Source organism: Poecilia reticulata, chromosome 7 (genome assembly GCF_904066995.2).
Source record: "Poecilia reticulata chromosome 7, P_reticulata-male-v2, whole genome shotgun sequence".
NCBI classification, from domain to species: domain Eukaryota; kingdom Metazoa; phylum Chordata; class Actinopteri; order Cyprinodontiformes; family Poeciliidae; genus Poecilia; species Poecilia reticulata.
The window spans coordinates 28,661,340-28,920,681 of record NC_088836.1 but is presented as its reverse complement, the minus strand read 5'-3'; the positions used below and the strand labels follow the sequence as shown (position 1 = coordinate 28,920,681).

General features: G+C 38.3%; 6 protein-coding genes across 9 annotated transcripts; 2 read left to right on the top strand and 4 right to left on the bottom strand.

Annotated features, from left to right (window-relative positions):
• Positions 1-15,282: 15,282 nt before the first annotated feature.
• Positions 15,283-99,293, top strand: syt6a (synaptotagmin VIa). The gene is made up of 7 exons (XM_008414535.3): positions 15,283-15,821; positions 79,571-79,961; positions 83,327-83,888; positions 91,561-91,681; positions 92,601-92,772; positions 93,996-94,146; positions 95,227-99,293. The coding sequence occupies exons 1-7, from the start codon at positions 15,665-15,667 to the stop codon at positions 95,296-95,298; spliced, it is 1,626 nt and encodes a 541-aa protein (XP_008412757.1). The 5' UTR covers positions 15,283-15,664; the 3' UTR covers positions 95,299-99,293.
• Positions 99,294-100,096: 803 nt separating this feature from the next.
• Positions 100,097-109,326, bottom strand: olfml3a (olfactomedin-like 3a). Its single transcript, XM_008414534.3, has 3 exons — positions 108,969-109,326; positions 104,432-104,741; positions 100,097-101,858 (listed from the first exon to the last, which is right to left on the bottom strand). The coding sequence occupies exons 1-3, from the start codon at positions 109,077-109,079 to the stop codon at positions 101,074-101,076; spliced, it is 1,206 nt and encodes a 401-aa protein (XP_008412756.2). The 5' UTR covers positions 109,080-109,326; the 3' UTR covers positions 100,097-101,073.
• A 26,556-nt stretch (positions 109,327-135,882) lies between these two features.
• c1qtnf12 (C1q and TNF related 12) lies at positions 135,883-164,884 on the bottom strand. The gene is made up of 8 exons (XM_008414533.2): positions 163,801-164,884; positions 145,831-145,935; positions 145,602-145,713; positions 144,681-144,865; positions 142,867-142,975; positions 140,893-140,986; positions 138,927-139,005; positions 135,883-138,846 (listed from the first exon to the last, which is right to left on the bottom strand). The coding sequence occupies exons 1-8, from the start codon at positions 163,978-163,980 to the stop codon at positions 138,748-138,750; spliced, it is 963 nt and encodes a 320-aa protein (XP_008412755.1). The 5' UTR covers positions 163,981-164,884; the 3' UTR covers positions 135,883-138,747.
• Positions 164,885-166,371: 1,487 nt separating this feature from the next.
• sdf4 (stromal cell derived factor 4) lies at positions 166,372-174,257 on the top strand. Its single transcript, XM_008414532.3, has 7 exons — positions 166,372-166,589; positions 168,524-168,839; positions 170,883-171,019; positions 171,094-171,207; positions 171,297-171,455; positions 172,176-172,351; positions 172,987-174,257. Exons 2-7 carry the CDS (start codon positions 168,532-168,534, stop codon positions 173,161-173,163), a joined length of 1,071 nt encoding a protein of 356 aa, XP_008412754.1. The 5' UTR covers positions 166,372-166,589; positions 168,524-168,531; the 3' UTR covers positions 173,164-174,257.
• A 636-nt stretch (positions 174,258-174,893) lies between these two features.
• hipk1a (homeodomain interacting protein kinase 1a) lies at positions 174,894-189,277 on the bottom strand. Of its 2 annotated transcripts, none has more exons than XM_008414531.3 (16): positions 188,927-189,277; positions 186,006-186,745; positions 184,945-185,318; positions 184,729-184,852; positions 183,311-183,430; positions 183,145-183,231; positions 182,875-183,056; positions 182,633-182,783; positions 181,816-182,020; positions 181,186-181,304; positions 180,957-181,105; positions 180,414-180,566; positions 179,194-179,349; positions 178,065-178,261; positions 177,474-177,604; positions 174,894-176,189 (listed from the first exon to the last, which is right to left on the bottom strand). In XM_008414531.3, exons 1-16 carry the CDS (start codon positions 188,964-188,966, stop codon positions 175,812-175,814), a joined length of 3,306 nt encoding a protein of 1,101 aa, XP_008412753.2. In that variant the 5' UTR covers positions 188,967-189,277; the 3' UTR covers positions 174,894-175,811. The 2 variants fall into 2 exon arrangements, with proteins under 2 accessions (XP_008412753.2, XP_008412752.2); XM_008414530.3 differs by having other exon boundaries at positions 180,957-181,108; positions 188,927-189,276.
• Positions 189,278-192,762: 3,485 nt separating this feature from the next.
• acap3a (ArfGAP with coiled-coil, ankyrin repeat and PH domains 3a) lies at positions 192,763-255,139 on the bottom strand. Of its 3 annotated transcripts, none has more exons than XM_081609256.1 (25): positions 254,907-255,139; positions 227,793-227,850; positions 223,708-223,827; positions 223,109-223,162; positions 213,784-213,842; positions 213,224-213,407; positions 212,534-212,578; positions 212,361-212,456; positions 211,571-211,645; positions 208,663-208,674; positions 204,607-204,719; positions 204,459-204,510; positions 204,041-204,141; positions 202,972-203,083; positions 202,531-202,739; positions 201,252-201,321; positions 201,085-201,179; positions 200,781-200,998; positions 199,872-199,958; positions 199,663-199,755; positions 199,377-199,591; positions 199,118-199,227; positions 197,751-197,861; positions 197,598-197,659; positions 192,763-193,538 (listed from the first exon to the last, which is right to left on the bottom strand). In XM_081609256.1, the coding sequence occupies exons 1-25, from the start codon at positions 254,951-254,953 to the stop codon at positions 193,432-193,434; spliced, it is 2,505 nt and encodes an 834-aa protein (XP_081465382.1). In that variant the 5' UTR covers positions 254,954-255,139; the 3' UTR covers positions 192,763-193,431. The 3 variants fall into 3 exon arrangements, with proteins under 3 accessions (XP_081465382.1, XP_081465380.1, XP_081465383.1); XM_081609254.1 differs by having other exon boundaries at positions 199,872-199,961; positions 254,907-255,138; XM_081609257.1 differs by having other exon boundaries at positions 193,429-193,538; positions 197,508-197,659; positions 199,872-199,961; positions 254,907-255,138.
• Between the last annotated feature and the right edge of the window lie 4,203 nt (positions 255,140-259,342).

Below are 259,342 nucleotides of genomic sequence, written 5' to 3'. Positions count from 1 at the left end.
CAATAAAAAAAATTTTAGAAAATATTGGAATGTTGACACTCCTCCAGCCACCATTTCTCCCCCTGCAGCTCCTTTACATTTGTGGTTCCAAGCCCAGGATGAGTCTCTGGTCACCAGTGTTGTTTTCTTTGGAGGCTCTGCTGGGGTGGAAACCTGTGGGAGGACGACGTCAAAAATCTAAATAATTGTTTTCAAAATAGTTTCTTATTTCTGTGGGTGGAACTGACCAATCTGCATCAAACAGAGGAGGGAAGCTTGTTGTCAAATCTCCTTATTGTCATGAATTATATCCTCCATATTTAACAAGAGACTAATGCAGAACACGCTCAACTGAACATGAAAGGTACTTCCTGCCTGTGGCCATGTTTATGTAATGTCTCTGTTGTATATTTTCAAATTTCAATTTGACTTGTTTTATTTTAATATTTTATCTCAGGTTTTCAGCCTGCCTTGTCTTTTGCTACATTATCAAATAAATTCTAATGTCAGAATAACCAGAATGCACAAAATAGAAGTAAAAAGGTAGTGGTGCAACTGTTTTACAGGATTTTCTGCAGCAGCATTGATGCTTCTTTTTGACTGATTTTGTCTGTGCACAAGTTTGGACGTGGCTGAGTGTGTTGGGGGAAACGCTTCATGTCTCAGTCTAGTTGGCCTTGGACAAGCTTTGATGTTCTTCTCTGCAGCAATGATCCACAAAGGCATGTCCACCTGTCGCATCACATTGTGTCCACCTGGAGGCATTCTCAGCAAGATGCTGAACAAATCTGGTGTTTGCGGTACACTCCTGTATGTGTGTATGCTCTGGGTTTAAACGTTGTGGTTTAGATGTCATGCGTTGTCCTGTTTCTGTCCTTGAGCATTCAGTCAGAGCATCACCCAAGGCTTTGCACTTTAAAGGAATCTGTTGCTACAAATTTGGCAAAAAATGACTAAAACTGCTAAATAATTAAATTGCAGAGAGGTGAAAGTAAAAGCATCTCCTCTTCAATTAATTTCAGTGTTGTATAAAATGACATTACTGTGTAACTGTTGCCACTAATCCCTCCATGTTTCTAACCGACTTTTCCCGCTCAGTGATGTTCCCTGTTTTAAATTCTGAGCAGGATATATTAAATAAATTTAATTTGACTTTGGCAAACTCTTACAGCATTATTCTTCCGGTCAGATGCTGGTCTGAAAGTTTTTAGCAACACCAGGTCAGGTCAGTGCCTGGTCAGCATAGTTCTCTCTCCTCTCATGCAAGTTTCTTCATTTTGTCCTCTGCCTGTGTCCCTTGGGAAAAAATATCCTTTGAATGATTGCCATGAAAGTATTATGCTTTAAAACAGTTTTCACATACTTAAATTCACTTGTCAGCATAAATAACTTCACGATTTTTTTAAAATCCCCTCTCAATGTCAGTGTTAACAAGTAAAGCCTCTCTTAGGAAAGCGAGATAAAAAAAACAAGGAGAAAGTAGTTTTTTTTTTAAACAAATTGTTAGATTTACAGTACATCAAAATATGAGTGGAAAACAAAACCTGAGATTAGCAGATAAAGCTATCACTAGAGAATGAAAAGAAAATAAAAATTTAAATGATATTGTAATAGTTGTCAAGTTGACCATTTTAAAATGAAGCCGACAAGATAAAAATATGCAACAATACAGCTGATGTTAAGCAAAAAGAAAGAAAAAAATGTTAAAGGAACAGGAGTATTTATAGCGAAAAGGAAAAAAAAAATGTTTCTGCTTCTTTAGCATTCATTGTGTTTGTAGTTGATAAACATTGATACAAATTGCTCCACATTTGCATGTGTTAAATGCAAATCCTGAGCAGAAATAAAGCAAATAGTGTGAGCAAAACATACGGCAGACCTTGACGGAAGACAAACCGAACTCCCTAAACCTTTTTTTCTTTTTTGTAATGCCAGCAGCACAACGTGTCGCTTATTTATTTTTCTTTTGTTGCACAAAAGTAATTTCCATACCTTATTGGCACCATATGAATAAAACATGCAGATTGGGTTTTGGACAGTGAAGAGATATTTGCTCTGTTTGCTGTGTATATAAATATACTGCACATAAGTACAGGTGACTTCTACCCTAGCTTCATGAATGATGTTTTATTTAAATGTGGGCAGCACAGTTTTTGTTTAGCTATTTTTGGAGTATATCTGTCATTGCATCTACTTTCAGAACTGGGATCACACCCAGATTCTGATTTTGCATCCACTGAGAGCCTTGTGCATCTGCCCCTTCCTTTTTTTTAGCTGCAATCTTTGTGCTGAATTAGTGTTGGATAGTTTCTGAAATGTTATCATAAAAGCCTAATAGGCTGCGAAACCTGCCCCCCCCCCTCCACCTCCTGGCCACACAACCTTTAAATACCACATCTGGAGTCCATAGCAATACACACGCTAAATATGAAACAGCATCATTTTTTAATGGCAGCTGTGAGTCGGTACCACAGGTGCATTCTGTGCAGAGTCTCATTTGAATCTAAGCCATAAAAGCTTCATCTTTTTAAGATAATTGACAGCGCTCTCCTTTAATAACTTCTCATGATTTATATTGTTTGCTTTCTGACCTTATCTCTGTGCAACACATCAGCAGCAGCTTCTAGTTTACTAACATCATTTCCCAAAAGCACGGCGCTGTGCTGCCGGTGATCATTCCCAATAGAACGCACATTTTGCTGCAGTGGCTGAGAGAATGACCCACTGCAGGGAAAAAAGGAATGAGTTCAAGGAGCAACTTTAGCTTGTGGGATGGTAATAAATTTCAGTTGCCCTTGTGGTTCATCAGTAAAAAGTTGTTGACAAAAATCTCATCTACATAGCATCTCCCCAGATCAAACGTCCTTGCTTCATTTCTACTCTTGATCATAATCACAGTCTCTTTGTTGCCACTGTTTGAGTGGGAGTTTAATTGTAATATATGTTTTTGGGAAACATGCCCTGTTCCCTTAATTTTGTCCAATGACGGGTCATCTGTTTGGCTTTGATCTCATAATAACACAGGCTAGAATAATAAAGGATGCTGGCAACAATTGTCTGGTTGCTTTTGGCCCCAATGCAGAGTTAGCTTACAAGTTTATCAACAAGTTTAAAAAAAATACATGTAGAATAGGATATGGAATGCTGATTTGTCAAAAAAAACAAAACATGTCATTTAAGCATAGAATTTGGACAAAGTTTTTAGGTGTCTACAAAATATTTTAACATACTAACATGATTTGTGTTGTTAGTAAAAGTGCAAAAAAGTATCATTTAAGAGCAAATTGAAACAAAATCTCTTGAGGTAGAGTTGAGAAACTTCAAAATAAAATTTAATTAAAAGTGTGAATCTGAAACTAAAGTATCAAGCTTACCACAATCCAATACTGATTTGGTATCGATATTATCGATATTTTGGATTGATCCACTCATGTTTACTGTAAATATCTGTACCCGGGGGTGGAAAAAAACTGTTATCCGATAATTTGCTGGCAGTGACTCCATCAAAAATATAATTTCAACTTGTTTGTAATATTTCATCAGCAACAAAATAGCTAATATTTCTCCACAGAGATAACTGGTTCGTCGATTAGGAGAATTGCTGAGCCTCTCTGCACCCCCTAATCGCAGAGGCCAACAATCAACAAAGTTTATCTACAGAGAAACAAATCTTGGGCTCCTGCTCACCAGCCAAACACCCTGTCATTCTGCCCGGATGATTTCATGCTCGGTGAGCTGAACGGAGGGAGAATCCATCAGGTAAGAAGGGTCAGAAAGAACTACGAGGCTTTGGCACCTTCTTAGCACAGATAAACTGATTTGTCCTGGCCATGTTGTAGCGCAGTACGAGTGTGTGATTAGTGCTCTGAGTGCTGCTGGATATCTGAATTATGTTGTACTCTAAGCTTGAAAGGATCCACAACCAATTAGATTACACCACCGTCCTCTCAACTGGAAAAAAAAACATAAAAAATCTAAATCATTGTTCAATTTTCATGGAGAATTTATCCAATAAAAGCTTCTCTCAAGCTGTCACAATGTTTGTTTAGTAACATTATAAACTCATAAACAACAATCAGTTTAATCTGAGCACAGTGACATCGGAACACACACACTTCTGACACACTCGTAATCATTTCTTTTTGTTTTCATTTTCCTTACATAACGTCTTGTTTTTAATTTCTCGAGTATTCCTGAAACCGCTGGGCCTGGTTGCCGTGGCGACTGGATCACATTTCCTCCTGTGGAATGAAAACAAGCTCATTTAATTTGTCATCTCCGTTCCCCGTCTTCCTGCACCTGGTCAATACAAAGATGCGACTGTCTTAAATTACTAACAGACGTACCGCAGCAGAAACTCCAGGAACTATGGGCTGAGATTTTGGGGTTCACAGAGAAATTGACCAACTTTTCTTGTAATCTTTTTTTTGTTGTTTTGTTTTTTTTTACTGAAATGTATTTATATTCATATATAATTATTTTCACCTTTTTAAAAAATCTATTTAGGATTTTCTAATATATGAGTATAAAAATTTACAATGTCAGATATTTCATTGAAAATTTTTTTTCACAAGTAATTGTTCATTTACGTTTCAAATGACCCTAAAATCTGCAGGCTAATGTCATAAAAACATGGATTTTTTCCCCCTCTATTCATATAAACCTTTTATTGATGATATCTACTACAATCGAGCTGCTTCTGTTTGTGTTGCTGATAAACTTTTGATTCGATTGTAGGTCAGAGTGAAGACATGCAGCAAATGATGAATGATGGATTTCTGGCCGTATTGATAGTCTTGATGAAGTTTCTATAGTTTAAGTTTTTGCAGATCCAAGCATCGCCTTGAGATTTCTTTTATTTTTGTTGGTAATCATTGTTCCTTCTTGTTCTTCTCTGGTAATACCAGAGAATAATAAATGACACTGAAAACAGTGTCCTAGATACTTTCTTACTGTACTGCAACATTTACTTTATTATATTAGCTCATGTAAAATGCATCTTATTTAAATGAATTAAACTTACAACTCATCGCTAATGTAACATATTTTCCGCACTATAAGGCGCACCTAAACATCTTCAATTTCCTCAAAAGCCGACAGTGCGCCTTATAATCCGGTGCGCCTTATATATGGACCAATATTGAGCCACAACAGGTCTAGCAACTACGGTAAGCAGCCGCCGACTTCATTTTTTCCCGTAGAAGAAGAAGTGCGCGGTGCATGCTGGGATAGCTGTCAAAACGCTGGTTTGTTAATAAAGTTTGATAATATATTTAAAGCCAGGGGGCGGAGAGGCGGGGAAAGAGAGACAGAGACTGCAGCGGCAGCATGTCGGTTGGTCTGTGTTACCCAGAAAGCAGTTGGGCACAATATCGCAACACCGTGAGTTAAACAACGACTGGGGCAGCCTACTATATAAAGCACTCTCGGAACATTTCTTTACAAATGTGGATGTGTACTTATATGAAATAAGTCATATATAATATATAATATATATACACATTAATTGAAGGTGTGTCTTATAGTGCGGAAAATACAGTATATGGATTTATGCAGAAAGCTTGCAAGTCGTCATAGCTGTTTGCGAACTTTCTGATCCATGTGCTTATGTCGTGACCCAGAGGGTTTTCTTTTAATGTGGAGGAGTGGAGTCACTGCGAGGAAGAGGCTTAGCAGGAGGAATAACAAGAATGAATATTGCTGAGAGTGAGATTTGTGGAAAGTCTTACTGGTTGGAGATGATTAGTTTGGAGTCAAGGAGGAGAAAGTATGACAGAAATATAGTCTCATTAGAACCAGACATTTTTTTAGACACTAAATATTTAGGTTGTGCAATTATCAAATAATTTTACTTCAAATCTGCCTGCAAAAAACTTCATCTGAGAAAAAAAAAACCTTTGGAAATTTTACCTGCTCAAAAATAAATAAGTCATCTGTAAATGTGGTGACCTTCTGGTGACCCAACCAGACAGAGTCAAGCCAATCAAAGTGTAGAACAGTTACAGCTGTATTTGTTCTAGAAAGACAAACAAACACATAAAAAAACACTGTTGAAAGAAAATCTGAAGAAGTTTCTTTAAACGAGGACACAATCCATGAGGGAGACGAAGAAAACATATGGAAGATGCTCTGGTCAGATGAGATCGGACAAACTCTGCCAGACCACACAAACTTCAGATCCTTACCTCTCAGAAAAATTGCAACCTCACAGCTAAACCTCCATTAATTATTCCATCAATTCGTTCACTCCTTTGGGTACCTTAATTACCATTAATATGTCCTTCATTACAGCTGGAATAATTCAAACCGTCCTGCTGAATCTGTCTGGCAGCCTCCTTAACAGCTTCAGCTCACAGCCTGGTAGTAAAAGGTTGGCCGGACACCAGCCTGCAGGGTTGATTCACGGTGAAGATCCTTTCATTGCTCTTTTATCCCCTCGGCTCCCTGAGTTCTTCCCAGACGAGCAGCTTCTACACCTCCAGCTATGAAGCTTATAATGAAATCCTATAGGCTGATTCATTTTAAATGCCTCCCAGCTCTCTGCATGGAGAAAGTCACTGTACAGCACTACTTCGATCATTGGGCTTATGAATAATTTATCTTATTTAGTAACTTGTGTGAAGATTTCTTCATATTTGCAATATTTTTTATAGAACTGATCAATTTTTTTTATGGCATCTAAATATATAACATTTTGTTAAATTATTTACTGAGCTTTCAAAGTAAATGAAAAATAGTTTGTTTTAACGTGAGGAAAGTTGATGATTTATTGCACATTGTGCCAATTTAAACTCTCAGAGGCGCAGTATTATGTATTTTCCCCGATACATATTGTCTTTTTATAGCACAATCAACTGTGTTACCTACAGTTGTTATAAAAATACCATATATATCAAACATCAAAATTTGACTTCGCAACTGGACACCTGGAAAATGAGCCTCTGTCTCTTTAAGAAGTTCCTACTCTTTCCGATGCTCGCGCCTCCAGCACGTCATCAGTGTTTCTTCGCTAAGCTGTTCACAGCCGTTCTCTGGAGTGTTGTTGGATTGAGAAGTAGTTCTTTGGATAAGCTCCGCAAGAGCTTATCCACCATATGTTTGCTAATTGCTGCTGCTAGTCTGGAGGAGCACAGGGAGCAGAATAAGGAGATTCAGAGATTTCTCAAACATGCATGAATGAATCAAAGCAATACTCCAGCTTTGCTTTTGATAAGGGAATAAAATGATATAAAACAAAAAAAAAAAAGTTGATTTCACACACTCTTCCTTTAAACGATCAGCTGGGAGGATTCAAACGGAAACCCAACATAAAACATTAACATGCTTCTTAAAAAGAAGCCCCTTCTACGACGCCTTTCTCTTGGAACAGAGAGAATAGATCAAAGACATCATTGATCCTCTCCGCCTTCATTCACGCTCAGATCTGAAGAGAAGCACTCGGCACACACCTGAGGAGCTGCTGTATTTACTGTACTAAAACTGAGCATTTTTATTGAACCTTTGATTCCTTTTTCATGTTGACAGACTTCAAAATTGTGCACAGTTTTACCCATCAGGCCATACAAACAGTTAAGCCTTGTTTATATAGAAGGCTGCCTGAAGAGACCTGAAAAGACACACACTGATCTAATTAAAACAGCAACAGATTTTATTAAAAATATAACCCGCTAAAGCTTTAAAGTCTCTCAAAGGAGAGCGCGTCTCTAATTCAAGCTGTCATTTCACTAATGAGTTGCCAAACAGTGTAAAGCAGCCTCTCCCAGTAGATCAGTGGTGAATTGAGCACCTTGGTATGTGATCTGTATGTGAAGTCAGCAGAGGATGTCAGATTTCTTTCCTCATGAGCGAGGACACAAACAAGTAGACACTTTCCAAACACCACAGCTGGCCTGAGAACCTTTTCATGTAGCTCAATAAGGTGAATGTGGAAGCTGTCAGTGGAGATGAATCGAAGGGCTCGGCGGCAGACTGCCCCCACATGTTGCTGGTGTTGCTGTGAGTGGCAGCAAGCTGTACTTAATATGGAAACAGTGTGGCAGGCTGTATAATGGTTTCTCTGCTTTCAAAAGGGGAAACAAGCTGCAGGAGCCGGAGAGACAACATAGATCTTTTTCTGTCTCAGACGCTTAGATGGTCAACTATTGTACCGAAGCAGCAACAAAAATAATGACTTCTAGACATTTATGGTGTAACAATACATTCAGTATACATGGCGAGACGAAACTACATTGGGATGCTTTTTGTCATCCTTAAAAAGTTACGATTTTAAGGAAGTACTCTGGTGAAACTACACAGCCCATGTTTTTTTTTTGGGGTAATGGATTTTTTGGTCAAAATAATTTGTCATAAACACAGAATATGTCTCTGGTGTAGATTCTCTGCCATCCAATGTCTTTATCTACATGTCCATACAGGATCACATGGGACCTTTGGATATATATGCATATATCCAAAGGTCATTAAATGAGATTCAAGGTAATGTAGTTTGTTAGTTTTACCTTAAAATGAAAGACTGAAGCAGCTTTAGATTATTTGTTTGGAAGATGAATATACTAGTACCAGAATAAGATGATAAGAAAATGAAAAATGTCAACTTTTATTTATCAATATTTTAAAGATATTTTTCTGGGAGCTTTAACTATATTATGCCAATCTTCAGACTCACGAGAAGGCTTTGATATTCATAGCAGTACGTAGAGATCCCTCTGGAATCTGGTGCTAGTTTAACAGGAGATTAATTAAATGCATCACTTCAAGAACATGTGCACGTGTGAATGTATACGCCTTGGATGAAAAATTATAATGCTGATCCAACCTGCATTACAGTTGTTGTATTCTCTGGGCCTGAAACGATTAATTGAAGTCAAGTGAATTAATCGTCAAGTAAATGAATAATCGTCTAATCATTACCTACACTATAGAGACTCAAAATAAGTCCATTTGTCAAAAAATTTATTCAGAGTAGTAATTAAGCCAAAACTGTACAAAAATATTTAGATAAAAAAAACCTTTGCCTGTAAATCTGTTCTATCCAGAACTCACCAAATTGCATAGTTTTAGCTTCACTTAGTTAAATTTTTTTAATGCAATTCATAAATTAATTGTCAGAATAATCGATTACCAAAAGAATCATTAGTTGCAACCCTTCTATTCTCCTTAAGCCAAATTGGAAAAAGTAAAAAATGTCATTTAATTAAGCCAATACGGGGGCAGCCTTAAAATGGAAGAAGAGTATTCTATTGCATTTATCCCATTCATGTGATTATTTATTCAGTCATATATTATTTGGAGGTACAAGCTTGATCCAAGTCCTCTTAGATAATTGAAAGCTGATTCCAATTAACTACAAACTAAGGTAGAATTATGTAGTTCCTCTGCAGCACTGCTGATTAGCAGTTCTTAAGCTAAAACTTGAACACAGCCTAGAACAAACTACTGCAGAAATTTTGCAACCGTGCCCTGCAGGACAGGTCCGACTCATGATGATTAGCATAACTTTGAGTGAGCCAGCAGTTTGTCATGCATCCGACACGATGAATCAAGTTCAGCATCTGCGGCCACTGGGCTGCCATCCCTAAAGATGAGAAGGATTTGCATATCAAACCGAAGCCCTATATGCTCCTGCCCCTTCATTGCACCTGCTATAAAAGTGCCTGTGAGGTCATTCTGGCATTCCTCATTTAATTGTAGCTTATAGGCTGAATTCTTAATGAGATCAGCCAGTTTTAAATCTGTTGGATTATTAGTCCTACCATTTAAAACCAGCTCCCTCAGCAGTCATTTTGATCACCGCATTTGTTCACCATTATCTTCTTTGTTTTCATCTCAGCACTTTTCTATGTGCTAAATTATTTAGAAATGGAAAACACTTTTATAAGAGAGACATCACTGGGCCTAGTGAATAATTAACATGGATGATAAAATGTTCTTTGCAGGTAGATCTGAGCTGTTTAAACAATGTTTTATTCTTTTAAACTCAGCCAAGGTGGTCGTCTTACACACTTTACACCTCAGCAGAATAACTGTGTGGTGCCAACCGTGATATTCAGCAACATTCTTCCGTTACTGATTTCTATCTGTATAATATATAGTTCACTTATACCTGTGTATTGAAGTATAACTCAAACCGTAATGTGTAGATAAGATTCTAACTGAAGTCGATAAGAAGAAGAAAATTGGAAGGTTTTCTTGGTGATGGTACATTATCCATTTACAAGGCAGGTTATTCCACAGCTATGCCAGAGTAATTGAAGACACGCTACCAAAGAACATCTGGACTGGAAGTCCAGATGTTTAAAAAAAGTAATCAAAGTAATGCAAGTGATGATTATTTGGAGGGTTTAGTAATTAAGCTTGATTGTTTTGTTTTTTTTTCCAGGGTGGAATGATCACACAGCAACAGACTTGATGTTTTTAAAAAAACAGGAACTGGGTGGAAATGTTTGAATTTATTGTGGATTTTCTCCCCAACACACACACACATCCTTGCACTTCTATGTAAACTGAGGACTTTGTACATTTTATTAACTGAATTAATGCCTAAACCAGGAATTTTCCCTAAGCCTAACCAGTACTAGTCTATTTCTTATCCTAAACTTAACCAGAACATAAGTCACAGCTTACCTCTAAAATCTAACTAGTAGAGCAGAGTGAGCCTTTAAAAAAGTGAGAACACTTTTTACAAATGACCTCCCTTTGTTGGTTAATAATATGTTAATAATGTATTAACCAACAAAGGTTATTTGCAGTATTTTCAAGTAACACTCACACACCTTTAGATGACCTTGATATCTTTACAATTATAGTAACGCAGAAAAACTAGCAGCACAAATGAATAATTTAGGCAATGTGTGGAAGTTGGTAGACCTTTGATAACCTCTGTAAATTCATTGTATTATCTTTAGGATAAGAGCACAAACAACATTAGTAATTAAAAGTCTTATGGAAATAAGACTTGTATGTAGTGTTTTTTTTACCCAGTTTGCCCCCATTTTCCTTTTTAAAATCACTTCCAATTATTTATTCGCTAATTTCTGCATCATTTGTTGTCATCTATAGACTTGAAAACACACTTTGTGAACCCTTGTGTATCGACCAGACAGCACAGCAGTAATGATGATTAGAATTTGCATTAGTGGCATCAGAAGAAGTTCTGCAAAGGGCTCTTATGAAAAGCCACAGCCAGAAACAATCCATTAGTCGCTTGTTAGGATACGCCAAGAAGAGTAGATCCAATCTAACAGTGACAGGAAGCACAGCAGACCCCACATCCAACCTCTAGGAAGACAGGAAGGGGACTGTAATAAGCTCTCCATTATCTAATCGATTTATCAGGAGTAGCCCACTCACATGGTCACCAAAGTATTTACAACCCAGTTAATCAAATTATGGACGTAGTCAAACTGTGGCTGGCTAAGCTCAGTGTAGTTTTTGTAATTACATAGACATGATACTTTTCCTTAGGCAGTATTCATCACAGTTTACAACATGGTCCTTATGGTTATTCTTAGTTAAAAGGTATGTTCAGATGTCCTTTAAAGGAATACTACGGAAGAGGATTAGGGCCACTGGGAAAAAACTAAAATTCTGACTTTAATCTCAGAATTCTGAGATTTAAAAGTCAAAATTGTTTAATTTTTTTTTTACCAGTGATCCTAATCCGCTTCTGTAAAATACAGACCTTCCTTAGTTAACTGTTTCAAATTCAGTTAAATTTTTTCCATCTTTATCAGCTCCCCTTCAAAATATTTTTATGTAAAAATAAAAACCATATATATCAACAGTTATAGATGTTTTTATCCTCAATTACCTCCAATGCTAAAGTCCTGAGACACACCAGAGCATCTTCACTGCAAAATTACAATCAGTCGGGTAATTTTGTGCCCAATGAACACATAAACAATTCCAGCACCTTTCTGATGCATCAAAAAATATAAAAGGTAGCTAGTTGTTTACAATAACATTTCACTGCCTGGATATACACACGTGGACAAATTTGTTGGCACCCCTGTGTTAACGAACGACAAACCCACAATGATCACTGAAGCTGAAAAAAGTGATAAAAATTGACTGAAATTTGACACATTGCGGTTGCAATGTGGTTCAACAGAATCCAATGAAAAACAAACTAAAGGAAGAGGTAGCTACCATATAAGACAACAGCTTTCCCTGTTTAGACTAGTTGTGCCTCAGATCATGTGTGACACACAATGTTGTTCCCTGCATTTGCTGACATTATATCAGCAACTTCAAAGTATTCTTTTGCACACCTGATAGTGTTGATTGGGACCATGTTGACACTTTTGGGCTGACAGTCATGAATCAGTCTGGATAAATTCCTCTTCTGCATCACACATCTAGCTCACACACTTAATAGCGCCAGGTTCTAAAGACAAAACAACATTTTGAGCTAAATAAATCGTCTCCTGAAATGCTTTGCAAGTGAAGTCTTTTCAACAGGTGTCAAAAATGTTTCGGTTGGAAAACCTAAGCAGATTGCTTACTGGTGTCTATTAAATGGGACTCATAAAGCCCCTTTTTCACAAGCTTCCCTGTCTGTTTGTGTAAAAGCTTTCCTTGCTCAGTTGAGACGCCTGTGGCAGCTTTTGCGAAATAAAACGAACAATATACACCACATCAGATCCCTTTGTAGACTTCTTTTTTAATTGCAGTTTTTTTTTTGGCAAACTTCTTAAATGGTGTTACTCTTCTCATAAGTGAGCTGTGAGCTCCTTGTTTATCCCTCATCCAGCTTCTCTGTGCCTCTGTTTGTTAGTACAAACTAAATATGCAGTGAAACCTTTAGAAATATTTATATAGCAGGATTTATATAGCTGGATATAGCAGCAAGCATATGGACAGCTGCTTCCAATAATAATGAGGCGATTTCCAGTGCCACCTGACACCTAATAATCATTAAAAGCGCCACCTACTGGTGTTTATTTAGCACCCAAACCAGCAGGTGTTTAATAAGTAACAACTGGCATTAATTAAACACCTGCTGACAGTCCAATGTTTGGTGGTGACATAACTCTGCCCTCTTATTTTGATAGCCAGTAGTTTTGAAGACTTCTCATCCAATGAGGAAGCCACCGAGTCCGATGTTTCAAATCTTCACTTTGAGATATTCAATAAAGAAAACAGTATGTTCAGTTTTATTGAAAAAAGGTGACATAACCTAAGAGCTTTGTATTGATGTCCAGAACAGTCACAATTTAACACATAAATAAGTCACTAAGTTAGAATCAAATTTGTTGGCCAATATTGTGTGCACAAATAAAGAATTAGATTTTGGTTTTAAGCCGTCACAGTACAGACACAGATTAGAAATACAACGTTCTTGCCTGTCGCAATCAGACTATACATTGCTCAACTCTGAATATTTTCACACTTATTATTGTATTTATTTTATATTTGGTTAATTTTAAATTACTTATAATTTAATGTTTTTTTTGTCATTTTTATTTTACTTATGATTACATTTGTATTTGCTGATATTTAACATTTTGAATGGAGCAGCTTGTAAACAAATAAGCAATTTCCCTTTGGGGACCAATAAAGTGTATTTTCATTCTGATTTAGAGTAAATGAAATAAGAATAAAGGAACAATCTGCACATATATTTGCAGCCATTTTTTAATATTGTATTATAGGAGAGAAAAAGGAAGAATTGTTATGACAGTGCAATATGCTTATTTTGTTCCACAGCAGAGTAGCTGTCTGCTTAGACTGAAAGGTGCTCATTGTGTTCATCAAAGAGACATCCTGGGGGAAGAAACTGTCTTTGTGATGGCTCGTTTTTGCAATAAGTAGATGTATAAAAAAATATTCATACATGTGATAAATTAAACAAAACTACAGACATACACTACATTAAATAAGAAAACACATGTCAGATTTTTCCTGTGGGACATGGACTGATTTAGAGTAAACTTTACTGAAGTGTACACCTTCTTGTTGCCAGGTATATGTGGCACATAGGCCATGTTAGCATAACGGTTTATAAAAATGTATTGTTTCTTGTTTTGTATGTTCTTTACTAGTTGTGTTTTGCTTGGCAATTATGTCAGTAATTCGCCAGTAGGGGTCAGTATCGCTCCACCAATAACAAAGACATCGAGGGAGAAAAGGAATTCTTAGGGAAATATCGCGATATCAGACAGCGAGATGACCGTTTCTAAAATGGTTGTGCATGAGCGTTGTGTAGAGATGACACCACTAAACTGAGCTGCTTTTTGTTGCAGGTAAGCTGTGTGTGCAGATGGAAATACTCAGTAAAATGGAGGAAATATTAACCATACATTGATTTTCTTTTCTATTGTAATACATGTAAACAGAGAGATGACCGTTTCTAAGATGGATATATGAGCGCTGTGTAGCTACTGTACCACTAAACTGAGCTATTTTGATGTTTAATGAGGTGGTCTCCGTTTCTCCTCTACCAGGACAGCTAGCACAGCCGCCATTGCTGCACAGAGCGCGGCAGCCACGTTGTGCGTTATTGTGAATGCTTGTGCCGATCTCAAGCCCATCAGCTCAGTGTAACACAAGAAATAGCTTGATGTGAATGAGTCAGTGCGTCACCGAGTATGTGGTCATAAAACTTTATTACCTTTGTATGGACGTGCCCAGGAGACAATCTGTACTCAACAGGTTGTTGCTAAGTAACCAACGAGTGAGTGAATTAGTTGATGCCACCAACGTTGCTTAAATGGGCTGTGAGGTTGAGCCGCTAAAGTAAGGGTTTCCTCTGCCTACATCCCCCAGAAGGCTGTGCGGTTCTGGATCGGAGTTCAGTGGAATAATCAGCATTCCGTCAGACGTATTTTCTATTGATTTTGACCACTTGTCTTCATGATGGATGCCGTTATTGTTTCAATGCACATCACTAGCACCCATTAACCGTTTGGATTTATGAATACACATCCATTTTCCTCTCTCTTTTTAATCGTACCTTTTTCATACCAGCAGCAAAAGTGCACATAAACGCTACTAAGGAACACACAGCCCTCTCTTATACCTTCTTCTGTTGTCATCATCTTTGTCACACAACCAGTTCAAACACCATCAGTACATGCTGTAAACAGAGATCACATCTGAAGCTCTGTCGGTGGGGACAGGGAGACCCAGCAGTCACAGGTGGTTCATCTCTGGGGAAATTTATCACATGAGACGCTCTGAACTCCAGAGACCCGTCATGTCAGGCGACCCGTGAAAAACAAGTGGACATTATGGTGGGTGTTTTTTATTTTTTATTTATTTATTTTTTTTTAGTTTTTGCACAGGCTGGTAAGGGTGAAAGGTTTGACATTTGCAAATGTATCAAGTCTTATCTGTGATTTCTATGGTTCAAGTGAGTTGCTTCATTAAGATATGATGCAACAATTCTATCCTTACATCACCTGGGGACAAATGTGATTCATGTCTGCAAACAGTGTAAGCACTGCTGGTGAACAGCACAAACAACCCACTCATGCACAAGCACACTTGAGTGTATCTGTGTGTAAACGCTGATGAGAGAGAGCGTAGATGAAGGAGAAGAATCAGCCGTGGATGGAGACAAGTTGCATTTATCTTGATGCAGGGCTGCAGCGTGTGAGCTTTTGTGTTTGGATGTCTGTGTGGGGGGTGTGTGTGCGCTAGTCCCCTTGGATGAGCACACGCGTCTGAGGATGCAGCTGGGAGCATGAGTTCTGACCAGGAGGAGTATGACATGGTCTGTCAGAAAGCTGTGACCCTAATTGTTGACCTCTGCCTGCACAACAGCACCCTGTTGGATCAGGAGACCTGTCAGGATTTCCTCTTCGTCTTGACCAGCCAGGGCTTTGATCACAAAGACGCAGGTAAGTAACCGACCTCATGTACTGTGTGTTGTGTGAGAGGCAGCAGCCTTCCTTGTGTGCTTTCTAAAAACTAACTGCAAAGGATTTCTAGTTTGGCTGGTCTTTTCATTGTAGGGTCACAGACGGTTGTTCGGTCAGTTTCAGCTGAATGCTCAAAGCAATAACTACACCCTTAATAAGTTTTGTGACCCACCTATTGGAGCAGAAGGGAATATAGGTGCGTGCGCAAATTCATATTGACTCCCCAATTTATTCCAGAGAGAAAGCATGTGTGTGATTAGTAGATCATCTTGAGCCGAGTCGATTCCAGCTGATGTTGTCCAGACCACTAAAGAAAAAAAAAAAGAGATACATGAATTCCTGTTTTGTGCCTCAGTAGATAACAAATGGACACAAGTGTAGCAGTTAGTGCAACACAGAAGACTTCTGTGTTTAAATCTCAACATCCTGAATGGGTTTTCTAACTTATTCATGAGCTGATATACACATGTATTTAAGGCATGTAATCACATGTTTTGAACTCTTCAGGTAAATTATGCATCAGCTTCTTCACTGTTAAGCTCTGACTCCCTGTCTAATCCAGACAAGATTGATTTTACTGTGTTGGGGTTTCTTCCAACAGAAACACTTAATTTAATTTCCTTCTCACATGCAGATAAAATACAATAAGATATGATCAAAAGATGCTGAAAGCATTATTGTATTTCCGACTTGGAGACGCATGCCTCCATGAGCTTTTATCAGGTCGAGATTTGGAGATTGCATGAGTTAGATGTTAAACACTTCCTTGCAGCGTGAAAAGTGATTCATTTCCATCTGATCTCATGAAAATAACTACTGCAGAACAGCTGTTTTAGAAGCTTGTCAGAGAATACAATTGTGCCCCAGTCTGTGATTGTTTTCATAGATCCAATCTGTAGTGGTTTGCTAATCTTTCCCTTTTTACATTTCTCCTCAAACCAAAACGTATTGTCCCCTGTAGTGCTGATCTGACGTGCCGTGTTTATCTAAAAGAAAAGTTTTCAGCCTTATCCTCAGGTGCATGCCACAGTGGAAATATTATTTCTGGCTGTTTCTTCAAGAATGCTTTCCTGCTCACAGAGTGCATGTCACACCAATCCTGACCAAATACACTGTCACCTCACATCATCCTCAGCAGAGGCATTGAACGTACATCACAGAGCCAGTGGCGTCCACCACTGAGCTGTGGGGACACTAAATGCCATTGCATGTTATGTGGCCACTGATGTAAATTCCTTCTGCCACATGGAAGCTAAAGACAAGCTGCTTCTCATAATGTTGGAGGATGTCTAGGCTGGGGGTTGTAGAAGATGTCGTCTTGCATGTATTTTCTGTGCAACAATGCAGGAATCCCGCAGAGAGAACGCGGGCGATAGTATGGAGAAACCACCACTGAAATGAATTATTTAATTGAAGATTAAAGAGATTGTGACCTCCAGCTGTTGAGGCTAAAGCTTTATTGTAATTACAAACTTAACACATTAGTCACAGACAGACCCTCAGGCACATCCACTATAGGACTGCCTGGGCACTTGCAAAACATTTGCAATACAAGGTTTATGCATCTATTTAAGCCCTGGCAAGCTGATAGTTGCATCTAAAGCATGTGGCCAATAAAGGCTTAATGCATTAATTTCTAAGAATAACTGTTCATATGCAAAGAAAAACATCACATTCCTAAACATAACTAATTGTGGCGTGTAGTTAGCATTTCATATCTACTGTCTTCTGAAAGGTTGTGGTACTTGTGACATAAGAGAAAGAAAAAAAGAACACTAATAGAGCAAAAGAGGAGAGAACCATTGTTGAAAATGATTGAATTCATAATATTCTGTTTTAACAGAATGTAGAGCTTTACATGCAGAGGTTAAAAACCATAAATTAAGTAAATTTACTCAAAAACAACACATTCCCATTAGGAACTCATACAAAAACTATAGTTAGAACCTAAGCTAAGTTTTTAATTCACTAGCAAACAAATTGACCGTCAGAAGGAAACGTTTTAATATTCTGACTCATCAAATACAATTTCAAAGCATATGGATAGACCAGGGGTGTCCAATGTGTGGTCTGGGGGCCTTTTGTGACCAATGAATGAATTTTTTGTGGAATTTGTTTTCTGCCAGAAATAGATTAAAACATTTTTGAGACCAACAAAATGTAAACTACATTATTTTATGTTTATTATAAAATCATGTTTATGTTTATTTTTATGTTTATTAAAGAAAACATACTTTGACTTTTTTTTCCAGGCAATTTTGGCCCAAACTCAAAAAGTTTGGACAACACTGACGTAGACAAACAGTTTTATCTTTCAGTCATCAGTCAGTCATCTCTTACAATCAAGTTCTGGATAATAAACAATCATTTAGAAGTCCCATCCCAAATGTAAATTCTCTTTTAAGATATTTTATCAGTTGTTGAGGTTGCAATACATCATCTGTACTGCAACAGATGATGTACTGTTGCAGTACAGATGCAACAGTACATTGCATCTGTACTGCAACAGTTTTTTTCTCAAGAAAGTAGCACTATTTTTCCACCATGAACTCTATTTGCCTAATATTTAATTAGCCAAATATCAGAAGGAAATGGCGTGAGCATCTAGAGGTGCTTGTGAGCAAAATGTTGCACCCCTGCATCTTTGGTGTTATTTGCTTTGTGGATTAAATGCAGAGATGAAGCAAGGAGCCACTGATGAGCAAAATTGTGACATAAGAAGTAGTGGAATGTGAGGATATTGGGGCCTCAGCGAAGGCCTGTGCAGGCTCATGCTGGTGTGGGCGAAATAAGTTTTGTCTTCACCTGTGTAATACGTTTTTGCTTGTGTGGTGCATTGGGAGGGATCTGCCAGTTCTACACTTGCGTTCTTATATAGTATAAAATGTCATGGCTGGAAGTAAGTTTGTACTTGTTCTTGGCATCTTGAGTAAAAGAACAAATTTCTCGATTCTTGCATTTTTGATGGGGCCTTAAGAAGTAAAAAAAAACCTAATATTTGACCATAATAATATCACCAATAATAGGATCCATATAAGATGGCTGTAGGGCTTCAAGACAAATCTCTTTTCTTTGTTTTGTTGACTTTTTTCAATGTACTTCTTTACTATGCATATTTTTGGTCACATGAAGTCTATAGAAGAACTTCAATAAAGTAAGCCATTGGATATAGTTGGTGTTTGAAAAACTTTGTGTTCACTTTCAACATAAAATGTCAAGCAGATCAGATCCATAAGTGTTTTGGGACACTTTTGTGAGTTTTGTTTGTGTTGAGCTCTTCTTCTCCCGCCTATGACCACCTTGACAGCATCCCCCACTTAACTCTTTCCTTTTTTGGAATATCAAATCTCACAATAAAAGGATTAACACCAGCACTTGATTTCTAATTATGATTAGTCTGATATCTGTGATGGATCTTTCTGACTTAAATCTGCTGCTGCAATAAATCAAACAGTCTTACATCATAAAAGACACGGGTTACAGTCGAGATCTTATAATCTTGAGCTTGCACTGTGCAGCATGTTCAAATCCTGTAGGATTTCTTTAATCGTCACCATATGCTGGGCTTCAGCTCGTAAAATATGCAATAAAACACAATATTGCACTATCAGCGTTATTGTGGTAATAAAACCTCCAAACGCTCATCAACATACTAAGAAATACACTTCCAAAATGATATTTTGTGAATACAGTCACATGTCATTTCTGTGGTGGACTCAGCTTTTTCCCGAGCTGCGTTTATTCTTACAGATACAACAAGGTATCAGAAACATTTCTCAGAGATTTTTGTCGACAGTGACACATCCATGATATGAATCTCTTGTTCCTTACATCTCAAAGGTTCTCTCTGAAATCTGGTGTCTGTGGAGGCCAGTGGAGTAGAGTGAACTCATTGTGCTAAAAGAAAACTCTTTGATATGATTTTAGCTTTGTGACATGGTTTATTATCCCACTGGAAATAACTCTGGCTATACTGTGGACATGGTCAGGTGTTAACAGCACATCCCCTGCTGGTTTAGTGTAGTTGTGTGTGTGTGTTTTGTGTGGCAAAATCAAGAATTAAATAACCATGTACATGGTGAGGACTTTTAGATGCAGCATGTACATGTGCTCTGAGCTTTTGAGCTGATCTGTGTTCTTCTTCAGCACCTGGGACTCATCAGGATGGAGCCGTCCCCGTAGTTTAAAGAACAAACCTCCTTCTGTGAAAAAGCCACACATTCCTCCACGCTCCATTAAATCACCAGTCAAACACAGGCCACACAACAATAAAAACAGTTACACAGCTCATTCAACTCAGTCAATCCTTTGTTAGGAAACACTCACAAATAATAGCTGTGTGTTATATTCCATATCTCTAATACAGACATGTTTTTCACCTGAACTCACACAGGATGTTTATGTGTAGAACTAAAACAGCAATTCAGCATTAAATAGTGCAACTTCAAAAAATGATGACACCAAGTCAAACTCTTTTTATCCAATCGGCCCAAGTTCCACTCATCTTATAAATGCTAGTCAGATGAAGCTCCTTTAATGACACGGGATTTTCCCTAACGCTGCAAATGCTGCATTCAGGTACAGCTGGGAACTAGTTTGTCAAAATTAAAAGACAACAACAGCAAAGTTTTTTTAAACATGTTTAATTTTCAAATAATTGCACACTGTCTTATGATTTCTATAGATTAACATTGAATGTTTTCAAAAGGTTTTATTGTGTCTCTAGCCAGGCCCTGGCTGCTCATGCTACTTTATTCATTGAAAATAAACACAACTCAACGTTCCACTTTTTGTGATCTTTAGAACATTATAAAATCTAATAACCTTCAGAAATTGATAAAAAGACTGTTTACTGCTGACCGAAGTAAAAAAATAAATCATATCTAATGATGTGTGCCACAAACGTATCAAACTGTGTTTTTGTTGTACCCAGTAGCTATTTGAGCCCCGTTAGCCTGTCATCTAGAGGCAGTCTGCCTGTTCTCCTCTGAACTCAATGCATTTTGTCTTTATAACTGACACACACACAATATTTTTCCCCTTTCGACACATTCTCTGATAGTTTTGAATATGCATCCCAAAAATGAGCAGTTTCTGATGCAATCACCAAGCAAGTTAAAAGTTACTTAAATCCCCTTTGTTTCAAATTTTGATGCTGTTTGAACTTCAGCAAGTCATCTTCACCATGATGCTGATGACTAGATATGTTGGGTTTCTGCCATGTTATTGACTAATTTGACATTTTCATTACTTATATATATATATATATATATATATATATATATATATATATATATATATGGGCGGTCATGGTGTGATTTCTAAATAAGAGCTAGCCTAAATCTTATGAAAGATATATATATATATAATGTAGAAAATAATCAACATAGTATGGTGGTGACTATAAATAAGTTTTAAGTCAATATAAAAAACAACAAGCACCCTGGTCTATTTTTGCCAAGTTTTATAAGAAAAAACAACTATTTATGTATACAAGGAAGAAACTGATGTATAATTTAAGCAAGCTGAAACTCAAACGTACCTCAGTTATGTTTCATGCATCAAAGCCTTCGTGGCTCCCTACAGTCTGTTGAGAACACAGTTTTGTCTTTGTTTGCATCAGCCTGTTGGTTTCGTCTTACAGCATCAAAAAGGTTACCTAATTCAGACACCAAAGATAGTAAAAATATTTTAGATGAAACTTTCATGTTGACTATTTCATTGCAACATTTTTAAATAGACACATATCTTTGAAATGGGCTTTTCTACCCAAGAGGCCAGGTCAAGCTTAACATCCTGGTCTTTAATCAATACATCAGAATTTATGCATTAATATGTTTCAAAATCTTTAGTAGAAAATCAACTGGCAGCTTCTTTATTGTAATGTTTCACACAAGATATAACAGAAATATTCTAGTCATCTTGTAGGATGTTATTATTAGATTATTAAAATGAAGATGAAAAACCAACATGAGAGGTTTGCTATTCAGTAAAATTAAACCAAACGTGCAGATCAGTGTGTAAAAAAAATATGCAGAACAAAATAACTCCTGATTATAGGTGAACCCTGTTTAGCCGCATTAACTCGAAGTAATGACCTTGTCACTCCTACAAATGGTTTCAGTCATTTTGGCCCACTCCACTCCCACAGTTTAATCATTTGTTTATGCACAGCTCTGTCAAAGCTTCACCACAACATTTTAATAATGTTGAAGTCAGGACTTTGGGCCTTTGCAACACCCTTATTGGCAGGATCTATTTCCTGATGTCAGTCTTGCTGCATTACCTAATTTTGTAAAGGAAAAAAAATAGAAAAAAAGGTGAAACATTCAGTTTTTAAAACATAAATGTGAATTTATAGAAAAAAATAAGAAGCTCAATGTCACATCCAGCTTCCAAGAGGCAGGACCAGATATTGAGATTAATGTGGGATTTTCCTCTCCACTGTCACCAGATGATTGTCAATGAGGAATGAAATCTACAAGTGACTTGATGCAATCTACTGGATTTTCAAGAAAACTTCTTAAACCATTTTCAACAATGAACTGAACTTCATGTATTGTATGTGCATATATTTTTATTCCATGCCATTTCTTTCTAAACAATAAAAAGTATAACTTTGTAAATCACCTCATGCCAGATTTGGTTGAACTCCATAAAAACAGTTTTATTTCACATGCTGGTTATTCTTTCCAATTGCAGAAAAACATAGCAAAATAAATATTTTTAATTTACCTCTATTTGCCTTATAACCTCGCAAAAGAAAAAAAAAAATCATGACAAGAAGATGATTATATTAATCTGTGGTATCTTGTTCCCAGCAGCACAGTAGAGTCATTTCACCTTGCCATATTTTCCCTGCAATCCCCCCTGCTGTCGGATGAGTAATCCACTCAGTAGTTTTAAACCGATTACAATCAAATGAAAACAAATAATTAGAAAGCCTTGGGACTTCAATTCCTTCATGTTGATGTGGCAAGGAGATAACAAGCCCCCGACTTCAATAACCAACGTGTTGCATCCAGACCTGGTTGATTGTATTCTAATCAAAGCACAATGCTGGACCCACCTGCTGTTAACGGCAAAACTTGATGTTTTCAGGGAGGAGATGAAAGCTTGGATCAGTGTCTCACACTCTGCTGAGAAAACGTTTCCCACAGATCAGGCGCTTGTCTCAGTTATTGATATTCACTCCGTAGCCCCGATAAAGGTTACAAAGCATATTCCTTAAGCCCAGCATAGCTCCTAAATGGCCGACTGCACGTTTCACCCCCTCCTCCTCCTCCAACTTCTCCACCTCATTGCAGATTCCTCTCTCATTATCAACCGCTGCTTCAGGTGTGTGGGCTTAAAATGACGAGGCTCATATTTGATCACGGCATTTCTCTCAAGCTCGTCTCATTTCCAGGTTTATTGAGCAAGACCTCGGCCAGCGGAGGACATTAGCATCGGCGGATCATTCATTTGCTTCCCACTGATCTGCTCCTCTCCGTTTGTGATATTTGCAGGAGTAGATGGCGCATTGCAGGTTTGAATCCAAAACAGAAAAACAAGAACATCAAATTAACTGCGCTGTGGAGATTAGCCTGAACCACGGTGGCTTTCAATAATTCATACCCACTTTCTACTGTCTTGGCATTTTATTGATACAACATTTCACTGTAGACCACAAAGGAACGCAGCAGACAGCCCGTTCCTGTTGCAAGAGATAACGCATAGAAAAATGTCCGTCTCAGCTGCCATGAAAAGACCAAACGCCAGTCCTCGAAGGCTTGTGCTATTGTTGCTGCTACCATTAGAATATAAAATCACATTCCAGCACATTTTTGCTGGTACATTTGGTTTTATTTTCACACAGCTTTTAATTATTTCTGTACACAGAGCCACGGAAAACATAAGCGAGCCCATAACAGATTCTTCTGTTTTTGCTTGTTTTGTTAGCTGAAATGTTTCACATCATCAAATAAATGTTAGTAATTGAAAAAGTGCAATTTTTAATTCAGGATTTTATTTATTAAAGGAAAAAAACCTTTTCTAACCAACTTGTGAAATAGTATTGTCCCCTAAACTCAATGAATGATTGTGGCTACTTTTGCTACTGCAATCAAGTGTTTTCAGTAACTGATGATGTTTCTTGCATCACCATTTCAGTGCACTCTTCTTTGCAGAATTGTTTGAGTTCATACAGAATGGAATGTGTTTGTTTTTTGAGACATTCAGATGTGAAGATCTTGATAATGTGATCGTTGTTCTATGGCAAAGGATGTTCTGATTCTTGTGTGATCTCCTGCATGATGCACTCTTGGAGTAATTTTGGTAGGTTGACCAATGCTGGGAAGGTTCAGCAAGCTTCCATGTTTTCTTCATTTGCAGAAAATGGCTCTTACTGTCTTAATTGGAAGACCAATCCTTAGAAATAGCTTTTGTTTTGGAATGTCTTTAGATTGGGACATGTTGGAATGCTTTTTAAGATCTTTTAGTCTATGTCATTCAGTCAGATATGCATCTGTTTCTCAGATCTTTTTCAACTATTGTAAAAAATGAAGTGTGACAAAAGCAGAAGACATTAGTAAGGGGGCAAATACTTAGCAAAGGCAGTGTGCCTTAAAGTTAGGATGGATAACAAGATTTAATGCAGAGGTATTTTTTGACCTGGGGTCAAAAGCACAGCACCAACTTCGGAGAAGCACTTCAACAGAAGGAGGAAATAAAGACTTTCCATGTCAGAGTAATTTTTCACTGAAACAAATGCTCCAAAGACGAAACTTCAGCAGTGGCTCGAATACAAATCACCATCTCTGTAAGAACATCTGTGAACAGCATTATAAACGGAAACACATTTATCTCTTTTTTTCGGAAAGTCTTCTGGTGCTTCTTCCTCATTTTAATTCTGAAGACTTCAAGGCAATAAGGACATCCCTGAAGGTGATAATTTCATGTAATGTCAGCTGCTCCCTGGTTGAACATATGTGGAAGTGCATTTAAATCGTGTCCATGAATAAAAATGATAAAAATAGTTCCAGAAAGCTCAGGCAATAGCACTCAGTGTTTTACCCGTGTGTAGCCTTTCACTAGTCAGTGCCCTTCTTGAGGTTGTCTCCTGCAAAATATTTCAGTGTTATTAATAATGAAAGTGTTGGAAAGATCAGTATTTTAGACATGCTTGTCTCGTCTCCACCTGAGGTCATATTTCCTATCATACTGCTGCACAGTCTTCTTTTGCTTAGTTCAAGCAGGGTTTAGAAACCTATCTCTATCAGTATTGTTTTGACATGACATAATGTGGACTCAAATCTGATTGAAATGCTGTGACATGACCTTTAACAGACCTTTCATAATCAAAAACTCCCCACTGTGGTAAAATTAAAACTTCAATTTTACATTGTAGGGCAACAGAAATATTACTGGAGACCTTGCTAAAAACACTCTGAGTGTAGGACTGCACTTATTTATTGAGCTTTCTTGAGATGCAGTTAGCATTGTCCCAAATAATTAACTTCAATCCCTAAGATGATTGGATTGAAATTACTTTTTTTTGTAAAGTGCCTTGAGATGACATGTGCTGTAAATTGGTGCTATCTAATTAAGTGGAATTTAATTGAAACTGAATCCAAACCTGCTGATAGGAAGCATGCTAAAGAAGAACTTCTTTCTGAAGACAGACAGTTCAACAGGATTCTGTAACCTGAGTGAATCTTCTAGGAACCAAAGTGCTGCCCAGTTTAGAGAATCGGGGTCAAGCTCTGCAGGAAGAGCAACATGGTGGTAAAAGAGTTTCCATCACTGGCTGCGTTTCCACTACAAATGTGCACAAATCTTTGTCAAGGTCCCGCTGATGTCAAAACGACACTGGATATATTTATATTGCAGACATTGTTGCTAGCGCTCATCGATCAGTTATCAGAGGAGACATCTGCATCTTATTCAGGCATCGGAGAGACAAGCCTGATAGTTGGGAGCGGCTACTTATGCAGCGTTTTGGGGAAATTGTAGTCGGCGATTTTACAACACAACTGTGGATTCAACACGTTCGAATGACACGCACCTTTTTATGCACTATGCGATGCTGTGAGAGTTTTGATGGAGAAAGATGCACATTGCCCGAAAACCCCCCCCCAGAAACTTACCGTCATCTTCTGTCGTTTGCACCAGTAATAACATCCGATTACGTGTGAGGCACCACAATACATTAAAGACCTGTTTTGCGATATACGACTACATAAAGACCTCATTCTTGTGCAAAAACTATAAAAAATGTTTTTTAGCGCGTTTCCATTAAGCAGATTTTTCATAAATCCAATTTGCACATTTTTATAGTTAATAGAAACACAGCTATTGCTGCTTATCCAGAAGAATAATGCAAAATATAGCAACAATTCTGACAGTTCCTGTGAGATGGAAACTGCTTTTCAAGCCAGTTGAGGTCAAACTGGGCTCTAGAACTGTTTCAGCTTTTTGTTGGAGATTGCAACATTTCTAAACAGCAGCTATGGTGTTGGCTGGAGTGCTGCTGATGAATCTGTTCAGTACCAATGTTCTCAGTAGGTTTAAAAAGAGTAGAGGGACGAATAATGTGGACTCTGTTGCAGAACGTGACAAAACTCTTGATGGGGAAAGACTCCAAACTTTACTCAATGCTGTTGAAAACCATCATTCTGGGGTGAAGATATCCAACATAAAAGTAGCAATCAGCGGAAGAATTAGTGAGATGAGGCATCGAGCAAGCAAAAGAAAGTTCATGACCAAACTGATGAGAACAAAAACTCATTAGGACTTGTTCAAGTTGTTGCAGAAGATGAGTAAAGGGAAAAAAGGTTTAAAGTACTGCAGAAAAATCGAACTTTTTTCACGTATACATGATGCACTTCATATGTCATAGTTGGTAATGTGCTACTGCTCTTGATTGTTTTTCGTCTATTTCTAAAATGAATAAACAAATCTTACGTTGGAGTGTGGAGAGTTTAGAAGAGATGAGAGCAACAACCTGCATCAACTCTAAAGTGTGCTGTACACTTTGTAGTGAGATTCATATATTTCTTTCACCCAAGGCTTCAAAGTATAACAGCATTACGAGGTGGAACCAACCAAAGGTATTTGCTGAAAGTATGAAGGGGTCCTAAAAGTGCCTGGCCTTAAATAGAAACCTGCTGTGTGTTACCTAGACTGTCACAGCAGGCAAAAGCCTCTGCTGAGTTATTGAGAAGTAGCATTGGTTTATTGATTTAGCAGTTCAGCCCCAAGTGAGCATAACAGAGGGAGCCAAAGAGGCCGGAGAGAGAGACAACAAAGCATGAGATTTTTGTTTCTTACTCCTGTTTCCCTGCGAGAGCTCTGCAATATGCGACAATAAGATGGAAACAGTCCTCTTTAAGATTGTTGAGGCTTTCTGCAGGGGGTTGCTTTCTCAAACCACAGAATTTTCCATCAAAATTACACTTGGGTAGTTTGAAATTTCTAGCCAGCAGCTATCGATTTATTCACAACAGCCTATTAGATTCATAGGCTAATGTGATGAAGAGCCCAAACCTCTCATTATCAAACATCAGGGAGGCACATTTGGTGAGCACGCTGCTTCAATCTGCCTCTAAAGAGCCAAATGTAAACAAAGAAGAAACGTAGATGAAATGATCTGAAATGAAATTGTATTTTTCAGTAGTATTGATTAAGGAATACAGCACCCTCATCATTTATTGGCACGTCTTTTAAAGATGTGCAAAACAGCAAACATTAATCCAGCTTTTTCTGCAGTAGCCAAGAATAATTTTGAGTACCTTTATTCAGTGAACAATATTTAACATAAATATTTATACATTTCATAATGACAAGCTTATTTACAGCCCTTTCAGTTCCTAAAAATCAAATGTAACTACTGCATTAGTAATGTGTGCTTTCTAAGGTGATCAGATAATTTAATTAATAAGCCATAACTTCTTGTTTATGCTTAAAAATAGAAATGGATGCAAGAAAAAGGCATCGTCACACACTTTGGGAGCAATATGAGAAAAAAAAAAGAAGGGAATTTGAACCTTTCTGGAGCCTCTTTCTCGGATCAGAAGAAATTAGATTGAGCCTCTCAGCCACATCCACTCCAGTTTGTTCTGGCTTGAAACGAAGGCTGAGTGTGAAAAAGCACCTTAATTTCTGCTGATAAGCATGGCGGAGGGTTCATGATGCTATGGGTCTGATTCTCCTCCAAAGGCTGTTAAAGGCTGTTGATAAAATGGAGAACATCATGAACTATTTGAAACAGCAGGGGGTTTCAAATTAAATTCCCCAGGAGGCATAAACTGACTCCTTTTTGATGTGGAGAAGCAGCAGTTCTACTTTGAGTTCAGCTTGAATTGGTATTAATATCGACCTGGGCGTGAATCCTTCTGGGGTTTTTTCTCTTACTTTTAACTGGAATGAGCTCAAGTACTAACTCCTAAACCAGGACCAGTGCAGCAGTTCTCGTTTATGTGATCAAAATCAATGTAACAAAACTATTTTATATTATCAAAATGGACGCACTCTATACTATCAGGGTGAATCTCAGTGCAAGAGCACAGGGGGGAAAAAAGGAGACATTTATTATTCTGTCTTTTGTATTTTTTTCTCCCATGACACACTTGCTTTGTACATGTCAAAAACTTCTGCGGCCGTCTCCAACTTCCACAAGCTGAATCGGTTCGTGTAACCGTTTTGTCATAATGGCCGCAGAGCTGTCTGTCATGGTGAAAGCTTCAGGCCGACAGGGTTTTCACGCTCATCGGGTTGATGGTGTAGAATCAGACGTCGGGCCTGCACACTTCATCACACAGATTAATGTGCAGCCTTACAGCCTAATATCACTAAACGCTTGATTGCTGAAAGTATTGTATTGTTCCAGCAAAGATCGAAACAAGAAGTGACAAGGCCAGCATTGAAAGATACAATTTTATAACTTTGTTAAAAGTAAGAGGAGCTAGATGCAGATTTTTTTTCCCCCACCAACAGACTTTATGCTCCATATAGTGGCATTAAACTTTTTACTTTGGAGGCTGGAAGAGTGTTTTACTGAGCGACTGCACATTTATTTATAATTAATGAGAATTAAAACAGTAGGTTGTGAGAGGGATTAGCTTTTTTGGTGTATAATTAAATGAAACAACAGATGCAAGAATGATTTTTCATGATGATGTACCCCACTGTGTACTCTAACCCACCCCTAATTTCTTTATTTCCTGCAAACAGGGAGCCAAACATTGTAATCTTTCACAGCTGACCGATCAATACTTCTCCAGGCGTTCTGAAGCCCTGCTGCTTTTTCACTCCGTTTTCAGTCCAGGCTACAAAACCCTGAAAAAAGCTATCTACTGTAGATGAACATGATCTGAGAGTCATATTTTACAATATAGGATAAAGTATTGCAAAGGCCTGACACAGGAATTTAAAGATGCATCATCCTCCCGTTTATCATCTGATGTACGTCACGTTTTTAGCTACCAACTCAAGAAATCTCCATGTTGACATTAAAACTCTACTTCCTGTCTCTCTTGAAGTTACAAAGAGATCAAATGTACAGAAAGGGGAACAAAGGCTGCTTGTAGCAATGTGCCTTACAATATTTAAAAGAGTTCTTTGTTGTCTGTTATGTGTTGAAAACATTATTCATCTCCTGTGTTTTACAAGCTGTTGTATGAAAGCTTCACAGGCAAGAGTTAAGAGGCTAAGCAAAGAAAAAATGCATTTTTCAGGAACTAGAAGTGGGAAAAAAAAGACATTCCTTTTGGAAAAACTTATGAATGTCTGAATAAATATTGGCCACTTTAAACAACCACCATTAATTTTGGCTCCTTAGAAGTAAAAAAACTCTTAAAACTCCTAACTCTTGGTATATCTACAAAATCTCAGTCAAAAGTCATGGGGTTCTGTTATTGTGGTCAGAGCATATCTGGGAGCTGATCAATAGCTTGCTTGCTCTGGTATGAATCAGATATTAGAAGATTGATTTAATGGTAAGACTACAACCTCATTATTCCTACTGTCCAACTAAGTTATGGTGAAGCTCTTTGTGGCAGAGCGGTTATGCACATAGTGTAACAAAAAACATATCACCAAACAATCCACCATTTTTACATAAATAAAATTAACTTAAGCCATTAAACATTGAGATCAGCCATGGGCTTCCCATAGAAAATGTCTTCCAAATGGAAATAAATGCTCACACCTCCATATATACAATGCTGTGAGAAATGATTTAACCCTTTTAGGGATTTGTTTTTCCCCACTTAAATGTTCTCAACAAATATGAAAATAGTTAAAGGATTCATCCCCCTGTTAGAAGATGAAATAACAGATTTGAATACAGACAGACCAGTTTGTTTAAGAAATATCTTCCCAAAGTTTTTGGGACTCCACTAAACTACAGTGACAGAAACACTTCTAGCCTCACATCAGTGGTTCTGAACGTACCGAACCCCCCAGTTTCATATGCGCATTCACCGAACCCTGAGACCGACTCACCGAACCCCTGGGGTTCGATCGAAACCAGGTTAAGAACCACTGCCTCACATGCTTTAGTTAAATCATCATTGGACATGATTTCAGCTTCAGAAAAGACCGTGTTGGTTTGGATGACTTTTTATCTTTGTCAAGCATTTGAAAAATACATTTTTTATTTACTTCATCTTTGTCTAACCTCATTGCCTTTGTCCAATGTTAGTTTCATAATCTAAGCCTTTGCTGAGGTTTTTGTAGACTGTTAATTTAATAAATTAATTAATATGTCTGTTCGCAGAAGTGTCATTAGTTTGCATTTTATGCTGCTGACATGTAAAAAATGTGGTATTTTCCCTTTCAAAGTAAGACCAAAATTGCTGGTAGAGGTGCAGAAATCTCTATTTACAGATGGATTTGACTGATCCTGTTGAAATATCACATACAGCTATGATTGGTGACGTTGTGGTTTCTTTTATTGCTCTTCATACATCCACTCCTGAATCTAGTCATTCACTACTTTGAGATTGACTCCTGCCTCTTATAAATCACAGTTTGTCACTTGCTTGAAATGAAGAAGTGCAACCATGGATTTCCAAAATACCTGCTTCAGGAGAACTGATTAATGGCTTGTTTTTGGAAGGTGGGAGGAAACCAGAATAATGGAAGAAAATCCTCACAGACACCAAGTTTTCAAGTTGTTTTATTGGTTCCCCTGAGGTGGTTGGTGTAAAGAGTTCTCTCTCTCTTTCTCAAATCTATTACCTCCAAATGGCTATGACAAGATAATGAGGTTGAGGTCTAGCACATTAAAACTTTACCCACTAATTAGATAAAGACACTGCACGCATGGATGTCTAAATCAAGTATATAATATCAGAACTCTAGGGACAAAGCAAGGGTGTAATAAACATGCAACAGAGACCTGTGTTGATTTTTTTTGCACAGTATTGTTTGACAGTGATTGAAGATGTTATTCTTAATTTATTTAAGGTCAAATTGAAGGAGAAGAGCAGCAATTTCTGTATTGGTATATGAAATACTCTGCTACAGAAATGCAGAGTATCATTCTTGAGTTGAGAAACCTTTTGTGTGCAGAATAAACTGCTGCTGTTAGTCACAGTGCACCTAGAACATATGGTGCCTTAGGCCCTCCTTCTGTTCAGACTACATCTTTTCCATTTCTTGGGATCTCTGCTGCTTCCGATTTTCGGAGTTTTCATTTATACTGCCATTAACAACGCCCTGAGGAAACATGACCCACACATTGTACAATCATGGAGTGGGAGGAGGGACACACAAAATTGAATAACAACCTCATCACAAAAGACTCGGAGGCAAATAGAAAAGTGACTGCATGTATCTAATCATAGAAATCTATAAGCACGTTGATAAGTAAGCATTTTTATGCACATGATCAGGATGATAAAGTTTATGACAGCTAAAGATAGGGTTGAATTTTTTGGGGATGATTTTCTGTTTCCTCTGCACAAACACAGCTGTACTCTGAGGTTTGCAGTGACATTTCATCCTGTGATCATATTAGCGCCTGCTGCAAAGCAGCCGCTACCCAGACTTAAATGATGTTACCTAAGCTGACAAGAATTGATGCAATGACCTTACAGATTGTCCACTCCTGAAAAATTACCCATTGGCTTCACTATACGACAGTGAAATATAAAGAAGCGGCTCTTCGTTGTACTTGAAAAACTTTTAACGTTTGTAAGAAAGCAGACTTGGAAGATAAGAACACAAAGTAGCTTAAAACTTATATCTGGTTTTACATAAATCATGTCTTTGGTAAGAAACATAAAAGTAGTTTTCTATATCGGTACATTAACTCTGAAAGTCTTGGCAATAAAAAAACAATGTGGAAAGATTTGAGGAAAACTAAGCTTAACCCATAAAACCCATTACTCCATTGACAAATGTATTATGAGTTAATAGAAAAAAGGACTTGAAAATAGCCTCAACAGCAGGGGTGTCATAAAACATCTAGCTCTGTATTTACTTTTATTTTTGGGTCGTGGTTTGATGCAGGGTACTGTAAGGATTTTAGACATTTCAAACATCTTCATCAAGTTTAAACAATTTTGCCTTGTGCAGATCATATATATGACAAAAAGTTTGCCCCTAAGCTAAAGGTTATCTAGCATAGAGCTAGATAACTGTTAAAAAAAAAATCAAATTTTTCATGTTTATCTGCTTCTATTTGGATTTTTACTGCTTCTAAAAATATATTAAGCAGTTACAAAAAACAAAAACGTCCAGCCGGTTTTTGACAATAAGTTTCTGTTTATTGGTGTCTGGAAAATTACCATATTTTCCGCACTATAAGGCGCACCTTCAATAAATGGCCTATTTTAAAACCTTTTTCATATATAAGGCGCACCGCATTATAAGGCGCATATAATAGACGCTACAGTTGCCACCCGTCCTGCATTGAACCTATACGGGACAGGGGTTCCCGAGTGCTTTATAATGTAGTCTGCCCCAGTCATTGTTTCACTCACGGTTTTGGTGTTGCAAAATTGTGCCCAACTGCTTTCTGGGTAACACAGACCAATCGACACGCTGCCGCCGCAGTCTCTGTCTCTCTTCCCCCGCCTCACCGACTTTAAATGTATAGGGCTGGTCCCTTGGCAACCGTAGTCGAAGCACCCGGATGAATATCTAAAGCCACTTTGTTGACATAAAAAATGACTCCGGTCAGCGAGGAGAGGCTTCCGCGACTGGGCCGGGGCGTGACCGGATGGTGACCCGTCTCCATTCGCGCACAGCATGTTGGTGGAGAACGTGGTGCTAAATGACCTGCAGACGACCTGATTCTAGACGGTCGGTATTCACGTCTATGGGTAGGTGAGTCAAACTTTATTAACAAACCAGCGTTCTGACAACTATCCCAGCATGCACCGCGCGCTTCTTCTTCTACGGGGAAAAGGAAGTCGGAGGCTGCTTACCATAGTTGCTAGACCTGTTGTGGCTCAATATTGGTCCATATATAAGGCGCACCGGATCATAAGGCGCACTGTCGGCTTTAGAGGAAATTCAAGGTTTTTAGGTGCCTTATAGTGCGGAAAATACTGTACCTGTTTCAGAAACCCATGGAAAGTAATATCACAAATAGGCAGGCACTGCCCCTCACCAGGCAACCCGAGCAGAGCCTAGTACGTTACCTAGCAACCCACGGAAAGTCCAGGCAGTCACCTAACAATCCAAGTTGAACTCTACCACATTTGTTCAGCTGGTTTTACTGCTGTATGAGCTGTACAATGGCTGCTGGAAAAGAGAAGTGTTCTGTTGTTGATTTACCATCCAGAAACCACTTGTTGCGTTCTTGTTGGATGTGCAGTAGGTTTTACTTCTGCTTTTCAAAGATATGTGGTTGTATAATTGCACATCTGTTTGCAGCCATTTTCATGCGCGAGTGTAAACTTTGAGTTGGAGGGCGTGGCCAGTAGCGGCTAATTTGGATTTAAAGTAACAAAGGTCTGAAAACAGCTGATTCTTAAACGAGCTCAAAATAGACAGATCTGACCAGACAAGAATCTCATTATCTAAGAATGACTTTGTGCAAAAAAAAAAATGTGATGAACATATTTTGTATAGCCTATAGACCTATCCTAACCTGTTCAAGGAAGCATAATAGATAATCTTTAAATTGATTCTGCTACTTAATTTTAGTTTTAAATCATCATGGTCGCTAGCTGATATTTGAACGTGACAATTTTCACAAACATGTTGTGAGCTGGAAGACGATTATCACACTTGCATCAATTATCATTGCAGGTGAAATATGTTGGGAGTGTGACAGAAACAAGACAGACCAATTTAACGCTTTAAGTGAAGACCCGGAGGTCAACCATGGAAATTTCTTCATGTACATGGCTTTTATTGATGGTAATTTGTCTCCTGCTAGATCGTAGCCTCCCTTTGACCAACTAATCTCCAGCCATGCATGTAATTTGGAACAGAGTTGGGTATTCAGGGAACATGTTGCATGAGTGTGACATGTCAGTGAAGAGGCAGTTTGTGCTTTCAGTTTAGCAACTGATGAACTGTCACTCAGAGTTACTGACCAGGCAGTCTCTAATGCGTTCTCTGTGCGAGGTTCGAAGAAGACATGAACAGGGCATCATTTCAGAATGATGCTCTACAAAGTCAGTCTGTCACATAGGGCAGATGTTTCATCTGCATAACAACCCTGAATATGTCTTCTAAAGTGTTATAGGAAGGTTAGAGGGAATAATGAGGGTTTCGAAGCCCCAAGCACGAACCTACTACAGTGCTGGATCCGTAACATCAAATCACTTCACTGCAGCAGGAATCCTGAGGGTTTTCTACTGAAACTAAGTCAGCAGTTTTGCTACTTTGCTTCTTGATATTAGAAATCCTTGATCTGATTTCATTCTAAAGCAATGTTTCATACATGAAAGCAATTATTCATAATCTGTCAGCTGACTGGATGAAAGTTCTAATGCAGAAAAATTTAATTCTGCCAAACAATTGTGAAATTTTGGCTAACAGTGTTGTGTTTGGTTTGGTTGAAGCAAGGTCAAGGTACAGATAGCCATTAGAGAAATGCATTTTGAAGCTTTTAATTAAAGCAGAACTTGAAAAGAGGCAAAGGAATAGAAGAATCCAGCAAAGAGACAATGAAAAACCAGGAGCTTAAATACTGAGGAGGGGTGGAAGAAAACAAGGAACCAGATAAACTAAATAGAGGAAATCTGGTCGAGCTAAGACAGGAAAGCAGGTAAACTGAGGGAGATTAACACAGAGGGATCTAAACTAAAACTCGAGGAACTACAAACCAGATGGTAAAAATGTTTGAGAATAATCTAAGCATTGTTAAATAGTCACTATATTTGATATAATATTTTAAATCTATTCGAATATACAAGGGACCTATAATGATAATGAACATAAACAATCCAAGTACAAAACCCCCCCAAAGGGATCGTAACAGAACAGTGTATGTTTATCAGAGACTGCATCTGGGTTATGATTTCTCCAAAAAAAAATAAAAATACATTTCTGGACGATTTTGTTGTCTTTTACAGGTTTAAGGCAATTTTGAAAACCTCCTGCAACTGCTGGAATCTTCTGTCCAATTTATTGATATAGGTATTTTCAATATCAATAAGAAAAGTAAAAACACCTCAACTTGATCTTTAGTTTAGTTGTTCAGGAAAAACTTCTATCCCTCTTCAGCAACGCACAACAGTGACAAAAATGGCCATAACTTCAACATTGATCTGTTAAACAGTTATTTCTGCTGTAGCTTGAGTTGGATCAATTGAGACATAATTGCTTGCACATCAGAAAAGTCAGCCAGCTTCTGGTTGACTTGCAAAACATGCAAAATGATTTGGCACTACAACAGTTGTTCGGCTTTTTTGACTTTGCCTTGAAAGCTTGGCAGACTCCATCACAGAGTACGAGTCAATCAAATGACCACCATCTGGAGCACACACAGAGAAAAACTCAAAAAGCCTTAGTTAGTTATTCCAGTCAGGGTCAAAGCCAAGAAAAACTATACTCTGGTCTTACCGTTAAAAAAAGTAGAATTTATTTGCTAAACATTTAAACTAATATGTAATTTTTGTCACACTGAGCAGTACAACACATTTTGATGCACCATTTGTTTGTTTTCATAGTAAAGCAGTTCTACACCATTCCTGGGCCCCCTTCTCTTCCAGGTCCATAAGACATTGGTACTGTACGGTTAGAGTGATGCTACAGCCCAGCCCATTGATCAGGGAACAGAAAATCGTTACTGCTTTCATCAACATGAGACATGGCAGTGTGTCGTTAGTCTTCCAATGGGCGGTGGAAACTTTCCTCAACAGCAACATTAGTTGCTGTTCTCCTGATATCCTCCTCAGTAGATACATTTCCACATAAATCTTCACCTTATGAACTCAAATTCAAGCTGTCACTACTTTTATTTTTGTTGGATGTTAGAACTCTACCAACCAGATGTAGTGTCATCACTCTTTAGCAATTTACTGCTGTGTCCTTGTCCTCTATTCTTTCTTTATATCTACCGCAATTTGGGTTATTGAAATCAAAACAATGCTAAACACAGAGGTAAAGTACATCAACATGCAATTTTTGAAAATAAATGAGAGCTCTGAACCTTTGACCTCAGAGCTCAGCTAATATGAAACCATCCATCCATCCATTTTCTTGCACCCTTGTCCCTTGGTGGGGTCGGGAGGGGTTGCTGGTGCCCATCTCCAGCTAACGTTTTGGGTGAGAGGCGGGGTCACCCTGGACAGGTCGCCAGTCTGTCGCAGGGCAACACAGAGACACAGACAGGACACACACACACACACCTAGTGGCAATTTGTAGAGGCCAATTAACCTGACAGTCATGTTTTTGGACTGTGGGAGGAAACCGGAGTACCCGGAGAAAACCCACGCATGCACAGGGAGAACATGCAAACTCCATGCAGAAAGACCCCAGGCCGGGAATCGAACCCAGAGTCTTCTTGCTGCAAGGCAACAGCTCTACCAACTGCGCCACTGTGCAGCGCCTCTAATATGAAACCATAAATGTTTTTTTTTCCTATGCCATCCATTACCTTTTATTGCTCTAAAGCCACTAGCACGTTTTACAAGCAACATTCAATCCAAAGTGCAGCTCTAAGCATTTATAAAGTGGCTTGACAATGTTTTTTTCTCCAACATTATTATGCAGCCGACAGTGACTGAATTCCCTTTCAAGGTCCGCTGCACAAAAATACCCATCAGAGAGAGAGGGCCCTGCATACCAACGTGCTCTACAGGGTAGTGCATCTGTCTTTCACAGTGTAAAGATAATATATTCAGTCGGGAGGTGTTTCTATAGGCACAGCCCCTGGGCTTGTGTGGCATTCGGCCAGGATTGAGGAGAGAATGTGTCAGTGTTTGAGAACTGCCCTGCATTCAGAGTGGAGTAGGTCAGTCGGAGAGGAAATGGAAACACTCTCTGCGGACTGCCCAAACCACTAGGCACAGAAGTCTCGCAATATCCGGCCTCTGCCAGGCTTGATCCGGTACTGATATGTCTCAGTGTGGCTCTGCGGAGATCTTCAGAATTAGTGGTGGGAAAAACACCAACCGCCCTCCTGGGTTAATTGACCGCTCTCTAAGCGCCGCAAACCCTTAGTTACTGCTGACATTTTGCAGCCTGAGAGGATGCAGCTTGCAGGGTAAGATGTGCTGTTGCAGAGCAAACACAAGCAAAGATTTTTATTTTTCTAATAAATAAATTACATACCTGTGGAGTGAGCAATAGAAATTCAAAGAAACCAGCCTCGCTCCAAAGTTAGAGGAGAAAATGGACAAGTGAACCACAGATGCAATGTACCACACCTCAAGCCCATAATTCTTTTTCTTGCTGGCCTTATGCCTTTCTTTTATGAGTTTTACATTTTTATGTGGTATTTTCTTAACAGTATTTTAGCAACAACCATAAGTAGGTTTACTGTTACCGTTTACTCTAAATGAGTCATGTCCAATTCCAATCAAGAGGAGCCATCTTGACGCATTTACTCTGTATTCCAACCTTTGATTGCTTTCCTTTATCTTGAAAATGCAACGTAATGGTTTCTGGCCGTTTGTAGTTTTATGTAAAATATTTTGAATCACCCCACTGCTGAAATGTGCTTTACAAATAATATTGACACGTTTCTCTCATCCACACCAATGAATCACATGAATGGTTAATTTCCTCACTGCTGCTAAATATGACGATGAGAGATTAGTCAGATTAGTTGTGTTGGAGACATTGACACATCTAGTATGCAGGACATCTGCCCTTGTGGACCTTAACTGAAAATCACTGGTTTTCCTATCAGGCCTTTATGTCGAATAAAATGACATAAAGGCCTGACCTCCGCTGACATTCGGAGGTCAGCGGTTATCAAGGTAACTCGGTGTATATACCCAACTTTTGACACTTCGCTTTTCATGACTGCCCTTCTGAAATGTATTTTGGTATTTTTGGTATTCAATAATAGCTGGTGTTAGTTTCCTGAAAATGAACATTCTCACATTCAGAGTTTTCAAGCCGAAATGATTAAAAATGACTTCCTTTCTAATGAATCTTCCTGTTTTTAACTTCTGAGCTGACCTTCTTCCAATCTTCCCTTTGTTTGTCTTGATGTCTCCGCCACTTTCTGTACTTTTTTCCCCAAACGAATGTCTTTACCTCAGATCTGCTGATAGGAGTAATTCTAACTTATCTACTGGCTCATTTACCCTCTAACCTACATTTGCTAAAACCCACATGAGCCTGATTAACATATCTTGAGTGATGAGAGTGGAATAAACTCAGGGAAGGAAATCTCAACAGACATCTTTTAAGATGGAATCTATTTTCCCAATGGAATCCAAACAAACTTAGAATATTTCTTGCTTTGTTGTCCCTCCATCAGCTGTAAATCTAAACATTTTTTTGCTAATTGCTCAGATTGTTTGATGTTTAGCGACTAAGAAAGGCTGCTTCTAATCTTTTGACACGTCAGTGAAGCTGTGCAGACAATGTGGGTATTTTTCACTAACATGATAAACTGGTGCAGTCATTCCCTCCCATTATATGTTCTCAGTTTGCAGCTCGCCACACTTGCCACTCATCAGCAATCATCACACCTGCCACTCATTCCACAGCCGTCCTCCCCGGTACTTATACTCCCGTTTTCTTTGCCAATATTCACATATGGTACTTTAATGGTTTATACACAATCTTTTTAAAGGTCTTTTTTGATTTTTATCTTGCTACCTACCTCTGGCCTGCAGGTTATGATTAATTCGGTTTACTATATAAATCTCCTCTCCTTGGGCTGCCACCTTCTCGTGGTGGAGGGGTTTGAGTGTCCCAATGATCCTAGGAGCTATGCTGTCTGGGGCTTTATGCCCCTGGTAGGGTCACCCAAGGCAGATAGGTCCTAGGTGAGGAACCAGACAAAGCGCAACCCGAAGACCCCTTATGATGGACACAAACTTTGGATCTGGCGATCCCTCGCCCGGACGCGGGTCACCGGGGCCCCACTCTGGAGCCAAACCTGGAGATGGGGCACGATGGCGAGCACCTGGTGGCCGGGCTTTTACCCACGGAGCCCGGCCGGGCTCAGCCCAAAGAGGAGACGTGGGTCCCCCTTCCAATGGGCTCACCACCTGTTGGAGGGGCCAAAGGGGTCGGGTGCATTGTGCTATGGGTGGCAGCCAAGGGAGGGGACCCTGGCGGTCTGATCCTCGGCTGCAGAAGCTGGCTCTTGGGACGTGGTCAGAATGCCTCCTGGACGCCTCCCTGGTGAGGTGTTCTGGGCACGTCCCACCGGGAGGAGGCCTCGGGGAAGACCCAGGACACGCTGGAGGGATTATGTCTCTCGGCTGGCCTGGGAACAACTTGGGATTCCCCCGGAGGAGCTGGAAGAAGTGGCTGGGGAGAGGGAAGTCTGGGCCTCCCTTCTGAAGCTGCTGCCCCCGCGACCCGACCCCGGATAAGCGGAAGAAAATGGATGGATGGATGGATGGACTATATAAATCTACTAAATGCTATTTGTTTTGAAATATTTGGCTGGTTTATCTTATTGGATATAACCTGTGTGATGTCCATAATCCCAATATTTCTTTAACATTATGCTATTTTGATGTTTTAATTAGTTTTCATTAAAATTAGCTATGGAATAATTGGGAAAATCCTTTTTTATTATTGTTAAAGAAACCAGAAATCAGATGGATGTGAGGAAATGTCCTATTAGCTGTGACATTGAAGTGGAAAAAACTCCACCTGATCAAATCCAGCAAATCTTATTTTTCTGAGACTGCATCTTATGAAACTTAAAAAAAACAGATTTGTCTAGCTCTGAGTTTCAGATGATGCAAAATAAAAAAAACTTTCTTATTTAATCTTAGTTGTTGTGAAGCATTAATTCATCCAACATTGGTAGTAGAGATTCCTGGTCAATATTTTCTTTGTAGAAGGTTCCACCAGTCTGCTGTGTTTGCACAACAGTCTATTGGCATGGAGGCAGTTAATCTTCATCATCCATCAGTCTATTCAGCAGCTCTGTATACCGTCTGGTATCCACGGCTCACTGACTGGGACTGAAGTGATCGAAGCCATTCCTGTAAACAAAGCAGCTTTCAAATGTCATTAAAGGTCTTCAGAAAAAAAATCTGACAATGTTTGGACAACGTGAGGAAATATCCTGTCTTTTTCCTAGAAATCATCCTTCATTTCTGAACAGTCATCTCTATTTGGCCTTGTTGCATTCTGCTTGCTTGAATGATGCCAGAACTTTACATATAGCCACATATCATTGGCGCGAACAAATTTATGTTTTTATTTTGAGGTTATTGTAAGCAATAATACCAGTATATACTTTTTAATTTTGGATGCTCCATTTTGAATTCATTGTGGATTTCCTGTAATCCGCAGAGGGTCAAAATTATCCCTAAAAGTTTCAAGTTCAAGTTTATTTGTATAACACATTTCAGCTACAAGGCAGTTCAAGGTGCTTCACATCATAAAAACACAAAAATACAAGTCATAGAACCACAGTCAACAACTGAAGCATTGCTTTTTTAACGGCTTCCTTTAAATTTTGCCATCATGTTTTCATGTGAATGATGAAAACGCTGCTCTATAAGCTCAACTTCTAACCTGCATCATGCATCGCAGGTTAGACCCAACCAGCACATACTCATAGCAAAATGTTTGAAATTTACAGCTTGCAACTGTGTTGCTGGTTTAAAAGACTCAACTTCACATTCACTCAAAACAGAACAATCTCTGTTCTGTCTGCTCTCCACATAAAACTCTGTTTTTTTTATTAACTATTGCAAGTATGATTTCCTTTCCTTTTTTAAATTGCTCTAAAAATGATCAAGTGTATTTTTGGAATAAACTTCCTAAACAATGACCACATGTGCAACAGAATAAAGTTTTGTTTGTGAAGATGCTTCCTTGCCCTTTCGCTGTGTTTTCCTGCAGCTCTGCGGTAAATCTCTCATTTAACCTTCTCCACATTTTATTTCCCAGCCTAGAGCTCAGTTCCAGGTCAGCCTTGCTGATGCATGGAAGGATTTCATGGGGGGCTCGCTCTATTAAATCTCCTCAGGTGAAACTGAAAGTGGACGTGGTTTCATTTTGTTCTCGAGGCTTCCGTCCCTGGGGGGAAAACAGACGTTCAGCCTTTGGAGTTTTCTCTCCTTTGAACCCGACTCAGATTTTCTCACGGAGCTTCCAGCCGCAAACGGATCCAATGTGTTGTTTGGGCGGAGGAGGAAAAGAGGCTCTTGATTTATAGCTCAGTAGGAAATTAAATGTGCTGAGTGCATTTCTGTTGACCCTCGACCTTGTGAGATCGTAGTCTGAGCTTATTTATGAGTTTAGTTTATTGGTATTTTCACTTGAAGAACGAATCAAATCGATGTGTTCTCATCACAAAAGTCCAATTGACAAGAACATTTAACATACCAACCATTGTTATTATAGTTAACTAAAAAGAGCTAAATAAAAACATTTTCATTACCTGAAATAAATAAAAATGGGAATTAATTACGAAAAGCTACAACTAACTGGAACAATATTGTGTGATTAACTAAAACATAATAACATTCTAGATATAATACCTCTTGTTTTTGTATTTATAAATCTATTTATTTGCCTTTCAAATTTATGTGAAATTAATTTTTTTTCCCCCTCACAATCAGTTTACATTAGCTGTCGGCAAATTACGTTATTCCATAAACATGAAACATGGAAAAACTGACATGAACATTGACCTCAGTTATATGCAAAAAAACAAATGTTGTGAGGACAATATTGGACCTATCCTTCATCCCTTTCTCCTATTTAAAATCAGAGCACATGGTGCAATTTCACTCCAACATTTTCAGCGTAATGAGCAGTAAGGCGAGGATTGAGCCTCATCCCCTCTGGAGAATGTATAGGTTGTGTCTACATGTGAGAGCAATCAGGCTGACAAAGTCAGAAACTGGAGACCAGAACCCTGTCTTTGTCCATGCAGGCAATACCAGTGGAAGAAACTGAATGTTTGTAGAGTGGAATAGCTGAAACAAAAGCTTACTTCTGCATCAATTCACACGTCAAACAGAAAGCCTACCTGACAGAAGACAAAAAAGCCAATTAAAACTTAATCCATAAAGCTGTTTTGTTACTAACTTTCACCCAGTGGTTTATAACGCCTCTCATTCTATATAATTCTCATTTTTGCTGAAAGTAGCAGATGAATAGTGTCAAATGCCTCAAGTAAATCAATAAACGTTCTCACCGCGAGATGTGCCTTATCAACAGTTGTTGTATTTTCTACAAATTCAATTACAGCTGGAGAGGTTGATTGCTTCTTTTTCCTCAACTCGTACGGATGGTCTCCAAGCGATTCTTGTTTCTCCAAATAGTTATGAACTTTTTCACAAATCATTCATTTAGTTTGTTTTAAAAACTAAGGCATCAGGAACACAGATTTATAACTTGACAAACCTTGAATCTCCATAGATCAGCGATGTTTGCAGCTCTTTGGGGGGACTTTGTTTGACCTCTGACCTCAATTCAAGAACAAATTTGGCCATGCAAATTTGTTGGCCATGCAACATGCAAATTGCATGGCCAACATGCAATTTGCAGGAAGGGCATTTCGTGCCCTTCCTGCACGAATAGGCATTTCGTGCAGGAAGACACAGTTTGAAGCTTTTTAGGGTGAGACTTTAGCCAAGTTTTTAAATCTAGTCTAAATAGAAAATGTTGTTTGGTTAAACTCTATTTTTTTTTGTCTTGCCTCACTTTTCACTTATTTTTGCTTTGATTTTAAGTTAACGGATCCATAAACAAGACTTGGACACAAGTCTGCAAAATATGACAGTTTTAAAGAAAGGGCCACTCTGTAATTCATTCCAGAAATACTGAGAGAATAGGCAAGAGACAATTAACAAAATTTAAAAAATGCATGCCTCTCTTTAAAAACAAACCTGTGAAAATCTATAATGATTTATAGATATCTTTTCTACAAAAATCAGAAATTAATGTCTATAGAGATGACTCTGTGTCTGTCACTGTCTGTAAAAGACTGTTTTTAATGGGAGTATGTGAAATGGTTATGTAGCTGTTTGTGGTGACAGAAAAAGGATGACATAAACATAACTGAGTTTTGCTGAAGTAAACACAGGCAGGAAGGGTATTTGTTTCCTCAAAGAAACTTCGAAATATAAAAGTTATGCAAGATTCTCAAAAATAAACTTCTTTCTCCCATTATTTAGGCCTTTAGCAAATGCATAATCCTAAATAATACATCAGGAAATCCAAACTTACATAAAAAAAGAAAGTTTTCTCAGAATTAATGTGATAAAAAAAACTGCACACATTTGATTGTATATCTGAAAGCACCACTTTTACAAATACTTAATTATAAGTTCTACAATGATCCCACACTGATTATATTCATTTTCTGTAGCGGTTTTTGCGTTTGAGATCACCGTAAGTTTTCAAACACATTGGAATAATTTCTAGAGTAACTCTGAACATGCAGATTATTGAGGTTAGAAGAGAACAGCTTGTCGGTCTGACCCAGAAACGGTCTCAAGGGAAATGTTGAAAACATCACCAGAAATGACACAGGACTGATAATCAAAGCAAGGTCAGTCTGCTGATTATGACGTGACGTAATCATCTTTAATTAGAGTATAGAAAGTGAAGTAAAGACTTATAGATTTCACTCTGTTGCATCCTTTTTCCTCCTGACTTAAGGGAGTTTTTTTTAAATAATAGATAAGCTTGACTGGAATGTGCAGAGGTTTAAGTTGCACAGGTACAACCTGATCCAGTAAATATTGATTTCCCCCATATCAAACCGATCATAACAGAATATTTTCCATTTTTTTCTGTTACCTTCAAGATGAAGGCTTCACAAATTTTCAGCAAATAAGCTGGTAGACGATTCAGTTCAATTCTAATGCAAAATTACCAACACATAGCTTTAAAATTGAAAGTGGAGTCATTTTCAAAACTGATTTTACCAGGATTGTAGGAGATTCACATCATATTATGTATATATTCTGTGACAGAGCCATAGACATACTCACTGAGGTGTGGAGAAAAGCCAAAAAGCAGTCATCCAAAAAAGCTATTTAAGGATATAAGATTATTTGGTGCAAAGGCTACTGATGTACTGGTTTACTGATCGCATCAGATTTAATATTTATTGTTAAGAAGATCTTCTCTGTTCATGAATAGACTTCCAGAAAACTGCAGAAATGCAGAATTTCTTTAAATCAAGGCTAAAATCTTGTTTGTTTAGAGTTTCATTCACTTAATAACAACTGCAACACAGATTACGTATAGATTTAAAACAATAACGTTATTGAATGTTACGTGCAGAGAATCACGTTTTAAAGACTACTCTGTTTGGTTAGAGGTGTGATTTGTTTGTTTTTTGCAGATTTCACAGCCACTGACTGAGGTTTGAATATTTTTATTTGCCCCATACTGTATGCTTTCATGCAAGATGCTTGATTTTTTTTTCTAGCCCTGAACATTTACTGCATGACATCAAACCTGAACCATGTTCTTTCTGCAGACTAACTTTAATCAGTTGTTATTAAATTGACTCTGAATTAGAAGCTACCTGCATTCAGCTGAGACAGAAGTTGGAGATTCTGCTGGGTGGCCTTGCAAATTACTCTGGAGCCACGACTGATTAGATCTGTTGTTGTGGATGTTTGTTGCTACTGTTTGTTTTTACCCTGTAGTGACTTTGCTTCCAGTTATGCTTCATGCTGTGCGGCCTTTTGTTGCACAGGCGTGAACAATTGTATCATTGCCATCTTTTTCTCTACTAATCTTACCGTCACAAGAAATGAGGTTTTCTGCTGCTGCATATGTGATGGCGCTTTTGTTTTTCCTCAGATATTTCTCAGGGGCATCTTCTGCACAGACACAAGGACAATAAAATCCTGCAGTTTGCTTTTGTTTTTTAAATTTTTTTTTATGTTAAAACTAGCCCTCTGTGCTTTTTTAGGGGTTTCTTCCCCTTAAACAAGTGGTTGTTGTGTATCTGTGTTAAACTAATGACTTAGCTGTGACAAAGGAGGTGCTATAAAACATAAATATGAATCATGGAAGAACCATAATAGTTTTGTTACCTCAACCTCAGACATTTTTCTGGTAGTCTGTGACAGCCGACCCTACTGTCACACAGACCTGAATGGTAACTGTTTGTTTTGTTCATCCTTAATATTAATTTAGATATTAATTAGTGAATAGTTTAGATTTGTATTTTTGAAAATTTTCATTAACTTGACTTTTTAGTTAACTATTTGAAGTGCACGCATTTAGTTAACTTTATTTGTCAGTTCTTTATATTTTTGTTAAAAGCAACAAATTAATTTATTTGTTTTGAGTTACCAGTTTCCTTTGGAGCTGCTGCTGGAGGGTCACAGAAGAGCTCCAGCTAATTGACATCCATATATGGCTGGCAAACCTCCTCAGCGGGCCATTCCATTTGTTTGCCAGGGGACGGGGAAATTTGGTTTTCTTTCATTTAATTTGACCAGTTCTTTAATGTTTCTTCTATTTGGTAGTTTCAGTCCAATGTTTGTTTAAAGATTTGGTGTTGTATTGATTAGTATTTATTTAAGTTTTTGTATGTTTAATTACCCCTTGTGTGTCAGCTGTGGTCTGATCAGCCACTATTTAAGCTCCCCTCATGTCTTGTTTGTTAGGTCAGTTTTGTGCTTGAGTTCTTTGTGTTACTACCTGAGTTGGAGTTTGTTATGTTGACCTCAGTTTTTGGGCTCAGTTCTTCATTGTTTAATTATTTTTGAACTTTTTTTGTAATAAATTAAGATTATTTTTGGATTCCATTCAGTGTCTCTCTGGCTGGTTTATGCAAGAACCCTCACATAGTCTTTTGGAGCAAACTCAGATTTAAGTGCTTTGAATTATGAATTATACAGGCTGGAAGAATGGAACTCAAACCTAGAACATAATTTATCTGTTTTGATTCATGTTGTGTGGGTCTAGTTCTTCTTAATTTATTTCAAATTTGGCTTGTTTGTATATTTTTTCACAGTGAGTGTTTTACACGTTAAGGTGATACAGAGTTCTTCATATTGACTTACTTAGTGTTTTCACAGCTGGTAGTCCTGTAGACTCGGTTCAGTTGGGAACCAATACTGCAACATTTGTTCCATTTCCAGCTGGTGCTGTTTGCTGTCACACTACACTGTGCCAAACAAACCAAACCCTTTGAGCAAACTGTTCCCTCCTCCTCACATGTGGTGGCACTGCACCAAGAACCACTGAAGGAAACAACACAAAATCTCCAAAGAAGACACAAACATCCTTCTTCATGTAATGCAAACAAGAAAAGGAATGGCATCAAATTGTAGCGGTTGTAGGATTTTCTCTTGTGTGTTTGTTTTGGTTGTATTTATCCACAATACCCTTAGATTATAGCACACTTCCTACTTTTGGAGCAGTCTCCAGTTTACTTGCGTTCACATATGCATTTGAACCCCACCATAGTTCACTTCAACCAAACTAAAGATCTGGTTGGTAGGTGGACCAGAGTTTGATTTTTTTGGTCTGCATCAGATTTCAATTGTGCATTCATACTCATCAAATGAACCAGATTGCTAGACTAACAAGGCGACCATCTGGACAACAACCATAGTCCAGATGGCCAAAGGTCATACCTACACGGATTAATTTTTTGATATGTCTGCTTGGGTGTCAGGGGCAACTCTGATTTAATAAAGCCAATAATGCAATTAGGCTACCATCCTCATCCTCCTTTTTGTAGTCAACCAGTCTCTTCATATGGTTCCTGGAATGCCAAGGCCTAAGGAAGGCAGTGGAAAAAGTAAAAAGACAAAAAAGAAGGTGACTAAAAAAATTCTGACTTTGGTGAACTTTGATTTGTGACTAAAACTATAAAATACTGTTCTATGTTTTATTTTTTTTATTTTATTTTTATTTTCATGAAATCTGTACCTCCAAAATCACTTTTAAGCACTGAGATGAAACAGGGGTCAATGCTTGACAATTTCTTCCAAATAAATCTGTATGTTACTTTTGTAGTCGAAGCATAGGGGTGGCACAGTCAAATCCCAACCAGCTCTTTTGCCATGGAGTTTTTGTACTTCCTCCACAGTCTAAATATGTGTATTACAGGATTATTACTTTACATTAAGAGTGACTGTGTGCAAGGCTGTGCATGAATACCCCTAAAACTCAAGTCTGACTCTGTCCAAAAATAGGATGTCTGAAACGATGCTTCAATGGATTGTCCTTCCGTGTTGTTTTATTGCATCTTTACAGCTGTTGCAAAATTAAGACCATCTGATTAGTTGCTGGATAACTTGATTATAAATAAACTGGAAGTCGTTTATAACAGGGACCAGGTCGGACTAGAACGGCCAGATTCCATCACCAAAAAAACCACAGAGGTCTATTTGAGAAGCTGTTATAAAAACTATTAGGCCTGATTGATGTGTTCGGTGAAGAAGCTGGAAGTGAAAGATGATTTTGAAGTCTAAACAATATATCCTGTTGGGATCTGCTGCATCTCCGGCTACCTTCCCTTTATGCTGATTGCCAAGCAGACAGTCGTATCCTCCCAGGTAGCTCCACTGTGACGCACCTGCATGTCAGCTGAGGTGACACAGACAGAATACCGTATAGAGAACATGTATGGATTTCAAAGTAGAAATTTAAGTAAAATTTTACCAGTTTAAACTCCCAAAATTATAATTGTCTTCCTCTCTGTTTACTGCAGATTTGTCATTTGCAGGTGTATCAATCATAGCCTGGGGATCCCCAGAGTCTGTGGCCGAAACAAAAGACATCAAACCCCTCGACACTCAAACGTTTCCTATTTCTGGTCTTTATTGTGTTGTCAGACTTGCATCCTTTGGGGGGGGGGGGGGTACAAATAGATGAAAATCTTTCAGAATGTATGACAGCATCCATCAAAAGTTGTTCATCTAATAAGCTAAAGCTATCCGAATTCCTCAAATCTTGCTCATTCGTTCTTTTTGCTCCAAATAAATACACATAAAGGTTTCTTTAAGAAATGGTTCACTGAAATATGGAAAAGTGTGTTTTTATTTTTTATTTTTTTGCCTGCTAGTTTCTTTTCAAAATCTCCACCCATTCTCTTTTTCAGGCAAGCTAAGCCTGCAGACAAGCCTGCAAAGTACCTCTATCTTCTGTTTCTTCAGCCATGCATTTTATAAATTCTTGAGTATGTTTTTTTGTATATTTTACATTGTTTTGCTGAAAAATTCATGGACATTTGTATAAAATGTGGTCTTGAATACATATGTTCTCTATTTACTTTTCTGCATTAATGCCGCCATTATAGAAGTGGAAATGAGACTCGCTGAAGGCGCTGATCCGACCCCACACCATCATTATGTTATTCTAAGCCATCCCATCACTTCTAAAATATACCCCCACCTTCCTCCAGTTCTAAGCAATCAGCAGAAACAATGATGGCTTTTTTAAAGCGGTGAGAAGCCTTCTGAGCCGGTGTTTGCTTTATTCGTTCTGTGCTGCAGTAAAAACCTGATCGTGAAACATTGCAGTCTTAATGGGTGGGAATCTGTGTTTTCTGCAGGCGTAATAAATGACTTGGCTTGGCTGAAAAACCAAAAAAACTTTAAATTTATATGTGATTATACAATGCTGTAATAAGTAGCAATATCATAATAAATTTGCAGCAGGATTATGCCCTGGAAATGTAATTGGGATCCTTGGCCTTTATTATTCTGACAGCCCAACTTTTCTTCCCCCCTCAAATACTAAGAATTGCTCAGTTTGTGAATTTTTAGTTATTGAGCTAATATAATATTCAGGTCATTTAGAGCATTGATGCTATGTACCTTTGCTGTTCATTCTGTCCATTATTTAAAAATATTTTGTTTTGTAAAAATTGTGCCCCACTGAAATTGATTTTGTAAAACCTTGTGCAACGTAACCTCCATCGCATAAAATATAATATAATGTTATTTTAATTCATAATTGTTTTTATAAGCAAATTTTCTTTTGGTAACATTTCAGAAAATTATAAATGTTCTAATTAATTTGTATAACTAATTTTCATTTTAGTCTTTAAAAAAATTGGAAAATTTTAATAACTTAATATTTTTATTTGTCTGATTAATTAATTTTTAAATATTTAATCAGGTGATATAATCAGATCCTCAGTACTGGTGTAGTCTGTTTACCAAATAGTATTTCACTCTTACTTGAGTCATTTCTTGGATGACTACTTTCTACTTTTAATTGAGTAAAAATATGTTTAAGTAGTGCTACTCTTATTTGAGTAATGTACACTCCAGTCACAATATGTTGAGTTTTCACCACTTGATTTAACTTTTTGATTTCAGTGTTGATTTTTATCCCATTTCTTTAAAAAAAAACTCACACGCACCACAAGTTTCAAAGCAGAAAACTTAACTGAAGCATTCATCATGCCTTTTTATACTTTAAAACAAAACTGCTGCTGGAGAAAACACATTTTCTTTCTGTCGTTCAATATTTGTTATAGTTTTAAAGAGAGGATTCCTCATTATATTCATTTGCATAATTTTAAGTTTTGAATTTGCAGTTTTTCCCATGCATTTTGTATGAACACAGCAACTGAGAATCACCTTTAAAACTATGAAACTTTACTTTTTAAGGTTTCATCAAGAGGTCATTAATAAATAAATTATTTTCTAATTAGCAAGCCTTGAGGAGTAATCAGAAGAAGCATTTTGCAAACGCAGTTAATGTTATATGGAACAGAATAAGAAGGTTATATTGAGGAAGAAGGTTGAACATAAATGAATAAACAGTGCTCTAAATTATTGCATTAATTCTTCCCCCTGTAATTATCGCACTGTAATTAGATGGGTGCATATAATTTGTTAAGATATGTGTGTATGTGAGGCAATTCTTTGTGTTATAATTGTACTTTGCTGTGCTGGTAACTCCAAGTTATATTTGGCTTTAATTATTCTGCTCTCAGAAGACACTTCTCTGTAATTTTAAATCCAGGACACCGTAAAAAAAAAAAAAAAAAAAAGATCTGTCTGAATTTAATTCAGATGTGTCTGTCAGGATCTGTGATGTCATGTCAGAGTTATAAAAATGTTAATTACATCACCTTCAGTCTATGCTTGTCTCAGTACAAAAGACATGTCTGGGACAGCGTTTTCTTTTTATCTGACAGTCCCCGCTCATACACATTGTGTGTTTTCTCATCTACACACCCACATTTGCTTGGCTAATACCCATCAGCAGTTCACCTTAAGCTGAGGCATCAACACCCCCTCGCTTACACCCATCATTGCCCCAACAAGAGCCTGTCCAGCTGCTGTCAGCTGATTGTCATGCTGTTTGCTACTTATAACCCAATCTGTCATGCATTGTTAATGTTTTAGGGATGTTGATGTGTGTGTGTGTGTGTGTGTGTGTGTGTGTGGCAGCTCCATCAAAGGAAAGTGGATGATGTGATTGGACAAGAGGGCCAATAGATAATGGATGAATCTACAAGCATCTTTGTTTTTTCTACATGTTTTGAATGTTTGGTTGTTAATAAAGAAATAAAATCACTGGGTGTTCAGTAACAGTCACCGTGACCAAATTGGTAGAATTTGATGTGCTTTGACAATGTCAAGCCAGGAGTATTACATGGGTCTATTATACAGGCTTAAATAAATCTCATTACAAATGCCAGGCAGTCATGTCTTTGAAACCACTGATTTCACAGCTTCTTGAAAATGCAACTACGATCAAACAGATAAAGTATGACATATACCAAGCAAAATAATATATTTTCCCTACGTATCTTTGACAATGAACAGCTATTGACTTTGCGACTTCGGCCTGCTTTTGAAATAGTTGCAAATAATGATGTAGTTGTATGATTACCACTTTTTTTTCCAAAGCATCACATACTCTGGTTTTTCCCAGTATCATCACTCTTATGTCCAAGCATTTTTCTCCAAATGAGAAGAAAACAGTTTGTATTGTTTAAAGCAGCAGCTGAAAGTTTTATTTCTTTACATGCAATCAGTCAGTGTTTTATTAGTGAACGCTTAGCTATGCTACAGCAATCTATATATTAAAACGGTATTCTGATCTACATGGTCAGTTACAGTAAATGCTCACATACAATGAGCCACAACTAAGCGCTCCCCTTCATTTGCTCAGACACTGACAGAAACTCCTCATTTCTACAGCTAATTTCTGAGTGAACATAGAATAAATGCTTGTTTCGAAAGAGTGGTTATCAATATAATTTTAAGTGATTTGGCAACAGAAGAATATATTTTATGCTAAGAGAGATCAAATTTAACACAATTTCTGAGAAACTTTATGCTCACAAACAACTCCTGACGTCTCCTCTATGGTCTGGCTGCTGACTTTGCTAAAACTTTCTGTCACTGATGTGGCATTAAATTTGCCCCAACCTGTTCATTTAGTTTTGGGTTCCTACTTCCCTTGAGGGAAATAAAACTGAGTGGCACCTTTTGGAAGGTTGAGAAAAATGTTCATCCTGTTCACCAGTTGAATTTTGCAAAGTTTCCCCAGTTTTTCTGCACGGAATATTTTCAGGGAAAATAGATCTACTCAGTCTTCCCTGTGTTGCTAATTAGGTGCTACACAGGCATTTAACAAATTCCCATTTGAAATCTTTTTTTGTCCAGAAATCAATATGTTTTCTGTTCACAATAAACAGTTTCATCCTGCGGTTCGAGGTTCGATAAATCAAAGAGCATTTCTGCTTAGAAAAATGCATTTCTGTAAAAACAAATATTTTAAAATAGCTTTTTGCTTGAGAAGCATTCGAATGAGGCTATTTAATGTTAATACTTCTTTAAAATATGTTTGATTTTTGACCACCTGTTGATGTGTACTGCCAGTCAACAGGTGGGGGAGGGACACTGCTGTGTACTCAGAGAGCCACCACCACATTTTCTCTGCCATCTCATTAAATTAACACTGAAGCTGAAACCAAGCTACATGTCTACAGCAGTAACATACTTATATATCCCAGTGCAATGAATATTTAAAATAATTTAAATGTAAAGATTTGTCATCATAATAATGTTAAAATGATGGTTTAAAATTAGCAGTCTTATTTGTTAATCTGACCATCCAAGCCATTAGAAAAATGAATTTACCACCTCTCAAGTGTACAGACAATCTCTTCCTGTCCTCATTATAAACATTTTCTCTGTTTATTTGCTCTATTTTCAGCTCGGTGAGCTGAACGCAGATTTGCTAATTGACATCATTCCTGGAGAGAACAAGGTAATGAGCATTTCAGGTTCAGCGGAGCTCAGAAAAATTGGACAGATTCCCACTTCCAGGATCAATACTTTCACAAATAAACTGTTGCTGAATCACAAACTTCACCTCCCTCCAACTACAGAAAAGTGGACAGACATTAAGCTACAAATAGTTGAAAAAATTATCCTGGCTAAATATTAGTAACTTTCTGAAACCAGCTGTGACAGCAGTTCTTGTGGACGGTCGAAAAAGTGTGACTTTTTCTCTAATTGAATTGCTGTGGAGGCATCAACAGGACGAATAACTACTCCAGTCAGAAACATTAAGTACAACTTTTTTAGCTGTCAGTATCTGAGATCTTGTTCAATGATGGGAGTTTATTCAGTTCAAATAACTGAAAATTCAGGACAAAATTTTACTTCCACAATGAACTACTTCACATTTTTCATAAGAAATCCAAGTCTAATAGACCATGTTGGCATATTTAGTATAACTAAATTGGCATTAAGTTAATGTTTTTTTTTTTTTTTGGTGTCTGAAAATCGACCTGTTCCAAAAACCTCTTGATTGTTGAGTCGCACTGCGCTGTTACCTAGCAACCTCAGAGAAGCCCAGCCCATCACCTAGCAACCCAAACAAAGCTCCAGGACGTTTGGCTGGTTTTACTGCTGTATGAACTGTACAATGGATGCTGGAAAAGAGAAGTGTTTTGTTGTTGACTTACCTTCCAGAAACCACTTGCGTCATTCTTCCTGGTTGTGCAGGAGTCTCAACTTTTGTTTAGAAGACACACGATTATATAATCGCACATTTGTTTGCAGCTATTTTCACGTGCGAGTGTAAATGTTGAGTTGAGCCTGGCCAGGTAGAAATGAGCAGAATAAAGTCTCATTTTTTTAAAAGAATGATTTTGTGCAAAAAATGTGATAAATATCTTTTTATAGATCATAGATTATCTGTTCAGCTAAGAAATCTCAGAAACAAACATATCTGTTAATATAATAGTGTCTTTTATTAGATTTTTCAACAGGGACAAATGTTGAAAACATTCCTTCATATGGAAAACACTAGCTAGATGTCATGTATAAAGATTTTGGCCAATGAGCCAAAATGAATTTCCAATCCCTGAGTCAGAGTTTGAGCCAGTGTTTTACATGTCATAAATACCTTATTCAAATTATACCCCGTAGATTTCAACTTTTACAATTTGATTAAGGCTCCAAAATGCCTTTAGCCTGATTATTCTGAGGATTGTACAAGAATATTTGTGTGTTATAAGTAAGGAAACTATTACTTATTACTTCCAAAAATCTAACAATCCCTTTAATGCATTCTGCTGCTGTTCTGGATGCCACTGGGATACATGTGCAACAAGAATGATCCAACAAAAATGACAAACCTTCAGTTGTACTTACAGTAGGTTTAATGCATTGTGTTATACACAAATGTGTATGCAACAGTCAGATCGAACGGCAAACAGACAGTAAACTAAATAAGTATTACAGCGTTTCTCTGGACGAAGTTGCAGAGGATTGCCTTAAACAGAAAAGTGAATCACACTCATTCGAACGCATTCACAGGCAGCCCACTGCCGAGAGCGAGGGTTGAAAATTTATACATTTGGTTTATAAAGTGAGAGAACAAATTTTCCTCGTTTTTTTTATATTTAGACACTTGCAGGCTCGGTTTACTCAGCCACTAGAGCGCCTCATCATTTTGCTTTACGCTGTTGATACTGGGAGGTCTGTGGTGTCCTTATTTCACGCAGGATAAAATATGAATCAAGAACAGCCCAACACTTTGCACTACCAAGCTGGGTTTGAGACTAATCTATAATGCATTGGTTAATGTAACAGTTGGCAAAGAAAGTGTTTACCTTTCATAGCTGTTATTCAGAATGCCTCATCTTAACTTTGCATCTTCTTATACTTCTATTTCAGGTAACTATACACATATATTTTGTCAGAGCTGCTCTGAAAATTGATTTCAAGGAGCTGTAGTCAGAAAATAATTCCCTTTTGACAAGAAAGTGATGATTTTCCAGATAACGGGTAGATAGGGGGTAATATAACCCCTTCCCCCCTTGTTTCCGCCTCTCCCCTTCTCTCTTTGCTGAAGATTGTACTGATTGTGCTGCAATATGTCGCATGACCACAGTCAACGCTGCAGACCGGGGGAGCGGTGTCCCATGCTTATTAAATCAGTGGTGTGTGTCTCTTGAAGCAGTGTGTGGCATGGACGCGTTCATCGCAGCATCTCACTGCAGGCTCTGTTCACACAGAACAAAGCGCTGGCTCGCATTTGTTACTCATCAAAATAAAAATGAGGGGGGGAAAAAAAAAACCCGACTCCCTTTTGATCCTTCGTTACACATTTGCCTAATCTGATTCTGTGTAGGAATAAAACAACTCTCTGAATGTGTTATCTGGACATCTATTCAAGGAGATTCTTTGATATTTATGAGGATACCCTCATCTATATTCATTCACTCTAACTTGTGCATGTTGACTTTTTTATTTGCTGCATTGCCTGCATTTGTAGGAGCCATGAAACCGCATGTTGAGTCTCAGCGGCGATTTAAGCTCAAGTTAAAGTGGTTTGTGGGTGTTTGAGCAGAACAGGACTGAAGTGAAAGGCTATTGAGCTTGTTTGACTGTTCGTTGGGCTGAGTGAGGGATGTGCCCCCTAGACATTTGCACTACAGTATCCTGCTGACTTGCTTTGCTTGCTTGCACTGCCATAGAAACAGGGTTCCAGAGTGCAGTGGAGGCTCATTCTGTGCAGGAGCAAGCAAGGGAGAGGATCGGGAGGAGAGAGTGAGGGAGCGTGGGGGAAAAAGAAATAGAGAGAGAGAGAGAGCCAGAAAGGAACAGAGAAACAGGGAGGGAAAAGTGAGAGTGAAGGATCAAGAGAGGGAAAAGTGAAAGGCGCTGTCACTGGTGAGTACACAGCTGTCACAGGAGATTGAATCACAGGTTCAGATCTGATGCTTTGAGTGCTCCTTTTTTCCTCTTTGTTGGCTTTTGACGATTGATTTCTCCAGCTTTGGTTCAGTGGTGTGAAACAGGTTGCACGTTGTCGTTGTGTTTGCGCTCCGATGCAGAGCAGCAGTGGATTTATTTATTTTTTTTAATACTTGTCTTGTAACCTCTTGTTTGGTTAGTCCAACACTGACTATGTACTTTTGAATAATTCATGCTGAGGTAAAAAAAAACTTCTTTTTTTGGTAGTCATTACACTCCTCTGTATCATTCATGAGGCATAGTTTTAATATTTGATTAGTCTGGATGTCTGCAGCAGCACTTTCTTCCTCTGTCTTACACACCTTTTGTCAATTAAATCAGTGTCAGAGCCACAGGGAATTTATTTAAATATTGGCTCGCCTTCTCCGCCGCTTTTATCAATTATTGAAGAGCTGAACTGATGCCACGTCCCTCTACCTGTACGGTGGAGGTGTGGAAACTCACTCAGCTGCATAGCGTAAAATGTTTACGCAGGTCACTGCTGTTTGCTGGTGTGATTGAGTGTGTGTTTTGTTGCGCTCGCTCCCCTGTGCACACTTTCTTTTTTCCTCCGCTGTTCTCCACATCACTCCTGCTGGGTTTGATCAACTTGCATCATGACACTTTGATGAAGCACCAGAGCTGTTGGGCTAATATGGGAGAGATACCGCAGGATAGCCTGTGCCTCCTGTCAGTCTGAGTAAGAGGAAATTGTGTTATCCTCATCACTGCTAGCCTTGTTGTCACTTAGGATTTAAAGCGCGTCGGATGTGATAATGGGCTAAGATTTATCTCGGAGCAAATATCCGCTACAACTTGTTTCTGGCGGAGTGCTAATCCTGTTTACGTTTATCTTTGCGGCTCCCTGCTTGTGTTCACCTGTTCCTGGAGTGCAGTTTTATGTTTTTTTTTCCCCCTCCTATCCTCCACCCGCAGCCACAGAATTAAACAAATCCAGCCAGTCTTATCAGCTCCCTGCTGCCTCCTGGCATGACTGGACCCAGTGGCCTTCCTGCAGCATGTGTGTGTTGGAGTTTATGGGCGCGTGGGGACATACATGGTCGCAAAGCTCATGTGACCGGGCGCACGGATGCGTGCGATTGTGTGTGTGTGCACACAGTGACATGATTGTGTGTGATCAGGATAGCCGCAGGGGTCGTTTGCTCCCCTTTAGTGGGCAGATTCAGGGATTCTGGCATTTTGTCTTGCTTCTTCTCTCCTGTGACACGTTTATGACTTCTTGTTAAAATGTCACTCACTGAGGCTGGACTGTAAAATACCCTTGCGCTGTGGCTTACTGTGCGAACAATAGAGCGCCTTGGTGTGATAAAGCCTGCTAAAGCACACATCTGGGAGTACAAGGCTGCAGGATGGGTGAGATAACGCTGAGCTCTCTCTGGGGCCGCCTTTTCCTGGCAATGTTTGTTTCAATGCAATATAAAATTGGGTTGAAATTTGACAGCTTTGCAGCCTGGATCAATACGCTGGTCGTTCATGAGAGGAAACAACACCATTCTTGTAAACAAGAAGATTTCCTGTGCAGACAGTAATTTTCCATGTTTAGAGGGAGCAACATAAGCTAATGTTAAATGAGGCACCTGAAAGAAAATCTGAATTTTGCGCTTATGAGTTGACCAAATGGCGGGCCTCAGAGAAAAGCTGCAGTTAAAATGAAAAAGACAGATTCCCATAATGACAACCCTGTTGGTGAATGATCTGGATTTGTAAAGCTCTGAGGCTAAGAAGTCTTCTACTAAATTTTTATTTCACACTTAGGAAAGCTGTTTTCACACATGTACTGCTGCAGAGATTTTTTTTTTCCAAACATCTTTAGGGAATCCATGTAAGAGGCTTCAGAGGGACTGAACATTTCTTTTTCATATTGCTTTCAAGCTATTTGCTTTTCTTAACCCTATGAATTTTAAAGGTTTCTACTGAGCTCATATCTCTTCAGAAAAATAAAGACTCCTTAAAGTTACATTGCACCCATCTTAAAAGTGTTCAAGTTAGAAACTGGGAAAACTGCACACACATGTGATGCTACAGCTAGCTCACAAGACAAGATACCCAATATGGAGTTCACAAGAATGAAGAGATGTTTTTGTGGAAAATAAAAAATGACAATCTCTTTCTTTTATTTTTAGAATTTAAAGATTTACCACTGAAACTGCATAAGCCGTAAGCACTGTACACTGATTCAGGCCAAGTTTGACAAATCCACACATTTAAGTTTTTGTTTCCCTCATTCCAAGATGGTCCTTACGCCAAAACAGGATTAAAAATTCTCCCTTTTGTGTTTTCACAAGTAAAATAAAGGCTTCGACATACAACAAGCAAGTATTAAATACATTCCTAGCTCATGAAAAAAAGTGAAATTGCTCTTTAGTTTAATACCAATAGTGGACTTAAATCATAGGCCAACTTTGGTTTCATCAGCAGCTAATGGTTGGCCACTCACAGTGCTCCATGTCTTTGGTTCTGAAATAATTACGACTTAAATTACTCAAACCGTACAGCTCTGCACAGATGAGGTCAATTTCACCTCCATCTGAACAACTCCAAGCATTTGGTATGCTGAGGTGAGTGATTCTCTATCAGTCCTGATGGGTTGTAGCATAAACATTTCTGGATTACTGTGGAGTTATTTCCAGAGCAGATAAAAATAATGTTTTATCTACGTCACAACGCTCGTGTCATTGAATTAGTCCAGAAAAAAATGCACGTTTGATTAAGACCTAAAAGTCGTAGGTTCAATTCCAGTTTCCTGCTGCATACATTTCAATGTCCAACTTGCTTGTCGGTTTGTAAACATGAGTGCAATTAGATGATTTTGGCTGCAATATAAAGAAAGCCCTTTCAGTGGTTGGCATGATCAGAAAGTGCCATATAAATTCAGTTTTGCTGTTTTAGCTAGAGATTACAGTATTTTGTATGTAGTGTTCTAGATATTGTACAATTTATCTTTTGAACTGGTCTATTTATTTATAAATCAGTGTATTTAATCCACAAACTTTATGAATCAGAAATGCCGAGAGCAAGTAAAGTAACATCAGCACTGTTGGAGCCCATCAAAGTTTTATTTTCCCCCTTTTATTGTCTCGTAGTTAATCAGAGGTCTCCCTAATTAGCTGCACAGTGTTGACTGAAGCAAATAAATAACAAAAATGCGACACACAATTGTGTCCTGTTTGCCATCTTCATCTATCAAGAAAACACTTTTCACTTATGTGAGTTTAGGGAGAGTGAATAATAGACATTATTCCAGAGAAGCCAACATTTTAAATCTTTTTGTTCCTAAAATATTTCCTGAATCAAACAAATTTTAGGCTCATCATCTTAAATAAAAGTCTGCACCACAAGCAGACATTTCATTGTCCCTAGAGTCAGCCAAGTCTTACTTTTAATACTCAGAGCATTGACTTTAATTAGAAACAGCTGACAGTTTTGTACACCAGCCTGTGATGGTATTAAGAAACTAGAGTTTATAAAGTCACTGTGATATTGTTTTGCTTATCCAGGAACACGTTTCACCAGCACCCATAAATGCATTCAAACTCAAATTGTTATCCTCATTAATGCTGCTCAGTGGATCCAACCAGCTTAGATTCACTAAACAGAAAAAAAGGTTATCCAGTCATTGTAAAAATAAACTTAGTCCTGATTCTTTGCATGAGCTTCAACTGTTTGCCGACTCAAGTGAAAACTGTCACACTTTTCTGCTGCAGACATTACATCTTATTCCTGAAGCCATTGAATTTTTTTGACCAGCAGCAGCACAAACGTCTCCTCACCTGATGCTCGAAACCAGCATGACCTTTCGGCCACCACAGTTCATTTAGGTGTCTCGTAAAGTCTTCAAACTACATTAATTATGATTTGCACTGTGCTTTCTTTAATTTCCTTTGCTGCTTTCACAGCCGCAGCTGCGAGGCTAAAAAAAGAAAGCGTAAGGACAGGGTTAATGAATGTCACAAAGCGGGAGAAGCCTGACACCTTACAGCTCTGCACAGTCTCTTTCGTTTCAGAGTATTTTTTACCCACTTTGTTGATGGTTATTTTTTTCCATTGATCAGTTAATTAAATGCATGCGACTAGTCAGAAGATTTTTTTCTATTCTAAAATTGTGCATAATGATCCTTGGAGAAATTTCCAGTTGTCTTTAAAATATTTTTGACTAAACTATCCCTCAATAAAAGTTGATATGTATCCTTGAGAACTATTACATACATTCACTGACCATTGTATTATGAACACCTTTTCAGTTTTGTGTTAGCACAAATAGCATATAAGCTAATAACATGCACGCAACTGAATGAACTTAAGCATCTTGGCATGGGAAAGATGACTGAACTTCCAACTCAAAATGGGGAAAATTGATTTAAGTGACTTTGAACATAGCATGTTTGTTAGTTCTCGCAGCATTTACTGCGCCACTGATGTTCTAGGATGTTTGTGCACAATCGTCGCTCCTGTTTTCAGAGAATCAGTTAGCAGTTAGCAACATGATCTGGACGAAGAAAAGCACCTGTGCCAACTTAGGAATTTGTTGCTATATCTAACAACTTGTCTGATCCCTCTTGTAATTTTTTTTTTGTTGAAAAAGCGACAAATGTAGGAACGTTTTTTCTTTATTGTGTTGTAATTCAAATGCAGTTCCCACTGTTCAACCCAAAGAGGGCAGCACTATCCTGACTTTAGGTGAAGTATTTGAGTTAAAAAGTTCACACAAAATTGCTCACAGTATGCACAGAAACAAACAAATTTATAATTTATCTGCATAAATAAGTTGATTGGAGATTGTTTATTCTTCAAATTGATTTGTTAGTCACCGTATATGGTGACACATTTTTATTCATTTTACTAAGATTCAAGGACAGGATAATTATACCTTCTTAAGATCACACCTGGGGTAAACAACATGAAAACATAGATACATCCATCCTTGTATCAATGCTACATGCTGCTGCTGGTGGCATTTTAGGCCAACTAGTACTAACTGAATATCTTTAAGGACAATCTACCTGATTATTGTTGCTGTCCATCCTTTCATAGCCACAGTGTAACACCAATCTAACGGCTACTTTCAACAGGGTGTCTGAAATTTCACTATAATTGTTTTTTTTAAATGGGTCAAGTAGTCACAATCACCAGATCTCAATCCCATAGCGCACCATTAGGTTGTGATGGAACAGAAGATTTGCTTTATGAATGTAGAGTCGACAAGTCTGCAGCAACTCCCTAATGCTATTATGCAATTATCGACCAAAACTTCTGCTCTCTTCTTCTGGGAGAGAAGGAAGGTCCAACCTGGTACAAACAAGGTGTACATAATAAAGCAGCTGTTTAGTGTACACACACTATCTGGGAAATATCCGGAAAATCCTGACAGCCGTGAGTGGCAGATCCGAGGAAAGCCATTATTTTATTACAGCTCAGGCGCCGCTTTTTACTGGAACTACACACCAAAGCTTTCAGCACAACACATTGTTACTGTTTAATGCTGATCCTTTTTCTGAACCATCAACATAACAATGAAACACCTTGAAAGCACTGTTTGAATTTTTTTTCTGTCCGGTATAAAAATTTAATTTCATATGGGTTTGCTCAAATGGTCGGTCTTAAAAGTCAACTCGGGCAGCTTCTGCTCTGTGAATTAAATTCAAGAAAGCTATGTAAACAATAATATCCTTTCAGTGGTGTCACTAGGGTGTGGCATGTGAGCTAGGGGGCCATTACCACGCCTATTACTGACTCCTTAGCCAGACAGTCTTAAAAGCATACTGCTTTTATGGGTAGGCATTAAGGCACACATATTGATATTTATCTGTAAGCATGACTTGAAGAAAGGAGAGGACAAACTTTAAAGAAGATACACTGCTATGGTTGTTTTTGCTTTTGTGTGCCATTTCCAATACCATCAGTACCCACCTGTCTACCTTTTTGAAAACTTTCAAAAGAACATGTAAATTATAGTGTCAAAATTAAATTGGGGTTTGAAGGTTGTAGTCTTCCAAGGACAGATAAAAAAGTTGAGTTGAAGTTAGCGCTTTAACATTATCATCCACTAAGTGTTGGTGTAGTTCATTAGTGTTTGTGTAACTAATGTGTATTAGTGCTTTAGGGTTAGTGCAACTAACTGTTCAGTTTGTCTTAGCCACCACTCCAAGTCACACATCAAATCTCAGACAGTATGTCTACAACAGAGACTGGAAATTAAGTTTAGTTAGGGGCTAAACAAACAATCCATGCTTTGGATTGAATTGGAACAACTCTATGATAAACCGTGAGGCATGTTAAAGGGGCAGTATTATGTAAACGTGCCTTTTGTGAGCTTTACATAATGTTATATTATTCCTTGATCCTTGATTATTTCATGCTTGTTTGAGAAATCATTTAATCTCCCGTGGCAACCATTCAGCTGGGTGGACCTAGCACCGATTGGCTGCAGTTTCCAAGCAACTCCCCCACTCAGCTCCTTCAGACTAGCCAGCAGCAATTGGCAAACACCTGGTAGAACTGCACATCACCCCAGCTCATTATACAAGTTACTTCTCAGTAAATACTGGTCAGAACGTTGTTAAATGGTTAATAGAGCAGAGATGTGATGACTTCCTGAAAGTGGAGTTTCATAAAGAACAGGAGTTTTAAAGAGACAGGTGCACAATTTCAAGATGATAAAATGTGATGTCAATTTTTTTAAGCCATACTTTATATATATAGCATCTTTATAACAAGTGAAGTGAACATAGTTACTTGATTGTGCTATAAAATAGCGCTATGTGCCTGGAAAACACATAATATTGTCTCTTTAAAGAACTATTAATGTTGTAGACTTTTCTAGAGAGAAAAGTGCAGTGACTACAAAACTCCTTTCATTGTGGAAAAAACCTCCCAATAGGACTGGAAGCAAGCAGGGTGGCGAGCAGAGGGGAAATGATAAGCACTAAAGAAGGATTTACCAGTAAATACTGGGAGGGTTATTCTGGTCTGTAACCAGAGCCAGAAGAGCTCATTAATCACAACCATGTGGAGGAGATAAATGAGTGAATTCAGCTGCTTCGCCGAGCCGTGCTGGAGCTCATCTTGGTCCGATAACACCCTCATCATGATGAAGCCCCCTCACTCTTGCCATTTTTCTTGCCATCAGCTGAGCTATCATGCATCATGAGGCTGTTTGCTTCTGAGCACACAGGGCCCCAAATGTCAGGCCACTCATGATTTAGCAGCTCTAGAGAGATGGATGCATCATGTCCTTGGACTGAGTAGTTGTTTCCGCAATCACTCAGGGTCCCAAGGCCAAAGGTCTCAACAGACCGGAGTTTGTTGACCCCATTAAGAAATCTGATGTGGTGGCACATTTTAGTTAATGCCAGTATAATTTAAATGTCCCACAACTGGACTTTGGAGAGATTTAGGACAGTGAAGTAAATGAGTGATTGTGATACAAAATTGTGATACAGCGGTCAAAAAACTCATTGTCTGACATTTTTAAATACCATCTTCATTTAGAGCATCAGTAGACACTTAAATTGATTAACATTTAAGAAAGTTTGTGCCTTAGCTTATTTAAAAGTTTATAATTTCATTTTAATACCTTAAATTAACTATAATGAAAAAGTAAGTGAAAAACCCAAATAAGATATTGTAAAGAGATTACTTAGCATCCGTTTTGACTCCCTCTAAAAAGGTGGATGTCATTGCATTACTTCAAGTGTATAATCAACCCATTCATTTTATTCTTAATTTCTGTTTCGAGGACTGCATTGCAGGAGGCAGCTTAATTACACAAACCACATTATCTCAATATATCTGCAGACACATGTCCTTAATGTCAATGGCTTTATTTCTAAGAGAAATAGGTTTGGAGATTGAGCCTGAAATTGGAGCAAAGAAGAAAACACTTTATTAAGCCAAAAGCCAAACTGCTGCTAAGCAAGCATTAGCAGCAGTTTAGCACTGGAGCAAGATTAGAGAAAAGTTTTCAGAGTTTTCCAAATCGGAAAACTTGTGTGATTTAGAACCCTATTTTATCTGTTTCCATTGTGAAAGTGGTCCATGCAACTGGGTTGGTATACACTATTCTTAGCTCCCCTTTAGTTGTCCAACTGGTGGAGAAAACACTCTCCTGCATACGATGGACCATAAAATAGATTATTGAGCTAATTTTCTGAGCTGAGGCCACAAGTAAAGCACCAAATGGCACATTGATTCATGCTTAAGTTAATAATTGAGGTTTTATCAAAACTTATTACAAAGAAACTTGTCATTACCAGATTTCAGAACAAGGTCTTACGCTTGTCTCTTTTTAAACGATGCATTTGTATTTTCCAAAGATTGATTTTATTTCTTAATGCCACAACCCCTAAAAGTGAAAAGAAACAAAAGTATTTATTAAATTTCTTCTGCTTTAACTTCCTCTGTTACATAGTTAGGCTCTCAAGGAAATACCAAACCATTAACAGTTCAATTATGTTTTTAGTCACAAACGTTTCCAACACATTAGGAAGTGATATCTCCTTCATGCTACCTGAACATCCCTCAGATTATCTCTACATGCATGACGATCATATGTATTCATCATGACTAACAATGCAATATTTCAAAGCAATGGGGCATTTTTCAGAAGATGAAAAAGCTTTTGTCAAGCAATCAGGCTCAACCTCCATCTCTAATGGAGGTTGTGCATCCATATAAAATCCCTGGTAATGGGAATTTCTCAAACTGAAAATGAACTTAAGTTTTTTTTTACAGTGGTGGATTGCAGCTGGTTATTTTTATTGCTATACCGTTGCAAATTAAAACATTCACGCAGCTGTATACAGAAAGCAAAGGCTAAATCGATAAAGGTCCTCCAGCCTTGTAATGTCATAAATTTGCTAGCCTTTATTATTTGATAGCATCATGCTGCAATCCACCTGCTTCCCTGGTCTCTGGAGTTCCTATACTGCCAAAGCACTAACTGGAGTTGCTTTATGACATTTCCTTCTTCTACATCTCATATAAAAACAAATTATAATACTTCATATTGGATAAAATGCCGTATCTCTCTATATGGTAAAAATTCATTACTCACATAGCGACAGGGTAAGTCCCTGAGACGAGGCTTGGGATAAATGATGAATCGGGCACGAGGCGGATGCATCACAGGTCAGCTGACTGGGGAATGAGGCTTGCGTCCAACCGACAACAGACGCAATGATGAGTCAACTCAAGGTCAGGGACTCATAACGAGAACGACAGGAACGCTGTCCAGTATTTCATGGCTTAAAAAAATTACCCAAACCAAAAAAAGAAAAAAAAAAGCTAGCAGAACAGAGGACTGGCATTTAAAACAGCTTTATTAGATGGCATATAAACTCAGAAAACTATTATTAAAACTAGTTTGACACAGCTCCACCTATATTTTTTCATTTATTTGTTATACACATGCTGTATTATTATATTCACAATACATTTTTGTAGAGGTAAAACAATTACTTCTCCCAAGAGTGAGAAGTAACCGAACAACAAAAAAATCCTTGTTTTTTATATAATCACAGGATATATTGCTACAAATTTTCCTGTTTCTGATGATACGGTTTTAGTTGTAATAACCATGTGTAACAGCAATGGTCAAAAAACAGTTTTATTCGATTACAACATAATGATTTAAAAGCAGAGTCCATCATATTGTGTTGTCATAAAGTCTACAAATTTTGACAAAACTAAGACATAAACTGCAACTGATCATAACATTGGTTTTTAAATGTAGGCAGAGGAAAGGCTTTACCAACTCAACCTCTCACAGCCAACTAAGCTGTTGGTGGCATCAATTAACTCACTCCTTGGTTACCTAGCAACAACTTGTTGAGTAAGTGGCACAGCAGCAGTTTAAGGTTTTACCACTGCGCCTCATAACTGCTTAAAAATAAACAGCAATGGCATAGCGTGAAAACTGTGGCTGAAACAGGAAAGGTCATGCCTCGAGTCTGGCAGAATTTCAGATGTTTGAAACAAAAAGCTAATCAATAATTATCAGTATTGACTAACATGAAAAGCTTGATACATTTTTCAGCCATTTCATTGGTCCCTACTTGCACCAGATTAACTTTTAGTTTCAAGGAAGCCAGGGTGAGTGAAACATACATAGAGGAAGTTTAATTTTGCAATATTTGACATTTATATGTGATTATGTAGCTGTGGTGCACATGTGCAGAATACATTGCATATTAGGGCTGGCAGTGAAGCTTTTCCCCAGGTCTAAACCAGAGTGTGGCAGTCTGCTTTTTCTAGTTAAAGACACTGTGTATGCAACAGTGCTAAATATCTAGTAAGTTAATAGTTGTAGTTGTTATATTTTTTATGCCAATGAAACAAATCTCATTACAATTAAGCCAACCAGGAACTTAAAGTGATTCATAACAGGAATCTTCTGGTCACTTTCTTTTAGTACATTTTACATTTATGCCCCCAAACTGTCAGCTTTAAAAAAAAAAAACATAATTACATCCTCTTGTCCTCTCTCTGAGACGGAAGAGAAGGAAGGATGTGTGAATGACCCCCATGTGTGACGGCGAGCTGTGTGCAGATGGGGTCCCGCGGTCAACAAGCGGGTTAATTGTGTGATAAGACCAGGTGCCAACATTTAGCTGAACTTGACTTTCACATCCTCACGGGATTTCCTCTCATGGCCTCTGATTGGCCAAGAAAGACAATAATCAAGTTTTATCAGGATGAAGGGCGTTTTCAAAGAGAAACGTCATTTCTGCTGTAATCCCTTTAATATTTCAGGTTTGGTGTCTAAATTATAGAGTTTATAAGCAGTTAAGGGACTTAGAAAGAGAGGAGTCTGGAGACTGTGCTTGGATAAACTTCACACTTTCAGAGGAGATAACCGCTCTCAGAGCCTCTGCTGGTGGATTATTGAGTGCAAGTGTTAGTATCACTTAGGAGCCCTCTTAAGTCCAAATAGCAAACTTGAGTTTTGATATGGCGAGGCAGTGGTGCCAGAAGCAATGAAGCGAAGGATACGGATGCTAAGTACAAAAAGAAAGATTAATATTCAACCTACATTAAATTTATGATAATGATAGCAGCGTGGTGAGGACGGTTTTAAGTCTCTGTTGTCAGTATGTTAAACTTATCCACACCATTTCATATTTTTGTGAATAGATCCAAAATGGCAATAGTGTAAGGTTTATTTCTATTCCTTAAAGGTTTTAGATGATCCAATACAAAGACAGTTATGCAGGCGTAGAAAATAGTGAGGCACGGAAATCATGTTGACTGAAGCAGAAACAATTTACCAGACAAACAGTAACGCGTAAAACAACACAACTCTAAAATAGATAAAAGGTAGAAGGAGTGGAGACCTGAGATATTTTTTGCCTCAAAAATATATTTTTTCCACTGCCCTTAATCTTTGCAGCTATAAAAAATAGATTCAAAAACCATGTGGGAATAAAGAGCACTGATTTTGGCCACCACATTTACAGCAAGTTTAGACTATTTTCATACTAAATTTCTAAATAAAATCAAATATATGGTAAGTGTTATCTCTGTTCAGCATAAAAATAAAGTGAAACTTTACGTCACACTAGTCTAAAAGACAGACCGACACTTGTGTGGGGAGAGACTGAAGTAAACAGATCCTGCCTGGATATGGATGAATAAACAATGTATTTAGATCACTTATTCTTGCTAATGCTGCTGTCACACAGATTCTTTTCTTTTTCCATATGTTGAAGTGTCTTCAGACACAGTTTTATGTCATTCCAAAAGAATAATTGAAGCACATTTATGTCCTGTTACATTTATGAAGTAGGTATAATATAAAATGTAGAGTTTTGATAGCTGAATCTTTATCAGTGCTGCTAGAGCATAAGCATTGCATAGCATAGCATGAGAGCCGATGGTCTTATAGGGTTATTGCTGTGACGTTTGTGTAGAAAATACGTCAAATTAATCTCAGTATCACATATATACCAAAAATGTGATGTCTAGTAGTTCTGCTGCAGAACTTTCTAATATGTTTTTTTTTTTTTCCTGAAAAAACGTCCCTGCAATGTAAATTGTTGGCTGCGCAGTTGGTAGAGCTGTTGCCTTGCAGCAAGAAGGTTCTGGGTTCGATTCCTGGCCCCGGTCTTTCTGCATGGAGTTTGCATGTTCTCCCTGTGCATGCGTGGGTTTTCTCCGGGTACTCCGGTTTCCTCCCACAGTCCAAAAACATGACTGTCGGGTTAATTGGCCTCTCCAAATTCTCCCTAGGTATGAGTGTGTGTGTGCATGGTTGTTTGTCCTGTATGTCTGTGTGTTGCCCTGCGACAGACTGGCGACCTGTCCAGGGTGACCCCGCCTCTCGCCCAGAACGTTAGCTGGAGATAGGCACCAGCAACCCTCCCGACCCCACTGAGGGACAAGGGTGTAAAGAAAATGAATGGATCTTCATTTTTTTAAACACTGCAATCCAAGGTAGCTATAGTTTATTTTCCATAGTTACAAAGTTCCCAAACCAGCTTTTCTTGCCCTTATTAAAATTCCAAATTAAGGAAAATTGTTTCAGAAAAGAAATATATCCTTTTCTGAAACAAAAAGGATATATGTCCTTTTTAGCTAACGGTCATAGAAACCAGCTAAGTTGACAGGGTAACACAGATAAGAAAATAGATTAGGTCTCAGCGGTGGTCTTTTTTTTAATAAAGAGTCTAATTCTGAAGTGTGAATAAATCAACCCTGAGGTGTGAAAGTTAGACACAGAGTGAGAAGTTCTCACTTGGGGACCTTAAAGAAGAGAAATACCAAATCCCCACTTAATTTGTCCAATTATTGAATTGCAAACTTTTGGCCTTTTTAATGCAACAGCTGATGTGTTGTTCAGCAATGAATTTCCAAAAAGAAAACTGCCAGGAGTGGTTGTTTAAAAGTTTCAATTCTTACTTTTTGCTTCTTGAGATTTTTTTTTAATTGCATGTCTTGTTTTGCACAAGTGCCTACAATTATGTTTTGATCTCAATGGGTGTTTTTTCCTAAACCAAGCAGTTTTCCATTTGAAACTGAGCAATAAGGGTTATTTGGACATCTACCTATGTTTTACTTACCATTTAATTAGTCAAGAAAATCATATATATGTAAATTATCTGGTTATTTATACAACAACAATAGTGGAAGTTTTTCTTTAAATTAACCAAATACTAAAATGCACCCAGCTTGAAACAGTCAGGAAACATAAATGTTCTAAAAATAACTAACCTTGGAAATGTTTGATGTTTTGCATTCCATGGGCAGAATCTGTCTGTCTGCATGCATCCTTTAGCTCTGGAGCCGAGTTTGAACATCTTCACAGTCACAGCTTTCTGGACAAGACATCTCTGTGGCATATTTTGGCAAAACTCAGACAGAAAACTCACCAGCTGCTCAAAAAGACAAGGCTAAACTATTTGAACAGCCGTCTTACAGGATATCTTGGGACTCCAGGTTGAAGCCAGATAGAGATTGAGCTGGAAAAAAATGTAATAAAACAAGTTCACAGTTTCAATTTGGACTGAAGGTGCATCCTCCAGATATTTTCTGTTGGCAATGTTGCATTTGAAATTGAAACCTTTTTATTTCTAAGATTTTTCACCTAATGGCTTTTCAATAAGTAATAGAAAGAAGGTTATTTCAATAAATGCCTTCAGAAATTGAGATGTAATATATATTATCACCTTGTTAGAAGTGTGGGAGTATGTTTTCCCCTCCACTTACAGATTCCCAGTCTCACCTCAGGCTGATTTGCTGGGCTCTAAAACCCTCTTTGCATGTGGTGGTGGTGAGGGATTTGGGGATCTGAAGGATTATGGGATTTGATGATTGCTCTGGAAAGAAAAAAAAAAAAAGACAGATGCAGAGAAATCCAAAAACAGCTGAGGTAACAACATCAAGATTAGGGTGTATTATTTCAGACCTTTGGGAAAACGGCAAAGCCACAACTTACAGCTCTGACATAAGTATGTTTGTAAAACGTTTCATTTGCAGAGGTGTAAGTTAACATGCATATTATGTGGCAAAAATCTGATACATGCAGGTTTTGTAAGGTAGACTCTTCTAAAGTTATTGTAAGCTTCTCTGAAAATGGCAGCCATTAGAACCATCTCCACTCCACATGAATTTGATTTTCTTAACATGAGAACTGAAACTACAGTCAAACCCTTCGTGCTTTTGCTTCAGACTTTATGGGCCTTGATTTTGTTTTAAAACCAGAATTTTGACTAGCTTTTATGGTTTTCAGTTATCACAGCCATTTGAAACATTTGTTGAAAGGTTTTATGCTCATTCATCTTTACTGCAGCTAAACTGCGTGGGAGCCCGGTCCCACCAGAGAGCACCGTTGTCCACACTCCACAAAGACATAATGCAGGGTGTTTCTTTGTGTGCTGCAGTGAGCAAATGACATGGCCTCCCTTTGAATAATCAGCTGCATTATCTGTCAACTCCATAGTTTTGAAAGCCCAGTCAATACTTTATAATGGCTGCTTTATGGACTGCATAGAGACAATGAACATCTGGACTTGAACATAAAATTTTGGCCCATAGGACTATTGGGAGCTTTAATATTGCGCTTTTCTTTATGTATCTATGTTTATTCTCTGTCATAATTTTAGTTGTGTCAGTCATTGAGGACCGTTTTTGTTAATGTTTATTATTTTTGTGGTAACCAACAACTACTGTAAAACTGCGATGCATCTTGTTTTACTTTTTTGGGATCAGCAAAACTTTTTTTCTTTACAGTGAAAGCTGCGGTCTGTTTTAATAGTGGACTCATTACATAATGTCATTACTGCTGCCTGCCATTTACAGCAAAGTTCACCCTAATTTTCCACCTTAAAGCAATTATTTACACCAATACGACCTTTTTAACTATAGGTGCTGCAAAGGTTAACTGAAAATAAAAAAAAAAAAAAAAACGAGGTCAATACACAGAAATGTTACCAATTGCAATGACTGATTAGTTTATTTACCACATTTCAGATTGTTGGCCAGAACCTAATTTGAGTCCTAATCAAAATGTATAAAAAAACCTCACTCTTTGTGTGTTTCTATTATCTGAGCGTTATCTATAATGGGATGGAATATTCCTGCCACAGACAATTCAATTCATCACAGCAAATAGAGTGAACACTCCCTGGCTATAATGACTATGTTACTATGGAAACCAGGTGAAATCTGAAAGAACATGATTTTTATTTTTAAAAAGCAAAGGATGTCGTTTTCACTCAGACTTCAAAACAAATCTTAATTAAATGTTCGTGTCATCAGAAATGCCAGATAAGATTCAGAAATTCTGCCTCTGGATGAAACCTGAGCAATGTGTCGCCACTGGTTGCCTGCCACCGGGCACCAGCGCGGTTCAGGATATATTTTATAATAATGCATTTATTTATGAAGCTCTTTGACTCAAAGGGCGGCGCAAGGGAAGCAGCTCTGGATCCAGTTGCAGTCGCTGTCATTTTGTCTGCCTCCTGTCTCAGTTAGTTACATGTAAACAAATTATTTTGTTGCCACATACTTAAACATTGCATATTACATTGATTCCCTTGTTATTTAAGTATGATAATGAATTGTGGTAATGCTCCACAGATAGTTTAAATAAAATGTTTTCTCATCTTTTTTTTTTTCAATCCAACGCAAATAAGAGTACCGTATTTTCCGCACTATAAGGCGCACCTAAAAACCTTGAATTTCCTCAAAAGCCATCAATGCGCCTTATAATCCGCACCTTATTTATGGACCAATATTGAGCCACAACAGATATAGTAACTACGGTAAGCAGCCGCCGACTTCATTTTCCCCTGTAGAAGAAGAAGCGCGTGGTGCATGCTGGGATAGCTGTCAGAACGCTGATTTGATAATAAAGTTTGATAATACATTTAAAGCCATGGGGGGGAAGAGAGACAGAGACTGTGACGGCAGCGTGTCGGTTGGTCTGTGTTACCCAGAAAGCAGTTGGGCACAATTTCGCAACACTAACACCGTGAGTGGAACAATGACTGGGGCAGACTACTTTATAAAGTACTCGGGGAACACTTCTTTACAAACGTGGATGTGTAATAATAGAGTATAGAACAAATTAAAACCAACCCAAACAGAATTGTCTATTCTATGCGCCATTTATATGAAAAAAGTTTTAAAATAGGCCATTCATTGAAGGTGCGCCTTATAGTGCGGAAAATACGGTAAACAAAAATAAAATAACTGAAATCCACATATACTCGAGACCCCCTCTAAAAACTCAAATGGTGATTTAAAGGCTATGACAACTGAAAACCTGTTTTAATAATTCAAACACCAGATGTAATTTAATATGCATTAATACACACAGTGGAAACCTTCGTAGCACTACAGCTTCTAAAAATAATCGCTGTTTTCCTTTTCTGCCAATAAGTTGATGTTTTTTTGGTGCTGTGAGGCACTGCCTCGTTACCTAGCAACCACAGCTGAGTCACCTAGCAACCCAAGCGGAACTCTACAGTTGTTAAACCAGTGTTCTGTTTGGACCCAGGGTGAAAGACCTATAGGCCTATATATAACCTGTTCAACCAACAGATCCCCTTAAATTTATCACTTAAAGCTCAGGGGACTTCTGTCTTTTTTTGTCGCAAATGTTTTACTTTATAAGGTCAGTAAACTTTTTTTCTGACAACTTTTTGATTTCATAATGTCAGAATATTCTAAGTTAATATTATAAATTCAAAGTTTTTGACTTTTTGACATTGCAGAATATCCAAATTTTTATTTGGAAATATGTTAAATTAATCTAGAACTTTCGGAGTTTTTTTGCCACAATTTTACAACGGAGTATTAGGGCCAAACTAAGAAAAGATAAAAAAATAAATAAATAAATAAAATAATTAATTATGAGAATAAAGTCACAATAATATGAGAATAGACTCGTATGATAAAATAGCTATAATATTACAGAAATAAAGCCATAGTATTATGAGAATTAAGTTATATTTCAAGAATAAAGTTGTGGTATCATGACTGCATTCTCTTAATTTATTTTTTAAATTTTCTTAGTGTGGCCCAATACTTTGTTGTTGAATTTCCTCCCTCACCAATTATTATTATTTTTTTTATATCTACAATTGCACTAATACGCTGTAGTACTTCCCTATTCCTCCACTTCCATTCCATACAACCTAGAACCAAGCTGGGAAGCTTTATAGTGACACTGATAAATCCTTGGTGACGGTTTGAAGGTTCTTCTTTTTGATTGACTGTAGGATTGAGATAAACCACTCCACCATGGCATGGGTGTAATCATTAATAGAGTGCTAAACCCTGAGGTTGGTGTAGGCTTGCGCTGTCGGGGGAGATTTGGTCCGGAGGTACTAATATGTTCACACGGCTCTGCTTCATTACCCATCTGTCTAGAGAGGAAGAACAATGGCTTTTTCAACCATGCTCCGTTTCTCCAGCACTCTCACCCGCTCTGTGACTCACTGCATCATTAGCTGTCTGCATTTAGTTTGTCTTCTCTCCTCAACACAGGAAGAAGGTGAAAAGGATGAAGAAATTAGCAGCATTTCAACTCTATCACCTCTATGTTTTACATTCATGACAGAAGAAAATCCTTAATGTAATGTATACACAAAGTCAGGAGTCATCTCATTAACCTCATTACACCTTTTCTGATAGGATTTAGCTGCTGTAATTACTGTGAGGAATGTATGATGTAAAAAGTTTTCTACTTTTTCTCCGTTTGTCAGCTTTAGAAGTGGCAGCTGCTTCAATATGCATTTTTCAGCAGGATTGCAACTAAACATTAAGGTCCAATTGGGTTCCAACCCAACATTGCTTAAATCAGGGGTGTCAAACTCCAGTCCTCGAGGGCCGGTGTCCTGCAACTTTTAGAAGTGCCTCTGCTGCACCACACCTGAATAGAATAATTAGGTCATTAGCAAGGCTCTGGAGAACTGAGGAGGTAATTAAGCCATTTGATTCTGGTGTTTTGTACCTGTGGCACATCTAAAAACTGCAGGACAGCGGCCCTTCAGCACTGGAGTTTGACACCCCTGGCTTAAATATTAAGTACTTTCCAGAAAGGCATTGGAAAGTACTTGAGATAAAAGAAAGATACCCATTGCAGGTAAGGTCTGAGAGGAAGGCGATATGTTATGTTATTTATCAAAACTGAAGCATACCCGAGGCAAAATTTCCAAGAAAAAACGAAACATGACGCACAGACAACAACCAGAAGCAACCACAAGGAACTAGAAAGACGGTCTGACAAGGAATGACAGAAAATCGAAACTAGAACCAAATGTGTGGGGAGAAATTTAAGATGAACTAAAAAAGCATGAAGTCAAACCATGTAGAACAAGAAACCAGGTTCAGCTGGGTAACAGGTGGTTCTAACAATTACTGAAAGCAAACCAGGAGCCTAAGTGCTTAATTTCCCAAAATTTCTTGGCATTAAAACCCTTTATTGACAGTTACCAAACAGGAAATTGGTGGAGAGAGGACGAGGGTAAGGACTAGCCTCTGTATATGCTTTACACCATGCAGAACCCCTATTTTCCAATTTTTTTATCATTTGTTTTTTCTACCTTTTTCTGAGTTGAACTCCCTCCATGTCAACATCTATTTACTATTTACTCTATTGATTGAAGTTCATGAAATGTTTGGAGATTTAAACATTCTCTGAATAATTAATTTGGTGGTTTTTTTGGTGGGCCCAGCACACTTTGCTGATCACACTCTTCTTTTTTGTTTTGTTCATCATCAACACTGCATTTCTTTTTATGAAGCCTTACCTGGAGCAACTAAATATGTTGCACCACCTTTCTTCTCTAAATATCAGGGTTTTGGAGAAAGAACAGCTGCAGAGTTTAGGGCCAAAGTTTGCACAGCAACTGGCAGATGTTGAAGAGCTGATGGCAAGCTAAAGAGAGGAGCAGGCGTTTTCTCTTCTGGGTGTGATGGAAAAACTCCAATCTGGCAAAAGATCAGTGGTTCATCATCACAGCACGTGTTAAGCTGTGGTGACTGAGACTTAAAATTTCCCTGTGAGGGTGGGTAATCCAATGAGACACACTTGTGAACAGGATTTTATGTTTTATTCCAATAAATATGTTTGTGACAGAGCAATTTGAATATCTTTCAGAATGACCATAATGATTGTGTGCTAATGAGCTTACCTCTGGTCAGCTGGGAGAAAGATATCCTCTAAATACGCACAGTTAATAAACATCATCATTCATTCATCGGTCATCTGTGAGCACAAAGGAGAAATGCAGAATTTCTATCATTGCCTGTGAGTCTCAAATGACTTCAGAAAATAGATTGTATTGGAGTATGCTGTGCTATTTCCATCAGCAGGTCATGGTGGCCAATCAGCACTCTGCACCTGATAATGATTTGTTCGGAAAACTACAAAAAAAGGCCTTGACTTCATCATGTAGCAAAGAAAACGTATGTATCCATCAAACTGGAGTCTACACCTTCTATAATTCCACATTTTTTGTGTGATAGGCAGCAGAATTGTTTTTTGTGGCAAGCAGATCTACCTCAGGGTTTCTGGCAACATCTTTTCTGCATGTGAGATGGTGCCTTGCAGATGTTTCCTCAAGCTGGGATGTATTTTTCACTCTATGGGAGGACATGCATGTGTCCAGCCAACTTTAGTGGGCAGGTTTGGAAGGTGTGTCGTCCAGCTGGAGCAAATCTGGTTCTGCTGGGGAGTTCTGATTCCCCAACAGGATGGGCCTGGTTTGTCTGAAGCAACCGGAAAATTATTGCTTTCAGTTTTGACAATGGTGCTTGGCAAAGGTATTTGTACCCTTTGAATCGATTCGTGTTTTTTTTCACATTACAACCACAAAATGTATTTTATTCAGCTTGCATAACATAAATCGACACAAAGTAGTGCAAACTGAAGAATGATGCATCATGTTTTTTGTGTTTTATGTTCTTGTGGGTAAAATAAGTCTTGAACACATCACAGTTTTTCTTAGTAAACATATTTCCAAGGGGGCCAATGACATAAAATTTTCACCAGGTGTTGGTAACATTCCATGTACTTCGTACGCAGAAAGAAACCAAAACAAATAAGTAAAGAAACTAACTTATGTGTAATAATGTGAAGTGGCACAGGAGGAAAAGAATTGAACACACTTACTGATATTTATTTAATACTTTGTACAAACGTATGTGTTGGTAATGACAGATTCAAGACAGCGCCTGTATGGAGGAACTGTAGTCACATGTATTGTTCGATACTTATTTTACTTATTGTATGTGCAATCATCTGTCTTTGCTTTTTCTTGGTGTTCATGATGCTGTTGGTTGGACTAGAGTTAATTTTATTAACGTAGGATAGACTGAATACAAAAGCATGCCATACTTCAGGTTTTTGTCCATAGAAATTATGTTGAAACTATTTATTCTTTTCAATTAAATTCACAATTATCAGGTTCTTTATTTTGCCACATAAAATGTGACTAAATCATATTGAGGTTTGTTGTTGTAATACAACAAAATGCGATAAAAAAAATCCATGACATTTTATTATATCTGCCTTTTTTATTTTTCATGAGCAATTTTGTTGCTATCAGCAAAAAGACAATGATATAAACAGTCTTTTCATCTTCTGCAAGCTGCTCATTCAAAGATGAATATGTCAAGGTCAATGTGCCAGGTAAACAATCACAAGCGTATTAAGATCACATGTCAGGGAGTCTGCTCACACAGTCATGTTTTTTTTGTGGCAGTTATTTTCACACTGTGAGGTTCAGCCCGAGTTATTGCGTGAGAGGAGAGGGACCAGTGAAAAGACTGTTATTATCACTGTCAGCTCTCGAGCTGCAGCATCAAAGTTCAGGCTCAGATGCATTCAAATGTGAACACACTCAAATGATTCGTTCTCATACAATGGGACCTGGAATGCCACTCTGTCTGACGCTCGGCTGCATTTCCATGAATCTGGGCAATCACAGCAAACATGCATGAAAATTGCTGCGTTTGTTCTGTAACACAATAATCAAGTCAAGGCTGTTTGTACATCCTGTGCAAGCAGGGGCTTCTAAAGTTAACAACAAATTTACAATGCTTTGATCATGTCAGCTTGAAGAAGTGCAAACGTTTCAAATGTAAGCATGAAGCACAGCAGGTGTGACAAAATGCATTAATGAATCCAGCATGACTGAAGTTCAGAACGCCTTACCATAAATCAGGCTTGGGCTGTTTTTCTGTTTGTGTCTGTCATACACCGTTCAGTGTCAAAGATGTCCCTGCAGTGGAAACCCATTAAAACTAGAAAGAATTACATGCTCAACTTGAATTCCCATCCCGTCAACACATTTTTGTAGTGAAAGACTGAGACGTACGGCAGCGTGTCTGAGAGCACAGTCTGAGATCAGCTTCGGTTTGCTGTGACCAAGGATGAAGACTGCAAGCGACAGTCCAGTCCGGATGAAGCTCTGTGGAGAGCCGTGTGAAATTTCACATGACATGTGGAGGCCAGGGCCGCGGACAGCTGAGAAATCCTCCTCAGGGATAAATCCCTGAGACTCGAAATCCAGTCCGTTGCATGGCTAAGCCAAAAAGTTTCCTTAAAGGACTTTCCAATTAGTTCAAGTTCCTTATAATGAATCCCATAAATTTGGGCACGTTGTGATGGGAAACTTAAAAAGTAGCCCAATGACATATTAAATGAGTTCCCTTTTTAAATTATTCAAAATTATGTTCTTTAGTATTTTTACTCTCATGAGTTTCACTGGATAATCAGAGGGAAATAAATCTCTACTTCCACTACTTTTATGTAATAGTTTCAGGATGAATGTTATAGATTGATGTATTTAAGGCACCTGCTCCTCATCTAGGAAAATGTTCACTTATCCGTTTGAATTCAGTTTAATTTAAATTAATTTTATTTAGGTGAGGCATTAAAAAAAAAGCTAATCTAAATCAAGTTACATTCAGTCTATTCATTTCAGTCAGTATTCATTTTTAACATCCGGTTAAATACAAACAGTACAAATCTATCCAATGCTAAAAAGCAAATGTCAGTCTAAGGAAACGTATAGATTATAATTTATTTTGGAATTTCCTAACAAGGTGGTTCCAGTGCCAAACCAGAGCTGTTGCCCTACAACCAGTTCTTTACGTTTACCACACGTCTTCCAAAATATATTCAGTATATTACTGTAAATTATTGTACAAGATAACAGTGCAAACAGTTTATTCACGCAGAGCACCATATTTGGCTTGCTATCATTTTCTATAATTGTCTTTTGATCACCAACGTAATCTTTAAAGCTAAAATTTTAAATGCATGGAGCAGTTACTCATATCAAGGTGTATTGAGGTTTGATTGTTTCAACAAACCTATTCCGTCATGATCTTCCTGCAGTTCAGCCCCTTAAGGACGAATGATGCGAATTAGCCTCATACCCGTTTTGTTGTGAATATAGCACATGAACACCACAAATGATGGTTGAAACGCATGCCTATCGTTTTGAGGATACCGTTTTATCTAGTGGTCAGAGTTGAAACTACATGCCGTTCAGGGAAGCGAAAGTGGGCAATGGACAGGCTACATGTCATTTGGTTGTTAAGCTCAGTAAATAATCTTAATTGTGAGCTAGATTGTGCAATATTACAATAAACGTGACCGCAATTAAACAAGATCTTTTCTAATTTTGGGTTTTAAGCTTTTTAGTGACATGGGGCAACTAAGGAATGGAAATGGGTGATACTGGTACTAAGTGAAATATAAAATTCAGGTATAGTTGTAAACATTTTTAATTTAAAGAAATTTTGCATTACTTAGTAATAATTAAAGAAACTTTAAAAAAGTATGCTTTGACTCAATTTCAAAGTCCTGTTTAATTCCAGCATGAGTAAGAATTGTTTTTTGTTTGTTTAATTGTGTTAAAACTATGATCTGAATCTGCAGAAATATTTGTGCGTATTGGTTTATTCTTCCAATAATGGCAAAATTATCCTCTATTTTCACTGTTTGTGTAATTCTAGCCAAGACCTATCCTGCACTGTTGTAAACTAAGCTCATGATGTAACCTGGAAGAACACCAGCAGCAGGTTTCTGCTCATGTCAGTGCTCATATTTGAGTTTTGGTGAGAAAAGGTCGAGTCAAAGCCATTCCCACATGCCTTTGTGGAGCCTTTTGCTCTTTCCCTGGTGCATTCTGTGAAGAAGAGGAGTTCAAGCATCCTCTGAGTGGCCACTAAAACTCTCCTCTGCATGTAATTGTAGATTAAACTGAACAATCAAAAGGGAACACTGAAGCAAATTTTTGACAGCAGAGTTTAAATCCCCTGTGAAGAGCAGGAGAAGACGCTCTAAGCCACAGGTGCTGAGTGTAATATTTATTTTAAGGGAAAAAGGCTACACTTGTAAACTGAGTACACTTCCCTGTGGATTTTGTCCTTCGCTCGTTGCGAATCCCTGCAGGGTGCTTGACAGCCTTCTTGGTGAATGTCCAGCTCTGTGTGTGCTGCTCATGTAAAGGATTTTCATAGAGAAGAAAATAAACGGGCTTGACTGTGCATTCATTTTGTTTGTGCCTGATTGCTAAAAATACCAGAGATATCTCTAGTATCCTTGTCGCTTTGGTTGTTTTAATGCAAATGCTGAATTTGTTTGTTTTTATTAATAATTTGCCACATTTGGAATAACACATTCACAGCCAATAACATGGTGGAAACTAAGAGCCAGCTATGCTTGGATTTAAATTATGTTTACTTTGCGTATCCCTTGGCTGAACTGACTAATGGTGGTTTGTTTTAAATATTTATGAAGCACGTCGCACACTGTACTTACACAATGCTCTCAGTGTTATATAGAAACCACTGATGCAGCAGCAGACTATCAGAAACCATGTTCTAATAGACTCTCTCTTTCTCTGTGTGTGTCCTCTCTCACCCTTGTAATCACCATCTGTTTGTCCATATTGTGTGATCCTCTGCTTCTGGTCCCTGCGGCTCACCACCAGACGCTACTTTTGGCCTTGTGCTCGCTGTGTTTCTTGTTTGCGGCCTCGCTCTGCTGGGCCTTCTCACATTAGTCTCCTGGAAGCTTTGCTGGGTGCCTTGGCGGAGTAAGGCCCAGTTCCCAAGCCCGTCTCTCAGCCCGGCCTGTGGCCCCCAGCACTGCCCGCTCCAGCCACCCCTCCCGCTGCCCAGTCCCCAGCAGCAAGCGATCACCATGGCGACAGAGAAGGTGAAAGACCCCGTGGGTTCGATGGGCTTCCTGGAGGCGGCCGTGAAGATAAGCCATACTTCCCCCGACATCCCCGCCGATGTGCAGCTCTCCATGAGGGAGCACTTCCTGCGCCGCACACAGCGCATGCAGAGGCAAACCACTGAGCCGGCCTCCTCCACACGGTTAGTGTCACACACACGCATGCAAATGCAGACCTCGCTGCATATAAAACTGCCAGGTATGGTTTGTTCATATAAAAATATGTCTGGGGTTGCATGCTGGCTGTGAATGCACGCTGCAAAAACACAAAATCTTATCAAGTATTTTTGGTCTAGTTTGTAGAGCAAATATCTTAGTACACTTTGAACAAGACAAAGCTAACTTTTCAGCAAAGCTTGTTTTAACTCAATAATTACTTAATACTGATGAAAAAATACTACTTCTAAGTAAAATAATCTGCCAGTGGAACTAGAACTAGACTAAAAGTATTGTTCCACTGTTAGTTCACTTTGCTGATAACTAGTGCTTTTCCCCCCATATTAAAGTATCATTAACTTACAACAAGCTCATATTTCTTGATGAAAAGTTACTTGTAAGTTAGTTTTATCTTATTTCAGGTGTACTATGATATTTGCGCAAGAAACCAGACCAAAACTACATAGTACGGTTTTATGTTTTTGCAATGCAGAATTTACAACATGAATTGTAGACGCTCCATTCACTACAAAAACACAAAATCTTACATATTTTTGGTCTAGTGTCTAGTCCTAATTTATTTTTACTCTTGAAACGAGCAAAATTATTTTACAAGTAACTTTTCAGCAAGCTATAGGAGAGAAGAGAGAGTATTTCAATATTGATGAAAAAGTACAAGTTCCTTTGGCAGATTAGTTCATTTATAGAATGGAAAAATTTATTTTCATACTGAAATGATCTGCCAAAGGAACTAGTACTTTTTCATCAATAGATCATAGTAAGGAATTATTTACTTAAAACAAGCTTGTGAAAAATTACTGTACTTGTAAGTTAACTTTGTCTTATGTCAAGTGTAACAAATATATTTTCTCTAGAAACAAGACCAAAGTACTTGGTTGATTTTATGTTTTTGCAGAGTTAGTCCAACATGAAATATAAATAATGCAAATTAGAAGCAACCTCAAGCTGCAGCACATTTTCACAGAACAGTCGCCGTATGACTAATATGAGAAAATTACATTTTCAAAGCAAGTTGGTTCTGCAGAGATTAACTTAATATATATTGTGGTTGTTGAACATAATTCAGCCGCAACTCTCTGTAGGTCATTCTCATAAAGCTGATATGAGTCCTCAAACTAATTAATGAAACGGAGTACACAAACATATGCTGCACCAGAAGCACTTTGCAGCATATTTGGAGCAGACTAAGAAGCCAATATCAGTTTTTTAAGCCTGTTTTATTGCACCTTCCACACTTATTAGCACCCCTGGTGAATATGTGTCAAAATCCTTTAAATAAATTTAACCTTTATTAAAGCCGCATAACCTCTTACTGAAAAATGTAAAAAAATAAAATAAAAGAGAAAAGAAATCTCACCCTTAATTTGAACATTTTCATGAATTGTGTTAAAAATAACAGTTTCTAATAAAATCTTTGTTGCTACAATGATTGGACAAACTGAACAATTTCTATTATAAGTTGGTAACACATTTTCATTTAATTCGCACTTTACTTTTTTTGTTTCATCAGCATCAGTTAATTCATTTAGTAATCCACGACTTTCAATTTACCCGGAGCACAGATAGGGCATGTCACACAGACCCATTTCATTTAACTTCAGAGCTTGGTCACAGCCTGACTCGTTGCTTCAGGAGTTTTGATATTGTGGTGAATAATCAAAATTAAAGCTAATACATAAAATTCCACCAGACACAGTTGCACTATTCTTCCAAAAGGTTTCACATGACAGATATCAATATATTATGAACTGTCTAAGCTGTTTATGATCTGTTTAACACAAACACAATTATTTTTCATTCATTGAAGAAGTTTGTTTCTGATTGAAAATGGGATAGCCATCTCTCAAAAAGGTTTTAAAATACATAAAAAGAATGTCAGGCCATATTCACACCTGCTCTGGTTAATCTGCTTTAATCAAGCTCTAGCTCAGTTGCCTAGAAAGTCCAACTTTGGCCCATCTTGCAGTTAAGGAGCTTAACTTCCCTTTCACGTGGAAGTTAAGAAAAAACACCCATTCATCATTTACACCTCTTTGTCCTTGCAGGGTTGCGAGGGGCTGGTAACTCCAGCGGTCGTTTGGCAATCTACTACAGACAACACAGAGACACACAGCCACGTACACACATGTCTAAGGGACATTTAGTGTAGTTGATTAACCTAACATTCAAGATTTTGAACAGTGAGAATAAGCTGGAGTACCCAAAAAGAACCTCAACGCTCCAAACAGGAAAGACCCTAAACTGGGTCTACCTGGCACTTGCTACCAACTGTGCCACCAAGCAACACAGAAAAAGAATTATAATTTAGAAAAATGGAGGAATAATAGTTATCTGAATACCCAAAAAGGAATATCTGCAATTACAGTGAGCTTAACTTCACGTGGAGGTTAAGCTCATCTCACTGCGGACAGTTCCAGCATCTTCCAGTTTACGACGGGGTTGAGATTTGGTGGTTCCCAGGTCGCTCTTCAACATCCCAACCAATTTCCTTTTAGCTGAGGCTGACACTTTGGGTGAGATGAGTCAAAGCTTTCAACACAGTTGGACGTTCCAACACATCAATGATCTCAAACAGACTTTTAGAAGCAGGCTAACATTAAGCTTCTGAAATGGTCACAACCTCCCAGGAAACCAACCACTTTAAATAAGCGCTTTTATTTTTGATGAGCATGGTCAAATATCAAACCAGAGTTATTTCTATTAACTTAATATCCATAAAAAATATTTGATAAAGACATGCAATGTAATATCAGTGGGCGTGTATGTGTATATTCGAAGCTGTATTGATAATTTTGAGCCTGATTGGATCTGAATTTTATTATTCATTAAACTTATTTGTTGTATACCACACCAAAAAAATAATTCAAATGCATATAAAAAGCCAAACGTAAATGTTACGTTCATGTCAGTGAATGTGCGTCTGACCAGCACTGTGTTTCAAACATTTAAGTTTTAAATAAAGGCAAAACCAACACAAGAAATTGGAATAGAGCGTCTTGCCTAACAACCATAACATCTTGGTAGAAAAAGTACATTAAAATCTTTTCTGTGTGTGATTAAAGTCAAGAAACATGGTTCTGTTGTGTGTAATTGCTAGGTATATTCAGATTTTCTTTTTATCAGAGTTTAGTTTAGTTTTAGTTTATCAAAGCTTAATAAATGTGCCAGCCGGATTGTTAGAGTCTGTTGCTAAGAGTGAAAAACAATCCTCTGCCCTTTGTCAACAAGAGTGGGTCTGTGCCTGTTAATTAAACAAATCCCACAGTTATTCCCTGCATTCTCACTGCAGCTGTTTAACACAAACGCCATCTAATCATTTCTGTCTCTTCAGGCACAACTCGTTCAAAAGACACCTTCCCAGGCAGATGCAGGTGGGAAGCTTAGATCTGGGAAACGACTACGTGGTGGACAGGGAAGAAAAGCCAACCAGCCTGGGTCGCATCCAGCCGGAGCTCTACCAGCAGAAGGCCTCGGAGTCAGAGGAATCGTCCAAGCATGGCGGCGAAAAAAACTGTGGCAGGATTAACTTCTCGCTCAAGTACGACTACGAAAATGAGGCGTTGCTTGTCAATATTCTCAGGGCCGTTGACCTACCTGCCAAGGACTTGTGTGGCACCTCTGACCCTTATGTGAAGGTCTACCTGCTGCCTGATCGCAAGAAGTTCCAGACGCGCGTCCACCGGAAGACACTCAATCCCACGTTCAGCGAAAGTTTCCAGTTTCCTGTGCCTTACGACGAGCTGCCCGTCAGGAAGCTACACATGAGCGTCTTTGACTTTGACAGATTTTCCCGGCATGATATGATCGGGGAAGTGGTGCTGGAGAATTTGTTCGAGATGTCGGACCTGTCGAGGGAGACGAACATATGGAGGGACATCCAGTATGCTACAAGTGTAAGAATCGCCTTTGTTCTTTTTCTTACTTTAGGTCCATCAATCTATTCATCCATTGTCTATAACCACTTATACACAAATAGGCTTTTGCTTGATGGCTAGAAAATGAAAAGTTGACATTTTGCATGTTTTTATTCTTCTATTTGGCTTTCAGCTGCTTCTGAAAACAGCCATAATGCTTTAAAAACACCAACTGCTTTTTGACAATAAGTTAATGTTTTTTGGTGTCTGGAAAATGAGCTGTTTCAAAAACGTCCCGATTGTTAAATCACATTTGAAGGGCATTGCGCTGTCGCCTAGTAATGTCAGCTAAACCCAGCCTGTTACCTAGCAACCGAGGCAGATCTCCACGATGTATGGTCAGCTGGTTTTACTGTTTTATGCGCTGTACAGTTTTGTTGGTGACTTACCATCCAGAAAACAATTGCAGAATTCTTGTTGGTTGTGCAGAAGGCTCCACTTCAACTTTTCAAAGACACACCAATGAGTAATTGTGCATCTGTTTGCAGCCATTTTCACATGTTAGTATAGACGTTGAGTCGCAGGGCGTGGCCAGCAGCAGCTTAGTTGGATTTAAATTGACAGGAGGACCTAAAACAATTCTGGAAAGGAGATAAAATTGTCTAGGACTGATTTTGTGCAAAATTTAATGAAAATATTTTGTATAGCCCATAGACTGATCCTGACTTGTTCCAGGTTTGCTGCTGTAATATGGCAAAATGGGGAACAGTTCAGGGTGCTCTATGTAAACTGAGCAAACATGTATTGTAATTGTTTTATTACTTACATTTGGTGCTACTATAAGACACAGAATAACATTGCAGATATTCCTTTTTGGGTATTCAGATAACTATTATTCTTCAATTTTTCTAAATTATAATTCTTTTTCTGTGTTGCTTGGTGGCACAGTTGGTAGCAAGTGCCAGGTAGACCCAGTTTAGGGTCTTTCCTGTTTGGAGCGTTGAGGTTCTTTTTGGGTACTCCAGCTTATTCTCACTGTTCAAAATCTTGAATGTTAGGTTAATCAACTACACTAAATGTCCCTTAGACATGTGTGTACGTGGCTGTGTGTCTCTGTGTTGTCTGTAGTAGATTGCCAAACGACCGCTGGAGTTACCAGCCCCTCGCAACCCTGCAAGGACAAAGAGGTGTAAATGATGAATGGGTGTTTTTTCTCAACCAGATAAGATAATATTTAAGCTGCCTCTAAGAGCTGAGCTTATTAACTAACAAAGCTATCTGATTAGTAATTTCTACACACAAATGCTCTTCAGCTGCACATCTATATTTCTCAGAGCCTTGAGTTTTACACGAAAGTCAAAAAGGTACATTTATCAAATGTATCTGCATATTTAATTTATTTTCGGACTGTAGTTTCTTTAAATAGGGTTACATTCCTTCCTTTCATTTCCTCAACTCGTTTTCACTGCCAGTCATTGTGATAAAGCTAAGCAGAAAAGTACAGGGTTATTGGGTTATTGCGCCTCTTGAAAGGATTATAAAATGTTAGTATTTTCTCTAATTTCAAGGCTGTTATAGTTTGTATTTCATCCATCCATTGCCGTCTGCAATTTTGTGCTAACCTTTAAATTTACACTCATGATGTACAGTAGTATTTTGATGCTCAGCAAGCACTACGCATCTCCTCAAGGAGATGAGGAAGTGTAGATGTGAGTTTCTGCTGTAGTGCTAAGATGGGTTCCAGTGGGAAAATTACAGCATATTAATGTAAATTTGGTGTTTGAGATATTAAAATAGGCAGTTAGAAGCATTTTAGAGAGATTCTCAAACTGATACCAGAGGTTCACTGTAATTGTTTTTACAAAACCTGGGATGCCAATGTATTTACACACCTGCTATTTAAACCTTGACCAATCCACTTTTTTTTAACTGTGGTAACTTCTGTTTTATTGCACAATATTGGAGCATGCAGCTTTAGGTCTGGGGCCAGCAATGCCCATGAAAAAGGGTTGATTTGGTGTCTTTTCTGGTAATTTTATTCTTCTGAAAGTCCCAGTGAGGAGCTATTTTCAGTTTATCTGGCAGAGATCACCAGACTATATCCTGGTATATATAATTTGTTAGAAACCTTTCACTCTAACCAGGCTTCCAGGGCCTTTGGAAGAGAAATTGAATGCAAATATTCATCCTCTGTTTTTCGTCAGGCACACAGTCAGAAGCATCGAGCAAACTCCACCTTTGCTTTTGTGTTGCTGGAAAGACTTTGTGTTCTATGTGTCCCAAACAGACAGCCGTTTTAATCTTTTTAATGATTTGGTTGGATTTAAGAAAAATTAAAAAAAATCAGTCTGGGATTATGTGACTGCAAATAAAAGCTTTTTGTAGATTTTTACCAGAGGTGCCAATAAGATTGCAGGAGGAGGGGAGGCCTTGTGTTACACTCATAACTTTTAAAGTAAGTTTTGTGGCTTCGTAACAATTTCCAGAGGCCGTTTTCAAGAATGACATGTTTACTTGTTGGCAGCACATTAGGCGCCTCGGAGCCCTTGTCACTTTATCACCTCCACAGGGTGCCATTATCTGACAGCTCCCCTCGCTCCCGCTGTTGAACTTCTTCAGGGGTTGTTCAATAATCTCAACATTATTGCTTTGCGGGCAGAAAAGCAGGCATCCTTTCTTGGCACACTAACTTAATTGAACCACCGATTGATTTTATGACAAAACGCCTTGCTGCCATCAACTCCAGGATAGGTAACATAAAGAATGCACAGATGGTGAGTGTTCAAAACGCAGCTGTACGACGGTGAAAGGCTTAATGAGTGCAAAAGATAGCAATATTGAGGTATCATTTGCTCTCTTGGATTATCTGATTGGAGGGAGATATTTACTGATAGCCTCAACCTTGAAGATAAAGATTACAAGCAATTTGTCCTGTGCGTTTGATCAATACAAAGTATTATCAGAACGATTTCACTGGCTAATCGCATGCATGAATAGAGGTGACTATTGATCAGGTAGCAATGAATACTAAAGGTGACGTATATTAAATGAATAAAGACATTATAAGGATGTAATAAAACAGAAAATCAATTAGATTTCAAACATGTTTAAACCTGAAAAAATGTTTGTTTGTTTTTTCTAATGATTTTTGAAAATATTAGAGGATCTTATAGGCTGTATGGCTTTTTCCAGTTTACTATGGTGCGACTAGTCCTAACGTGTGATTCTGACAGATCGTAAAGGTCACACAGATGTGATCCAGGGCCTGGCTTCATTTTTAATTATTCATGGGACTTTAGTGGAGCTCCAAATGTCAAAGGTACACAGATCAATATTAGTAGGTCACCAATTCCCCTTCAGGTATATTTTCAGGGTTTTTTTAAGCAAAGGACACTATAAGTATGGTCCAAAAGTGCAATAGTTATATATATATCCTTTTAGTGTGTAAACCCCAGTGTTCCTAGAAAAGATTCACGCTGTGCAGACGTTACTGTCATCCTCCTATACAGCCTGCGATTCTACACGGACAACCAAAGTGTCACTTTATGCTTTTATAGCTCTTGATACATCTCTTGATATATTTGCTGTACTCCCACATTACGGGAGAACCTTCCCACCCTTTGAACAGAATCCCACACTGGCATAGCGGAGAAATCCGGATCGCAGCTGTATGTGTGGCGTTAAGACTGCTGCTCTCTGACAGGAGGCTTATGGATTTGCCAATCATCAGAGTTCTTCCCAAGCTCATTCAGTCTGATTAGGGCTCTGTGAAACCTTAATAATGTTGATGGTGCTAAGAGCCCACATGTAGCAGATATCAGGACACTCATTCCACTTAATAGTATTAGCTCAGTAAGGACTCCCGTAGGACTTTCTTTAAGTAAGCTAGAGTTAATATTTAGGAATGTAGGCAGGTTTATAGGAATATGTTGAATAGAAAAAGGCTAAAATTTCAAATGTTAATTGTCTTAAACACATTTCACACTCTGTTACCTACATTAAAGTATAACGCAGTAGCTTTCATATTTTCTGCTGAAGAGCCCTGAAGGTTTAAAGTGAAGCTGTCTGCTATCTGGTTTTGGTGTGGCACCCTCAGGCTTCTCTTTATCTCCTTCATGAGTACCACATGTGCATGACAAATGGAGCAAGTGGAGCAACAACTTTCATTGACTCAAAAAATAATTCCCTGCAAGTGGACATATTTACTAACTCTTGTTAAGTGTAATTTTGCTTTCCGAATGTTAAAAAATCCATCCTCCATCTCGACCTGCTTGTCCATGGAAGGTTATTAGGGTGTGGTCAGTTCTCATCAGTCATTAGCTGTGTGCGAAAAAACTGATATTTCACTAATGTTGAAAAAAACAAAATTTTGCAATTGTGGTGTTTCCATTAAATAACAAACGCAATTAAAATCACATGTGGATAAGTTTATTTACACGAAGAACATTCTGTGCAATGATCCTCCAACTATTTCTTAATGGTTTGCTCCAATCGTAACATTGGGTGGTTGATCATGGTGTTTGGTGTTTTGCAAAATAATAATTTTGATACAAAAAAAACGTCCTCATCCCAGGGGCAAAACTTTTTATCAAAAAAGGGAGAGTTTATTTGAAATTGGCATGTTTCTGTTATGTTAATTTATTTTCAAAATGTCAAATTCTGCAGCTTTGTGGTTAGTGGAAATCCAGCATCAGGGAGAGTTGTTCATTTCTGCTTCTGAGGTCCTACAAACAAACATGAAAGTAATCCAGTCTGTGTCTGGCCCAGTAAACCTTTTAAAGACTTAATCCAGTGGTAAACTGTCTTAAAGGTGTAGTCAATGGGATGGATGCATGGCTGGATGGCTAGTTCAATATTATTCTGCATAATGATAATATATTACCACAATTCTCTAAATTAAACTTGGTTATACTTTTTCCCTATCTTATTGACATGTTTTATAACTTATTCCGGTTCCAAAGTTGTCCACAAATTATATGCAGCCCATAGATTAACATTCACATCCATGCAAAACTAGAACTTACCTGAGAAACGGGTGACAAAAAAGATTCCCTAACCTTTCAGCATGATTCTCCCAGATACTAAAGAAGGATCATTAGTAAGGGAGCAGGTGCTAATCGTGTGCTTTTCTCTTGCCGGTTCACAGTTCATTCTGAATCACTCCTCATTAATGAGCTATCATTCATTAAACTGATGATTCATTGATTATCAGATCATTATCGTCCATGTGATTCTTCTTTTCAAAAATGCATAATTTGCCTAAAAATGGTGAAGATATTGTTTCTGATTTAATGTCTAACACACCGTTAACTGACTGTCAGCCCCTTGTAGATTATATTTTCACAAGAAACAGAAACACAAACGTGCCTCTATAGGAACGTTAACACTGCACATGGAAAATATTCATCTGAGTGAATGAATCAAAATAAATTAGGGAACAAAAATCTTTTTTCCTGTTCAATGCGTCAAACCTGACAACTCCAGGGGAAATCAGATTGATGTTAAAGACTCTTGAATACAAAATCGATAATAATCTTTCTCAATTTTCATGTTTCATGTTTTCTTATTATATCATCTTTGAGAATTTACACAAATGAGTTTGCATTTGCAGTCATCTCTAATAACTACATTATTTTTCATGGAGGCATCTTGCCATGAACAGCAGCACGCGGCACACAAAGCAGGGAGTAAACTGACTGATTGTAGCTATTATGACAGACTTGTTTTGTTTTTCTTCATTGCAACTTATTGTGAGAAAAGGCTTCATACTGCTTGAGGTACTTCAATTTTGATTTGTTGATACCTGTTGGTGTTTTTGATAGGATGTGTCCATGAAGAATCTGATGTTTTTCATATACGTATGTTTCAGTTTCATTTTGAATTTTGTTGCGTACATTACACAGTTCAATCCTGGGAAACCAAACGACATTATCTATTTTCAAGCAGCTGGCATCTTCAAAATGAAGGGCCGTGCATAACTTAGCAGCATTGATGTTCATCAAGCATATTCCATGTAGCCAATAAAACCTGTCTGAGCTGTGTGTGTTGCAGTCTCCATGCTAATTGTTCAAATTCATGCATGAGTTTCAAATGCATAGAAACGCCACGATCCCTGGGAGTTTCAGTTATATTCTTTCACAGCTGTTCTTCGTTTGTTGACTTACTCACCTGGGCAGCATTCAGTAATCAAACTGCCCATTATAAATACGCTTTGGTTCAGGTACTTCATCGTCAGATCATCTGTAGTCTACTGGCTGCTGTTGCAATTTCCAGTCTGGTCCTGATTTCTGAGTCGCTATGAAAATCATTTACTCACCATGCTCCTGCCGCAGCCCTCATCACAGCTAAAACATAACAACAAATATGCTGTGCCCAGTGTTTATTCACTAGTCTGTATGACTAGAAATACCCCTTAGCTACTCATCTAATTGCTTTTATCTAAAACAAAACTAGCAATTATACCATATATTGCAAGAAAATGTAAATTATATATATATATATAATTTTTTTAGATATGTAGACTAAAACAGAAATGTAGAATTTTAAAAAAACATTTAGCAGTAATCCTTAAATAAAAAAATATTTTAGTTTTTCTTTTTGCCCTTTTTATTTTTAGCTAAATAATTCAAACTCAGTCAGACTAAAAAGAGAAAGTCTCTGAAAACTAATTTTAAACTTTTGCCAAATATTTTATGTTGGCATTAGGACTGGACTTTGTCTGGGCCTTTCTAATAAACATTAGAAAAGGCCCATTTTCCCATGAAGTCTGACCAATTTCTCTGTTTCTACTGTTTTCTAGTTTTATTCCACATGCATGTAGCTCCAAAGTTAAATTTTCATGACCAAAGCTCTGTGTTTCACATGTTTGCTGTGAATGGATTGTGGCAATCTGCAAACTACACCTATGTGTGTATGTTTCTCCAAAAGTAGTGTTTTTCTTTCTGTTTTTCCTTCAGATTTATGGAGAGCTTTGTGCTCCTTGGTTTTCATTATGCTGTTTATTCACTAAACTCACAGAACAGCTGCATAAGGACATAAGGGACATTTCACTTCTCCTTTCATTCAAAAAGCATCTGAAAAAACTATAAGGGGCTTGGAAAGCCAAAACTGTCAACATTGATTATATGTAAATATGTAAAGTTGTTTTATGCATTTCTTACTCAATGGTGTTATTTTGTGGTTTTTATCCTTGTATGTATGAAATGCTTTTAAAATCAACTTGCCAATGGGAATAAAGGTGGAAATTAGCTGCCTGACCATAGGCGGCTAATTGTGTGTTTAAATGTAAATGTTCTTTATTATATACTGTTCTGTAAAAAAAAAAAAAAAAAAAAAAAAGATAAGCCAGAACTTGAAATTGAGCTGGATTTTAATTAGATGTGTCAGAAAATGGGGACTATATACAATTACACGCCACACTTTTAAGTGTTTTGACCCAAAAAGTAAGTTAAAGCAGAAAAAAACAACATATATATATATATATATATATATATATATATATATATATATATATATAAAGTATAGGAGTATGCAGAGTTTTTAGGGTAATGTAAATCCTGAAAGTAATTTATTACATAAAGAGTTAAGATTTTGGAAGTCTTCAAAAAAAGAAGTCTTCAAATATGTTGTATGTCAAATCCATGCAACGTGTAGAAAACTTGAGGGCTGAAAGTAAAACAGTTTTTTCCCCTTTCTGTTTGTGTTCTGACAGGAAAGCGTTGACCTTGGGGAGATCATGTTCTCGCTCTGCTACCTGCCCACCGCTGGCAGACTCACACTAACCGTCATCAAGTGCAGGAACCTCAAGGCCATGGACATCACCGGGTACTCTGGTGAGTCGTGTTCTCTTTGTGTGATTCACTTACAGTGACAGCGAGTCAAAAAGAATGGTCCTCCTCTGAATACCCATTTGTAGGCATGTCAGGGAGAATGAAGAAGCCGTGGAAGATGCTCTGCATGGGTGAATTCTGATTATTTCAGCAGTTATTAATACCCCGCACCTGCAAGATTGAGAATTTGTCAGCAAATAGTTGCAGACAATCTGTTGTTTTAATAGAGTGCCATCCTACCTTTCTATTAAACCTTCCCCTTCGATTGGGGTATCACTTGTAAAATGTGACATTTATTATGCTTTAAATGCCAGAGTTCAGGTGATATTCAGGATGAATGTGGTTCTTTTTTTCTCACACATTTAATGACATTTCACAGCTTTTGATGCGACTCAGTTTTAATTCCCCGAGTTGTCAGGGCTTTTGCTGTCTGCCATCATTTCAGTCTGTGCATTGTAAACCCAAATCTATTGTATTGTGCCTTCCAGCATATCCAACTGTTTATGGATCCAGAGCAGCTTACAAATGACTAAGACTTGGCTTGATGGACGGCGTGAAGTGATTTACTACTCAAAATGAAGAGGGAGATCAGCATTCAGGAAGCTTTCTCAGTGATGCTATTTGGAAGTTATCTTTGGCTCTCACATCCATTTTGTTTACGCACCGTGATGAGTCACTTTTATGCACGTTACAGATGCCAGGTCCTCCAGCACTGCCTTCCTGTTTGAGTAGAAACACTCACGCACTAGTTTATGAAATCCGGAAGGGATGCGTCTTTGTTGACGGCAAACATTGAAGCTTTATCTTTTTAAACAATGCTCTCAGATTGGTACTGCTCCACTGGAGAGAAAATGAGTTCAATAAGTACTTGTACAAACGTGACGAGTTTCATTTTCTTCTCTTCTTTTCTTCTTCTTATTAGATCCCTATGTCAAAGTATCGCTCATTTGTGACGGCAGACGTTTGAAAAAGAAGAAGACGAGCATTAAGAAGAACACCCTGAATCCCACCTACAACGAGGCCATCATCTTCGACATCCCTCCAGACAGCATGGACCACGTCAGCCTGCACATCTCTGTGATGGATTATGATTTGTACGTTTGTGTAGAGCTCAAGTCATTAGTCTAATTTCTAATTGAGGATTTAGAATTGAGAGATTCAATAGTTGCCTCTTGCACAAAAAGTTAATATTGGACAAATATAACCTGAATAAATACAAAACACAGTTATAAATTCTGGTTTCATTTTCACAAAAGCTATCCAGTTTGCGACCAGTGTAGCCATATGTAAAAATACACTTTCTGCTCTTTAAAATCAACCTAGTCAAAGTCTGGACTTAAATTCGAGTGAGCTCTCCTGCTCATGTTCGTAGATCCTCTAGTGGCTTTCAATGAAATCAATTCTGTGAGGGAGAATAAACCAAAACTCCTTCACATGGATGCAAAAAACAAATTCCCAGTTATCACAGATGGTTGATGGCAGTTAATTCTGCAACCAGTGATAAATCATTTGCAAAATGATGCAGCTTATCTTTATCTGATATAAAAGGTGTGTGCTAATCTGAAACATTTAGGTTGGAGATAAAAATAAAAACAGAAAATCTTTAAGAGGCAATTTTTTCTCACTGCACTGCTTGTCATGCAGAAAGAAACATCACACAGAGTAAATGCATCATAACAGACTAGACAAATTGGGCTAGGCACGACGTAGATGTAATTATAAGAATCTGCTGGGTAGGTAATTACAATTTGCTGTAGCAAACACCGAAATGATATTCCTTAGATAAAGATAAGCGCAAAGGCTGTGCAATACGGTGCTTTGTGTTTATAGAATGTGACTCTGTCCAAGCAATGTGAAAGGACCGGCTGCAGTGCAGACAGCTGACAGAATGAGAACATGCATGCTAAAGGTCAAATTGTGGGTATTTTTCTTGATCTGTTCCTTTTGTTGTTAAAAGGAGAGGATACCTGCAGAATTAGATTCCTGGCCCTTCATGCTTTAGTTACAACCTGCAATCCTAATGGGACCTAATCAGGCTGTCTTAATAATATAAGGAGTTTCAGATTGAAAGAAAGTCTAAATTTATCCACAGTTTGCTAAATTGTTACAAACATCGGCTGTAATGCCTTCAGATCAAGTCCATGTAAATGTCACAGAGACAACCAGCTGCATCAGTTGAAAGGGGATGGGCAATCAGAATTGTGTCTCCTTTGATTACAAAATGGTCCTCACGCAATTATGAAAAATGGCATGTATGAGATGTTGCATCGAGTAAAATCAGATTTATTCATAGTATTTCGTGCTTGTGCCTCCGCAGGGTGGGTCATAATGAGATCATTGGTGTGATGAGGCTTGGAAGCCATGCTGAGGGACTTGGCAGGGACCACTGGAATGAAATGCTGGCTTATCCACGGAAGCCTATTGCACACTGGCATCCCCTCCTGGAGTCCAAGAAATCTGAGAAGGAGGTGAGTAAGATTTTTAGGGGTCCTCATGGAAGAAGTGGAGCTTCCCACTTGTCAGATCAAGCGCCCATTGATGGACAAATCTCCACCATCTGGTACATCTCAAGCCAAAAGCTGGGCTGAGCATTTGTACATGCCATGTCTTTCGCATCAGTTATTTTCTTAATAAATCAAAAATATAAGTTGCTATGTAGTATAGCTTTTTCTACCCCCTAATTCTGCTGCATCCAACTCCGCTCCACAATTCGCAGGTGAACTGTAGCTGCTCCAGAGCAGCCCAATCTGTACTACTTGTGTCTCTTCTCCATTCTGCTTCGAACGGCAGAAGCTCTTCACGAAGCCTGCGTGCGAAATGAGAGCTTGTGCGATAAAGCAAGTGGTAAAAATGATGAGTGGTGTCATAAAATACTCTAGTTCTTAACTTCCCATTTTAATAAATTTCCCTCCTTTGCTCTACCACTTCATTTGCCTTGACTGGTGCTCCAGCTGGGACTTTAGCAGAAACTTGACTTGATGCGTTTCAGTGTTAAATCCACATGTTTTGTGTATTCGCAATAGCACAACTGTTGCATGCTAAAAGTACTATAAAAATGCCCAAATTCATATAGCTAATGTTTTAAGCAAATATCATGTGTCTTGGTGAATTATTTTGAAAATACGAATGCTGCGCTCATGCATCTTCCTGTTGGGAGCAGTTGGATCTTTGAAGATTTACTCTGCTGTCGGGTCAAAACAGAATCGGTTCTGCAAAGTGCGACGCCGTGTGGACTCAATGTAAATGCTGTCATTGACTATAATGGGTGCATATTTACTGTAGCACAGTGGAGCCTCATGTAGTGTAAATTAAGGATAAAAGTAGCTTTTTTTCAAAAAGTTGCTCAAGCAAATGTAACAGAGTAAAGGTAACTGGTTTCTACCGTACTGTGCTTTAAATAATAAAGACAAAGTTCTTTGTTTTTAGAAAAAAATATAGTTTTATTTTATTTTTTCACAGCACATTTTGTCCTCGAAGCGCCTCTCTGCTCTGTAGCAGAAGTGCGTGTGCCGAATGAATATCTGTCTTGTGTTTTGTGTGTCCCACAGTGGAAGGCGAGAACTGCCAGCTTTGACAGCCAGGGCTCCTGCCCCTCACCGAGGCCCCCTGCTAGTCCCTGAGATGAGCTACCTGCGACCCAGCGGCCCAGAAGGGGTTTCCTCCCTCCTCTTGATCCACTTCCTGTCTGTGTGCTTGAGGAGAAACACAATCCCACTGTCTTTCCCTTCTCCCTCTCTCTCTAACTCTCACTCCCAAGCCCTCCACTTCCTCAAATCTAGTCCCAGAGCACTCACAAGTACTGAACTAGGACTTTCTGTCTGTCAGCTAAGAGAAGCTCAGGCTTTTCTAAACGTGGCTGGAGTGATGGCCTGAAGCTAGCATTGTTTTCTAGGAGACTGGCTGGAAATCCTGTCTGCAGACATTGATTGTTGATTTGTCCAAGCTTAGGTAAATCGAGCTTGTTGGCATCACAAAGGACCTGGAAAAACAGAGGTTTTAACTATGAGCCATGGGGTCTCTTTGATGGAAAAAGCCCTGTCGGATATCACTCCATGAAAGCAGCGGATGTTTCACAAAGGGAAGCTGAGCACATGCGTTGCCAAGGAAGGGAAAAAAAGAGATGATCTTAAAAACGAGCTGTTTTAGAAGGCTATGGCTCACTCATTTATTTTTTCAGTCTTGAATTAACATATAGTATTCCTTTTTTAAATTATTTATATATATAATTATCCTTAAAATGTACTTAGTTTAAAATACTATCTATTTCATTATAGCTTAAGATGTCTTGTTTTATTTATGAGAGGAAGGGTGAGGCTGAAACCTCAAGTATCTGTTCGGTGTAGCTTTCAAAATCTGAAAAGAGAAACGAAACAAGGCAACAGGAATTCAGAGTTGAGCAGCCTGGTTTCCACTGCAGTTCACAAGTTCAGGGAACCTACAAACTTCACAATGTCACGAAGGCACAGGAGTCTGACACTGTTAAAAATAACAACTATTAAAACGCTTTGTGTAAAAACAAGTGAAGCTGTTAATGAAGAGAGGTGCAAAGATCTCCATCAACAGGGACTTTTCAAGCACACTTTTAACACCAGAACCTTTTTATCACCTTGGTGTTCAGTTTCTTCCAAAATAAAACAGAAATGCTTGGTTTTCTTCCAAAATACTCTACAAAAAAAGCACTTTTGTCTCCTTGTTAGGTTTATTTTTGTTACTTATTTTGGTGGATGTAAATATATTTATGTACAGGTGTTCTGCTGTCTGATTTGCTTTTCTAAATTAAAGAATATAAAATTGAGAACATAAGTAGAATTTTAAAAAAAAAAGGATATTTTGAATTTTTGTGGTATTTTTTGTGGTTGGTGATCATGACTAAAAAAAATAAAATAAAAAGAATAAAATATATTCCCCCTTTTTTCTTTTTCAAATGCCACGTTTTTCTGTTTATTTTTCACTAAATAATCAGTTAGGTCCATGTGAGGGAATTTGCGGTAAACTATCACCCCCGCAAAGGTAGAAAGAAAAGGCTGTAGTACGTTTTATGGAACAAAATGCAGTTATACCAAACCAAATGGAGTGGAACTTTTCCACAAAGCAAAAAGAAAGCCTCTCTTTTATGCTAGCTAGCAACATTAGCTAGTGAGATTAGCAACATTAGCTCTTGTCGTTTGGTGTTTTGGTAAGAGCTCTAGATTGTGTTGAAATTGGGATCTTTTTTTAACTATAATGGGCAAGCAAGTATGGTTTTGTTTAACCATTTCACATTGGTGTTTCTGTCTTCCTGGTTTAGCATTAAAACTTCCTGTAAAAGTTTTTATTTCTGCTAATGTTTATGTGCTTAGGGTAGCCTGCAAAATCTGTTATTTGATGTAGGTCTCTCCCCAATTTGAGTCAAGTTTAAGGTTTCACTTTCAAATAGAAGTTGCACACATCCCAGTTGCCTGATTAGAAAATAATCCTAAATGTTTACAACATGAAACAATATGGCTGACCTTTCCAGCACAAACAGTTACTGTTCAGGGTCTTTAAAATGCACATTTTCAAAACAGTGAAAAATATTTCAATAATACTGTTCATATGGTTTTAAGCCTCTCTAAAAAGATGCCAAGCAATTAATTGAGTTTTTCCCAGCGTCCGTACGGCACATTCTCCCGTTCTCACAATTCCTTTCTATTCATTAAATATTTCTGGGCGGTCATGGTGTGATTTCTAAATAAGAGCAAGCCTAAATCTTATGAAAGAGGTATTTTAAAACTACAGCTGGCCATCTGAGTGTAGCATCTGTTAAGAAACCGACTGCAAGTTGGCTCTCTGAGCAGAAAGCCCAACTACCAGTTTTTTATCCGAAGCAGAGAATAGAAAAGAATATTCTGTGAAATTATCTGTTTCATGTGAAAATTACCAAAGTGTTTATTCCATGTTATTTTTCTCCATCAATAGGCCAAAGGTAGCAGAACTAATAATTCTTACTTTTGTGTTTTTAATAAAAGCAACAATACACATTTGTGCTTATTTTTATTAATACATTTGTTTCTAATTAAATTGACAGATTGTTTTGTTCTGTCTTTCCATTTAGAAGACATATGCATTTGCTTTAAATACTTATTATATTACATTTTATGTATTGAAAGTATTGTTTTTAAATTTAAAATAAAAAAATACAGATGTGACTACATTATATCCCCAAAGAACTACTACAACTTTTAGATTTGCCACTTTTAGAGATGCACAGCAAATTATGTCGTTTATTCACATCTGTACAAAAAATTTAAAGTTTTCCAAATTTATTTAGGTAGAAAGAGCAGCATAAAGCGTGGTTGTAGCTTCTTCATGTTAGTGACTCACATCGGGCTGCAACTCACATGACAGAGTCTTCACTTTCATTTCAGATTCTGCAAACAACCATCTGCTGCAGCGTCTGCTAACTGTGCAATCTGATTTATTGTTATTGCTACGGAGTCTTTTGTTAGCAAGCAGACATAAAAGGCAGTGAATTCTAAAAACTTTACAGCTGTAAGATAAAAGCACATTTATCTTGTATTTGTATCGGTTTACGATTGTTTTATGTTGTAATACTGAAATTATTATATTGTAAATGATCATGACATTGTGGGATTTTGTGTTCTGTGTTCTCAGACATCGTTTTTTTTTTTTATCATAAACATGTTTGTTTTTACCAAAACATGTTATTCAGGTCCAATCTCCTGTAGCGTCGCGTTTTAGTTGGTGTTTCAGTTTGAGCCTCCAGATGCAGTGATTGATGTCGAGCTCCTTATTAACACGTCTAGAACACAATATGAGAAGCTGCAATCTGGAGATGATACCTGGCAGGACAGCTGCTTAACAACAATCACAGATTACAGTTTGGTACAGTTTGTACAGATGCATTTTACTTTGTGCCACAGAGTATGTCATGGGAAAATCGGAGGCAGACATGAAGACACAAGCAGATGGATTCAGCAGACCCAGAAAGGCCTGTTTTAAACATTTCCGTAGCGGATAAATTTACCCGCAGCAAGTCGTTTGGCACCTCGGTGTTAAACTGAAAGCCTGAGATGACAGAGCGGGGGAAGCTGTTGGGCGGACAGGTCAGCATCAACATAACGGTGGCGTTTCTCTAATTGGCACTTGTTAGAGCGAGAATGAGTCAGTGCATTGTTCATGCTTGACGTATTCTACCATAGCATCAACACTCTGCTGTAATTCAGTTATTTGAATGTTGAAGTTCTTCTTTAGACTAATGGCATTATTAGATTTCTACTATCTAAACAAGTGAGTGAATTATTGTGTTGTTTCTGCTCCTTTTTTTTAAAAAAAAAAATGCAATGTATTTTACGATGGTCATATTTCTCTGACAGTGGTGTGTTTTCATCGTCGGTGGAACCCGTTAGGTCGATTGCCTCAGTTTATGGACTGTTTTAAGACCTTCTAGCTTTGCCTAATATTGTACTGTTTGTTGATATGATCTTGTAATCCTTTCCAAATGTTAAAATAGCTGAGGTTAAAATTTTTTATTAAACATTTTGTATTTGTAATAATAGAGATGTTGGTAAAGACAAATGGGTTCTAGATAAACTCAGTGATCCAGTGTGTAATAAAGTCAAACTGAAATACAAAACTGTATTTTCTCCACCAGTTTTCATTTCTCAAAAAAAAAAAAGAGCATCAGGAAAATAGCTTGTTGTGCTTTTTCCCATGGAGCGTGAAATGACTTCCTTTTCTTTGATTAAAAGACTTTTACAAAAAGAAAGGGGCCTCTGTGTAGCAGGTTTCTGAGAGAAAAATACAGACAACACCAGCACTGGGTTAAAGAACATGAATTAGGGGTGGACTTTATTGTTGTCTTCCTTATTCTGTGCATACCAAAGAGCTTGTTCCAGTTGCACATTGGAATAATTTAACCACACTGATATTTACATAAACAGAATCTTTCTGAACTTCTTATGAACTCTTCTGATACTGTTATTGCCCCCATACCTCATTTCACAATTGTGTATCTTTTAGCATTTTCTGACCATGCATATAATATTGTATTGTACATATTTTTGATCTCATGCTAAGGATTTCTTTGGCATTTGGAAAAAAAATCGGTGTTTAAAGTTTGAGACTCCACCTGTATTGCATATTATGCACATGTGCAGCTTACAGCTACACTTCTTGTATCAATGAAGATTCTCTTTTCTTTGGAGGCAGAATGATAAACTGACATCAGTCTGACTTAGAAGTTCATAAAAATATTAATTCCTTTTCAAATTCACATTCATTTTTCCTTTTTTTTTTGGCTACTTCTTGTGTTTCAGATCTTCAAAACAAATTTTAAAATATGGAAAAGCATGAGAAAAAAACAGTTCCCTCTTGGAAATGAGACCACATATGAACTCAAACATCATAATGTTTATCATTTATGCAACTTCACACACGTTTTTATTTGGCAGAAGAAGCAGAAAGTGGACGTGAACTTTATTAACTTTTCGCATTTCACAGTGAATATCAGCCCACTATGATAACATATATGTCTGTTTTCTTTTACTGTACATATCCTTTATACATCAAAGTAGACACTTGGATCAACTTCTTCCAAATTTTCTGAATGTTAATACTAAACAGGAGTAGTCACTAAGGGTAACCAAGAAATGTGATATATTTGGGCTGTTTTGGCCATCAGTTTGTGCGCTGAGGCTCACAAGCACTTGGGTTTTGAAGGTGGACAGAGATTCAGAGTGCACTAGTAAGTTCACATTTAGAGGGGTAAAATTACTTAATCGAATTAATTTAATCTGGATCTTTTTTCAATTTAACATGGCTGACTTAAGACAATTCTGTAAAGAAGACCTGATGGAAATTCCTCCACAGTGATGTGAAAGAACCATTGTCAAATATTTAATGACACCAAGGATGTTTGGCCAGCTGGTTTTATGCACAGTACAATGGCTGCTGGAAAAGATAAGTGTTTTGTTTCAGAAACAACTTGCTGCATTGTTGTGGGTTGTGCAGGAGGCTCCATTTCTGCTTTTCAAAGACGTACGGTTGTATAATTGAGCATCTGAGTTGGATGAGCACGGCCAGCAGCAGCTTATTTGGATTTTTTATTTGACAAGCAGCCCTAGCTCATTCTGAAAAGAGCTTGAAATAGGCAGAACTGAACCGACTAAAATCTCATATATCCAAGAGCGATTTTGTGCAAAAAGACGTAATGAACATGTTTCGTTTAGCCCATTCACCTGTCCTAACCTGTTCAAGGAAGCATAATATGTCACCTTTACAGCTTCCATTGCACAGCCACCATATTTAGAAAATAAGAGCATGCATTATTCTTCTCAAAGCAAATCTATGAGAATGGATAGAAATTTACTGCTACTGTCCTTCCGTTTTTCAAACATGATCCTATTTCTCTTCTGTCAAGCTAAGAGTTTCGTCTTTATAGTGAGTCTGTAAATGATTTGGTAGCCATCATCCCAGCCATAAAGCTGATTCTCCTCAGGGTTGTACTTCAGACTGGCGTGAGCTCCGTACCTCCTGGGGAAGTAAAGCAGAGGAGCCTCTTCAGTTAGCATCATGTCATTCACGTCAAACACACACTGAACTCGAGATCGGCTGGCCATGCGGGTGTTGTAAACGACATAGACTGTCCCGCACACTACAAAAGCCGCCTCTGCGTTCCCCCGTGGGCACTGGGTGTCCCAGATTTGTTCTATGTCAAGCGTGGAAGTGTCCATCTTAGCGAGGCTAATGTTTGGTTCACTGTCAGTGGGGGTGAAAAGGAGCCACAAGCCCTCATCGTCGACTGCAAGGTCTGCAACAGTCTCAGGATTAAGAGTGTAAAGACTGGCATGTCTCTCCATAGGGAACATAGCAGTGTCTGTCACTGAACCACTCGTCAGGTCAAATTTAACCACCTGCACATCTGTATCAGTTTCCTGATTTATGTAATACAAATAGCCGCTATAAACAGCACTTCCAGGACCCGTCCACTTAGAGGGAAGGTGGATCATCCTGCTCCCAGCCACTCCCAGAGATGTGGAAAAGTCACGGACGGATTTGAACTCGTAGACTGTGTCTCCTGATGTGCCATTGAAGACGTAAAGCTTGGAGGACTTGGGATCTCTGGTCCACATTCCTTTGGGGCTTCCTATTCTCTTTAGGATCTTCACAGATCTGATGCCAGAGATGATTTCCACACAGTCTGAAGGCGAAAAAAACAAACAAACAAACAAGTAGCCACAAAGAAGAGGATTAGGATTTTGCTTTAACAGGAACATGCAAAAAAAGCGAGCGTGTGTTTACAACCATTCTTCTTCTGCTTCATATTCATCTTGCTTACACCGCTTGTAATGAGATTATGGGATGAAAGGAGCCGCTGGCTGCACAGCTGCGATGCTGCAAAGGTTGGGCACCTCAACCGCTAGGCAGATAGACTTTATCACCCCAACTGGTTTTTACTGATACAGTGTTATCATAAAACAGGTATAGCAGTCTATGTCATGTGGCATTAAGAACCTAAAATTGCTGAAGTTGCTGTGAAGGAAGCGGTAACTGCATAATTGAAAACAGGAGGAGAAGGAAAAAGGCACCAATGCAGATATTTCATAAATCTAGATCTATAACAGAATGGTAACTAATCAGGCATTATTGGAAACTTTGTTTACAACAAAAACACATTATATTGTAAAATGATTAAGAAATTATTCAGTTATATTTATTTTAAAAAGACTATTCAGAGCAGAAATAATTGTGACACCTGTAATAAATGCAGTCATGATACTTCAACAAAAATGGATTTGCATTAAGGATTTTTACACATCTTTACCAGATGTACCAGTAGGCATGGCCAACAGATTATGTTCACATTGTAATAAAGAATGAATTCAGACTCCAGCTGTCTGTCTGGATGAGGAGAAGTGCCGTTTCTCAGTTGGAAATGTGGGTTTCCAGCCTGCAGCCACTGATATCTTGGCTCTAGTTCTCAAAACTGGGTCAAGTTCAAAGTCGGGGCAAAATTAGACACAAACTCATCATGAGATGAAGCTTGAGCACAGCTAATAGACAGATGAAAGATGCTGTCTGCAAAAGAAAATATCATAACACAATTCTTCCTCTCAACCACACAAAAGAAAAGAAAATTCCCAGCAGTCGTCAGCGACCGTCACCCATCCTCGCCCTCTTTTGTCCCGGAGCCACATCAGGATTAAGTTCCCAGATCAGAACTGGCTCTTCTACGGAGAAAAGATTGTTCCGGATCACTTCACAGACATTCACAATGGGTCTCTATGTACGAAGCTCTTTTCTGTGAGCATGAGCATGGAGAGCAGCGCCGCTGACCTCAGGGCAGTTTCCTGTCCTTCTGCAGCCACTGACAGCAAATAAAAGTAATAGAGAGGGATTTCTCATTCCTGGAGCATCTTTGGCTTCAGTCTTTAACAAACATGAAATGAAATGTCAGCGTTATAATTATGAAAGGAGGCTTGGTAATATTTCCTCATAATCCTTTCATTATGTCTTATTGATTTTGCTATTAACTCAGTTGGTGTATTAAAACAATCAATATTTCTTCATTTGCTTTGTGATAAAATCAAAAAGTAATTTAATTATTCATTTAGCACACATTAAATTTAAAAAATATTATAGGTCTTTGAAGAAGTACAGTGCTTTGATATTCATGCTGCTTAAACCTTTCAACATTTTTATTAAATTAAAATCATAAACTTTAATGTGTTTCATTGGAATTTTTCATGACAGAATAAGAAAAATAAACCTATTCATATGTTCAAAGTTATTATATTTATTTCTTTATTATCCACGTTGCATTTTAGTAGAGTTTTAATATCAGTCGCTTTGATTTGCAGTTGTTGCTGTGCCATTTTTTGGCCAGGTCTCTCCTGAAACAGAGATTTTGAGACATTCCTGGTTAAATACGGGTAACACATATGCATACATTAGTCCGTGAAAATCCAAACTTCAATCCAATTCAAAGTCTGTGACCTGAGAATCCCTATGTACTCCCCATCCAATCTTACTGAACATTTTTACAAAGAAAATGGGGGAATATCTTTTATCTCTAGCAACGTGAAGCTGAGTTTGCAGTTGAAACTGCTGCAAAAGATGTTTCTAGGATAAACATGCCCTCCACACTTTTCAGATTAATATTTATCATTTCCCTTCACTTCACAAATATTTTTTATGTTAGTCTATCATAAAGTCCCAATAGAATTGAGTAAAGCCTCTGAATGACAAAATATGGAAAAGTTCAAGAGGTAAAAATGCCTTTCCGTAAATATTCTTAGAAATTCAAAGCTCTTCTCTCAACCTTCTTCATTGTGACTTAAAAAAGCTTTAATTCCTTGCACAACCTGAGTGAAAACCTTTTTGTAGCAGCTGTGTAGCAGCACATCTTTGGATGTGAGGATTATGATGATGAATGCCGTCCTCAAACAGGAGAGTATTTGTGCAGAAATGAATGACTTGCCTATGACCACATTTTGGCTGGGAAACACGACTCCACACAGACTCAGAAGCACTTGTTATGGTGCTGTGTTTGTCTCCCTGTTTTCCAGAGACATAACTTTTCCAAGACAACAAACTTGTAAAATGTTTGATGTGTTGCCTGAGGGTTTGTGTAATGTGGGTAATACAGAGCATAACGCCTATATAACGTATGAGTTTTGACTCTTCCAGGCTTCTTGCCGTGAATACCTTTGAAAGATTGAATATCTCTAGAGGATTTTTGGCTGAAGTATGAGCATACTTCTTCAAACTCACCGGAGACTCTGGACTGCAGCTCCTCCCAATCTTCCTCCTCCTCCACCTCATCTCTCTCCTGCAGACCCCAGGCCTCCTGCTCCAACACTTTTTCAGCGTTGTTCGCACAAGCCCGTGGAGAGTTCTGGGTCTCCACGTAGTCCATTTCCGTCTCCACAAGGTCCACTCGAGCAGAAGCTCCTTTCAGGTCTTTGAACATCATGCTGTGGTCATTTTTTATCCCTGTCATGGCCTCTGATGTTAGCTTTTTAAAATCCAGCATCTCTGTGCGGTATTGATGGGCTTGTTCATGCCACAGCTGCATGCGGTCCTGTAAGTAAGGAGGAGAGCAACGTAAATGTTAGACTGCACAGCAGGGGAAGGTTTCTCTTTGTGTTCAGGTACGCCAATCTGACTCTCTATATTACACACTGCAAAAACATAAAATCAAACCAAGTATTTTTAGTCTAGTTTCTAGTGCAAATATCTTAGTACACTTGAAATAAGACAAAACTCATTCACAAGTAAGTTTTCAGCAAGACGTAGGATCATTTTTTAAGTCAAGAATTCCTTAATACTGATGGAAAAGTTCTGGTTTTTCTAGTTTTATAACTAAATGTTTATAAAAAATGTCTTGTTATAAGTTAAGGGGGCAGTATTGTGTATTTTCTAGGCACGTATCACCATTTTACAGCACTGTCTAGTGAGTGTTGTCTTCAGTTGTTATAAAAATGCTGTATGTAAATAATATTACTTACAAGAAATTTGACTTTGTAAACTAACGACCTGAAATTGGGCTTCTGTCTCTTTAAAAACCTTCTGCTCTTTCTGAAACTCCACCTTCAGGAAGTCATCACGTCACTCTTCTTTTAACCATTTAACAACATTTTTACCAACGTTGCTCTGAGAAGTAGCCTGGATAAAAAAACTCAGCAGGTGTACAGTTCCACTGGGTGTTGCTAATTGCTGCTGGCTAGTCTGAAGGAGCTGAGTGGGAGAGTTGCAGGGGAGGGCTGCTCTGTGAGGCAGAAGCTCGGATTCTGTATTTCAGAGATGGAGTTGTGACTCAAAGGCAGAGCTAAGTCTGTCCAATCATTTTGCACAGCTGAATGGTTGCCATGGAGATAAAAGAATTTCTCAAACATGCATAAAAGAATCAAGGCAACACAAAGTTGATTTTACATGATACTGTCCCTTTAAATAATCTGCCAACAGCACTAAAACTTTTTCATTAATATTAAGGAATTATATTATTGGAATTTTACTTGTAAGTTACTTTTGTCTTATTTCAAGAACTAAGTTATTAGAGCAAAAACACTTTGGTTGGTTTTTCTGTTTATGTAGTGAAGAGTCTGCAATCTGCAACCTTCCATAAAGGCTAAAAATGATACATGTTTTTAAAACACACATAATTAAAAATATGAGTTTTTAAATTGAAAAGTGTGTTTATATTTCCTTTAAATATTAACACACTGCAGAAGGAAGCATCCATCCTCATTTTACAAAAGATTGATGTTTTTCTTTATTCTAAAGGTTGACAATAAAAAATTAAATAGTGGTTCCTTAAAAATTACAACAAATTTTCTGTGGTAGATTAACATTTGCCTTTTTTTTTCAAATATTATTCAACATATGTGGCTGTAATGAAGCTTTATTTACCTTTATTTATTTAACTCTGGATTTTAAAGATTGCAGATCCCAGGTTTAAACCCTTGCTGCAGAAAAAGGACAGTTTCTCATCAACTTTTCTATATAACACATCAAAAAAGACATTTAATCACTCACAGCCACTGCTGGCTGAATTGCATCATATGGCACAGGTTATCTTTGTAGTTTCTCCTACTTAAGGCAGTAAATATTTGGATGGACAACTTGTTCTAATTTTACTATCTGATATATTTTAACATCTGTCAAAGTTTCCTAATCTTCCAGAGAGGAAGTGAATCATTACATTATATGTAACGATCCACCATGTTTTTCAAAGAACATCTGTATCTTAAAGAGACTGAGACAAAATTACCAGCGTGATTTTAGCCCAGAGGTCTCAACCTGCAGCTTTGGTCCTGCCATTGTGGCTCTTACAAAGCCAAAAAGAAAATGTTTTTGATAAAGAATGCAATCGGAGATTGTCATTTTATGAGTTTTTCCATAAGTTCTTCTTCAAAATCTGCTTTTAATACCTGCAACAGGCTTATAAAAGCAACTTGCTACTTATCTGTTTTCATTTTCCATATTTGTTAAATAGGCTCAGCTCATTCTAGAAAATTGTTTATTAATTTAATAATAGAGGATTCATTTTGTTCTAAAATCTAAAAACATTAAGTTTACTTTTAGCTTTCATAATAAAACACTTTATTGCATTTTTTTGCAGCTCTAGGTGAGATTTATTTTATGTCTCTGTGAATGGAAACGGCTGCTGACCCCTGTTCCAGCCTGACACAGTTATGATGTTAACCTTTTGAGTGGTGAGACCTCATGCATCAGAGGTTTAAATGGCTGCAGTGCAGATGCTCAACTTGATCGATGTGTGCTCTGTGTTGTGGATCCAGTGCAGAAATAAAGCAGAAAGAGTGTGCAAAAGTGCAATAAAAAATGGAGCAGATTGCATTCCTTTGTGTAATAAATCCCCTTCAAGTGTCTTAGGGACCTTAGCATTCACCTGAAAGACTTTGACGCCGGTGCCGCCCTTTTCTCACTCCTCGTCTCGCTTCCTAAAATAAATCTCCCAGGGTTGGAAGTTTCTGTTTCAATCTACCAAAACATCATCACTGTCTCAAATGCAATACGGTGATGTGGTTCCTCACACTGACACAATGAGAGTGAAAAGTAAGTAATTCAGAGGAAGACGTAATAACTGCAATCTCTATGTCATTTTTTTTGCTTTTCCTCAGGTTTCATTTTCCACCGTACCTCGCTGTCGGCTGTCGGCACATTTAAAGCTTGCTGATGAACTGCTGGTTTTATTCAAAAGTAGAAGACAGCAGATAGTCGCTGAAAGTATTTTAAAAGAAAAACCGCCGGGAGCTTAACTGTTGTACATAGATAATGTATTTTTGCATCACAGCCATATGTGCTAGTGTTCATTTGAAGAGTAATTTAAAAGATAAGCAGAATATATAAACCTCTATAAATGTATGTGCAGGTTTGCAGACGTGTTTTGAACATTTCAACCATAAATTTTAATGTATTTCATTGTGAATTTATGAAATAGACGTTAAGTGTGGTAATGCATTGACATGGGTTCTACTTTGCTCTGAAACGCTCTTTAGGAACATGCAGCAAAATGTGCAATGAAATGGATTAAAACAAAGTATATTCATGAGTTAGAATAACACAAAGTCTTGGCTGACGTTCACAGAGGCTTTCCATTCAATCTGAGTGACTTTCAGCTGTTTTGTAAAGAAGAATGGGGGGAAAAAAATCAGTCAAAGCTGGCAGAGACGTATCCAGAAAAACGTAAAACAGCTGCACACATGGTGGAGCCGGTGGTTGCGCGATAGTCTTGCAACAAGAAGGTCCAGGGTTTGAATCCTAGCCAAAGGTTTTGCCGCATAGACTTTGTATGGATGGGTCCATCTGGGGACTCCAGATGGATGGATGGACGTGCAACTGACATTGCAGTGTAAAGTGTAAACCTGGATTCCAAATTCACATCATCTTACAGTTTTTTCCTACTTTTTCTTGGTCATTAACTTAAAATTGGAATGAAATATAGTATATTGAACATTATGCTGTGACAAAATTGGGGAAAGTCCAAATAGTGTGAATACCTTTGCATTGTACATGCCTCAGTCAAATCTAATGTATCGATACTGCTTTTTAAATGTGAGGTTTTTGTGAGTTGTTTGGATTCAGACAATGAACCGCTCTCCGCTCAGAACAGGCATACTTGGTATATTCATACTTCAGATTTTGACTGGCCACACAAACCCCACAACACTCGACTGGCGTTCCCAGAGGCTTTCTCAAAGTACAACAGCCGATGGGTTGTAAGAGTGGCTGACATATAATCCTCTTGTGTTTCATATCACACTCGGCACAGGCCAAATCTTCCTTCACACAAACTGAGCCTTCTCTTATTTCTGACATACTGCTGCATGTAACCTCACTTTTAAACCCTTTGCAATCGGATCCTCACCCCGAGGCTGCTCATCGTTGCGCAGCTTCATTTTACCTTGGCAGAGCAGACTCTATTAGACTGCCGACATGTTTGATGCAACACCAGCAAAGGTCGAGTTTGTACTCATTAATATTGTGTCATTGTCTTAGACGTGGAAGATGTTGTGATACTGCCGGACAGAAGCTGCTTGTTGCATGAGAAGGAGAACTCTGCATGCATGAACTGTTATTTCTCCCAAAGCCTCCAGGGAAGTTGATGAGCCTGCCAGAGATTGCATTAATTAGTTTGCATGAGTTAGGACATTAAACTCGAATAAAAGGAGGAGGAGAGGGTTATCAACTGGTGTCTCTAATTTTTAATGACTGCAGAGAAATCTGTGCTGCCACTTAAAGAGAGTCATTTGTCAAAAGTCATTTTAAAAGGGGACTTGTTTCTTACCTCAATGGCCAACAATCTGTTCTCCAGATAATCCATCAGTGCCTGGTAGTAATTCTGGGCTCCAATTAAAGTCCAGGCACAGGAAACGAGGAGGACGAACAGCGGCTTCATTGTGAGCCGATCAGCGGGACATCTGAGTTTCTTTGTCTTCACAGATTGAAGAGGACTCCTCAGGTTTCTCTCTCTGCCTTGTTCCCCTGCTAAACAGTCTATACTGGTCGCACAATGTCTAAACACAATGTGCCATAACAGAAGAACTGTGCAAAAAGGTGAGAATGATAGAGAAAGCAGGAGGCCACTCTGAGGGTTTCCGATTCTTTGACCGCTCTGACTTTGCTGGAATGTTTTCACAAACTCTCAGGGAGGAGCTTTGTGCCTCTTACTCTGCTCTTTCCTTAGGAAAGTGGACTCACTTTGTGCATATGGGCTTGCTTCATGTGGCGCTGGTACTGTTTCAGGTGTACAAGTTGGCTTGAGCACGCAGAAAATAAGTATGACACATACAGCTCATTTTTTCACTTGGCGTATCTTAAATGCCACATATTCTTGAAACATTTCACAAACTCTCAGGGAGGAGTTTTTCTTTTTTTTTTAATTGACATGTCATTTTCAAGTGAAATTTTATTTGTCATATTGTGACAAATACGACTGACAAAAACTTTGCTCCATCAAGTCACTTTATGACAATAGCACAGCATAAACATTATCAGGACTTTGCAATAACCCTCCTACAAAGAACCCCTGTTATTCTGATGCAAACAGTTACCTTTCCTTGTTATTGCATTGTCAAGATTGAATATTAGGTTTCAGGAAGATTGTAGGGAAGAAAATTTAAGGTAAAAATCATCATAATTTAGTCAGGAAACTGGAATATTATTTTTTTTTAAAACGTAAAAACATTAGAATCTATTTCAATTGTTTTTCAAGGCAGATAATTTAAAAACTTTTTAGCACTAAAGAACCTTTAGAGAAACATCTCTGTAAAATAGAAAGAGATGGATGAGGACATGATTGGGTGTTTTTTCTTATAAATACAAATTAAAAAAAAAATTAAAGCAAAAAAAAAGTGTTGAAACTAATGTGTGGCTGCTTACTGGAAACAGGAAAGATGGACTGTCCATTCTTATTCTCAGCATCACACAGTGCTCACCATTTTGATGACTGGTAACTCTAGAAGAGTCAGTGGCCACAGCATCAAGTTCATCCCAGGTGTTGTTTGTGAACATAAAGTTAAATAACTAGAAGAGTAGAAATTACAACTTGAATTTTGCCTGAATTAAAATTGTTTTGAATTACAATTTTTGTCACAAGCGATCATTTACAACTGTACTAATTTAGAAGCATGCTGAAGCTTTTACAGACAGCTTTTAAATCTCTGGATGGGGTGCTGGTCGGTTATGCTCCAAACAAAGTCATCCTTCCCATTGGACACATTGCCTGTGTTCTTGACTCACTTTTATTTTTCTTTAACTCTCTTTTTACATTACTTATTAGATTTCAATATAGGTGTAATAAGCTACACACCTACAATCAGAAAAAGTAACTCAAATTATGATCATGACTCATGCACCCATCACATGAATTAGATATTACTGAATGTATCATATTGTTAAATGCTTCCTGTTTGGATGTTCTTCATGGTTCTCCTTGGAACAACAAAGTTGTATCTCACTAATGTAAGTACTTTATGGGCAGCTCATAATGGCCAGTATGTGAAGCCTGGAGATGGAGAGGCTGCAGGGACGCAAGTTGTGCTTCTAGCTGGCTTGATGAATATTCAGCTCCACTGAGGCTGCAGATGTTAGATGCTGAATTTAGCATCAACTGCATGAAACAGGAAAGCAACCCAGAACCAGAATGTTGCTCTCAATAAAGATCTCAGAGATCATGTGCATCATGTGCAGCACTCTCCTTGCTTTTTTTAAAAAACTCTATAGTAAATATGTGTAAAAAGTCTTAAAATAAATTACATTTTAGTGCAATCACAAACTGGAAAATTTAAGTTGAATAAATGTATGCATTAGGGGAAAAAAGCTGGGCTTTTTTCTGTCGAAATTACTGCTGCTTCATTTAAAAGACGATGCTAATCTAGCTGAAGCATGTTTTTGATTTATACTTTAATTTTAGAGGCTGATTCAAGCTTAATTAAAAAATACTTTAATTAGACTATTTAGGGACTTGAAGTATTTCATAACCTATTTCCATGGGGTATAAATATGAAATGACACACAGGCAGTTGGCAGCTCTTCATTATTGTCAAGATAAGAAATCAGCCTTATCAATAAGGAAATGAATTGATACTTATAAATAAGGAAATGTCTGCATATTGATACAGTGGACTCCTGGTAGTAACGAGGATTGGGAAACACAATCATCTGTGAATAGCTGCAATACTTAAGATTCCCTCTGAATGTTTATAATTGCTGATTTTATTAGTTCAAATGCAAATTATGCCTCAATATACATGAATAGGCAGAGCCTCAGCACTGTAACTAAAACTAACGTTCAACGCCACGAAGCATTACATCAAAGTATTTAATGTTCCCAAGCTGCATCATCTATAATATGTGAGTAATCTCTCCAAAAAATTTGCAATTTGTCAGATTTTCCGCAAATAATTTAGAGTTACGTTCCACAGAAAAATCCACAAATTGGTGAATCCTGAAATAAAGAAGCGCAAATAGGTGGACTTGTTTAATCTTACCCATACCTGCAGCCGGATCAATGAGAAAGTTGAAAATGACTGAAAGTTAAATATTTTACGGATTTATAGATACGTAACATAAAGAGAGACGGGAAGAGAGAGAGATTGAGCGAGATCTTTCTCAATCTCTAATCTCTCTCTGAGTAGCTGTAAAAGATTTAGCTATTCAGCAACAATTACTCAAGTTGGGTTAAGCGTGATGTTTATAGGAGGACAACCTTATTACAGTCCATAGCATTATGAATTCTGGAAAATACATAAATAAATATTTTAGAAATATGGAAACCCTGGAAGTGTATTGGACTTTCCTCTTCTTTCTGTTTGGGGTGTTTTGTTGTCTTTGCCATGACCAAAGTTATCAGAACCTGCAGACTAGAAGAAATGATTGAATTATGAAATGTTCTTGATGGAGGTTTTGTCCTCACAGATGTAAATTTCAGTCAATATGACAATCAATAAACTTCTTTCATACATTTTGCATCTTCAGTAATATCTAGTCAAACACTCCCTGCAAGGCTAAAACTCCCTCTGGAATTTCTTTACTGGAACGACCTGAAAGTCTGAGACTTGATGATCAATCTTTGATAAATCTCTGCTCTGTAATTAAAGAAAATGTGCAATCACTCTCATTAATCATGCAGGCTTGCAGAATTTAAAAGCATACAGATCGTTTACTTCATTAATAATGTTTAAAGTAGTTGTCCTTATCTTTAAGTTTTGCTTTTTAAAACTTTTAGAAACCTAACTGATTTTCTTTAAGTTTTATTGGTGTAGAAAAGCAAAAATAAAAACTGTACTGGAAAGACAAGCATGGAATTATTAATTTTTTTTGGTCATAATTATAGAGTGAAACTTGTAAAGGCAATAAATTACTATGAAAGATATAAGAAGAGACCACAAGTGGGATTTCTTAAATGTGAAGTGAGGTGTGAAAACAAAGTATGCCACTAGAAAACAAGAATAACATGGAAACAATGTCTTCAGCTTGTACTAAAACTATAGTTATGTAAGAGTTGAGAAAAGAACAGCATCTTCAGTGGATCATTTGCTTCATTAAACCAGAATCACATATTTCTGGCCTCACTGGTTTCCCACGGCTGATCTGCCTTATTGCTCCGATTATGCGGCTTCGCTCTGAGTTTCACAGCCAGAATTAGTCAGGAGGGCTTCGTTGCTACTTGGAAGGAGATTGCTTTTCCTCGACTAGAGCGAAATGTATGCATTATCGCTTCTGGAGCATTAGCGCATTACAAACTAAATGACTGCAGACAAGCTACTGGAGCTTCTCGGTGTAAGTATTAAATTCAATAAATAGATTTCAATATATTTCCACAGAACATTGCTACAGTCTACAAAATGCTTTAGTATTTGACGACAAAACGTTAGACACACAAAGCCAATTTATAACCGATAAACGTTTATGGTTATAAATCGTTTCTGAATGGTTTCTTGTGGGTTTTTTTGTTCTCCTCGAGTTCACTAGGGTACACTGACAGTGTAGTTGACCTGGAACCTCTCTACAAAGACTCGCATAGCCTAATTTAAATATGGTGCAAACTTAACTCAAGAAGGCGGCATAATGACAAATAAATCCAGATGTATGACACTGTGCCTGCACGTCTATCCAAGTGTGATTCATTGTAAATCCCAGTCAAAGAGAAATTAAGCTCAGAAGAAGTAATAAGAGACTCATTATTGGATATGTCCAAATTTATTTGATTCATTATTATTTTTTAAAGTGTTGTAATTGACAGTGTGGCCAACGTGAGGCCCAACAAATTTACTTTCAAAAGCAAAGCGTTAAAGATTTCACTACGATGCTCCATTTGAAGTATATACACAACTTTATTAGAAATTGCTTTGGGCTTATTTAAAATGTAATGATCAAAGAAATGGAAAGAAAAGGGTGCAAGAAAGTGAGAAAAGTGAGGGAAAATGTTAAAATGGAAAGAGAAAGATACGTGTAGAAGAGAGAAACAAGGATAGAGGGAATACAGGAAAACATAAGAAGTCTGCTTCTACACCTGCAGATAGAGAAAAAAACTGAACCAAGAAACCACAGCAACAAGCATATGCATATCTAATAATTACTACAATATCAATAATAATTACACTGTAATTACACAAGCAAAAGTAGGAACCAATTCAATTGATCCAATGACCAGTCAAAATGATGCGAAGAGCAGATGATGTGAAAAATCATCAGGCTTGATGTGCAACATTTACATTAATATTAATACAGATAAACAAATCTAATGAAGAAGCCTCTGATTCAACACTTTACCTGCCTGTAGTCTGTTCCCCTCCAGGCTGCTCAAAGAATGAGTGAACTTGAGTTCAGTTAACATGAGAAGCATTATAACATCCTCCAATCATCAGATTAGGGTTAACTAGACTATTCCATCTAAAATGTGCCTATTGTTACCAACCCCAGAAAGGTAAACAGCTGTATACATACAGGCCGCACACCGTTTACTCCATATCCAACACGATTACCCTTACAAATTATTAGTCTCTAAAATCATCTTGTTTAGAACTCCATTTGAAATATCTTATCTTACTCATAAAGCATTTTCTTTCCACTTTGCGTATGCAATAAGATCCACACATTTTATTGCATTTACAGTTTATTTGCTTCTGGTGTGCACAATAAATGTTGTCACACCATTAACAGTATTTAAGTGTTGCCAATGGACCCATAACTGTAGAAACATGCGTTTGCCAGCCATAATGTTGCCATGGAGCTTTGCACATTTCCACAGACATGCCATTACAGATGTATTAGATATTTTTCCTGGAAAAGAACGTCCATGTTTGTTCTTATGTATTCTTTGTACATGAGGCCTTTCCAGGTTTTAAAGTTATTGAAATCTGACTTGCAGTATTCATGACGATGTCACAGATTCTTCCATTTCATCATTTATTAAAGCTACCCTCACCAAAAGGCCCAGATACATACAAAACATCCGAAGGTTAGAATTTAAAAGTGAAATCATATTTGTTTTGAACCAGTTTGTTGTCCAGTTCTTTCAGGTTGTGGCCTTTGTGCAGCTGTGTGAGGGGGTCTCCAAACATTGACCTTTGGCCACTCAAGTTTCTTTGCCCTGTTTCGACACTGCCACAGCACATCAAGCTGTGAGCAATTAAGCTGAGCGCACTACAGGGAGCGCCAAACAGCTCATTGCTTCATCATCAGGGTTTGATTAGGGGGCCAGTGCCAGATACAGCATGATGTCTGTTCCAATCATGTTTTTTTTTTGTTGTCTGTTACCCAGTATCATCCCATCGAGTCCTGAACTGAACCACAACTCCCCGTCTATTTTTACGCTGCCAGACACTAGACCAGACTGCGAGTGTCGTCATGGTAACAAAGTGCAGAACGGCTGCATTTAGAATCGAAATGGGCAACCTGGAGTTTGATCTAATCTAGAACACGCTGCCTGTCTGCAGCAGGCGACCGACGGCATTAATCCGCAAAAGTCTGCAAAACTCATACATGGTTCAATGCACCAGAAGTTGCGGTCATCATTTACTTAATTTCATTTTTAAATAATGTTCATTTATTTATTTTTAAGGCTTCATATCGAGCCTTGGACTCAGTCTTAATGACATCCCTAATTGCATCTTTGTGTCCTGTCATTTAGGATTCATTAGGTTCCAAGTATTGGCAAACTGTGCTCTCATAACCTTTCCAGAGTCGAGGTAAATGAATTACCGAAGGATGCAGCTGTTCCTTTTGTTCAGGGAGCGTCTTGTTGATTGAATTTATTCACGCAAAGGAACAGAGACATCCTGCAGCAGGCTTTTTAAAACCTGCTGTTGCATTTATGACTGTTTTTTAAACTTGACCACAAGATGGCAGCATCTCACTTATTGTGAATAGTCCAACCAGATCCTGAATTCAAATTAAGAGTTGCAGTGTAAACAAAGTGAGCATCATGGGTCATTAATAAGCAGAAAACTGAAAAGAAGAACTTAATTAAGAATAAAAAAATTATCTGTTTTGCTAATTTGTTAAAGAGTTGTAGACAGACATTGTCTAAAGATGAGATTCCTGTTTTTTTTCCTGGAAGAGTCAGAATATTTTTCCCTGGTTTGTTAAACAATTATTTTATATTAAGTAACTCTTCCACACTTGTTGCATTATTTTAATTGCTTAATATAGACAAAAATATAAATATAATGATTGAAATAAAAAATGCACATATCTTCTCAATGTTCCACTTTGTATCCATCCATCCATCCATTTTCTTTACACCCTTGTCCCTTAGTGGGGTCAGGAGGTGCTGGTGCCCATCTCCAGTTAATGTTCCGGGCGAGAGGCGGGGTCACCCTGGACAGGTCGCCAGTCTGTCTCAGGGCAACACAGAGACACACAGGACACACAACCATGCACACACACACTCACACCTAGGGACAATTTGGAGAGGCCAATTAACCTGACAGTCATGTTTTTGGACTGTGGGAGGAAACCGGAGTACCCGGAGAAAACCCACGCATGCACAGGGAGAACATGCAAACTCCATGCAGAAAGACCGGGGCCAGGAATCGAACCCTTGCTGCAAGGCAACAGCTCTACCAACTGCGCCACTGTGCAGCCCTGTTCCACTTTGTATTTGGATGTAAAATAACCAGAGATGCACCAATCAATTGATCAGGGATTGGAATTGGCATATTTTCCATTGATTGGTTCTGAACTGTGGATTCCATATCAAATCTTGAAGAAATTGGATTTTATATTTTGACGCAGTTTTTGAGGTTAACAAATTAAAAACAGTAAAAAGTAGGAAGATGTGCTTTCATTAAAAGTTGGGATTAACTTTCAGTTTCTTAATTCTTTTGATGTATTATAAAAAGGACATATTTATTGCTTGCAACAAAGTTTTTTTGTTTTGCATTTCATGTGTTTTTTAAAATCAAAATGCTAAGTAGTTAAAACTGAGGATTTCAAAACCTCAAAGAAAACAAAAACTCTGTATTCTTAAAGAAAAGCCTGATTGGTGTTTCATTAAAAATCACACTCAAATAGTTTTGTTTCAAATACAAGGTTTCTGTCTTAATAATGCATTTAATTGTCAAATTATTTACCACTATGGTAAGGGAAAAATAATAATATTTTCAAATGTGTACTACACCAAAAGGTCCTGGGTTCAAATCCCAACAGGACCTCCCTGCATGGAGCTAATAGTTTACAGACATTTGCAAAGTATAGACAACAGATGGATGAATGAATCTTTTAAAGTTCAGTAATGTTTAACTTAAATGCTGCAAAAAAAACTCCCTTAAAGAAGCACCTGAGTTATAATGTAAATACCATCAATTCTCCATCTCAAGACATTTTTCTCAGATAAAACTCCCTGTCCAAACATGTAAAGTCATGTCAGAGTACACACAGTCTTAATCTGCAACTACATCTTTAAAAAGTACTAAGAACGAATAACGAGTTTTACAAGAAAAAGAATGAATCATTTCCTGTTTTATTATCAGTATTTGTCATAAAGGAGGAACATGTGCAGCATATTGAAGTGACGAATACGAAAGGCTGCTGTAAAAAGAAACAACAGAAAAATAAGGATTTATTCTAGTTTTTCAAATATGAATTAAAATGTAAGTTAAGCACAGCATTGTACTTCCATCACTGTACTTGACAGTTGGGACAAAGTGATAAATCATTCCAGATGCATTTATCATTGTAGCAAAAAAAAAAAAAAAAAAAAAAAAAGCTCAATCGTTGTTTGACCTTTCAGTTGAAGTTGATGGAGTCAGTTTTGAAGCCTCAGCATTTACGGTCAGTGCTCTTTAAGTTCATTAAAAAACAAAGCTATCTTTCAATAAACGTCAGCTTGTTGGTTCCTAACTAGTTTCTTTTCATGTAGAAACCGTGGCAAGTGGTGACACACATTAGTTTACAGTAGTCTGAAATGACGATCTCGGAGTCATTAATAAGACTTTCAGTGGGTTTATGCAAACTTTGGACCACAATTACACCTGCAATAATTGGATAAAAAAGCTTAGAACATAAAATGTTTATAGAAAATTACTTTTTAATGAGGTTACTGTAAGTGCTCCAGAGCTTTAGCCATTATGTTGATTAAAATGGTGTGGATCTGTGTGTGGTTTTTTTATCTTTGTGTCAATGTGTGGGAGTGACATCCAGCAGAGGATCTTATGTAACCTTGCATCCCTGTCTGGCTCCTGATGCCTGGTGCGAAGTCAAACACAACCATAAAAACCTCCTTCCTCTGCAGCTAAACAAAAAGCTAAACACCCGTAAAGGCAACGTTCTTTATTACCCTTTCGTATTGATTGAGAGGGTCCGAAAAGCGTACCAGCACTGTGCCAGGTCATATAAAAGCCCAGACCAAGAGGGTGAGGCCATGTAAATCCCTTAGTCTCTCGTAAAGAGCTTTAATACACCCGAGGCGCCAAATCACTTGACCTGCGTTAGCCCTGCCGTTTGGGGCCTTTCTGGCTGACTGAGCAGTGTGGAGCCAGTGCTTCTCCTCCCTTTCTCTGCCTGTCACTCCAGGTAATAGTCAAGGTCTTATTAGTGACACCGCTGCACAGCACGGCTTCAAACCTTTAAAAGCTGGATATCGACGGTAAATGGCCGAGTTTTTTTAATCCACCCTGTAATCATCTAAGAAAAACATTGGAAAGATGATTCAGACGCCACTAGAGGAGCAGATTTTCTCCGTTTATTACTGCAGAAGTTAAACAGCTTTTAATGTGTTGATTTACCAAAACTAACGTGAGCAAACATGAGAGACAAGGAATTTAATAGAAAAAAATCTATTTGTCTAAACATTTTTGTTAACTTGCTGGATGGTTTTAAAGCAGTGTGTCTTCTCTGTGACTCTGTAGGTCAAATGAGCTTTTCTGTAGTAAAAACTCTTTTTTTTGTCCTACCCTGCAGTGGACCCCTGTCTGTTCAGTTCAGTATGCAGAGTCACATATCCACTGATTTTTCTGAGGAACATTATCCTTAAATTATTTGCAGATTGTGTTTGTGGAGCATATCTAAGACAGTTGAAAGAAGGTGAGGAAGATGACATAGTAGGTGCTTTGCCACCCGACACACTATTGGCTGGCGTTTGCATACCAACCAATCCAGGAGCCCCGTTCATTTTCCTCTGAACTGATTGGCTGTACCCCAAGAACAGAGAAAAGGAAGACTGAAGATGTTATCTGCTGCAGCAGAGCCAGAATAGTTTTTGCTGTGTGTATTAATGTACAGTAAGGCATATTTGGTGCTACAACTATTAAAAGAGGGAATTATAAGCGTTTCTAGAATAATAGAATTACTGAAGCAAATAATTTTTTTAATTATATTCTGATTTATAGAGATGTTTTATGGCTATAGGAAGAAAATAAAATTTTTAATTATGAGAAAAAAATCACAGTATTATGAGAATAAAGTTATAATATACAAAAATAAATACATCACATATTTATTATTGTAATATTATGACTTTATTCTCTTATTTTCATTTGTTTTCTTAGTATTGTAGAGATGCACCTGTGTGTGGAGAAAACTGATAGGAAAATCAAAAATAGAAAAATGTAGCACAGACATGTTTTGTTGATAATCCCTTCCTAATTAGGAAAACAAATAAGCCTCCAGGTTGCACTGTTTCCATATTGGCCATTTCAAATTATACTGCTGACCCACCAATGATCAGAACCTGTCTCCCAGTTTCCACTCAGCAGACAGATTTCTAACTCTGCTCCTGTGGAAGGTGGGTCAGTGGAAGGTATCTAAGGAACAAAAAAATGTTTAGCTGAACACACCTGGATCTATCATGTCTGTTTCTTTTTCTTTTCTTCTTCAAGAAAGAAAAATTTCCATTTCCCATAAAGGTTCCGTCAGTGGTGCCAGATCTCTGTTTGTGTTATTGGCCCCCGTAATCTTGGAAAGTTAGCGGCTTAGTGCGACTACAAACCAACTTTGGGAACGTCCACAGAGCATCAGTGAGTCATGTAGTTACCAGGAATTGTGAAATGGTTTGAGGTATGAGGTGTATCCAAGCCAGATTTCAGTGAGGTATGCATTATGTACACAAGTCAAGTACTCACAGAACACAGGTGTGTCTGGTTTTTATTTGGTGCACAGAGCTGCTTCCTGACAATGTGAGCCGTTTTTTTTTAAATGCACAATCTAAAATAAGCAGTATTTATGAACATAAACTGACTCTCGACTTAAACATTTGCTGTCTTTGTGGCTGCCAGCGAGCACTTGCTTTGGTTGCTGAGCATACAAGTGCCTGACGGGCTGTGGACAGCTGCCCCTGAGGGGAAAAACACTTGACAAAGCAGCATTTATCCGTAGCTGAAGCTGTGTAGGAGCTTGACCCCTGAAAATAAAGACACAGTATGTTAGAGAGTACCCAAGGAAATGCTGTCACTGGCAGTTGTCCCTGTATAGACGCACACAGCTGTTAGCCATACTGCTCCACAGTCTAGACCAGTGTTTCTCAACCATTTTCAGCCCAGCCATACAATGCCATACAAATATGAGACAGAAACATGGATTATATCTTCATATAGACCCGGCTATTGATTTATAGATTAGTAGTTTTGTTGTCCATCCATGGAAGCGGGCAGCCTTCAAACGGAAATAAAACACTTTTTAATATAAGTTGCTGCTTTGACATGATCACAGAACTGCCAAAACATATGTACAAAAGTCCTCAATAATACATAAAATATTTGAAAATCAGACACCAGACAAGTGAATCACAGCAACGTCATCACCCGGTGTAACGCTGAACTGATGCGGTGAAGCTACAGTAGCAGGAGCGGAGCTGCGCCAAAAAGCTACAAACACTGAATAGAAGAAGAACTGCCATCCATACAGTTGCAGCCATGCATGTTTTAATGTTACAAAATACAGTTTTAGCAAGTTGCTCAAAGTCTAAACTGGTGCATTTCAGGTGTAAAGTTTACCTTCGACCAAGCGCCCCCCAAAGGAATCTCAGCGCCCCCCTTTTGCAAAGATTTCCGCCAGCGCCCCCTGCCGTCCTCTGAACGCCCCCTGGGGGGCGGTACCGCCCACGTTGAGAACCACTACTGCTGTCGGCTGTGTGGCGAAGCATCCACGAACAGAACATGTTCACTATCCCTATGAAGTGAAAAGATTTAGCAAAGTAGCTGAGTTTCCATTACAATTTTTGTCTATATTCTGCTAATGTCGAAAAAACACCATTTCACAGTTGCGGTAATTCCACTAAAAAAGGAATCAAATTAAAATCACACGTGAATAAGGTTGTTTATCGGATAAGTCGTTAAAAGTCATGGCAACGACAGATGTAAACAGTTACATGAGATGTATTCACATTTCAGCCATGACTAGCATGCATCATATGTCAGCCATTAGCAAAGACTTCGGCGTCTTATTCAGGTGTTGGAGTGACAAATTCCTTATGCTTGGCTACGTTTGCAGCGTTTTGGGGAAATTGTAGTCAGCGATTTTACAGAAGAACTGTGGAAGACATTTGAATGGCACACAACTTTAAATTATGCTGTGAGAGCTGCCAACTGGAAAGGAGAGTTTATACTGTTTACTGCAGGAATCTGATCAAAATATTTTCTCAGATATATTGGAATTATGTGGTACAAAGACATAGAGATGCGTCACTGTCACTTTAAATATTCATTCATTATATTCCAATTTGTTTGATTTCATGCTGTTGTCTACTAATGGTCTTAGCTCCTGCTAATGGTTTTAGCTTTAGCTAATAGTAAACATTAGATCACAAGTTGTTTCAGTAGATATTTTGTGTATAGCAGCACATGAAACATAACACAGTTTGCTTCAATCCAGACTTTGAGGGTGTAACGTTACCTTTCACAATCTTGACATCTTATGTTTGATTATAGGTTCAACTTATCTACATGCGTCATCGGTCGACGTACATCACAAGTGAAAAAATGGTGACCTCTGTTGGCGAAAAATATAATAAATACATACAGTTTTTATGTAATTATGAGTTTTTACTAGTGGTTAATTTCAGGATCTGTAACTAATTAATCCATCCATCCATCCTTCCATTTTCTTCCGCTTATCCGGGGTTGGGTCGCGGGGGCAGCAGCTTCAGAAGGGAGGCCCAGACTTCCCTCTCCCCAGCCACTTCTTCCAGCTCCTCCGGGGGAATCCCAAGGCGTTCCCAGGCCAGCCGAGAGACGTAATCCCTCCAGCGTGTCCTGGGTCTTCCCCGAGGCCTCCTCCCGGTGGGACGTGCCCGGAACACCTCACCAGGGAGGCGTCCACAGGAGGCATTCTGACCAGATGCCCGAGCCTCAACTGGCTCCTCTCGACGTGGAGGAGCAGCGGCTCTACTCTGAGTCCCTCCCGGATTAAAAAACTAATTAATAGCAATTAAATTCATTTTAATAAAAAAATGATCAAATAAGCAACATTTGAAATTCAAAAAACCTTTTTGCTGTTAAATTGCATAAATGAACTCAACAACAGACATTTATTGTTTTGAACCTGTTAATTTTTCATTGAACCCAGTTAACGTATCCATTCAGTTGCTGTCAGTATCAGTTACTGTGGATTATATTACTTGTCTTTTTCAAGTACAACAAGCAATTTATATAATAATTAACATTTTATATTACATAAGTCCTACTACATACAAATTGTATTTTTTATTATCAATCAATCAATCAAATTTTATTTGTATAGCACATTTCAGCAGCAAGGCATTTCAAAGTGCTTTACATAATTAAAATAAAAACAGCATGTGACATTGAATAAACAGTGAGAAAGAGAAAGAGATTTTATAAAAGATAAAAACATTAAAACCCGCGCCCCTTTTAGGACTTCAGTTAAACCTCGTTTAACTGGGATTCTAACCCTCAGGGACTTTAGTCAAAAACAACGTTTGACAAGGACTCCAACCTCTAGGTGTTTAGTTGAACGCCGTCAACTGGGACTCTAAACCCTGTAGGACTTTAGTTAAACGTCGTTTAACTGGGACGTTTTCCGGGGGGCTTTACGTCAAAACCCGCACTCTAACCCTAATTTAGCCTTAAGCAACTCTAAACAGGTGGGTTTAAGTTGAGATTTAAAGGCACCCAGTGTTTCAGCTGTTTTACAGTTTTCTGGAAGTTTGTTCCAAATTTGTGGTGCGGCTTCTCCTCGTTTGGTTTTGGTTCTGGGGATGCAGAGCAGACCAGAACCAGAAGATCTGAGGGGTCTAGACAGCTGGTACATCAATAACAGATCTTTAATGTATTGTGGTGCTAAACCGTTTAGTAATTTATAAACAGTATTTTAAAGTCTATTCTTTCAGCTACAGGAAGCCGGTGTAGGGACTTTTTATTAATATTTTTCTGGTGTTTTAAAGTGTAACTTAAAGTGTTACAACATGAGTAACAACATTTTCTTGCAGAGAAAAGAAGGTGTTTTAATTAATAATAATTTGAAAGGCTCATAAAAACAAGTAAAATTTGGAGAGACCTTTGAAAATTGGCTTTTAGTTGCTTTGAATTTGGAGTTTTAATATGCACAATTTCTCCCTTTATAGAAGTGTGCCATTTATAAATCGGATTATGTTGCCTACACACCCATTTCGTCTGAGCTTTCCTACATGACATGTTTCAGCATTGTTCTTGTTGCTGTTTCTGCCTCTGCAGGTGAAAGGGGAAACATAGCAGGAGGTGGGTTTGCATACCATTTTATTACAAAGCACTCATTACGGGAGTGTCTCCCAGAACCTCTACACCAGCAGAACATGTCACCTCATGCTGCCCGACTCATTGTGAAGACCACAGCGCTCAAACCCAACACGTCTTTGGCAAAGTGCTCCCCTGGATCCATGACTCACCTGAGTGAAATGCCTCAAACATTACCGCTGCCAAATTCTGAAGGGAACAAGTTTGCATGGGGTTTAGCTGCCTTTTCCTGTGATGTGGGGAGAGGGATGGTAATACTGCATCGAGGTGATGCACACCTGCATGCCTATTTTTCATCAAGAAATGTTTTGCAACCACCCATAATGAAGACATACACTCAAATTACTGTAAACACCGTGCAGAGAAAAGATAATGAGGGACCAAAACAGTTGATCACAGTGAGTGTAATTGCTCAACTTAATTATATGGGCTTTGTGAAATGCATTTCCACACTGATTAATCCCTATCCAGGCGGTTATCATGCAAAAATCACAGCTTCTAAATTTTCTAAAGCACAGATAAACAAACATATGTCTGTCAAAAATAAATTAAATTTACAGTAACTAAGTTCGGATGAGTGAATGCCCATTCTGCTCCCACAGTCATACATTTTTACTTTATAATTACTATAAAAAAAAGTTCTGATACACCTATGCATAAAGTTGCAATTCTGTGATCATACTGATAAGCCCAAGTGCATGACTGCAAAACAAAGAAAAATTCAGTGTTTTACTAAGCTTACCTTTTATAGAAACATTTGGTTATTTTCTTTCTCAAGGCTTTGAGGAATGTCTCCAGAGCAACTCCTTGAGAAGCCGTGTCACAATCAGAGCATCCCAGCAGATCAGAGCTGGACTCAGGAGAGGTGGGCTTGTCAGCAGCTGTTTCAGGCTGTCACTTGGTGAAGAAATGCTCTGTCATTGCCTAACTAATGATAATTGTTTGGAGCAGCGAGTCCAACCGTCCTGTCTGCAGGCTGGTATCTCAGGGGTCAGCAGACAAGACAACAGCAGTGGTAACTGAGCAAATGCAGCATGATTTATGGAATGGGTGTATTGATGGCGCGTGAAATATCTCTGATGAAGAACATTTCTTTGATGCTCTTTGTCTGGTGGTATGTATGTAGGATAGTTCTGGTCAGAAGTTAACTTGTTATCAATATTAGAATGAATGTAGTATTGGATAATTTACAAACAAGAATTTAGTTTTCTTTGACATTTGGTTAATTTGCAGAAAGAAACACAAACCAAATAGATTCTGGCTGGATATCTGACCGCTCTTCTTGGCTGAATTAGTCAAAGATTTATTTAAACTGGTTGGTGTCCTGGTGTGGGGCTCACTGGCAATGAAACCATCATCATCATGTTGGGAAGTTGGTATATTATTTATGCCTGAACTTTCTAGAACAGGAGTCAACACCATCTTTGTCCATGTCAATTGTAAATGGGCTTCACTGCTTAACAATAACGCTATTTATATCTTTTACACCTGAGCTGCTTCCGAACTTCTGATCAGTTTTCTTTTTCTTTAGGATGACAGTTTGGATCTTGTGTTAGAAAAATGGCAAAGCAGTAACACATTTAAATAACTTGGACAGACTGTTCAAATTGGTATCTTTGATTGTGAGACTGTTTAGAAATGATTCTAAAATACTTTACATGATGCACCTCCTTATGCCTACGCAGTTCTCCAAAGATTACTGCCACACGAATTAACTATTATTAATTATTTCACTTTGAAACTCTTTGAGTGAGATCATCTTGCAAAACTGCTGATTTTTTTTATCCTGTCATTTTAGTTTCTATATTGTTCTATATTGTTTTCACATAAAAAAAAAAAGTGCTGGATAGACTGTCCAGGGAAAAACGTAGAAGTTTAAAGCTGGCTTTGAAAATAAGGACATGCTGTTCAAACTTTCATTTGAAAATGGACGCAGTAAGATCCAGTCTTAGTGTGTGAGTGGCAAGAAGAAAGCTTTAAGTGCCAGAGAGATAATAGAACTCCCATTTGGATTTCCCTGTATTTTATTAAAATCATTTCAAAACATATATTATTTTTGAACAGATGTTGCATGACAACATGCACAAACGTTGAAGTGGTAAGAATACTTTTCCGAAGCAATGTTTAATTTATTGTATAAAGAGTAAAACCCTGAGTGTAAGGCCTTATTTAATGGGTGACACTGACATTTTGAAGCAGTCCAGTGCTATCGACCTGCTCTGTGGAGGTTGCTGTAGTAAGAATATGAATAACACTGGGGAGTTCCTGAAATATAACTTTAGGCTTAGCAATCCTCTCAAATCAAAACCATATTATACAAACCTTCTGACAGCTGGAGAGGTAAAGAAAAGGGAAAGAATGGGAGACAAGTCAAGAGGGAGAAAAACTGTCAGGAGGAGAAAGCAATGGCATCTCAGACAGACTGTCTGGCTGCAGCGGGATCTCCAGCACTCAGCGTCATATGATTCTGGGGTCAGAGGTTATCCCCACTGATGAATATCGAGCCGAGCCTCGTCTTCCTCACAAAAGAGAGGGAGTTGTTTTCACTCCCCGGGTCTGGAAAGTTTATTCCAGGAGATCATCCTGCCAGTACAGACAGTAAACTTGTCTGAAGGAAGAAGACTTCCAAGTGCACACATATTACTTTTTTAAAAGGTTTATCAGCCTGCCAAAACAGTGTTTTTTTTTTCCTCATTCAAATGCTTCTGTGGGTGTAATCACACACAGAAGAATGTAGCCCAAGTGTGTGTTACTTGTGAAACATACATCCATGGGATTCTGACAGGATTTGGAAGATTACAGTTTGCAGACTGTGAGCTGTGTGAAAGTTAGCTGATGTTTGCCGTTTATCCTGCCGAAAACCTCAACCCACTTACTGTTTTATTATATAGTTTCTCAAAATTGCGATGTAGTGGGATTTAGAAGATTTAGGTGACTTGAAATCCCAGGAGGTACAGAAAACCCTCAATCTCAGATCGTTTTTCATGAAATTACTTTTTCTTTGCGTTACAATTCTGTGCATGTTTGATCTTTTCTATTTAAAGATGATTGTGCCTTTCTAATCACAATGTCTCCAAACAACCTGTTTGAGGTCATGACGACATAGTGTGGTGGGCACATTTCTGCAAATCCTCTGATGTGCCAAAAGTGGAGCTAATTTTTCACTTAGAGCTTTTGCTAACTTTGAAAACGTTTAGCCCACTGAGCTTCCCCTAAATCAATTTTTTTCCAGGTAAATTCTCAAACGATAATTTACCTGACATATATTTTGGAAAATAAATATTTGCTTTTAGTTAACTACCTTCAGTTTGTAACTATGACATCTATGAATATAGGAGTGAAAATATAACTTTGCAATATGAAAACCCCTTTTTTTCTCTGACAGGCTAAATAAACAACAATATTGCTGTATGTTTTTTACTGTGTAACTGAAACATAACTGTGTTTAGATATTTCCTTCCATAATTTAAATGTGCAATCTATGTTTACACTACTCCAAATATAGATTATGTCATAGTGCTACAGGTTGGTATTTATAATTTCACTATATATAGTAATAAATCCATCAAAAGCATAAAATGAAACCCTGATGCTGTGATTTCTTGACCAACAGCACTGTCTTTGTAACTGAAGAAACTCCGTTCAGTCACTTGTAGGTCTGCAATTACACACAATGTGCCTCATCCTTCATCAAGTTGCTTCTCCAGTCTTCAGACTCGCTCTTATCAGGGCAGAGATTCAACTTGTCCCCCTCTATCATTACCAGACTGGCCACACCCTCAGACATGAGCTACTGGTCCAGGATCAGACCAGAAGCTCGGCTGAAGTCTTCCTCCATCTCTATCACTGCTATCACTCAGGAAAAACATAATGAGGGATATTTGGCCTTATTAGTGCCCATAGTACTATTAAGGTCCAATTATGTGTTATACAGATGGGTCTGGCATGTTTTTCGTAAAATCTAAGCTTTTTGCTGCTGTTGCACAAAGAGGCCTGAGAACATTTTGCAGTTTGTAGGAGACAGACTGCATTATCTATCAAATTATTCATCTGATTTTTTAACAGCTCGTCACAGTGGTATTTAAGGTTGACCACAACCAAAAACGAAAAGCTCATATAACATCAAATATTTTACAAATAAAGAGCAAAGATCTCAGTTTCCAGAGGTGTAAATCTGGTAGACACAGCTAAATAACTGCAGCTATTTGCACTGAAAGTTGGCTCTACACTTACAGATGGTGAAGAGAAAACCCTCTCTTTAGACTTATATTTGTAAAAATAGCTGAATGTCAAATAAAATACAATAAGATTGCCTTTGTTGCATCTGAGCAACAGTTAAAAAGGCAGGAAAATCAAGCAGCAGACATGAGAAAAGTCGGAGCACACATCTTCCAAATGAGCACAACGGGTCCAGAGTATGTCAGTGCAATTGTCCCTAATTATGACAATGATTCAAGGGCGCTCCACATTCCAGTGCCTCTTATGGTTTTGCTGCTATGTATCTTGGAGCCTGTGGAGTCATTAATACGATACCAATCTCACCAGTGGCTCCAGTTTGGGTCTCTCACGGGCTCCTGGACACAACCTGTCCGGCTCAGGGGAATCCGAACAACACGTCTGCTAACCCCACCGTGCAATCACATGCGTTTATGGTGCAGAAGGTGGGCGTCAGGACAAACAATCAATGCTACTGACAGATTCATGTCAGACAGAAGAAAATTATTGGTGTCATTAGATTCCATCATCTCCACAGATTATTCTTCTGCTGTCTGTTTATGTGGTAAAGCATAGCTGCCTGAGTGAAAATCAACCAGGACCAGCATTTATAATGTGCGCTGTGTCCTCATGTAGCTCCGTGTGTAACGGCCCCCCGAGGACAAGCATGCCCATAGAAAGACAAGATTTAGACATGACTCTTTATATTAGGATCCGTGCATGGACTGAGGGGTGACAGCAAATGAACATGACAGCTCAGGTTTAAGATATAAATTGCTGAAAATAGTCTCGGTCCGGTATTTAGACCATTCTCAATACAAAAGGAAAACATGAAAATTCTCTGGTTTGCAGAGAAAATTTTCTGACAAGCATTTAAAACAGGCATATAATGACACTTTCCTGCAGTAATTAGGTTACCAGACTCCTGGATCTTCTTCTATGAATCTTTTAATTGGCTCAACCTGCATGTTTTCTATAGGATTCACATCCCATAGAGGCTTGATTTTATGTCCTGTGACTTCGTTAATTTAGTCAAATGTTTTGGATTATTATCGTCTTGCCGAGAAACACAATGATTATCCATTTTCTGCTTCACAGTAGGGTTTATCAGAGTTTATATCAAAATGTAAAGTGATGTAAAAACAAACAAAGAAAAAAGTACAACAGAGGCTTAGGCCCACGCTAAGAATATAAAAAGAATAAAATTACAAGATTAAAGTCAAAGTATTTTGAAGCTAAAATCATATAACAAGAACAAAGTCATTTTACAACTTTATTCTCATTATTACAACTTTATTCTTGTAATTTTATGTTTTATTTTCTCTTACTGTGACCCTAACACTTAGTAGAAATTTTTTTTAAAATTAAGTTTTTACTGCAGTGGTGACACAACTGGGCTTATGTTTTTAACAAAGGGTCGTGTTGGTTTAATATCTTTTTCCCCCTTAATTAATAAAATCATTACTGAGGAAATGCATTTTGTCTTTACTCGGGTTATCCTGGTCTGATATTGAAATCATCTGAGGATCTGAAATATGCAAGTGTGACAAAAACTGCAAAAACAGAAAGAAATGTGGAAGGTTGCAAATTGTTTTCCACAGCAATGTATTTTGCAAACAGGTAAATATGGATTCCTGTAGGATAAAATCTACATGAGCTTCTCTAGGTTATAGATGAAAAGGACCATCCAGACAGTTATCAGCAAAAAGGCCAAAGGTCAGTGCCATTTAAAGTAATTTACACCCCTGTGATAGAAGCATTAAAAGATTCAGAGAGCCTTTATCAGGACAATGTCCATCTGAGCTTAGAAAGATTATAAATCTTTGGTTTTGTTCTGCTTTGCTTCTTCCATCTGTATATTAGTGAGCTCCAGAAAAACAGTATATTTTTTTAACTGTATCTGTACTTTTCTAACTTCCATGGCAGATCAAACATTTTTGCCTATCTCAAAAAACCAGGCAGCCTGCAGAAAAGACTGGCAGACCAACCAGTTGTACAGAAATTGTTTTTTTTTTTTCTGATTTCATGAAGACTTCCTAAAAATGCTGGATTTTAAAAAGGGAAAATACAACTCTATTTGGTTTTAAATGTGCAAATATTCATAAAAGGACTACTTTAGGGACTAATGGGGATCATTAAACTACAAAAAAACATTTCAATGTTCATCAGACATCTGCATTTCAAGAAACCAAATTCTATCCATTATTGCGGATGCTGACAGGTGACATCTGGTGATCCACGGTCATCTAAATGTGCGAATTTTGTCACATAAAAATTACATCTGGGTGTGTGAGATAACTGTAAATCTCATGAATGTGAAAGAACAAACTGCAGAAGTTTTCATAAAGTTTCACAGGCTGAAATGACATCTATTTGGGTTTGTTTTCTGATTTGCTTTAACTACTGTTATTCCAGAATAGAATGATTGTGAAGCATAAAACTACAATTATTGAGCACATTCTAGATTATTTTTAATAGAGGGATAACAATTGTTGGAGGCCAAATGTGAAACAGATAGGACACCCGGGTTAGCAGACAACAACATGTCCAACCCGACCCTTTCTGTCTTTCTTCTCTGTTTGTCAGCACTTCCAAACATGGCTACCTGCAGAGAGCCGCAGACACAGAGACTCTCTCTTAAGGATGCCAGGCTCCTGTGTATTATGTTTTTAGCGTGCCTCGGATTTTTTCTCAGCAGCCCAAGATACACCAAGCAAAGTGCAGCAGCCCAAGTCCTGCTGATACCAAGGTTGATGATTACAAACCGGTTGCTATGACACCAAGTTTCCAATTGGATGATGTGGATAAAAAAAAAACTTTTTTAAAAAACACAGCAGCTTGTTAGATTGGGTTTTAGACTATATAAAGTTTTTTTGTTGAGGCCATAGAGTTTAGGGCAGAACTTCCCTCAATAAATTTATTGAAAACTCCTAGTCAGAAAACCTTATATGAAGGATGTTTACATAAAATCTGAAAATGAGAGAGAAAAAGAAAAACTTTAGTGAGCTGCAAGAGCTACAGAAGTCTGGTCAGAAGTCTAATAATAATAATAATAATAATAATAATAATAATAATAATAATAATAATAATAATAATAATAAAAATATTGGTGATTTGACCGTTATTTTTTAGCAGAAATGAAAAACTCTCTCATTTTATTTAAACTTTAAGTTATCAACTTTGGAGCAGCTCCCGGTATACAAAAGACAATCTTGGGGGTTTCAGCAATGCTCTTTGACACACTGACTTAATTTTTTCAATTTCAAGGTGATGGTTCGGTTCGGGTGGCTCAAACTTTGACACAGTTTGAGGCTCAATAACATCGATGTTGCGTAGATCTGCTTTTAGTTGCAGATTTGTGTGCATAAACATGTGTGTCACTCTGCAGCACGTCTCAGCAGGTGAAAGCAATCCGGTCTAATCAGCAGCACTGCAAACTCAAGCAGTATAAGCAGGCATTTGGCTGGTTTTCCAACAGAGCAGAAGAAAGCAGACACAGTCACCAAATAAACATTTCAAAATCAAACTGATCAAACTTATGAGAGGAGGCCTTAGATGTAAGAAAAAAAAATAAAATGAGAGAAATGAGAGGGTCTCTATACATGTTATGTTGCACATTTAACGTGGTGATAGGTTTAATCCCTACAACTGCCGACATCGTTAGTGAGAAATAAGCACCTCAAAGTTAACACAGAAACACACACTGGTCCTTTCACTATAAATTCTTGGCTTTAAAAAGTTGGTCTTGTTTCAGTTTGCTCCTGACGTTTGGCCAGATGTTTTAAATCAGAAGCGTAACGGACTATGACCCTTCATGCAACAATGCTCAACAATCAGTGAGACCAAGAACACAATCAAATGTGCTTTGGAATGGATAAAAATTAGGTCACATTGAGCTTCTGGAGCAGCTCCACATTTAACTTATTGAAAATCTGTTGACCATCTTTAAAGTTTCTGCCTTCTTTAAAGGGAAACACTTTATTTACATTAACGTTAGCAATTCTACCACATGGGGTGGTCAAATGTTGAGCCAGAATATTTATGATGGCTGCCATGTTGAGGTGATTAAAGTTAAAAAGGGGCATTTAAGCAACTATTTGTAGAGCTCTATGTATATATCTTAGTCTATATAAATATTTCTGACCATATGTGACTAATAATTCTCCTTTTATCACTACTAATGATTATTATAATAATTAATTCAATCTCAGAAAGGGGAGCTATTACAGCTATTACATATAAAAAATTCATATTTTGCAAATTTTTGTACTTCAATTTGCGTCTCATCACCTTCTAAAAACAGACCAAGTATTCATTACAACACCAGCCATTTTTGGCAACAAGGTGATGATTTTTTGGTGTCTGGAAAATGAGCCATTTCAAAAGCCTTCCGATTGTCACATTCAACAGGTATTGCAGTATTATCTAGTGACCCCAGCGAAGTCCAGCTTGTTATCTAGCTTCCCAAGTTGAGTTCTAGCAGATTTGGTCAGGTGGTTTTGTCTCTGTGTGCTGTACAATAAGAAGACAAGCGATTGTCTTCTCTATCGTCTTCTCTAATGAGTGATTGTTGTTTTTTCAACAACAATCAATCATTGAGCAGGAGCACAACGATTATTTTTGCTAATTGTGCAGGAGGCTCTACTTCTGCTTTTCAAATAAGCACAAATTGGGGAGCATGGCCAGCAGCAGCTTAATTGGATTTAAAGTGACGAGAGGCTCTGAAACAGATCATTCTGAAAAATTAAATACTCAAACTTGAACTGACTAAAATCTCATTATCTAATAATTTTGTGCAAAAAAAATTAACCAACATGTTTTGTATAGCAGGCTGAACAGTGGCGCAGTTGGTAGAGCTGTTGCCTTGCAGCAAGAAGGTTCTGGGTTCGATTCCCGGCCTGGGGTCTTTCTGCATGGAGTTTGCATGTTCTCCCTGTGCATGCGTGGGTTTTCTCCGGGTACTCTGGTTTCCTCCCACAGTCCAAAAACATGATCCCGCCTCTCACCCAAAACATTAGCTGGAGATTGGCACCAGCAACCCTCCCGACCCCATTAAGGGACAAGGGTGCAAGAAAATGGATGGATGGATGGGTTTTGTATAGCTCGTAGTCCTATTTTAAACTATTAATACCTCAATCACACCCACTTAATGCATAATTTTACTCTGCTCTTATGATATCAAACAGCCAATCAAGAAATGTGTCATAAAGGTTGGCAAGCTTAAAAAATGAAAGAGCAACTTACAGATTGAGGTCATTTAATAAATATGTGAACGCTTACCCATGACTTTTACTTTTAATAAACTGGTTCTTCAGAGTTTTCACGTGTGTCTTTGTTTGGTGTGTGTGGGATTGGGTCCCACTGGATTTCATAAACTACACACAGAAGGATTTGCGTAAAGCCGTCACCCATTGAGGCAGTCGCTAAGGTGGAGGAATCTCATAATTAAAGCCTCATTAGAGCCATGCAGCCCAACTGTGTTGGTTTACGGGGCAGACAGGAACCTCAAAGATTCACAATGGGGCCTTTCATAATACCTCACTTCTCTAAGGGAAAAAAGGGGCAAAAGCAGTCGCTCTTAGCATTCAGGCAGATGTAATTGCAATCACTCAGCTTGTCTGATACTGATAATAGGGCAATGGGAAATTCCTGTCAGAGTCAGAGGCGCAGGGTGGGTTTCGCAACCACTTTGGCAGGCTCCACGTTCCACTGCAGGGCAGCGAATGCGTTACAGCATGCACACATAGCTGTCATCAAACACATTTAGGGAAAAAAACTTAAGACAATCAAAACACACAAGTGTGTGTCACTTTCTTGCTCCTGGAGCAGTGAAAAGGCAAATATTATATCATCTATCATCCCCGCTCAGTTAAAGATGTTGAAAGATTCAGCTTATGAAAAAATGTAAAGTGGCTACGCTTCGACAATCCTGCTCCAATAACACTGTAGATTTTAAATATGTACTTTAGCATCTATATATGTTCATGTCACTTTTTTTTACTGCTTGGTTATGTGGAAAATAAGCAGTGAAAAATAAGGCTATAGTTTAAGTGGCGCCTTAAAAACATTGGTTAGTCGGCTTATAATGAAAAATAATGTTATGTTTTCTTTACAAATTATGGCTGGACCGTTTAGCAAGCAGCCCATTCCTGCCAGACAAATGCTCTACAGTAGATGGCTGAAATAGCACGTGGGTGTGACGTTCTTGTGGTCGGACCTCGGGTACAGTCTGTGACACTTGGCATCTGAGTAATGCCTCCCAAAGAAGCCGGCAGAGGCGTTCATGCAACGATGCTAACAGCTTATTTAACTGGCTGCGCTAATGATCAAACCATAGAGTCCAAACATCGCAGTGCTTTCTGAGACCACCCATGGAGCTCTGAACCAATATTAGTAGATTTTAGCAACCACAAGAACAGCGATACAGGCCAAAGTTGCAATGTGGCCAGAGGGACAGCAGCTATCCGCTTTTAATTTAATTAGTGTACACAGTGAAAATGCCAGTGTTGAATTAACACCCAAAAGTGTCTATATGTGTCCAAGTCAGCAGGTGTTAAATTCAACAATACCGAGTGTCACGTTAACATTACAACAGTGTTAGTGTTAAAATATATTAAAAGTAACACCAGTGTAGTGTTGATCACAAAATATAATGTGGCGTTAAAAAAGTAAATAATTGACCCCACAAGGTGCCAATATCAATCAAATCCAGTAAAAAATATTCACAACAATACACAGAAATGGAAAGTTTAACTTTTCTTAAACCCATTTCTGTATTATAGACCAATGTTAATTTAACAAAAAAATGGGTGTCAATCTTTTAACACTTTCAAAAGTGTTGCTTTAACACCTGCTGACTTGGACACATAAAGACACTTTTGGGTGTTAATTCAACACTGGCATCTTTACTGAGTAACATTTCATCCAGATGACAAGCAGAAGGATTTGTTATCTTTGATCAGTATGTCCAGTTTGTAATCTATAATTTTTACATGTAAGCTAACAGTCTCTTGTAGAATACAAACAAAATACGTTGGGACATCAGCATCTACATCATGGTGTCATCAAACAACTTCTCTGTCTCTCAAATATCAGGCTGGTGAACTGAAAAAATTCACTCAGCAGACAAGAACAGAGGTAAAAAATATAATTTAGTTCAGAATTCATTTGGTGTTTTGCATACTTTACATTACAGAGAACACAGTAAAAGTGTGTGCTTACTGTGTTTAAGTGGTAATTTTCTGCTGTAAACTGAGAATGCGGTCAGGGAAACCAAGAGATTATGCAGTCTGAATCATTACAGATCATTAAGGGATGCAATTACATTACCCCTAATTTCTTCAATTTCACCTGATCTGCTCTCTGCAGCGTCGTTAATTGTTTCAGAAGCTGATGACTCTTCTTCTTTGGTGATCAGTTGTAGCACAAGAAGTTAAGTACGGATTATCGTCCTCCCTGGGCTTTTTTTTTTTTGTTTGCGCAAACAGCCATCATGCTGAGATTTTGGTGGCTTAAGTTTTGGAGGAGCAAGGGATTTCAAGAAAAACATACAAATCTAACTAAAATCTTGTTTTAGACCACGGTAGTCTGATGAAATGAAAGTTTAACTTTTAAGCTACAATTCCAAAATACCTGATTGGCACTAAACATGAAACACTATTCATCATCAAGAACATCTTGTTTAAAACATGGTGGTGGCAGCAACATACTCTGTGCTGTCTTTCATTTGACGGATGAAATTAATAATGGGTGAAATAAAAATTAGTTTTGACTCAAAACCTTCAGGTGTCTTCTTGAAATTTGGAGAGATGGAGAGAGTTTTTATTTTTCATCTTAACTCTAAATACAAGTATTTAGCCAAATTAATAAGATGCATTCTCAAAAAATGTTGAGAATGTATTTCACATAAAAGGTGGAGAAAGTGTTACAAAGTTTACAAAACAGTTTTTGTATAACTTCTAAAAATATATATTCTGACAATTGTAATTGATTAAAAAAGGAACTTGTTTTATGTGTTAATTACAGGTTCTGTATTTAATTGTTATTGGGCTCTACTGCTGGTGTAATTTTCCTCAGGCTTTTGCTGACTCGACAGAATAATTATTTTATTGAATTCCTGCAGCTTGTAAAAAGAGTCTCAAGGGAATTTGTTGACTTTCTGAACAGAAATTCAGCCTAAATTAAACAAATACACAGGGTACATTTTCTATTTTGTCAGCACAAGAGTGATAGTGCAATTAAGCTTTATATTTATAAATCATGATTTTATCATTATTGACTTCTTTTTACAAATGACAACAAATATCAGAAAAATAGTAGATGAATGAGAGCAGCTTTATTGCAAACTTGGGTGTTTTAAGACAGTACATGTGAGCAAAGGAAACAACTGAGATTCAAGAGAATTTAAAGGTTGAATATAAAATGATTGTTTAATGAATATTATCATCAGCAACTGATGTCGATAACATTTAGCAACATAAAAACAACTTTTTGGCAGGTTTTTGCTGCTTTTTTTATTGTAAATAATTAGCAGCACACATTTTTTGTTGCACAAAAACATAAAACAATATTCAACAAACACTGCTTTTTGACGTCAAAGGATTTTAGTTGAAATTTTTACTGACTGGTCTTCAAAATTTCAGTTTTGCTCCAAGTTATTGGCATTTAATCAAAAATTATGGGGACATTGCCATGATAATACATCTATAGTACATGGCAAGGAAGGACAAAAATCATCCAAGGCTTCTCATTCTAAAAACTGGACAAGGGACATTTACAATGCAGTCTGAATGGAGGCCAAGGCAGAAAAAAGGCTGGAAACAACAACAAAGTTATTTTTTAATCTTTGGAATGAAAGCAAATTACCCCAAAATCCCACATAGAAACACCACCACCGTCTCCTTCTCTTTTGTTGAATAGCTGGCCTGCTACACTTTCCACTGCGAGTTGAAAGTCAGCTGAATTTGATAAGCGCTCTCATAAACTTCTCCATGGCTTTTTTCGTAGGATTACCAATGCTCGTTACCGTAGCAACACACTATTGGAGAAAGTATTACCCACCAGAGAGCTGTTGCCTTGCAGCAAGAAGGTTCTGGGTTCGATTCCCGGTCTTTCTGCATGGAGTTTGCATGTTCTCCCTGTGCATGGTGGGTTTTCTCCGGGTACTCCGGTTTCCTCCCACAGTCCAAAAACATGACCGTCAGGTTAATTGGCCTCTCCAAATTGCCCCTAGGTGTGAGTGTGTGTGTGCATGGTTGTGTGTCCTGTGTGTCTCTGTGTTGCCCTGCGACAGACTGGCGACCTGTCCAGGGTGACCCCACCTCTCGCCCGGAACGTTAGCTGGAGATGGGCACCAGCAACCCTCCCGACCCCACTGAGGGACAAGGGTGTAAGGAAATGGATGGATGAATGGATTACCCACCAGATTATTTTTGATAATTCCTTTGTTTGAACATCTCTATTTTGGATTATTACTGGTAAATCACCTCACCTCATGTAATTGTGCCTTATTCAAAGTGTTCACAGCAGCCCATAGAACCTGTTTCATATATATATATATAAAAAAATGTGACACCATTTCAGTAGCAGTGTCTAGTTATTGCTGTTCTGTGTGTCCTCCGGAGTGGAGGACAGGAAGTTTGGTGATGTACAATAGGAACCATGATGAATTTTGTATGCACAGCAGCCATATTGGATTTTCATAATTAGTATGAAACCAATAACCCAATTGATTATTCTGACATGGAACTCAGAAATTTTAACTTCCAGATCAAATTGGAAAGCACAATTTTGCTAACATAGCAGCCCTGTAAGAGTTTATTTATTCGCTAAATAGCATGTCTTCTTAGGTATATTATGCATTTCCTGATGTTTGAGCAGAGCTGTTGCCTTGCAGCAAGAAGGTTCTGGGTTCGATTCCCGGCCCCGGTCTTTCTGCATGGAGTTTACATGTTCTCCCTGTGCATGCGTGGGTTTTCTCCGGGTACTCCGGTTTCCTCCCACAGTCCAAAAACATGACTGCTAGGTTAATTGGTCTGTCTAAATTGTCTCTAGGTGTGAGTGTGTGTGTGCATGGTTGTGTGTCTCTGTGTGTCTGTGTTGCCCTGCGACAGACTGGCGGCCTGTCCAGGGTGACCCTGCCTCTCACCCGGAACGTTAGCTGGAGATGGGCACCAGCAACTCTCCCAACCCCATTATAGGACAAGGGTGTAAAGAAAATGGATGGATGAATGGATGGATGTTTTGGGCTTTTTCTGCATAAACTAGGAACCTTGTAAATATTAAGCTGACCATGAACTCCTCTCTATGCCAAAATATTTTGCAGCCAAATGTAAAACCATCTGTCTGACACATTAACATGCAAATGCCCCCAAACACAACTACAGAAGACCTGAAAAAGAAAGTGATCAAGGCCTTGAGAGATAAATGATTGGCCACAAAACTCAACAGACTGAAGAAATGTTATAAAGCAGAGTGGACAAAGTGGCAATACATTAAAAAAACTGAATTATTGCTGCTACTAGCTTTTCAATTACAAGAAATATGGGGTTCTGCAAATTATTGAATTATATGGGTGTACTTAGTTTTTCTAATGTCTGTATGATGCCAAAGTATGAGGCCTATCCAGCATCAATCATCCAGTGTACTCACAGAGTCTATGTACTATATAATATACATATATTTATATAAAATTGTGAATTTAAATCCAAAAACAAATACCATCTCACAAGTGTGTAAATGACAAATACTGTAGACAAAACAATTACATATCAATATATATTAAACAGATGACTGTGATATTTCATGTTCTTTAGCTTTTCCACGAACAACAGTGAACAAGAATAATGTTTGGTTTACTGCAAAGATCTCAAAAAAGCCTCAAGAATATATTGATGCAAACATAATCTCCATTTCATGTTCAGGTTATTTCATACATGAGGCAGCATGCATCCAGGTTCCCCATGGAAGTGGCAGTGCATTGTGAAAAACAAACTCAGCCTTGAAGTTCTTCACAGTGTCCTTTCACCATCTGATGGGCAGTAAAGTCAATATTAGCCACTCATCTTTCCTTCAAAAGTCCCTGGTGGTTTTTGTCTTGTGTCATGGCAGTTCATTCAAAGATACAAAGAACCATAAGACACCATGGATGGCTTGGGGATGCCCTTTTCCAGTGTGAGGCTATTCACCAAGCAGTATGCCCATGAAATCCGAACCGTTTTGTATTGTAATGGAAGCACCAGCTGCGTTATCCACATATATGGAAGTGTATTGGCCAACCTGCGAAGAAACACATAAAAACTGGTGTTAATGAAAACCTGAGCTGTTCTTATTATGTGCTTGTTTGGCTTTTCTCTCACCTGTAGCTCCAGCAGACCCTGAACATTCACAGTGAATATCTTGCTGTTGCTTTCTAATCCAACGATCATTTCAAGTGAACTGTAACGAAAATATCAAGAAGAAAACAATTTAAATGTGTCCCAGTTTTAATGCTGAAGGTACATTTTTTTATTTAGATTATTAGTGTAGTTTCAAAGGCTGCTATCGTTGAACAAATCACTCTATTCTACGTTTAAAATGTGGTCACATACTGGAAAATGTTATTTGAAACATGACCCAACATTAAGTGCCTTATAAGTGCTCCTGTAATTGAGTTCCAGGAGCATTTATAAGTGCCTCGGAGTACCCGATCAATACACTTTAATCCCAGAAGTCCCAAGCTATGCATCTTGTAATCAAACTTTAATTAAGTTACCATTTACCAAGAACTCAAAGGTACTCCTATTTGTTTGCATTTCGTGAAGAAGGAAGTTTGCTCAGTGATTTTTTTAGAGGTTTTTGTGTCATATCCTACAGTGGATCTTGTTGCACAGCCACAACAGGTGAGGGGGTGAACAGGTTTTCAATTGGTTTGGATTGTTTGATGCAGGGCAGTGAGAGAAGTGATTTGGTGTACTTGGTTGCTGTGTGAATTTTATCTTCTCTAGGCAAACGATCGTCTATTTTATGCAGGCTTAAATAGACAGAAATTCATGTGATAGATATTCCCAAAGAGGGAATAACTTTGTGTTTATATAATTTCCAAAAGTCTGGTCTCTCTTGTCTGTTGATCATCACTATAAATAAATATTCTGATATATCTTCCCATTGGATGAAATGTTCCAAAATATCCACTTTCTGTGACCTTTCAGTCTGTTTGTATTATCAGCAGAACATAACATAACAAAAGTTGATTTGTTAATCTTCTCTTGGCTTCTTCAAAGAGATCTACAGCATGTAAAAAAAAATGAACCTAAATACCTAGCTGCTGTCACGTGCATAAAAAAGCAGATTAAAGTATATAAGCTTCTGAGCAAGAAATCAAATAAGCCAGTTTGCTAGTTTGGCTTTGTCCTGCATAGATGGTTGAAACTAATTCTCCGTCTTTGACCGCACAGTGAAGGAACTGGCTTGTGTTAAGTGGAAAATGTGAAATTTTTATTGCGAATCAGTCTTATTTGTCTTTGCTCCAGCTGCCATCCCAGTGAACCTCATTTCACATTCTCCTCATTTTCATGTGTGGGAGCCGGAGACAGACTGGGGTTTTGGCTCAAAAAGCAAAAGTTAAGTACTCTTTTGGGTTAAGCAACCCATCATAATAGTATTATTTATATTTTTCTCTTATTGTACCACACTAGAAGAGCTCTGGGGAGAGATTGGGGAGTAAATCATTTCAACCTTTTTCTTTGACTTTGTGTAAACAGACATTTTGAAATACGTGAAAGAACAAAGACTTGCTCTGCTTTTTTTCTTCCCCTCCAGCCAGCAGTATTTTGTTCTTCATTATCTGACTCCCAAATCCCAAATAAGGGCATTTCACTATGAGAGCTGTTGTATGTAACAGGCTCCCTAAAAGTGTCAAAGGTGAGTCTATAAAGATTAGTTTGGCGACAGGGACGACTTTTCTAAATGAGGGGACATTTCCCTTAAAGACATGCGCTGCTTTTATACAGGAAATGCCACACTGGTCCCATGCAAAGTGTAACAGACCACACCTTTAACAGCTCATAAATTCCAGTGAAAGTTGAGGCAGCATTAAACTCTGTTTAAATTTCACCATTTTAAGGCAAAGGTAAACAAACTGTCCGAGGAAGAATGTTAAGCACGTAAAGTGCAATTGTTCTGCAAGTTTTGTTCAAATTAATTATGAACTTTTGGGTTTTACTTACCGTCAAATACCAAATGGAGAAAAAAAATACAATTTCCTTGCCATTGGAAATGTGATTTAGATTCACATATGAGTCAAATTAGTCTTTATAATATTTAAATGCTTTCCAGGACACCTACGTGTATCTGTGGCAGAGTGATTCGATGCAGATCAACACACGGACGTTGTCTCTGGCTTTAAGCTGACTTTTGCTCCTCTTCACCTCATTGTGATCTGCAAATATGCAAACAGTTACCATCATGCAATCACTGAGGCTTATTTAAACAGATTTTCTTTTAAAACTCCCAACATCTCCTCCCCATACTGCATACTGGCTCACCTGATCCAGACGTGTAAAATCCTTGTATTTTAAATAAATTACAGAAATATTAGAAATAACAACTATAAATGCTATATCATAAATGAGAAATATTAGCAAACCTCCATAAAAATGTAGAAAATTACAGCTTAACTTTTATTCACGGTGTTAAACGAGTTCCATGTAAGGAAATTAAATGTTTTTAACAAAACCGCAAGTGTTACTTTCATCAGAAGCCTACTGCTAAAATGTTGTGCAAACTCCTTTTGTATGGAATATAAATGCATTTGAAAAAATAGGATACCAAGAAAAAGTTCAATTTCAGAAAGTGAAGCTCATATATTGCAGAAATCCATTATAAAGAGAAATATTTCAATCCTTAATTTCTTGTAATTTTGATGACTTATGGCTTAGAGAGAATTCGGTGACTCAGAAATTGTGATTATTGTGAAAAAATTAAATAAATATTGTAAACTCATGATGCCGCACCCTAATCGGCCAACTAAGTAAAAACACCAGTGAAGGTTTTCTGAGTCTCTATATGATTTTTCAGTCTGGGTTTCCAGGCTACACAGTCATGGGTAAAAACTGCTGACTGAACAGATGTCCAGACTTTCACCCTCCACAGGGTAAGTCATGAAAAAGCTGGTTGTTCACAGACTACTCTATCCAAGCATATTCATGGAAAGTTGAATGGAAGGAAAAAGTGTTGTTGGAAAAGGTGCAGGATAACCACAGCTTTGAATTCCACATGCCAGTGCATCCATTTGTCAGAACGGTATCGAGTTATTTTTAACTTCACCGTCTGTGTCGACATTTTGCCCCCGTCTCCAAAAAAGGCATGTGTTGCACACATGAGCCAGAGTTTGCGTTAGGGACAGCACATTTTCCCGTCACCTGTGTGTTTTATAGATCCCAAACTTTGAGTGGAAAGTGACGTATGCAAGTTTCAGGCTTTATAAATGAGACCCCAGATCTTTAGTTAAAATGTCTCAGTATTTCCAAGGCTTCATATTGTGACGCATAAGATTCCAGCAAGGTTCCCAGGGGTGGTGATAGACAAACAGGCCCACAGCATCACTAATGCTACATCAGATTTGCATTTTAAATGTCCTGGCATTTTCACAGAGGTCGTCTTACACTTTAACTAGGCTCTCAGGCCGTTTGAAGGACATAGTATCACAAATTTTCATCCATGTGTGGAGAACAGTGAGAAAAAAATACTTTTTCACATATTCATCCTTTTCTATAAGCCTGTTCCAATGTTCTTTCATTTGTGATGGGAGCTTTTACCTGGCATGCCTCCCAAATAAAATATTTTACCCTCAAGATTCATAAATCCTTACAATGTAACATTTATGATGCAGAAATAAATCTTAAAGCTTTCAAAACATCATCACTTGGGATCCAAAAACAGTGCAAATGGCACTGGAATTATAGTTCTCAGGATCTCATGTCACCTAAACTGCTTTTTACATCAGTTTGTAACAGATTCATATCAGAAATAAAAAGTAAAACAAGTGTACTTTCTCATTTTTTTACCTCTGTATGTGAACAGGTAAACATAATCTGAATCAAAGCCGTTGCTTGGTTGTTCTAAGCATGTGTGGATAAGGATGATGATGTTTTAACATTTTCAACAGAATCCACATAAGTGCAAGGGTGAGGTCAATGTAAACAACCGCTGTCTCCTTATAATTTGCTTGCAAGAGTCTGAACACGTATATGGGTGTATAGGGGGCTTTAAGGCTTTACCGTGTAATAAATTACATTAAGGAAAGTTACTGTGACTTACCGATGTGGACATTAGCAGAGAACTGGTATATCCCAGTGATTTGGGCTGTGAACCTCCCTGTTGATTGGTCCATTCCTTTTCCCCTGAGGAAAGCTCCTTTAGCAGGCGGCTGAAAGCAAAGAAAACAGCTCAACTGATATCTGGATGATTTATTATACTGACACGCTGGTCTCTGTAGGACAACTGCCCCACTGGCGACTATTCTCTCTTTATGAATCCGGAAAGAAAATACAAACTGCTTGTTTAAATGTGTCAAAGCCGAGTCTATGAAGATTACTTTGGCAACAGGGAGGAGGAATATGAATCAGTTGCACTGCCTAAACACAGCAATTTAAAATACTGTCGCAAAAATATTTGAAAAGCAAGGAGAGTTTAATGAGTTGGACCGACATTGGGATTCATGATACGACATGATCTTGACGCCTTGATCCAATTGCAGAATAATCATTTTTGACCTGCCAACGAGCTTTGCAGGAACCTGGAAAGGCGAAGAGTTAGTTCTCGCAGCAGAGGCGTGCACAGACATTTTGGGTTGCAGGTTCTTAAGTGTTAAACAACGGCACCTTGTGCGGCACTTGAAAGTGCTGGATGCCTTAGTAGTCTGAGATTTATTACAGTCCACACTACACTGTAAAAAACAAACAAAAAATACAACAATTTCAGAAGGGCAGTATTTGTCCAGAGGAAGAAGTGCAGGTTCTCTAGCACCACCTAGTTTCCATCTGTGGTCCTCCCTGCATCACAGCATTTAAATGTTGCTAATGCCACATTATTCTTGCTTTTTTGCCGTTAACATCCTCATTTGAATTAGAGCAAGCAAGGAAAGCCTGAGTGGGGTTGGCATTTTGGTTTTTGACCATTTCATACTCAGGTTTCAAGAGCTCAACAATTTATGCCCACTTTGGTGACACTTCATCAGAGTGAGCACGTGACCTGGAACTGACTTCAACAGATAACAGGTGAGCTGAAGAGATCACAAAGAAGTCACTTAGTTTTATCCATTTAATCATCCTGGACTTGGAAGAGTTGGCAGACTTAGAAATCTCAGACTTAAGTCAATGGATTTGCAATCATAAGTAGTGAGGCATGCAATAAATTGCTACTCTGCTTATGCTAACTGCTTCTAAAAGTTGCAAAAGGAAGCTTAAATTTTCAAAAAGATAGTGTTTCCACATGTCATGTCTGCGAAAATTCTCTTTTCGCTAAATTAGATTTTACCAAAGAGGATTAATTCTGACCCTGCACAATTTGATCAAATGCTTTCTTTAAACTTTCTTCTTTTGACACTGCAAAATCCTGAACTATAAATGTCTAATGCTGTTAAACCATGTTGCCTTATTATTATATTAAACAGACTGGCATGTAATCATCCCTCCTCCAGCCACAGTATGTCAGCCCGTCCTAACAGCCCATAGTTCTTCTGCATGCTTCTTCTAACAGTCTCTATTTCTGTCCTCTCCACACATTATTCCAAGTCGGAGACAGAGTCTCCTTTGTGTGCTGCCCAGGGAGTGATGTGTAGGATTGAAAAAGGGGATATTTTTGACCAAAAAGGCAGTCTGAGTCTCAGAATGGCACAACATGTGTTGCCAATGCCATTTACCAGAGAGGGGGGAGGTAGGGGTTGATCCTTTCAAAATTCTCCCACATCCAAAGTAAGCAACAATTACCAAACACTCACTCTTTCACAGCTAAGACAGAAAAACAAAGCAAATAACCGTTCAGAGGAGGATTAGACACAACTCTACTTTTTCAAGTAGGAGAGCAACGCTCCACTGATTCATAAACATTTACTTGGTTTTAAACAAACTCACTGTCTGAAAGTTCTGGAGCTCCACCAGCGTCTTCTTGTCCACCACCACCGGTCCCTTGAGCTTGCAGTGGAAAGCTTCTTGTATTCGGCGGTGGGAGGCCATTCCCTCCAGTGTCAGGAGGGCTGTAGGTTGCTGGCTGGGGCTTGTTTGCCTGTCAAGTGCCACTGCCCTCCTTTCTGTAGCCTCTGAGAGGAATACAGCCTGGTTGTTACATTGCAAAGTCACCTCACAGTAAAACTTTAACTTTTCTGACATGATGTTCTGCGCTCTAAAAGCCCCCCCAGTTGGTTTTGGCTAATAAGTTCGTGTGTATCTGGACAATGGGTAGTTTCAAAAACCTCTCAATTGTTAAGTCACAATCCACATAGAACCAGTTTTAGCAGCAATAACTTGAAATTGTCACTGATTATGTTCCTTTAAGGACAGAGTTTCTAGGTGCAGCCGAGGTGTTGATGGTATCCGTTTCGGTTTTTGCAAATATTGTTGTCCTACTGACTTCATCAGGATCAGTGCCTCGAAATCTGAGACCATGGTCTTGAGTGGTCGATCAACGTTCCTACCCTTACCTGTGGTCACGAGCTTTAAGTGGATAATAAAAGAATGAGATTGAAGATAAAAGCCCCCAAAATGAGTTTTTTCCATAGAGTATCTGGGCTCTGCCTTAGAGAGGGAGAGGCTATGCTTCTTGGCTGGCCTGGGAATGTCTTGGGATTCCTCCAGAGGAAATGTCTGACTGACATGGGAGGAGCCAATTGTTTGAAAATAGACTTATAGCTTTGCACAGATTGCTGTCTACCAATAATTGGTTCTATTGGGTCATTGTAAGCACTGTTAACATCATGTACTACAATTCTAGTTTATGAAGGTGATCAGCGCCTTCCCTCTTAAATCCTATGGTTTTCTGTGTAGCGATGTGTTTACCTTTAATCATGTCTTTGAACTCCTGCAAAAGAACTTCCTGGGTCACTTCAGCCCCTGGAAAGCCAGGAGGTCCTTGGGGGCCCGGTGGACCCGGAGGACCCGGTGGTCCAGGCTATCAGAAGAGAAAAACAGTCATGCTTTAAAATGAATGATTCGCTTATTGTTTTGTACAGATAATCAGCGACAGTAACATTTCTTTTGAGAGACTGAAAAGACAGTTTAGGTTTACCAGAGCTGGTCTGCGTTTGCGGCACTTTCTGGGGAGGTTTCCAACTGGTCGCTTGACAAAATCCATCCATGACCCTAGTGGATCCACCCGTTGGTGATCAGAAGTCTGCAGCAAGGAAGAAAACCGTCAGTGATTACACCCAGAGCTAGATTTATCCATACATTTTCTACAAATGCTTCCTTCTGTTTACATCTTTGTGAGAAGATTTGCAAAACCTGTTGATGAATAAGACACGAAGTTCACTCAACAGAGTACGATTGGAGTGTTTCAGGACCGGCCCTCTTTTTTTTGGACTTCAATATTCCCACCATTGCTAAATCAGAAGTTATGCTGACAGAAAATCTATGCAAAGCTGAAGTTAGCTTAATTTCTGCTGTGGCTTTATGTTGTTGTGTTGTGGCTTTGGTATAACCCTTTTGGGCCACCGTACATGTGAACTGGGATTTGATTCAGAGCCTTCTTATGAGGCGGTAGTGTATCTACAGAGCAACAATAGTGCTTCAATATGGAAATAATAAGGCTATAAAGACAACTTCTGCCTCATGTTTCTCAGTGATGCAAATGTATTTGAAACTTTTTTTTTCTTTAAAGCCTAATAAGTCGTTTGGCTTTTTAAGGAAAAAATATATAAAACTGTTGTGTCAACAAACTAATCATTCATTTTACAGTAAAGTAATTCTGCCCAGTGGGATGTAATGCAGAACAGCCACAAAGATTAGTACAAAGTCATTATTGTTTCTTTTAAAACCACTTTTGGAAAAGCTCCTGCTAAGACACAATTAAGTGGTGCCAGACAGCAGGGAATGGTCAAACAAGGAAACCTCCTCCTCTCTTCCTCTCATAACTCATCAGCATCAAGCCTTTTTCGCATTGGCATCAGTCACTGTCCTCCTCATGTGCTTTTTTTCTTCTTAATTAATTCACACAGGAGGCCCGTTTTATATTGCCACTCATGAAAATATAATTACACCTCAAACGTTTTTATGTTCCGTCACACTGTAACCACAAACCTTAATGTATTTTACCAGAAACGCAAAACAAAGTTGTGCAGAGTGGTGAAGTAAAATGAAAATAGCTACTCAATTTATTGCAAATAGCGATCAGAGTAGTCTACTGGACGTTTGTTTTCAGGCCGCTTTTCGCCACAAATAATATCCTTCAGAGTTCACGTAATTTAAGATAAACAAATTAGAGATGCTTATTCCCCTTCAAGCAGGACAGCAACACTCAACATACAAGCAGAAAAATGATTTGGATGAAATCACATTCAGTTGTTCACTCAGTCTAGATCTATGTCAACATAGAATCTGTTGCAAGACTTGAAAACTGCACTCCAATCTCCATCTAACCTGTTTTGCAAACAGGAATGTACAGATATTTCAGTCTGAAGATGTCTATAGATAACTGCAGGGAAGAAGTTATGCTAAATCAAAATGCACGGCATCCTTTTCAGATTTCATTTTGTTCAAAAATTGTTCAAAACAAAGTTTCATTTTCCTTCCACTTCACAATTAAACACTACTTGGCATTTTCTCTATCACATAAAACTCCTGGAAAAGGTCAAGGAAAATGACTGTATGTGCAAAATAGCCAAGGAGGATTAATGTAAATATACATTTGTGGAGTTTTTCCACATTAAAATTTCAATAAGCACCCTGCTGCTCTATGTGATCTCAATGCTGTAAACAACAGACTTCATTTACTGTAGTTTATGATAAGGAAAAAACATTGCATAATGTTTTTTCCTTCCTCAGAGTCAGAAAAGTGGTTTTCTTTTTTTTAGTCTTGATTTCAAGCCCTATGAAAATAACTGAACTCTAACAAGAAAGACTGCAAGTATATGCAGAACGTGGATATATATGGATAAGTTAAACAGTCAGTTTTTTATTACTCTGGAATACCTCATTTATTATAAATTACAGCGGCAAACAGACTACGATCTGTTGGACAGATAAGGAAGCACGAAGGCCTCTGGAAGCAACATTTTTTATGTCCACTGGTGCAACTGGTTTGTTTTCATTTGGGTAAAATGAGAGGCTGAATGAATTCCAATTAAATGGAGCTCAAATGTTACCCCAACTTTCCCCTGAACGTCCAGGAGCCTTGAGTTGAGATAGAAGAGGAGATACAGACGAGGCATGGAGGTGAGCTGTCTGAAATGGAATTTGTTTAGGTTTGGCAGCAGAACACAGATCACTTATCTACTAAACCAACATGCTCCCTTCTGCTCTGCTGAAGACATGCCTCTTGTTGCACCGCAACAAAGTAACTCCTTGTTTGTCTTTGTAATATGCTGCAGGAGAAATCTTCCCTTTTTTTTATGTTTTGGGATTTGCAGCACTTGCACCCTGTCTCTCGCTGACAGCAGACAAAATAAACAGATTCTGCGCCGGCTGCCGGCAGGTTGTTGCATACGTTGATATTATTTCCAGGTTTGGAAACGGATAAAAACTAAAAGCGATCAAGTGTCAAGAATACTGAATATTGGAGTACAGTTGGATCGAAAGCCTCTTTGAATTTTAAAGTTTAAAAAAATCAAGCATTGAATTAGTTTTTCAGTGTTTATAAAAATCAGATGTTAAGAAATGCAATTTTCATACAAGTTAAGAATTTTATTTATATTTTTTGAAAGGTTTATTACACTTGTTACTATTCAATGGTAGCTTGATGGCAAGAAAGGCAACAAGAGAAGGCTAAGACAGAGCACACTGGTACAGGACAGTGTGCCTGCTTATGTGACCGGTGGATTTCTGTGTTGTGTGTGTTGTGTGGTGATCAGACAAACCACAAGACATCAAGTCTGGGTTTGGAGGCGGTATCCGTTTATTTAATCTGTCAATCGGGAGATATTAGCATTAGCACCTAGCATGTGCTCCAGTTCTCCAACCCGATCTATACAAAATAATAGTTAGCATGCATCAAATGATATAAAGGTGTAATAGCAACTCAAATGAAAATATCCAAACACTTATCATTAATACAGAAGGAAAAATAAACATTTGAACAATATAAATGAAAGGATTACAATAGATTATAAAACTTGCCTCTCCCCAGTGGAACGAATAACAAAAGGGGAGAGGAAATTAATAACTTAATATTTATAATAGTCCTGGAGGACCCTGAACAAAAGAAGAAGAAAATAAGGCGGAGTTGAAGGACCAAACCTCTTATAGTAGACACAGAGGAACACAGCAACAGTCAAGTAGAAGCAGACAAATACATAAAAGAACACATTTTGTGGAAATATAAAACTATTAATATAGACCCAGTTACACTTAGTCAGGTGCCAAGTGGTAGCCACCAAAACCCACAACTACAGTTTAGCCAACTTCTGTTTTAGCACACATTTCATTAAGCTAACTTCTCATTTTAGCATAGCTTTCATTTTAGCATAAATTTTGATAAGCTAACGTTCAGTTGTAGCATAAATTTCTTCAAGCATAGCTTGCATTCTAGGGTTATGCTTCCTTTGAGGTATTTATGGTTACGTTGTGGCTTCACATTTCTTCTACCATTCTGAGCCCTTTGTATGTTCTGTCATATGTAACAAACAAATCCAACTGTTTCCTTAATGGAACCTGCAGTGCCATGGCGCTAATAGAGCTACAAAGTTATAGATCCAGGGAAAGACGAGACTTTTCATATGCCTCGACTCTGACAAGGTTCCCAAGGCATTTGGAGGGGAAACAGGTCGACAGTATCACAGATCCTTCACCTTACCCAACAGTTGCCATGTGGTGTTTTGCAGTATGTTAGTTGAAAAGCTTAATCTTGCAATTTTAGAAATGAGCAAATATAAGTCAGTTCTTTTTTGGAAACCATTCCTTGGTTAAAAAAAAATGCCTGAGTTAAATTACATGGTTCCTGTTTTGAAGTGTATTAAAGAGAGAAGCAGAAGTTTATGCAATAATTTCTTAATGTTCCTAGAATTTTACTACTATGTTACTATACTACTGCAACAAAAACTGAATTTATTTCAAGGCTATTGGTTTAATCAGTAAAACACTATGGGGTGCACTTTTAGAAAAAATCCTATTAGATATTTTCTTCTGCTCCTATAATAAAATATGGCATGCATAGACTGATTGTTGCTTTTTCCAATTGTGTCATCAGACAAGCCAGTCACCATGTGTTTGCAACGGACCCTAGACATTAAAAATAAACCGAGAGTTCCCAGACTAAATTATATGTGAACATTTTTCTGCCAATCTTAAGGCTCTGAAATGAGCCTTAAAAAAGCTTATATTAACAATTCATATAATAATTTACCACAGAGTTCTTTAACTCTTAATAAAAATAGCCTCTTTGACAACCAGAAAGCTTTATCTACTCATTTTATTTATTTATTGAAGCGCCGTGAAATCGCACTGTGTTCTTTTTTGGTTTTTTTGAGTTTCAACACTTTGAGAGTTGCCCCACACATGCTATATTAGAAAAAAAGGAGAATCCTTGCCAAGATATCAGTCATTCTCTTCAAATGTATGAAACACAACATTATAATTAAACCATTAAACTATTCCCCTCAGGGATTTTCTGTGCTCAGAGAAGAAAGGCTATAACTAAGGTAATTATTACCTTCATTTTTGAGCCATGGAATAACAGCAAATCACTGCATAAATAATTGAATCATCAAGTGAAGGAATGCTCAGTTTTTTCCATTAATCACACCATGTTCTTGTCTTGTTTTTTTTTGTCTCGCTTCTACATACTATCACAGAAATATAAGCCGTAGTGATGGCTGGGATCACACATACAGCATGCCAAGAAAATGGCTGATTCATTGTATGCAGGTGGGAGTAAAAACTTCAAAGAGTCCACACATGCAGATCCAAAAAAAAAGGAAAAAAAACCTTTCTGCTGCTTGCTGTCAGATGCTTTCCATCTCTCATTGGCTGCTTTTGACTAGGGTGTGAAGTGAAGCACGGATTCCCCGACATTTCTTGGCCTCTGCTCGAGCAAGCTGTGAACAAGTGAGGAAACGAACGCAGGTATGAAAGCTCAGAGTTGATGAAGAACAGAGGTGCTCTGGCTTTGATCACCGCTGATGTGTGAGGGCCTTAAACTTGTCTCATCTATCAGCAGTTTCAAGCACACGCCCTCCCAGCACGGTGCGCGAGAATGTGTCGGTTATCATGTGTAAAGGTGAGAAATGTCAAGTCCTCCAGACCGTTGTTATCCTTGTTGAGGGGGTTGCCAAAAAAAGGGGAGCAGTAATCTTACTTTTACCTCACAAAAAGCCTGAGTTCAACAATTCTGACGTAATCCTCTTTTATAGAAGGAAGCCTGGTGAAAGATCCTTGATGGCACTTTTCGTCTTGTTTGATAAAATGTTAAATCCAGCAGGCATTTAGCAAAAGGTGAAGACGTAGCAAGACAAAAGTGAACAAGAAATATATAATATTTTAAAATCGGTATAAAAAGTGTCTTTTCATGATAAGTTAGAAGTTAACCAAGCCTGAATATTAGTATTTCTATTTCTCTAATGGAATGGATCGCCGGGCTGCACAGTGGCGCAGTTGGTAGAGCTGTTGCCTTGCAGCAAGAAGGTTCTGGGTTTGATTCCCGGCTTGGGGTCTTTCTGCATGGAGTTTGCATGTTCTCCCTGTGCATGCGTGGGTTTTCTCCGGGTACTCCGGTTTCCTCCCACAGTCCAAAAACATGACTGTTAGGTTAATTGGCCTCTCCAAATTGCCCCTAGGTATGAGTGTGTGTGTGCATGGATGTGTGTCCTGTGTGTCTCTGTGTTGCCCTACGACAGACTGGCGACCTGCCCAGGGTGTACCCCGCCTCTCGCCCGAAACGTTAGCTGGAGATGGGCACCAGCAACCCTCCTGACCCCATTAAGGGACAAGGGTGCAAGAAAATGGATGGATGGATGGAATGGATCGCCGTTGAACAGAAAACTGGCTGTTTGATTAAACACCACATCTAAGAAAATCTAAATGCATTTTTCAGCAAAACACTCAAACACCAACTATACCTTAAAATGCATTAACCAACTGTTTCACTATGTTGTTGTCAAGACACCTTTGAGAGCTTTAATAAAGGCTGAAGAAAAAAATATGTACAGTTTTAAACCGTCTTAGGGCAGAAGTTAATATTTACTCTCATGGGGGTAAATATTCAGTGGCGAGGAAAATAAATTGGGGATGTCCTGATCAGGTTTTTCTGCTCCTGAGTCGAAGTCATTTCATTTTGATTTCAGAATGGGTTGATACTGAATCCCAATCCGATACTTCAAAAATACATTTAAAAAAAGAAAGAAGTTGCTATATAACGCCATCACTGTGTGATCCAGACAGTATGGAAATAAATATCAGCACTGAAAAGGCAAAAGTGACTAAAAGTACTTGAAACATTTTGAACTACAAGTAAACTTTTAGAAATTTCAATTTAATACTGTAAATAATCAAAAATAAATCAGTTTTAGTATCAAAGGCACATATCAGAGGCACATAATGTGGAGGAAATGAATCAGTGACTGGTGCTGTTTGAATCAAAGATGACTGAGGAAACAAGAGGAGAAGCGCGTAACTTTTAAAGAAATTTCATGAATTTTTTTATTGCAGTTTGAAGCCAAAATAAAAACACTTCTAAGTGAGAAGCTGGTAAAAAAAATAGCTTTTTTAATAACTAAAGCATGTGAGATGCATTAGTTTTGCTAAGCATTAACCATATACACAGTGTGTAACATCCGTTCAAACTTGAAACTGATAAATGATTCACAATTCTAGAGTGAGGTTTTGATCCGAATCTCCAAACATAAAATACTGTAACATTATCAGTCTGAATCTGTGTAAAAGCATTTCATTTCTCTTCTCAATTTTACACTAAAACACTGAGATGACCGACTGGGTTTAAAAGTTTTAATTGTATAGAAAAACAAGGTTTACTCCTGCTGTCCATATTAAAGTTTGGTGTAAACAAGCAATAAATAAAAGTTTAAGAACATTCAACCAATGAGATTTGTTTAGCACTCTGCCAATTGCAAAAACACCCACAATGTTCAGAGTCTGTTTTCTTTAGTAGATTTTAATGATATGCTGATTTGACTCTGGTTTCTACCTGGCAAATGATGGGAGTAGAAAAATGATCCCAGGAAGCCACACTGGTTCCTGGAAATGTCCCTGCTGTTAATCACCATTAGGCATTAAAATTTACATAAAAACAAAAACAAAAGAAATCCCTGCAGCTCTACATGTACTAAGCAGGTTTTTCTAACATGCCAGTTGTGAAATCTGAGTCTAACTCTGCACAATTAATTTCTGAAGTTGTTGATTATAATCTTGCTACATCATTTTGAGACCTTTTGTTATCAAGCTGTGACCCCAACATGGAAGTGAATCAAGCTTCAAGCTTGTTTACTGGGAACTTTCTAAACACAGAAAACAACATGAAGTTTTGCTGTTTTGTCCTTTGGGGCCTTTCAAAGGGAAACAAATGAATTTATGCTGTGATTACAACAAGTTCTGCAAACATAATTTAGACTTCAGTCTATTCATATTGCCTGTGGTTGAATTTAACTTGACAGATTTGTTACAAAAACTGTGTTTTTCTTTTCCTTCTCTCCTCCGTGCTCTGCAAAATGTTAAAAACAAATGTTGTACTATATGAACTTTTGGATCTTTTCTGTAAAATCTTAATCATAGATGTTTCTGGCAGTCAAATAAATCAAGAGACAATGCAACAATGCTGCATCCTTGAAGTTTCCACATAAGCATGCTTTGTCTTTCCACCAGTGACTGTTCTGGTAATCACAGCGGACAATAAAGCATATTTTTATTGTTTTATTTTTCATAGTTTTCTCTGGCCTGGTGGTTTTAGAGGTTTTGGATTATTTGGTGAAACAGTTGTAATCATGATAGATTGTTCACACTGGGCCATGAGATTTTATTACCCAGAGAAAAAGAGCTCTTCTGTGTTCACTGCTTTTAATGTGTTTTTCATGTAGTTTTGAGAAAATTAGGTAGAATTTATTTGAAGCAATAAAACGGGAAATATTTCCCTGGGGCAGCGTGCCACCGAAAACACAAACACAACTGTTAAAACATGTCTCTGGGGCCGCAACCAGATACCGCAATCCTACCCTTCTGCAGGCAGCTCCTGAATTCCTCCAGCTTAACTTATCTTGTTTTCACGTCAGCGTTATGTGTTTTCCTACCTGTATGTACACACGAGACGACATGAAACATTTAGCTGCTGATAAAGAATGTTGCACACGGAGGTTTAAGGTTGAGCGGGATGATGGAAAGTCTTTTATAATCTCTTGTTTTTACATCGCTGCACTGCTCCATGTGCAGTCATCCATGCATGAGTTGGAAGGGCCCAACGTGGGGCCGATGCCGCCCCAGCAGGCAGGCAGGGATCCCCAGGCTTTCCGGGATGAGTTTATCCCGTTAACCTGCGTGCATCCCAGCCATCATACATCCACCTCCGTGTTCCCCATCGCTGCTCTTCAAAGAGACAGATTATCACCTTGTGGATTTGTTGCGGGAGAGCTAAATACGGATAGGCATGCAATGTTGACTCTGTGCTGTTGTCACTATTCTGTTACACAATGTGAAAGCATTCTCTGCAGAACATAACCACCCTGACGCACACTGAAGTTTCTGTCAGTGGCCTCATAAATGTTTCAGGAACACAACAGAAAGTTTGAGCGAAATGTGGTCCGACTGTGTTATTGACAATGTTGGTGAGAGATTAAATGAATTTACAAACGTGACAGTCCATGAACACATTCCATTTTAGCCCTTTGAACTTCTATGTATTGGGATTTTATGGACTGTTACCCATGTTTAAAAAATATGTAGATATGAGGAAATTTTTATCTAAAGAAGGCAAAGAGAAGGCTAGGAGATTTTCTCATACAATGCTAATGATACTGGGTTTTTCAGTTTCTTGTCATTAGGCTGGGAAACATTTGCTTTGTTAAAGACTTTGTCCTATTTTCTATGAATACACAACTTAAATCTCAATAAACTGCAAAAACACAAATACTTACCAAGTATTGGACCATGAAAAAGTACTGGCTATAAGTGAAATAATCCGCCAGCGGACAAGACATTTTAACTTATAATATGGGAAAAATATCTTGTTCTACTGGCAGGTTATTTAATTAATAACTAGAACTTTTTCAGCAACAGTAATGAATTATTGACTTCAAACAAGCTCCCATATCTCGCTGAAAATTTACTTGTGCCTTAGTTTTGACTTATTTCAAGTGTGCTAAAATATTTGCATTAAAAACTAGACCAAAACTATACGCTCAGATTTTGTGTTTTTGAAGTGAATGTTTAAAACCAACTGATAAAGTACCTCATAGTTGCAAAGTGGAAGGAAAATGCTACCTTCAATATTATAACTGGAAAATCTTTGCTTATAATTTCAGACCCATTTAATGTGAGACCTCTAAAATAGAACATAGTATGTGCAATTGCCTTCAGAAGTCCCTTAATTACTAATTAAATTACACATGAGTGGAATCTAATCTCAGTTTTTGTGTTCTGTGAAAGCATCAGAGAGTCATGTTTAGTGAGAAAACATCATCATGGAGACGAAGGAACACAGCAGACAGAGTAACTATGGTAATGTCTAAAGCTGAGATTGGATATAAAACAAAATTTAAGGCTTTAAACATCTCACTGAGCTCTGTTCATCGTCATCTGAAAAAGGAAAGAGTATGGCACAGCAAACTACCAAGACATGGCAGTCCATCTAAACGGCAAGGAGCGCATTAATCAGAGAAGCACTCGAAAAGTTCATACTAGAGAAAATGCAGAGATCCAAGATTAATCGTTAGCTGCATAAATTTGGTCTTTATGAATAAACAGCAAGAAGAAATCCACTGCTTATTTAAAGTTTGCCACAAGCCAGAAGGATCTGGGCTACATGCAAAGCATAAAAGAATAACATCACACACTTTCACTTTCCTTATGGTTAAACTTGATGGTGGCAGCATCATGCTGTGGTTAGAAATGACGTAGAGATGGATTCTTGTCTGAGGCTGCAAAAAAATTGAGGCTGCTTTGGAAAATTTACCTCCCAACAAGACAATGTTTTCAAATATACCGTCAGATTTACAGTTGAATTGTTTAGATGAAACCACATTCGTCTGTTTAAATGGCCTAGTCAAAGTGCAGCTCTAAATCCGATACGCGAAAACCAACATTTTGAAGTTTTGACGATCTCCATTCAATAAAATGAGCAGTAACTTCTGTTTCTGGCTGCAAAAGTAGAGACATTCCCAAAGACCTGCAGCTGTAATTACAGCTAAAGTTGGTTTCACAAAGTATTTAGTGATGAGGATCAAAAAAAAAATGAAGAAATTAAATACATTCTAGTTTACGGTTGTAACATGACAAAATGTGAAAAATTTAAGGCTCTGAATACAGCATGTTTGCCTGATCACCAGAGAAAATCTTGGCCTTACCCTCCTAAAAAAGGCAATATAAGATTAAAAGAAACATGATTGCTGGCTAACATCTGTTGTCTGTACAAATTACAGCTCTATTGCCGGAGTGAGTGCCCATTTTCCCTGTGGTAGGTAAAATGAGAAGTTGAAACGCAGTAGGATCCCGATCCAGCCCAGAAACAGAGTTTACTCTGTGATTTGACTGTAGGCAGAACATCCATCTAAGCTCATCAGGGGCTCTCAATTGAGTTTGAAAGCATTTTCCTTTTTCACTTTCTTGCAGCTTTCTCTGATGGATGGGCTGAGTGGTAAGCGCTTGATGGATGCAAACAGGGCCTGCAGCGCGCTAAATTTCCCAAAGCAACGCTAAAAGGGATCTACTGGCAAGAAATACAGAGCAAAATTTCAAACTATTTGTTTTTTATTTAGGACTGGGAAAATAAAGATTTTAATTGTAATAATTATGCTGCTTGCTGGATGTGCCATAAAATATCCATAAACAACAGATGTCTTTCTTCTATACAACTTTAAAGCAGGCATTTTCTGCCTAAAATTTAATGAATATCATAACCAGTTGGATATCATAAAATCCATCCATCCATCCATTTTCTTAACACCCTTGTCCCTCAGTGGGGTCGGGAGGGTTGCTGGTGCCTATCTCCAGCTGGCGTTCCGGGCGAGAGGCGGGGTTCACCCTGGACAGGTCGCCAGTCTGTGACAGGGCAGATATCATAAAATCTACTGTGAAATTTACAGAATGCAAAAATATTTTTATATTTTAAATTTACAAATTTTTGCTTGCAGAAACAATCCTGGCCAATCTTCTAACCAAAGCTTAGCACACAGAAAAATATATCTGTAGATCTCACCATTTTTCTTATGCATATTGCAAAATCTACTGGTTTTGTTTATGCATTCCTCTATTCCTCCTCAATTATTAGTTTTTGATTATAAACCACTACTCATAAATTACACTTTCATTTTTATAATGCCACATATCTGACTTTTTCTCTTAATGCACATTTTCCGAACAACATGTCCAAATGCACATTCAGTGTACGCGCAGGATAAAGATGAAATGTAGCTCTGTCTTTTTTTTTTTCATATACATCTATTATTCTATAAAACCACAAAAAACAAATCTTGGTGCAGTGACTGATGCATGAGCAGAATCAGGAAAGATTAAGAGATTTCCATAAATCTGACATCAATCCAAACAGAACGGCTGCACTGTGTCTGCAGGGGGAAGACAAAACCTTTTGGTTTATTTTGCTTGCAAATCCCAGATGTGGTGACAAGAAGACTGTTTACGACATGTTTCTTTTGCAGATGACTTCATGGGGTCATTTTCTCAGCGTTAAATAAGCATCACCTCTGTTTTCTGACACGCCAACACGATGCCATGCAGACTGGGGACAGATCCTGTTAGGCCTAGCATAAGAGCAGCGCGTGCTCGCGCAGTGGTCCTGCTTCCTGTGGGACATGGCCCCGTCTCCTATGTGTGGGCTGATTCTGAAGGTCCCGCACGCTGCGGCATTAATCATCACCAGGGATGAGAGAAAGGAAACAAAAACCTTTGCTTCAGGCTAAACCCTGCTATTACTCAACACGCCAGGCGTGATGTTTGACTTGAGTCTCTCCATTACAGCCCTCATAGATCCCTCGCTGCTCTGAAGCAGTGACAGATTCTTCTCATCTTAAGCGGGAATCCCTGTAAGGCCTAAATATTTGACATTGTGCTCCAAAACTGTAGAATACGACGGGTTACAGAGGTCAGGCTTGTCTGAAATGTTCGTTCTCTGCACGAAAGAATCCCTCTTGTTGCAAAGACGATTGCTGGGCTCCGTTTCAAACGGAAAATCTGCAGAAGAATGCAGCATCCAACTGGACGCTGCTAGCAGCCCACACACAGGATTGGTCAGATAGACATGCCATCATTACAACGGTTTCCACTGGCCACAAAGGGGAAAAAATGTAAATGCGGGTGTAAATGTTTGGCTGGTCAGAGAACACGACACGCCAAGACAGCCGCAACTGGATGGGCTTCTTTCTCTGAGACCTAACAGACGTGTGACAGGATAAACATGCAAAAAAAAAAAGTTCGTCATATTTTAATAATGTGTGTGAGAAAGAATTTATTTCACCAAAATAATACTATTGCGTGGTACTTAACTTTTTATATTCCTTCACAAAAAAACAATGCATCCTTGCTGACATTCAGCCACTTTACAACCACAGATTTCCTTTTGGGTTAGTAGGATTTTAAAAGATAGACCAGCACAAGTGATCTGTAACTGTGAATTGGGAGGAAGTACATACATGGTTTCTCTGGAGGAGCTCCAGAGATCCACATCTCTGGTGGGAGAATCTGACAGGAAAGTTACTGCATTTAAAGTTCGCTTTTCCACTATGCAGTGGATACTGTAAACGTGGGAAAAGATGCTCACATGCACACATGAATCAAATGGGTTATTGGCAAATGTTTGTAGAGCCAAGCAACATGCTAATAGCTTAAACCAAAGAATATTTAACTCTTAAAATGTCCCAGTCAGAGTTTAAACCTACATCCATTTGAGAATCTCTGGTAAGGCTCTGAAATATGAGTTCAGCTGTCTGTCTAACTTGACTGATCCTTAGCTATTTTACAAAGAAGAATTCATGTCAGTCTCTTAATCAGCAGAGTCCAAACTGTTTGCAACAATGGCCAGAATCCCAAAGCTGAAAGTACTCAGGAGTCACATTGTTTTGAAATGCTAAATATTTTTGTTGTGACTCAGGTTTCAGCAATAAGTCAAACATGCAATATTTTAATGAATCAACGTAGAATTTTTTTGTTTCAATGAAAGGCAGTTTCCTGACATTTTTGGGGAAAAACTCTTCTATTAACCAAGCTTAATAGAAGAATTAATGTGCTCACATATTATTTTGTTTTTCAGTAAAAGTAACTGGATATTTATAGTCCTATTTACTATTAAATTAAATTTAAAAACACGTCTATTGAAAGAATAATGCTTTATAGAAAGAAAAGTGTCATGATGATGTTTTGCTGGTCATTCTATGACTTTTGTCTTTTTTTTATTTCTTGACGTAAGATTATTGCGATTCGAATAAACCTGAACTGAACTGAATTGAAACGGAAGAAGAATTAAATTTGTCATTTAAATTGTCATGCTAAAAGTTAACAGAAGTGTTCACTGGAGGGCTAGTCTTGAACAGCAGTCGAGTCGGGCCCCACAAAATTGTTCCAAGGGCCACTCTTTGGACACCTGTGCACTTTTGATTTTTACTTGTAAATAATTAAAAGTAAAAAAAAATGTCTTTCCTTTACACAGTTATTTACGCTTTGTTTTGGTCTAACTCATAAAATTCTGATAAAATACATTCTGGTTGAGGTTCTCTGACAACAAAATATGAAAAATTGTCTGAGAACTATTTCAAGGTGCTGTCAGTTTGCCCAAAGAGTGATTATGTCATTAACGTCTGATTGTGGAAAATGAGATGAAAAGAAAAGAGGGAGGCACCCGGGCCTAATCCTCACTGAGGTGTTCCCTTTCAGGGCCCTTTCTACGGGGCTTTGTGAGGGGCTTACATGGCATGCTGCCCGAGTTTTCAGGACCACGCCGCTCCTATCGGATGTCCCAGACACAGTGGAGGCAGACTGGGCCCATGCATGACAGAATCGATGTGCTGAGAACAGCATCGCCCCAAGTCTTTTAAAGGTGACCTATTATGCTTCCTTGAACAGGTTAGGATAGGTCTATGGGCTATCCAAAAACATTTTCAGGACATTTTTGCACAAAATCAAGTTACTGAGATGTTAGTTTGCTCAGTTGCCTGTTTTGAATGCCTTTCAGAATGAGCTGTTTTAGGGTGTCTTCTCACTTCAAACCCAATAAACTGCTGCTGGCCAAGGCCCCTCAGCACACTTGAACGTGGCTGCAAACAGATGTACAATTATACAATCACACATCTTTGAAAAGCAGAGGTAGAGCCTCCTGCACAACCAACAAGAATGCAGCAAGAGGTTTTTGAATGGTAAGTCATCAACAAAACATTTTTCTAGCAGCCATTGTACAGCACCAGAGTTGGGTTGCAAGATTTATTGTTACATTTACTTGAATAACTTTTTGGGAAAAAATTACTTTTAGGTGTACATTTATTATGCTGTACTTTTTATTTCAGTTGAGTAATTTTACTATGAAGCATCACTACTCTTCCTTGAATTTATGTATGCTCCATCTACTAAGTATTTTCACTGAATGAAGAACATCACTGTTTTCACCAAACATTCAACAGTTTCATAGTAAAGTTTCAGAAGTTTGAAAAATGTTTCTTTTGCCTTATTTTGTAATTATGTTATTAATATGAATTATTTTCATTTTGGTCTATAAAATACCAATACCAAAATAACAAAATGTTATATTTTGGTCTGTGTGATGATACCGTTTTGTTCTTACTTGAGAAACCTTCAATGATTACTGTTTATTTTTTCTTGAGTAAAAATATGTTGAAGTAGTTCTACTGTTACTTGAATACAGTTTTGGGTACTCTAACTTCACAAAATGAAGAACAAGCTTGTTTAAAAAGAAAACACAACCGACTAACTGTGCTTGAGTTCTATTTGGGTTGCTAGGTAACGGGTTGGGCTTTGCTGGGGTTGCTAGGTAACGGGCTGGGCTTTGCTGGGGTTGCTGGGTGAGGGGCGGTGCCTCCTGATTTGTGATGTTATACTTGGAAGGTTTTTTGAAACGACACGTTTTCCAGACACCGAAAAATATTAACTTAGTAACAAAAAGCAACTGGGTGAGTTTTTAAGTGCTTGGGCTGTTTTTAGAAGCAGCAGAGACCCAAATGGAAGTACAAAAGCATTCAAAATGTGAATTTTTAATAAAATGTCCTTTCTTTTTTGTATGTTTATTGATTTTTTTGCATATGGAACAAAGGTGTTTACATATTCTAGGGTGTAAAAATGTTGAGCTGTTTTACAAACTGTTTACACCATTGACTTTAAAATGCATGTTTTCAGGAACAAAGAACACATACAGAACACCTCCACAGAGGTGAAAATGTCTTTTTTAATATCTTCCCACCTAACTTTCCTAGCCTTGCCAGGGGTTACATCACATCCTGTGAGGCACCATGGTGATAGGGGGGTTGGCGAAGACACCGCGCAGGACGTAGCACAGAGGTGAGACATCGCGGAGGCTCAATCTTCAACAGGCTGCAAGGCCTGACATAAGGTCATCCTTCATAGCTGCTGCTTTTACAGGGCTAACCAAGTCAAATAAACAGGGGCAGGCCACAGCCACCTACAAAGTGTTCTTAAAGATACAAAGGAGACCTCACTGTGTGGTTTCAGGACGGGAGGAGGGGTTACCACGAGACGTGACGACTGGTATATAAGGGCAGTGAGAGCTACATGAGAATGCCAACATAATGGGTGGGCTGAAAGCAAAATAAATACCACGCTGGAAACCATCAGAAATATGCAACACCAACAAGAAAAACAAAAATATAAAGTCGGGGGGCAACCGTTGCTCCTGTTTTTTCACTGAAATGTGTGCCGAGTTAATTTCTTCGCTCAGGTTACAACCACAAACTTCAATGTATTTTAATTAAATTTTTTTGTGCAATAGACCAACGAACTGTAAAACAAAACTGTTTCTTGTTTTCTTTTATTTTACAATTAAATATCTGGAAAGTACTGAGTACATTCAGATTCTGACTTTCGCAGCAATTACAAGACATTTCTGAAATGTCTTGTAATTTCAGAAATGAATTAAAGAAATGTCGTCTTTAATTCTTGCCTACTTTTCTTTGGAAAACAGCTCAAGCTCAATTAGAAGTGAAGGTGCCTGCAAACTTACATTTACGTTTATAAGCTTTGACCTAAATCATTCCAGTATTTTCTAAATACATATTCTGGGTTATTTTGTTGGTAGAAAGTCAATTTCTGCCAAAGTCTCAGAACTTTCACAGCCTCCAGTGGATTTTTCTTTGGGATTGTGCTGCATTAAGCTCCATTACTCTGGTTAGCTTCCCAGTTCTTGAAGAAAAGCTTTTCCACACCCTGATGCTGCCATCACCTCCATGTTTGGAACGGTTGTCCGGTCAACAGATTCTCCCACCTTAGTTGTTTATCTTTGCAGCTCAGCCAGATTTATCCATGTCTTAGTAAGTTTGGAGTGATGCCATTGTGTTTCTATCTTTGGATGACTGAACAGATTTCCTTAAGATATGTACATTTTTTAATAGTTTCTAACCATGCTTTAATATTTTCCACAACTTTATCCCTGACCTCTCACCTGTGCTACTCGGTCTTCATGATGCTGTATGTTCACTAATGTTCTCTAATAAACCTCAGAGACTTTACAGAACAAGCTGGATTTAAACGGAGATTAAATTACACACAGTTTAGGGAACTTTTTAAAGGCATTTGGTGAAACTGCATTAATTTTTTGGGGTACAAACTTGTTAATTTTAGGCTACTTTGTGCTCATCCACTAAATAAAATCCCAATGAAATACATAGTTTGTAGCGCTGGTGTAAATATCTTTGATAGTTCCTGTATCTAATGAATAAATTAGCTATTTTCAATTCCTCATTCTAATGCATAAATTATCTTGCAAGTAATAGGATCTTTATTTGTTCACTTGGGCTGGAAAATTGGACGAAGACGCCCACAGCGTGTACTAATTGATGCACGGATCAGCCTTTGGATGTTCGCATTCCTAGCATGCCTGCGGTAGTCATCCATTCAGGGATTCACACGTTTTTTTCGTCTGTCACACATCCTGAAGCTTGACCTGTAGGGGCACACCTGTCCTGTGCTGCTTCAGCCTTTGTCGCATTTTACTTCCTCTAACCAGACCTTCACATCTGTGGATTAACTTTAGACTCTCGTTTGAATTAGAGCAGGGGTGTCCGAGGGGATTTTATTCAGGAGCAGGGACTCAATTCAAGTACAACCCAAACTTTTCAGAGGTTTTTTGTAAATAAAAAAATAAAAAATAAAAAAATAAGGAAAAAAATTTTAAACATTGGTTTTTCTGTTTCACATTACAATTATATGCAGCTTTCTGTAGGTGAATCAAATACACTGCAAAAAAACAAAATAGTACCAAGTACTTTTGATCTAGTTTCTTAGTTCAAATATCTTAATAGACTTGAAATAAAACAAAACTAAATTACAAGGATCTTTTCAGCAAGAAATATGATCTCATTTTGAGTCAATAATTCCTTAACATTGATGAAAAAGTACTTATTATATTGGCTGATATTTTTCCCTTGTTGTACATGAAATAATCTGCCAGTGGGACTTGTACTTTTTCATCCACATTAAAGAATCATTGACTTAAAACAAACCATATCTTGTTGAAAAGTACAAGTGTACATACAAGTGTATGTTAGTTTTGAATTATTTTAAGTCTACAAGAATATTTGCAACAGAAACTAGAGCAAAAATACTTGAGATTTTGTGTTTTTGCAGTGTACCATCCAAATAAAATGTTTTACAATTTGCAGATTTAAGACTAGCAGTGTGAAGCTCTGCTCCTTACCTTGATGCCTCCGCTGACCTCCTCGCTGTTGGACAGAGTCACATTGTACGCCTCTGTGTGTTGCGGCGCGGCCTCCTTTGGCCTCTTTCGCTCCTTCCTGGCTTCCACCCCGTCCAGAAGAAAGCACTGAGTCCAAAACACGGCAGCCACCACTGCCAGAGAGCCACATCCACACCTCATCTTCACACTTCAAATCAGCACCAAGGCACCTCAGGAAAATCTTGCAGAGAAGTTGAGGACCAGAAGTGGTTTTTGACAGAAGGTGAAGATGCAAAAGGCTAAAAAAAACACGTGAGGAATTAAGTTTCTGAATGTCCTTGTCCACAAAGTTCTCAGACTGAGTGGTGCTGCTGTGTTTCCTCCCCTCTTGATGAGCTCCAAGCCAGCACAGCCTTTGCAGGGGCACTGCTAAGTCTAGCCAGACAGCCGAGGAGGCTTACTCAACTATGAAATGTGTGAAGCAGAATGGTCCAGGGGAATGACAGAGCGGCACAGAACTGACAGCAAATAAAGCCATTAGTGAGATTTTTCACGCTTTCTGCTCTGTTGGGGGGGAGGTGAGGTGTTTGAGGGAGGGCACAGGGGGCAAAAGAGGAGAAGAAAGTGAGAAAGAGAGAGAGAGAGGAGGGGTGTCCAAAGCAGAGAGGGTGGGCTGTGAGAGCCGCTGGAGATGGATGGTTAAGTTCTCTTTTTTCCCTCCTGCTGGTTTTTGCACTGAGAAGAAGTTCCAGGATGCAACAAAGTGGTGCAAGATCCAAAGAAATCAGTTTCCTTAAAAAAAATTTAAAAAAAAAGGTTTCAAAAAACTGCAAGGACTGCACTTAAATCAATTAGTCTAAGGTCCAGAACTGCTCTTTTGATGCTTCTCCTTGAAGAATTAGTCTCTCCTGTCTGCTTCCATAATAAACTCAACAGGTAGCAGATGCCTGACGCCGCTCAGGTGCTGCTCACTGCTCCAACTAGTCAATGCGCAGAGAGTTTGCCTCAGAGTCTGCTGGGCTGCTTTCTGCCTGCTCCACTGCACTCCCTGCCCTTTTTTTCAGTCTGGTCTGAGTCGCTCCTTTGCTCTGAGCCTGCAGGAGGGCTCACTGTGGCGTTTTATCATCTCCCTTTCTCCCTCCCTCCCACCCCCCTGCCCCAGTCTCTCTCGCGCTCTCTCTCTCTTTTTGCTTTGCCTCTCTGTTGGCAACCGTACAAGCTTATTCTGCTCTGTTTTATCTCATAGATGAATTGGTCGAGTTGGGAAGGCTCTTTGGCAGACAATAAAGTTGTGTGTGTTGCTTGTATAAATTATTGTATCTGTCATTTTGGCTCAGTATTAGCTTACTCTTTCAAACTCGTGCGTTTACATCTGGGATGGAAATAGAAACAAACCTAAACTTTTAAGTGACCACAAGTTTAGAAAAATGGGAGTGTATTCCATCCTGAGCACTTATTTATTTTTGATCCCTAATGATGCTCATTGACTTTTCTCTAGAAAATACACACCGTTTATAAATTTCCCTGAATATAATTCTAATCTTAGGAAATTGTGTGTGTTTTTCAGATACAATAGTATTTTCTTTTTGCGTAAATGAAATGTTTCTGGAATAATTTGTGTATTGGTTTTCACTTTCTAACTTGTAATTTCAGACAGCTTGGTCTGTTTGCTCTTACGGCATTAAATGTGAAAATAGTGACATCTAGAGGAAGCCAATGTAAGTACAGTTTGTACACTTTGCGTCATCTCTTCCTGTATTCGCTGGCACAGCTGGATGAAACGTAGTAGGAAGCTGTACGAGGTACAATTTCAAGTTTCGCCTATGCAACAGAAAACCGGAAGTAGTTTTACATTTTAAAACAAGAGTACTAAAAAAATGCAGTCTTTCATTTCTTTTACTGAAAAAAATAACATGAATTGGACAAAGTGCAGTTTCTACAGAGTAACCACGAAAATGTAGATTTCAAAGATGTTTAAATTTGATACGGGTGAATTCATCGTATAATTCATTAACAAAATACATGGATATTATTTTCATTATTTTTTAAAATTTGAAATAGGGTTGGACAATAAGACAATATTTTTTTGTTGAACTATTTATGATAAATTAATGAAAAACATTAGTTGCACCAATCACATAAATAAGTGTGAATTGTATCACTAAACTGCATAAGCTAACTGTATTTAACCATATTTTTGTATTTATTGATGCTTTCATGTAACAAACATTGAAGAAAATAGAAAAATAACAACTCCAGCAATGCTGCCAGTTTGTTTTATCTTTTTTAAACCCTCAACAATTTGAATTTGTCGTGAGAACGACAAATCAAAATTCTTGTTACTCGACAAAACTGAAAACGATACATATGCACCATAACCGTAACAGTTGTCCGAGATCTTTAAATAACCATGTGAGCTAAAACTATCATCAAATTCTTACATAAATGATGTCTCGCACTCTTTTTTCATTGGCACAGAGTTAGTTTTCATTATATTAACATTTATACGATTATTTACAAATTGTTGAACTCAAATGCACCATTACTTTGTTTTGGAATGCTTTACCGGAAGTGGTAGCGCCGAATACGAGCGGTTACATAATTCATTAGAACAGCGTTAGCGGCTAACCAGTTCAACTGATCGACCTGGGAAATTATCTGGAAATCGACACCGTTTTTTTTCCTTCTTCCTCTTATGTGTCTTTTTTTGTTGACGTGGACAGAACTGCACTACACTTTTTAGAGGGTTTGTGTCGGAGGACTACTTAACTCCGGGATCGCAGAGTAACATCTTGACTGACTTACCGCAGGTCTGTGTAACTATCAAACATCAACGCTAGCTAGCTGCTGATGTGCTTCCAGTCTTCCGTTGAAAGTCACTTTTACTATTATTGCAAATGGCATTTTAATGCCAGGTGGATATTTGGGACTATTTGCTGACAGAGAAGGCGCTAATGACCACGATTGTACTTCACTTACGGGTGAAAGCAATTCGAACTGCGTGTTACAAAATAGTAAAACCTGAACTGCTTCTACCTGTCTCTTTTTGTGCTTGTTTATTACTGCAGTACTATATGAACAACAGGAGGACCAGTTTAAGTTTTGACCTTGTGAATTGGGCTGAAAACCCGTCACATCTCGAATGTTCAAAATCAATTATTGATTGTAAATTAGATTACGAACAAGACATTAAAGGCTAGCTTACAACCTTACACTGTCGGAGTGTTTAGGTTTTAAAATTTATTTTCACTTTTGGTTTTTTTGTTTGTTTGTTTGTTTTGTTTAAGCTTTTTTTCTGTCACACAAAGAGTCTGAATAAGGGTTTCACAAGTGGGATTTTCCAGTGGGCGTGTTGAGGTTCAGAAAACTCCGAGCAGACGTGAATGCGGCATTAAAGTTGAGGCAACAGTTTGATCAATGATGAATGTACAATCTACAAAAATGAAATTATATAAATAACTATTTTATGAAAATCTGAACACTAACTGTGTAAATCACCATAAGAATAGTAATAATCATGGATTGCTGTGATGAACAACATGACTAAAAGATTTAAGGAAACATAAACCAAAAAGAAAACTTTAAAAAAAGTGGCTTTTTTGAATGTGTTAAAGCATTTACAGTTTTACAGCCGTAGATTTTGAATTGAATTGGATATGAATTCTTTTCCAGCTTTCTGAGGGAAAATAATAATAAAAAAACACAAAAAAACTGAATTAATAAAATTTCAATGTCCATCTGCAACTAGACAGACATTTTAGTACTTATAAGGTGTTTAATAATCTGTCCTGCTCCTACTCCTGAACTCTTTTATATCGTAAACGACTGTGAAAATGAACTGTTTATTGATTAAATTTTGGGAAAATGGTTGTCCGCAGTTAAGAGTGATGCCAGCCTGCCTAACATTTTGATTTACAATTTACTTGGACTCTGAATTCAAATTAACTCACAGGAGGAAGGGTTTTGAAATAAAAGCAAGTTTTTTCATTGTTGTTGTTTTCTTTTATATATATTGATCTGGAAGAAAAGGGATATTTGTTTTAGGGCTGTCACTATGAGTTTAGTTATTGATTATTCTGACAACTAACCAGATAAATGCAGATGTGCATCCTTCCAATGTCTGAAATACACAAAACATGCAAATAAACAAATAATTAAACTTTTTAAAGTAAGAAAATAAACATTTTATTGCCTAAAACACTTAATCATTTGTAACAAAGGATGCATCTGTAGCAGAAAAAATACTTCTAAGGTGAAAATGTAAGCCCCTTTTTTTATTTGCATTAATAATAGAGTTCAAGGCTGATCTGTTGACTATCTTTGGATTAATTGGATAGCGAAAGTTGTTTGCTATCTTTTTACAGCATTTGAATGTGGTGAACCTAAAACCAGTCCAGTTTAGGAGATCTAGGTAGAACATGTCGAGATTTTTTTTCTGGTAAAAGCAGCAAAACTTTATATTTGTCCAGTTTTGGCCTAATTACTGCTCTGAGTGTGATGTTCTTTCAGCAAATGGCCCTTTTTGAGTTTGTAAGCTCCAATAAACAATTATTCAGCTACTAAATTAGTTGACAATAATTTCAGTAACTGATTAATCACAATTATTCCATTTAACTCAGTTTATTTACATTTTTGAGGCATGTCTAGAGATGACTCTACTTTTTTCTAAAAACTACATATTTTTTGTATAATTTCTCAAAGCTGATCTGGTTGATTTTTTTTTTTTGCTTTCGTGTGTTTCCAGAAGCGATCATGGCTGTTTGCCGAGATCTGTGGTCCAGGAACCTCCTGGCTCTCTCTCTGCTCTTCTACTTCCTGCTGACCTTGGATGTACATGCGCGTCCGGCCAACATGTCATCCTCCAAGGATAAGTCTCCGGCCACTAAGGACGAGAACGAGATCCTTCCACCGGACCACCTGAACGGGTTAAAGATGGAAATGGATGGCCACCTCAACAAGGACTTCCACCAGGAAGTGTTCCTGGGAAAAGACATGGAAGAGTTTGAAGAGGATTCGGAGCCGAGGCGGAACAGGAAGAAGCTCATTGAAATTTTTGCCAAGTAAGAAATGTCTTCCTGCCACTCTGTAGACAGCTTGGAGTCTCTGCATTTCTGAGCTAGGCGAGATAAGATCAGGTTTGCTGCAACGCTGAAGGTCAGGGCTGAAACCGCTAAATATTTCAACACTGAAACAGAAAAGTATCCTTTACTGTCCCTCATGGGGTGAATCAGCAATGGAAGCTGAAAGATAACGAATGAGATAAAAACAGCAGAAAGGTCAGTTATGCAGCATAAAAACTGCAATACAGCCACAAAATGCTGCAACGAATCTAGTTAAGGATGTGTTGCAATATTAGAATACAGCAGAAATACTGTGGTTTTGTAAATGCAGAGTCACAGTTCTGCTCACTTCAGGCCTCCTTTACGTTACATGGAGAAAAATTTAAAGGGCAAGCTCAGTAACCACACACGTACGTCTGCATTCCTGGTAAACCTGCTGCGTTGGTACACCTTTAATTAACGTGGCAACTTGGAAACAAAAAAAGCTTTAGAACTTTCTCTTAAATTCAGCTGAAATCAGTCTAGCAAAGATAGAAAAAAAAAAAGACACATTTTTGAAGCGTGATGACATCTCGAATCTAAATGGATTCCATGGATTTCTAACAGATGACACCATTAAATGAGATTTGTGCATTTTAGCTGAAGCAAGAATTGTTTTGTTAGGAGTCCAACAACGACCTTCTAATAACTGCTAGCCTTTCAGACCTCTACAGTGTGAGTTGTTTTCTCAGTGTGTGTGTTACACGTCTGCAGAACTGACACAGTTGAGTGATGAAATCTTGAACCAAAGAAACTTTAGTTTAGGTCCGGTATTCTCAAGAAATACTAATACTAAATACTCCTGCTGGCCTCTTTTGAGGACAATTATTTGGATTTCTCAAATTGTAAAAATCTAAATTGAACTATTCCTAGGGATTTTGATGATGGCATTTGACAAAATGCGATGTTTGTTACATGTCTCATAAATGCTCGTGTTCTGTTTTTATCATGTAGAGCACTTTGTTGAGCACTTTGTGGAGCCTTGTTGATGAAATGTGTTGAACAAATAAACTTTGTTCAGCACAAAGCATCTTCAAAAAGCCTCTTAGGCTGTAAGAGAAATCCTAATATGACAAAATGTTCGGAGTTGTGAGGAGAACTTTTAGTGAATTTAAGAGTGTCTTAAACAGGGAAGACGGTGGAACGACCAACAGAAAGAAGAGATATAAAACAGATAGGCACTGCTCCTCTGTCTTGCTTGGTTTTCATGTCTTTTAAATTTTTATGTTGTCCATTTTGACAGAATAAACAGGTTTATACAAGCAGGCAAACACAGTTGATTGCTGACAGTGGAGCGTCCGCATTACCGTCAAATATTTGAGGTAGTAAAAATGAGCAGCATGGCAAGAAACGGCGACAAATTGCAATAATGATGGTGATGCAAAAAGGAGGGCTGCAACTAATTCGATTTTTTTCTGATGATTAAAGAATATGAACCCTGCAAAGTTTTATTTATCTGACTACGACTGGATAATAAATCAATAACAATATATATTGATATAGACACATGATGACATCAGCAGAATATTCACTGAACTCTGATCCAGAACCACACGGCATTCTGGGAGATGTAGACAGAGGAAAACGTTAGTTGCTCAACCTCTTATGTCCAGGTTGGTGGCGTTAACTCACTCACTCTTTGGTTACCTAGCAACTCACTCACTCTTTGGTTCCCTAGCAACTCACTCACTCTTTGGTTACTTAGCAACAAACTTTTGAGTAACTGGCACAGCAGCAGCAGTTTAAGGTTTCGCCGCTGTGCCTCATAACTGCTTAAAAATAAACAGTGTGGAGTGAAAACTGGATGAAACAGCAAAGGTCACGCCACCAGTTTGGCAGTATTTGTCTTATACCTCTGACCCAGGAAGGGCATCCTAGTTGATCCCATTGTTGCTATATATATATATATATATATATATATATATAATTTTTTTTACAAGCTTGAAAAAGCTTAGCAAACTTGACTGACTTAAGATTTTTCTTTTGTGAATTCCCTGGTTCCAGAGTCGACGTCAACAAGGACCGGAGTGTGAGTGCCAAGGAGATGCAGAACTGGATCGTGGAGAAGACGAAGGAGCACTTCAAGGAGGCCATGGAGGAGAACAAGAACAGTTTCCGGGCCGTTGATCCAGATGGGGACGGTGAGAATCTCAGATTGATAAATATTTTAAATGTATTCAAGAGCTAAATAGTTGTTTGCTTTTGCTGTTTTTAGGTTACGTAACATGGAACGAGTACAAAGTCAAGTTCCTGGCCAGCAAAGGTTTTAATGAAACAGAGGTTACTGATAAAATAAAGAAGAAGGAAGAGCTGAAGCTGGATGAAGAAAGTAAGTGGATTTAATGCTTTGGTGTTAAATGACGAAAGGCTTTAAATCTTTGTTTCTGTAAACTGTTTTTCTTGTTTTTATCCCTGCAGCTCAGGAGGTGTTGGAGAGCCTAAAGGACCGCTGGTTTCAAGCCGATAATCCTCCTGCTGACCAGCGGCTGGACGAAGAAGAGTTCCTCTCCTTCCTCCACCCTGAGCACAGCAAAGGCATGCTCAGATACATGGTGAAGGAAATAGTGCGAGACTTGGGTACGTTAACATTTTCTAAATCTCTGTTGCGTAAAGCTGCTAGCAGCCATCATCGGAGCTAACACTGATGGGGAAATTAAATGTAAAAGGCTGATTTGTTTTGGTACCAAGGAATCAGACTTGCTGCAATCTTTAAAAATATTTAATGTTTTTAGCTGTTTTATTTTTTGACTTTGGGTGCTGATTGGCTGTGGTGCTGCAATTAAAGGACTGACTGGTTCAGTTTCTATAAATAAATCAAGTTCAAATATTGAGTTAAGATGTTTAAATGCTCTCTGGTTTTAGTAATTATTGTATAACGAAGAGCAATTTAAGCTGGAGATGCAACGATCTGATATTAATATCTATATCGTCCCAAGATCGGAAAAAAATCTAGCTCAGATGTCAGTGACAATGTGCAGATCTATTCAGTCTAGTTCTATGAGTTATGCTCTGAGCGATGTTGTGTTTTATTAGATATTTTACAGTATATTTAAAATTCCTATTTACACTTTCTGAACCATTTGAAAGGTTTGTTGCAATTTATTTTTACGTGTTTGACCAACTTAGTCAAGCTATTGTTTTTGTTTTTGTCAGTTCAGCTGTTTTTCTGTATCGGATCGGCATCGGCCGATACTGAACCTCAGATATTGGAATCAGAAGTGAACCCACTGAATCAGTGCATCCCTGATTTAAACTATGCTGAGTGTAATTTAAAGGTGTCCTGTGTTTCTCCTGCAGACCAGGACAGAGACTGGAAGCTGACCCTGTCGGAGTTCATCTCTTTACCTGTGGGCACCGTGGAGAACCAGCAGGGGCAGGACATCGACGACGACTGGGTCAAAGAGAGGAAGAAGGAGTTTGAGGAAGTCATCGACTCGGACCGCGATGGCATCGTAACCATGAATGAGCTGGAGGTGAGAACTCACACTAGCGCTTTAACATTATCTTCCACTAATAACTACCGTGTTTCCCCGATAGTAAGACACCCCCGATTGTAAGACGTATGAGGGGTTTCAGGGGGGTCGGCTAATATAAGCCGTACCCCGAAAGTAAGACTTTCAGGGAAACACGGGGGTATTGCCGCCTCCCTCTCATCTAGCTGCGCGCCGCCTCCTGCCCACGTCCGCACCGTCCCCCTCTCCATACGTCACCGTGCCGTCCCCTGCACTTCCTTTTATAAAACTGTTTTGTGGCGAATACAATACTGTTCAGGTTGTTAATAAATGTTAATTTTATGGTTAAAACAAAAAATTCGACAATTTTTTTCCAATATAAGACATACCCCGAAAGTAAGACATAGTGGGGCTTTTGGGGATAAAAACAAAGTAAGACACTGTCTTACTTTCGGGGAAACACGGTATGTTGCTTTAGTACTTTAGTATTGGTGCAATTAATGTTTGTTACTAATGTTTCAGGGTTAGCATAACTATAATTTTAGGTCATGGTGGTCACCACTGACAATGTTTTCAAAATTCCTTTCCTATAATTTAGCTGAAATAGCTCAAAATTTAAAACTGGTGTTCTAAATGTTCCCGTCTCTGTCTCCCAGGAGTACATGGACCCGATGAACGAGCACAACGCTCTGAACGAGGCTAAGCAGATGATCGCCGTTGCAGACGAGAACCAGAACCACCGCTTGGAGCTGGAAGAAATCCTGAGGTACAGCGAATACTTCACCGGCAGCAAGCTCATGGATTACGCCAGAAATGTGCACGAGGAATTCTGAGCACAAAGCTTACAGACGCCTTCAGACGTGTACACACACACACACACACACACACACACACACACACACACACACACACACACACACACCTCCTAAATCTGATTCAGGGACAAGTCTGGATCTGTTGTTTGTTTAATCCCATCACTGGCTTTTTTCCCCCAAACATTGAAAGTTAACACGATGTACTTTCCGTGCATCATCAGACGGTAATTTGGGGATTTTGACTTCTCCGAATAAATTTCTTAAATTGTGAAATGTGTGTATATGATGAGTTTTAGCCCAGATGGTTCTGTTTGTGTTGGCTGGTGCAGCCATTTCGCCAGCATGTCTGTATACAGTGTAAATATTGACATTTGTTGCATAGCCATATGTTTGTTGGCGAGAACAGAGCTACTCAGATGTAATATAGACAGTTGGTCTCATTGCGCTGAGTTTTTTTCTAAAATTGATTTCTGATGCTCTTCTGTAAGTGTCACAGTAGGAATAATTTGGATTGATTGAAAACATGTTAATGTTTCTTAAAGCGGCATCAGTAAAATATATATATGTATATATATATATCTATGTGAATAGATGTATACATATATGTATCACATAGATCTTCATTCAAACTAGCAAATTACAAAAAGAATTAAAGAAATTAATATATTGAGTGGTTGTTACTTTCATGAACAGAAAAATAAATTGCATCTGAATGCAACATGTCTATTTTCTTCTATAATAATTAAAGCTCTGACTTTTCTAACAGCAGCTTAACTTCTTTATACTTTTATTCATGTGGATGAAGACAAATTTTATTTATTGAACTGTTTAATTTTGAATGTTTTAATTCCTTGCACTTATTTACTTTGGGTGTCCTTGTGTTGGTTCCTCATAATTATTCTGGTTTGTGTGAAATTCTCTTCGTTTTTTTTAATTTTTGTTTATTTTTAAATGCATGAAGAAAAAAAAAAGATCCACATGGAGGGTTTGGGATCCTGCTGCTGGTTGTGCTGTCCCCGATTCAATTGTAAAATAAGATTTATAATGACGGAATGTTTCGGCTTTTTAAAATGTACAACAAATAAACATTTATCAACCAAAATACAACTGAATATTTTAACGGCTTTATTTTCTTTGTGTAAAGAAGCATCTGTAATTAAGTAAAACTGCTAAAAAGAAAAGGTTTAGAAATCTGTATTAATCCTGTAGTTAACATGTTAAGTTAAAATTTGCTGCATTTTTTAAATGAAATTTGAATATTTTATTCTATTATAAAACTAACATTCTAGATTTACTGTCTATACTCGGATACACACTTTCGTTAATGCCCTTTTGAAATCTCTGTTGCTTTTGTCAAAAATTTGTTCAACCTCAGAAATTTCCAAGTTTTTTTCTACATTTTAGCTCAAATCACTTTTTTTATAAATTCAATGCCCCTAATATGCCATAATAGATTCATACTTACTCCACATTTACATAAAATGTTTTGTAGAAACAAAATGCACAAACTTTCCAGTCTTCAGTTTAGTATGGAAATTAACTACCAATTAGAGAAAATTTGTTCAACTTGTTAAACTTTAATGTAGAAATGTAAAAATACACCAGTGCAGATCTGCAGCAGACACATCTTAGTGGCTAAAGATGACAGTCACAGGTAAGATATTTACTGCTTATAACACTCAGCAGAACCTCGCTTTAAAGAAAAAAATGTGGAACCGTTTCTTTAAGTATAAAATCACAGAGACAGATTTATATTTTTGAGATTTTATTGCATACATACAGGTCCAAGTTCACTGTGTTTCTCTCTAATGTTGCACATTAATGTACGAACATCCATCACATGAACAAACTGATGCTTTGCTATGAAACAGCAACATCTGAACATTAATTTATCTTTTAGCTAATTGTCATCGTCAGGTTTGCGTCAAATCAAATCCAGTCGTTTTTTCCCCACGGACTTCTACCCGATTAAGACGTTTGGACAGTTTACTTCACAGACACCACTTCACAAAACAAAAACAAACATCTTTTCCAAAAAAAACAAACACTTGTGATGTATAAATTTCTAATCTGACTGAAGAACCGGTTACAAACTTCTGCTGAGATCTACTCCCATAATGTGTCCTCTATGGGATGTTTAAGTCCTGAATTCGTCCACAACACACTGCATCTTTCACTACAATTAACCTTTGACCCCAAAGGTTGTATTCAGTCACATATAAAACACTGACACATCAGTACACAGCACGGTATGTTAACCTTTTTTTTTGTTTTCGATTAAAAGTTAAAATACATACACACTACATTCATTACTTGAACATCTTAATCCAACTTACCACAATGTGCAGACGTTACATAGTTAAATAAAAAAGGGGAACTGCCCTTATAAGGCAGCTGAGTTTGGGAATAAAATACTGTAAAAAGAAAAAAAAAAACAAAGCAGCATCAGTTTCTCTACTACATACGCCTCTTACTCAATGAAATGTTGCAACTCAGGATGTTGGGTGACTTTCGGTTGGGCTGTGCCGCTCGTCACAGTGATGCAGCAGAAATAAAGTGGAGCAGATTAAAATAAAAATGGAGCCATGTTTAAAATAAGAGTTAGAAACGAGGTCTGTGCTCGTCTCCAGCCCCAGTTTGGTTATGGTTGAGTGCTGCTGTAGTCGTCACAGGTATGGGGGGAACTGGTTCAGCTTTCTCTGGTAAGCAGCACTGGAACGGTGGAAAGGCTGGGGTTGAGGGTTGCTGTACTGTCCAGCTGCAGGCCCACCGAGGGCCAAACCCGCGTTCTTCTGCAGCAGAGCCAGGGAGGAGTAGGCGCCGCTCGGCCTGCTGCCCTGCATTTGGTCCACGGCCTGGGACACGGAGGCCAGGGCGGCCGAGGCCGGGTAGGTGTACAGGTTCGGCGTGGAGCTGAAAAGGGCGGCGTCTTGAAGGCGGTAGGAGGAGTGAGAGGAAACGGGCGGCGGGTAGGTGGGCTGACGGCGTAGGGAGCCGCCGCTTCCTGTGTGACTGTGGGAAGACGGCATCACGGACTGCTGCACCTGAAATTCATAACGAGCTGATTTAGATGGGAAGCTGCTGCTCTCAGTAGGCCTCTCACAATAAGCAACACATAAATTAAAAACGAGCTCAATGATTTCCAATTCTATGATTTGATTTATTTGTATGATTTATTGTTAATTTTTTTCTTTCGCTCTTTCTACCAAGAACTAGATGACAAATGTAATGTTTGTTACTGGTTTCTCAAGTGGTGACTATATTGATTTTATTTTCAAAGTGCTTTTTATGACCTAAAGCACTTTGAACTGCCTTGTTGCTGAAATGTGCTACACAAATAAAGCTTCTGTCTGGTGCTTTGGTTTCAATGATCCCTTTCTGTGAAAGACAGTTTTGTTCACAGCGACTTTATAATCCATTTTACTTGTTGCTTCTTATTTGGGGTATTTAAAATATCTTCCAGGTCAGGTGTTAAAATTTATTTCGAAATTAAAGTTTATTGCTCTTTGAGAGGTTGTGCTTGCGTTATCAATACACGTCTTGAAAATGGTCCTAAAACAAGCATGCTGTTTATCGCAGTAACTTCTAGGACAAATGGATGACATTTTGTTAGTGAAAAAATGTAAAAACCTTTTTTCCTTTTTAAGATTATGCTCTACCTTGTAGCACATAAAATCCCTCCAAAATATTTTACTTAACATGGCAAAGTTTGGGGGTGTTGTATATCAGTGTTATTCAACCTTTTTTGAGCCAAGGTACATTGTTTTAATTGAAAAAATCTCGAGGCACACCACCAACCAAAAATGTAAACAAAGATACTTGGTAGCCGCCTATATTACATATACAGTCATTCTTATCAAAGTGTCTTGATTAGGAATCAAATAAACACAAAAATTTATTTTTATCATATTTTACATTTCTTATTTCAGATTGCACTTAACATGTCCATTTCAAAAATGCATGAATGTAGTAACATTCACGCATCACTAATTCTCTGTTTTAATGTAAAATGCTCTGTACCTACTGCCATCTAGTGGTAATAAAATTACAATTTTGTAATTACATTACAAAATTACCCCGCTAGTCACTACTACAGCAAAGACACTCAAAGATGGCATTATTTGCCGATAATTAATTCGTTTTCAAAAAATCTTTTAAGACCAATTACCGTATTTTCCGGACTATGAGCGCACCATATTATAAACTGTACCTTCAAATTTCCACGGCACACCTGACGATCACTCACGGTACACTAGTGTGCCGCGGCACAGTGGTTGAAAAACACTGGTGTATATTTTTGTAATTGGTGGCAATGGTATTGCTGCTACCTGACTGAGGTTAAGAGGTTGAGCTCTGCTGGACGCCGCGCGCTGATGCCGATCGGTGCTGGAATCTCCTGATCGGCATGACGACTGAGCCGACGCCTTCTTGGACTTAGCGGAGGCGCCGACTGCAGGATCTATTGGTGCAGAGCCAGAGAGGAAACTGAGAGTCTGGGCAATATGGCTTATAAATAAAATCTTTTTTATACCAGAGGATCTGATTTTAATCAATTTTCTTCAATCAAAAATATTTTCAACATTGGCTTTTATTTCAATCATCCTTTGTGTGAGTTATGAGATAGAGTACAAGACCAGGCTGTTTATTTATGACAATATGGTCACAACATTAGCAGAAAAAAGACAGAATTTTATCAGGAAAAACATTTTAAATAAGAAAAACGTGATGCGACATCAGTTTGTGTGAAACAGACTCAGTTGTTTGCATAATCATTTCAAAGTCCTTCTACGGATAATAATTTGATGATACCAATTTCAAACATTAAGTATTTCTATTAAGTATCATTTCCAAAAATTTCCAAGACTTAAAATAAAGGGTGTATTCTAAATAAATAACAGAAATGTGAGGGTGAACTGCACCTGGGGCTGCTGCCGGCTTGGTGGCTGCGCTCTCAGCAGGCTGAGGCTTCACAGAGGGCATGACGACGGCCAGAGACTTGGAGGGCTGGGAGTTGGTCTCAGGGCTCAGAGGGCTGCTGGTGCTGGACGAGTCGGAGTCCTGGGAGTCGTGCACCGTCACACAGCTGATCACGTTTGTTCTCTGGCTCGTTCCGGAGCTGCAAGAGCGAAGCACCATTTACAGGATTCGTACATTTTTCTCGCAGGAGAACTCGAGCACTTTTCAAGCATTTTGAAGGCAAGTTTTCTAACTTTTCCAGCACCAACACTTTGGATATTAAAACAATAAAAATGGTGTTTGACATTCTACAGCAGAATAAACTAAAACATTACAAAATTGTATGCTATGAAAAATTTAAACACAGATTTAGCAAACAATTCCCTAATTTCAATAACTTTGTTTAAAGCTTAAAATATAAAACAAACTTTATTTTAGTTACACAGATCAGTAGGTTATTAGGAGTAATAAATATTCTTTACATTGAAGCACTCCTAACAAATCATGCTGAATCAAATTAGCTTTCTTCTCAAATGTTTAAACACAATATGCAAAGAAAGTCAAAGAAAAGAAATCTCTTAAAAATCAATGCGTTATGTTTTAGGCTCTTGGCAAATAGAAATGATTTTGGTAATTTTAACTCACCTAAAAGAATAAAGGTTTGGCCTGATTTAACTTCAGTGAGAAGAAAAAATATATATTTTTGTTAGACTTACACAATAGTGTATTTGGGTCATTGTAAATAGAAAAAAACAAAAGTAGGAGTACATTTCTGCCAAAAAACTTAAATTTTGAGATTACTCCCAGAAATTTTCTAGAAATAAAACAAGGACATTTCTGAGCTTGAAATTTCTGAAAAAAAAAATAAAAAATTTTTTGCCAGAAATTTACTCTTTTTCTGTCTTCAATGGTCACAATATGCTGTTGTAGATGTATGATAATACCTGGTTTCAATCGTAAATAACATCGGCTTTTCACGACTTGGCTTTGGAGTCCTAAACTCAAAATAATCAAAATAACCAAAACTGACTCTGGTAAAACATTTATCTTGAAAAGCATATTTATGAAGGTTACGTCTCAAGTTCGGCTCACCAGGCAGCCATGACCTTCGTCTCGCCCTCGTCCTCCGAGTCGCTGTGGATGGTGATGATGCTGACGGCGGGACTCGGCGTGTCAGAGATGACGATGGGCTGAGACTGGTCACCGGGGAAAGAAGCACTGTGGACGACTGTGGAAGCCGAATGCAGCCTGCAGGGGAGGGAAGAGAGAGCGACGCGTTGTCAACAAGAAAACTTTTCGGATACAAGGACAAAAGCTGTTCTTGCTACCCAGAATGCAGCTGTTCTGTCCCTTCGACCTCTTTGATATTTTCTTGAAAAATCAGCTGCATAGAGTATAAACGTTGCCTGCATATGTTACACTTTTTAAAAAATATATGTTTTCAGACTGTGGGAGCCATAAAATCTTAAAGCATCAAAAATATTTGGAAAATTTTGTTTGTTTTGTTTAAAGCACTAAATTAATGGGTAAAGCACACTTCTACAGATCTTACACAAATCATGACTGAAAACATGGATATTTAGTTGCAAATGTGCTCCAAATTATTTATTAAAATGTAAATTTTAAAATTCCAAAAGGAATTTAAATGTCATTGTAACATGTGATTGCGTTCCAATGAGTCTTATTTGTCAGATTAAAAGAACCTTTCAGATTAATTACTAAGCAAGTCTGAAACCCATTTCTATTTTAAAAAACGGTGTGGGCATTTATCATCCTGTTTATCATGATAATTTACTTATGGCAAGAATTTTGATATATTGTCATCGTCATAAATCCCAATTAATGATGTTTAAAAAAACAAAAACGGTCCGGATTGTTATTTTTTCTATTTTCTCCACTGATCATCAATAAATACCAATATATTTGAATATATGACTAAATGCAGTTTCTGTGAGCAGCTCTTTATGAGACTCGTGTGTGATTGCTGTTTCACGCAGTCACAACCATACAGTTACCTAAAAAGGTAATAAACAGATTTTATTGTCGCTTTTATCGTCATGACAATAGCAGCACAAAATATTGTGATCAACTTTTAAACCGCCACTATTGGTCTCATGTAATATTCTTAAATGTTTTGTTTTTTTAATCTGTAAACAGAAAATCCTCATAATTGACAAATGAAAACATCCATCTGTGTGTAATTAATCTGTACCTACCAATAATATTCTTATTTATTGGTTGGGTATGTACATATTTGTGACCTTAAATCCAGTTATATTCTCATTCTACTCGGACTGGGTGAGATCGGACACCTGGCTCTGCTGTCTGCATGTCGGCCCTTTGACCTCTTGCCCTGTTGAGATCTGGCGTGAGCAGCCCCTGAACTGTGGTTCTGTACGCCGGCGTGTCGGCTGACTCCAGAGTCCTGCTGGCTGACGCCGTCGTACTGGTTACCGTGACGACCCCTGGGGGATAGGGGATAAAAAAACATGTATAAACAACTTAGAAACAACTTTTTTATAGACAAGTTGCATGTTATTGTTTAGAGCTGGAAAATTTGCGGCATGCGCACAACGCTGGAAGGTGAAAAGATGATTATTTCACTTTCCATTTTACTATTTTACGACTGCCGCAGCAGGACATTAGCAAAAATAAAAGTGGAGATTTAAGTATTACAATTAGAAGCAAAGCACTGCATCCCTTTTTCTTTTCTATATCACGGATGCATTTAAGATTTAGCATGGTTAACAGTCACTGTCGGTGAGAAGTTTTTTTGTGGGACTTTGTGCACGTGACGTCACGTTGCAACGTGTCTATAAGTGCTGGTACATCGCAGAGTCTTGAGCTGACCCTACCTCCACCCAGCAGCCTGTTGGCCGTCAGGCACTGGAGCGCCCACGGGCGAGTCGGGCACCACGGTCTGGCCCGGGTTGTGGATGGACATGCCGGGCATCTGCTGCCAGGTGGAAGGGATGAGGATCTGCTGCGTCCCGGCCGGCCAGCCCTGCTGTTCATTCACATGACAAAAAAACATTAAGTTAAACACTGAAGTTCACATCGGTTCTGGAAGGCCAGGGGACTTACCTGTGTCAGCATGCTGGGCTGGAGATGGAGAGACTGGGAGGACTGGTTCTGAGCGACCAGCGGTACTGAGCTCTCCATTCTTACTGGGTAACCAGAAGGCTTATTGGTGGTTTGGAGACCTAGGTGGAGAAAACAAGCATATCCCAGCATTTCTCACTTTCTTTTCTAAAACATAAATTACAAATGGCCTAAGATACTTTCAAAAAGTGGCTTTTGTTTCAGTCACCCTGTCTGAGTTGTACGAGGCAGTATTAGAGTCAGGCTACTAGACGTTTTGTGTACTTACAAGAATATAGTTATAAAAATAGCAGAATATATGAGCAAATTTTAAAAGGAGAACATCTTCAAATTGTGAGAAAAAAAACTTTTAGAGTTCCAAAGTGCATACAGAAGTTGTTAAAGAAACAAACTATGAATAAAAATATAAGTGGTTGTTTAAAAACTAAACGTTAGGATGAATATTAAAAACAGTTGTACTTCAGTTTTTAAGGTGTAGAACAGTTGTCTGAGGGATATAAACTGTGTCTTCACTTTTAATAAAAAATAATTTGCTAAACAAATTATTTTCGAACTAGAGTGCATTGGTGAAGAAAAAAACATTCAATCTTCAAACCCCAAATATTCTCTCACCCTGGATGGTCGGAGGGCAAACGATGAGCGTCTGCTGGAACGGTTCTGTCTGGGCGCAGAGCTGCGTGGGTCGGGTCTGCAGAGGGACGCTCTGCTGGGTCAGGCCCGGGATGTTGATGGTGGCCTGCTGGTAGAGACCCGGCTGATAGTTGAGCAGCGGGACGTTGCTGCTGAGGGACAGAGACTGTCCCCCTGTGGACGCCATCTGAGAGACACGACAGAAAAATGTTCTCAAACGTCAGCTGGAGCGGCACAGCAACAGAGAGAAATAAATATTACTGCCTACATGGATGAGGACAAAATAGCGCCTTGCAAAAGTATTCAGTTTCTAAACTTTTTCAGCACTAATCACATCAGCACTGCAAGATGGCGGTGGCAGCATGATGCTATGGGGAAGCTTTCCCGGTGAATGTGCAAGCGTTCTGCAAAACGTGGTTCTTAAAATAAAAAAAACAACTAAAAAAACAACTAATGTTTTTAAATAAAGACATAATAACAATAGCTGGTCTTAGTAGATGTTACATTTTTAAATTAAATAATTGTATTTAATTTTCACAACATAATTAAACTGCTACATATGTACTTCTCCTGTCATTAGGTTGGAAACTAATTTTCAGACATATCAACATCCCATTAAAAAATGGTTGATTAAAAATGACAAATTTCCTACGATAGATATTTATTAGAAACTATAAATTGTCTTGATTTAAGGTCATGTAACATTTCCGACTCTTCAGCTGCACTTCTAGGATTGTGGAAACAAAATGTCGTTACTGTGTGAGAACATGATGCAGATTAAAAGCGTGGACGTTCCCACCTGGTTGTGTTGGTTCAGCTGGCTGCTGAATGTGACGGTCAGGTTGGCGGCTGCGCTCGGAGTGCTGCTGCTGGCAAACATGTTCTTCCCGTTCTCAAATGCGCTGCATCTGCGTTTGCATATGTCCATGTTTTGGAAACAAGACTTCACACTGGCAAATGACAAGAAAAAAAATGAATAAATCGGCAAGCAAACCAAGCTAAATAAGTTTATAATCTATCCAGATTGATATATCTGTTTACTGTGAGCTGTGGGGGAAGTGCAGCAGGTGTGTCATGGTAACAAAAGGATGGTTCAGCGTCTTCATGGGCGTGATCCTCTTGTCTGCGTCGAGAGTAAGCATCTTTTTCAGCAGGTCAATGAACTCCCGTCTGTCGGCCTTCTCCGCCAGGATGTCTGTGCCCTCCAGGCTGGTCATGTTCACCTGCAGGAGAGTCAGTGTTTGTAAAATATCCCACAGCAATCGTGGCAACCCAAAACTCAATGACCATATCATATATTTACATTCATACCTGCATCATATCATCCAGGCAATTGAAAATGTATTTCCTTGCCTCCTTGGACTTGATGCCCATCTCTGCCTCGTGCTCAGCAGGTGTCTGCAGGGGAAAAAGAAGAACTCCTAAATATTGTAGACAAATCTAAACCGTACAGAAAAATCCCAGTGGAAGCACTGACTTTGAGTCTCCAGAGAGGGTAGCTCGAATCGGGGCCTCGGTTGAAAAAACGGCTCGTCTTGGTCCCTGCACTCAGCAGATACTCTGCTGGGAGACCCTGAGTCTGGGAAATATACCTGATCTGGAGAGAGAGCAGTGCAAGGAAGCTTTACACACATGCAGTCTCATTTTTTACATTAAAAGCTGCTCACACTGCAAAAACACAAAGACTTACAAGGTATTTTTGGTCTAATTTCAAGTGCTATTATCTTAGTACATTAATAGTTTGAGTGGCAAATATTTTCTCTTATAATATGGGAGAAAAGATTTCCACTCTTCCACTGGCAGAAAAAAATCTGCCAGTCGATCTAAAATCAATTTTAAGGAATTATTCACTTAAAACAAGCTCATATTTCTTGCTGAAAAGTTACATGTAAGTTTTTTTTAAATTATTTAAGAGTTTGTGTTTTTACAATGTACTTTTAAGTTAATTTATACTAAATATTATACTACAGAGAAACAAAATGTAAAACAACTGAGGTGACATAGGAAGGTTTTTTTAAAATGTAGAAGATGCTTGTGTGAAAAGTCTAAATGTCCTGTGAAAATATTTGTGCCCATTGAAGTTTTTCACATTTTGTTGCATTAAAACCACAAATTTTAACTGTGAAAAGTCAAGTTACAGCTATTAGTTGCCAAATGTCTGAGAAGTGTGGCGTGCATTGAATTTAGGCCCCTTTACTCTGATATCCTGGAAACAATCTGTCTTCAAAGGTCAAGTAACTAGTAAAAAGAAATCAACGAGGTGTAATTCAATCTCAGCACAAAAACAGCTGTTTTGCTACATTTGTTAAAGAATCTTACTGAAAAACAGCTTCATAAGAAACAGTGAAAAATACAGTTAAAGTTGGTTAACAGCATAAAACAATACGCTAGCATAATCAAGGGCAGTACTATTCCATACCTCAGGGGCATTAAATACAAATGCATGCAACAAAATGCTTTTAGAAACGCATGACAAGTTTTCCCCATATCAATTATGCTCTACTTTGTGTTTGTTTGTCATGCAAAATCACCCCAAGTACATAAAATGTGGAAATATTTCCAGGCTTAGTACATTTACACTGTGCAACTGACCCATTCAGATCTGCAGAACAAACAGTGCAAATTATGCAAATTTGTATAATTGTGCCTCTGTTTGCAGAGAAACCTATATTGATTTAAAGTGACAAGAGGCCCGAAAACAGACTCAACTTAACCTATTCAAGGAAGCATAATAGGTCAGTCATCTTTAATACAATTCCCTCTGTCGACAAAAAAACATCTATGAAGTCCAATTTTTTTCTGTTGATTATAAATTGATTTGGCCCAATCTTCCTCAGCCTGAATGATCTGAATGGGTCAGGAAGCACATGAAAACTCCTTTACAGTGCATACGACCTGGTCGTACTCTGATGCACCAGGATAAAGGGGCCATCCCAGGAACAGCTCAGCAATGACGCACCCCAAAGACCACATGTCGATCGCTTCGCAGAAAGGGAGACCTAGGATAATCTCTGGAGCTCTGCATATACACATTTACACCAAGTTATTCACACTCGGACTGAATTAACTCAGAACTTAAAAGAAACCTTTGCAGTGGATCAGATTCCTGACCTGTAATATCTGGACTGGAGGTAGGTGGAGCACACTGCTTTGGAAACGTGGCTGGCAGAGCCGAAATCGATCACCTTCACCCTGTACGGCTGCCTCAGAGGGTCAACCAGCATGATGTTCTCTGGTTTTAGGTCGGCGTGGATCAGGCCCAGGCTCTTCAGCTTCATCAGCGCCGTGGCGACCTGCTGCAGGATGGGCCGGATGCACTTCAGCATGAGAGGGCTGAACTTGCTGTGCTTCAGGAAGTCGTAGAGGTTCTGCTCCAGCATCTCGAACACCAGGCACGTGTGGTTCTTGTGTTGGAAACACTCGTACGAGCGGACGAAGTTGAACTCGTCGGCGTTCTCTGTGCTCAGTCTGCTGAGGATGCTCACCTGTCGGTGGAGGAAAGAGACTCATAGAAGGTCCTGACTACAAAATAATCACTATTTTATGAGAATATAGTCATGATATTAGCTTGAAAAGTCTAAAGATCAAGAGAAAAAAGTTGTTTAAATGAGAATAAAGCTCATGTCAAGATCTGACATAAGCAGCTCAGTCTGCGTGGTTCTTTCTTCAAAAAAGACAGTTGTCTGTTTCTATTTATTATCAGTTATGAAAGTATTGTCAGTCTGTTCAAACTGATAATAATTTTCATGTGAATGTGTAAAAGACTAATTACTTCTATTAAGCATTTTCTGTAAAACTTATACCAAAGTACAATGCTCAACAATCCTCATTTAAATTACTTGTTATATTCCATGTTGTAGTTCTAATAAAATTACTACTTCTTGCATTATTTCGATCGTATTCTATGACTTTATTCTCATAACTAAAATAAAAACATCATAGCCTGTACCTAATATGAAGTTTATCTGATTTAAAAGTCCAAATAAATAGAAGCTTTAAAACATGCTTGTGATGTTTTAATTATGCCCTTAGTGGGCTGACATCACTCATCCAATGAGAGCAGTGGTGGAAAAATCTAAATTTTCCAAAAATTAAATCTTCAAAACAAAAAATATTTGATAATCGATCCATCAACACTGCTAAATTTGAGATATTCAGCACAACAAACTCACCTCTATTTGCCCCTGTCGTGCATAAGACGGGTGGTTCTTCAGTATTTTAATGGCCACAATCTCGTTGGTGCCCCGCTTCCAGCATTTTGCCACCTGCCCAAAGGTGCCCCGCCCCAGGAACTCAAGCACCTCATAGCTGTTGGCCATGGAGCACAGGATCTCATGCTGGACCAACTGGTAATCGCCCTCGCTGTGGGAGTTGCTACTTTTGGTGGTGGAGGTGGAGTGAGCTATGGACTGAGCCGTGGTGGTTCCCCCTCCGCCGCCGGCACGGTTCGACGCCACTGGCGCCGAAAGCTCCTCTAGTATCTGTACGCTGTCGCTGCTGTCCACCTCCTCGCTCTTCCTCTTCAAGCTGTACTGCTTTTGGTAAAGCTCGCAGTGTTGGGAGGAGGACCCTGCATCCTTAATGTGCCGGCTGGAAGAGGTGGAAGAGGAAGAGGAGGAGGAGGAAGCAGGTCCACGAACGCTTCCTGTGCTGTCTGCAGCTCGCACCACCGTCTGCTCCCTGGAGCTGGCTGCAGAGGGATGGACCTGGTTGGAGTTGTACACCAGGTCAAAGTTAGAGCCGGAAGTGGAGGGGGCAGCTGCCTGCGAAGGGCTCTGCTGATAGTAGCCACTGTCCGCCAACCGGTTGGAGACATCCCAGGTGGGGTTCTCCACTTTGAGCCTCTTTGGCCGAGTGTAGGCGCTGGAGGAAACGGAGGGGGAGGAGAACACCTGGAGCTGCGAGGACATATCTGCAGATGGGATTGAGACAAAGTGGATACTTTAGAACAAACTCGGTTTAAATGTCAGAAAAAGGCCTGAATTACTGTATTTTTTATGAACTACAAGTACATTGAAAATACATCTAGCAGCAGGATAGCTACTGGCACAAGACCTTAGGAGTTTGTCCAGGGTTTGTACACTTTTTTCACAATAAAATTCAAGTACTTTCAACATTTTATCAAATGTTTCCAGCAGCACACTTTGGAGATAAAACCAATAGAAATGAACTAAAGGAGACAGTTTCAATTCACTATTATATGACATCATTTATTACTATTAATAATATATTGTTATACTATTCTGCATAGTAGGGACAAGGAAAAACAAAAATATTACAAAACTTTAAGTTTTAAGTATTATGCAAGTATTATGTTAATGCTAGCATAATACTTCATGTTCACTATTGAAAGCAAGCATTCTTATGTTAGCATTTTAGAATTTAAATGAGAGAAGGAAATGCTTATAGCATATAGTTTCCAATTATTATTGTTAGTGTAATAAATACAAATAAATGGAGTTATAATTCCTATTAGTAGCACTTTAGCTATTTCGACGTTTTAATGATGTAATGTTTTTTTTTTTATCTCTTTCTTTTTCTCACTGTTTATTTATGTTTTTATTTTAATTATGTAAAGCACTTTGAAATGCCTTGCTGCTGAAATGTGCCATACAAATAAAATTTGATTGATTGATTGATATTGATAACATAGTGGCCAAAGCTAACTTTAGCATAGCCCTGAACAGCCCTGAGTTTTGTATTCAATATGGCTGCCAGCCATGTGTATAGAATGTAGCACGGATTCCAGAGGTAAACTATTTATGTGGACTTCTGATGGTTGCTTTCTCATGCACATAGTAGTACTGTAAATATCAATTGGAAAGAATAATATTGTTATTGCTAATAGCAGGAAGCACCGAAACAAATGCCAAACCCCACTATTACCTGACTTGCAAGAAGAAATCTCTAAACCTGAATGAGTTCTAACAATTAAAAATTGTATAAAGGACTATAATCTGCTGGTTACATAGCAGATAGTGTTAGTTACTGTTAAATAACATAATGATTTGCCATTAAAATCACATCGACTAATACTAGGAATCCTTAAAATTGCATATAATGCCAATTATTGAGAGCTAAAATGCTGACAAGCACATATTAGTCGAAATACTTTAGACTTTCAGCATTGCAGACAGTGTTAGGTACTATTATCTAATAGGCTTGCATTAGGAAGTTCACGTTTCAAACTTATTTTCAAATTACATTAAACTTTGAATACCTCTAGTGCCGTACCGAACAATATATAAAGTGCTTTGTCACTCAAGTTAAATCAAATCTAGAAGTGTAATAACTTGAAGATTTTGCAAATGTCTGCACAGAATACCTGTTGTAATATTACTGCTGAAATATTTTGAGGGGATGTGGTTGATGAGAACATCTGAGCTGAGGCCCACGGAGTTAAAATTAGAAACATGTCCAACTAAAATACTGGTTTTCTAAGGTGTTGAACATAATGTGTCTTCAATTAAATGCAGACACATTATGTCACTTTGTCCTCCATCTTTCAATTGGTGTTTATGTAAATCATTCCTCTCCTAACTGCAAGATCAGGTTATGATGATTTTTTTTTCTGTTAATAGTTGTGAACTAACCAGAATAAAACTTTTGACTTACTACTGCATATCTAATATCCACGTTCTGGTTAACTGGTTAACGTTTCCATTTTAGTATATTGCTACTGTGAACTAGTCCACAGCATCCCTTTTAGACTTTATCATGCAGGGAATCTCCAGTTTCTTATATTGTTATGCTAACTTCCTGGATGTATGTTTTAATAAGCTACAGGCCATTTATATCAAAAGACACAAGAGTCATGCTCTGCAACACTCTGCATTTTTTGCCTCAGTAACCCACAAGGGACAAACCAAAAATATTTATTTATGTGCAATAATGCACATAAATAAATATTAAGTAAATGTTGCTATGCTCAAAGCAAATGTAAGTGTATATGAAAAGGTACTTACAAAGAAAAGAGATGCACACCAAAACATTGTGTCAAGTTCAACCAATATCACATGAACCTACACAAATTTCCGCCTCCAGTGTCTACTAAACCAGAATAACATAAAGCAAAAAGAGTGGATGACATTACCTGGATTTGTTGAACGAGCACTACGTCGCCAATCTGACATCTAAGGCCTCAACATCTTCCAGCCAGTCTGTGCACCGCTGCAGCGAATCAGCTGAGCCCTGCGCAGCGAGCGAACCGGGGACTAGCTAAGCTAATAACAGCCGGCTACGAGTCATATCTGACCCGAGTCCACAGGCGCATCGTGCATCCAGCGAGCAAAACCTCCCCGGTGACAGTGAAGATGTCACATATTTTTACGGTAAGCAGCGGAGCCTGGACCGAGCACCATCTTCACAAATCGTCGGCCTGCTTCCTGTCTTGTGGACGAAACCAACTGCAAGTCGCAATGGAAGTAACCAAAGATTGTCTATTTTAGCCATATCAGTCACTTCTTAGCGCTTGAACTTCATCGCAAAGTGAAGGGAGTAAAACTGCCAAAGATCGTCTATTGAGGTTATGCATCTTCCTCCTCTTTTCTTCAATCAAATCCCACATACAGCGAAAGCGTTTTGTTTATTTTCACAAGGTTTTTGTCCAACTAAATTTCGAACAAAAATTCAATATTTTTGCTTGAATTAATAATTTCTGAAATATAATTCAAATATTGTTTTTGTATATCATTATTCCCCTATTTTAATGGAGACTTGGAAAAATAATCAAACCAAATTCTGCCTCTTGTAAGACTTTTTAGGAATGTAATGTAAACGCCTGCCACTCTTTTTTGTTCCAATTTATTAAACAATTTATTAATTCATTTAAATTTAAGAAAATATTACAGAATTGATTAATTTTTTACTTACGTTTGAATTATCCAATTGGTTTCACAAATGTAATCACGTGTGTTTTGTTTTATTTATTTATTTTGAGATTTTGTTTATGGGATCTACTAGCCTTATTAGCTTAAGAGCAGGAGAGCGCAAAGGGGAGTACATGCATACTGAATTTTGGGTTTCTTTTCAAAATGTGTAACCCATAGTGATCAAAATAAGTAATGAAACTAAATAACATCAGATTTATTTTCTGAAACGAGTGACAAAAAATAACCTTCTACGTGTAGTCTTTCACATTGTGGAATAATAGACTTCGGATTTACCAGAAATAACCAAGTTTAAACCAAACCATTTGACACCAACAATTTGTTCTTGAAGTTCATTAGTAATGTATTTCCATCTTGACATTGAGGTAACAGACACACAAAAGGTTCTGCGATAGTTATTGTTCAATGACATCCAGGGGTGAAAGTAGTTTTAAATTCTTGGGGGTACTATGACAAAAAAAAAATATATATATATATATATATATATATATATATATATATATATATATATATATATATATATATATATAAAACTGGACAGCACCAGGACCTGACATGATCCATGCCTACTGGCTTAAGAAACTCACTGCCCTCCATGAGCGACTGGCAGCTCAACTGAACCAGCTTCTACAAAATGGTACTCACCCTGAATGGTTAACTGAAGGGCGCACAATCCTGATACAGAAGGACCCCACAAAGGGTTCAGTCCCATCCAACTATCGGCCAATAACCTGTCTCTCTACAACATGGAAGCTCATGTCAGGCATCATAGCGGCTAAGATAAGCGGGCACATGGATAAATACATGAGCAAGGCACAGAAGGGCATAGGCATAAATAGCAGAGGAGCCAAACACCAACTCCTTGTAGACCACACAGTCGCCCGAGACTGCAAAACCCGACACACCAACCTGTGTACCGCTTGGATTGATTACAAGAAAGCCTATGACTCAATGCCACACACTTGGATCATTGAATGCTTAGAGATGTACAACATCAATAGGAGCCTAAGAGCCTTCATTGCAAACTCGATGGGGCTGTGGAAAACCACCCTTGAAGCCAACTGCAAACCACTTGCACAAGTGTCCATCAAATGTGGCATATACCAAGGAGATGCTCTGTCCCCACTGCTGTTCTGCATAGGTCTGAACCCCCTCAGCCAAATCATCGACAAGACTGGCTACGGATACTGACTCAAGAATGGGGCCACGATCAGTCACCTCCTCTACATGGATGACATTAAGCTGTACGCCAAGAGCGAGCGAGACATCGACTCACACCACCAGGATCTACAGCACTGACATTGGGATGTCATTCGGACTAGAGAAGTGTGGTCGGATGGTTACAAAGAGAGGGAAGGTCGCCCACACAGAAGGGGTCTCACTCCCAGAAGGAACAATAGCAGACATAGAGCACAGCTACAAGTACCTGGGAATACCACAAGCAAATGGCAACCTCAATGAGGTCACAAGGAAAGGAGCCACAGCCAAATACCTCCAACGAATAAGGCAAGTCCTGAGAAGCCAGCTCAATGGCAAGAACAAGATCCGTGCAATAAACAGCTATGCCTTACCAGTAATCAGATACCCTGCCGGAATAATTAGCTGGCCAATGGAAGAGATGAAGGCCACGGATGTTAAGACTAGGAAGCTACTAACCATGCATGGAGGGTTCCACCCCAAATCCAGCACCCTGAGATGTACACGAGCCGTAAGGAAGGAGGCAGAGGACTAGTGAGTGTGAGAGCCACTGTCCAGGATGAAACATCCAAGATCCATAAATACATCAAGGACAAAGCCTCAACGGACGATGTGCTCAGCGAATGTCTCAGGCAATGGGGAACAGAAGACAAGGTGCTGGAAGTACCATCATGGGAGGACAAGCCCCTACATGGGATGTACCACCGACAAATAACTGAAGTGGCTGATGTCAGGAAAACCTACCAATGGCTGGAGAAAGCTGGACTCAAGGACAGCACAGAGGCTCTCATCCTGGCCGCCCAGGAACAGGCCCTAAACACCAGAGCAATAGAGGCTCAGATCTACCACACCAGACAAGACCCAAGGTGTAGGTTGTGCAAGGAGGCCCCTGAGACAGTCCAGCACATAATAGCAGGGTGCAAGATGCTGGCAGGGAAAGCGTACATGGAACGACATAACCAAGTGGCGGGCATAGTGTACAGGAACATCTGTGCAGAATATGGACTGGAAGCCCCGAGATCAAAGTGGGGAACACCCCCAAAAGTGGTGGAGAATGACCGAGCTAAGATCCTGTGGGACTTCCAGATCCAGACAGACAAGATGGTAATGGCGAACCAACCGGACATTGTGGTGGTGGATAAAGAACAGAGGAAAGACCTTCCCGCAGGAGGCGCCTTCCCACAGGAGGCGTAAGGTATGGGGCTTTAAAGACAAAGTCCTTATAAAAAGGCCCCAGCACTAAAACTTTTCTTTATCGTCTCACGTGGCAACGCTTGTGAACAAACCCTCATCTTCAGTCTGTGCTAAAACCTCCATCTAAAAAGATAGAGAAATAGACGGAGAGAGAGGTAAAAGACAGAAAGGATAACCTATTCTATCCTCTACTATCCTGTCCAGGTTCCAGAGGCAGGTGATTGGCTTAGCAGGTTATTGCTTTAACTTACGGCTATCTGTCATGTGACCAAGATTTAAGTCACATGACGTGATATAGATATATGATGAAGATATGTAGAAATAGATATTTAAATCTACATCACAGTATTGTTTGTGTTGACAGTAACTTACATGAACCTTTCTGAACAGGCGAGGGCGCACTTTCTCCGTCTAAAATCAGACATTAGAGCGTCTTGAAACCATTCCTCCCCTCCCTGGCATCTCCAGACCCGGGCCCCCTTCCGGTCCGGGCCGTGGGCAGCCGCTCCCCCCCCCCCCCCCCACAATAGCTCCGCGCCTGCTATTGAAAACAATAGTTCCAAAATCTGTTGAATCTATGTTATAGTAATGACCAATATGACCACTAAGGGTCGCTGCTGTTCACCAAATAAGAAAACGCACGAGGAGGTAAAACAGACAACTTTTATTTGCACTCGTCTCTCATTCAAGATATATTAACATTTTATTTCGCTTCTCCAGCATGCTTACAGGACAAAAAAAAAGACCTCATCTCATAGTGGTAAAGCAAGTTACATTCAAACAAAAAATTTCACAAGGACTAGACCAGCGTAGTCGATGCAAAATAGAAGACATTTCTCATCAGAATAGACGGCACATTAAAATAACACTGCAAGAATATGATGACGATGATGATGATGGCTAATGTAACACTTCCTAGCTGTATTTGAAAGTTTAAGTATGAAATGTAATGCATGCATGTAGAAAAACAAGGTAATAATGAGATTCCTTCAATGGCCCAGACAGAAAAACTTGGTAAATATATACCACTACAGGTGAAACAAGTAATTATCATTCACCTTTTGAAGGAATAATAATGTTTTATAGTCATATAGAAGAGGAGAAGACCAGCAAATCCTCAAAAAAACAAAAATTGTCCTACCAAAATAAAGTCTTATCTGAGACATAACCTATCGACCTTAAGCACATTTTTAAGGCGGGACAGGAAGTGGCACACTCTGATGAATGATGAAGAGCTTCAGATTCTTCCTCCAGGTCGCTTGTTATTGAATCTCAAGTATGAAGGGGAGGCAGCCTTCCTCTCCAGATATTCAGCTGACTACCTGAAGGAGTGTCGGAAGTGCAAACTCCTACGCTTCAGCTTCTCCGGGTTGTGGGAGGCCATATGGGAAAACTCCCTGAAGATGTCAATGTATGTTGTGTCTCCTAGTAGGATACAAACAACAAATAAACATCAATGAAAAATCATTGTATGAGACCAGGCTCTTTCTTTCTTATCTTTCAATGGCCACAAAATAAAATACAATGGAGAAAAAAGAAGAGAAAACACAGAAAAGAAGGCTTTGAGGCACCCTGAAGCTTCCCCTCATTCAGTTTCCCAAATACTGGGCATTCATGCCTCTCGTTGCTACGGTAACCATTGAAAATACACACACACAACAAAAGCAGCCGTGTCTGGAAAAGCTTCCAGGAGTTGCTATGTGAAATGGAAACTTGAAACTTTTATTAAGTTTCAAGCTTGGTGCTCAGAAGGAACGTATCTGCGATTTTATTATTACTACTTTTTTACCACTCCCTATTTTTAACACACGTTATCAGTTTCTTTTACATTTTCCCTAATTTTGAATGCTTGACCTCAGCTACTCAAAGCTTCACTCTTCCACCCATTTCTCTCTTATTATTAGTCCAACTTTTATTTTAAATTACAAAAAAAAACCATAAAAAATTATCAGGTGTGTGATTTAACTTTACTCAAAACTGATCAAAGTTGTATAATGTTTTTTTCCATACCAAGTTATTGTTTTAGGTTCCGGTTTGGGTTGCAGAAAGTAAATTAAAAGCTACAAGCGTGTAATAAAAAGTTTATATGATGTTTGCTTATATTATGATATGTTTGGATTGCTGTAACTAAGTATGCTGGTTCTGAAACACTTGTTGTAAAATGGTGCAATATAAATAACGTGAATTAAGTTGAAATGACAGTATCAGTATTCTTCTACCTTAACACATTCACAAACTTCAAACTATTTTATTAGAACTTTCTTGTGATTGAGGAAAAAGAGCAGAGCGCTTTGGACATGGTTTTCAACTTATATTTACGAATTAAATCTGAAAAGTGTGGCATACAATTGTTCTTGGATCTGATGTCTCTAAATAAAATCCAATGCCACTAATCATTGTGTTAAGGCTTCACATCGTAGGTCTGATTTTTCCTGCAGAGACAGGGAGGCTGATGCTTCGTGATGATCTGTCACATAAAACCACAATAAAAGACATGTTTGTAGTTTTAATTAACATGACAACATGTGGAAAACTACAAGGACTTTATCAAGGCTCCATGACTTTCTTGTGGAGACTTTGACAGATAGGTTTTATGCTAATTGTGCATAGTAACTATGTCATGCACTTGAAGATAGTTCTTCAACTTTTAGCAAAGAAATAGTAATAAGGTTAGCCACAACACAAAGAGGTTAGTGTTCAGACACATATTCTTTATTTCCAGTATCATTTCAAAAGAAACAGAAGGAATACATATATATATATAGTGTTAATAAGCACAAGTACAGAATATTTAGAGAAACATTTCTTGCACTATTCAAATAAGTTTTACAGACAGAAAGTAAAAATGTAAGGAAGTTAGAAAAAGAGATGCTAAAAGAAGGATGTGTTAATAGGATTTAGTATTCACTACAGTCACTGTACAAACACCACAATGTATACAACACATAATCGTTCATTGGCTTAATGGAAATGACTGTTAGTCACAACATTTTTCACTTGAAAACGATGAATTTTGTTGTGAGTTACTGCCAATAAATTAGAAAAAGGCTGCATGAAAAAGTGCTTCTGGTCTATCAATGGCAAGAAAGAAGAGAAAATGAGTGAGCTGCTCTTCTCGTCACCACAAACGCCTGCAAAAACATTTAGTGGTGGTAAATACAAACTAGGGACTGTGCAAAAAATATGGATGTGGTTTAGGAAAATATATATTCTCCATCTTGAACAGAAAGTAATAAGAAATCTCAGTCGAATACAAAGTAGATCTTTCCTCAATTTTTCACAGTTTTGAACTTTACTTTTGACAGCGAGCAAACTACGCAAACCAGGAATGAAAGACCAGCAGTGGGATCTTTGCAGATCTAGGTTGACTCTTTTCATAAGAAAATGGGATTTTTCTAATGTGAACTTAAAAAAAAGTGAAGCTCACTAGAAAAATTTAATTGTCTTTAGAACTAAAAAGTGAAAATCAGCAGACCTGTGAGCTTTGTATGCAACGTAAACATATTAGCATTAGCCTGATTATGCTAACTACCTTTAAGATTAGTTAACAACTTTGCTGCTGTAACAGTTCAGTTTATAAAAACCATAATTGGAAAATTAAAAATCAGTTAATGTTAGTGTAATTATTTATTAATTTCCTTTAGCTATGAAATCTTTAAAATTGATGTTCTTGGCTAAATTAGAGCTGCAGCATTCAAAAGCAACAGCACTATGGTTAATTCTGCAGTGCAAACCTCTTTTCTTTTGGTTTTTCGATTAGACGGCCACAATAAAGTTCATATATGATAAATATTTTTGAGATGATTGGCCAAATATTTCAAACTATGAACTGTTAATATTTTTAATTTCTCCAAAGGTAAGAAGCTGTAACTGGAAAACTAGAAACTTTGCTAACTGTTAGCAAAATTCCAACTGGTGAACTATTTAATGTTAAACAAAATGGCAAACATTATATGATCATTGTACAATGATCCACATACTAAAGGCAGCATATGAGCTCTAAAGCTGATGAAACAACTTTAGTCTTTATTTTTAATGTAAAACTTAAAACAGTGACAATTGGTAATAAAGCAACAATGCAGTGTTGAAACATCTTAAAGTTCCAGTGATCTATTTTATAATAGCAAAACATGCATTTCAGTTTCCATATGTGCAAATTTTGCACCTCAGTTATGATTGTCCCAATGTGTCATGAAACATGAAATCAATAAACGTAGCATAACTCCAAATTGCAGCCCCCATCCAATTTCTGTACAGTTAACAAAAAACACATTCATGTCTTACTAGAAATAAGGAAAAGGTGTTTAAAAACTGCTGGCTTTTCTTTTTCTTTGGTCAAACCTAAACCCAAATAACTTACTATCCAGGCAGTAACAGCAGGAAAAAAAATCCTACATGGAACAAATATTTAAAACATGCTCCACTATATTTTTGCAAAAATAATGTAAATACCAACATTATTTAGCAATATTAAATGTATTAACTGAGAAGCAATGAGTCGACATCTTCTCATGCAATGGAAATAAAAACAACTTCACTTGTATAGTTGTAATAAAGCATCTAAAGAAACATTTTACTGACTAATTCTTTATATAATGGATTTTCTCTGATTTATTGTTTTAAAAATCCCATCTTCCAGTGCAGCATAATAAGCAAAATAAATCCACCAACAAGTGAATAAATTAAACTATAAAGATTTTCTAATGAAAACATAATACTGTAAGTGCTCATCTAACAAAATCTACCCTGTTTTAAAAAAAAAAGAAATACTTCCCCTGACACATTATTTAACAATACAAAAAGTACTAAAAAAGTTATTGCACCAATGCTCAGAACGTTTTGACAAGAATAAAATTAGAGAAAATGAAATTTCCGTTTGTCACAAAAGTGCATCATAAAAGTTTCACTTGATCAGTTTGCTGATCAATAAGTAGAAACGACTCTGAGAATCTTTTGGTCACAGTTAGGATCAGGTTTTACAGGTCTTCTCACTGCAGGGACGACGCAGCTTTACTTAAAGACAGCATGTAAGAAAAAACTAAGATCTTCACATGAACTCACAGCTTCAGGGAGGTTCATTCAGCCTGAGGTTGGTTGAATGAACCTGACATTTGTTGACTGGTTGAAAGTATTAGTGAATTTCTGCGACAACTTAAGGACTTAAATCTGAGAACTTGAACAGAATCTATTTGTGCTGCGTTGATTTTAAATTTTTTTCAATTAGTTGGTCAAGATTGACTTCAATGTTGGAGATCAACACTGAGTTCCAGCTGAAGTGAGAGAGAGGAAATGACAGCGGAACGGTTTAAGGTATAAAAATCCCTCAAACACAGCAGGGCAAGGATATTCAGGTGAGTAAAGAAAGCCCTAAACGCCAAGTGATCCTGACTGAACCTGATTAGCAGTCTGCTATATGGATGCAGATAAACTCCTGAATGCACTTCTTATACTGCTGCTCGGTGGGGCTGCTGATCGGGTATTGACCTGGCTGTCCGAAGGGCCCCTCTGACTCCCGCATTTCATCGTTCATCCTGGCCAGACGCAGCCTGAAAAAAACAAACAAAAAAAAAACAGGATGAGCCGACTCTGAATTTTACACCAAAACCGGATCTGAAGTGTTTTAGTCCAATAACATACAGCGTGACTATATCTGCATTGGCTTGCTGCACGGCTATGCTCAAAGGGTCCTGGCCGTCTTCATCTCCATCGTTCTGTGCAGCTCCTCTTTTGAGGAACAAACAAACCTGCCTGGAAATGCACAAAAAAAACTGGAGTCAAAAACAGCAAACAATAAACGAGCAAATAAGACTAGATATTTAGTTTTGGTGAAACTTAAAATTTTTGTAAGGCAAATTGAGCTTATTTGTATAACACCGCTCATATACAAGGTGATTCAAAGCACCTTACACAGACAAGAGCAAACATTAAATGAGCGAACAGTGGTTGTAAGAGATGAAGTAAAGACTCTCAAATCAAAACTATGTAGAACATGCAGATAGCAATTCCTCTAGGGAGCCTCAAGGAACCACATATGTGATTTTTCTTCATTTAGAAGCTTATTAGTAATTTATACAAAGTAGCCCAACAGTCTCCCAGTAAATAGTTGAGAGGACCTCGTCAGAATCCCTCCTACTTTTCCAGTTTATCAATCAAGTAGCTTTTTGGTGCAAAGTGGAGTATTCAGAACTCGTAACTAAATCAAAATGATCAAAACATCACCTTGATATTCAATGACCGTATTTTCTGCACTATAAGGCACCTAAAAAACTTCAATTTTCTCAAAAACCGACAGTGCGCCTTATAATCCGGTGCGCCTTATTTATGGACCAATATTGAGCCACAACAGGTCTAGTAACTACGGTAAGCAGCCGCCGACTTCATTTTCCCCCGTAGAAGAAGAGGTGTGCGGTGCATGCTGGGATAATTGTCAGAACACTGGTTTGTTAATAAAGTTTGATAATACATTTAAAGCCAGGGGGGCAGGGGGGCAGAGGGGCGGGGGAAGAGAGACAGAGACTGCAGCGGCAGCGTCTCGGTTGGTCTGTGTTACCCAGAAAGCAGTTGGGCACAATATCGCAACACCAACACCGTGAGTGAAACAACGACTGGGGCAGCCTACTATATAAACTACTCTGGGAACACTTCTTTAAAAATGTAGATGTGTAATAATAGAGTATAGTACAAATTGTCAACCCAAACTGAAGCGTCTATTCATTGCGACTTATAATGCGGTGCGCCTTATATATGAATTTTTTTTTAAATAGGCCATTCGTTGAAGGTGCGCCTTATAATCCGGTGCGTCTTATAGTGCGGAAAATACGGTAATTATACTTTATGTTACCATCTATATAAACAACATTTCTTAAAGCTGTTTTGATATTAAAATGCTAAGGAGTCACATGCAGCACATTATTTGAATCTTGTATAAACTGTGTTAAGACTAGTTATAAACTTGTCCTCACACATTTTAGAGCAGAGATGGGAAATGTTTTACTTTGACTCACCCTGTGTGTCCCAGATACGTAGCGTGATACAAGGGCCCCCTCCCTCTTCCATCTCTTTGGTTGACATCAGCAGCGTTCTGCAGCAGGAACTCGCAGGCAACCAGAGAACCCTAAAACAGTTAGAAGATAAGAAATTTACTGCTAAAGATGGTAGAGCAGAAAATATTTACAGTTACGGATCATTTCAGTCACATTTTAAAATAAATGATCACCATTAAGAGTTGAATATTAGAGGAACAGTTTGTCTGGACTAACTCACCCCAGTAACAGCTTGTATAAGAGGCGTCTTTCCTTCGTCCTCGTCGTTAGCCAAATTAACGTCGGCGCCATGGGCCAGAGCTTCTGCCATGACGGGCAGGTTGCGAGCCTTAGAGGCTTTATAGAGCAGCGTTCCAGGATCCATCTCCCTCGTGTCCTCCGGGTCTGAAGTCTCGGCCTCAGTCTCACCGCTCGACTCTTCAGACACTTCGCACTCTGCAGATCATATATGGAGCTGCTCATCAAACCTCGTAGCTGCTGCATCAACCTTCTCAAACTAGACCTACCCTCCTCTGTGACGCTGTCCACCACCGAGCCAAACACCAGGATGTCGGTACTTCCGTCTGTGCTGCCTCCCAAGCCGCTGTCGCTGCTCAAACCTGCAGAAACAAAGTTAATTTAATGCATCCGCCTGCTCAGGATTTCTGGTTATTCTCACAATGTTCCCAGATGGGTCTACGATTGAATGTTGGGGTATAAAAAGCAACAAACTCACTTCGAGGACCAGATCCGTTATCAAAGTAAGAGAAGAGAGAATCCAGCTCATCAGGACAAAACAAAGATTCTCGTCTGAATTTGGCCGCTGCTGTGATAGAGACAAAAGAACAACACAAGTTAAATGTTATACGTCCCAATGACTCTGTGGTCCATTCTCTACAGTACAGCAAAAACAAGGTGCACCCTCTTTTAGAATACAAACAGCTTTGATTTCTCCGCAATGGTGGAAATTCTGCAGCATCAGGTATAAAGGTTCATACAATAATCAGTCTTAAAGTGTATAAAGATTAACAATAAAAACAATAATAGTAATGATGACACAGAATTGTGCAATTATTAGAAATAAAAATATCTGACTCTCAATCCAAGGGACGTGCACAATGCAGAACATTTCTGCCAAAAAACTAAGAAGCTCTGAAATTAATCTCAAAACTGTTTTAGAAAAAACTTTCTGAGCTTGAAAAGTTTAAAATTTGCTAGAAAAAAAACTTTTGGACATTTGGAAATTTTCTGAGTTTTGAAACTCAGACAATTTTCAACTTTTTCTTAAGATAAACATGTTAAAAGCTCGGCCCTTTTTGCTCAATTTAGCGTCAGAACAGAGAAAGGCTTTGACTAATAGTTGGATAGAAAAAGTGGAGATTCTTTTCTTTTACATAATTTGAACCAGTTGACGCTCGAGGAGTTCACGATTAATCTGATTAATTGTTTCAGTCCTACTTTCGAATATATTTTAATGTTTTTTTTAGAACTTGTAAAAACCACATAATTGTTACTATGTTCTTACAATAAGACTCCAGAGCTGATGAAGGGTGTACTTTCTTTTTACAGAGACAATACAGCAACAATACAATGTTTCTAGATTTTGCAATGATTAAAAATAAAACAACTGGATTACTGGACTTGCCAATTGAGAGAGCAGAAGGGGAGGTGCTGCCAGGCTCTTGTCTGTATCTCCTCTGTGGTTTGGGAACAGTGGTGGCGCTGTTGTGTCTCCGGCATTTCTTCACACTCCAGTGCCTCTCCGACTTCCTCTCCCCGTTGACGAGGACCTCAGTGGAGCCCAGCTTCTTCAGGAATTTCTTCTCCACATACTTTGCTCTAATCCATGCCTCTTTTTCCTGCCTGCACCAAAACAGGTTTCAATTCATTTTACTGCCTCAGAAATATCATTTCAAATATTAGCTTGCTGCACTTTTACACATCTTTACCTTGAGCTGGATGGTAACGGTTTCTTCAGACCCTGTTCTTGGTATGAACCTTCATATATGTGGTTGATGACGCTGTTTCCAAGCTCACACATCAGCTGCAAGGAAATAAATTAAATATTACTGATGATCTGTAAGAACACAAAATGTCAAAGTATTCAAAGTATTACCTTTAATAACTCTGGTTCCCATGAGTCAAGCGTCAAGGAACGCACTTTTGAACAGTGGACCCCAAGACTCCTGGAATAAAAACATTTCAGCGTCATGATATGCTAAGTTGCAGCAGGAGATGGTCGTTGATTCAAGGAAAGAAATGCAGCCGTTATTCCTCTTTTGTGCTGATGTGGAGGAAGGAAGGTAAACAGATCAGTCACATATTCTGTTACTCCAGACGCCTAATGTGATGCAAATTACTGTCTAGTATCCGGGCAACAGTGGTATGCTGGAAAGAAAACTGTACTGTGACAAAAGAGCACGTCTGATCCCGACTGTGAGAGGACGAGCCTGGAGAGGGAGCATGCATATTCAACAGGTGGGAGTAAAAAGAAACTGGGTTTACTTCAAAGGAAAACATGCAAATCCTGCAGATTGTTTCTGTTTTTTTTTATTCTCACACTGAATTAATGTAATAAAAGGTCTCTTCTCTTTGTAAAAGAGAAAAAAAAGCTGATTTAGGGAGCATAAATTTGCTTTTTGAGGCCATGCTATTCTGTTAAAATAGAGGATGTGCTTTCAGGGTAGTCCTGTGATACAATAACCTTCGCTTTTCTAAATACTTGTATGGCTTTTATTATGTTTCCTGAACCTTAACTATGTTCCTAATTGCCTATAATTGAACACAAACTGTTTTGAACATTTTTCTAGTCTGGTGAACAAAAACAGTTGCATTTCAAATTTTGTGAGGATTATTTTTTTGGTCTTTTTTACTTTTAGGATGTGTCATTTTTTTTATTTGCCTTCCAAGTGTTGAAGGTAATCACTTTGAAATTATATTTATACTTTATTTAGGATAGGATTCCAACAAATTTTTATTTGAATTTACATTTTTCAGACACAAATCTGAAAGTTCTCATACTTTCGAAGTACAAATCCAACATTGACTATGAATTTATGACAGATTTTCATGCAGTGAACATGGATGGATGGAAGGACAGATGGATGGATATATGAACAGTTGGATGGATGGACAAATGGACGGATGGATGCTTTAAGCTAATGTTTTTCTCCCATTCTCTAACTTTCTTCAAACTTCCAAATCGTCCAAATCTAATAAAAAACCCTAAAATCGAATTCATTTATTTTCCAGAAAAACACTGTGGCAAACTTCCTTCAGCAGGTCTATGACTAAGTGAATATTTTCAACATTAGTCAACCTCAGCCTGTTTTTTGCTTTTGCTCTAATAAGACAGTTTGGGTTAGCTATTGCTCGCATGTTCCTCTGTTTCCCACCTGTGGATCCCGGAGCACTCGATGCACAGCAGGACGCCCAGGTTGATGGAGGCCCAGCGCGGGTCTGCCTGACCGCAGTCGCAGCACTGCTCGTTCCCCGGCATCCCCTGGATGCGCTGCAGGATGGTCTCACCCCGAGCGCTTCGCTCCCGCGGCTCGCTGGCTGAATCGATGCTGCTGGTGGACGGAGAGGCAGTTCTGTCCAGATGCTGAAATTAGATACAAAAATCCATCAGGACGGCAAAGTATGCACCCCCAAAAGTGTCCTGAAATTCGTTACATTTAAAACAGAACGAAAAGGAAAACCTGAGTAAAACTGTATCCAATTACAATAATTAGAGTCATGTGTTTAACAGCCCTGAAACCCAAACATGTGGTGAAATCTCATAAACAACCTGCAAACGTTGCCCTCAAGTTATTCATGACCAAGTGATGACTCACCTCTATGTAGAAAGTGTCTGGGCTCTCTCTGTATGCTGAAGCAATGCTGGCTTGAACTGCCTGAATCCAAGCCTGTCTTAGCTTCTCAGACTCAGCCTGAAGCATGCAGCTCCTGTAATACAGATTGATTGGTCTGTTTTGAATGTATATTGGTTGGTGTGTTGAAATTTGATGGTTGGATGGGTTGTAAGAGTATTAGATTATTGATATGATGATTTCAATAATTAGATAGCGAGGGGGATGGATGTTTGATGGAAGTTTGGTCTGAGGACTAGTTGGAGTATTTGTTGGATGGTTGGATTGTTAGATGGCTAGTTGACATATTGGCTTTTCTGTTGGGTGCTATATGGTTGGTTGAGTGGATTGTAGGAGCAATATGTGGTTGGTTGGTCTTTTGGATGGTTATTTAGTTAGATATATTGGATAGATAGCTGCTCATGGGTTAATTTGTTAGGTGGTTGGGCTCTGAGATTGTTGGTCTGTTTGATTTTGCTTAATGATTTGATTGTTGGTTGGGTTGTTAGATGTTCTCTTAGACGGCTAAGAGAAAGTATTAGCAGGTTTCAGCAAGTCAAATTTAAAACCTTTACCAAGTTCTTAAAACCAACTTCGAATGAAATTTAAGGCAAAAAAAAAACTAGAAATATTTGAGATGGTTGGGAGAACTTGCTACATTACAGTCCAAGAAAGCTGGCTAGCAAGAATATGCTAACAGTTAGTTGCTAGGAGCTTCAACCGCATCTAATCACAGAATACAATGAAGACGTTTGGGTGCGATTCAAAAAGTCTCACAATAATAATAATAATAAATAGCACTGCCATGACAAAATTTAAGACCTGTTGTTAACAAATTTAAGGCCAACTTACATCTTCTAATAAATTTAAGACATTTGAAGGCCTTAATTTATTTTTATTATAAGGATTTCCCCAGAAAGAAACAAGTCAAGAGAATCAAAAATATATGTTTGCAAAAATGTCACAATGAACCATAATCTAGGGAATTGTTTTTCTTGATGGTCTTTTCCCAAAACAAATCCAAGCATAACAAAAACAAGTAAGTACTCCTTACTTGAATGGGGAGACGACCTCGAAGCAGAACCTCCGCTCGATATCTTCATGTGGTTTAACAGAACACAATCGGAGGTCTTCCACTACCACCGTCAGAACATCCTGTTCACACAAAATTACTTGTTATATTTCTCAACATGAAGCAGTAACAGCAGGGGGGAACAGCTTTTCTATCCCAGATACGCTTCCTGCAAAAGGAAATCTGTATACGTTCTCCATCTATTAAAATGAGGAAGTTCTACTGGGATTCACAAATCTCCACCAGCAAAGTGTTAACAGATATCTGCTAGCATCTCAAATCTTTCTGCAGAAATATCTCCTCGACATCAAACACACAGATTTCAGAAAAGATCACAGCAACATCAAAATATATTACTGCTTTTATCTTAAGCGGATGGTTTAAATTTAAATGGACTTGCCTTCAACTTCTTCTGATAGACTAGCTGATTGTTCTGTATGGAGAACCACCGTCTGTAACAGAAACAGAGAGGGAACGCAATAAATTAAGCCATTTGAATGATTGTAAATATTTCACTTGCTGAATAAATGATTCGCCATGGCGGTTACCTGTTCCAGGTCTTAAAGGCATTACTAGCCCTTTTGAACAAGTAGCCCTCCATCACCACGCCACTAGGGGCATCCACGTTGAACTCCACCTTCGAGTCGTCATATGAAAAATCCTGCAGAAGGGAAAGGCTTTTAATTCTGGATGTTAGAGGAAGTTAAAAGCTCAAGAAAGTATAGAAAACCCTGCAAAGAGGCTGCAGGTGGATTCCTCTAGAAGACCAGCAGCTTTCACTGTGTGCTGAGCATTATACACATTAGACAAACTGAATCATTTTAAACTTTGTAATCATGTGTAAAAAGAAAGGTGTTTTTTTTTTCTCTTCATACAGGTGGCATGATATACCGTATTGTCCGGACTATAGAGCACACCTCACTATAAGCCGCACCGGGCTATAAGCCGCTGGTATCTCAGCCGCTCTCGGTTTTCCACAAGGACGCTAAATCTGCTATAAAGGACGCAGCCCTGCGTCTCCATGGATTTGTTCACACCGAGCTTAGTGCAGCGGCTATCAATCTGTACTGCCAGATCGATAACCTTCAACTTAAAAGTTGCATCATATGAACTTCTTCATGTGGTTTCCATGATGAGGGGATATGAGTTTGAAAACATTTCTCTGTCGTGCCTGCTGCTAGCATGTGCTTGTTCAAAATGAAAATTAGCACTTCCTTCTTTGATTTCCAATTTTGACTTCCAATGATTCACTTCCTGCTAAAGAGCCCCCTGGTGGCTGAAGAAAAATCCACGGAAAAGCCACACCGAGATATAAGCCGCATGGTTCAAAACATAGGGATGAAGTAGCGGCTTATAGTCCGAAAAATACGGTAACTCAGCAGATGAGTAAGCCTGATCCCAACTGTCTGATTCCAGATTGCTGGAAAAATTGCCCATTTTCTCTGCAGGCACCACGATACTGAGCTATAGACTTAGCAAAATGCTATGAAGGATATGCAAAGTCCTAAAAGGTTTCAGAAGTCTAAATTATGGTTGTAAAATCATAAAAGGCAGATATGCAGTAGAAAAACATTTACTCCAATTTTTTATATGCCAATTGTGACTTTTGACAAGAAGAACTACAAAGAGAAAGTGACTTGTTTATTTTTTATTTTTCTCCAAAGTGTGGTAAAATAGGCATTACACTTTTCAGATCTGTACTTATCAAAAAATTTGAAAACTTTCTGGTTCACGGTAATGTACTAATTAGAGCTGGTTTGTCATATATAAAATCCTAAACAAAACATTGATGTTAATGGCTTGATGTGGCAATGAGATAAAGTTAAAGATATAAACCTTTAACTTTAGCACCGTATTATGTCTATCTGTCTCAGAGTCCTCTTGTTTATATTTCCCACGACCTCCTGTTTCTTTCCAGCAAAATATTTTTGTGCATAAGTTGAAAAAGAAATCAAGAACAATATTTTAGAGAAAAAATAAAATTTAATCTGAACTAACAGCAGGAAATCAAATAAATATGGATGAAAAAAGGAAAATAATTCATAGAATACTATCAAATGTCTTCTAGAAACATGAAAATGTTTAGAAATGTAAGTCAACCTACCAAGTTGCGATTCCACCGACAAAGTATCTTCATTTTTAAACACTGGATATGTTTCAGCAACATGGAAAAATCTTCTAAAACCTCCACAACTACAAACCAGAGTCTGTGGAGCCGAAGTCTGAAAGTAGGATCATGTCTTTCCCCGCTTCCTAACGGCAGGACCTCTAAGCTACCAAACTCTGGAGAGTATTTCCGACACTCACGTTCTGACCCCTGCGCACTGCAGCCTGAGCCTTGGGATTACAGCTAATTACCATACAGCTGCCACTGTATCCATGACCACAAACATTTTAATTTACACTGCAACACTTCAGCTGCTCTTGACCCAGAAACTAGTAGCAGATCTGCTTGGTTTGCATTAGTTGCAGCTGTTTCAGTGCGCCTCCCTTGCTGAAGGTTAGATGTTCAACCCCATGGTGACCCAGCAGGAATCCACCCTGGAGGGCAGCCAAGACTACCAAACCAAAACCTCAGCAAGCTAGATTTAACATATACAGAAACTCTGCTTGCTTCAGACTCCAACAGATCACGTTAAAAAACAACTAACTTACCTTCACTGCCTAAAATGAAGAGCAGGGCATCAGAAACAGAAAACGCACTGCTGTGCTGCTCTGAAAACTCTCTACTTCTACAACAAAGATCATCTATTTTTAACGGCCCAACGTCACACAGACCAAAAAGAGCACGAGTGAATTATTAAACAAGCGGGAGATTTCTGAACGTTACGGACAAAACACGTAAAATTGTTGAGTAGCAGGCGGGAACAAGCAGGAACATGGAACGATGCAGTGAAACGCGCTGCGATGCGTCATCCACCTGCTGCTCCTGCCAGCCTGCAGACCATGCTGCCGGCCTGGAACACCTCATGCTGCCCAGTTGGCAACATGTGTGAATCACCTGCAGGATCACCCTGGGCCTCATTATCACTGCAGATTTCATGTGTCACTGTGACATCTGCTCCTCAACTAAAATATACAAAATCAAATCCCATATTGATCATGAAAGCATCCACAATCTTCAAATTATTATGCAAAAGTAAGTCAAAATCATCAAGCTTAGGTTAATACTTAAATTGGAAAATGAGATTGTGTGAGAGCCCTTACACGTAAATGGATTACTGGCATCTCCTTTACGTGCCTAAAGAACAAGCACAACTTTCATCAGAACACATTTGCCTGGATTTTAAGCTTCAGATTTAGGAATTAATTGATTCCCACATCCTACTGGAAATAGTTTCAGCTCATTATTTCTCTCATCTTTCACACAACTGTCTGTGGAGTTGTGCTGAGTTGAGATAATGGATACTTTGCTTTTGCTCATGTACTTAATTTATATATCTGTCGTGAAATTTAAAGGTAATCAAAGAATTTATCAAAACTTAACCAAACCTGACAACTACTGGCTTTCCAAGAAAATTAGGCAAAATGATCACCAAAATACAATTATTCCAAGATTTTTTTTCAAGGTTTTGTTGGCTCTAGTGGCCTTTATTGGAAAGAACTCAGACAGGAAGATAACAGGTAATGAGAGAGAGGGAAGACCTGTGACAAAACTCACCAGGCCGGGAATCGAACCTGTGTCAAGGACTATGCTAAACCCTGGCATCCCCATTTCCTCCATTTTCATTTAAACCAAACCCAAGCAAATTAAACACAAACATAAAAAAATCAGATCATTTAGAAGATTTTCAAAGTTGCCACATTTCCATTTCACCGTTTTACATCATCAATGACAGTTTTGTACTCAATGCTACAACTAAGTTTTCCTAGGTAATAAATAAAAAAAACAAAGTACACAACATAAAAGCTAAAATATTCAGTCGTTATTTTATCCCAACATCCACATGCAGCTTCAGGCAGTGAAAATAAACCCGGGATATGCAGGAGCAGCAAGTAGCAGAAGCAAAGACGTTCTCCAACATGACTTCTCCATTAAAGCACAGATTAAAAATAAATGGTTCTGACATTTAGGACCTTTTGCTTCTCTGTGTGCCTACCCAGCAGTAACAATCATTTGTTTTAGAGCTTAATCTTACTTTCTGTTTTCCTTATTTCTTAATGCTCTTTCTCCTTTGCAGGTTTACTTAGGTCTTACTGTGCATGGCTTAAGGGGATGAAAGTATACAAACAGGAAAAAAAGTCCTTCTAAGAACTATTTCTGTTAGAATATAATGTCACTAATTGAACATCCATATAAGAATAATTCATTTTGAGCTCCTCTTTGGTTATATTTGCTCTTTGCATTGGCAGATTTAACTTTCTGACTCTATATAGGCCACTGAAACTAAGTTTGGTTTCTGATTGTGCATTGTAAATTATTCAGGACCCACTTTAGCCTGCCCTCAAACTTCTAAAGTTCAAATACAGCTTGATAAAGCACAGAGTAAGCAGTAAATGTTTGCAGACTTCAAGTGAAGACACAAGTCTGCATGAACTAAGCCAAAGTTTCCAGTGAAAACCCAGTAAAATCCAGAGAGGAAAACAAAAGGAGGCCTACTCACCTGCATGAGGGTCTGAGGTGATGAAGATGGTGCCATTAGGGGGATGGAGGAGACAGAAAAGATAACAGAGAATTAGTGTCCAGCAGCAGAAGAATGGTTTAAACTGGGATAATGGGATAATCTTTCAGGTTCAGCAAACTGCTTATTATCCTCATTACCGAGCCTCAATCACGCTTCAGCAGCAGAAAACATCACCCATCAGACTCAATAACATCTTCATTCAAAGTTTACCTATTTCACACCACATGTCCCCAAGTGAAGGGTGCTGGTGAAGTGCCTAACAGCTCAGACAGAAATCCATCAATAACTGGCTACACATCTGAACCCCAACCCTGCCCACTGGGTCTGTCCATATCAGAGACTGCAGTGCCTGGAGGGGGAACACAGCAGAGATGTCTGCCAGATGGCCACTGATCCTGGGGTGTACATCAGACAGATACCGGCCTGCCAAAAATAACACTTTGTGCATTATTAAAGATGGAGATGCCAGACAACGAGGACCTCCTTTATGGATTCAATTCATTTCTGCTAGACATTCTCCTGAAACCACCTGGTTTTGGTATTGTTAAAGAAACTATTTACATCCTTATTCAATACATTATTCAATACATTGGTGTCTGCTAGAATGTAAAATAAGTGCTGTAGCTAATATAGAGTCGACACGAATGTCAGTTGAGGTTAAACCTCAACCACTAAGGGCACGGTGGTGGAAGGTCAAGTGCAGTATTTTCGACACAGTGGCATTGATATTTTACATTTTATATCATAACATACAACATAAAACAGTGGAACTGCTTCCAGCTTTCATGGCTTTGCTATAAGAGACATTTTCCTTGGGTTTGGTGTTTGGTTTGATGCCCTTTTACCTGAGCATATTTGGCCCAAAGAAATCTGGTCAGCATTAGACACAATATAGTACCTTTTCAGGTCTGATGCTTGGTCTGTGGCAGGTTCGGACTGATGAGGTTTGGACTGTTGGGGTTTGGTTTTAGGTGGTTTAGTCTGAAGAAGTTCTGTCTGTTGGGGACGGACTGAAAGGGTTTGGATTTATGAGGTTCAGACGAGTGTGATTTGGACTTGCGAGGGTCAGACTCAATGGGTTCGGTTTTAGGTAGTTTGGTCTGATGGAGTTTGATCTGATGGTTACAGACTGAAAAATGTATGAGGTTTGGACTGATGGGATTTGGTTTTAGGTAGTTTGGTCTGATGGGGATGGACTAATGGGGTTCAGTTTTAGGCAGTTTAGCTTGATAAAGTTTGGTCTGATGGGGTTTGGTTTGAGGCAGTTTGAACTGATAAGGTTTGGCCTCACAGGGTTCTGTTTAAGATGGTTTGGCTTGATGGAGTTTGGTCTGATGGGGTTTGGGTTCAGGTAGTTTGGTCTGATAGGGTTTGGGTTCAGGTAGTTCGGTCTGATGGGGTTTGGGTTCAGGTAGTTTTGTCTGATGGGGTTCGGGTTCAGGTAGTTTGGTCTGATGGGGTTGGGTCTGATGGGTTTGGGTTCAGGTAATTTGGCTTGATGTAGTTTAGTCTGATGGGGCTTGGGTTCAGGTAGTTTGGTCTGATGGGGTTGGGTCTGATGGGGTTTGGGTTCAGGTAATTTGGCTTGATATAGTTTAGTCTGATGGGGTTTGGGTTCAGGTAGTTTGGTCTGATGGGGTTTGGGTTCAGGTAGTTTGGCTTGATGGGGTTTGGGTTCAGGTAGTTTGGTCTGATGGGGTTTGGGTTCAGGTAATTTGGCTTGATGTAGTTTAGTCTGATGGGGTTTGGGTTCAGGTAGTTTGGTCTGATGGGGTTTGGGTTCAGGTAGTTTGGCTTGATGGGGTTTGGATTCAGGTAGTTTGGCTTGATGGGGTTTGGTCTGATGGGGTTTGGGTTCAGGTAATTTGGCTTGATGTACTTTAGTCCGATGGGGTTTGGGTTCAGGTAGTTTGGTCTGATGGGGTTTGGTTTGAGGCAGTTTGAACTGATAAGGTTTGGCCTGACAGGGTTCTGTTTAAGATGGTTTGGCTTGATGGAGTTCGGTCTGATGGGGTATGGACTGATGGAGTTCAAAGTCTGTAGTAGGTCTTCAGTCTGATATTGGAGGCTGCTTAGTCTGATGTCTGACAATGTCTTCCTGAGATCTGACAATATCATAAATGCTGCGCCAATTGGCAAGATGTAACTCTGTGTCCCTATTATTCTGGTGGCTACTAATTGGCACTTAAAAGAAAACATCCACAGCAACACCAGTACTGAAAACTAATTATCTTCCTAAATCATACTCAAATAGAAGAAATGGTCCAAGAAAATTTCAACAATTTGTAATTACCACCAAGTTACTGTCATTTCTAATTCAACCCAGTCTGGGTTTGCCAGTGCTATTATAGGGTCACCTTAACCAAAATACAAATAAACTCTGCAGTCAGTAGCTTACAAGACTAAAAGTGCTTTGAAGCTCTGGCTTATGGATCGGCACACATATGTGCTGACAGTTGCCAACCATCTACAGACGACAACAGTAGGATTAAAACGTCCTAAAACACTTAGTTCCACCTGATTTGAAGCTTAAATCAATGCGGCGTACTTTGTTTGGCAGATTAATTAAACACCTCCCAGCTGCACAGGTCTAATCCCTTCTCGGTCACAACAGATGCTAAGGAACAAGTCACAACTGAAACTCAAAAGGAGGAGCTCAGCAGCAACCTGTCCATCTTTTTAAAGATACAAACTTGTGGCAGAAACATCACAACATACAGAAGACATGCAAAGACTAAAATACTGGGTACAAACAGGCTACCATCATCAGCATAGCATAAAATTCTGTGGGCATCTGATAAGGACAATTAACTTAAGGCAATTTATTATTTTCAACACAGACTTATTCAAATATTCAAGAGGAAAACAGGATGAAACAGTAACTCACCCTTTGCTGAATAGTTGCATGTTTATGTTCCATTTCCCTCTTTTCCATGGCAGAATCAATGACCAGCTGATCGAGCTGAAAGTCAGTTCAAAATGGCAAATGTGAACACAAAGTACATCCTATATTCGTGCTGCTTACAAGTTTATATATACAGGTAATGATGTTGTAAAACAGGAATTGGTAAATCCAATCAGAAGTTTTTCAAACGCTAATGAAGAAGTGGGAAATAAGGAATCATGTTTAATTTAAGCCAAATAAATTCAGCTGTTCAACTGGACCAAGAAAAAAGTGGTGAAGCTGTATCAAGATTTACAAAAGGGGGCACTTTGAGAAATATGGGGCTGCATGGTTGATTCCCTAGATAAAGCTATTACTAAAGCAAAGAGCATAGAAACAAACATCAGAAGCTGTTGAACAAAATTATTTGGAGTGAAGAGACCTAAATATAACTTTGCGGTCACAGCAATAAATGTTATGCTTGGAGAAGATATGTGTCCTAAACTTTGCATCATTGAGCCAATTTGGGGAAATCTCAAATCCAAGTTTGACACATTATCATTTAAAATGAGAAAACACAATTACTGGTTCATACCTTCTCCCCCCAACCACAGATTGTTGGATGGATGCAACATTTAGACAACAGGATATAATTTTAGCCGTACTTATTTAGAACTTGAAAATATCTAAATCTAATTGCAGACTTTCCCTCAATGTGTAGGAATCATGGAAAAACCGATTGTTGGCATCCGTGAAGGCACAGAGGCTTGGGACTCGCATTAACTTTGCTCACCTCAGCAGCAAGTTTCTTCATGTACGGGTCGAGCTCATCAAGGAGGTTGTAGCCCTGCTGGAACAACGAGAACTGGGCATTCATGAAGGACAGCATCTGCATGGAAAACATTAGAGATCAGCTGGAAGTCTCAGATCATAAGTGGATGTGTCTGCAAATTTCTTCTGACGTACCGCATCTAAGATCTCAAACTTCTTCTTTGCCTGAAGAACGTTAATCTGCAGAGTAAAACAAAAGACATTAGTGAAATCCAGCTATATGGGGGAGATGACTCCCTCTAGTGGAAGCCCTTTGTCTCCTTTTTCAAAAAGTGCAGGAACACCATAAAGCCTGACCGGAGTTAACTTTGACAAAGACAATCCTCAACGTGCCCTCTTGCACATGGCCACATTGACTTTTTCCCTTCACACTGCGGCAGCGAACACAGCCCCAGGGGGATTTCCAGAGTTAAAAGCTTTACACTGCATGTCGTACCGATGCAAACCTAAAAGATATTTTGTGCTACATTTAATCTGTCACTTAGATGTTCAGTGAAATGCCCTGCAGCTTTGACCTTCTCTGCATAGAGACACATTAAATGAGGGGTTCAAAAGGGTCAGATGTCTAAGAGCTGCATGAGAAGGATGCCAGGAGACAAACTGAAGCAGAAAAACATGAGCAGAACAACCCGTGGGACCACTCTGAATGAGTCTCCTTTATGCCCCGCCGGCTGTCATTGCTGGAGTTAAAATAAAATGAAACAAACAACTGAAGGGAAGTACAGTTGTTGCTGCTGGCAAACAGACTAAACCACATTCTTTGTCGATGTAACTGGTCGATTTTCTTCCAAGTGTCTGAGTATCTGCACTGCTCATTTTCCTAACCTGCAGGACGTAGTCCAGAGCAAGGTGTCGGAAGCACTTTCGGGTGATGCTGAGCGCGCTGGTGGCTTCTTCAACCTCGTGCGGCTTGTTCCTGGGCGCCTGAGCGTTCTTCACCTGCGCTATTTCCATATCCTCCCGCACCCGGTCGAAGTGCTTCTTGGTCTCCTTGAATTTCCGAACATCCCTGTCAAGAATAGACACAAAAAATACAGATAAAACCAGACAATTCTTTCACACTTCACACTAAACTTCATCATAAAATTCTAAATTCTGGGTATTTTATGTCATTGTTGACAATTTCAGATGTTTCTGATGCATAAGTTGTTCCCAGATTAGTATTTTAAGCACAATAAAATCAGTTGCAGAGTAAAAAAAAAGACATGTGGCTTGAAAAATAGTTTATATCCTTAAACTTCTTTACATTTTATCAAGCTAAAGATACAAAATTTCGATACATTTGATTGTGATTTTATATTTTAAACCAACCAAAAGTAGTGCATTAACGTGAAGTGGAAAAAAAAAATTAGGCTAGGTTTTAAAATGTTTGCTGATTTTCTCACTCTTTCACAAAGTTGTGCAGCTGCTGCTTCACAGAACGCTGGGCTTGATCAAACAGTATCTGAAAGAAAAAAACAAAACAAAAATAAGTTTCAGTCACTTGTTAAAGGATTGTGGAGGGAAAAAATAGACTGATTACATCAAACAAAACTAGTGGATTGTTAAATTGGTTTATCTTAAATCTATCAGAAGAGTAAAGCACAAAAATATTTCAAATTTAGTCACTTTGAGGGGAGTCCCCTTCTGTATGTTTTCTCCAATAGGGGGCGCCAAAGAACATCTTTTCTATTTGTTTCGACATGATGCGTACAAGTGATTCATAATTGATCAAGACTGCATGAAGAAACCAATGGATGGGGGAATGCGGCTCTAATTTAAACATATCTACTGTAATACAACAACATGCGGATTTAAGTTCAGGCCCCCTTCCACGTCTCCTGCGCCCCTTGAACGCATCGTCTGCTGCTGCTGTTAAATAGGTCACTTGGGCAGAGAGGGAGGGGAGGAGGAGAGGCTTTTGGTTCAGTGTCGCCCAGCAGTCACATTCAATGCAGAACAGGAGATCCAACCCAAACCTACATGTTGTCATCCACACATGAGCAGCTATACTGCTCCAGCCTCAATCTACAGGACAGATTTAAACTCTATATATAACATGGAAGTGGTGAGTTTTAGAAGATTTCCAGAAACCACCGAAGGGGGTCATTTTTGTGATGATTTTGGTTTTAAGAATACATTTTACTGCCCTGTAAAACAACTGGATTAAAATAAGTATTCGGCATTGAGATTGTAGATTCCAACTACATTCCTTAGCACTAGAATGGGCCTCTTAAATGCGGTTTAACGGACTCTTTAAAAAGAAATATGTCTTGGAGGTGCCGATGCAAGCCACCCAATGCATGGTGAGTGAAAGCAAAACAAGCAGAGCAGCAGTAACAAACATCACAGCGCAGCATCAGGTTAGTTTGAGCACGGAGGTGGCAGGTCTGAGGTGGATGGTGGCACCATGTTAGCCACACACTAAAAGCTGACGGCTAACCCAGCATTCCACAGTCTATGGTGTTTGTGTGTTAAAAGACGTCTTGGCCTGCTAAATTTGCAGCTTGTTGCATTCTTAGACGGCTTTGTGGCAACTGTCGCCAAACTTTCACAGGATGGGGAGAAAACAGGTTTAAATTTGAGTTTCACCAACTCAAATTTAAAGCTTTTTAAGACCATTATGAATGGAATTTAATATCTGGGTCTCCACAGAGATGCGTGACTGTCGTCCAGCCAATTGTCGATAAATTTGAAATTACCTATGATGCACACAAAAATCTAACTAGCTATGTAGCAAAGACATATTAGAATCTAGTTACCAATAGCCTCAACCATCTTAAGTCATAAAATGTGATGAACGAAACACAAACAAAAATAAACAACGAAAAAAAAACATACAAAATATGAGGTTAAATAGCAAAGGTAAGACAACATTTAAGACTTGTGATTATTTAAGGCCAACTTACTTTTTTAAATGAATTTAGGAAATGTTGAGGCTTAATTTTAGATACATGAATTTAAGACTTTTTAAGGATGGCCAGACACTCTGCCTGTCAAGCTCTGTTAAAATCCTGCAGGTTTAGAGAAATGTGTTTTTTATCCATCAAACTGTTGTCAACAAATAAGAGAACCATATCTTTGCTCTCAGATAATGGATTAAAAGAATCATACAAGAAAAATATGGGACATGAGTAGAAATGTCCTCAGATCAAGGAAAAGTATTATGGATCCATGGTTGACTTTATAGATTAAAAAGCCCAGTTATTATAATATAAGACATATTACATTACATCAATGTAATATTTTTAAAAGGAAATTCAAGAATGAATGATGAGGATTTTCTTTGCACATCTGTGTTTTTCAAGAATAAGTGATGACGGCTCATATGGAAGTCTTTATTTGAATATTAGAGTCAGTCTCCTCTCATTACTAATGCATGTGAAAGAGCCAAACCTACATCTATAATTAATCAAGCTCTAAGAAAGCTAAAATTGATGAAAAAAGGTTACAAAATATTTCCAGACATCTCTGACAATTTTAGAGCTTAGACTTTAAAGCCGCAGTAGATAACTTTTATAAATAAAAAAAATTAAAGTAACATTTCTTAAAACTGTGACTACGGTGTGACAAGAGGCAAATAATACGTGAAAAAAAATTAGCTGCTCTGCCTTTTCCCTGTGGTCCTACTACCATCTGCAGAAACACACCGCCAGATCAGACACTACCAACCATGATTGTGTACGTGCTGCTCAAACCCTCCCCCTTGCTCTCTGCTAAGCTTCAGCTAGTTTCTCACACCAAAGCCTGGAGTGAATGCTCAGGCTAATTAGCATGCCCACCATAAACACGGTGTAAATAGTTTTCCTGTAATGCTAAGTTGTTTTCCCACCATTAGGACATTTAACAGCGCATACACGAGCTTGACTGACAGCACTAAGCTTTCTCCTGGATCTTATTGATTGTTTCTGACCCAGAGTGCTACAATTGTTCAGACAGCAATAGTAGCACTTGGTGGAGGTGGAGAAGCTTAATTTGTTCACAGATGACCTGTCTCATACTAGTGTCGCAATATGTTAAAATAACATATTGTTTATAAAAGTTACATACTGCAACTTTAAACATGGTACCTGCTTAAATTGTGGACAAAGATGGATGGAGGGAAGGAAGGAAACAAGAGGCTTATTTTCTTGGTTGTGTCCCAACATACCAAAGGTGAGAAGAGGTATATTTGAATGAAATGGGTATTTGAACCTTTGCAACCACTTTAATCTTGAACCATGTGTTAAACTTTAGGTCTTGAAAATCTCCTGACCCACTGGAGGTCTTAATCTTGACTCTTGTGTCAGGTAGTCTTGACAACAAAACTACTATGTGCCTCTATTACCTAAAAACCAGTACTGAAAAACATATTCAATGAAATTCAGTTATTTATCATATAGACAATGTGACTGTAAGTCAAGTCATTAACTGCGTAGGAACCTTGACTGTTGCTCAGGTCACACCGTTTCTTCTGTCCACGTGAACGAAAAAATCTCTGGAGGAGGAAGGAGCTAGACTTGGCTTGCTCTCCACCAATACCCCAACAGAGCGTGTTTGTCCTGGAGCGTAGTGCTGGACTGGCAAAAGCCACCAGGAAATTGAGGCAAGCATGGGCCAAGACTCCTTAGCACTTCTCATAGATCAGTGCTGATGTCTTTGCACGTTTATGCTCAACCGTATGTGCTTTTTGTTTATCTTCCCAGGGTTTTAGAGTCATTTAAGCGTGGGTGCGACAAGCATGGCTGGCACTCAGAGCTCCCATGCGCACACTGCCATTTAATATTCTTGAGAGTGTGCTGCAAAAGGGCAGCAGAGCGTGCACAAAGAGGGAAATCCTTCTCCGGTGGCAGATATAACCATCATCATTTCTTATTCATTGAGGCGCGGCTGGAGTGCAACACAGTTAAATACGGATGCTGCGCTCTCTGACTGAAAAACGAGCGTGTAGAAGAGGGCAAAAATGTTCCTCCACATTGCTGATTCGTCTCGAGGGAATCCCCTCGTCATGCTGCACTCGCATGCACCCTCCCTGTTCCACTTTACATCAAAGAAACAAAGAAAACCTTTGATGAATTATATTATTGTCCACTAAGACTGTCAGCTCTGATAGATTGGAGGGAAAGAAGAGGGAAAAACGAGAGGCTGAAAGCCCAGCTGAGCCAACGGTGGAGGACGCCAGCTGATCCCAGGCCAAGCCGCACACACCGAACCAGACAAAACAGAAGATCTGTCGGCCTGACAGAATCACTGACAGACGGATGGAGATCAAACATCTACAATTCGTACGAGGTGGGAAGCGGTAAAAACAACAAAAAAAACTTTTTAACATTAAAGTTTCAAAGCTCTCATATAATAAACTTACGGAGTGCCAGGAAATCAAAAGTCACGTCTACTTGTTCTATAAAACAAGACATCGGATAGTCTCAAGAAAAACTTTGACGCAGCTTCGGCCTCCTTTGCCGACAATGTAATGAAATAAACATTAGAGGTTTCACAAAAAACTAAAATGTTTCTCGAGTCAGTGCACTAAGATTAACATTTATCACCACTTGAGGGAATTGGATCTTTTGACTCTTTCGTAGCGTGTGTGTTTAAGGTCAATGAAGGGACATTGTTCTTAGTTGTGGAAGTAATGCAGGAATCTCTTGGTTAAACAAAAATGTTCTTCTTAAAAGCTTTATCTCACCACTTATCTCACTCTTTTCAGTGTGATCGTGTGAAGAAGATGATTTTATGACTTGTATTTGTTTTGAGGGGGAAAAAAGATGAGAAAACAAATACAAAATCAGCAGAATGTGTGAAAAAGTTGATTAAAAGGAGGGACAGTGTATCACGGGGAACACAAGTTAAGAAGTAAACAGAAAAGAGTAATGGCTTCCCTTGACCAAGATAAATGAGCAGTATTAATGTTTTATCATTCCAGAATATCACAAGGATGAAGAGATCATGCTATGGTCAGGAAATGTTAGGGCGTGCAGCCGTTCATGTATGAGCCACAACAGCAGAAAAATAACTGGTCTGCTGACCAACAAAAAGTGGTATATGATGTAATTTGTCTGAATTTTGGTTGAAATGTGAAATGAGACTGATTTAATTTTCTGTGGCGGGTTTTTGCTTTAGTTCTTTTAAGTGATAATTTTGTGTGTGTGTGTGTGTGTGTGTGTGTGTGTGTGTGTGTGTGTGTGTGTGTGTGTGTGTGTGTGTGTGTGTGTGTGTGTGTGTGTGTGTGTGCGTGTGTGTGTGTGTGTGTGGCTAATGTTCCTAAAAGCCACATCTTGGCTCTCTTCTGAGCTACAAGTGATTTTAATTCAGCTTCAGTGCTTAACCACGATGTAAGTTTCCAAAATTATATCTTTTTATAGCGAGTTTATTTTTCTGATCTGAGCTCCGCTGTCCTCTCCTCTCTCCCATAAATAGACAGGAGGCGTCTCAGTGCAGCTCAATTATAATTCAATCTAGCTACAAATTTCCACACAGCTTTGGTACTGAACTATGTGGCTTTCAAACCATAACTGCACTATGGCTGGATTTTACAGAATTTAATGGTGTTCTGGACTCCGCTGTAGTGGTTGGTGGAGATCTGTGTTCCTAGTTCAATGCCACACTCCTGCACTGCTCACAGTCTGAGTACTTAATCTACGTAAAAAGCCTGGTTTTGGACTCTGGAGTTGAAATGCACACAACAAACGACTTTGGTGGATAGAAAGGTTCTGGGGAAAAAAATATAGGTTAAGAACTGGTATATAAAAGCAAATTTTATGTAGTGGTCATCACAGCAGTGGCATAAAACTCTTGTTTGTGGTTACAAAGCTAACACAAATGATCTGAAAATAATTATTATTGTTCAATTAGCTAAATAATAAGACCACCCATATGGCCCAAGCTCAAGTCAGCCCTTCATTCTCTTAAGTTAAGATTTACTTCAATGGTACCAGGATGGTTTTGTAGAGCCTCATATTGTGCCAAACCTCAACCGTTAATGCAATATTATGGAGAGAAGAACTCCTGGGATGTTATTTTTGTAAAAATATTACATTTTGAGGGCTGTGCATGCAAATTCGACATCACCATTGATATTTTTGGCATGCTAGAAAGACTTTTGCACCAGTTTGATGTATATTTTTACTGGTTCAGATGCAAAAGTTCTTGTTCTTGTGGTCACCGTGTTTAAAAAGAAGAAATATCACCAGTGTCGCAGAGAAACAGTCCTCTGTCAAACAATTCTCTACTGTAACATCCACTCACTGCTGACCAGGCATTTTCCACCCTCCACCCCCAAAAAATCTCTTCTCCGCCTAAACGTTCACACCAGTTTGTGTTTTTACAGGAGCTCGTCTGTAGGACTTTTTCTTGGCAAGTTGCACCAATTTCCTCATATGGAGTAGAGATTGAAACCGTGCAAACTGCTTAGATTAAAATAATGACTTTTTCTTGTGTCGCTCTGGATCTTTAGCCGCTAACTTCCAGTTCCGCATATTATCATGTTCATATGTCACAATTAAACCAACGAGGTTGGAAATATATGCTTTCCTTCAGTTGGTTTCCTTCAGTGTAATTCAAATTATTAGACATATTCATATTCAAATCTTTGAGTGCAACATGAAAATATCTTGACAGTGCTGTCAAAACATATTTGCCTCCTCACAGATTTCTTCAATTTCTGCGTATTCTGAATAGCTTTTTGTTTCTTAATAAATATAATCATAGTTTGAAACTTTGCTTTTTGTATATTTTCGAAAGTCTAAAGAATTTAAACATTTAAGAGTAATAAAACAAGTGAAAATGGGGGACATCTGTAAGTGCCAACAACTTGTTCCCAGAATTATATTCATTACAGTTACATAAAAAAACATTGAATCGGTGAGACTTGAACCCCCAAAAAAGCTAATAAATCCACAATTCTCAACTAGTGATAGTGTCCAAAGTCTAGTATGCAAGGTTATAACAATCTGCAGTCTCATTCAGAAACATTTTATGACTGACTTTATTATCATGCAGCAGCCAAGGAAAATTTGAAATGAAACTGAAGTCTTTAAAATACTTTCCAAAGCCCCTTTGGTCTGTTAAAGCAGGAACTTGAACCCACAGAGGAGCTAATGGGGTCCCTACAACATCCACACATGCAGTTTATGTAATGCACTCTGCAAAATGTCAAGGTTGTGCAGGGTTACTATTGTTCAGCAGCTAAATCTAATCTATGCCTGCCAACATGACCTGAACCATTTAAGCTCCCGTTGCTGTTCAAAACTCTGGCCTCTTTCCACATCAATAGATTGGGAGCAAATGGAAAGAAAGGAGTAGCTGATTAGGACTCCCAATCGTTGCAGCTTCAGAGAGGAATGTCAGAGACTGTACACACAAGCAGCCTGAGGCTGGGCAATTTGCAGCACTGTTGGTTAAAGTTAGAGGACTTCGAAGGACCACAGAGAGCCACAGAGGTGAAGAAGGTCAGGAGCCTTAAAAGTGAGGAGGGGAAGCAACACAGCAGTGAAGCACATGCTCAAGTGGAGGGAAAAATGAAACACTAAAGCCAGAAATAAGAAGACAGTGTTTGGAAAAACTCCACATTTGGCATTTCTTTTGAGCAAACACTGAAGCAAAGTTAGAATTAAAGCAGAATTGAAAAATATGCATATACAGCTTTAATGTAGCTCAAAAGCTCAATTTTTAGTGGTGCTTTCATTGGTTAACTTAAACTATCAGATCAAAGCAGCTACACCAACTGATGCAAAAACTACAACAATGTTTAAACATAAAAATCTAAAAATATCTTTAAAAACAAGTAAATAATGCAAAAACCTATAAAAAGTAAATCTTCTGCAACCAAACACTAAAAAATGAGTGGACCAGAATTTGACATGGCCTTTATCAGTGATTGGTCAGTCTGACAACACAATTTCAAATGGAAGCTTTTACAAAGGAATAAAACAGTAAGAAGCTTCTAGAAAAAAAATCAACATATTTTCAAATTCACTTCCACTAAGTTAATGTTTACAATGTATTTACGGAGAGTAAAGTCGAATTGAAGTTAATTTTCTTGTTTGCGAGCACAAACTCAAATTTGTTGTTCCTTCATGCTGCTATTTTCAAACCGGTCATGAGACTTCAGCAGAGAGCAGGAAGTTAAATGCACGACAACAAAGCTGCTCAGTTACATCTTTTAAAAGAGTCCAATTTTGTCTGCCATAAATCATGGCTGATTCTGTTAAATCTCACTGTTAAAAACGAACAGAGTAGGATAGGTCTGGGCGATACAAAACATGTTCAATTCATTTTTGGACAAAATCATTCTTACATGATGAGATTTTAGTCCGCTCAGTTCGGTCTATTTTGAACTCCTTTCAGAATGAGCTGTTTTAGGGCCTCTTGTCACTTTAAATCCAAATAAGCTGCTGCTGGCCACGCCTCCCTCCCAATTCTACGTTTACACACACACATGAAAATGGCTGCAAACAGGTGCACAATTATACAACCGTACATCTTTGAAAAGTGTAAGTAGAGTCTCCTGGACAACTAGCAAGAAGGCAGCATTATTATGATAGGTTTTGGATGGTAAATCAACACAAAAACACTTGTCTTTTCCAGCAGCCATTGTAAAGCACATAAAGCAGTAAAGCCAACTGACCAAATGTCCTGGAGCTCAGTTTGGGTTGCTAGGTGACAGGATGGGGCTCACCGGAGTTGCTAGGTAACAGGCAGGGCTTCGCTGGGGTTGCTAGGTAACAGGCTGGGCTTCGCTGGGGTTGCTAGGTAACAGGCTGGGCTTTGCTGGGGTTGCTACCAGAAGGGCAGTGCTAGCAGATTTGTTGCACTACATTTGGAAGGTTTTTGAAACGGCTAATTTCCCAGACACCAAAAAAATATTAACTTACTGACACTACAGTCCACATAATATTTTACTAAATAACCACAAATATAAGATGCAAAAAAATATCTGCCATCAATTTGCTTTTGCTTAGAAATATTACACAAATCCTCCTTATCTGCCACGCTGTGTAAAGTTCACAGCGTGACGTCGACTTTGGATCACTCACAACAGACTCCTCTACAGCTAAAGTAAATAACCTGATGATTTGCAAACCAACACATAACAGTAAATCAGAAATTGTGTCCTCTCGACACTGTTATTTATGTTGGATGAACATCTTGTGATATGGCATAGTACATTTTGAGGAATGCAAACAAAAAAAAAGGATTACTGAAAGATTCTACATAAAGCACTCCATGCCAAAACAATGCACAAGTGGCTGGGAATGTTGATGCACAGGAGTTTCAAGACCAGATTGTTTTTTTGTTTTGTTTTGTTTTTTTAAATCAGCATTGTAAAAATGTTTTAGTTACCAGTAATTTACAGAAGTACAGAGTGAGTACTGGACGTTTGAAAAGCCAAAAAGGGAATAAATTGCGCAATAATGATATTCAAAATGGAAATTATGGTTGAACTTTTTTATTATTATTATTATTTGGAAAAGCAGATGAGAATCCATCACAATCTTTCATTGATTACACTTGTTTTTATTGATGTATAAAGCAACATATAAATAAATAAAAACAAATTTAGTTTGCTCTTACTAAACCGGTGTGCTTTGATGTAGAAATTAAATGTTTGTTGTGTGGAATATGATACTGATAGTGAGTGAAGTTAGTGAAAATGTGGCCATCCCATTGTACTAAATGGAAGACATGCTTGCTGTGAGCTCGCATTGTGTTACTGTACTGTATTAGCAGTCCATTATAAATTAAACTTACCATGTGGTAGTTTATGATCTCTTGCAGGCTTTCCCCACACTTTTCCAGGCACTCCTGTAGAAAAAAAATACAAAATGCACGAAACAATTTTTCTTACTTCTACCATTACTAACCTATTGAGAAACAAGGAAGCAAATAAAAGCTGTCACAAAAAAAAACATTATTTATTTGACTTCCAGCTGGAGGAAAGTGGTCTGGACGTCAAAGCGAAGGAATGTAACAGAGGTGTTTTTTAACAACCTACTGGAAATAGCTATTACTGAAGCTGATTCACGTCTTTCCCTGATTCATTCCTTACTTTATTATGGAAAGTGAAAACATGAATCACAAGGCAGAAGCCATGGAGACTTTTATTAGAGCTTTTGTCTTCAACCATTAAAACAGTCTGAAAGTCCAACCAAATTCTTCCAGGCCTGACCTTATTCTCACTGACTAATCTGTTAGTAATAACATTTGTTCACATAAATACAGAGCTGCAAGGCCAACACCCAAAACATTAGGGGATTTCTCCTTCACTGACAACACTTTAAAGATCAAGTAAATAAAAGACAGTTTTGTATGTTGCAGGTGGAATGAAAGTGAACTTGTCAGAACCTCACCGAGATCATCTCATCCTTTTTGCACTGCTGAGACAGATCCCGGATGCCGTTGACAAACAGCTTGTTGGCACTGATGTACGCCTTCCCAGCCTCGATCATCCCGCTGCATAGCTTCACCAGCTGGAGGGGGAAGAAAAGTCACCCAGATGGTTCAATCAAACAATTAATAAATGATTCATGGAGTCCAAACAAAGTCGTATTTTTGATTTTTGATGATTCAGTTGTTGTTGCACTGAGCTTGGATCTATTTAAGTCCAAATGAAAATGATTTTGGCCAAAAATATTCCAAATTTAGCTTCAGATCATTCTGACCCTGTGCTGCAACCAGCTGGGTGTTGAAAGGGCAGAAAGTAGAAACACATACACGCACAAACAGTTGACCTGGAGTAGTTTCTACAGAAGAAGCTACGGATGTTTTTACCGTCAGCTGATAGTCCAGCAGACTTGGTCCAACTGAGGAACAAAGTTGTAACATTTGTTACATTTTCAGGTGGGGTGCTTCCCTTTCAAATGAGTCAAACCCTTTGAAAAACCAGTTCCCTCCTTCACCTGTGGTGGCGCTGCACCAGGAACCACTGAAGGAAATGAAACAAAAACCTCTGAAGAAAACACTGAGCGCAATTTCCCTTTTCACAAAATGTAAACAAGAATAGAGTGGCGTCAGATTTTGCTAGTTGTAGCATTTCTCTTTTGTTCTATTTTACTCAGTTTAAGTTATTCTAACTTAAAATAAGTAGCTATTTTAACTTGAAAATGTGCATGAAAATAATACAGAAATGTGTGCTTGTTCAACTTGGTGAAAAAGATATTTGGTTTAAACTACACTATTAAGTCAAAATGTTTCACAGATATTAGAACTTCAAAAACAATGTTTAGAAACTTGTCTCTGGTTGTTAAATCAACTTTCTTAAATTCAAAATTATATTCTTGTTGACTTTACTTGCATTCTCAAGGCAGAAGGTGAAACTTCATTTTCAAGTTAAACCACTTTCAAAATATTTTACAGTGTATGGTCTCAAAAGTAGGCAGAGAGTAAGCTTTATGGAAAGAAACTAGCAGATGTTTCCACAGGAAAGGAGCCAAATAAAGAAAAAGTCAGCTTCAAATTCTACTTTTGGAAAAAAAAATCTTCAATTCATGTCCAATTATATAAAATCCAGTTGAGATCCAGTTCAATCCAATATAATTCACTCATACAGTCTGAAAGCAGTGCTCTGTTGGAAACATATAGAAGAATAAGAAATGTATAAAACAGGATATAACTGGGTCATTCAGAGCTTCACATGTAAAAATCATCATGATTAGAAGCTAAAAATGAAGAAATATGATTTCTGCCCTCTGATGAACTGCTGATCTCTCCAGGGTATATTTGATGACCGCAGGAGACCGCAGCAGCTGCCCTGCGACCCCGAATGGATAAGCAGGCATAGACTATGGATGGATGATCTCTCCTTTTAATTTTAATATTGCTGCAGCATTTGGGATCAGTTGAAGGGCTTTTACAGAGCTACGAATTTGGGAGAAAAAATGAAAATTGTCCTGCCAAGCAGTAGCAAACACATGGACCAGTTTTCCTGCATCACTCTACAATATATCCCCAGAGGTTTAAGTTATTTTACATGTAAAGATGTTACTGGGTTTGAAGACTGGAAATGATGGATGGAAGATTAGAAGATAAAAATCACAGAGGTTTCCAGTATTGATGGCATTAAAAGGCCAGCCTGACTAATCCAGTCTCCGTCCGACATACAGAGTCAGGGTCAGGGTCAGAACAGGACCAGATGGACTCCTGACACAAGTATTACAGGAAAAGCATCTGGCTTCCTCATTAAAGGGCAACTGGAGGCTCTGAAAGCCAAGACACAGTTTGATGACCTCTCACTGAACTGTTTAAAAGGACAGAGTGACATTTGATGTCAATTAAGCAGAAAACAAGGCAGCCAGCGGGGAAACTGATTAATGTTAGGCGTACGGGATTAGGTACTGCTTGGATGTAAGTTCTGAGTCTAACAGGAACACTGCGTCTGATGTGTGTTGCAACATGCTGTAGCATGAAAAATGTAGCGTTCTTTCTCCTTCTTCTACCCTTTTCTCTCTTTTTGATGTTCTTGATTACAACCAGACATCCTTTACTTTTGATCAATGCAAGATTGTAAAAAAAAACAAAACAAAACAAAAAACATGAGGTCTATATGTCTGTCCCTTTCCATAAAAAGGTACAGAGAGCTACATGCTACCCTTCAGAGCATGTGGAATCAATCATGTGTATAGAATTTAAATGATCTTTCTTATACAGCAAATGAAGCCAAGACTGAAAGAGAATTATTTTAATCTGATCGATGCAGCAGCTTGATCACATAACGTCATAAACAGCAGATTTGAGGCTGCTGCTTCTACTGTTTGTAACTTATTGGCTCCTATATAAGTGTTTTTATGCAGACCCTGAAGGGTCAACAAAATGTAAAAACTGCCTTTGCAAACTGCAACAATTCAATTAATAGAGATTTATTAATCCCAAAGGGAAATGGAATAAGACAAACAAGCAAAAACAACAACAAAAACCGTAACAGAACAAAATGTCCCAAGAACAAATAGTAATAGAAGCCACAACAAAACAACAAAAGCCACAACAGACATCATGCTAGCAAGTTCATCATAACTTCCCTTGCGGCTTTTTGTTGTTGGCTTTGCGGCTGATGTATGCGCCAAGACGTGTGTTCAGTAATGTTCTGCATTCACACCAGCCATGTTTAGGCCACTTTAAATGAACTTTAGTTTGTTTGCCTAGAAAGCCAGTCCATTTGGGGAGGTGTGAATGTGTAATCAAACTCTGATGTGGATTGAAAAAGGATGTGGATTGACTTCGGTTTGGTTGAGATGAAATCTGGCACTTCAAAACAGGAAGTCGAACATAGCACAGGGCATTCTGGGTAAATACAACCAAAACAAACATGCGAGTCTAGTGACAGAGGGAGAAATGGCTTGTGCTTTTTTTATTTTTTACCAAAACCAAAAGAGAAATCCTACAACCATTAAAATATGATGCTACTCAATTTTTTGCTTACAAATCTTTAAAAAAGAAGTTGCGCTCAATGTATTTTTCAGAAGTTTTTGTGTCGTTTCCTTCAGTGGTTCTTGGTGCAGCGTCACCACAGGTGAGGGGTGGAAGCAACAAGTTTTTCAATGGGTTTGGTTTGTTTGATATATTGCATTGTGAAAGTGAACTGCAGCATCTGAAAATGTAACAAATGTTGTAACCAATGTTGCGAGTTTACCGGACTATTAGGTGTGAAAACACCCAATAAGCTCTTGTTATATAACAGATGTTTTTATACTGATGATTCCGTTCACATACACGGTACTTTGTGGAATATTTGTGCTCTTAGTGTAGTGGATTTTATCAATTAATCAAATTTCTGTTTTTGAATTTTTAATTTTTGAAAAATCTAAAAAAAAATTCACCAATGCATTTCTTGGGTTTCCAAAGTTCACGGATTTAGTTTGACAAGCGTGTTTCACAGCTTCTACTTATTTGGACTTTGAAATCAGGACTTTAAAATAAGAAAACAACAACATTATTTTGTCATTTCTTTTAAGAAAGGAAAGCCAGATTAAAATTGGATAGGGTATGAAAAAAGTATGTTATTTTAGCACTAATTTAGGGGTATCATATTCGAAGGGAGGGCTGCACAGTGGTGCAGTTGGTAGTGCTGTTGCCTTGCAGCAAGAAGGTTCTGGGTTTGATTCCTGGCCCCGGTCTTTCTGCATGGAGTTTGCATGTTCTCCCTGTACATGCATGGGTTTTCTCCGGGTACTTCGGCTTCCTCCCACAGTCCAAAAACATGACTGTCAGGTTAACTGGTCTGTCTAAATTGCCCCTAGGTGTGAGTGTGTGTGTGTGTGCATGGTTGTGTGTCCTGTGTGTCTCTGTGTTGCCCTGCGACAGACTGGCGACCTGTCCAGGGTGAACCCCACCTCTCACCTGGAACGTCAGCTGGAGATGGGCACCAGCAACCCTCCCGACCCCACAAAGGGACAAGGGTGTAAAGAAAATGGATGGATGGATAGTAAGTGTTATTTTTTACCTTATCTAGTTTTGCTTCGATCTCCACAACTTCTGTCTCCACTTCATCAATATTTGCCCTGAAAAGAAAATGGAGACGTAAATCACTCAATGACCAAAAAGCAATGTTTTACCACACAACTCAAACAAATTCCACGAAGGTCATTCATCTCAAAGGAAAACAGCCGTTTTCCAGTCGGTTTAGTGCTTTCCCACATTCTCACAGAGTTCTGTGACACTCCATAAATCTGCCAGTGACAGATCGGGTTTTTGTGGAGCAGCAGCCAGACGTGTTTGAGCTGCACCCGCTGAGAGAGTTGGGGCGAGACGCCGTTCGGGGAGCAGTGCGGATCTGTCAAAACACAATGACAGACGTGGTCTCCGGACAGCGAGGTGAAACATGTCTACGGCGGTTTCATGACACAAACCACCTACACACTGCCGAAACCGCCGCCACCACCGAATCCACGCCCAGCCGCATCAGGAGCCCCCACCCCAGCCCCTGAGAGAGAGAAAGATGTGATTTATGAACACATTCTGCTCCATGATGCAGCCCTTACAAAAACACTGCTGATGTCAGAGTGGGGGGGACTAGCAGCTGACGTGCAGAGGAACCATATGTATTCACTTTTACAATATTCTGAATAACCTCTGAAATGATGAATCAGACTAATTGTGATTAGTCGTGGTTAATCAATTATTTAAGTAATGGTCAACTGATTTGGTAATCGATTAATTGCAAACAGGACGATGCAGATTCAAAAAAGGCCTGAAGGCAAAACACACAAAAAGCAGTAATTAAGTCAAAACTGGACAGAAAATAAATACATTTGCATTTAAGATGAAAAACTTTTATCTGTGAAGATGTTCAGAACAAGTGGCACGCGGTTCAAATTCTGTAAAAACAAAATCTCTTAAGCAATTTTTGCTGTCCAGTTATTAATGGGTTAATTGAAGAAATTATCAACAGATCAGCCCTACACCGTACTGATAGGAAGTGAAAGCAGAAAGAACTCAATATTCACTTACTGACATTAGAAGTATTTTTTTGTATCTTTTTGCTGCAAATGATCAAACATGCCTTATTGCCTCCCAGGCAATAAAATGTTTATTTTCTTCTTTAAAAAGGAATTTAATTATTTACTTGAATCTTTTAATTTATTTCCAATATTGCATAAAAGAGTCTTAAATTAAAAATTTGCAGAATGTGACCATTTTAAAAATCTGATTAATCGATTAATAGTCAATAACTAAAATAATAGTTAGTTCCAGTCTCATTCGAAATACACTTGTCATTGCGTTCATTCTTATCTTTCCATTTTTAGCACCAACTTTAAGACTAAAGTGATGGTCAGCTGGTCAGGCTGGCTAAATCTGTGATCAGGGCAGTAATCTGCTTACAACTGCATAAATGTTTATGGAGCTCAACAGAGAAATAACCAGTCCTTTTCTCATGACAATCAAACTTGAAGTATAAATATCTTTTACCTATTAGCTCCCCTGGTTTAGCTCCCCTGGTTTGGTCACCATGGAGATCAAGAATTGCAATTGCTTGGTCTTATTCAGATGACTGGAAATATATTTTTGTTTATCGTTTTAGAATTTTAAAGCTGTGAAGATGTACATTTACATCGGTTTTACAAATAAGGAAATACCTAAACTTTTAATACATCAGCATCAAATTATCATCAGTACCAATAGATTGAAACCATTCCATAATCTACCATCTGTTAAGAAGAAACAACAATACGGACTTGATGAGTCACATCCGATCTTGATTTCTCTATAGGAGATTTATTTTCTCATTTAAACAACTTTTTTTCTCGCAATTTTACAAATTTCGCCTGGCAATGCTACATCTTTATTCTGCTATTATGACTATATTCTCCTGATTAAAAAAACAAAAAAACAATTCTCTCAGTCTGGCCTTGTACTTTGCCTCCTTTTGAGCCACCATTGTTTGGAAGTGGCCGGCTTAAATTCTTCAGGGCATTAATAATTCGCACAAATATACTGAACTAATTCCTGATTAACTGATTCAGGACAGCAGAAATTCTTCCTAAACCTTCATCTGGTACGAAAAGGGTGACTATTTCTGGCAGCTCCTTCAGCTGCACTCCCTCACACACTTGACTTCATTTGATCCTGAGGTTATGCTGCGAATCGTGCAGCAGCCTCCTGATGAGAGCATTTGTGGCGTATTTCGGCCACGGCTGGCACCAGACATAACTTGGACCTCATCTCTTCCCTCTCCGGGTGGATTAGCCCGCTCCGGCCGGCTCAGGGGACAAAGGCTGGCACGTGTTGTCCACCCCCACAGCTTCCACTGCCCTCCATTTCCCTTTACACGAACCGAGAGAGAGGAAGGAGGAATCGTCCAGAGAGGAAATCCATGTCAAAAGTCGTAACTCAAAAAGACTGGCGATATGCATTACTTAAATAACCAATCCCATATTATTCCACATGTGGATGGTTGTTATTATAAACTGGACTGATCTCCCACTGAACAGCTTTGAACCAACCACAGCTTGGGGTTCGATCACAGTGTGTAAAGCCGTTTTCACTGCTGAAGCAATTTTTTGTCAAGCTACTCCTTTTATGTGATAATGGAGAGCTTAGCAGCCACTGGCTTTTCTTTGGACCCGTTGTCCTCATGCCTCTCAGCTGCTGCCAGCTGATTCTGAAATGTCAGACTTTATTTTCCAAATGTCAACACTGGCTTTCAGAAGCTTTGCCATTTTCAGATGATCAGCGGTTTAACAGAGGCAGCTTAAAATTGCCTCTCCGTAGCCACATCATCTAATAGTTGAAGTTCAATTATGCATGGAAAAACTCCTGTATTTAATCAGAAGGCATATCATTTTCAGATATAGTAGATGATCCTAAGAAGGGTTTTGAGAAGCTTTTCACTTCATCTCAAGATTTCTACTCAAGAGGGTTCTTAAAGTCACAAGAGGTTGTTTTTGCTTTTGTCAGACAGACGCCTAAAAGCACGGACATCTGCCAATTCATGGAGTCACAAAGTTTTCCTTGGAATGTAACCCAAATCACTCACAGCAAATTACTCAATTTGCTCCTTTTTTTTTGGAACGTACAGCTAACGTGTTCAAAAGAATAGGTAGCTTGGGAAGTTGAACTACCTAGGTGAAATGCTAATTGACGCTATTAGCTGGTATTTGCAAAGCAGATTTGTCCGGATTTCGTACCTTTTTTTTTTAGAATTATAACTTTAATTGCATATTTTTGACATCTTCAGAAGATTGAAGTCAAAATTCTGACAAAAAAAAAATCTGAGATCTTAGATTAAAATCCAAATTCTCTTTTTTTAAGTGGCTCTAATCCTCTTCATACTTTTCTCTTTTACGAGACAATCTGGATTTCAAGATTATCATTTTATACTGTAAAAGAAAAAGACTGAACAGCATTCGTTTTTCCAGCAGTGGCGAACAAGGCTCCCACCTGTTAGCTGTCGGGGCTTTCAGTGGACGACACTCGGGTCGGCCGGAGCGGTGCGGCAGATGTGTGCTCTCTGACTCACAGGACAGCTGCTGCCCTCAGGCTGTGTCCTCTGTCTCACTGCACACGCCTCCCATAATGGATGCACATGCTGCCCTGGGCCCGTAGCTATGGCAACCGTCTCCTAAGTGGGACGGAGATCTCCCAGCCGTGCAAGCGAGCTGACCCCCGTTCACACAAACTGCACAGGCAACGACACAACGAGCAACAGGGCTCCTGTGGCAGGCGGCTAGTCAAAGCCTGTTACACTGCTGTACATCCTCCTGCGTTTCACACATCTACTCCTGCACACCCTGTCCTTAATGGTTGATTAGGACTTAATAGATGGCATTAAAAGCAAGTGGCCAAACAAGCCTGCATGCGTGAAAGCAGTGAAGTTAGGCAGCGCTTTAACAGCATAATAAAAATAGATTATGCTGAGCAAGCGGCAGCTCTGGTGGTTCTGGCTGGCAACATGCTGACTGGAAATCCAAAGAAAAGCCTGGAGTGCTCAAATCTTCTGATCTGCGACACCTTAAGTAAACAACAGGAGCATTTCTCTGAAGCAACCAGCAGAAAATGCAAATATTGGAGTAGAAACAGAAAGAACTGTTTTTAAAAAGAAGCCAAGACTCTAAAGTTTTTGCATGAGTTTATGCTGTACGTGAAGCAGATGTCTTAGCAAATCCGTCTGGTGATTTGATGATGGGATTCTGAGCAGCAAGCAGACACCAGGTCCAGGATGTGACCCCCAAAATAAATCAGGACCCCAGAAACATTCTGTAGATTTCTGTAGCTGTAAGCTGCCTTTCAAATCAAATTAGCAACAGATGAGAGATGCTGCAGTGTAGACCAGGATAACTATAAGGATGGAAAATGGAGCCTTAATGGGTCCACAAGTTTAACAATTGCACAATTTCATCATCATTCTGCTTTCCCCCCATTCTTCTCTGGAGAAATAAAGGGGAAAAAACATCATATAATGAATAAAGAAAAGGTTGAACTAGTTCTGTTGTTGTCTACATGCGGTTTGTGGATCCAGGAATGCCTTTCCACCATTTACTGGTAAACGGAGGTTAGTAAGGGTTGCCGAGTGAGTATGTGGTGCTGGGGATGTTTTGACAGTCCTTGTGCAATCAAAACTTGATTTGTTTTTTGAACTCAAGTCAAGTTTGTTCCCAATGCGGGTTGGACTCCACCAGTGCCAATCCTGGTGCCAGATCCTGATTGTGGTGTTCATGGACAGAATCTCAAGTGTCTGCTTTGGAACTTCACGAGTCTGTCAACATGAGTTATGATCTGTGATCTGTATTATCTGGTAAAACAGTATGTTGTAAGCTCATCATGGGATGTATTAAATTGTGTGAGTGAATAAATTGTCTTACTCTTTTTGCAGATGATGTGATTCTGTTGGGCTACGTTCAATCAGCAAGCAAATGCGCTTTTTTTGCCTGTATGCGACAGCATACCATATCCAACTTTTTCACAGCAGTTTGAACGGCCCAGTTACGGGTTTTACATGTTTGACCAAGTTTGTGAAGTTATTGGTATATTTAAGTGTGTGGTACTGGTGCAGAGTTATGAAATACATTTGTAATTTATGACATTCATGTCCGTGTTTGAAAAAATAACCATTTCAGTCAATTTAGCGCTGTTTTTCTGTATCGGATCATTATTGGCCGATACTAAACCTCAGATATCGGTATCGGAAGTGAAACATAATTATGACCCCTTAAACTAAGGGTCTGAATTTGTCTTTTCAGCCATAGAATTAGGGTATACTAAAGGTTATCATATAGGTGGGGCTCCTATCTATAGGAGTTAGACCCCAGGGAGGACCAACAACCTCCCTGAGGGACCAAATATAGACACTTTGGGATCCATGAGGGGCTGGAGAAAGTTGAGAGAGACATCTGATGTTTTTGTACCTTAAATAAGGCTGGAATAGAGAGCTGGATGGCTCACTGGAACAGGTGGGCGGATGAACTCAATATTCACCTTGAGTTATTCTTAGGCTGCTGTTTGCTAGTGCCTTCTGACCCTCTTCATGCTTGTCCTCTCCATGTAGAGCACTAGACAAACAGAGATTTGTCTAGTATTGTCCATTGGTCACTTGTGAAAGTTATTCTATTACCAACTAATATTGCCAGCCTTGAACTAATGACCTTAAAAGAAATCTATGCACTCAAGCAGTTGGCGTCATATTACCTCACAATGCTGTGCACTCACGCTGCACTCTACTTTGAACTAACCCAATCATAATACGTTTAAGGTGGATGGGTTTTAAATTTCCTCGACACCCTCTTACTATTGTTCCTGAGCTTTTATTTCAGCTCGAAATAATAAAACTGCTTTGGGTTTCTGTCTGGGATGTGGGGATCTCATATTTCTGATTCAGACTAAGTCCAACATGAAGCAACATCTGCATTATTAATACCTTTGCAAAATGATAAATATTCATCTTTAAGACAAAAATATTGCATTCTTTGTTTGGAAAATTGCAGAAAAGCATCACTGTGTTATCACACATATCTAAGTCCATGTAAAAAAAATAACTTTATTCAGTTAAGCTTTTCCAGAGGAGAAGATGTTAGACCAGAGATCTGCAACCTGCACCTCTTGGGTTCTTCCACAATGGCTCTTAAAAACTTTGACTACACATTATAAAGAAACAGTTGAGGTTTTAGAATTAGATATACACAAAGGCAGGTTTATGAAACAATTGCATTTTTTCCCCCCACAACGGAATGACATCGCCAATTAAGGATGGGCAATAAATAATTTTTTTAATTAATTACATTTATGTTTTTGAAGATTACATTTTTCACCCTAGTTTAGATTGACGTCAGCAATCGCAAAGTCTACTCCCCCGTTTGAGAAAAGTGCTTTACAGCTTCTATTCATTTGGACTTTAAAAGTATTCCCTGTCATTTATAACCTCACTTTTTTAAAAATAAAAAAGCAAGAGAAAAAATAAAAACAAAGTCAGAAATCATTCAGTCTTTTTAATTTTCTTGTTATAAGCCTGGAAAATATCAACATACCAGCCATTAAAAAAAAAAAAATCTTGATTTTCTGTTTAGCCACTTCCCCTCCTAAAAATAGGAGTAAAATGGATGTTCTTTAAAAATAAGAGATTTCCTGTAAAATATATTTATCAAAAATTATAAGATGCATTTTTTCAAAATGTCAGTAATATTTTTGGCTTCTAAACCTGTTTTATTTAGCTGGACAAAGTGCAAAAAAGTCTCTTTGGAGCATAAAGGTTGCAGATCCCCGGGTTAGATAAAAAGCCTGCCACTGGAAGTCTGCTCTGCCAGTTTGCTGTGTGTGTGTGTGTGTGTGTGTGTGTGTGTGTGTGTGTGTGTGTGTGTGTGTGTGTGTGTGTGTGTGTGTGTGTGTGTGTGTGGCCGAACAGCTGACTGGCAAGCTTCGTTTCTACAAGCCCACACACTCTTCCAGTGGGTTAAATACAGAGACCACCACAGATTTTCTACAAGGAGCCTCAAGTGTCAGAAAAACATTAATGGATGCATGACAATATACAATGACAATATACTTCATATTGTGTCTCTTTTAATTTTGTGATTATATACATCAGTGTTAAACACTTCTTGCTGTTCCAATAACCAAATTTCATCATGTCAGCGACTAGTGAACTGAACTGCTTGTGATTTCCAACCTCTTTACTGTCAGAGCAGCACAGGAAACTAACGAGCCAAAAAGAAAAATTTGCTCAATCACTCCGTCTGTCATCCATCCTGAAAACAACCTCTGTTCTTCTGCTGACGGGAAACGTTAAAAAGGAAGGCGAAAGAAGAGGAGAAAGGTAAACCGGAGTTGGCTGTCAGTAAATATTCCTCTCTTGTGACTCCACAGAGCTTTTCCAGAATCAACACTGCATTTTTTCTAAAAGTTTGAAGTGCATATCTGGTTTGTCTGCGTGTTAAGTGCTCTGCCTCGGATGGCCAGCCTGCCTGCTGAGGGTGAACTTTTGCCCGTCTGCTCTCCACACCGCTATCTCTTCTTCCTTCTCACACGCTGCCACACCCCTGCCACTTATCCCTTTTATTAGCTCATATGTTGGCTGTGTGGTGAATCTCTTAAAAGCCACAGACCACAGCTCATAAACTCTATAGGAGAGAAGGAGCCTGGAGATCTAAATGATATTTTAGGAAGAGCATCGAGCAGAATTTAAAACCTCAAATTAACATTAAAAGTTATAGAACATATGAATTGCTTAAATGCCGACTGTAAGAGATTGATTATCAGTATGTATGTCATCTTTAAAAGTTCAAGTTCTCTGAGAATTATTTATTGTAAGCTTTCATATGGCGTAGTAAATTACAGCTAATTAAGCAGAAAATCAAATAATTGAGAAACAAATACATCTCATTGAGTTTAAACCTAAAATCTGGTTTAAATTTGGACGCGAATAGATGATTTACATTTTTACCAGAAGAACAGATGGATCAGTACCCTATATTATTAGCAAGCACAAAAGCAAATTAACCAAATATGGGCCGAAAAACAAAGCTTTATCTCAGCGATTGTTACAAGTTACTACACAAAAATAGAAAAATGTAATCATTTTGTGGCCATAAGTTGGATAAAAATACTTTTAATTTCATTTTAAGAGTGAGAAATACAGATGATCTTTCAATAGAAATACTTGATCATTTATGTTTGACTAGTCCTGAAAGTCAAAAACATGATTTTAATAGGAGAATGCATCATTCTAAATGTAACCATGTCATGTCAGCAACACCATCTTTAGTGCGAACACCGTTACTGAGGGGAGAAAAGTCAGTGTCACTTTTTTTCAAAATTGAGATGAGACACTATTTGAAAAAGAAAAAAATAGATATCTGACATGTTGAGGCAGTTCATTCAAGCTGCGACAAAATGAGAGAGTTAGACTGTTATCAAATAACAGGAAGGCTAAACCGAGAGCAGGTAAGTTTCTCAGTTTAATCCTTTCTGTTCTTAACTTCTGTTTGTCATGAAATAGGCTAGATTTGGAAATATTGAGCAACTTCCTGAAAACTTAGACGTGTTTCTAAGCTAAGTGCACGAATGCTAAAGTAATTTTGAAGTATGCTTTAAGTACAAACACAAACTGAAATCCTGAGATGTTAAAGTTCGCAAAAACATTTGATTATCCCAACTGAGAGGAAGAAGAATGAAAAGAAACACTTATGGTTGTATTCAAAACTTCCCTGGAGAAAAAGTCCAACTACTTCCCACACTAAGTGTGCCAAAATTGGAATTTTATGTTTTCCCCCACTGCAAGATCAGGCTGTATCATGCTGGACCTTGAGCAACATGTGCACATATTTTCTGAATTTCCCTCGGCGAGACATTAGTTGTGCTGCTGTCCGTCATACAAGCGTTTCACATGTGGTAAAGTAAGCATACCGGCCAGCGGGCGGGCAAGCAGTCAGTCAGTCAGTCCTCAAGCTGAAGATAACATTCCCACTTAGAAGGAGCAGATGAGTCCATGCAAACAAAGAAAACTGGAACAGAGACATTTTCAAGCAGAAACATTGTAAATCAAACCAAAACCTTACAGCCAAGTTTAGTCCAACAGTTGTTCCTGCCAAGAACTTTCTCTGTTATATGCGAGGAAACTGAGGGAAATCTGTCAGCTTGAGTCCAAAAGCTTGTCATTTTTGAGAAAGAAAATGTCCTTTTTGGCAAAGGTTTGACATGTGTCTATCAGTATTGATGAAGAAAACACACATGACTGCTCACATGTTTCTTCCCATAGTGCTCACATATTGAAAAACAATCACACTTATGAATAAAACAAATTTGGGAGTTAATCATCACATTGGAGGGGAAGCTACATGTGTCAAACGGGGTCAGAAGAAAAATCACAAGAGAATAAAGCAGTTCTTTTAAGTATATGGTATGCAAATGTGGCAATTATGGCAGCTAACTTTCCTTTGGATGCCACATGGATATCGGTAAAAACAAGGGCTTTAACTACCCAGCTTCCCAAAACAGTACTGGACTACCACGACCGCTTAAAATACTAAGCCTGTCGCTTTTCTCCTCCTCTAAAGAAAGCTTATAACGGCCTATTTTAATAGTTCAAAGAGTCAGCAAGTATACCATTAATACTCAGTAGAAAGCATTAGCACCATCGCAGAAGTCCTTATCTAGACTCTTGGGGGTACAGCCAATCAGCATCAAGCAAAATGAATGTCGCTTCTGGATTGGCTGCTTTGCAAACACTAGCAAAAAGCACATCAAGTAACATTGTGTGTAGATATTCAGCTTTCCAAGCTATAATTTCTTTCTTTAGATATGTTTTATGAAAATACACATGAATATTTTGGAGCTATGTATGTTTCATAAAAAAATCTGCAAATACTGAACTAAAAGGTGGGAATTGACTGCAAATATCAAATATATGCTCTGCTAAAACTATTTTAGAGCTGTAAAACAGTCTTGGTTTGTTCATTCTAAATTTAATTATAGTTAAATAAAAATATGTAAAATGCCTTTTTCCTAAAGAGCTGCGATGGAGATTAAATTAAATTGTATAGACAGCATTGGACATTAGTCTTCTTCTGTGTTCATTCTTACATTTTTCCATATTCATTTTAAGAAGGCTATTTTTTTCTGTTACAAGAGCACAACGAATATCAGCACAGATTACAGAACAGCTCAATTTGCTTTATCACAGAAGACAGACTCAAAAGGATTCCATGAAACCAGTTCAGAAATTACATTTTCAGGATTTAGGGTTTGGACTGAATTTAGTGAAATACATGCCTAAACTTCCTGCTGAACTGCACTTTGGAGGAAAAAATGCAAGAAGACAATGAAAGAGAACTTGGCCAGCAAGTCCTGAGGGACCTCGAGATGTTGTGGGCCAGCGGTGAAGTCGTTTAGGGCATCTTGCACACAGCAGGACACAAACATCCAGCTCTCACTCTAAGTCTCATCACCGTTTGCTCGATGAAAGATCAGTGTGCAAGCCGGTGGAGCAGAGCGATTAACGAGGAGAGCAGAACCACTGATGCAACGGCCTGTAACTACACTTGGACAAATTTCATGCTGTAAATATTGTTCTAACCACACTACTATATCTTCTCTGCTGAGCAGTGGTTTGGTATTACCAGACGTAAGCAAAAAAAAAAGCAAGCTGAAAGCTACTAAACATACAGTAGTGCAATTAAATTCTCATGGGTAAAACATGAGACATCAGGAATACTTTTTTTCTGTTTAAAAAGCATGTGATGACATAATTTATTGATATATACACACAGTGCCAACAATGCAATATGAAAACATCTAACATAGATTAAACCTTAACTAAATAATTCTAAATACATGTCAGATCAATTCAGTATAAGGCTTCCAGTAGAACATATGACAATTAAGGGCTTAAAAATCTACTTCTCAGTAATCTGACTTCGGCCCGAACAAAACTAAGAAAATGTAATATTTTTCCAATCAGTGAACATGCTGAATGACTGAAAACAGATGCGCAATTATACAACCATATACCTTTGAAAAGCAGAAGTAGAGCCTCCTGCACAACCAGCATGAATTCAGCAAGTGATTTCTGAATGGTAAGTCAACACATTATTGACAAAAAACAGATGGGCGGCTTTTTTAAGTGCTTGTGTTGCTTTTAGAAGCAGTCGAGAGCCAAGTGGAAGTAAAAAAAACAACAACAAAAAAACTGCAAAATGTGAATTTTGCACAATAGGTTCCCTTTAAATCGTGTCTGTAATGAGTTTAACACATTACAAATGGCAGTTACAGTTCCAGCAATTCATGAGGTGCAGGAGGGGGGTTGCTTGTACAATTAGGTCACCACAGGCAGTCAGTGAACAATAACAAAAGGGTCGTATAGAGGAAGTGTGACATAGATTAACCCTTTCAGCACAGCTGACGTGTATTATTTATACCATGAGATGGGTTAGAGTTTCCTCCGCAAAGGAAGCAGACTGAACTACAGCGTCAGTCTGTGTGTTTGTTATTGCATAGGATGTAGGCGACGTCTCAACAGCCACTGTAGGGTTGGGTGCGGAGGAGGCCCCGCTGTTGATCACCAGGCTGACAGGGCAACGACAGGTCAGAGTATTAGGGGTCTTTGCTGGCGGTGACGGTTTATATTAAGACAGGGTGGTCCAACTCCGAGATGACTGCAATGCACAAAAATGTCGAAGAAGACGCCCGGTGCGAAGGAGACGAAAGAAAGGACACACAAGAGGAGGCCTGGACTGTGAGAACCAGCCTGCACAATGTTCCATTGAAGGGAGGAAGACAATAAAGCACACAGACATGGAGCGTCTTATTGCCTTATTTCTGAGCACAACACCAGGGCTGACTGTGGAAGAAAGCAGCACAGAATTGCTCGCAGTAAGCCAATCCCACTGTGAAACTTTTATTTTATTATTTCCTTTATTTAACCAGGTAAACTCCATTGAGATCCAGATCTCATTTTCAAGGGGGACCTGGGCAGAAGCACTGACATTTTGGTGAAGTAGCTGAATTCCCCCCACTGAAAATCCCTGAGCAGGCGTGATGTGTTGCAGCGGCGAGAGCTGGGAGTCTTCCCAGCATTTTTGTGGGTTAAACATGCAGCTTGGCTTGCACTAAAAAGACATACCAGACCTGTGAAGCATTCAGCTCCTTCCTGTCTCGCAGCTTTGGAAAAACAAGAGTTTTAGAAGCAGAAGTGTGCAGCTTTTACGCAACGTTTAGATAACCTTAGCTGGACGGTATCGATCTTTTGTGTTTTTAAGCCCAAAGGTCCCAAACTGGGTTAAACACTAGGCCATCATGTGAGTGTCATCATGTCTGATCAACTCAGTAACAGACAATGGAGGTGTGGTCACTTCCTCCAAGTGTTTCCTGTGATCTGAGGTTTGCAGCATTCCCCTTGGTTGTCATATGACTTCTGATTCCCCTCCATGACCTCTAACCCTCTCCCTTCAGACCGTGAACCAGCAAAGGCCTGACCGCATCGCGACACAGCCAGCAGGAAAGCACAACAAAAAAGTGTTCCAAACACAGCCTGCAGCTTTAGAACTGGCAAAGTGGGGTCAAGCATGCCGTGAGATAACCGCTGGGTGTCGGTCACCAGAGCAGAAAAATGGCTATCTGGAGAATTATAGCCTCAGAAGGAAAAAAAATCTGCCCAAAGGTCTCTTGTTTCACAAGGAAAACAACAGGAGGTGAACCAGGTTTTGGTCAAAGACCTCCATCTTCCAGGAGGAAATCTGTTTTTGCAAAAACAGATATGATGTCTCCCTAAAGTATTTGATGAACTTCTTGGCACCAAACCTTTTTCTGATACAGTACAGAAAAAGAACTGTTTCACCAGGTTTGGGAGTGGCCCAGTCAAACCCTGCAGCTAAATATGATTAAAACTCTGAAATGTGATGTGAAGAAGGCGTTTTTATAAAGGTAAGCACTGACAGCAGATATGACAACAACATGTGCTTCTACAACTTATTAGTTTGGCTTTTAGTCCCTAAAATATTCCAGTATGTATTTGTACAGGATATGCGTAGGTCTAATTAAAGGTGGAGACAGTTCTGAAATGATTTATCTGATTTCTTGACATCACAAACACCTTGCATTTTAATTCATGTGTTTATAGACATTTTATATTCACATTGTTTCTAAATCGATTAGTCTGTGAAGAACATGGAAACTGCGGAAACCTCAGACTGTAGGAAGACGATGCATGCATGCATGGATCAATAGAGGGTTAAAAATGACTCAACAAGTAAAACAAAAACACAAAAATGAAATAATTGGGAAAAAACAACTAATGCAAAGCAGATTAGCCCCCTTGTGTGTAGAGGTGGTCTGTTGTCTAAATGTTATCAGCACTTGAAGAGGATTGATCTTGTGACTCAGAGCTGGGTGTTACACCAGGAGAGTCAGCCACATGTGACATGTGAGCCCTTTAGTCTGAATCTGCTTTCAATACTGGAGCAAAGTGACGCATTTCCTGGCCCATCCCTAGACTCGTTTCTGGCCGAACCACGACCAGAAATCTGCCCCCGCACATCCAGAGGAGCGTAAGGAAAAGGGAAAAGGAGAAGAGACGGGGAGAGTGTGAGGCCAGGGAGAGAGAGATGGAAGTAATCAAAAACAGATGCTCAACCACGTGTGATTCAGCATTTCAAATCTCAGCAGAGGAGGAGACTCGGTGGCTGGACTTAAAGTCATTCTTTAGTCCCCAGGTGGCCACAAAGGGCCACAGCTGAGGAGATGAAATCTCAACGCCGATCCACAACTTTTTACCCCATTTCCTGCTCCAAAGTGTGATAGCAGCAGAATACACAACCATATTCCCTTAAAGGCAGAGGCTTTCCAAGCAGCTTGTTCATCGGGGAAGTCATTTCCCAGATATGATGCTAAACAAAGAAATCTGGTAGTCATAACTTTCTATTAGTCAGATTCAGCATGCTGCAGAGCTTATTCAAAGTGTGAGTGCAAACACAGGTTAACGTGACTCTGAAGACGAATGACACAGAGCCAAGCCAAGAAAACGACTCCTCACATGTATGCCGTTTTCCACGAGGGGACAGCGTTTGAAAAATAATACAGTTTGGTTGAAAGATATTACTACTAAAAGATGAGTCACAATTCAGACGTGATGCAGTGAAAAAGAGGTGAGAAAACTGGAATAAAAAAATAAAGACTGTTGACAGGCCAGTTGGAAACTGAAGGAGATGTCCTAACAGGTAAAGCCAACAAAAACATTCTTCTGTTTTTACAAAAGAAAGAAGGTTCAGTGATGGCTATTTGTAGCAGAAGTTTAAAAATAACCATTAAGAAGCTATTTAAAAAGAGAACTTTTCATGTGTTGGGCGCAGCACAGAGCACAACTTCATTAGATAACAGAAAAGCTAAAGTTGCTCAGTTTTATCCTTTCTGTTTTCGATGAAACATGAAACATACTTTATTTTGAAACAAAATACACTCTTAAACTGTGGTTTGCCATTTGTAAAGCCAGCCAAGCTAATTGGGCTGATCACTAATCAATATGTTTTAATGTTTTAAAACAATAAATCACAGTGACTCCACTCTCAAACTGAATGATGACACCTGTGTGCCTAATATAACTAATTATAGCTATATTTATTTAGCATAGTGGACCCTGGTATTCACAGTGGTCAGGGACCACACCTGCCTGGAAATACTAAAGATGTTTATGACTGCCTATTTTAATAGTTCAAACACCATCCATCCATTTCAAACACCAAATATACCTTAATGTGCAAAGCTAACATCCACAGTCTTTCTTATCTTCACTCTTGGGGGAATAACCAATCAATGTAAAGGAAAATGAATGGAGCTTCTGGGTTGGCTGATTTGGCAATGGCAGTCAATAGTGTGTCAAGTGGCTTTGTGAGGTATTTCAAGCTGCAAATATGCATTTTCTTTCAAATATTTTAGATATGCTTTTCAAAAATATCTGTGAATAGATGATGCCACAAATACTAAACTACGAATTGGTGGGACTTCACTGTGGGTCCTAAAAAGAAATCAGATCAAATCTTCACAAAACCAGCGATCAGAAACGGAAACCTGACCAAAATCACATTTAAATATATAAAAAGGAACAACAATAAACAATCAAGCTATATATCCATGCAAATATAAAACAAGTGAAATGTTGTGTTGACCATAACCATAGTTTACTAAATTAAAGGCTGATTATTTTATTTTTTGTTTATTTCAATGTTTTGAGGATGCAATCCATAAAAAAATTAAAATTCTGGATTTATTAAAAGGAGATTTAGTAGCTTCTTTACACTTACAAAAACCAGCACTTGTTGCTCTTCGATGCAACATGTCCTGAGCTAATTACGAGCATTCTGCCAGGCATTACAAGAAAAGTTGATTTTCATCTTTGAACAGGATAAGATATTTGATTTCTAGGGGAAAAAATTGAAATCATATGTTCAGCTCCCATTACCGTAATTCAATCTGCGAGGAAACACTAAAACCAAGTTGGGAGGAATTTTCTTTGAAAAGAGACCAAAGGCTGGAAAAACAGCAAAAAAAAACTCAAAGAATGTGTGCGCTGCTCACAAAAGTCACTGCCGTTTTCTTTCACAATGGGCATTGCAAGGAATACTAATTTAAATTTACTCCAGCATTTTCATCATTTAGGCGTTAAGGTGTTGCTGTAGAGCTGATTCAGATCTGCAAGCTCAAACTCTGGTAATAGCAGTCGACTGGAAGACACCGGAATGAGTGGAAACTGTAAAGTTTTGCTAACAGAAACTAATATATTCAATATTCTGAACGTGTTTTCACACTGAAAGCAGCTCCAACTCCTTAAGACGTCCAAGGTTTTTCATGGATCTTTGTGTATCCTGACTGGAAAACGTCTTCCTATTCATGAATGTGAAAGGATCGGGACAGCCAGAGCCCCAGCAGGGAGTCACCTCCTCTTACACAAAAACAACACAAAAGGGTGACATCATCTCTGAACCCAAAGCTGTTTCAGCAGCAGACTTCAGGGAGAAAGGATGAATAAATAGACCTACTTTATTTTTTACACAGAACAGATGAGTTAAGAAGCGATGTGGTCACCTTGGTCACCTGAGCAACTGGAGAAGTTAAAACTCTAAAAATAAATAAAATTATGGGGCGTCAGGGATCGATTCCCAAATTGGATCTCCTCTGCATCTCTTAACCCAACTGAATACTGCAAAAAAAACATATAAAGTTATGTGGGTCCAATTCCTGATCATTATTTTTTTTGAAACGTTTAGAAAAATATGATTACAGACACACTGACTATTCAGCATAAACAATATTCTAATGATCTAAATTTCAAGTATGTAACTTTATATTCCACCATCTGTGACAAGGCTAGCTTAAAAATAGATACAGTAATTAACTTTTTATACTTGTATTTTTATTAAGTCTAACTATAAATGTTATTCTTTTAATTTTCTTTTATTATCTGCTTTGAAAAAACTGTTTAAAAAAACTGTTTTAAACTATTTTTCTATTGTTTCATGTTTTATGTAACTTTAGTTTACTTTTTTAATTTTGTTACTAATCTAATGTTTATGTTACATTTTAATCATATAAAGTTTTTACATTTATTTTGATAATTATAATTTGTGCCCATTTTGCTCATTATTGTGTGGTGTAATGTGAAACGTGCAATTAATCCTTTTTATTTACAAAATTGCTGTTTTTACAGAGTAAATCAAATTTACTATGATTTGGTGCATTTTGTTGTTTTAATCTCTAAAAATGATTAAGCAGCTATTATCGGTTTTATAAAGAAGATATATATCTTCTTCAGCAATAAAATCCAATCTTACTGTGCCTGTTAAGGCATTACTTCCCAATCAGAGGTGAATAATTGAGATATTTTTTGTTTTCTTTCATTACCTTTAAGAAGAAAAAAGATCTGCTGCCATGTTTGGTAACTTCCTAAATAAAATGTTATGACTCAAGATAGAAGAATTACATCTTGACTTTAGGAAAAGAGTCGTGTTCTGTGTGTTTCAAGCAGATGAAATGTTGCATTGTTCATAATTTTTGGAATTGTAGGGTTAGGATTGTATTACTGCTGAGCCCAACTGCATTGTAGCCTAAACTGAGCTCATATGCTGCAAATAGGAAAAAGCTGCTTATCTTAGCTGGTATTAGGTTACTGATGTAATTGTTGCACGGCAGGAAACACTGTGATCAAGAAGCCCTTGTTTTGGGGATCAATAGATCAGTATGACAACGGGATGTTCATCCTCCAGGTGGTGCACTTTATCGCGCACAGGACTGAGAAAGCTAATGTAGACCAATCCCTGATTAAAACACGTCGCCGCTCTCATGCACTGTGCTGACTTAATACCCGTCACTCTCATTACCTGCAGTTCAACGAGTTCACCTACGTCCTTTAAAAAACAGACATTCTTGGAAAAGCTCAACAATAAGTTCCCTGCAGCTTCCACCGACATTAAATCAACCAAGCAGGAAAAAGCTAAAGGAGCAGAATGTTCTTTCAGTCTTTGTGAACATTTAACCTGAACACAACAATGTCACCCACTAGAGGTGCAAATTACAGGCCATTAAAACTTATTTAAGATCTTATTTCACTTTAGGCTCTACATTATTGGGTATTAAAACTTTAGTAAATCTCATTTAATTCAGGAGAAACTTGAATATTATGAGTTATGACAACATTTTATTTACGTTCGGATAAAATAAAACAGTTGAATTTAATACCACAATTGGTAAGCTGTCAGAGTCATGTCTGTTATGAGCCCAACTGGTTAGAAACAACTATTAAAATAGTCTTTGCCAGCTGAACTCTTCACTGGAAGGCAGAATGTTCTGGAATAAAGTTCTTTGGACGGGTTATTAGCTTCCATCATATGCTTTGTCACTTTGTAACACCCACATTTCTCAGCCAGTTCTACACCCTAGTGCTAAGTGGCGTTTAATTACATTTACATGAGAAACTTTTGGAAATATATGCACTTCTGGGAGTAGTTTTACTGCACCACTCTTTTTACTTTCACTTAAGTATTACTTCTTTATGGAATAAAAAACTGAGGTGGTGGGGTGGCCCTTTATCTTTGATAAAGAACTGGACTGGAGTTGCAACAGTGAAGCTGAGAGAACAGAGCAGACTGTACTGCGTAAACAAAACACTTAGAGATGTAACTAAATTATGCCTGAAGTGATTCATTAGCATAATCGCTTAAAATATTAAACTAATTTAGTTATCGATTAATTGTTAACTGGAGTATAAAGATTCAAAAAACGACTCTTTGCTGAAAAAATGAAAAACATATTCAGAGCAGTAATTAAGCCAAATCTGTACAAAATATATGTTGTGTCTAACATAAGAACACCTTTGTCTGTAAATATGTTCTACTTAGTACTTCTTCAGTTGCATAGTTTTAGATTCACTCGGTCAAGATTTAGTGAAGAAATGCTATGTTAACGCATTGCATTTATTTTCTCATTTAAAAGAATTGAATTGTTTATTTGCATATTTGAATGTATTGTTAATATTGTATAAAAAGGTTTAAGTGATTAAAATAAGTCTCTGTAGAATGTGTCTTTTCTAAAAATCTGATTAATCATCAGAATAATCAATAGAATAAGCGATTACCATTACCATAATAATCGTTGCAGCGCCTAATCTAAATGTATTTTAATGCCTTTTATTAAAATCCTACACATATTTAAGACTTTTAAAAACTTTTTAAGACCCTCACGGAAACCCTGTTTAAGCAGGAAACGATTAAAAGTTGTCACTCTTGATCCCCATCCCGTCGTTAAAAAGCTCCTATGATCCCTACTGAGCAAAGCAAAACCAGAAACGGCTCAGTGATCACTAATCAGTTCCGGATGGCGAGCTTTATTTTCCTCCCCAAAAGCTTTGGACTTGGCTGCTTTCTTTTTTTTTTTGTACCAAATTTCCAATGAGACAAATGCAAGTGTGTTGGATAAAATCTGCATTGCGACAACAGAATAAATTGTTTTCTCTGCTGCAGAAGGAAAGCCAAGATAATTACCCAGGTATTTATTGTTCATCTAGATTAATGGCAGACATCTCAATGCAAAGCATTATTCTGATTTGTGAATGAAAGCGACAGCGGCAACTTATTTTATCGGATGTAATAATGATGGAGTCACGGTCATGGGTGAAGCACCCTTGACCGAACAGAAGGCCCACTGACACAGATTCAAGTTAGAAGGAGGTCAGTCTGAACTAGAGCAGAAACAACAAGATCTCATAGTTAAAATCCCTTCCAGCCTCCTGCAGCTGGAGAGGAAGATCCTCCACGAATGCAATGACGATGTGATGAACGTCAGCTGACTCCATGTTTCATTCCCCGTCTTCTGGAGAATTTAATCAAACGGCAGAATATGGTAGAAAATGAAAAGTGGTAAATCCTTCACTAAATCATTAAACGTAGATCATTAGACAATGTAGAGTATGAAAAAGCCCAAACTGGTTATTAGTCCAGGCAGTCAAAACCAACGGCTCTAGAGAAGCAACTGTTGTTGTCTATCAATCTGAGAAGAGCTACAGGATGAACAATGTATAGTCAATTGTTCTAAAGTGAGAATAAACATTCACAAGAAAAAAACATTTACTTCCGTCTCAGCAGTTTGCATCTTAAAATTTAATTTAGAAAAAAAGAAAGATTGAGTTAACGGCATAATGATCCCAATAATAGATGCAAATCTGCAACAAAGCAACAACCACCACCAGTGAATAGCTGAAATCCACAAATACTCTAAAAATCTAATCTAAAAACACTTATAGCTGCAAATTTTAATAGTTCAAAGACCAAATATACTTTAATATGATTTAATATTCAAACTGGAAGCTGTCTTCGCACTGCCACAGACATTAATATCGACAGTCTACCTTATCGTCTTGCAGCCAGTCAGTGCCAAAGAAAATTAATGGTGCTACTGGATTGGCTGTTTCTCAAAAACCAGACAATAGCGTGTGGCGTTTCCTCCAGGTATTTCAACTTTTCTTTCAGATGTTTAAGAAATGCTCTAAGAAAAAATCCACAAATATTGCAGATTTTCTGCAAATAATTTTTCTGTCCTACAGAAAAATCTGTGAATAGGTGAATATGAATCCGCAATCACTGAACCATGAATAGATGGGGGTTCACTTTCTTGGGGTGTCTCAGTTAAGCCCAGAACAACTAGTGAAGGCAGAGAGGACTCTGTTTAGACTTAAATAATGTTTGGACCTGGTAGAGACCAGATTTCCTTTTTCATTATTTAATCCTGATAAATGAAAAGCCCAGATTACATATTTGACCTCAATCTTATTTCTCATAGAACAATGGATCAATTACTAAGCATGCTCATTAGTCCAACCATCTAAAATATGCAACCTTCCTTCTGCCTTTAATCTGAATTTGGGTCAAGAATTCACGTGTCCAACCATTTTTCTCTCAGAAAATGAGAATTCAAATGCAGTAAGTGCCACAGGAGGTCACTGGCCTCGGATTCGGCTCTGCTCCGTGACTCATTGTGTGGCCCTTCGTCATGACGGCAGCATCATCTCTGCTGCCCCCGCATGGGAGGACTCCCTGCCCCGGGCTATTCACACACAGAGACTGGAGTGTCTCCCAGCGGAAGTTACAAACTCACCGGACAATACTTATATTCAGCTGGAGGCTGGGAAGCTCAGTGGGAAAGGAGCTGAAACTCCCGCCAGAATGAAGTAGCTCACCATAAGGAGAGATCTGGGAGAAGTTCTGATTAGAAGAAGCTGATGTGAACATGTGCTAATGTTGTTTATGTCTGTTTGTTTTTATCTTCCTCAAAGAGTGTGACCTCTAATTAGCATGTTTGCAGAGAGAAAACAACTGCCTGCTTTCAGTGTTGTGCCACATTAAACACAAACCCAGGAGTCTGTTCAAGCACAGATGAGCCCTGCTGGTTCCAGCGACACATCTGGCTCTGATGAGTTGGGTCAGTGTGCCACACTGAACAATAAAAGTCATAAAATACAGCTTCGCTTCAGATATTTCACAAACAGGAATCCAAGGCAGTGTGTGTGATGGTGTTACTGAGGGAAGTTGACTCAAATCAGACATTTTTATCACCCACGGCGTCCAAAAATACATTTAGAAGACGCCATTTATGAGGAAACTGTTTTCTCAATAAAACATACCAGCTGATCCTTCAAGCACCAGCTTGAAGGATTTTGTGTTTGGACTATTAAAATAGGCATTTGTAGCATTTTTAGAGGGGGTCTCAGTTATTAGCGGGAAGTTGTGGTCCACCGTCGATCAGTAGGTTGAAGTTTAGGATTATGTGTACGTAAGTTTTTAAGATCTAATCAATGAAAACAGAAATAGGCAATGAGAATCCCCTTCACAAAACAAGGGGAAACAAAATCCAATAAAACTACCTCATCATTTGAAAACTCGTGTTCAGCACAGTTTCACAATCTAACTTCTTCTTTCGCTTTCCTGCCTGGGGAACTCAGTGAAGCAGGTAACAACTGTCCAACTGGTACTGAGCCAAAAGTGAAAATAAAAATGACTTGAAGGAACGCCGTTGGATCTGGTTACAAACAGAAACACGTACATGGAACAGATACTGGAGAGTTGTAAACACATCTCATAAACCTCTATACATTTTTTCACCTTGTAACCAGAAAAACTATTTTAATGGGATCTAATATGACAGACCAACACATGAAATTAAAGGAGTGGGAGACATAGACTTCAAGTTTTTTAACATATAAAACTAGAAAATTGTGGTAAATGTTTGTGTTCAGCTTTTACTCTTTTACTTTGATAAAACTAAATGAAATCAAGAACAAACACATACCCTCTGAAATCACCTAGTCAGTAAAACGAGTCCACTTTTATGTGATTTAATCCAATATCCTGCTGTTCTGTGAGGGCGTTAGAGAACATATTGTAATATTTACTTTAAAAAATAAATTAATAAGAGAGAGTATGTACGACCTTTCAGGACAAATTACATTCGAAAAGCTTCTAGTGAGGAGAAATGTTAAAGAAGGATGTGTTTCAGTTAGAAGTCGAATAATCTCAACAATGAAATTAAAGAATTCAATCTATTCAGAAGTTTAATATATTTAATTTTTCCTCCCATTACTTTTTTAGTCTTTTCATGAGATAATTTCCTTAAATTTAAGCAGAATAATACTTGCTCAGTTTGTAAAACGTGTGTTGCAGATGTCCCCGGTCAAAGTCCAGACCTAAATCCAATTAGGAACTTGTCACAAGACTCGGAAATCAATGTTCATAGACTTTCCATCCAACTTGATTGAGCTTGAACTATTTTTTTAACCAGAATTAGCTTCACAGTCTAGATGTGGAAAGCTGGTAGAGAAGAATATCAAAATATGTGCAATCCCAGAGGAAGAGGGTTCAGGTCCTCTTAATAAGTATCCACTCCATAGTGTTGGTCTATCACATAAAAATGCCCTCTTAAAAACACATCAAATAATATTGGTTGTGTATCATGACCAATACACAATGTAATGTTGGAAACATTTTTATATTTGAAATATAATAATTCCAGATATGGTCTTTTATGAAACTCGACCCTTTACAGGTTTACCTGACACACTACCTGTTAAAATAAAATCAGGAGGAGCTAAAGACAACATAGCCCTGCTGTTCTGCTCCAGCTGGAAACTAAATAGCACCAGACACAACTGCTCAGACCTGATTCCCAACATGCGTGGGAAACAGCGATGTGTCAATCCCAACGGTTAAAAAATCCAGATTTATTTTTTTCTTCCTGTTTCCTCCCAGCCTTCCACCTCCTTACACAGCCTGCTGCAGCAGTGCATTTAGCTGCATATAAGCCTCAGGAAAACCTTTCACAGGCTCTGCTGGCTGCTTGGATGCCTGTTTATTTTATTGATTAAAATAAATAAATAAGTAATTAATTGATTATAGAAATAATTGTTAACTAATCCAGGAATCAATTAATCATTAGTATACAGACTCTGAAAATGGCAATATGCTGAAAAAACAACACACTCGGAGAAGTAGTTAAGTCAAAACTGTACAAAAAATATATATACATTTTGCATTTAAGACTAAAAAACATTAATAGTCTGTAAATATGTTCTACCCTGAACTCCTGGGCATTTTCAACAGGTTCAAATTCTATTAAAAAAATCATATTAAGCACCTTTTGCTATCCATATATTAATAATCCAAATAATCTAAAAATTAGCAAGCAGAATTTTGTTTTAGCTCCAGATGCATCCTTTGCTACAAATGATCATGTGTTCACTAAAGGAATGCTATATAATTACACTTCAGCCAATAACATTTTTATTTAAAGTAACTGAATTATTTTGTTATTTGCATCTTTTAATGCATTTCTAATGTTACAATAATCATTAGTTTGCAGCCGTCTCGTTCAGCTTCTCTTTGGGCCGTTGCAGATTAAAAAAAAGAGTTCAAGCATGAGAGCATATCTCTCTGACAGGCGGGGTATTATGAAAAATCTGTGCAACATCGAAGGAGAAAGATAAGACAACTCCATCCATTCTCTGATGACACGAAGAAGGATCTCAGCGCTTTAAATAATGAGTTAGGCGTCTCCTGAGCATGAACGCCCTTTGCTGTGAGACAATGAAAGAGTCGGTTGGGGTTATGAGCCTCTCTCCAGCTGCAGATGGCTGTGATTAAGGTGCTGCTGCCAAGGGTGGAAGTCTTTGATTTCCAAGCAGACTTTATCTGCAGGAGGAAACATGTGGTCCGTCGGAAAGCAAAGAAATGAGCCACAAATCTGGACTTTCAGAACCTCATTCTTTCACAGATGTTACATTTTTAGTCAGTGCAGTTACAAAAATTTAAAGGTTTCCATTTTGTTTGATTAAGCTGAGACGATTAATCAAGATTAATTGATTGTTGAAATAATTATTAAGCAATTTAGTAATCGATTAATAGTTAAGTATTCAGACTCAAACAAAAGGCGATTTGCTGAATGAACAACACGCTTACGTCAGTAATTAAGCCAAAACTGTACAAAAAAAATGTATACATTTTTCATCAAGATAAAAAAAAAAAAATCTTCTTTGGTTATAAAATGTCGAGTCGCAACTCATCATGTGGCAGAGTTTTAGTTTTATCTGGTTAAAATTATGTTTTAAAAAAATCTAATATTTAGCATGTTTTGTTATAAATCCATCCATCCATCCATCCATCCATCCATCCATCCATCCATCCATCCATCCATCCATCCATCCATCCATCCATCCATCCATCCATCCATCCATCCATCCATCCATCCATCCATCCATCCATCCATCCATCCATCCATCCATCCATCCATCCATCCATCCATTTTCTTTACACCCTTGTCCCTTAGTGGGGTCGGGAGGGTTGCTAAAAAAAAAGTCAATAGATCAGCCTTTATTGAAATTAAGTCAGAAAGGGCTGAGCTTTTCACATGTCGATGTTAGAAGTATTTTTTAACTGCATATGCATCCTTAGCTACAAATAGTGTAATGCTTTGTTATTGCATTTTAAGTAATAAAATCTTCATTTTCTTATTAAAAATGTGTTTACTTGCACCTTTTATTGTGTTTCTAATAAATAGGCTTCATTGGCTAAAGGAAAAATCTGCCAAATGTACCAATTTTTTTATCCAATTAATCATGTGAATAACTGATAGATTAATTAGTTACTAAATTAATTGTTAGTTGCAGCCCTACAACTTAAAGAGAGAGTCCAAGAACGAAGAGGGTTGAGGGTTGGATGAGAACCAAGAGTACCCAGAGAGAACAGTGAGAAAGTGAAAAACAACCCCATGCCGGGATTCTACCCTTGTTGCTGAATTATAATAAATTAATCAAAGAATTTCATTTAATTCAATTAACTAATAAGATCTTTTCATTCATAAAGCTTACTTTTATTTGCCTATATTTTTCTATTCACTCTAAATGGAAACCTCCATTAACATCATCTTTAATCATGTTAACAGTCGATGAATTCATGCTATTAATGTTTTTTAACTTCATGACGATCACCTGATAGATCAAGAGGAAAATCTGTGCTAACATATTTCTATTTTTTCTATTTAAAAATGTTTTCAAAGAGTACCTAACAGCCTGACTTTTTAAAATCGAGGCAATCCATCTATCAGTCTATCATCTTACGTCTATTTGAGATGAAATGAGCCAGTCCTGGGCGACATGCCCGGAAAAAAGCGAGGCGCGGAGGCAGCATCCAGATGAGATGCTGCAAACTCCTCATCTTAACTCTGTAAACCCGCTCACCCAACATAATTAGATTATTTTGGCCTCTCATATCAAGGTTCACATGCTTTTGGTCTCGATCCACATCTCATGACTGTAGGTGAGGGCCAAAACATCGACGAACCAGTGGATCTGTGATCACCTCAAAAAAACGTAACTAAAATCTTAATTCTTGTAAATAAGACTAATTGAACTTATTCGTTTGAGGTTGAATCCCCAGTTTTTCATGCTTTTATTTTATTTTTTTATTTAGCGAGAACAAGTTTAGCCATGGGCTGCACAGTGGCGCAGTTGGTAGAGCTGTTGCCTTGCAGCAAGAAGGTTCTGGGTTCAATTCCCAGCCTGGGGTCTTTCTGCATGGAGTTTGCATGTTCTCCCTGTGAATGCGTGGGTTTTCTCCGGGTACTCCGGTTTCCTCCCACAGTCCAAAAACATGACTGTCAGGTTAATTGGCCTCTCCAAATTGTCCCTAGGTGTGAGAGTGTGTGTGCATGGTTGTGTGTCCTGTGTGTCTCTGTGTTGCCCTGCGACAGACTGGCGACCTGTCCAGGGTGACCCCGCCTCTCGCCCGGAACGTTAGCTGGAGATGGGCACCAGCAACCCTCCCGACCCCACTGAGGGACAAGGGTGAAAGAAAATGGATGGATGGATGGAAGTTTAGCCATAGGAATAACACGTGTGTCTAGATTTAAGCATAATCAGTGATTTTTAAAGATAAAATTTTTGGAAAATCTGGATAATTTTTCACCAATGCACTCCTTTGCTTTCCAAAGTTCAGAGTGATGTCACCACGCCTAAGGACTAACATTTTGTTTAACAGGCATATTTTACAGCTTCTGTTTCTGTAGACTTTGATGTTAAGTCAACTGTAAGATTTAATATTTGGGCCAGGTTTTTTTAAATTTTTTTTATTTGAAGGTTTAAGTGATAATATTACAGGAACACAGTCGCAATATTAGGAGAATAAAGTAGTAATTTTATGAGAACTCTAACACAAAAAATGAAAAAGTAAAATGAAGAACATTGAGCATCTTGTCAAGTTATGCTTTGGTATAAGTTTGACAGATTACTTAATACTTAATAGAAATACTTAATATTTCAACACATCAGCATCAAATTATTATCAGTAGCAGGACTTTGAAACAACTGAGTCTATTCTAAAAAAAGATCAGATCATGATAACTATATAAGCTCCCCCGACCCCTCATTAAAATAATGTTTTTCTTTTAATTTAAAAAAAAATGTTGGTAAAATTGCATTTTTTTTTAAATTCATTTATTTATTTATTTATTTATTTTAAATCTGGTTTTCCTGATTGGAAAATCAAGGTTTTCCCATTTTAATTTTGAAAAATACGAAAAGTCTGGACAGGAAAACTGCAGATTTGACAACTTTTCCCTTCTCCTTCAAGCAAGCTTTTAATTAAAAGATCCGGTAGAAACAGGTTCATAATGTAGGATGAATGGGTGTAAAAATGTCTCTTCTATTTGTGAAAGCTTAGGACAGTCAGTCAGTCTGCGTGGAAATATTCATATTCTCAATGGGTTTTACCAGAAATAAAACAGAAATCAGAGAGTTTAAAGAGATGAAGCTCGTATCATTATCTGCATAAATAACTGAACTCATAGGTTTGGATGAATTCGTGTCATGTGTTTTGTCCATGTGAGCTGCTCATCATCCTCTCATCCAAACTTTCCTGCTCCACTAAATTCACATTATGTTCCCGATCCCCGATCGAGAAATGTGTCCCAGTTCCAGGCGCTCACGGCGGACCCATGTGAAGCTCCGAGGAGAATAATGTCATCCAGACCAAGCAGACAGAGGCGTTCAACAGTTCAAACCACAAAACACAATCGGTCTGGTGCGGTTTCCCCCCTCTATTCTTACCTGAATCGGGGAGAATCCTTGATGCAGTCTTCAAAATCAACCGTCATCTTGGATTTGGTGAGGACTTTCCACGCGATTTAAAACACGAATTGCATCTCCCGAGTGGGTTGAAGTACACAGATGGTAGGTATCCGACAGAGAGCGATCCTCCTGCCCCTCCAGCGGCGGTTTACTCACTGAGCGCCGCTCTGACGATCCGAAGCTGCTCCGCTCAGTGCTGGACACTCTGCTGCGTTCATGGTAAACTCGGATTTTAGAACTCCGATCTTAAGCGTACATAAAAAATAAAAATGAATAAATAAAAAAAATGCTAAATTGACAACAACAACAAAAAAATTCGAACAAGTTGACACGAGTACCAACTTATTTAAAAATATTACAAATAAAAGTAAAATATGAAATAATAAATAAAATAAATATATATTATCAGACTGTCGGTATACAGATATTCGATTTGATTAAAATCAAGGTTGCATGTAGGCTATGAGATTCACAAAATGTTACTCTAGTTTAGTCTTAAAATAAAACCGATTTAATAAAATTGCAATGTGAACACATATTATGTTGAAAATAAGATTTCGGATAGCACGTGAAAGCAACATTTTAGAACGCTGACGTCAAACTCATTTGAATAATAACAGTTTTGATTTTCCACACTTCGTCTTCTTCTTTATATATATATATATATATATATATATATATATATATATATATATATATATATATATATATATATATATATATATATATATATATATATAAAGAGAGAGAGAGAGAGAGAGAGAGAGAGAGAGAGAGAGATAACAAATCCAACAGTAAATTTATGCTTTGGCAGTTCAACATCTCCAATAAACAAAGAATTTGTGCTCATATCCTTTTTTACTGCCTTACAAGCTGAGAAATCTTTTTTTTTTACTCACTGGCAGGTCAAAGATCACTTTATATGAACTTTTCTTCCCTCTGTACTTTCCCATGCAGCTGTACAGTGATGTTACAGTGAATCATTTTCCCTGGAAAGATTACCTTTATTTAACAGGACGGAGGACAGCCAGGGGGAAGTGCAGGAGCTTGGGATTTTACGGAATGGGCCCCCTTACGTCATTTTTCCTTCCTGCGCCTGTTTGGAGGTCATGAGGGGAAAAGATTTCATTGACTTTCAGACAGATTTATCATGATCAATGTCTCCACTTGCACGACCATATTTATGACAAATAACATGACTTTCATAGACAATGATGTTTTATTCAAACTACAAGTTATTATCATTCAAGTGTTTTGATGGATCCTGAAACAAATCTTTAGGCTTTAAGAAAAAAAAACCACGATTTTCTTTTTTTTTTGTTATCTTGAAAAGGAATATTGCAATTCTCTGATTCTTCTTTTTAATCAATTGGTGTTTGAAATTGCACATGAAGCTATTGTATATTATCCCCACAGTTATTTAAGCTATTTTAAGTGATCCACTTTTCATACAGTCATGTACAAGGATTTCCCTTCAGTGCCAAACATCACAATAAATGTTTTCATAGACATTAGTGACCTATGTTGGTTTCTTAAAAGACAAAAAAAGAAAAACAGTTGGATTTCTTTTCACACAAACCTTCCTGAGATTATTTGTACACTAATTACAAATTGGTCAAATGAATCCATCAAGAAGTAAATAAGCAAAATATGAATCTAAGCTATCAATATTGTATTTTTTCATTCTCATTCTGAAAAGATAAAAAAAAAGAGCTCAGAAAATTGGTATATTTCAATCATAAAATAATTTTGAAAATACTTGTAATATTTCCATTACTACAAATCTATTTTGTCACATGTATTATGTCTGCAGTTCTTTAGTTGATTCAACTGTTATTAATCTTCCTTTTAACTATCCTCAGCGACTTTTACAAATCTGAGATCAAAGCCTTTTTAGAAATCTGTTGAGTCAGCAGTTGGCTGAAGCTAAAGTGCAAGCTGCAGCAGAAAAACAAAACTTAGAGGCAAAGTTGGTTGTAAGCATTTAATCAACACTGTTATGGATTTTATTACCACAGTACATGATCTATGGCTGTAACATGCAGGAACTCTGTGATGTAACAGAAACGTATTGCAACAGAGTCTGTGTATAAATTGCCACGTGCTGCAAACTACTGACAACAAAAGGAACAGCTTTCCTTTAAAATATTTGAGATGTTTTGAGGATGTGCTCAAGTGATTTTGGCGTCAACGTATTTGTACTCATCCAGTTATTTTAAGTAACTGGATGAGTACAATGGGTTGTACAAATCCAATCGTTCACCACTTTAATAGTTTATTTTGGTTTTAATAGCTATCAGTTTGGTTGAAATGAACTCTGGCACAACTAGAACACATATGTGAATACAAAGTAGACCGGATAGCACTCCAATAGCAAAAGGTGGACTACAGCGCAGGACATTCTGGGTAAGTACAACTAAAACAAATGTGAGTCTAGTGCTAGCTGGAGTCATTGCTCATTGTCTTTTACCAAAGACAAAAGAGAACTCCTATAACCACTAATATCTGACGCCACTATACATTTTAGTTAACATTTTGTGAAGAAGGAACTTGTACTCATGTCTTCTTCTGAGGTTTTCTTAACATTTCCTTCAGTGGTTCTTGGTGCAGAGCCACCACAGCCGAGGGGGGAAACAAGTTTTCCTATTAGTTTGTATTGGTTGACACAATGGGCTGCACAGTGGTGCAGTTGGTAGAGCTGTTGCCTTGCAGCAAGAAGGTTCTGGATTCGATTCCTGGCCCCGGTCTTTCTGCATGGAGTTTGCATGTTCTCCCTGTGCATGCGTGGGCTTTCTCCGGGTACTCTGGTTTCCTCCCACAGTCCAAAAACATGACTGTCAGGTTGATTGGCCTCTCCAAATTGCCCCTAGGTGTGAGTGTGTGTGTGCATGGTTGTGTGTCTCTGTGTGTCTCTGTGTTGCCCTGCCACAGACTGGCGACCTGTCCAGGGTGACCCCGCCTCTCGCCCGGTATGCTAGCTGGAGATAGGCACCAGCAACCCTCCCGACCCCACTAAGGGACAAGGGTGTAAGAAAATGGATGGATGGATGATGGTTGACACAATGCAGTGTGAAAGCGAATCGCACTAGTTGAAAATGTAACAAATATTGCAACTATGGTCCCCAATCAAACCGAGTCTACGGACTACCAGGTGTGAAAAACCCCTAAGGTTATATCTATGGTACTATTGGTGTCCACCACTATCTTAAATGTGCCATGTGCCTCAGCGCATGAGGAAGAAAGCCTCTGAATGTCAAATATGCTTCCATCAGAATCCTGCCTCCTATAGCCATCCTAAGCACCACTGCAGCACTGAATCACTGAGAAAAACGTATGGGCTCTTGGATGGTGACCTACTTTTGTTCCCTTCTTTAGTCTGCTGGAGAGAGCTGCAAGTCAAATTGCTGGGTGTGCAGCATGTAATGTTATCCCTTCTGACTGAAGGTGCAAGACAGTACAAGCCACAAATTAAGCCTGTACAAATGACAGATAAGTAGTATGCATTATGCATGCATTCCCCTGCCCTTTTAAAACAACATACCTGAGATAGTCTTAAAAATTTATGTTGATCTCTTGCCATGGTGCTCCCATCAGCTTTTGTGTGATGCTGCTTGGAAAGACTAATCAGTTGGACAGGAAGGGAAAACGATCTCAGTTGTCTTGTGTGTGAATCAAACAGTAGATATAAAAACAGTCACATAGCAAATATGTGACTGTCTGGTCTTGCTTCATTCATTTCCCTATAATCTGCAGCCAGGCTGATTACTATAATAAAATAAAAAATACTGCTCTGTTTTTCAAAGCATTCAGATATGAAGGGAATGTCGTTACAAGTAGTGCAGTTCTGCTTTTGACTGATTTCATAAGTGCATATAAACAGTTTCTTTCTGAAACCTTCCTGACGAAGTAGCAGTGATACACATGTTTTTGCACTTTAAATCAGTCACACATTGTTCTGTACAGCCTCTTTTAATGAACAACCCACATGTTGTCTGACTTGCAACTGGAGCTCTGTTAATTTGGATTTAACTAACTTTTCCAGATCCCATTTTTTGACTTTGGAGACAAATAGAAAATTCCTCTGGTCTTGTATAACAGGGGGATTTTTTTCATTTTACATCTGAAAAAAATGCACCAAACCCATGAAGAATGAATGAAGCACCCTTTTAAGGCAGGAGACCTCATTAACCAGTAAACGAGCATGACAACCCGGTCTAATGTCTTCATATTACTTATTGAAATAGGATACATTCTGCATACTGGGTCACACCCCGAAGGCAGTTGACACATGACCTTTTCTGAGTCTGAGACTGACATTGCCCAAAGCTGTTTGCATTCAATGTAAGATCACTGCTGACTTATTTAACAGTCCTGCCCAAGTGCATTAGCAAGAGTAGCTCCTTTTTAAAACCAGT

Excerpts from the sequence above, each read along its gene's own strand:
- olfml3a (XM_008414534.3), bottom strand. The coding sequence starts at position 109,079 with ATGAAGCCGCTGTTCGTCCTCCTCGTTTCCTGTGCCTGGACTTTAATT. Across the intron at positions 104,742-108,968 it reads ACAGATTGTTGGCCATTGAG|GACCGCATGCAGCTGTGGCA; the intron begins GTAAGAAACAAG and ends CCTTACTTACAG. Across the intron at positions 101,859-104,431 it reads GCTGCAGTCCAGAGTCTCCG|ACTGTGTGGAAATCATCTCT; the intron begins GTGAGTTTGAAG and ends TTTCGCCTTCAG.
- sdf4 (XM_008414532.3), top strand. The coding sequence starts at position 168,532 with ATGGCTGTTTGCCGAGATCTGTGGTCCAGGAACCTCCTGGCTCTCTCT. Across the intron at positions 168,840-170,882 it reads CTCATTGAAATTTTTGCCAA|AGTCGACGTCAACAAGGACC; the intron begins GTAAGAAATGTC and ends CCCTGGTTCCAG. Across the intron at positions 171,020-171,093 it reads CGTTGATCCAGATGGGGACG|GTTACGTAACATGGAACGAG; the intron begins GTGAGAATCTCA and ends TGCTGTTTTTAG.
- acap3a (XM_081609254.1), bottom strand. The coding sequence starts at position 254,953 with ATGACGGTTGATTTTGAAGACTGCATCAAGGATTCTCCCCGATTCAG. Across the intron at positions 223,163-223,707 it reads AAAAGGATGAGATGATCTCG|GAGTGCCTGGAAAAGTGTGG; the intron begins GTGAGGTTCTGA and ends TTTTTTCTACAG. Across the intron at positions 211,646-212,360 it reads TGAAGAAACTTGCTGCTGAG|CTCGATCAGCTGGTCATTGA; the intron begins GTGAGCAAAGTT and ends ACTGACTTTCAG.
- c1qtnf12 (XM_008414533.2), bottom strand. The coding sequence starts at position 163,980 with ATGAGGTGTGGATGTGGCTCTCTGGCAGTGGTGGCTGCCGTGTTTTGG. Across the intron at positions 144,866-145,601 it reads GTTCAAAGACATGATTAAAG|AGGCTACAGAAAGGAGGGCA; the intron begins GTAAACACATCG and ends TATTCCTCTCAG. Across the intron at positions 139,006-140,892 it reads TCACTCTGCCACAGATACAC|TTCACTTGAAATGATCGTTG; the intron begins GTAGGTGTCCTG and ends TTTTCGTTACAG.
- hipk1a (XM_008414530.3), bottom strand. The coding sequence starts at position 188,966 with ATGTCAGATTGGCGACGTAGTGCTCGTTCAACAAATCCAG. Across the intron at positions 183,431-184,728 it reads GTGCATCAGAGTACGACCAG|ATCAGGTATATTTCCCAGAC; the intron begins GTCGTATGCACT and ends CTCTCTCTCCAG. Across the intron at positions 180,567-180,956 it reads CAACAGGCTGCTGGGTGGAG|GGGTCGTCACGGTAACCAGT; the intron begins GTAGGGTCAGCT and ends CCTATCCCCCAG.
- syt6a (XM_008414535.3), top strand. The coding sequence starts at position 15,665 with ATGAGTTCTGACCAGGAGGAGTATGACATGGTCTGTCAGAAAGCTGTG. Across the intron at positions 79,962-83,326 it reads GAGCCGGCCTCCTCCACACG|GCACAACTCGTTCAAAAGAC; the intron begins GTTAGTGTCACA and ends CTGTCTCTTCAG. Across the intron at positions 92,773-93,995 it reads TCTGTGATGGATTATGATTT|GGTGGGTCATAATGAGATCA; the intron begins GTACGTTTGTGT and ends GTGCCTCCGCAG.